The following is a 288358-nucleotide window of genomic DNA, read 5'->3' on the forward strand; positions in this document are numbered from 1 at the left end:
AAGTCCAGGAAGGCCTGGCTCTTGACCTGTCATGTGCTGCAGCCACCCAGGGACTCCCTGTGTCCCCCAGCAAGGCCCACCGGGGGGCTCAAGGCCCGTCCGGGTGGGAGCACCACGCAAAGCCACTGGGAGGTGGGCTTTGGCGTGCAGAGAGCGTGGTGGGTCCGAAGCAGAGCTCAGCCTGGTGCAGCCAGAGAGGGAGGCTCGCTTGTACATACCTGGGTGCAGAAGGTGCTCCACTGGCAGGCCCTGGCAGTTCATTCATGCAAACAAAAAGGAAAGTGTGCTCCCCACCCATCATTTTCCTCAGACCCATTACACGCTTGAGCAGAGACAGTCGGCAGCAGCTTCCGTGGGCATCATGGATTAACACAGCAGGGCAAAGCCTGGTAACTGATGACTGTTCTCCAAAGAGGAAGCAGAAAATCAGTGCAGTGGGTCTCCACGCGCTGGTGTGCCCTCAGAGAACGGTTTACTGACTTGCTGGCACCTGGCGTCTCCTTAGGGTCTGTTTGCATCTCTCTGTCACATGATGCCTTGATACAAAGCTGGTCTCGTATGTCTAGCCCAGCAAGAAACTTCTCTTTCATGTGTCGTGGGGTGGCAGGGGAGATCACGATGGACTCAGTCAAATGCCTTGCTGCATTCCCAGGGCTGCTGGAAGCTGCTACACCGTCAGGATGGAAATGAGCTGAGTCTGATACGACTTGCTGGTCTAGAACCTACGCGTACCTGCAGGGGTTCCCGCCACCCTTCCTCAGAGCTGCAGTCCTGAGACCAGATCTCTTCCAGGAGACTGTCCACATCAGCTGCCAGGCTCAATAATACACCTTGAGCTGTGCTCAGTCGTGTCTGACTGTGACCCCGTGGGCAGTAGCCCGCCAGGCTCCTCTGTCCATGGGATTATCCTGGCAAGAATACTGGAGGGGGTTGCCATTTCCTCCTCCAGGAGATCTTCCCCATTCAGGAACTGAACCTGTGTCTCCTGCATTGGCAGGCAGATTCTTTACTACTGAGCCACCTGGGAAGCCCTCAAGCTCACTGGTTTGTAGCTTATTTTGTAAATATCTGCTGAATGAATCAATTTGTCACATTCTGCCTCTGGGTCCTCCTCTGTCTTCATGACTTACAGGGCCAGCTACCAGGGTACTGAGGGCAGGTCTGCGCTCTGGGTTCCTTGGATGGGCTGGTCCAGGTGGGGGGAACCTGGGGCCCTTTGAAGCAGCCCCATCTCATCTGCTCTCTCCCATCCTACCTGGGAGTGGTTATCTGTGCTTACAATAGCCTCTGAGAGGGAGCATGCCCCTCCTTCTTCTTCCACATCTGGACATAGCTTGAAATATCCTCTTGGGCATCTGTAGCATTTCCTCCACATTCAGAGCACTTGGGGCTGTAGCCTTTCTGACTCATCAAACACTGTGCTCTATTCGTCTTTGGTTGTGGACCCTTATTTCCATCTTCAGTACATACGAAACTCTAAAGAGGTGGGTAAAGTCAGATCAGCTTCCTTAATCCCCCACTGAAAGAAGTCTCAAGTACAGCAGTGCCGATGGTGGCCAGTCCTGTGACGCTATCTCAGGACACCACCACCAGCATCAATTCCCCTCATCTCCAGCTGCTTGGGTTGCTGCTCCCTCCTGTCCAGGTTGCTGCAGCGACTGACCCCCTACCCACCCCCACAGCAAGTCTTACCCCCAAACCTGCATCTCTCACTCAGCTACACGAGGGAGCTTGTAGGAGGCACGGCTCCGACCAGAAACCTTCTGGTTCCTCCTGACCACAATGATACAGCTCTTCAGGGGGCAAGACTCCACATGGACTCTAATCTATGCCTGGAATGGCTGATTAGGGGGTTCCCTTAGTGCCTGTACCCTTTCACTGGCCAGAGGGGGAAACTCCAGACAATCTACCTTCTGGCTTTTCTAGTCTTGCCTGGGCTCTGGGGATAACTCGCCTTCTCCCAGTGTGGCCTCCATCCAACTTCTCTGCTTCTGCTGATCCTGAGCTTGGAGTGCTTGTCCCCATCTCATCTGTTTACCCAACCCCAACTCACCCCTCACAGGCTACCCTAGAGGCCAATTCTTCCATGAAACATTTCTCATATTCCTACAAGTGCTTTATCTCCTGCCCTGGTTCTGTGGACATGTCCACGATGGCATTTTCATCACCTCATTCCTCCTCCAGCCTGCCCATCTCCTGAGGCAAGGACCCAGTTTTGCTCAAGCAGTACCCCGAGGCACACAGCACAACTGAAGCACCTGGTGAGCTGTTTCCCATTCATATTCTGAAGGAGGCTGATTTTCATCAGGAGTACTTACCTTCAGTCCCAGCACAAGGTGTGTTCTTATTCTAGAGACATGAGGTCCCTGATTGTTTAAAGGCTTTAGTTCCTAAGACTCTGCCAACCTCCTCGCAGTGAAGATGGTGGTCAGTGTTTTTCTGGTGAATTAGGAGAAAGAGTTTTTGCTTTCCTAAGGGAGAACAGGAAAGCTAATTAGGAGGGAGAAGCAGCGAACATTACGGAGACGGTTTTCTATGCCACACAGCGATTTTTATCTGTGGGGGAATTTAAAACATTCAGTGTGTCCCTGATTAAGTGGAATTGGAAAAGCCTTTTGTAAACTAAGGCATGTGGAACATCAGAGCTGAAGGGACCTGGAGAAATCTCAGGTCCAGTCTCTGGGTCAAGGGGTCGGAGGGGGAGGCTCTCTCCCTTGTCACTCTGTGGAGGGAACTCCACGCTTTCACAATCCACTCCCTCTTTATTGACATGGTGGTGGGGAGGAAATGCCTCCCCTGGGCCCAGATGTCCCCTTCAAGACAGTTCTGAGGTCATTTGCCAGGGGCTAACACAAAGGATGAGGATAGTCCATCATCTACTCCACAGAGAGCAGAGAGCTTGCAGGTTTTTAGGGAAAGAGCTCAGTTTGCCATCAGAGTTTGAAGTTTCTAAGCAGTACAACTAGGTAAATTATGGCTGATCTAGGAGACGTCGGGCAATTATTGAGTCTCAGATTTAGGATGAGATGGGTCCTGAAAGTTAAGGATGCCATATAGCTCTTTTCACTGTTTTATAGATAAGTAAACTGTGGCTCAGAGGTTAAGTATGTGCTTAAAGTCACATAACCATCGCATGGCAGAGCTAGGATTTGAATCCAGCTGTAAATTTGTCATTTTGATCTTCAAAAAATAAAAATTGTGGACACTGCAAAAGAGATACAGAGCCTCCAAAGATGATTTGCATATGAATCACCCAGAGATCTTGCGGAAATGCAGATTCTGACTCAAGCTGGTCTGGGGGAGGACCTGAGATTCTGCATTTCTAACAAGCCTCCAGGTAACACTGATAATGCTAGTTCAGTGACCATGAGCCCTAAGGACTTGAGAGCTCTATTATGGGCCTCCCTGCTCACTACTGAGGCCGCCTCAAACCCCCCAGGAACGATGTATGAACCGGATGCTGCGTGATCACTTTGGAGAAATGGGGACCATACATTCACTCCCAATCCTTCTCAGTCCTGAAGACTGAAGCATCGGATGGTTGCTCGAGGAGGGTTATTTGACGTTTCAGAGGGAAGGGAGCTGGGCAGGTCACATCATTTTACTTGGAGCTGAGGAAACGACTTAGCAACCAAGCGACAACAACGAGGAAACAGGAGAGCTTGGGTACCGTTTCTCAGGCTCCAGCACAGGCGCCTCTCCTGGAGACCAGCAGGGGGCGCACAAAGGGCGGAGACCGAGGCAGGAGCTCTCCGAGGACCTCCGGAAAGTCTGGGCTGAGGAATGTGGAGGCCACAATGGCTCGGAACTGAGCCCTGCGGAGAAGTTCCTATTGCTTGCTGAAGCTTAGAGAGCCTGCATACGCTCCTGGCAGGCTGGCCATTCCTGGAGCATAGGGAGAGGAGGCTGCGACTGAATTTCAAAATAGGAGTGTGATGTATTTTCTTTCTTAGCACGGACGTTAGAAGGAATTATCCACTCTCACTCCCACCCCCACATCCTTTGAGATTCTGAATCTGTTGGGCAGTGTACACAGTTTTGATTTGCGGGGAAAGGTCAAAATGACAACTAAGTGTGTTGCTGCTAAGCTGCTAAGTCACTTCAGTCGTGTCCGACTCTGTGCGACCCCATAGATGGCAGCCCACCAGGCTCCCCTGTCCCTGGGATTCTCCAGGCAAGAACACTAGAGTGGGTTGCCATTTCCTTCTCCAATGCATGAAAGTAAAAAGTGAAAGTGAAGTCGCTCAGTCGTGTCCGACCCTTAGCGACCCCATGGACTGCAGCCTACCAAGCTCCTCCGTCCATGGGATTTTCCAGGCAAGAGTACTGGAGTGGGGTGCCATTGTGTAGCTGGATTCAAATCCTAGCTGCACAATTTAATGGATGTGTGACCTTGAGGAAGTGCTTAACCTCTCTGAGCACCAACTTAATCATCTATACAATGGCAACAATAACAGTTTCTCCTTCCCCGGGGAAGCATATTCAGCGGCTTCTGAGGAGACTCTAGTGCCCGCACAGAGAACCAGTTATTGATGCATAATCCTCTAATATTTCTTGCTTCTTTAGTAGACAGACATCATTTATCCAACTGCACCTCACCAAAAATGTATTCCTTTTGGAAGCCACTCAAGGGAAACAGGGAGAGAAGGAAACAGAATTTCTTAGTTCACTGGCGTGATTTGGTGTTTCTCTTTTCTGCACTCATGGGAAATTAATGCAAAAGCTTTCCTTATAGTCTTCACTATCTCCAGGTGGTGGTCCCCACAAACCATTCAGAGGCACTGAGACAGGATGAAAACCAAAATGGTTCAGGTAGGAAACGGTTTCTCTTCTGTCTGCTCACTATAAACTCTTTAGCACCCAGTTTTAAAGCACCTGACTGCAAAAAATAATTCCATCTGAGCAGTTATTAAAACCTAACAACTGGCATGACACACCTAAAAATCCTTGGGAAAAGAGCTCACCAAGGCATTGACTTCCCTGGTGGCTCACACGGTAGAGTTTGCCTTCAATACAGGAGACTTGGCTTCAACCCTTGGGTCAGGAAGATCCCCTGTAAAAGCGAGTGGCACCCCCCTCATTGTTGCCTGGAGAATTCCACGGACAGAGGAGCCTGGTGGGCTACAGTCCACAGGGTTGCAAAGAGTCTGACACTTAACAGTTATTGACTTAGTTGCCTTTCTCAGGCAGCACAACATTCTCAATTAGAAAATTAACATATAAGACTGGCAGTCTCCCTGAAAGCAACTTAGCTAAACTCTGAGTGTTCATGGGCAAAATAAACTGCCAAGAAAGATAGGCAGCTGCAAGGTCAGGAGCCTGAGCAGAGAGCGAGCTGGGAAGTCTGATACTGGATCCCCTGAAAGTAAAGAGACAGACAATCCGCTAAGTGCAGCAAAAATCATTTGGATTGTGATGTAAATTGGAAGCAGTTGGGGAGAGGCATGGTGAAGAGAAACCTTATTAAACTATGATCCCTTAGACACAGAGGATGGAAATGTGAGGAGAGAGAAAAAAACACTTCAGAACTGTCCGGGGAGGGATCTGCAAGCTGTGCTAGGTTAACAAAAGCATCATGAGAAACCTCCTGGGCTGGTAGAATCAAGCCTGCTCTGCAGCTGAATCAAGCCTCGGCAGAGATAAGGGAAGGGAGAGGGAGGGAGCTGGGCCAGGCAGAGGGGTCCCCCATCTCTGGGCCTGCCGGGTGCAGAGGAGGAAGGGTGATTTCACTGGTGGTGCCCCAAGACGGGGAGCAGGACAGGCAGGGCTGGGAAACACACCCCTGTTATAAGGACACATTCTTGCCATGAGCCCGGCATCCAGGGACCTCAGGGAGGTCCGTGGAGTGTGGAAGCAGCCTGGACCAGCTGCCCAAGGTGGGCTGTGTTCCCCCTTGAATGAGGGTGGAGTCAGCAAGAAACTGGGCTCCTCTGCCCTGTGGGTGATTTTTTAAAAGATGCATGAGATCACTGGGCTGGGATCACTGGGCAAGAGCTCTGGGCTAGGAGAGGGGAAAGCTGGTTTCTAGCTCTGCTTTGGCCATCACCTGGGTATCCTTGACAAGTTTAACTTTCCTTGTCCTGTTTTGGTATGTGTTTGATGGGCAGATTGAACTAGAAGCATTTTCATAGCCTGGAAACCTTCAAATTATCTAATGAGATTTGCTGAGTGCCATGACAACAATCACAGACCAGGACACATCACCTCCCCTACTTTTTGGCAAATTTTTGAATCTATTATAGACAATCTTGAAAATATCTATGGAAAAGAATGGTCTTGTGAAAGTCACTCAGTCGTGTCCGACTCTTTGTAACCCCATAGACTATATAGTCCATGGAATTCTCCAGGCCAGAATACAGGAGTGGCTGGCCTTTCCTGCCTCCAGGGGATCTTCCCAGGGATCTAACCCAGGTCTCCCACATTGCAGGTGGAATCTTTACCAGCTGGGCCACAAGGGATCTACCAATAAAATGGATAAAGAAAATGGGTTTACATATATCTGGGGGCTTCCCAGGATATAGCAGTAAAGAGCCCACCTATCAAAGCAGAAGATAAGACATATGAGCTGTGAGTTCAATCCCTGGGTTGGGAAGATCTCCTGGAGGAGGCATGGCAACCCACTCCAGTATTCTTGCCTGGAGAACCCCATGGACAGAGGAGCCTGGTGGGCTACACTCTATGGGGTCTCAAAGAGTTGGACACAACTGAAGGCACAGTCGTGTTGGACACTTAGCAGGCACACACGAATATCCCGGCCTCAAACAGCAACTTTTCCCACCTAGAAATTTACTCTCAGAGGGGACTGCTCCTGTGGCTAGATCATCTTTTAAAAGTAGAAAACTTTCTCCCCTCCATGTATTTCCATCCCCTGCCCACTTCCATCTTCTACAGTCTCCTGACATCACTGCCCCAGGGTAGGGATGTAACAGGACTGTCCTCAGGAGTAACTTGCGGAATCTTCTGGCTTTCATTTCCGAAACGGGGACTTAGGTCCAGGACACAGAGGCTTTTCCAGGAGGTCTTGAGTGGAGTGAAGTTGGAGGGGCAAAGCAGGGAGGTCTGGAAGAAACAGGAAAGGAAGAGAGGTCTGGGGGTCCCGGGAAGACAGGACTTTGGCAAGCCCCTAGAGTCTGGCTGGCCAGTCCCAAAGTAGCAGAGACCACCAGGGAGGCGGGGTCAGCAGCCTTCTCAGCGGTAACCTGAGTGGATCAGACTGGTGAGCAGGATCCCCTGCAACCCCACCCCGAGCTCTCAGCACTGCTTAAGATCCGGATATCGTGACACCACCCTGGGTGTTTTCTATTCTTGCCAGCCTGGTGAGACAAAGGCTGCAAACTAATATTAAGTTGATCTCTACAAAATAAAAGGCGGGGCAGTATTTCTTGCACAACTGAGCACGTTACTGATTCATACCTGCAAACCTTGTGTGTGTTGAGAAAGAAAATAAAGTTAGCCTTGGAATACTCTAGAACCAGTAAAGTCTCTGACCATGAACCTCAGAACACGGAAACTTAGGGCTGAAAGTGGTTTTCCATCTTGCCTTCATTATGAAAAGTGAAAGTGATGTTGCTTAGGCATGTTCGACTCTTTGTGACCCCATGGACTGTAACCTATCAGGCTCCTCCGACCATGGGGTTTTCCAGGCAGGGATGCTGGAGAAGGAAATGCCATTTCCTTCTCCAGGGGATCTTCCTGACCCAAGGATTGAACCCAGGTCTCCTCCACTGCAGGCAGATGCTTTATCATCTGAGCCACTAGGGAAGCCCAAAAGGGTCCACACCCAGGTTCCTGTTGATGTATGGCAGAAACCAACACGATATTGTAAAGCGCTTGAAAGTGAAAGTCACTCAGTCATGTCCGACTCTTTGCAACCCCATGGACTATATAGTCCATGGAATTCTCCAGGCCAAAATACTGGAGTAGCTAGCCTTTCCCTTCTCTAGGGGATCTTCCTAACCCAGGGATCGAACCCAGGTCTCCCATATTGCAGGCGGATTTATTATGGCCTTCATTATGGCCACCTTCAAATGCTAGCTCAGTTGGCCTGTCTACAGAAGAGAGTGGTTATGAGGATTCAATGAGATGACACATATAGGTCATATTTCTGGGTCCCTGGCAGTGTCCTGCACGTGGTAGATATTTACTGATGATTAAATTATTTATGACTAGTAAAGCTAGTCTAACCCACAGTGAATAAACAGACAGATAAACGGATTTGATGACCTTGGATAAGTCATGCTGTCAGCAGCACCATGACTAAGAATTCTGCAATAAAGCTGGAATCACAAACATCCATCTACAGTAAAGCATGAGCTGCTCACCCTAATTAATATAGTGGTTTGAGTACTCTTGCCTAGAGAATCCCATGGATGGAGGAGCCTGGTGGGCTACAGTCCATGGGGTCGCAGAGTCAGACACAACTGAGCAACTTCACGTTCTTTTCACTTTAAGTATACAGACCCTGAAGCCAGACACACCCAGTTGGAACCCTGCTCCCCCCTCACCACTGTGTCATTGGGTGAGCTCCCTGGGCCTCATTTTTGTCATCAGAAAAATGAGAACAAGACCCATCTTACAGGGCCTCAGAGCAGTGTCTGGCTCAGAGTAAATGCTGTTTGTGTGTTTGCTATTATTACTGGTGTCATGAATTTGTACACAGTCAAGAAGAAAACATCTGGCCCACAACATTATGAAGCAAAGTCAAGTTTGGGGCACTTGAGACGAGTTTACCACGGGTCAGGGAGGTGAGGACGAACTGCTTCCAGGTTGCAACATCATCTCCTTGGATTTGGTAGTACCATGGCTTGGGAGCTTACCCCAAATGAGAGTTCCCTAGGGCAACTGTTGGGGAGCAAGGTTAAATGGAACACAACCAATGTGAGCAGGGCAATTCATCCATATTCCTTAGCATGCATGGGCTCTTCCCTCCTGCATGGAACTATGGTTAGATCTCTTACAAAACAAACAAAACTATCCTTTCTTGACATGATCCCTCCCCACTTCCTGCTGAGAAAAAATCTATCCTTTTGCCATGGCCAAATTCCACAGATGTGAGGTCTGAAGACTCCGCCCAATGTTTCCACTGCCCATTAATCAGCCTCTTTTGACCCCATGAGATCTGGCTTTCCTATGGGGGTGCCACTCTCAAAGCTCGTCTCCTTCTCATCTGTTTTGTTTGAACCACCGTTCTTTTTGGCACAGACAGCTTTGGCCACGCATCTCTTCTTGAACTATCTCCCCCCTTGGCTTCTTTGATTTTCTTCTCTCTTTCTGTTTTCCACCAGTTCCTCTCTCCCACTACCTCCCCCCTCCAGAATATAGGTTCTCCCCAAGACCTCAGCTTAGTTTCTTCTTGCAGTGATTGCACTTGCTTTCACAAGCTGGACCGTCCTCTCTGAGCTCCCTTCACCTCCCTCTAACCCTGATCACATCTGCACTCAAAGTGCACACTTCTGCTGATTAAAGGACATCCCCCCTTGGGCATCCTGCAATAACTTTAGATGCAGGAATACCCCAAGGTGACTTAACAATATTTTGGAAAATCCTCCAGAAAATGGAAACATTTTTGCATGGCACTCAGAGTCATGAAGTGGACCTTCCCTGAGTCCAATTCCCTGCTGCCTTGCAGGATTATATGCCAATCTTCTCTTTTCCTTCTTCATATTGCTCATCACCAAGTCTTACTTTTTTCCTTTCAAACATCTCTCGTGTTGTCCTTGCTTTTACAATTCCAACCAATGGGAATGGCATAAACAGGCATTGGATGGATGGTTCAGCTTTCTATCCAATGCCTGTTTATTGGGCACTTTCTCCCAAGAAAGTTGTTAGCTGAGAGGGCTTCATCAAGGACAAACCCAGCCCAAGTGACCTGGGTCAGGAGCAGGAGGCAGCCACAAGAGGGCATGATGCTGTGAGAGAATGTGCTGGCAGGCAGTGAGGCCCAGAGGAAGACGTACAAACCCAGCTTGAGGGACCTCTACACTCAGGGGATCCAGACGCTGAGTGCTATGGATGGGGAAGGGTAAGCTCTCAACAGCAGTGGGCCTTCCTGGCAGAGGCTGTCAAACAACAGAGTCAAGGGAGCCGGGGCCTGAGTCTGCTGTGATCCAACTGGTTCATAAGATGGAAGTGTAAGTTCAAGGCGTGAACTGGTGGGCGGGGGGGGAGGTGGCTGGAGAGGACACCCTGGGGCCAGATCAAGAAGGACGTTGCAGTCCATTCTGAGGCAGTGGTGGTGGTGGTTTAGTCACTAAGTCATGTCCGACTCTTGTGATTGGATGGACTGTAGCCCACCAGGCTTCTCTGTCCATGGGGATTCTCCAGGCAAGAATACTGGAGTGAGCTATCATTCCCTTCCCCAGGGGATCTTCCCAGGGCTGCTAAGGGCTTTAAGTACTGCCACCGAATTAAACCCAAATTCCTCCACCAAGCCTATCCAGTCTTTAAATTCCCAGTAATAGCACTTAACCCACAAGTAAGTGAGGTGCTTCCTGGTGCCCACATATGGCTGAATTTCAATCAGGAATCATTTACTGAGTGCTGTCTGCTATGTGCCAGACACTAAGCGGACTGCTAGATGAGTAAGACACAGCCCGGCCTCAGCTGGTGGGGCAAAAGCCCTCAAGCCAACTGGGCAACACAGAGTGCATAGGATTCAGTAGATGTTTGGTCATGGGGCAGTGGAGGGGAAGGAGGAGCCCTCCAGCTCTGCCTGAAGTCTAGGGGAGCAGCCAGCCAGGGAAGTCTTCCTTGGGAAAGGTGCTATTTGAGATGCTATTTATGCTTCCTAAAAACCGGAGGATTCTGGGGACTTCCCTAATGGGAAATGTTTGTGTGTGTGTATGTGTGTGTGTTTGTATACATGAAAAGAACATACAAATGGAGAAGAGGGACTAGCCTGGTGGTTCAGTGGTTAAGACTCTGAGCATCCAATGCAAAGGATGAGAGTTCAAGCCCTGTTTGGGGAAATAAGATCCCACGTGCCATGCTGTGGCCAAAGAAAAGGGCCAAAAATATGCTCCCCCCTCCCAAACAAAAAACAGAGGATTTCCCAAAAGAGAGAATCCTGGGCACAGGACAGCAAGGGCAAGGAGGGAGAGGCATACATAAGAGGCCTGGCCAGAATGGCATGAGAGGTCAGTGGGGCAGAGGGCGCTTGACACTGGCAGGAGGTGGAGCTGGGAAGAAAGGCAGAGAAAGTGGACTGCATGGCGGAGGGGAGAGAGAGTGCCTTTGCCTATTCTGGGCTTCAGGGGCTTTTCCCCCTTTGCCTTGCCTGGTGCCTGACCATTGTTTCTAAATGCAGCTGAAGAATAAGTAGCTCCCGGAGCCTCTCTGCCTTTTCCAGACCACACGGGCTATCTTCTTTGAACCAGCAGACCATGCCACACAATTTCACTTGATTGCTCTGTTATACAAGTGCTGGTTTCTCTCCTCCTCTGAACCTCGAAGCTTCTAAAGGGCAGGAACATTCCCTCAACCAACCTGAGTTGGTCCCATAGAGCTGAGCACACTGTAAGTCATAGCCCCCATATCAGGGAAGGCACTGCAAAAACAGAACTGGGAATTCCCAAAGCTTGAGACCTGGCTGAAGATTTCCATCTGCTTTCTGCATTCTTTCCCACAAAACAAAAAGGGAAACAAACACAGTAGATTCAGTCATTTCACATTTCAGTGTTTTCTTGCTCTCCGAGTCTGTGAGCAGGAATAGACAAACAGGCTTATTTTGATTTCAGCACTCAACAACCCAAACTTCCGGAGACAGGGAAATAAACAAAGAAAGCTCTGGGATACAACTTTCTCGGAAGCCTTGCCTCCTTAGAAACAAACCCCCAAAGCTGGCAGGGATGGCTCTGCATTCAAACCACAGACTCTAAAAGATTCTCGATCTACTCAGAGCTCTAATACCTGAGGGAATGGATGATTCTGCGCAGTCATTTAGAACAGGAGCACCAGAAGGCTGATATGCAGGGGTGTGGTCGAAGGGATTGTTAAAATACACTCAGTAACTAGTGTTGGCCTGGTTCCCTCCTCTGGGAACCCTCTGGAATGTCCTCACAATCCCACAACTCCGGGATCAGCATCGAGCACCACAGACTTTCTCCCAGGTTCCTCTTCCAAGGTTTCCTTTCTGATGGGCTGTGCCCTCCCCAGGTCAGGAGGGAGGGATGTGGGATGCTGGGCACAACGGGAAGCTGCTGGCCACTGCCTTCTGTCCACAAGCACAAGGATGAAGTGAGTCTGAGAGTCCAGGAGTCCCTGGACAGATTGGTCAATCCTCAGCCTGGCTGAGTAAATGCAGGGAGAAGTGATCGAATGACACATACTTGGCCAGGGCCTGGCTGCTCCCCGGGGCAGCTCTCCAACGTCAGTGTGTGGTCACTATCAGCCTCTTTCAGGCACTGAGCAAGAGGGCAGCATCCCAGACGCGCTTGACGACACCATATGCGCTGGGTCATCGCCCAGCAAGGGCACCTGTCTGAAGGACACTGGGATTACCTGCTTGCTTCTGGGTCCAGGTGCTGGCCAGGTGTTCGAAACACCAGGTGACTACACAGCTAGCCCACTGCAAGGGAAAGCCCCTGCCATCAATTCCCACCCAACACGGCCTCAGCAGACTTCCTGGGACAACACCCCTCACCCCATGACAATCCACTAACTCTGTCCTCATCCCTTAAAAAAATATCATTCCATCTGTGGTTTCCCAGGAGTGTTGCCACTATGCTCTTATCTTCACAAGCAGATTTTTCATTTTAAACTATTTACCTCAGAGTCTTTGCCAGGCTGCTCTACCTGGTGTTATGGGGGTGGAGATGTAGGGGTTCAAGGCCTTTTGTTGAGCAGCTCAGTAACTTTCTGGGATTTCCAGTGGTCCTTCTGAAGGTGGCTATTTCCCTTTTCTAAGGAAGATAGTGAAGCCACCTGTCCCTCCCAGGGTGGGGACGAAAGTGAAAAGGAGAAAGTCTGATAGCACTGTTCCGAGGTGGAGGTGCAAGTGACTTCCTCACAGCCAAAGTTTCCAGAGTCCCGCTGGCAAGGTATCCATGTGCTCCCCCTTTCTCCCTTCCCAGGGATGCCCCTCGAGAAGCCAAGAGCGAGGTCCAGGGAATGGGTCCAGGGAATGGGCACCTGGGGCGCAGGAGGAGAGCTGGGAACAACCCAGGACACCTCTGCCAGTGGAAGAGGCGTGGCTGCCAGTGGAAGAGGTGGTCACAGGTGGCTGGCTCCCCGCCCCCCTGGGGGCTCCAGGCCCCCGCCCCGTCCCTGCCGGGGGCCAGCAGCCCTGACCTGCCCTCGTCTGCTGCAGAGCTCTCACCTCCGGGGAAGTCTGCCCGCGCCTCGCACACCTCGGCTCGCTCCTCGCAGTCGCAGAAGCTGAGCCCCACGCGGGGGCCCCGGAAGACCTCGCCGGCCCCGCCCCCGGACAGGCCCCGCCCGCCAGGCCGGCTCAGGCCCCGCCCCCGGTCCGGCCCCGCCCCCTCAGCCCAGGTAACCTCTTTGTTCTTTCTCTCTGGCCAGCGGCCCTCCTGCTCGAATCTTGAGGCTCCTCGGATGTGCGCCGCAGACCGTGCGGCTGCGGGGACAGGCGAAAGTGTCCGTTGGACGAGGAAGAATATAGCGGAGCCAAGGACTTGGGGGGTCGGGAGGGAGGGACGCGGATGCTGGGTGCGTGCGGCGCCCTGGATCCAGGGAGAGGGGCCGTCTATAAGGGCTGCGGGCGTCCAGGGCTGGGAGACCCGCAGAGCTGCAGCCTCTGTTGACTCCCAGAATGTCCCTCGAGATCCTCCAGGGCAGCTTTCGCTTCCCTTTCTCTTCCCATCGCACAGGGGAGGAGCTCATGCCCGAGGAAGTGGAGAAGCGGTTCGGAGACACAGTCGGAAGCTGGCAAGACCATGCCCTCTAACTCCGGCTGCAGTGCTCCTTCTATGGAGCCAGACCTCGGGCTAAAAGCGGAACATTTTGATACATTTCAGCCAGCGAGTGCTAGCTAGGGGCTGGCGTGATTTGAGGAAGGAAGCCCGGGGTTGTCTGAAGAACCCAGAAGACAGACCCTTTCTGTCCTGAGAGCAGTGATCCTTCTCTCTTCTTTACCCCCACCTCCTCTGGGGCTAGAACCGGCTCCCCAGAGGCCCGTGCAACCAAACGGTTAAGGAGAGGTGCTGAACAGAAAGCGGTGGAGTGGCTCTCTGGGAGGAAACCCAGTTGGGGGGACAGACGTGTCCCTGTCTTGAGCAGGACTGGGGTGGGGGGAGCGTGAGGGTGGGTGCACAAACTGCGCGGGTTGTTGAGTCCCAAATCCCCACTAACGAGGGGAGCTCGGGTGTAATCAGAACAGCTGACTCCCACTCACCGGGGAACTGGGTGATAGGATCGGCAAGGTGTGAAAGATCGGTGTAAAACCCTGGCACTTAATTTCAGCGCAAGGATCTCTATGTAGAGTCTTCCCGGCTCCCGTCCTTGACTGGCAGCCTTAAGTGTGAGTGACAGGTTGTCTCAAGTAGGTCTGAAGGGCCGCTGTGCAGAGCGATGGAGCCGCCTTCCTGCTCAACCCTAACCCCCAGTGGGGCTGCGGAGAAGGAGGCGCGCTGACACTAGGGCTGCCAGGAATGGGTGGGAGGTGCGGTCTGCAAGAGCATCCAGTGAGGGCTGAGAGCTGGGAGCCCCAGCCGCCAAACCTGATCGGAAACAGATCAGTCTTTTTTGTTTTGTTTTGTTCGTGGAACTGAGAGCACGTGGAAGAGCTTGGTTCACAGCACATTTACCCTGCTTTGTCCTGGTGGACCTGCAAGGCCAGCGGGGGGCCTTGCAAATCGCAGGAGCAAGGGTGCTGGGGATAGATAGGGGAAGAGGGAGAATGTTCCAGGCTGTGAGGTCTCCCCAGGGACAATGAAGCCCTCTCCCCAGGCTGGCACCCGGCTTGGATACTGTTTCCATCCACCTGGCTTCAGGGGACTCATGTCAGGCCTGAAAGGACCCTTACGTCCTGACTGCCTGACTGTCTTTCGACAGATGCGGTCATTTGAGGGAGATGACAACTTTCACCTGAATGGCCAGGACAGCTTAGGACCTTCTCACATGTGTCCTTTGAAGGCCATCTCTCCTCAGTATGCCAGGGGATTGGGAAGGTGATCAAAGTCTTTGCTGATTTAATCAGGACTGAGGGCTCTTACTTGCTTTTTTGTCCATTAAAATCCAGAATGGTACACAGGGTGCTCACAGACACAGCCCTCTTAGAGGTTCTTGTCACTCCCCCGATTAACTTTCAGTTAGTTCCCTATTCACTGAGATTAGTATCCAGTTTGCAGACCAAGGCCCTGGCAGCTTCTGCAGGCTCACTTCCCTAACCATCACTTCCCAGACTCCAGCCTCACCAATTGCCTTTCTCTTGCTTAGGCTCCTTACATACATTGCTCTTTCTGCCTGTGAGGTCCCTTCCCCACGACTTTGCACAACTCACTCCTGTCCATCCTTCGGTCTCCCCTCAAATGGCCCCTCTTCAAGGAGAAGTTCCCATCCCCTCTATCTAAGGATGCTCCTCCTGTAATTCTTTCTCCTCGTATCCTGTTCTTTTTCTTCACAACTCTCCCCCCCAATTTGTAATTTTATATACCCATTGTGTTTATTGTGTTTACTGGTACATTCTCTCCTTAATACTTTTTTAAAAAATTTATTGACATTTTACTGATTTACAATGTTGTGTTAATTACTGCTGTACAGCAAAGTGATCCAGTTTCATACATACATATATATATATGTGTGTACATATATGTACACAAATATATGGGCTTCCCTGGTAGCTCAGGTGTTAAAGAATCCACCTACAATGCAGGAGACCCCAGTTCGATTCCTGGGTCTGGGAAGATCTCCTGGAGAAGGGGTAGGCTACCCACCCAGTATTCTTGGGCTTCCCTGGTGGTTCAGAGGGTAAAGAATCTGCTTGCAATGTGCGAGACCTGGGTTGAATCCCTGGGTCAGGAAGATCCTCTGGAGGAGGGCATGGCAACCCACTCAGCATTCTTGCTTAGAGAATCCTCATGGACAGAGGAGCCTGGCGGGCTACAGTCCATGGGGTTGCAAAGAGCTGGGGACAACTGAGTGACTAAGCACAGCACAGCACACACACAGACACAGACACACACACGCACACACATACATCCTTTTTATATATATTCTTTTCTATTATGATTTGTCACAAGATAGTGAATATAGTTTTCCATGCTATCCCTTTAATACTTACTAGACTTAATAATTTGTGAACCTTATAAGGAGAAGAGGCTTGTCTGATATGTACACTTCAAATCCAGTATTTGACAAATGTCTCCAGATAAACATTTATTGGTGGTTAACGGATGAATGAATGATATTGGCATTATTCATTTTAAAGGACAAAATTTGAACTCAATAAACTTGTAAACCTAAGCATTAGTGACTATTTCTATTAAAAAGGTAACAACCAAAACAAGATTTAGGGAAATACAAATTCCAAGGTTTAATAGGTACTTCTTAAACTAACCATCCATTCAGCAACCATATATTAAGCTTCTACTATAGACCCTGTTCTTCTGGCCAGGAATACAAATCTGAATAAGATCTGGCTTTCAGCATCAAGGAACTCACGGCCCAGTGGGTAGGGTGGATGTATAAACAAATGGTTATAGTATAATTTGATAAATGCTACGGTAACGTGTACCTTCAGTTCAGTTCAGTTCAGTTCAGTTCAGTCGCTCAGTTGTGTCTGACTCTTTGTGACGCCATGAATTGCAGCATGCCAGGCCTCCCTGTCCATCACCAGCTCCCGGAGTTTACTCAGACTCGTGTCCATCGAGTCAATGATGCCATCCAGCCATCTCATCCTCTGTCATCCCCTTCTCCTCCTCTGCCTAAAATGCCTGCATCCAGGACCTGATGTCATTGCTGCAACTGAAGATAATGACAATTTTGTCAGCCAGATAGAGCAGGGAGAGGTCATTCCAGGCTGGGGGAACAGCCTGCAGAAGAACAGAGAGGAGAAGGAAGGTGGCTTCTTTGTGGAACTGTCACTGGATGGTGTAACTGGAGTGAGGGAGTGGGGGCCAGATCACAGGAGTCCATCACGTAGGCTCTGCTAAGGAGTTTGGATTTTGCCTGGCTACCTGTGGAGACTGGGGATCACTGGATGGTGTTAAGCAATGGAGTGACACCATACCTCCATATTTGTCTGTTAGACTTATAACCCTAACATCAGTGTGTAGAATGGATGGGGTAAGGGATGGGGGAGTGTCTCTCAGAAATAACCCCGGCCAGGTGGCTATTGCTATTGTCCAAGCAAAGATACTAAGAGTGTAAATTAAAGCAGTGGCATTCATCCACTTCAGCCAATAATGTTTTTGCATTTATGAACCAAGCACTATGTTGGTGGTAGGATATGATATTATTAACAATAACCAATGTTTATTGGGTGCTAATGCCTTGCTCTATTCAGAGCACTGCACAGGCACTAACTGATTTTATCCTCACCACAATCCTATGAATCAGGACAATTATTATTCCCATTTTGAAACTGAGAGAGAAGAGGTCATATAACGTACACTTGCTTACACAGCTAGTAAATGACAAAGCTAGGATCTGAACTCAGGTAACTGGGCTTTAGAATCCATGCTCTTAACCATTATCCTATACTGATAAGATGGTAATGCAAAAGCTAGACAAGGTTCCTGGTCTTGTAGAACCAACGTTCTGGCCCTGGAGATGTAAAGAAGACAGATTAGAGAAAGATTTAGATTATAGAGTCAGCAGAACATGTTTCCTGTGAAAGAAAGAGATGTCAGGGTAATTTCACAAGATCCTAGCTTTGTGATTGGTTAGGTATTCTTGCCTGGAGAATCCCATGGACAGAGGAGCCTGGCAGGCTACAATTCATGAGGTTGCAAGAGTCAGACACGACTTAGCGACTAAACTACCACCACCACCAGGGCTGTGCCAGTCACAGAGCTAGGAAATACAGGGTTAGGGTGGTAGTGTGTTCATAGGTGGACTTGGAGGGGCAAGTTCAGTTTGGGGTAACTTGGTGTTGAGCTGTCTATGGGATGTGTAGGTGGAGCCATCCAGCAGGCAGTTCAAGACTTATATCCAAAGAATAGAAGAAACTTCTCTCTGGAGACAGAAGTGAGAGGCATCAGGATAGAGGTGATAGTTGAAATCATAGGTGAAAAACTGTCTAGAGGACAGGCAAAGTCAAGGTCCAAGAAACAGAATAAGTTCATAAAAGATTGACAAATTTAACTGCATTAAAATAAGACCTCTGTTCATCAAAAGACATGAAAAGACTGAAAAAATAGGAAGCAAAACTGGAGATGTTTGTAACACATATAACTGCCAAAGGGCAAATATTCAGATCATATAAAGACGTCATGAAAATCAGTAAGAAGACGAAAGAAAAATGGACAAAAGATACAAGCAGATACTTCCCTGCAAAGGGCTGCTATGCTTCATACACTTTTATGTATGTATGTTGTCTTTCACATTAAATAACTGTAAAAGAGAGACAGCAAGAAACAAAGAAAGTGAAAAGAAAAAATAGGAAAATCGAGAAAGCAAGGAACGAAGAAAGTTGTATGAATGTCAAGCATGGAAATGGTCAACTGTTCTAGAAATCACATACCAAAAGGAGCAACATCTTCCCATTGGACTGACAACTTGTGAATGTTTAGGCAGAATTCTGGACTTCCCTTGTGGTGCAGTGGTAAAGAATCTGCCTGACAATGTAGGAGACACAGGTTCCATCCCCGGGTTGGGAAGATCCCCTGGAGAAGGAATGGCAACCCACTCTAGTATTGTTGCCTGGGAAATCCCATGAACCGAGGAGCCTGGCGGGCTACAGTCCATGGGGTCAAAAGAGAGTTGGACACGACTGAGCGACTTAGCACAGGAAGAGCTCTGAGGTGGTCTCCAAGACTCTCAGACCCTGGTGCACCCACCTATGTACTCCTCTCTTCTCGAGTATGGCTGAGACCTATGACCCCTTCCTGATTAGGTTTTGTTAAAGACGTCTCCATCTTAGCAGCCTGTTGAGTGATTCACCTAATGCCCTTGAAGTAGCAAACAGTCTGTTGCGAATAGCCTTATGGAGGGGACCGCATGGCTAGGGCCTAAGGGCAGCCTCTAGGAACTGAGAGTGGTCCCTGATGTTCAGCAAGAAAGAAAACCAGGGTTCCCATCCTATAACCACAACCCCAAGCTCCAGAAAGGAACATAGCCCAGCTGATGCCTTGATTTCAGGCTTGTTAGACTCCACGTGGAGAACCCAGTCATGTCACTGGATCATGAATCTATAAGACTGGACTCTACCATGCTTGAACTTCTGACCCACAGAAACTGTAAGGTAGTACATGGGTGTTATTTTAAGCCACTGAGTTGGTGTTAATTAGTTATGCAATGATAGAAAGCAAACACAGCCGATCATTGAGGACTTCAGCATCAAGCTGGTCTCTGAGAGAAGCCTTTAAAATAAGTTCCATGCCCCTGCGGTCCCTTGCTTAGATTCAACAAACTCTCCCTCACTCTGCTACCTGACAAATTCGGCTCAAATAGAAGCTTTCTTCCACCCTATGCTGCCATCATTTGCCATCTTGTCATCAGTGAGTTTTCCCCTTGAATCTGATTTCCTCGTTCATCACTCGGCTACGCTGTGAGCATCAAGAAGGCAGCTCTCTTTGTAGTTTCTTTATCTTCACCTTTATGTCCCTGGCCCCTTTCTCCAGCCATGACACATGGTGGATGCTCAGTAAATGTTGGCCAAAGGGGTGAAGTGATGAACGGCGAAAACCCATGTCATCTTGTTATGCCTGAAGGGAACCAGGCTTTGGGGATGCAGGAAGCTGACTTTCTCTGTGGCAGTTTCGGGCTGTGGAGTTCTATGGGGCCATTGCCATGGCAGGTAATTTGCAAGCCCTGGAGAGACCCTTATGGGTGATCATGGTTGTCTCCTCTCTAGAGCCAGTTGTCCACGTACCACTGAAAAGGAACCTACGGAGGGGCTGCTGCGATGGCCCTGTCTACTGATGGTTTCAGAGATCTGAGCTGTAGAAAGCTTCTGAAAGCCCCTGGGTGGGGTTATTTTATAGCTCTTCAGGATGGCCAATTATTTGAGGGCCTGAAACAGTTGGAGGGCTCAGGAATACAACAGAGGCTGTGTAACCGCAGCTCTGCAACTGAACTTCAGAAGAGTCCTTTGGCCAGGACTCTAGCTTAGGAAAAGAGATAGCAGTTTGTCACATTCTGCTAAGGTGAGTTGACATTATCCCTCTGGTCTAGTGCTGGATTTGAGCTTTCTGTTCTTTTGGAAATGCCCCTCACTGGATCTTAATTGCTTCCTTCTCCTCCTCCTTTTCCCCACTTCACTTCTTTTCTCCTTTCACCATGCAAAGCTTTTTCGTTTCCAAGACACTTGTGAGGATTCACCTCTCTCCTTTAGATCAGTAGTCTCCAACCTTTTTGACACTAGGGACCAGTTTTGTGGAAGACAATTCTTCTATGGACTAGGGGAAAGGGGGATGATTCAGGATGATTCAAGCACATTACGTTTATTGCACACTTTATTTCTATTATTATTACATCAGCTCCACCTCAGATCATCAGGCATTAGATCCTGGAGGTTGGGGACCCTGGTCCTTAAGCAGGGCTTCTCAGGTGGTGCTAGAAATAGAGGAACCCAACTGCAAAAGCAGCAGACGAAAGAAATGTGGGTTTGATCCCTGAGCTGGGAAGATCCTCTGGAGGAGGTCATGGCAACCCACTCCAGTATTCTTGCCTGGAGAATTCTATGGACAGAGGAGCCTGGTGGGCTACAGTCCATGGGACCACAACAAGTCAGACACGACTGAGCAGCTGAGCACTGCCCTTAAGCAGTCAAACTCCTCCTCCCTTGATCCTAGGTAGAGTCTGACTGTCTCTTCCTGGATCCTCTTGTTTCTCCTCTCCCTACCTCTTCCTCCTCCCGAGTCCCAGCCAAGGTGGAATCCTTCTACCTTGTTAGTTAGCGAATGCCAAGCAGTTACAGTGAGCAGTTCATCTCCTGGGATGCACGCTTGCATAACTGAGATCTCAGATTCAGGCATAGCTGCAGGGCTGCTAAGACCTCTTTGCTGCTTTGTGCCTGTTGCAGATTTCCTGGTTGGTTGGCAAAGGGGAGTGAGAGAGAGGGGCGTGGGCCAGAGGGAGGCATGTATTGGCAAGGGAGCAGGCACTTCTAGCAATGTTCCTTTCTGCTGCCTGGCAACACCAATTATAAGAAAGTGAGATACAAGAAAGTGAGTTTCCATCCTCTTCTGTTTATGCCAAGAGCATGAATTATTTTCTTTTTCTCCAACTTTATTGTCTGTAAACTCCTTGCTGCATTTCTATCAAAGAACAGGTCTCTGATGTATACACTTGATACTATGCATAAAGCAGATAACTAATGAGAACCTACTGTATAGCCCAGGAAACTACTCTGTGCTCTGTGGTGACCTAAAAGGGAAGGAAATCCAAAAGGGAGGGGATATATGTATACGTGTAGCTGATTCACTTTGCTGTACAGCAGAAACTAACACAACATTGTAAAGCAACTATATTCCAATACAAATTATTTTTTTTTAAAAAAAGAACACATCTCTGAAAATCTCGAGGAGGGCCTGGGGAGACCCTATATCACACATTTCTACTAATCCCCAAAGAGCAGTCATAAGGTTAAAATGTGGCTCGCTACAGGACAATGGCAGGCACAGCTGGAGTGCTGTGTTCCTGCTGTGGGTTGGAGGGAGCCTCTCCTTTTGGGTGAGCTGCCAGGAGACTCAGGAGTCTTCTGTTATCTGGGTCTGGGGAGAACTCTGCCCACCGTGACTAGAAGCTTCATGGCTGTGTTCTGCCTTCCTCCCTTGTGGCTGCTGAGCATCTGGGGTGGAGGATGTGTGTGGGTGGACATGAACTTCATCACCTTATTTGACCCAGTTTGATTCTCTTCTCCATATCAAGCTGCAAAATTGTCTTAGGTGGTATTGCAATTTTGGTTCCTCAAAAGGTGGCAAGTTTTGTTTTTAATCCATTTGAACTCGAAGAAGCAGTTTGATCTCATTGAGAGCCATCTGCTCCAAGCTGTCTTCCCCTTTTGTTTCTGTGATGCATCCGAGTCATCTCTGATCTGTTTGAACAGGTCCTCGAGTTAGACCAGAAATACCATCTTCTCTCTTAGGACAGCTCTCTACTCCTGGCCACTTCCATGACCTGACTGTCCCTCTGTGCTTCCAGTCACCTAGCCGCACCATGCTGAGGCTGTCTCGAATGATTGCTTCCTCCCTCAGTTAATAGGCACCGATGTTCACTCAGATTTTTCACTTTCTTTTGAGATTTCTCTTGCAACCAGTTCTTTAGTCTCATCAACACCTGCCCTCGTCCAGGATCTCATCTCTTCGTCCATTCATTCAACACATATTTAGTGAACCTCTACTCAGTAGCGGTGTGGGCTAGGGAGCCTCCTAGCCCAGCGTTCAAAGCCCTGCTGTCCTATTTCCCAGTTATGCGACCTTGGATGCATTTCCCAGTCTCTCTGAACCTCAGTTTCTAATCTGTAAAGTAGGAACAATAATACCTCCCTTATCAGGCTACTGTCAAGACTAAAATTATACATGTCCTGTACATTGCCGAGCAGAAGGCTGGTGGTTTGTAGGTGTTCAATTGCTAACTGCCAGTTGCTGTGTGTGGCACCAGTTAGGGGTGAATGAGGCTGACCTTCTATAAGAATGAGATGGACATGCACACGGCAAGTCAGTCATGGGCTACAGTTGCAGCCAAAGACATCTGTAGGGGAGGCGAGGGGATCATGAGCCTACCCGGGAAGGATCAGGAAAAGCCTCAGATGGGAAGCACAGGTGAGCGGACTCTTGGAAGACCGCCAGCCGAGTCATGTTTGCCACAGTACCTTGTCAAGCCCAGCATCTTCCACCAGGGGTGGCCCTGACCTGTTGACCCCTCTTGGCAGTCCATCTGCTCCTGTTCACTCTCCATGAGTAGTGAGAGTGACCTTTTGAGACATAATTCATGGGTCATTAAAGCCTTCCAGTGGCTTCTGCTTGTACTTGGAGTCCAGTGAAACTCATCTGTATGGCTGGGGAGGCCCAGAGTGACCGGCCTGCTTCCTTCTAGCTCAGCTGCTGCCCCTCTGCCTTGCCCATGGCTGTCCTTCCTGCCTTTGTCCCTGCAGTACCTCTGCCTGGAACACCTTCCCAGGGCAGCTCCTTCCCACCCTTCAGGTCAAAGCCCAGCCATGACACCTTTGAGTCCTTCCCTGCTCCCCTTGTCTAAAGCAGAGATCCTTCCTCACTGTCTCCCCCTTGGTTTTTGATCAGTATCTTGTTTATTTCCTCCACACCCCTCCTTGGCTATCTGCAACTAGCTGTGTATTCTTCGGTTTGCTTGTTTACTGTAGGAGCTCCCCATACACTTAATTTGTCATCTGAACTCCTCGTCCATCGTGTCTCCCATCTGAGGCTTTTCCTGATCATTCCTAGGCCCATGATTGGATCGTGGCTGGCATTCAGTAAGCATCTGTAGGTGCATCAGTCAGCTGAGAGGATCGATTTCATCGTGGCTGGAAGGTTGGCAAGACTGGACTAGCAGGACCCTCTGTATCTCCATGGCCTTGATCCAGTCAACTCCAGATACAGTCAGGCAAACTGTCCTTAAACCCTCTGTCTTCATATCCTCCTCCACTGCTTGTTGCATCTAAAAGTATCATTCTTGATTTTACTTAGAACAATTTTTTCCATTTCAAAATTGACACCTGGTTATTGTAGAAAGAATGGAAGGATGGTTATTGTAGAAAGGAAGGAAGGAAAAGAGATTACTCATAGTTCTTCCACCGAGTTGTAACCATTGCTAACATTTACTTGAGTTTCCCTCCAAGCATATTTGCTATGAATATTTTAAATGCAACATCATATGGCAAATATAAAATTACATAAATTGATTTTTAAGAAATAATCTCTCTTTCCTGACTATAAAAGTGTACTCATTTACAGTGAAATGTTACAGAAATGAAAATATAAAGAAAAGAATTACCCAGATTCTTCTACTTTCTTTTTATTTTTCAGCTGGGCTGCTCAGTATGTGAGATCTTCGTTCCCTGACTAGGGAATCCCCCTGCATTGGAAGCATGATGACTTAACCACTGGACTGTCAGGGAAGTCCCTCTTCTACATTCTTAGTCTTTTCATACACACCCACACACACCCACACCCACACCCACACCATACTTGGTATTTCATTGTATCTCAAAACACAAGTTCAACTTTATCACACATTATGGAGGACTACTTTGTAAAACACTATGTTGAAACACAAGGAAGAGAATTCACATCACGTTTTATCCAGCAGAAGCTTGTTTAAGTTCCTTTTTCTCCTACTGGTCTCTTTCCCAGGCGGCAAAGAAGAATGCAAAGCAATGAACACGGGTCCTGCTGCCAGACTTGCTTGGTTTTATTTATTTATTTATTAGGCTGATCTTCCTCTTAGTTGCAGCATGTGGAATCTAATTCCCCCACCAGGGATTGAACCCAGGCCCCCTGCTTTGGAGCATGGAATCTTAGCCACTGGACCACCAGGGAAGTCTTTAAAATTGTTTGGTTTGAGCCCCAAGTTCTGCTGCTTACTAGCTCTCAGAACTTGGATGAGTCACTTAATTTCCCTGAACCTCAGTTTCCTCATCTGTATAGTGGGGAATAGCACCTACCTCACAGAGTTGTTAGTACTTGAAAAAGAAATGCCTTTTTTTTTTTTTGCACACAACGAGCTGTATTCTCCTAGTTTCCTCCAGTTCTCTCTGTGTTTTGGAACAATTCAATTACCACATCATTTTGTATCCCATACTCAGCAAAGCAGAAGTCTCATGGTTGGAAAATGTAAGCAAATGTAATGTGCCCACCTGTGTACATGGGTGCATATGCGTGTACATAGCTCCATCCGCCCTATGGCTCACTAAGCGAAACTTCTAACATCAGCAAATATTTCCATAGGGAGTGTTTCTGCAGCTTGGGAAATAGGATTCATTTTGTCTTACTTTCTCGTTCATGTTCTTCCAATCTCTCTTTATATATATGCCTTTTGTGTGTGTATAAGTGACACAGCCAAGATCCCGCTACATATATTTCTTTAAAGAGTAATTAACACAAGAACATTCTTAGATGACAACAGATGATGTGAATAGAGACGGATGACCTTATATTTGCTTCTTGGTGTTGCGTTACTTTTTAAACATCAAAGATACAACCAAAAATCTTGTACCACTCACAATGCGGAAAAACCACTATTGAAGTTCCTTATTATTATGTGGCCATATTTAAAATTTTTTAATGGAAGGCAAAAAGAGATTCTTTGTTTAGCGTTTCTCCTGGCACAGTCTTCTACCATGTTAATCATTTATAGCAGTTCATAACTGCTGGAACAGAACACCAGCAGTTATTGTTTTGTTCCTATCAAGCCTGGCAGGAGATACAGTCCCAAGAATGGAGTGATACATATGGCTCAAACCACACCTCCTGGTGCTAGAAAAGCTGTGGAAGCAGAAGGCGGGAAAGAGATGAGGGGATTCTGCATGGTCAAGCCTTGCCCCAGGGAGACGCAGAATCAGACTAAGATTGGGATTCAAATTCAGTGAGAAGGGACACATAAATACGTTTATATGTGATTTTACCAGTCATGTTCTGAAATTTAGCTTTCAGTCAAGTGGAACATAAGTTTGTGTAATTTTTTTCACAGAAGTTGTGTTTTCCATGAGCATATGACTACTTTTCTGCTACTTCCATATATCGCAAACAGTTTGGATGGGAGTAAAATTCTCAAATCTTTATTGAGTTGGCCAATAGGTTCTTTTGGGGTTTTCTGTAATATCTTACTTTCTTCACTCAAAATGCTCTGGATATAACTTAAAAAATATTTAGCTTTGCTAAGAAGTCTAGGCTGTATATTGTCATCCTGCTTATTTAACTTATAGGCAGAGTACATCATGAGAAACGCTGGACTGGAAGAAACACAAGCTGGAATCAAGATTGCCAGGAGAAACATCAATAACCTCAGATATGCAGATGACACCACCCTTATGGCAGAAAGTGAAGAGGAACTAAAAAGCCTCTTGATGAAAGTAAAAGAGGAGAGTGAAAAAGTTGGCATAAAGCTCAACATTCAGAAAACGAAGATCATGGCATCTGTTCCCATCACTTCATAGGAAATAGATAGGGAAACAGTGGCTGACTTTATTTTGGGGGGCTCCAAAATCACTGCAGATGGTGACTGCAGCCATGAAATTAAAAGACACTTACTCCTTGAAAGAAAAGTTATGACCAACCTAGATAGTATATTGAAAAGCAGAGACATTACTTTGCCAACAAAAGTCCGTCTAGTCAAGGCTATGGTTTTTACAGTAGTCATGTATGGATGTGAGAGTTGGACTGTAAAGAAGGCTGAGCCCCTAAGAATTGATGCTTTTGAACTGTGGTGTTGGAGAAGACTCTTGAGAGTCCCTTGGACTGCAAGGAGATCCAACCAGTCCATTCTGAAGGAGATAAGTCCTGGGGATTTCTTTGGAAGGAATGATGCTGAATCTGAAACTTCAGTACTTTGGCCATCTCATGAGAAGAGTTGACTCATTGGAAAAGACCCTGATGCTGGGAGGGATTGGGAGCAGGAGGAGAAGGGGACGACCGAGGATGAGATGGCTGGATGGCATCACGGACTCAATGGGCGTGAGTCTGAGTGAACTCCAGGAGTTGGTGATGGACAGGGAGGCCTGGCGTGCTGCGATTCATGGGGTCTCAAAGAGTCGGACACGACTGAGCTACTGAACTGAACTGAACTGAACTGAACTGAAGAAGTCTACAACATAAAATCCATTCCTTTGCTTATAATGCAGATAAAAACTTTCCATTTTCTGGATAGTTATATTAGTGTCTTGCATGCCGTATAAGTAAAAACTATTTCCAAAAGATTTCTAGAAATGGGTCAGATAATTAATTGTACCTGGAATCCAGACTATGCTTTTGTACTTTCAGGCAACTTATCAATTCTGTAACTTGTTTATAAATTATGTCTTTGATTATTTCTTCTGGTTGTTCTAATGTCTTCTTCGGGAACATTTATTATTCTTATGTTGAATCCCCATTCTCTTTCATTTCTGCTGCTCGGAAAATAAGATTATCTGTCTTATTTTCTCACTCACACCCCCTCAGGTGCTCTCGCGTTCTCTGTCTGCTGTTGCTGTTCAGCCACTCAGCCATGTCTGACTGCCACCCCACGGACTGTATCCCACCAGGCTCTTCTGTCCATGGGATTTTCCAGGCAAGAATACTGGCGTGGGTTGCCATTTCCTTCTCCAGGGGATCTTCCGGACCCAGGGATTGAACCTGTGCCTCCTGCTTGGCAGGCAGGTTCTTTTTACCACTGAGCCACCTGGGGAGGCCCCCTCCTCCACTGCCACCAGCTTCGTCTACATACCTGTTATCGTCTTTCTCATAGTCTTCATGCCTGCGTCTTTTCTTCTGCTTTCTGGGAGTGCTTCTCAAGATTGTGGTCACATGACTGATTGAGCAGATCAGAGTGAGTTCTGCTCTGTATTGACACGTTGTGACTTCCCTGCAACTTTTTACAACTTTTAACTTTTAATGAAAAATTGCCAAATGAAAAAATTGAAAGAATAATTTAGTGATCATCACATAGCTTCAATCATTGTTTATATTTTGTTTATTTGTAATGTATGTATATTTAAAATGCTGACCCATTTGAATATAAATAGCAAATAATATAACATATCCTTTTTAAGTACTTTGGCATGCATCGTTTAAAAGTGAGGACATTCTACAACGTGAATGGACATGGAGATTATCATACTATGTGAAGGGAGAAAGACAAGTAACATATGATATCGCCTGTGTGTGGAATCTAAGTGTGAAGTTATCTATGAAACAGAAACAGGCTCACAGACATAGAGAACAGACGTGGTTGGCAAGGGGGAGGGAAGATGGGGGAGGGAAGATGGGGGAGGGAAGATGGGGGAGGGAGGGCCTGGGAGTTTAGAAGATGCAAACCATTATGCATAGGATGGATAAACAGCAAGGTCCTACTGTATGACACAGGGGCTATATTCAATATCCTGTGATAAGCCACAGTGGAAAAGAATATGAAAAGAATATCTGCGTGTATAACCAAATCATTGTGCTGTACAGCAGAAATTAAAACAACATTGTAAATCACCTCTTCGTTGTTGTTGTTCAGTTGTTAAGTGGTGTCCGACTCTTTGGGCGCCCTGGGACTGCAGCACACGAGGCTTCCCCATCCTTCACTATATCCCGGAGTTTGCTCCTGTCCATTGAGTTGGTGATGCTGTCTAACCATCTCATCAATTAAATAAATTTTTTAAAAAGTAAGGACATTCTCCTCTATAATCTGAATACTTTATCATATTTGTTGCAATAATTCTCTAATATCTAATATCTGGTGCATATTCAAACTTCTTCAAATGTCCCCCACAAGCCCCCTTTTTCCCAAATCAGTATGTAACCAAAGTTAATACATTGCTTTTTGTTGTTTTGCCTCTTTAGCCTCTTAATTTAGAAGAGTTTCCCCTTCTCTGAGCATACTTTTCCTCGATATTAACTTGTACCGTCTCTTACATTCTGGATTGTCTGATTATTTTCTCTTGGTGAATTTAGATTGTTCCTCAATTTTGGTATTTGCTGCAAAGTGGAAACTTGCTTTGCAGGTGTGATTGAGTCTGCCTACACATTTTTGTCAAGGAAATTCATAGCAACATTATACTCTTTATATGGCCCAATAACCTATCACTCATGATGCTAAGTTTGATCATGTTGTTAAGGTAAGAACAATCTAATATATTTCCCTTTTGAGGTTAGCAAGTGATATGTAGGGTGATGTTTGGAAGAAACATGAATTTTAATTCCTCCACCACATGTTATTTAATTTCTCTGTAATATTTCCTTATCTTCCTCTTCATATAATAATATCTACCATCTTTTCATCTCAAATCTTTTTCTCTTTGCACTGCTTTATGAAGGCCATATCTTTTCTTATCCCTTAGAGAATGCCAAGTACTATTTCTCAATTTTGCTTGTGGAGTGTGTGGGAAACCATGTCCACAGATCTCGGCATTCTCTAAGTCTTAAGGATGATGGATGCTTTCCCATGGTCCTTGGTCCATTTCCATAGGTCCTGTCTTGGCTTCTGCTTTATTTCCTCCTCAAAGTAGCAAGGACCTGCCCAGACATTGTGTATGTCCACAGAAGAGTGTGTGACTCATTGTAGCATCTATTTGTTACTTACCTTTTTGTCAGATTTCCTTTCCAGATTCACCTCTGGGCAATAAGCCAAGGGGCAGAGCTCTCAGCCCAATGCCTCTGTCAGTGGTGCTGTGTTCTCCTCCATTCCACTGGACCAAAATGCTTCTTCTCAGCTCCTCTTACCTGACCTCAGACTGTGCGTAATGGAGTAGTCTTCAGGGGTGACTGCCACGGGGGCTCTTCTTGACAGGCATCCCCTTTTTCCTTACCTTTTTCACTGCCTGCTCCATTAGATTAGGAAGTGGAAATCTATAAACAGATACATAAAAAGTGAAGGGCTGGGACTTCCCTGGTGGTCCAGTGGCTAAGACTCTGAGCTTCCAATGCAGGGAGCTCAGGTTTGATCCCTGGTCAGGGAACTAGATTCCACATGCCTCAACTAAGTGTTTTCATGCACAGCTAAAGATCTTGTATGCTGCAACTAAGACATATAGCCAAAATATAAATATTTTCTTAAAAAATAAAAAATAGTAAAGAGAAAAGGGCTAATGGTGGACAGGAGAAGAAGGAACAGAGTTCTTTGCCTGCTTCTGAAAGTAGCTGCTCTGTGGTCTGACTGCCTGGTTTTCTGGTTCATATAGATTTTGTATCTTGGACTCAACGTCAGGCAGCAGGGGAAAGGATGAGGGGCCCTCTCTCTGTGTTGATTCCGACATCCTCACATCTGCCTTTGATTGGGCTTCTCAATCCAGTTTTATAAATGTTGTAGTTAGTAACTGGGGACAGATGGACCGTTGGACCTAATTTTTAGTGAGTACTAATGTTGCATCTTCAATATTTTAATGGGAAGTTGGGAAAGTTATGTGGGTGACTGACATCCAGGTTTCCCTGGAAACCCTCTGTCTGGCTGTCGTGATCCTTTGGAGTCCAGCCCTTTTTTTTACCCAGTTTATTTCCACTCACCCAGGCCCTTTCCATCCCAGTTGGGATAATATCTCTGTTGTATCCTGAACACCAGGCTCATCCTTGCCTTCATCTAGTTAGTTCTTCTCACCTGGGACCCCTTTCTTCCACCATCTACTCCTTAAGGTATCTCTTATCTTTGCCATGAATGTCGTCTCGAGTGGTCAGTCCCTCATTGGCCCATCTTTCTCTGAATTCATGTGGCATGTAGTGTCTGAGTCACCCCCTTTCAACCCTGATTCTATTTTCTGTCTAGTCTGTCTTTTCAATTCACGGCTGTCATCTTTGTTGCCTGAACTAGCCTGAAACTCCCAGAGGGAAGAGATGAAGAGCGTGTCTTTGTGCCCCCTTAATATCCCTTGAAGCTCTGAAACACCCTCTTCAGGCACAAGACTATGAGATCAGGCAAGTCTCCATTTCTCACAGATCTGATTTAATTATCTGTAGCGTGAATAGAATAGTGCCTCCTCCCAGGGCTGGTGTGAGTATTCAGTGAGTCCACGTGTGTGGATGTGTGTTTTGCTCAGCGCCTGGAATGTAGGGGGAATAGGAAATACGTGAATCTAAGTCAACATTAATACCTTAATACCTATTCATGTACAGCCTGTCTTGGAATTCACTATATAATCTACTCTTTTCTTTCCCTCTTTCTTTATCTTGTCCTTTCTTTTTCGCCTTTTGCTGCCCCCATTCTTTTGCTTTCTTCTTTTTTGTTTGTTTTTTCAGCCACTCTACTTCTGCACTGAAATGATACATTTTTCTGGCTCCCATGGCCTGCTTCCTTGACTTTCTGAACAGTTGGGGTATATACGTATCTGCTGTCAATACCCCTCTCCTCTGCCCTAATTCATTTATTTACTCACTTATTCATTTGTTTGGTCATCCGCTCATCCAAACATTCATTTATTTTTGGCAAATGCAATAGCTCAGAGAGAGTGTGTGTGCATGTGTGTGCATGTATATGTGTGTGCACACACATGTGTGTGCATGTGTGTAAAACTGCAACCACCTACTTGTTGCCATGACATACTACAGGATGAAGATGGGAGAAAAAAGATGAGCAAGCAGAGCACAGCCAGGTAAGTAACTGGCACAAGTACATGTTACACAAACATGCTTTAATTATAGTAAAATGTTCTCAAAATTCCTTTTTATCACATTAGGGAAATTTCCATTCAACTCCTATAGCTTTTGGGAAACGCATCAGAATTCACAGAACATTAATATCCTCTGTGGGTCTCCGATTAGTTGGGCTAAGGACTCCAGGGAAGCGGGGTCTCAGCCAGGTGGGGGCTGGGAGCAAGTGAGGGGTACACTTGTTGACTCCCTGGGAAGGATTGACACCAACAATCTGCTAACTGCAACAAAAAGCCATGCGGACTGTGATATACATTAGAGTTTGGTGAAGAAGAGAGGCTGGGAACAGAAAACCTGTTAAGCTGCGACAGTGGAAGTACAGAGGACGAGGCTGTTAGGAAAGGCTACAAAACACTGGATAAATGGCCTTAGAGGGGCTGCTGGTCCGTGCTGGGTGGAGAGGATCATATGGGACACCTCTTGGAGCCTGAAGTTTCGAGTCAGCTCAAGTACTGGTTAAGCTCACCTGGTGGTGGCAAGGGGGAGATGGTGACTTCAGGACACAGAGACTGCAGAGGAGAGAGGAAAAAGCTCACTCGAGGCACCTGAGGAGGTGTGTGAGCAGAGGTGACGATCTGGAGGAAATGGCCCTCTGGAGGTAAACTGAGCACCATGCTCCCTGTCCATCTTGTTCCAAGAGCTGGCTCAGCCTTGCAGCCATCCTGGCTCATCAGCTCTGGATTCACTAGCCCACTCAGGGACCCTGGGACCCCTTCTTACCTGGATGGACACAGAGCCTGTCAAGACTCAGCGGCCCCCTTCCCCAGTCCTCTCTGAGGTGGACCATGGGCAGACAATTCCCAGTGTGGGTGGGACCAGCTCTGTCCTCAAAAGTTAAGATCCACCCTGAACAAAGATTCAGAGATGCTTTCATCATGCCCAGACCTGTGAGTGGTCTGCACCATCCTCCACGTGACCCTTGGGTTTTTGGACTTGGGGGCCTCCCACTGTCCAAGGACAGAAGTCTTTTTAGGCAAATTAGTTGCTATGGCCAGAGGAGCTCCATTACCCTGGGGACCTGAGCCCGGTGGAACTCTAGAAAAGTGTGCTGTTCAGGACTAGCTCAGTGGGGGGAGGCTGACAATCCTCCAACTTGCTTTCTTCTTTGTCTCCATGCCTTTCCTCTTCACCAGGTTGGTCCGGAGAGCTACAGGCTTTCACCTCCCATCCTTGGGATGTGGCCAAAGTAGGCTTGCACATCACAGTCTGAAACCCTTTTTACTACTAGACAGTAAAAGGAAGCAAGGGATTTCTTTAACAAGATACAAAAAACCCCATAAACTTTAAAAGGAGGAATTGATAAAGGGTTAAAGCATATTGAAACAAAAACTGCAGCTTTTAGGTACTTCTACTTCATCATAAATAAGTGAAAATGCCACTCGAAGACTGGGAGAATACAGCAGCACTGTGTATTGCCAACAAAGTTTAGAATTCAAAATATATAAGTAAATGCCTACAAACCTATAAGATAAAGACAGACAGCACCATGGGAAAATGCACAAGAATAGGAAGATGCAATTCCAAGGAAAGAAAGCTTCAATGGCCAATAAATTCATAAACATTTGTTCAACCCCAGTCATAATCAAGAAATGGAACTAAAAGCAATGAGATGCCATTTCATACTGGCTGGAAGAAAAATATTTCTTCTCCGATCCTGATGTTTTCTTTAAGAAGGAAGATCCACTCCTTAAATGTTCATAGCCTCTAAGTAAGTAAGTAAGTAAAGTCACTCAGTCGTGTCTGACTCTTTGTGACCCCGTGGACTGCAGCCCACCAGGCTCCTCAGTCCATGGGATTCTCCAGGCAAGAATACTGGAGTGGGTTGCCATTTCCTTCTCCAGGGGATCTTCCTGACCCAGGGATCAAACCTGGGTCTCCCACATTGGAGGCAGATGCTTTAACCTCTGAGCCACCAGGGAAGCCCTCTAGTCCTAACATTTCCCCTCTCCATGGAAAGGGAATGAGTTACCTGGTTGGGGTGGGGGTTGGGGGGGGGCTTTGACCCACATTTTCCTCCTGGATGCAACTTATCTAAAAAAGATCCTGAAGGCAAGGAGTTTAGCTGCTTTCTCTCTCCCTCTTCACCTGGTCCAGAATGATCCAGCAGCCTTGGTAAGTGTGATTACACTGCAGATTCAATCCTCCCAAGAGTGGGCTGTTCCAAGGCCTAGCAAGTTCTTTCTGGGTCTTGCGCTAGCCCAGCTTTTAAAAAGGTGTTTATTTATTTGACTGTGCTGGGTCTTAGTTGCAGCACATAGGATCTTTAGTTGAGGCATGCGAGATCTAGTTTCCTGACCAGGAATGGAACCTGGGGCCCCTGCATTGGGAACACGGAATCTTAGCCAGTGGACAACCAAGGGACGTCCCTAAGCCAACTTCATTGCTGTTTGATTCTCTATCTGCTGGAGAAACAAAAGCAAAACAAGAACAAAAGCAGAATAACAACACCGAGTGTTCTTAAGAAGGCTGAGCAACAGGGCCTTCATGTCCGTCATCCTGTGGCCCCTGGCTTAAGCGTTATGAAGCTCTTTAGGTACCTGTTCTAGTTCACTTTCCATAAGCAGAATGCCTTAGGTCAGGTTCTCCAGAAGCCAGCTCTGACCACCTGGGTGAAAGTGGTTTATTAGGAAAAATGTTCCCTGGAGAAATGAGCAAGCGATGGGGCAAGAACGGCTGTGTCCTACAAAAGCACTGCTGTGTCCTAACTATGTCCTCCAACCCCCCTCGAAATTCCTATGTCAAGGTCCTAACCCCCACTGTGATGGTTATTGGTGGCGGGGTGGGGGGAGGTCTTTAGCAGTTAACTAGGATTAGAAAAGATCATAAGGGCAGGGCCCTGGTAATGGTATTAGTGCCCTTTTAGGAAGACCAGGGGCTTCCCAGGTGGCTCAGTGGGTAAAGAAACTGCCTGCAACGCAGGAGACAAAGGAGGTGTGGGTTTGAACACTGGGCCAGGAAAATCCCTGAAGGAGAGCATGGCAACCCACTCCAGTATTCTTGCCTGAAGGGTCCCACGGACAGAGGAGCCCGGTGGGCTACAAAGAGTAGGACACGACTGAGCAACTGAACACAGGAAGAGACTAAAGAGCTTGTTTATCCCTCTCTCTCTCCATCATAAGAGGGCACAGCAAGGAAGTAGCCACCTACAAGCCCAAAAGCAAGTTCTCACCAGAACCTACCACGCTAGCAACTTGACCTTGAGCTTCTCGCCTCCAGAACAGGGAGAAATAACTGTTGCTTGAACCACCCAGTCTCTGCTGTTTTTGTTACATCAGCCCGTGCTGACTAAGGCAAACAGGTTGAGGCAAAGTCTCAGGCAAGTGGTGCAGAAGAGCCCTGGAGGGTAAATGAGGCCTCAGAAACTGCCTGAGGGAAGAGTCAGGGGAACCAGCCAGCTGTTGGAAGCACAGTCTCACCCACGGTGGGAACCAGAGGGAATTCCGGCTGAGCATTCGCAGCACCTGCTACACCCGGGAGTGGGGTAGGGGAAAAGGGGTGGAGGAAAAGGTGGGTAGCCCTGTGCTCCTACCCGTGGGTCACCCCTGTCGCCCGTGAACTCCGAGAGTGGCCAGGATCCCGTGGCATAGTTTACCTTTGTGGTCGAGGTTAAACTCAAATCCACTCACTGATGTCTGAGTCCAAAGAGAATTGGGAAGTCACTCATTTATTCCATTTTTTGTCACACAGACTACATTATAAACTGTTGCCTGAAGGAAAATGAAAACAACTGTGAAATTTCATGCAACTCTGTGATCTGTTTGCAGTGGCAGATTTTCCATCTTTCTTAGGCCAACAGCATCACAGTGAGACCCCCATCTACCCGTGGGACTGTATGGTGCAAAATACCAACTTGCACCTGTGCTTAGAGTGCAAATCCTTTCTCTGTGAGCTTTTGACCATATCTGTGCATGCGCTCAAGATGTTTCCATTCTCAACGAACTCAGATGCTACCTACTTTCCTTGAGAATACCTCCCCCAAGCTCCTTCCCAGGAACTTGTAAATTCTTAGTCTTTTTCTGAAAAGTTTCACACGAATTTGGTTAGTTTTTGCACATCTACATCCTAGGATACGTGCAGCCTTAAAGACGTTCTTGGGGATATTAAGTTGATGATGATGATAGAAAGGTAGGTAGGTGGATAGATAGATAGATGATAGATAAACAGATAGGAATTAGCATGTACTGTGCATAAAACTAAGGTGAAACATTTCATATTTTACCCTTTAAAATTGTCCTTAAGAAAATAAAACACTTGAATTTGATAAAAAGATTTTTTTTCTCTAAGTTGTTGATCTTCATTAGTGTTTGCATGTTAGGGTGAAGTGAAAGAAAGTGTTAGTCATGTCCAACTTTTTGGGATCCCATGGACTGTGGTCTGCCAGGCTCCTTTCTCCATGGAATACTAGAGTGGGTTGCCATTCCCTTCTCCAGGGGATCTTCCCAAGCCAGGGATCGAACCTGGGTCTCCTGCATTAGAGGCAGACTGTTTACCATCTGAGCCCCGAGGCGTGTATAGGATACAACCACCTAAATTGCAATGAGACCTTGTGTGACTGCTCCTGCAGCATTATCATCCACAGTAAAGAGTGTGCCTTTGACACTGGAGAAAATGGAAACTTCCTCTCTCTTCGCTCTGGAAGAACCATCTGAAGAACACTCTCTAAACATTGAGGAAATAATAACTCATTAAACATTATTAAGTGAAAAAATCATGATACGGTTGTATAGGAGATCACAATCTTATTAAAAAAAAAAAACCAACACAAAATTCGACATACCTGGATCTGAAGATATTTGCATATGAAGAAGTCTGAAGAGACGCACAAGCGTAGCCCACAGTGGACCCTTCCCTTCGATGCCGGTGTCAGCTCTATTCTTGAGGACTCACGGGGAACAGAAAGACCAGGAAAACGCAAATGACAGCCCAAACGCAGCCTAGGGGTGCGCTGAGCAGAGAGCGGCGGAGCTGGCAGACAGTGGTTCATTGATTTTGGTGACTGACAGGCCTGGGTTAAAATTCAGATCCTGTCACTCATCAGATGAGAACTTGGGTGAGTGACTTCACTGCTCTAAGTCTCAGTTTCTCCATCTTAAAAGTAAGGTTCATAATCCCACCTTACAGTGTTGCTACTGCTGCTGCTAGGTCGCTTCAGTCGTGTCCGACTCTGTGCAACCCCATAGATGGCAGCCCACGAGGCTCCCCCGTCCCTGGGATTCTCCAGGCAAGAACACTGGAGTGGGTTGCCATTTCCTTCTCCAATGCATCAAAGTGAAAAGTGAAAGTGAAGTTGCTTAGTTGTGTCCGACTCTTAGCCATCCCATGGACTGCAGCCTACCAGGCTCCTCCGTCCACAGGATTTTCCAGGCAAGAGTACTGGAGAGGGGTGCCATTGCCTTCTCTGACCTTACAGTGTTATCTGGCCATAAAAGTTGTAATGTCATAAAATGCTTAGCAAAATGACAGCAACGGCAAAGTAAATGGGAGTGGTATCAAGTATCAACTTGATTGAGGTATAATTTGCACACAATAAAATGCACTAAGCCCCGCAGACTATACAGCTGTAGCCTATCCTACCATCACCATAAATTAGGTTTGCCCTTTCTATAGTTTCCTGTAAATGAAATCAGAAGTATGTACTTCTTTCATTTGGCCTAACATTTTTATGATTCAGTTATGTTGTTTCGTGTATCATTATTGTTAACGGCCCCAAACTGACGATACTCCAAATGTCTGTCTATAGCAGTAAAGAACCTGCCTCCAGTGCGGGTGATGCAGGTTTGATCCCTGGGGCGGGAAGATCTCCTGGAGGAGGAAAGGGCAACTCACTCCAGTATTCTTGCCTGGGACATCCCATGTACAGAGAAGCCTGGTGGGCTACAGTCCATGGGGTCCCAAAGTCTCAGACAGAACTTAGTGACTAAACATCAACAAGGTGAATGATGTGCAGTGAAGAGTTATCCAGAGAAAGTTCTGGCTTTTGCCTTCAGCAACTGGGAGGTGATCTTTAGACCCCTGGATATCCCGCTTCATAGGACTGACTTTCTTTGCTTAGGAGCTTGACCACCCATCAACTTAACAAAGTGCTTTATGATGGATGAGTCTTTGGGACACTCTGTATCAGTTCTGACCTTTAATGGACTGGAAACTAAAGATCAGCTATGTGGCAGTATGTTATCAAGCACCAACAAAAAGCTCTGGGTACCAAAGCATGGGTTACCTTCCTGGATTAGTAATAATACTCTGCATTTTGCTACACACTGATACCAGCAGGTGTAACATCCCTGAGGACATGGACACTTCACGTTTGCAGCCTTTCCATACTCTGCCCTATGTGGTAGAACGCTGGTTGCTTCTAATTTATATCATTTTGCTATAATGAAAGTGTAATTCTAAATATGGCACTTTCCCTGAGTTCTGTGAATTGTTCTAGCAAATTATTGAACCTGAGTGTGGTTGTGGAGACTCTCCAAATATGTAGAAGGGAGGGTAGCACCAGGGAAACCCAGACTTGTGGTTGGTGCCTGAACTGAGGGCATCTTATGGGGATGCTTCCTTCAGATTTTGCAGTTTGGCAAATTCATTGCACATGGATAAACTGCAGTGTGTACCATGGAAGAGTACTCAGTGGTTAAAGAAAGGAACATGATACTGTTGCATGGAACAGAGAGGTGAACCGCAAAAGCACTGTGCTGCGGGAGTATGGATTTTAATGCAGTGATTCAGTAACTGACCCAGATAACCCATGACCGGGGCCCCCTGGGCTTATTGCGTAAGAAATGCTGTGCTTTTATAGGAAGGCAAGTGCCATGGCCCTTGGGCAAGGAGAGCTTCAGGCAGAAGTGAAACATGGGCAGGACCTGGAGGATAGAGAGTTGTGGAAGCCAAGAAGGCACTTCCGCCCTACACAGATGAAGGTTGCCTCCGAGAATAAGACTGGCGGGAGCACAGACACTGAGGACTCGGAGAAGATGTGGCAGGCGAGGCTGCAGGCTAGGGGCCAACAGGAATTTGGATTCACCTGGTAAAGGGTGGGATGACCCCTGTGCTTTCAGAGCTGGAAGGAGGTTGCCATGTGATGAAAGTAAGGTGGAAAGAATTTGTTTGCTATTGTAGCAGATTGAAGAAGTGGCAGAGGAGGGGAGGGGAGGGAAGGTGGGGATTGATTCCATGAGTCCCCACTGGAGGATAATTGCAATGGTTGGAGAGTATATTTGCTCTGAATACAGCAGTCAGCAACTAGTATACATTTCAATATCCAAAAAGTGCTTTTAAAATTTTTCTAGGCAGAGACCCATCTGAAGAATACATTTTACATCAATACTCAGTACACAGGCACAAATGAAACAAAGTTTCACCAAACAATATATCCTCTTATAATGTGCAATGCATTCTGAAATTTCATATTTCATTTTATTCTATGATTCCTTTTTTTAAAAAACACTAAATTTGTTCCCCGGTTGAATACTATTCCCTTTGACTCCTTCCACCTCCTGAGAGGCAGTGACTCTTCCGGGTGGGCAGAGGACATTGGCATTTCTTGGGAGCCCTGGGGATGGGCTGCAGTGTGGGCTGGCAGTGAACCTGAGTGGTTCACTCAGTGGTGGAGGGGAGTGGGTGGGTGTGAGGACTGTCTCTGCCTCTCGGGTAATGTGGCCTGAGTCCCATCTCATCACCCCTGGCCCCCATTGCCCACTCCTCAGAGGGACTGACCACTCCTGCCCTGCCTCAGAGGAGATTACATAGTTTCAGGAGTGAGATCACATACTTGAAATCATCTTGGAGCTGCCATGAGCTACTTGATTTTGCAACACTTTCCCCATCTTTCCCCACAGACATTTGGCTACCACTGCAAGTGATGTTTATCACAAAGTAACCATGTGGGTGTCACAGTGTAGGTAATTTTAAGTCTCAGCATTCACCCCAAGCCAGGTGGAAGCTACACATTTTAGATATATGGTCTGTTCAGTTCAGTTCAATCACTCAGTCGTGTCTGACTCTTTGCGACACCATGGACTGCAGCATGCCAGGCCTCCCTGTCCATCACCAAATCCCAGAGTCCACCCAAACCCATGTCCATTGAGTCAATGATGCCATCCAGCCATCTCATCCTCTGTCGTCCCCTTCTCCTCCTGCCCTCAATCTTTCCCAGAATCCGTGTCTTTTTAAATGAGTCAGCTCTTTGCATCTGGTGGCCAAAGTATTGGAGTTTCAGTTTCAACATCAATCCTTCCAATGGACACCCAGGACTGATCTCCTTTAGGATGGACTGATTGGATCTCCTTGCAGTCCAAGGGACTCTCAAGAGTCTTCTCCAACACCACAGTTCAAAAGCATCAATTCTTCGGTACTCAGCTTTCTTCACAGTCCAACTCTCACATCCATACATGACCAATGGAAAAACTATAGCCTTGACTAGACGGACCTTTGTTGGCAAAGTAATGTCTCTGCTTTTCAATACGCTATCTAGGTTGGTCATAACTTTCCTTCCAAAGAGTAAGCGTTTTTTAATTTCATGGCTGCAGTCACCATCTGCAGTAATTTTGGAGCCCAGAAAAATAAAGTCAGCCACTGTTTCCACTGTTTTCCCAACTATTTGCCATGAAGTGATGGGACCAGATGCCATGATCTTCGTTTTCTGAATGTTGAGCTTTAAGCCAACTTTTTCACTCTCTTCTTTCACTTTCATCAAGAGGCTCTTTAGTACTTCTTCACTTTCTGCCATAAGGGTGGTGTCATCTGCATATCTGAGGTGATTGATATTTCTCCCACAATCTTGATTCCATCTTGTGGTTCCTCCAGCCCAGTGTTTCTCATGATGTACTCTGCATGTAAGTTAAATAAGCAGGGTGATAATATACAGCCTTGACGTACTCCTTTTCCTATTTGGAACCAGTCTGTTGTTCCATGTCTAATAAACCTCACCAAAATATTCTTAGCTGGAAATTAGAATCCTCATCTTGAGGATGAGGAAACAGAGGCTCAGAGAAATGAGGAAGTTGCTTGTGATCACAAGGGTGAGACAGATTTCAAAGCTCAGATGATCTGCTCATTGGCTTTGCTTCCCCTGCCCACCCACTGTGCAGCCCCTGGCGTCCAAAGGCCAGGTCCAAGGCATTTATGAACCAGCGCTGGCTGCAGACATTCCTGCAATGTACATCGTGGGTCTGAGTTGTCCTCAAGTGGGCCAGAGAGCTCTCATGTATACAGACAACTCTCTGCTGTTTAGATCTTATTTTCCAAAGTTATAATGGAATCTGCTAATACTCAGGGCACCAGGTTCAGCTCTTCGTGATCAGTGCCTCAATCCCTATGGCAGGCACTGTCATGACGCTTGCTTTACAAAGGATGGAACTGGTGACATCACTTGCCCAAGGTCACATGGCTAACAAGTAGCAGAACTGGGGCTTGAACTCAACTTGACCTCCAAACCGCCAATGATGTCAACCACTGTGTTTTGGAGATTTAAGGAAGAAGAAACTGGAAAGGAAAAGAGAAGGCTGATGGTCAGTTCTGAAGATATCCTGATTGTTCTCAAGGAAAGCCAAGAAAAAAAGAAGAAAAACATAGACTAACAGAGCTGGATACCGACCAAGTCAAAATGTACAAAGCAACCAAGATTCTAGTTCCAGTTCCTTTCCTGAGGTAGGAGATAGGCCCCTGGGCTGGACAGCTGATGTTTGTCGAGCGGAATAAAATTGAAGCTTTGTTTCCCTCGCCCCACCCAGATACTCCAAGATCAAAGCTGGAGGCAGAAGTTGAGCTTTGCTGGAGGAAGGAGATAAGGTACCCACTCCTGGGGTCAAGGAAAGCTTCTCTGTTTGCACAAGTGTAGGAAGGTCCCTTGGGAGTCAAAAAGAGAGAGGGAGACCCACCCCATAATAAATGTGGACATGTACCCACAGGCCTCAGGTGGGATCCGTCTTAGCAAAAAATTGTTCATGCATGTTGGGGAGAGTTCTAGGGCCAGTCAGGTGTGAAAAAAAAAGATACAAGGTAATTGGCCAAAGGTAAACAAAGACCCGGAAGAACTTCCTGTACAAGAGATTTGAATCACCTCTTTACTGCTCCTTTATACCTCCTCATCAGAGAGGACACCCATGGCCTTAGTCTGCATGTGTATTTCTCTGCAACTTCTGCCTTAAAAAACAAACTATGCTCTCCCACGTGTTACGCTGTGTCTCTAGTAATAAACTTGGTTCCTATTTTTTTACAGGTTGGCCTCCTTGAAACATTCCTGCTTTCAAATGGGGGAAAGAGCCAGGGCCACTTTGCTTCTAGCCTCTAGCCCCTGGTGGTCTGGTGGCTAGGAGTCCTGGTTTCCATCCAGGCTACCCAGGTTCAATTCCTGGGCAGGAAACTACCATCTCTCTTCAGGACTGCTCACTGTTCTCCCTCCGAGATCACTCTCAGAAAGTGTTCTATTGTTCTCAGAATGGCCACGTGTAAAAAAACCGGCCCCTGCAGACAAGAAAGCAGAAAGGCCAACCCTCCCTGCCCCCTCAGGAATGGCGACTCCTCCCCATCCCTGCCCCCAGCGTGGCTACCAGACTCTCACCCAGGCAGGTGGATTTTTCATTAAGACTTTGCTTCTTGTCTAGAGGAGAAATAAAATTATACTCAGGGGCTCTGATGGTTTAGTGGACCAGGAAAGACAGACTCACGTGCATGGCTGGGTCCCTGGGTGCCTGCAAGCCAGGGGAGGGGATCGCAGAAGAGGGCGAGGGACTGGCGAGAAGGGAGAGGCTTTATAAATTACTCCGTCCTCCCTCTGCCTTGAAATCACTGCACCGTGACAGGCTGTGAAATTAAATGAAGGGCAGGCAGGGCCCTGGAGAAGCTAAAGCGCCAGTGAGGAGAGAGGGTGCAGAAGGGTGATAAGCTGGAGAGGCAGGTTAATGATAACGCAGTGAACAGGTGGCCCCCGGGAGGAGTCAAGAAGCCCTGGGGTGTGCACTTGTCTGAGTGCATGTGTGTGTGTGTATACTTGTATGTGAGAAAGGGATACACACACTAGGGGAAGGAGGGAGGGAGGGAGGGAGAGAGAGAGAGAAGCCCATGAAATCCATGTGTATTTCAGCCCTGCCTCCCTTTTAACCTAAGGAAGCTGGTTTTCCTCCCCTACATGGAGGTCTGTGTGAGCCTCCACATTGTTCCTCCCAGCCTGTCCCTCACTTTATAGTGGAAGGCCACTATAAACTACTTTGTACCTTACTCTTATCCCCGAAGGAAGACTACTTTGTAGTGAAGGTATCTTTAAAATTTAACAGCCTGTACCGCCCTGCGCAGGAGTGAATGGATGATTAGGCAACCTGGTCCCAAAGAAGGGGTACCAGAAATGACTGAACTAGGTCTTCTAGAAAGGGGACAACCCCTTTCCACAGATCCCAGTCACCTCTCACTGATCTGCATCAGGAAATCACAAAGAAATGCCTCAAAATTGCACCCTGAGTTGTGCCTCCGAGGTAAGGAGCACACTCCCCCAAATCCTGGAGTACAGAACCTATTTGAGGGATGGGTGGCCATTCTCTCAATGAGATGAAGCATTTCCTACTTCAGCTCTGCAGCTGTTTCTTAGGTTTCCCCTTCCCTGAAAGTCCACTTCTCTGCTGAAGCATTTCAGAGCTTCATGATCCCTCTCCCCCGGTGGCTTCTCTGGTCTGAAGTTGACCCTAGGAATTATTATGTCGTAGACTGCATTGTGTCCTCAAATTCACATCCTGACGCCTGAACTGCTACTGCGATGGTGTCTGGTGGTAAGTGGGGAGATAGTAGATTAGATGAGGTCATGAGGGTGAGGGCCTCATGGTAAGTTTAGAGGTTTTAGAGGAGAGGAGGAGAGAGAGCTTGCTGATTCTCTGCCACACGAGGACACAGTGAGAAGGCAACCATCGGAAAGCCAAGAAGAGGGCTCTCGCCAGGAGCTGAATTGGCGGGCACCCTGGGCTTGGACTTCCCACCTCCAGAACTATGAGAAATACATATCTTATGTTAAAGCCACTCTGTCTCCGGCCTTTTGTTACAGCAGAGGCAGCAGACTACTGCACACTCCAGATCGCTGTCAGATGCTTTCACGTTTGTATAGCGTTCATCCAGGGCTTCCCCATTAGGGCTAGGGGTAAAGAACTTGCCTGCCAATGCAGAAGACACAAGAGATGCAGGTTCCATCTCTGGTTTGGGAAGATCCCCTGGAGAAGGGCAGGGCAACCCACTCCAGTATTCTTGCCTGGAGAATCCCACGGACAGAGGAGCCTGGCGGGCTACAGTCCATGGGGTTGCAAAGAGTCGGACACAACTGGAGGGACTTCGCACTCGTGTTGAGCCTGGCATGGAGCTGGGTACTAGACAGAGTTGAAGTCTGAGAGGCTGTCCAGTTTGCAAGGATCTGTGGTCTGATTTGTGATACAAGACTCACCGTGAGGCAGACAGACATTCGTATGTAACCAGGTCTCTGAGCAGGAGTGGGTCAGTGTATTCTGAGCACATTTGGCCCAAGGACATCCATTACCAAATATACACACTCTCACCCGTACAAACAAAGTTTGCTTCCTCAGATCCTTGGTAGATAAGCTGTGTGACCACATGGAATGAAGTCAAGAGAAGTCTGCAGCCTGAGTGTGTTTCTCCAAGAGCTCACAGTGTGACCTTGACAAGTGGCGTCCTGTGAGTTAAGCTCACAAACAAAACCAGCAGCTGCTGTTGCAGCGGCCACCATAGCTGTGTGGGAGAAGACACGTCCAGACCGGGACCTTTCTATAAATCTGATTTAGATTGAGCCCAGCCTCTTTCTCTGGATGATTTTGTCTTCTTGTTCACAGCTTTTTTTTTTTTTCTTCACTTTTTCAAATATTTGTCTTATATTTTTGCCTACTCTGACTGGGGTGAAAGTCTTGCTAACTTAAGGATAATCCTTGAATGACATTGCCCTCCACAGTTCCTTCTAGAAATGGGAATTTCCTCCAAAGACCTGAGATTGAGGTTTTCACCATCTCTTCTAGGGTTCTCTTACAGACAGAGGCTTCCTGTTGCTAGGCTTTTCCTTCATATTAGGGGATAGTTGTTACAGACGGATGCAAAGCCGTTCCAGAACACATGCTACCCACTACCAGAAATCTCCCTGAGCTACCCAGATTAACCAGAGTCCATTTACTCAATACTAACTGAGCGTTCTCCACACACAGAGAACTTTAACATTCCCAGATAAATAGCTCTGCAAGGAGAAAGTGCAAATTATGGCTTAAAGCCTGCCTCTATTTTTACACAGTGCATACCAATGTGGCTTTTCCCTTTAGCTAGGGCAAAGTAGCTACTACTTCTTTTACGCAGATCTATACCCTGCATAAATTTGTTTCCTGAGACTATTAGAAAAATAAAGACCATTAGCCACTTGGTTTCCTCTTCATAAACTCAGCAGGCACAGTAGGGTTAGATGTGGCGTGTTTGAGCATGAGGTCACTTAAGGCATCACTTTGAGCAGGACTGAGTAGGTTAAAGCCAGTTCAGAGAAAAGTGAAAGTCGCTCAGTTGTGTCTGACTCTTTGCGACCCCATGGACTATATACAGTCCATGGAATTCTCCAGGCCAGAATACTGGAGTTGGTAGCTTTTCCTTTCTCCAGGGGATCTTCCCAACCTAGGGATAGAACCCAGGTCTACCACATTGCAGGCAGATTCTTTACCAGCTGAGCCACCAGGGAAGCCCAAGAATACTGAAGTGGGTAGCCTATCCCTTCTCCAGCAGATCTTCCTGACCCAGGAATGGAACCGGGGTCTCCTGCATTGCAAGCAGATTCTTTACCAACTGAGATATCAGGGAAGCCCAGTTCAGAGAAAGGGGGCAGGCAATCAAGTAGTTTGTAAGGTGCTAAGCTTGTGCTGGAAAACTTTTATCATCAAGACTTTGCAATCAAGATCTGATAACAGGCAGAGAATCCACACAGATGAGGAGGAAGTGTAGGAAATCAATCAGAACATCAAAGAATGAAATGTGGAAGGCGTAAAGTAAAGCACACCAGCAGACCAGAAGGAAAATTGGTCCTAGAAGTTGAGCACTGGGAAGATGCAATTGTAGGAGGCGGATGCCTAGAGGGAGCACAGGATCTCTGTGGACCCTGAGCCGTAGGTGGATTCCTGCTGCGCTCAGCAAGCCCAGCCTGGCCCCACAGATCTGAGACGTAACGGTGAATGAAGTAGGATAGAAAGACTGATGGGTTTAAAATCATTGCCTAGTAGTTCTGCTAAATATGATCAACTCTCCTGCAGTCTTAAACTTTAAAAAAGAAAAAAAAAAGGGAGAGTGTAGAAGAAAGAAGAGAGTGAGGCAGGGGAAGGAGGGAAAAATGAGACAAATGAAGATAAAGTAGGGCATAAGTGAAAATTATGGTCTCACAGCCAATATTAAAATGACTGCAGTTTGCATCTCTGTGTGTATGCACGTGTGTGTGTGTGAGTGTGTGCGCACGTGCACTTCCGTTTCTGGGAAGATGTAATAGACATCCGTTTAGCACTTCCTCCTGCTAAGGACAACTAGGAACTCCAGACAATTTACGTAAAACGAACACGAGAAGAATCTGAAAAGTGGAGAGAAGAAGTAGATGAGTAAGTGGCTGTAGGGTCTGAGGAATGACTTGGTGATAAGTTTCCTGGGGGTCTTTTTGGCCCACCGATCCCAGACCAGGAGCAGAGGAAGCCAGTAACAGGTGCAGACAAGGAAAAGAAACAAAAACAAGAAAAACCTGTCTCTCGAGCCAAGGGATGAGGAAAAAGGCAGACTAGCAAGACACAAAACTTTTAGACAATAACCATTCTATTTCAAATGCTACAGAAAACAAACAACCTGTCACCAAAGTACTAGTAGGGAGCACAGACTTCCACCCTTGGGAGACTATCACCAGGTGCCCCCAGCACCTCTGCCAAGATGGTGTCAGAAAAGGTCAGGGGGAGAGCCAGGACTGTTATCTCTCTTCCAGCTCCTTGCTCATCTGTGTCCCCACGCAGCCTCAGCACAACGAGACACTCAGGGTGTTGGAGGAACTGGCCTGCTGCTTTCAACCAGGGCATGCGTCTATGCTAAGTCGCTTCGGACGTGCCTGACTCTTTGCAACCCTATGGACTGTAGCCCAGAAGGCTCCTCTGTCCATCCAATTTCCCAGGCAAGAATACTGAAGTGGGTTGCAATGCCCTCCTTAAGGGGATCGAACCCCTGTCCCTCAGGTCTCCTGCATTGGCAGATGGGGTCTCTCCCGCTGAGCCACCTGGGAAGCCCTTGCCAATTCTGGAAAAACTGCCAGTGAGAAGGTAGGAGGTAGACAGTTGCTCTCTGAGAATCTCTGGGACATAGGGACACTCTCCACATGCCTCCCCTGTTGCCCGCCTCCTTCCCTGAGGGGCATAGGTAACTGGTGGTACAGGTAGTGGAGGAGGGAAAAACAAGAAATATGCTGTTCTGGGTGGACCTGCTTGGTTATTACAAAGGGTCTGTAACAGCCAATCTGTCTTGACTGGGGAACTAGAGGTGCCATAGGGTCAGAAAGCTCTAGGCTAAATATTGATTGCGTGCATCCACAAGTTGCCTTTTTGAAAAAATATTTATTTATTTGGCTGTGTCGGGGCTTAGTTGCCTCACACGATATCTTTGATCTTCATCACCACATGCAGGCTCTGGTTGTGGCATGTGGGATCTAGTCCTCTGAACAGGAATTGAACCTGGGCCCTTGCATTGGGAGCTCAAAGTATTAGCCCCTGGATCACCAGTGAAATCCCCATGTGTTGCCTCTGAGTGTTGGACCTGTGTCCCTGGCAGACAGGACCATAACCCTCTCTCCATGTGGCAAATTAGGCAGTGGACCCAAAGACACCTTGATGGGGCTTCAGGAGGGAGATGGGGATAGGATAAGTTCACATCATTTCTCTCCACCTGACCTGGCTCAAAGGCAAGCCTCCTGGGAGCTGCGCCTGGACTAAAGGACTCCCAAGGTTCCCGCCTGTTGTAGGATTCTGACATTTCCACAGCTCTCCTGGGGAATAAGAAAAATAAGTACAAGAAGTAATTTATTTACCAACATGAAGCACAGGATGGCAAGCACGCCAGCTGCACTGAGAGCAGCTTTTGCCCCATCTCTGTCACAGGGCACCCCAGCCTGCCTTTTCTACATTGTATCTCTCTCTTTGGCTACCTGATGCGAAGAGCCGACTCGTTGGGAAAGATCCTGAGGCTGGGAAAGATTGAGGGCAGGAGGAGAAGGGGGCAACACAGGATGAGATGGTTGGATGGCATCACTGACTCAGTGGACATGAGTTTGAGTAAACTCTGGGAGATGGTGAAGTACAGGGAAGCCTGGCGTGTTGAAGTCCCTGGAATTGCAGAGTTGCACACGACCGAGCGACTGAACAATAACCTTTCTCTGTAGCTCCCCTGGATTAGCAAGGCCGCTGAGTAAACTGACTTTGGGCTACTGAGGCCCACAGCCAGCAATTGCACAATGAATCTAAGATGTGTGGGGAGCGTGGGCTGCAAGGCTACCGTGGAGTTCTCTCCTTTAGATGGCAGGATTTTGTGTTTCCAAAATGACCCTAGTTTCCCATTGTTTTAAACTTTATAACCACAAAAAATTTACGAGTTTCATACTGTCTCAGAGAAAATAGAAGTATGATTTATGCCTCACAGTTTATGGACCCAATTTCATAGCTATTTGGTAGTTCTAGCATATGTCTGACAGGTACATATTATTTTTTCCCCTAAGAAGTTGTCGAGTGCAGATAGAAACTGCTTAAACATGATAAAGCCTATTTCCTAAAGACTAAGATCAAACATTTTACGAAATAGAAAAATGCTGAAGTCATTTATGTTAATTCAAGAGCAAGATATAGTGTCTGCTGTTGCTACTATTGATCAACACAGGTTTGGACGTTTTTAACTAACAGTAAAACAGGAAAATGGGGAAAGATATTGAAAATGGAGAGGAAATATCTTTATAGATAATAGGGAGTATACCTAGGCAGCTTAATAGATTTTAATAAGATAATAGTAAAATGAATAAGAGAACTTAATGAGGTAAATGGATAAATATATCAAGTTTTGATCTATGATAGCAATAAACATTTGGGAAGGGAAATGGAACAAATAGCCCATTCATAATAGCAACAACAGAGAAGGCAATGGCACCCCACTCCAGTACTCTTGCCTGGAAAATCCCATGGACGGAGGAGCCTGGAGGCTGCAGTCCATGGGGTCTCTGAGGGTCGGACACAACTGAGCAACTTCACTTTCACTTTTCACTTTCATGCGTTGGAGAAGGAAATGGCAACCCACTCCAGTGTTCTTGCCTGGAGAATCCCAGGGACGGGGGAGCCTGGTGGGCTGCCGTCTATGGGGTTGCACAGAGTCAAACACGACTGAAGCAACTTAGCAGCAATAGCAACAAAAACTATAGCATTTCTAAGGGTGTAATTGTTAATACAAGAAAACATATGCCATGTATGCAACAGAGTGATGAAATTGTATTGAAGGATATAAAACAATGCCTCAACAAATGGAGATGTACAAGACATGTTTCTGTGTGGAGAGACTTAATATCACAAGCATGTCAGAGCTTAGAAAAGTGATACATAAATTTGAACTCTGGGAGATAGTGAAGGACAGGGAAGCCTGGCCTGCTGTGGTCCACCAAGTTGCAAAGAGTTGGACACGACTTAGTGACTGAATGACAACATAAATTCAAGAGATTAATAAATCTCTTGATAAAATTGAAAATTTTATATGAAAAATATTCTATAAGAAAAATCCAGAAGCAAAATCAAAGAGTCATTATGAAAGGTATTTTCACTGGATTGACAAATGACAGATAGCTGGATAACTAGATGGATGAAAGGTTAACATCTCTTGTGTTGAGTGCCTATAAATTAATTGTATTTCTTAAACATAGGTTAAAAACAGTAAGAAGATGGTGAGGGAATACGAGCTGTCAGTTTGCAGAAGAGTGAATCTGAGTCCATCGTATTGTACTTGGTTGCTCAGTTATGTCTAACTCTTTTGAAACCCCATAGACTGTAGCCTGCCAGGCTCCTCTGTCCATGGGATTTTCCAGGTTGGAATATGGGAATGGGTTGCCATTTCCTCCATCAGGGGATCTTCCCAACCCAGGGATGGAACCTGCGTCTCTTATGTCTCCAGCATGGACAGGTGAATTCTTTAGCACTAGCACCAAACCTAGGAAGCCCCTCCCCCTTCCCAGAGTCCAGTAAATATGTAAAAAGAGGCCAACCTCATCAACTATCAGAGAACAAGTACAACAAATGAGGAAATAGGGCCACCCAAGGTTTTAAGGTAACCAACTTGTCCCAGTTTGCCTAGGACTTTCCCAGTTTTGAAACCCCTCAGTCTTGGGCAAATTGGGATGGTCACTCTGAGAGAAGGAAGAAAAACCTGGAGAGACAGTTTGAATTTTGGATCAAACATTTACTCAGTGAGATCAAGTTAACTGAAACAGGAAGAGAACAATCTGTTTTTTTCTGTGCTCATTCATTGCCTGCCTCCCAGTCCCCTCCAGTACTTGGTGGTTTGTAACATTCTGTCTGTGTTCATTCCCCTGGTGGACATGAATCCCACTTTGAGTTATAGGGGCTGGAGAGGCCAAGAGCAGGACATTGGAGAGTATAATGAACTGTTCATGAGAAATAGATGGGGAAAGAGTGGAAACAGTGTCAGACTTTATTTTTGAGGGCTCCAAAATCACTGCAGCGGATGATTGCAGCCATGAAATTAAAAGACGCTTACTCCTTGCAAGGAAAGTTATGACCAACCTGGATAGCATATTCAAAAGCAGAGACATTACTTTGCCAACAAAGGTCCATCTAGTCAAGGCTATGGTTTTTCCAGTGGTCATGTATGGATGTGAGAGTTGGACTGTGAAGAAAGCTGAGAGCCAAAGAATTGATGCTTTTGAACTGTGATGTTGGAGAAGACTCTTGAGAGTCCCTTGGACTGCAAGGAGATCCAACCAGTCCATTCTAAATGAGATCAGTCCTGGGTGTTCATTGGAAGGACTGGTGCTAAAGCAGTACTTTGGCCACGTCACGCGAAGAGTTGACTCATTGGAAAAGACTTTGATGCTGGGAGCGATTGGGGGCAGGAGGAGAAGGGGACGACAGAGGATGAGATGGCTGGATGGCATCACTGACTCGATGGACATGAGTTTGAGTGAACTCCAGGAGTTGGTGATGGACAGGGAGGCCTGGCGTGCTGCAATTCATGGGGTGGCAAAGAGTCGGACACGACTGAGCTACTGAACTGAACTGAAAGTTCACCTTTTGAAACCCTAATCCCCAGTGTGATTATTATTTGAAGGTAGGGCCTTTGGAAGATAATTAGGTTAAAAGAAGCCATGAAAGTGTGGCCTTCCTGATGGGGTCCTTTTAAGAAAAGACACCCAAGCTTGTTTCTTTCCCTGCCACGTGAGGACATGGTAAGAAGGTGGCCATCTGCAAGCCAGAACAAAGGCCCTCACCACAACCCAATCATGCTGGTACCCTGATCTCACACATTTAACCTCTGGAACTATGTGGGGGGAAAATATCCATTGTTTAAGCCACCTGTTGCTGCTAAGTTACTTCAGTCGTGTCCAACTCTGTGCGACACCATAGACGGCAGCCCACCAGGCTCCCCTGTCCCTGGGATTCTCCAGGCAAGAACACTGGAGTGGGTTGCCATTTCCTTCTCCAATGCATGAAAGTGAAAAGTGAAAGTAAAGTCGCTCAGTCATGTCTGACTCTTAGCAACCCCATGGAGTGCAGCCTACCATGCTCCTCCGTCCATGGGATTTTCCAGGCAAGAGTGCTGGAGTGGGGTGCCATTGCCTTCTCCGTTAAGCCACCTCGTCTGCAGCATTTTGTTAGGGCAGCCCCAGCAGTCCGAGAGACGGAAGGGAGAGGAGGTCAGGGAAATCAACTCCAAGTCCAAAGGAAGCATCTATTATTCAGATGCCTGGGCACATAGTGCCAGCCACACCTGGGAACTTGGGAGAAGAGCAAATTCTTGGCCTCACTCAGACCTCAGAATCAGACACCCTGGAGCTGAGCCTAGCAATCTGCGGTTGAATAGCTCGCCAGGGGATTGCTGTGCTCACACAAGTTGGAAATCCACTGCTTTAGACTCTATCTGGTAAGGCTCAAGCTTGCCACTCCAAGCTCTGGCGTTTCTAGGGGACTGAAACACCGGGCTGTAAGGTTGACCGTGAGCTGATGTTACAGGGACTGGAGGACACCGAAGCCTGCTTCTCAGAGACAAGGTGGCATAGAAGCTTTGCACTCATAGGCAGGCAGAAAACATACAAGCCATCTTGCCAGCCTCCCCTCCCAAAGGCTAGTGAAGATGTATGGGAGGAGTGGTGGGGAGGAGGGAGTTCCAGCCCACATCAGCTCCTCCCTGGTCTCCAGTTCCCCCTCCCTCCCTCCCATTCTGAGGTGGTTAGAAGTTAGGACACCAACATAGGAACTTTGACAGAACACAATTCAACCCATCAGAGTAGCTGATGATGTAAATCAGGCATCTGGTTCTACACTTTACTCCTTTACCTCAGGTCATCTGCTGCAACTTTGTGAGAAAAGTGCTGTGTTCTACCTCTTCATTATGAAGAATTTCAGACACACTGCAAAGTGGAAACAATTTTGCAGTGAAGATCCCTAGCTTGCCTATGTCCACCACCTAGATGCTAACATTAACATTCTGCCGTATTTGCACTGCCACATAATCTCGTCCAACTATTCACCCTCCTAATCCACTTTATTTACAGATGCATTTAAGACTAAATTGTGGACATCAGTATACTTCCCTCTAAATTCAGCGTGAAATCACTAACTAGAGTTCAGTATTTTTTAAACAGATATTTCTTTTGAGGTAAAATGTATCTACAATGAAATACTCAAGTCCAATTTCTTGAGTGGAAACCCAGCTATGTAATGCAAACCGCTGTCAGGACCTAGAGTGAAAGTGAAAGTCACTCAGTCACGTCCAACTCTTTGCAGCCCCATGGAATTCTCCAGGCCATAACAGTGGAGTGGTTAGCCTTTCCCTTCTCCAGGGGATCTTTCCAACCCAGGGATGGAACCCAGGTCTCCTGCATTGCAGGCAGATTAACTGCCTGCAATGCAGGAGACCCTGGTTTGATCCTGGGTTGGGAAGATCCCAAGGAGAAGGGATAGGCTGCCCACTCCAGTATTCTTGGGCTTCCCTTGTGGTTCAATTGGTAAAGAATCCATGTGCCATGCGGGAGATCCCAGTTTGATCCCTGGGTTGGGAAGATCCCCTGGAGAAGGGAAAGTCTATCCCCTCTAGTATTCTGGCCTGGAGAATTCCATGGACTGTGTATTTCATGGGGTCGAAAAGAGTTGGGCACAACTGAGCGACTTTCGCTTTCATTTTCACTTTCATCAGGACATAGAACATCACCATTATCTAGAAAGTTCCCTCATGCTCTCTTTCAGTCAGCCCTTTTCCCCTACTCCCCAGGGGTAACCACCTGAGTTTTCTCCCATAGGTTGGTTTTGCCTATTTTAGAAGCTCATATAAATGGAAAGAACACACTCTTTGACTTAAGGTTCCTTCCTCTGGGCAAGCTTTCAAGGCTTATCCATGTTGAGTGGATGATGTTGCGTGTGTCATTAGTCCATTCCCTTTATTACAGGGGAGCAGTCACTGTGTGGCTATACCACATCCCACTCCATTGGTACTTGGCTTGTTTCCAGCATTTGACAACTTGGGATAATCATGGAGTCACACTTGCATTTTGCAGACGAGGAGAGTGGTGCTTAGGCTGCTTATGTGACTTGCTGAGGGAGACACAGCTGTGAGGGGCAGCACCAAGATCTGAACTCAGCCAGATGTGTCTGATGCCAGGGCCCCAAAAGGTAATTATTATTAGTATGCTGTGATAGCCTCTTTGGCTTTCCCTGGCCTGGGTAGCTTAGGAAATAAAGGATATTCTGGTATGTGTGTTTTTGCATCAGAGTTGGGCGGTCTGAAGAGTGGCTGAGAGTCTTGCTCTGCCCTTTACCATCTGGGTGCCCTCGACTGGACTTGCCTCTGCCTCTACTTTCCCATCTGTAAGATGGGTGATGACAAGATAACTTTACAAGGTTGCCGTGAGAGTTCAATGAGCTAATATTTATAAAGACCTGGGACTGTGCCGGGCATATGGTGAGTGCTGTATCAATGTTCTTTGTTGCTAATGTGACAAGCATCTATTTGGCTTTGTCTCTAGGCTACGTCCCTGTGCTAAAGGGTGAGTAACATGCTGTATCAGACTCCTCTTATCTGCTGCTCACATACTTTGGACACACATTTTCCTCCAGCCATTGATGAGGCCATCTCATACAGGTCTACCTGTCAGCATCTTTCTCAGGACCCTGCCTGGCACTCACGGTGGGCAACCTGGATAACTGACACTGTGAACAGCCCAGGGGACAACTCTGGACCAGTGGAGCATAGGCGCCAATTCCATCACTGGGATTCCCAGGCACGTTTTTCTGGGCATCTCAGAGGGTCCCAGTGGGACGGAGCTCCAGGTGCCCCCAGCAGTGCCAGCTCAAGAACAAACCCTGCCTCACCTTTCCCTCCTTCTGTGCTGCACTATTGTCAGGCCCAAACTCCTGCTTGTTTGCAGGCGGGTGATTCAAGGAGGTGATGTCAAGGCATCATTTCCCCCAAATGAACTACCTGCAAATAAGCCCTTGTTTGGGGCTCTGTTTTTCAGGGAGAAGCTGGGCTGAGAAGGATTGTTATGGCTCACAGGCTGGCAGGGAAGGCAGGTGAAGCCAGTGCTGGGTCAGCCCAAAGGGTGGAAGCAACCCAGATGTCCCTGAGCGGATGAGTGAATAAGCAAAATGTGGTCTAAAACACACAATGGGATGTTATGTGGCTTTAAAAGAGAAGGGAATTCAGGCATGCTACCTGGATGATCCAGGAGGGCATTATGCTAAGTGAAATAAGCCAGGCACAAAAGGACAAATGATGCATGATTCCACTCATTTGAGTTACCTAGAATAGCTAAATTCATAGAGACAGATTGCCAGAAGCTGGGGTGAGGGGAGAATGAGGGAGTTACTGCCTAAGGAAGAGTTTTCAGCTTTGCAAGATGAAAGAGTTTGGGAGATGGATGGTGGTGATGGTTGCACTACAATGTGAATGTACTTAGTGCGTTGAATTGTGCATCCCCAAGTCATTGAGATGGTAAAATTTCATGTCGTGTATGCGTCCTCAGTCACTCAGTTGTGTCCGACTCCTTGTGACCCCATGGACTGCAGCCTGCCAGGCTCCTCCGTCCATGGAATTCTCCAGACGAGAATACTGGAGTGCATAGCCGTTTCCTTCTCCAGGGGATCTTCCTGACCCAGGGATCAAACTCCGGTCTCCCACTTTGCAGGCAGATTCTTTACCACCTCAGCCACCAGGGAAGTCCCCATGGTATGTATATTTTATCACGATTGAAGAGAAAAAAAATACTTCTAAAAACTGTTCTAAATTTTAAAAAATTCTGTGCTAATTTCTCGCTTCTGCTACTGACCCTGGTTGTGAACCTAAGTGGTTCTCTAATGTTGCAGATGACGCAGCCTCAGGGAGATGTTCTGGGGCGTGAGAACACATCTTACAGTCGATTTCTCTGCCTGTGGGTCTGGATGGCCCAGCAAGGGGAAGAATGAGTTTCCCCCAGCCTTTTTTCCTAGTCTGTGAGAAAGCAGGGAAGGAAGGACCAGGTAGAGGCGGCCCCTCCACCACATGTGCCTTTCCAGGATGGCAGGGGTTCAGGTGTCGGCTCCAAGCCCTCTGTTGCACCCTCTGCGGGTATGCTGCCAGGCCTGAAACACCGTGTCTGTCAGGGAAGGACTGACGGGCTCAGACACTTGGGTCTAAGTCACGAGGGCTTTGGGATTCTTGGATCACTGCATACAGGCTCCCCGTCAGGGGAATGGGGAGACGCCTCCTTCTGGAGAGGACAGATTCCTCTTGGCTTGGTCATATGAAGTCTGAGTCAATCCCCAAAGCTCTCTATGGCAATTTACACAAACATCTGCTCTTTGTAATGAAGCCTCAGAAATCATTCATTCACTCAAAGAGCAGGCACTATCTCCCAGGTGACAGGCACAGAGCTGAGCCCCAGGACAATACATATGATGGAGGCAGACCTGCCCTGCCTCCCAGCAGCTTCCAGAGCAGAGGACGGGGAGGACAGGAGACCGGAGGTGACAGAGAGCTGGGTGAAGCCTCTGATGGGGGAGGAGGGCTTCGGGTACAGCAGACAGGAAGGATGCTTAGTGATGCCTAAGTTGAGATTTGAAGATTGAACAAACTTAGCCAGGCAAACAGAGAGAGGGGCAGGCGTGTTTCAGGCAGGGGAATGGCGTGCATGATACCCTGGAGTCCAAAGGCAGGACCCAAGCAAAGTGGAGTTTAGGAGAAACACGTGGTATGATGGAAGAGGTGTGAGAGGCCCCTGGCGGCAGAGGCCCTGTTGGTTGTGTGAAGCAGACTGGGCCACATTCTGAGGGTGGTGAGAGAGCCTGGAAGATCTGGGCAGGGACTGTGAGGTGGCTCTGCAGCTGGCGGGGAGGTTCCCCTCATTAGCGGAAGCAGCCACAGCTGCCAGGCTCTCAGCATCAGCCCCAGGCACCTGTCCAGCCTGCTGGCTCTCAATGCTGGCTTGCTCCGTGCCCAGCCAGCATGGGAGTCAAAAGCCGTTGAATTGTTTCTTCATCCAGGAGCCTGTAAGCCCAGAGCCAGACCAGACCTCAGTCTCTGCAGTGGAGAATGTTAGTCCCTAAGTCGTGTCTGACTCTTGGTGAGCCCCATGGACTGTGTGGCCCACCAGGCTCCTCTGTCCATGGTATTCTCCAGGCAAGAATACTAGAGTGAGTTGCCATTCTCTTCTCCAGGGGATCTTCCTGACCCAGGGATCGAATCCAGGTCTGCTGTATTGCAGGTAGATTCTTTAATAGAAGCAGGTGGAATTCTGAGGGTTCCAGATAAACCCACATCTGATTTTCTAAGTAAGTCTGCCCAGGGTAGTGTTCCCCGGGAACAGTGTCCCTATGACCCAACATCCTTTTGGTCTGGGTTAAGACTGAAGGCTGATGTGGGGACTAGGTCTGTTCAACTGTGCCAGGACCACCCTGCAGCCCACCTTCATCCACCTCTGTGTGTGCAGGAGCACATGTGCGCGCACACACACACACACACGCACACACACACACATCACACACAGAGTCTTGGAAGGTGGGCCTGGCTCCTGTGCACCAAGGGCTAAGGGGATCCCTTCTGTGGGCAGCAAATGGTCCTTTGATGGGAATTGCAGAGACTGGAGTCCCGGGGCCACGAGGGTCCCCAGAGTTCATCTCTGTATTCCCGTAGTTCCCAAACTTTGCTCATTCATCACGCTCACCTTCTTTGAACATGCTTTATTTGTTGATATTTTTCTTTAAATTGATTCTTTTAAAATTAAATGTACTGATTTAAAAAAAGAGAATGCATTCTTATTGGCTAATGAAAAACTATTTGCACTTTCCATAAACAGAAGTTTAAAAAATAAAAGCCTACATATCTGAAGAAGTTTGTCCATATACCATGTCAAATCATTTGGTGTTCCCCAGTAGGTAGGTGTTGGTAAAGAATCTGCCCTCAAGGCAGGAGACCCAATCCTCTGGAGAAGGGAATGGCAACCCACTCCAGTATTCTTGCCTGAAGAATCCCATGGACAGAGAAGCCTGGCGAGCTACAGTCCTTGGGGTTGTACATGACTAAGCGACTAATGCTTAACTTCACTTCAGGTATTAAGGTAGGTGTATCCCAGTTGGGGATTTTCTTTGGACCTGAGAGCATTTTTTTTGAAGCTTTATAAATCTTTAAAATTATTTCGTTTTATTTTATTTTGGAGTATAGTTGATTAATAAGCTTCAAGATCCTACTTGCTGTAATGAAGATGGAAGACCCATATGCTGCAACTAAGTCTTGGCTCAGTCAAAGAAACCCCAGAGCTCTCACATGCTTCCTGTTCCCTGAGGGGTGACGCTGCCTTCCTCAACATGGCCACGAGGCCTCCACAGTAGACAGCAGGTTCAGGGTCCCAGTTCCAGGCCTCTTGAGCCCACTTTTCTTCCCCCACTCATGGCAGGCAGTGTCTGATTGCATTTACTCAGTGCTTTTCTCCAGACTGGAGCGTTCTAAGGGCTGGCTGTGCCACTCATGTTGACCCCTGTCCCCAGGGGTCTCTCTCTATGTCTGGAACAAGGCAGGCACTCAATCCATGTTGTCAAATAAACCCCAAGCCATGGAGAGCTCATCAGGGTGAACGTAGCCCTTCATGCCCTCTCCTGCAGCTCTGAGGTCAGGCTTGCATCTCCCTGAGTGTCCCTGGGAACTAGACTGAGCCCCAGCCTTGGGAGGAATGAAGCACCACCCAGGGGCTGCCAGTTCACGGGGATTTTTTGCCACTTTCAGACAGACTTGAATTCGAGCACAACGCGAGGCCTTCCTTGGTCAGGACCTCCCCTCACGTTCTGGGACCCTCAGATTCCATGAGTGGATGGCATAAGACAAAACGGCTCCTCTTCTCACTCTCTCCTCCCTCGCCCTCTGCAGACTGGGTGTCCTGCTTGACTTTCAAAACACTGCAAGTTTGCTTTAACCATTTTAAAATCTAGGAGGCTGGTCTACACCACCTCTAGCCCTTCCTGCCGACATCCAGGAGTAGACCTCTGCTTTCATCTCACCCCTGGAGTTTCTCTCAAGCCACAGAAGGACCCAGGGTGAGGAGCACCTGAGCTGGCCTCACACTGCGCCTGGCAACCTGAGGACCCGGCTAAGCCAAACGCAGCAGGGGAAAATTGCTCAGCTGACGCGGGATTCTTTCTCTAACACCATCACTCCCATTTCTCCATCGTCATTGTCCTCGGCTCCCAGACCTAGCCAGGTAATCCTGGATATTAGTATCTGTGCTTTGCATCTCTTATGCCATATTATATTCCTTGTACTACGGGAACTGGATTTGAGCCTCTGCAGATGCAGAGTGAAGAGGGTAGCAAATTCGGAAGGGACCCCTGGAGTCATGTGTTTGCCCCTTTCTTGTAGAGATGAGGAAACTGAGGCTCAGTTTGGTGAACCAGGAGGAGTCATTTTTCCCAGCCACCCATCCTGTACTCTCTCCAGTGGCTCAGGCTGCCTCCCCAGCTCCTTGCTGGAGCACCAGACCTGCCCTGACCTGTGGGGTTGAGGGGAAGGAAATCAAGATGGACACGAGTGAGGCTGGACTCTGACCTCTGAGGAGGGCAACACGGAAGGCTGTGTTTCTCCCCACAGCGCTCCATCAGCTTTCAGAGAGGCAGCGCTGGCTTGTCTACAAGAGTGAAGGACTTGGCAGGGAATCCGCCTCCCAGCCTGGCTGGCAAGTGAGTCACAAAGAATGGAGCTGCCTTGATGATCAGACCTGGAAGAGAAAGGGGGACTGGAATACAGAGCCAGTGGCCAAGGTGCCCTGTCTGTTTGCCATGAGATGCCCCGGGGTGTGGTGGATGGGGGCTCTTTTCTCTGCTATGATCCACCCTCTCTTGCCCACATATACCCATCTGCCCTCCCTATTCTCCTCCTCCTGGCTTCCTCGTCTCCTGACTCTCTGCTTTCTCTCTCATCCCCGCCCCCCGTGTCCCAACCCCAGCCCCTCCACACACCTGGACTGTGCCCTCCACCAGCCCTGTCCTCTGATGCTGCTCTCCAGAAAATGTTTGCTTCCTCCTCTGCCCCTCCTTTGTCTGCGCAAGAAGCTCCAGTCGCCATGGGCTGGCCCTCCTCTCCTGAGGGTGATGGGGGCCCTCTGGGTCCCTGTGCAAGGTGGGAATGGGGAGGGAGGCCTAATGTCAGGAGAGGGAGGGAGGAGTTGGGACTGATGGGGGGAGGGAGCAGAGAGATGCAGGTGATCTGGGAGGGCAGGGGTGAACGCGACAGAGCAGGCCTGCTGGGGGTGAGCTGAGAAGGAGCCTCTTGGCAGCGCCTGGAACAGAGGGCTCTCTGTGCTTGTTGAATGGCTGTCTGAGGGAAGGAAGGGCTGAAGGAGTGGAAGGAGGGTGATAAGAAGCCTGGGGCTCCTGGCACAGGCGTTCTGCCCTGTCCACCATCTCTGGGCTACCTGGGCAGACTCCAGGGGTTGCAGATCCTCCTGGGGTTCCTCCTTTGGGCACCACATCCCATGGCCTCTGCCCCAGAGAGCAAGGAGAGAGCTTGATCGTGTTGACGCTTCTACAGAAAGTCAGCAGCCCAGGGAGGCCCTGGCGTTCCTGGGCAAAGATCTGGAAGCGGTCCACTGTGCCCGTCAGTGGTCATGGTGCCCATCTCTGCCCCTGTTTGAACCAGGAGCAGCATCACCTGGTCTGGTTTGGGCTGTATCTTTCACTGCGAGAGGTCCTGGGTGCACGGTGGGCCTGGCGGGAGGAGGGAGGCTGTCCCCGCAGAGCTGGCATCAGAGTTGTCTGAGGGCAAAGAAGTGAACCCATGTCCTAAAAACACTGGCATGGACAAGTTAGAACTTCTCAAACCAGGGTTATGCCAACCAGAGGTTACCCTGTCTTACCCAACAGCTGCAGCTTCCAGTGTTTGCTCTGTGCCAGGCGTTGTTCTAAGCAATCTAGGTCATCATGGTATTTAATCCTGACAACAGACTACAAAGTACGTGCTGTTATCAGCCTTTCTAACAGTTCTAAAAACCTGCCACTTTTCAGGTGACAGATCTGAGGCTTCGATGTCAAAATATTGCCTGACTTTGCTTCTGTAACTGACAGAGTTGAAATGTAAACTCAGGTCTGTTGGCTTTCGATGCCCAGGCGTTTAAGAAGCAGACAGCATTGCCCAGATAGGGAAAGAGCTCTTCTTGGGATGGTACGTGTAAGTGACAGAGGCAGGTCTTCTGGTTGCACCACGTGATGCCTTTTGGTCCGTGAACAGTCAACTAAAGATATGGTAGCAATGGGTACCAGGTAACAGTGCAGAGGAGCCCCAGGCTGGGTGGGGATGGGGCAGGCACAGCAAAGGCCAGAGGGGCAGTTCAGGCCATGGGAAAGTTCTCAAGTTTACTTACACGTTGGTTTTATTAGGCTTTTAAAAAATTTTTATTATTTAGGCTTATTATTACAATGTGCTCAGTCGTGTCCAACTCTTTGCGACCCCATGGACCATAGCCTGTCAGGCTCCTCTGTCCATGGGATTTCCCCACCAAGAATACTGGGGTGGCTGCCATGCCTTCCTGCACGGGGTCTTCCTCATCCTGGGATCGAACCCACGTCTCTTGTGTCACTTGCTTTGCAGGTGGGTTCTTTACCTGCTGAATCACCGGGGGAGCCCTCAGTTTAGGCCTATAGAATGATTTACCTACATACCCCAGAATTGTTGGGAGAACTCAGTGAGATAGTGGACATAGAAGTACTGTGAAAATCTGATAACTCTACAAATATTAGCTCTTATTATCACTTTATTATCAGAGGCTGGCAGTCCTAACATCTGGGACTTAAGGAGACTGATAAAATGACAGAGGGGGGAAGGGGTCGAAGAAGCCCCCCAGACACCTGGCTAACTCTCAGAGAGTCTTGGGCAGGGGAGCCCAGAGTCTTTTGACCCTCTTGAAGAAGAAAAAAAAAGCAAAACTACAAATGTGATGCTAATACAAAAATGAATATTTATTTAGAATGAGAAATCACGACAAATGACACATTTCAAAAAGCTGACAACACAAACATCACCAAAACTGAAACACAAATAAGATATTTTATAAATCATTTTTATTGATCATCACTGTCACTCATCTAGAGTACTTTTATCCTACACATTTTGTCTGTATGTTCCTTGATCTCCTCTTCCTGGGATGATAATTGGCATTGTCATTTTCTATAGAGAGAATAAAAAGATAATTCTGCCTTTCCTGTATGCATGGTTGATGTCAATTTGTGTTTATTGTTGGTAGCTTGAAAATGCGCATCTTCTGACTTCCCTGCTGGGTACTGGTGATGCTGCCTCTGAATTATTCTCCACCTGGGCTGCCCTGTGAGCCAGCTCCTGGTGGGGGTGTGCCCTCTGAGAGCCCCAGCCTCTGTCTGCAGCAGCTGCTTCAGCTGGGCCACCTCTTTGTCCAGCTCAACACCCAGCAATCTTGGCTTCTGCTGATCTAGTCCTGGGTGGGGGCAGGGTGGCCAGGATGCCTGGGTCACAGTGGTCTCTGAATGGGAGGATGAGTGGCATCTTATTCTTCCTGGGATCAACATGTATGTGGCCTTGGTGAGGTGCCCTCAAAACAGGTGGGTGCCAGCCTTTAGGGGTAGAGCTGGATGGCAGTCCTGGGACCTTGCTGGGGTGGCGTGGGAGCCCAGCTGGGGCAGTGTGCCCACCTCATCTGGATCCGCCATGGTTTCCTAGCTGCCCAGAGGAAAACGTGTTGGGACCATCAAGGCCTGTATGAGTGCAAGGCTGTGACGTGTGGACTCTGTTGGCCATGGGAAGCCCAACATTGCCATTTCCAGAATAAAAACTCTGAGCCGTCCTTCAGTAAGGATGCCCAACAATTTGCTTAACAGAATGGCATCCATTAGTCAATCAATTGTGTCTGATTCTATGCAACCTCTTGGACTACAGCCTGCCGCGTTCCTCTGTCCTTGGAATTTTCCAGGCAAGGATACTGGAGTGGGTAGCTATTCCCTTCTCCAGGGGATCTTCTGGATCCAAGGGTCAAACCCAAGTCTTCTGCACTGTAGGCAGATTCTTTAACATCTGAACCATCAGGGAAGCCCCTTGCTTAACAGAACTTTGCCCAAATTTGACCTCAGAACCCTTTTACCTAATATCTATTAGCATCCTCAATTTTGGGAAATGTTGCTGTATAGAGACTTTTTCAGAGAAAAGTGAGGGTAGTTCATGTTCAAGACCCTCCAATGGGTCCCACAGCAGCCCCTGCAACTGGTTTCCCCACCAGGAAAGAGATGGGTCTGAGTACATCCTACAATTTCAGTAAAGGGTTGGAACCAGCCCTACACCTCCAGACAATTATCTTTGGGGCGGGGGTGGGGAAGCAAGATCCCCCCCATGCTAGACACACAGTGTGACATCTGAGGGTTATTTGAGGGTTCAGTGCTGTGACGCCTCAATGCCTGAGCACTCAATCAATGAGGCTTTTCTTTATCCTGTTTTCATTATGCCTCTAGATTTCAGTAAGTTCAGGGTCAAGAGAGACTGGTCTCATGGCCTGAGATGCCACAAAGAAGACCCTCCAGAGTGCTGGGTGGGGAAGGGCAGGGGCCCATGGGTGCCAGCGAGGAGTGGCCGGACCTGAAGGATGGAGGCTTGGGGTGGGGATGGGGGTGGGGCTAGAAACAGGAGTGGCAGGAACACACTGGGGCCTGTTGGAAGGTGCGGGGCTGACAGCCTTTGGTTGCTGTTTTAATATTTATTTATTCATTTGGCTGCGTCAGGTCTTAGTTGCGGCGTGAGGTATCTTTAATGTTTGTTGTGGCGTGTGAACTCTCAGTCACGACATGTAGGATCTAGTTCCCTGAGCAGGGGTCGAACCTGGGTCCCCTGCATCAGGAGCGTGGCGTCTTAGCCACCGGATCACCAGGGAAGTCCCTGGGGCTGACCATTTTGATTGCTTTACAGGACAGAAGGAGAAAGAATAGAGTCTTGAGAGCAGCTGCAGGTTCAAGAGTTTACTCAGTGCTGGGTGTCGTTCTAAGCAATCTAGGTCATCATGGTTTTTAATCCTGACGGCAAACTATGAGGTGGGTGCTGTTGGGTGCCTCACTTTCCAGGTGACAGATCTGAGGCTTGAACGTCAAAATCTTGCCTGACTTTGCTTATGTAACTTACAGAACTGAAATGTAAATCCAAGTCTGTTGGCTTTCAACACCCAGGAGTGTAAGCAGCAGACAGCATTGCGCAGCGTCCACTCCAAGCACCCAGGAAGCACAAAGCTGACCCTGTGAAACCGGTGTTAGGAGCCCGTGTGGAACTGCGGAGGTTGGAACAACCCTGAGGCTGGAGATGCCCACCTGAGACAGTGCTTGGTCAAAACAGAGAAGATGGGGCTGGGCCCCCACGGACTTGTGAATTCAGTGTCGATGGTAGACGAGCACAGGGTTCAGTTACTAAATAGATGACTTGTCAGCCCTTAGATACGGAAGTGGCAGTAGATAAAAATCACTGTGAGAGCCGAAGTCAACAGAGAACAAGTTATGCCAGACTGACTTCATTCCTCATTCTGACTTTGCCCTGCCAGCCTGATTCCATCCTTCTTTACGGCTTTGCCCTTCTGATGGTCTTGGGGTGGTGGAGGGGGACCTACCGCTGACGGCTTTCTTTGAGCATCTGCTCCCATTTCTCCCGACATTCATGAGGACACTTCTGGAAAATGAGCTGGATGATACCAGGGTGGGCTGCTTTCTGATGCACTGAAGACCTGAGCCCCAAGAGCCGCCTTTAGCCACGACAAGCTCAGTGGGAGTCTCAGGAGGGAAGTGGAGATGGTTCAGGAAACAAAGAGGAAAATGTCACCACGACCTGACTGAGGAGAAAGCAGACACCATCGAGTGGGCAGGTTTAATTCCATGTCTGGGATATCAGGGCAGGGAGCCAACGGTACTGTCTGGGTGAAACATTAATGGTAACAGCGTCTCTTTGAGTGTGTGCTCCAGGTCAGGCGTGACTTGAATCACTGTACCCGGATTCACTCATTATAACAAGCCTATGAGATAAGTCTTATTATTTTCCATGTTTTACACTTGGGGAAACTGAAGCAGAGAAAGGTCATGATCAGCAGACTGATGAGACTGAGTTAGACTGAGACTATCCTCTACACTGGGGAAGAACAGCTAGTGTGTGCACATAAAGATGACCCTGTGAGCTCCTATCCCCACTCTGGGAAACCTTCCCTGGCCCCGCAGATGGGCTGGGGGCCATGCCACATACTTGTCAGGCTGCACGTCCACCTGCTTTATCATTTCCTGTGTGTATGTGACGTCTCGTGCATTTAGGGACCCTCAGGTGCAGCTCGGTAAGGTTTCAGGGGCCCCCATTAATATTGATGAGGAGGTGGACAGGACTGGAGAACAGAGGGCTGGAAAGAGCTACTAAGCAGGGAGGAAAGAAGGAAGTCCTGGGGCCCTGGCGCCTGAGCGTTGGCAAAGGTCTGCAGGGCACGTGGGCCCCAAACTCAAGGCCAAAAGGATGAGGTGATGTAAGCAAGATGTTGTCATCCCCCAGAATGTGGTCTTGAGGGAAGCTGTGGAACATTCTCTCTGAAGTCTTTGGGTGGCCCGGGGAGGGGACCTGGTGATAGACTCCCTGGTCTCTCACATTCTTCTCCAGCCCACGAGCCAAGAAGTGCCTTTGAAGTTTCTGGTTGTGAAAAGCAGCTGCCTTCCCTGTCCTTTTAAAAGCACAGAGATCTAAAATACATAAAGGAGACTTACTTGCATATTTCTGAGTCTGCTAAAAGAGAAGCTACTCTGCTAAGGCTACATACAGTATGATCCCAACTGTGCGACATTCTGGGAAGGGTAAAACTATGTAGGCAGTGTCAGTAGAAAGATCAACGGCTGCCAAGGGTTCAAGGGAAGGAAGGATGAGCAGGTGGCGCACAGGGGATGCTCAGGGCAGTGAAACTGCTCCGTGTGACACTGTCCGGGAGGACACGAGACATTGTGTATTTGTTCAAATACACAGAATGGGTGACCCCCAAAGTGAACCCTGATGTAAACTATAGATTTTAGTTAACCTGGAATGTGAAGTCAAGTGGGCCTTAGAAAGCATCACTATGAACAAAGCCAGTGGAGGTGATGGAATTCCAGTGGAGCTATTTCAAATCCTGAAAGATGATGCTGTGAAAGTGCTGCACTCAATATGCCAGCAAATTTGGAAAACTCAGCAGGGGCCACAGGACTGGAAAAGGTCAGTTTGCATTCCAATCCCAAAGAAAGGCAACGCCAAAGAATGCTCAAGCTACCGCACGATTGCACTCATCTCACACGCTAGTAAAGTAATGCTTAAAATTCTCCAAGCCAGGCTTCAGCAATATGTGAACCGTGAACTTCAGATGTTCAAGCTAGTTTTAGAAAAGGCAAAGAAACAGAGATCAAATTGCCAACATCCGCTGGCATCCACTGCATCAAAAAAGCAAAAGAGTTCCAGAAAAACATCTACTTCTGCTTTATTGACTATGCCAAAGCCTTTGACTGTGTGGATCACAATAAACTGTGGAAAATTCTGAAAGAGATGGGAATACCAGACCACCTGACCTGCTTCTTGAGAAACCTATATGCAGTTCAGGAAGCAACAGTTAGACCTGGACATGGAACAACAGACAGTTCCAAATAGGAAAAGGAGTACATCAAGGCTGTATATTGTCACTCTGCTTATTTAACTTATATGCAGTGTGTCATGAGAAACGTTGGGCTGGAATAAGCACACGCTGGAATCAAGATTGCCGGGAGAAATATCAATAACCTCAGATATGCAGATGACACCACCCTTATGGCAGAAAGTGAAGAAGAACTAAAGAGCCTCTTGATGAAAGTGAAAGAGGAGAGTAAAAAAGTTGGCTTAAAGCTCAACATTCAGAAAACTGAGATCATGGCATCTGGTCCCATCACTTCATGGGAAATAGATGGGGAAACAGTAGAAACAGTGGCTGACTTTATTTTTCTGGGCTCCAAAATTACTGCAGATGGTGACTGCAGCCATGAAATTAAAAGACGCTTACTCCTTGGAAGGAAAGTTATGACTAACCTAGACAGCATATTCAAAAGCAGAGACATTACTTTGCCAACAAAGGTCCATCTAGTCAAGGCTATGGTTTTTCCAGTAGTCATGTATGGATGTGAGAGTTGGACTATAAAGAAAGCTGAGCGCCGAAGAATTGATGCTTTTGAACTGTGATGTTGGAGAAGACTCTTGAGAGTCCCTTGGACTGCAAGGAGATCCAACCAATCCATCCTAAAGGAGATCAGTCCTGGGTGTTCACTGGAAGGACTGATGTTGAAGTTGAAACTCAAATACTTTGGCCACCTGATGAGAAAAGCTGACTCATTTAAAAAGACCCTGATGCTGAGAAAGATTGAGGGCAGGAGGAGAAGGGGACGACAGAGGATGAGATTTTTGGACGGCATCACCGACTCAATGGACATGGGTTTAGATGGACCCCAGGAGATGGTGATGGACAGGGAGGCCTGGCGTGCTGTGGTTCATGGGGTCGCAAAGAGTCGGACACGACTGAGCGACTGAACTGAACTGAACTGAACTGAAGGTATCAATTGCCGCAGGTGGGGACTTCCCTGGTGGTCCAGTGGTTAACGCTCCCTGCTTCCACTGTACACGGCATGGTCCCATCTCTGGTTGAGAAATTAATATCCCATATGCTGAGTGACACAGCCAAAAACATTGTGGCCAGCATATCACAGTAATGCAGATGTTAATAGCAGCAGAAACTGCCCTGAAAGAGGTGGGATATAGTAACTCTATACTTTCCATTCAACTTTTCTGTAAACCTTTGACAGCTCAAAACAAATAGAGTCTGTTAAAGAAAACACAGATGTCTGTCCACACCAGCAGCATAACCAGGAAATATTGGTGGTACATCCTTGTGAAGTCAGGGGCATCTGAAAACTACGGGGAAGGACAGCCTCGTCACTGCTGGTGACAGATGTAAAAACAGGCACAGCCAACGCGAACCTGGCTCATGTTTGCTTCCTTCCGACCCTCATCCCCGAAGTGCACAAAGGGTGAGCCTGCCTCTTGAAGGGACAATGCTACACAGGTGTAAAGAAATCGTGGGCAACACCAACGTAATAGATTTGTTTGGGCTTTTAGTTGCCTCAAGCCATCATAGCGAGATGGACTCCGTGAAGGCACAGTGGCATCTGCTTCTGGCCAAGGGGTCCAGGCAACCACCATAGAAGGCCATGTTACGGTCGTGTCTCTTGTTTCCTACCTTGACTGCAGAGGAGGCTGCAGAGTTTCTAGAGGGTGGACCCCCTCCTAAGGGGTTGCTGGGTGGGGGAAAGCTCCTGGGCTCCAGGTGCTCCACGGGAGGAGGAGCTGGGAGGCGGTGGGACACTCTAGGTGGGGGAGGGGCGGGAGCGGGCGCTGCTAAGGGTGATCCCGGGATGGGGCTGGGTGACATTTGACTCTGAATTTTTTTTAAAAGTCAGGAAAGAGAATTTCACCCTGTCACAGCTGGAAGGGCTCTTTGAGACCACCAGCACCCTCTTAGGGTGCTGCTGAGGAGCTGAAGGGTGTTACCTGTCCACACCTGCAGCAAGGTGTTACCCTTCCCTCCTCCCCCCGCCAGCCTCTCCTCAAGACCCGGTGGGTAGCGCCTCCATCTGGATTCCAATGTCCTGGACTCCTGGGCATGCCCCACAAAATTGAGCGGGCCTGCAGAAGACTCTCAGACCCGCCCTGCCCCATCTCACTCGACCACTTCCTGCTTCACACCTGCCCTGGCTTCCCACTCCCTGAAGAGAGCCATCATCTGCCTCCTTCACGTGGCACCAGGCTCTGGCGTCTGGTCCTGAGTTACCTCTCCAGCTCCTCACCACCCCCTCGCCTCCAGGCCCCCGAGCACAGACCTCCTCTCCTATTTTCCCACCCTCAGCCCTCCTGTATCTCAGCACAGGCCTGTGCTCCTCTCCCAGCTTCCCTGAGCACTCCTCTCAGCCTGCTCCCAGCCTGAGAGCAGCCTCTGAGAGCCCAGTTCTGGGTCAGGTGTTCGGAGCTCCGGGTTTCTAGCTGCCAGTTTCCCAGCCCTTATTTCCACTGGACTAGAGTGCACAGAAACTGCCTGGCCTGTAGCAGGCTCTGAATAAATATTTATTGACTGAACAGGGTCTATACTCTTTTGAGCTCCAAGAAGACAATATTAATCTCTTTCCCGCAGACTCTAGCCCATTCCCCCTTGTCCCAAGCTCTTTAAGCATCTGCCGGAGTTCAGATTTCTCTATCCCAGGGTCTTGGAGGACCAGGATCCAGGATTTTTAGAGACCCTGAACACATGGGACGAGGTGCTAAACAGGGCAGGTTCGGCTTCCGTGCAGGTAGCTGGGACCTCCTCTGGCCACTTAACAGTGTGCACTGCAGGTTCCCAGGGACTGATTTCTAGTAGTTAAACAGGACCCAGTGAGGCTGCACACTCTGTGTTAAGTTTTATGGTTTCAATGCGACAGTGTTCAGCATCCGCCTTCTCCGACAGGCAAATGCTGCTCCCCGGGGCCCTGTTCTGCCTGCGAGAGAGAGCAGGCATCTTTCCCAAGGACTTTCTTCTCTAGCACTTTGGAGATGCATGGGCATTAACTTTTATGCTTCAAATCCAAAATAGACGATAAAATTAGGGAAGCAGGTTACTGTTAATCTACAGGGCTGCCTGTGGAGGTGATCTGAGTCCTTCAGAGTCCTTGGGGGGAATTTCTGAGGTTGTCCTGCCCTCCCTGAGCAGAACTTGAATGTTCAGAGAGGGCTATGCTGGGAGGGAAGGCAAATGCCCAGAGCATGAACTGACCGCTTCCCCTGGCACAGCAAGCTTAGGTATAGAAACCAGAGAGGGGCTCCTAGTAGGAGGGTCTAGGGGAACAGGGTGGCACATGCTTAGTACACCCACTGGGGGCAGCCCAAACCAGCAAAGTCTGCAAACGGTTTGGAGGGTGGCCGGGCCACGGTGGGTCAGGGTGTCCAGGGATGCACAGAGTGCATCACCCATTGACACCCTCTCTCACTCTGGGTGACAAGTGGGGGGCAGCGGCCATTTGTCAGATGTCTACTGTGTGCTGTGACCTTACACGAGCTGTCACCCTCGCTGCGGCCCAGCAGGAGGGTAGAGGGACACCACCTCTGCGGGAAGAAACTGAGGTAGGGGTGGGGGGCAAGATCTCCTGCAAGTCCACAGACTGTTAGTGGCAGGGGCAGGTTTTGAGGCAGGTGGTGGGTGTGTACCAAAGCCCTTGCTCTCCCAGGACACTACACCTGCTCTTCAGGGCATGCCCTGTGACCTGAGCATCCAAGGAGGAGGGCTGCCTAGCATGGCCAGGTTGGAAGGAGGGAGCAGAGGAGTGGGAGAGGCCCCTGCACCATTCCGCTCCTCACCCACCCTGCAGGCTGGGTGAACCTCTGCATGTCACTCCCCACCAATCACCCAGTTCTGCTGTGTGCTCTGGGGCCAAATGCCTGACCCTGTGCCAGCTGCTGGGATGGGTGTAATTAGGTGGAAAAGGCTCTAAAGAGCCCATGCCAGCCAATCACAACCTTGCAATTAAAAAAAGCTACTTGGAAGTGAAGTGTGAAGGCGTCCTGTGACTTCTACTGGGTGTGCCTATGACAGGAGCCGGTCAGCTGGAAAACTGCTGGCCTGCAGCTCCTTCCAGCATGCACTTGTGTAAATACCACGGGCTGACCCCAGGAACACCCTGGGTTCTATGTCGTGTGCTTCTGTGCTGGGGTAACTCCCTCTGCCAAAGCAGAAAGCACTTTCGGGGGGATGGTTTTCTCCCACACCATCCCTCTGGGCACCAGCTGTCAACATGGCCCAGTTTGTTTTTGTATCTCCTAATTCCCGGGGGGAAGCAGAAGAAAGATGGAGTCCATTCATACCCAGAGGGCGTCTGGGACTTTGACATGAAGAGCCAGAATCATGGCATGCTTAGGGTATCATGAGGATTCTTCCTTGCCACGTTAAGTTCATTATAATGAAAAAACAGTCATAGTAAAGGGTATTTGTGAGTGAGACTCTAATGCGGCAGCCACAAAGGGATGAGGTGGGGGTGGGGGGGGCGGGTGGAACCAGGTCATTTGGTTGGAGGCTGACACTGTTGCTGAGCAGGCATTTTGCCCCTACCAGCCTCTGTGCTTAGAATGATGTGGACACTAACACCTGGACATATGTGGCACCTGAGTGACCTGTCTCCCAGAGGCCGGAGGTGGGGGACTGGAGAGGCAGCCCTGTGCTCAGCTCACGAGCTGTGTGTTGCAGCTCTCTGCTTTGGGAGGAAGAACGTTTTCTGAGAGGAGGCGAGGCCAAGCCTCAGAGACAGCCCCCACCCCCGGCCCTGCCCTGGCTTCTTTGGTGGGAAATAAGCACTTACCTGGTAGTCTCAAGGCACACCCTCAATCGGGAGTGAATGGCAGTGGGGAGGAGACAGTGTGGTGTGAAAGCTGAGACCTAGCCCACAGGGATCCCAGGAAGGCTGCAGACGGTGGGGCTGGTGGTGGTCAGGAGGCTTTCCACAGTGAACTCTCGACTCCCCTCTCGCTCAGCTACCCAAGCCATCAGTGTTTGAGCCAGCCATGTGGAGTTTAAGCATGAAGCTCGTGAAGACCAGCCTCAGTACTAAACAACATTATGATTACCAGACACCTTTACCCAGATGCCCAGCTCACCGTTGATGCTGGGGCAGGCACGCCCGTTGCCTCTCCCTCCTTCAGCCTCTGGTGTGCTGTCTCCAACCCCATTCCCCCAGATCACTGTCATTGCCCCTCCCTGCCCACCCAAATCCACTCCACTATTAAAGTCACGCTTCAAACTGTCATTTTCTTTTTAATTTTTAATCAGTCTGTGTCAAGAAAAAACAGGATTTGATCAAGCTTCCAGTTCTCACCACTCTGTCAGCATAGCAATTTTATGGATTAAAAAAAAAAAAAAAGAGTTTTGTTTGTATTTGTCTGAAACCCAGAGGAGAAAAAGAATCAGCTCCACAGATTAACATGTATTTGAAGAGACATTTCGGGACTCGGGAAATGTGTTTATCGATCATTTTTTAGGAACGACACCCAGTGGGCCCCAGAAGGGTACAGTGGGTGTGCTGGATGGACTGATGGGTGAGGCAGCCAGGGAACCCCCGAAGCAGGAGGGCAGAGCCGTCCATCTTTGGAGCCTGCGGGCTTTGCAGGACAAAATAAAAGGGGTAAAATAATTCAACCTCATACTTTACCTGGAGGAGGACAAATAGAATAGATAGAATTTTCTATTTTGGAAATAGAAAATCTGTTTCCGGATAGAATTTCTGTTTTGGAAAATTAAATCTGGCTGAGTTTGGGAGTGGGGGCAACAACTCTTAATAGTTAAAAGGTGAGGGACTCACAACTGAGATAAACTGTCAAGTGGAAGCTTTTAAAAATGCCGAAACAAAACATTACCTTGGTTACTTCTCCACCATGAGGTGTGTTTGAACACACTCTGACCATGTGTAAAGTCACAAGGTTTAGCCAACGCCGTGGATCCATGTGCTAGATCATGAATACAAATACGATATTTCACCAAAGGACAGCGCGGAAGACAGGAACTCTGCCTTTTGGAGAAATTTCCAGAAAGCAGAGTCTGCCTGAGTCTTTCCTTTCCATTCTCGGTGGAACTGCCACGTCCCGCTTTGATCTTGCCTTGAGTAGGGTTGTCCAGCCAAGAAAGACTGTCCAAGGGACACTCGAGAACCTTCCTTTGTGAGCCTGCAGGGGGCGCTCTGCTGCTCTTCCAGCAGCTCAACACAGACTTCCCGCAGAGGCTGAGCCATCCGAATCTGGAGTCCAGAGACAGTTTGAAGCGGATTTTAGAAGCGATTTAGGTAATGTGACATGCTTTCAGAGGAGGTGGGTAGTACTCGTAAGTCGGTGGGAGGTGGAATTTGGTGGATATATGCGTGGAACCGTCTATCCCATGTTGGGCAGCACGACATGCCCTTGATATCTTCATCCAGGACTGCTCAAGGTTCCCCCTCATCCTTCTGTTCCTCACTGGTCTTGGCAAATCCTCAAGTCTCCTTTTAAAGCACTGCCGCTGCTGTTTGTCAGCCTCGCTCTTGAGTCCGAGATGCACAGTATGAGTCCCTGTCCCCATGTTGTTGATAGATTAGAAAACTTGCTTCATCCCCCCAAGCTCTGTCCTCCAGAGGCCTCACTCCAAGGTACACGGTTCCCATTCCCAAAGGGGTAGCAGAATCATCAGGACTTTTTCCAGTTATGGATCTTCTTCCATTAGAGGGATCTCTGTAAAAAGAGATGGTTATTCAACTGCAAAGAAAGAGATGATTATCATACTAATATACTGAAAAATACTGTGAAGATCTGGAATTGTGAGCCTCAGTAGAAGAGAGTTCCTACTTCCCTGGTAGCTCAGACGGTAAAGAATCTGACTGCAATGCAAGAGACCCAGGTTCGATCCATGGGGTCGCAGAGAGCCAGTCACGACTGAGCAACTCACACACACACAAATCAGTATGAAGAAGATAATGCCAAGTTCCACGTATCAGTTAACAAGCAAATAAGCCAACACCTCTGTACATCATTAGCTGGAAAGCCTCATATCCAGCTCATAAAAATTAAACTGTTAGGCTTCAACTGTGTGTCCTAATGGTAAAGGTTACAAGTTCAAGTAGAGTTCTCTATGGGGAACCAGAAGACCCCTGTGTCTACATAGTTAATGTGACGTACTGCCAATATAAGCTGGAATCAGTGCTTTCATTTGTAAAGCGGTACTGGCACTCCCTCCCCTGGGAAACGAGCCCTATTTAATCTGATGCATTTTTATTATTTTACCATGATCTGCAACCTGCTCTTCCTTGCAGCAGCGAGGAAGTAGTGGTACCTTCCTTCTACTTTACACCTGGTAAACTTAGCCTGTATGTACCCAGAACTTCTCTGGGGTGGGCCCTCGTGCCCAGATGTAGTTCTTCCCTTTTAGCACGCATGTGTTACCTTGATCCTGAGCACCACTTTCAAAAGTCCTGCCTAATTAAGGGAGAGAGAAGAAAAGCATCCTGGATTACACGGATGCTATGAAAATCAAGTTCCACCCACCTAGCCTTTCTACTCTGGATGGCTTGGCACTCTTTTGTGCCTCCTGAAATTTCGGCTGATCACTTGTGAGGTGATGATCCTTCCTTCCAATAACTGGCCTTGCCCACAGCCTCTACGCACAGCATGCAATTTCAGCTGAGAGAGAGGGAAGGTCTGATTTGACTCTGAGCTGGGAGCAGGGTGGGGGGTGGGCTGCGCCAGGGTGGCTTGGACCTCGAGGCTGATGCTTACCATCTGCAATATCGATGCCCGGGCTGGTGGATGCCACCTCCCCCGCCGTGCTGGGAGCTGTGTCAGGGTTGTCGGAAGTGGGGCGGGTGCCCCCTTGGCACGTGGGAGGTGAATATAGACTCTGGAGCAGCTCCGAAGAGCCTGAGATGCTGTCGCAGGTCTCTGACTCCCCTGGGCCCGTGTCTGTGTCCCCTGAGCCGGGGTATGCTGGGGGGCTCTGGTCGTCTACGGGTAAGGGGCAGCCCTGGCCCACAGAGGCCAGGTATCCGGGGCCTAAGGCACTGAAGCCGCCGCTCACAGCCTCGTCATAGGACGGGAGCATGACGGGCACGCCATCCACCACCACGAAGTCGGGGTCGCTGCTGGAACTCCTGGGAGGTCCCCTGTGGAGAGCAAAGTGGTGCCAAGGTGACAGGTCGCCCCAGGAACGAGGCCACAGTGCTCACCCACTGCAGCTGGGGTCCTCAGGGCAGTGGAGCTGGTGGTGCAGGACACGCAGCTGCCCTGCTGGGTCCCCTCCAGCAGATGGTGCATCCACCAGGGCCACACTCCAGACGGGACAGGCTTTTCTTCTCCTCACTGGCCCCTGCCCTCTGCCTCCCTCTTGGCCTTCCCTGCCTTCCTCCGGGCTCCATCGTCTCCTCGTGCTATAAACTCGTGGACAGGGGACTATGTGGCCCATTCCCAAGGTGCCCCTGCAGTGTCCCCTGCAGGAAATGGAATAGTATCATTAAGAGCTTGGGAAAGCGTGGACCTTAGGTGCCCCTGTGAGTTAGCGCTGCACTTAGGATGCTTCCTGTCTGTTTTCTGCTGAGGTCTGAAACTCACTCATTTTCAGTCAAGACAGAGAAGCAACAACAATGGGAAGAAAAAGAAGGAACTCTTTCCAGGTTTGTGGGCTCACAGTCACCTGAACCTAAGCTTCACCATGCTGCCCAGAGTGGGGGTTCCCTTACCCTGCCATGCACTCAGCTCTGGCCTTGTCCTTGGTCTCCAGTCCCCTGCACCTTCCAGACCTCAGGTCTGAGGCCGAAGTCTCAGCTCAGCTGACCTCTCTCTGCTCCTGGGCCCTAGAGGAACTGGGGTGGCTAGTAAGTGGCCAGTGGGACTTGGTTCCTTATCTTCTCTGCTGGGAACTGGTGCTGAGGGATGTGGCCAGAAGGTGAACTATCAGGAAGAAGGACAAGTCAGCTGGGTGGGCAGGCCATGAACTCCTGCATGCCAGCCTCTGCAGGAACTCCTCTGAGGACTAAGAGGCCTGGATGCTGGCGTGTGGGGCAGAGGAACGCATCAGGCTGTCTCTCTTTCTGACACTTGAGGCCACTGGCGTTTTGGAGCATCTTGCTTGGGAGCATGCTAGCAGGGTCCCCTTGTTCCACCACCCTTAAGGCCACACAGAGACAGGGGGAGATTACAAAGCCCATACCCCACACCCAAAGATGGGAGCTGGGAGGCAAGGAAGAGTCTGCTTCAAATCGGGGTTCTCTCCCCTTCCGTGGCCGTTATGAGTGGATCCTGGATCCGCCGAGCTCCCCTACTCCCCAGCCTGCACAGTCTCACGCTGGCCTCTTGTCCCACTTGGGCCTGCCTACCTTTTCAGTCCCTTTCAGCTGCAAGCTGCCCAGGTCAGGAAGACCCTAAGGATGCCTCTGTTCTCCGTTCTCCCCACAACCACAGCTCTCAGCAGGGCACCCATGAGCCGTCAGCTTCTCTCTCGCTGGCCCCAGCCCCACAGACTATCAGCAGCATCTCTTCATAGTCTACGGCTCTGGGCCCAGGAGAAAAACAAGCCAAGACCCCTTCCTGGACCTGCCTGGGAATCTTATGATCAATTTGCATAGCTGAGACCAGTTTCCATACAGCTAGAGAGCAACCTACGAAGGAAATATTCAAGGAATTAAAAACAAAAAGTAGAGTGAGTGTTAGGGATCATTTAAAAAAAATCTTAATATTTACTCTGTATCCTGGGAAGTCGGTTCCCAAGCCTATGTAGAAAAATAGCTCTATAGGCCACATTCAAATACTCCATGTACTACAAATGACAGTATGTAGTTTAGCTTTCTCCTTGTAACCCCTAGGCCTTCTTTAGATAGTCTAATTGCTCAATGATAGAACACGGTCTCTTGGCTCATAAATAATGTGAGGATGGAGAGTGCAGGTGACGGGTTCGAGAGGAAAGAAGGCTCTGGCACTTCAGCAGGGGCTTGGCTGTGGCCCCAGGATGGTGCTCACACACTCTGTGTCCAGCAAGGATGCAGGGGCCCCTACCCCCACCCCCACACCTAGCACAGCTCCGAGGCTGGAATAGTGGGGTGCCTTCAGGTCATGGGGCCCCTGCAGCCAGGGGGGGAGGGTGCAGTGCTCTGTGGAATGAGGCCGTCCTGAGGGCGCGAGGTTGAGGGGAAAGGTGGGATGCTTTCTCCAGCAGCCCTGCTTGCTTCTCTCCCCTGTGCCCGGCTGGGAGTGCAAGCATGGGTTTTCCTGGAGGGCCGAGTGGGAAGTGGTTAGTTCTGGAAGCTGTCTTTGCTGGAACAGTGGTACGCATGCCCCCAGAGGCCAGCCTGTCCCTGTGGGCAGAAACACACACCCTTGGCTGAAGCCTGAGGTCCCTGTGTGAGAAGACTCTGACGTGGGCACAGGAATCCATGGGGATATGTGATGCCTTTGTGAATCAGGGAGCCCTGGCTAACATCCTGTGATGTTCGGTGCCCGCCTCCCTTCTCCTTATGTTCACAAGCTCATCCGGGTGCTTCCTAAAGGACTTCTTTCAGGAACAGTGATCTGCCAACAGCAGTGCTGGGTGGCTCTTGGTTTTGCAGGGCGCTGGCATGCTTGGTTCGGGACAAGTGGCCGGCACCAGAGGAGAAGGGCCACAGCCGCCCCGGGCACTGAGAGGACCAGACCTGCCTCTGAGGGACTTTGATAGACTCCTCTTGGTGATAACGGGAGCGAGGATGAAGACACTGAGCCCAGCTCACTGGTGCAGCCGAGGAGGATGGAGACCCACCCCAGCCCCACTCCACCCCTGCCCTCAGGTCCCACTCCGAAAGCTCAGATCCCACCTGGAGGCAGAAGTGCACCAGCCCTGCTCTGGCCCCCAAAACAGAGCCTTTCTCCTTCCTGAGACTTGCTGAGGTTTTGCACACCAGTTTGGAAACTCTGCTGGGTCACGCACCTTGGACCTCGTTCCTAATTAGTTCTGTGTATTTCTTATCCTCCTTCGTGGCCTGGAAGCTCTAAGGTACATAACTCGAGAGCCACAGGCACATAGTGGGCAATGGGGGTGCCCCTAGGGGTGGGGAGGTGTGGGGCGTGCATCTCCAACTCTGCTCCCCTTCTCTGCACCCTATACAAGGCCCGCCTTGAGAATGTCTAGCCAGGGAAAGAGGGAGATAGGGGTTCATGGTTGCGGGGGGCGGGGAGGGGGGGAGAGGGAGGGAGGGAGGCGGAAAGAGGGAAATGAGTCTGTCTCCACCTTGCAGAAAGACCCCAAAACCTCGCAGGAAAGCATGCTGGCTTCCTCCCCCTACTCCCCTCAGAAGCTGGGCTCTGCATCCCTTGAGGCTGACCATCCTTTCTCTCTGCTGCTCCAGGCGGCTGAGCTGCGCCCGGCCTGGGTGGCTGTGGGCTGCCCAGGGCTGCGGCACTGACCTGGGAGGAAAGTGGGCCTTGAACTTGGTCTGGAACATTCTGGCCAGGATGACGAGCAGCAGCGCCAGCAGCACGCTGGTCGCTGTGAACGCCACGATCTTCCATGTGGTCAGAAGGGTCTCATGGGTGCTGGGCCACGTTTGCTCTGCCGGGAGAGAGAACACAGCGGCTGTGAGGCTGCCGGGCTGTGCTGGTGCTGGGGTGCCCACGCACTGATGGCTGGGTGGGCCCCCTCTCCTCCATGGGTTCACATGAGCATTGGTGGGCCTCCACGTGTGCTGTGTGAGCGAATGCTTCCCCCATGTGCCACATCCAGGGGGAAGGTGTGCAGCCATCACCCCAGCTTGGGGCAGGTGGCCATGGCTATGCCTGGAAAACACTGGGGTGAGCAGGCAGGACCGGGGCAGGCAGGAGACAGTGGTGTGCTGGTGCCCAGGTCTTCACCATGGGGTCCCCACCCTGATGCTCTGAGGCCAGTGGTGAGGATGGTTTCCTAGCCATTTGTTATCAAGTAGGAAGCACTGAATATTCACTAGAAGGACTGATGCTGAAGCTGAAGCTCCAGTATTTTGGTCATCTGATGAGAACAGACGACTCACTGGAAAAGTCCCTGATGCTGGGAAAGATGGAGGGCAGAAGGAGAAGAGGGCGTCAGAGTATGAGATGGTGGAGAGCATCACCGATGCAATGAACATGAACTTGGGCAAACTCTGGGAGATGGTGAGCGACAGGGAAGCCTGGCGTGCGGCAGTCCATGGGGTCGCAAAGAGCTGGACACAACTGGGTGACTGAACAACAGGAAGCACTGAAGCTTGCAAAAGGCTTATGTTTTTGAAAGTGAGAGCAGGTCTTGCCCATAATTATATCATCTGTGTTCTGATATGCATCCTTGAGCGTAAGAGAAAGGCAGAGTCTTACATTGCTTGGGTCACACCCTGGGCTTGTGTCCTTGTCAGGGGAAGGGGACAAGGCTGGGAGAAGACAGAGTCCACAGTGGCTGGGTCCTTCCATGGGTGCTGGGGTCTACGGACCCCGTTCAGAGGGTCAGCACGTTAACCTGGGTGGTTAATGCTCCCGACCAGGGTCGGGGAGCATCAGCCACATGGTGCCACAAAGATGAAGTTCTATATCCTGTTCCTAAAACTGTGTGTGGGCGAGGAGGGCTGGGGCCCAGGACATGCCACTGGCTGCCGTGTGTGGTCTGAACCTGGTCCAGGGACGCTCTCCACATGCTCACCTGACTTGATGCAGTAGACCTGATAGGATGGAAACCACTCCCCGTACTGGCAGGTGATGTACTTGTAGTCACTGGTGAGGCTGTAGCCGGGGTCGCAGTAAAACTCCACCACAGTTCCGTGGTTGTAGCGCTCACAAGGTCGCGGGTGGCAGATGAAATCTCCGTGACTCACCGTTGGAGGTAGCGGACAGACTTGGGCAGTTGGGGAGAATAAGAGTTTCAGAACCACATGCTTATCCTGTCTGGACCCTCAAAACAGATCTAGCTCAGAGAACACCTCACTCGGAGATGCGCATATACACAAATCATCATTCTAACGATGCTGAGCTGTCCCCAAGATCGTCCCAACTCCCGTCCCTTCACGTGAGGTCAGACAGAAGCCTGTGACAAGATTCTGAGCACGTGCAGCTGTCATATGGCATTGTAAGTTACATCGTAAAAGAGATATTCATCTTCCATGGCAAAGAGTATGCCTACCTAATAGATAGCATCAAGCTACTCTATTAATAACACATGCTATTATGTGCCAGACAACCTAGTAAATAAAATTAAGATATTTATGGGCAAAATCGTCACCGAGACCGAGCCTGTTTCTGCAGCTATGGGAGTAATCTGGGACTGTCCAAATCCCTGGGTGTCCCTGACCTGATTCTCAAATGTCCTCCTGGAATTTGGGCAATGACACACAGGCAGCTCTGTGCAGGCCCAGGCCACAGCCTCCCCATCACAGACCCCCTGACTAGTGGGGAGGAGGCCTGGGACCTGGGCTTGGTTCTGCCACCAACACTCTACGTGACCTCATAAAGGTCACTTAATCCAACTGGAGCCTTGTTTTTCTCCTCTGTAAAATGGAAGCTTATTCTGCCCTTGATAATTTTTTCCGACCCTCATATTTTATGATTTTTAGGGGGAGAAAAAGTTGCTTTGTTTCCTCTCTTGAACCTGTCAACTACCAATTGGCACTTGCCAAGGGCATTTACCAGTGACTGAACAACAGGATGGGCATCTGCCGTCTGTCTCTGTGGAGACTGAACCCTGTGTTGCTGCAGCTGCTGACCTTCAACGCCCCCTGAGGGAGTTCAGGGTGGAGTGAGGCACTCTGGAAGAGAGTCTGGAGCTCTCTTCCAGCAGCAACCCGGGCCCCCTGGAGACGGTCAGCTAGATGGGCCCACCCGATGGGGATGTCCCATGGTTTGGGGCCTGGAGGCTCTTAACAGACACTATATCTCTCATTCTGCAAAGGACGCTGCAAGGCAGTTCCTGCTGGCTTTTTTCAGAGTTGGGGAGGCAGAAACTCAGAGAGGTCAAGTCCTCCAGGAGCAGCTAGAGGAACAGGAAGGAGCTCGGGCTGAGTTCTGGCTCAACTCCTCACCAGCCTAGTGACGCCAAACAAGTCACTTCTTCCCTCCAAGCTTCAGTGGTCTCATCTGAAATGAGAGCATCTGAGGGCTGGGAAAGGCTGGCCAGGCCTCCTTTCAGGGCTGACATGACGTAAAGTGGGCAGCCAGGGACAACCAGGACCCAGGGATCTACAGAGAAGGGCCATAATGAGGCAATCACCTCTGTGGGTGATGGGAAAACCAACGTGGGCAACGAGGCTCCTGAGATGAGCAGGAGTAGGAAGTCACTCCCGCCGGTGGGCAAGCGGGATGACAGTGTCCTAGTGGCTGAGCTCCTGTGGAAGCTGGAGCTGTGAAGGTGTATCTGGTGGGACCTGGAGGCTGAGGAAGCTCAGACACTGTCAGAGATACGCAACCCTGCTCCCCCAACCCTGCCGGGGCAGAGAAGGTCAGCGGGAAATGTCCCAGCTTCTTCCCTGCCCACACTCCTTCTGGACAAAAACAGTGGGGAGGCAGCTGACCAGGAGGTGGTAGGGGAAGGTCAAGATGATGTCTGAGGCCCACAGACCCAGGGCATGCTCCATGAATGGTGGCTGGCAGGTGACTACGCCTCAGGTCCCATGGGCGGATACCGGCAGAGCAGGGACCGGGGCTCTGGCTTTCCAGGGCATTACCGTCCCGGCAGATGCATGCCCTCCGTAGAGCTGCCCAGGGCCGTGGAGTCCCATCACCTGATGCATTTCCAGTTCCACAAGCTAGAGCTTCTGCCAAATCCACTACCTCCAGGGTGTTCCACGTGCCTCTCCAGGAGGTGATCAGGCAGCAGGAGAGGGAAGGGAAGGGAAGGACGAGGACAAGCGAGAGAGAGAGACCAGCACTGTGAGCTGGCCCGGGATGCCAGCTGGGATTTGTAGCAAAGACCTCTCCTTCGGCAACGACTCTTCCATGAAGAACACAGCGAAGGGAGAGCGTCCACAGGCATCCAGCCCAGGGAGGGGCCACCAGGCTCTCAGAGCAGCCTTCCTGGGCTAGGGGATGCCCTGGCTGCCAGAGTCAAGGGGAGGTCCGATGCCCCCTGTGTGGTCAGCCTGACTGACAGAGATGTCTGCCACTGCAGCGGCCCTCCAGGGCAGCCAGCTTCCTGTGGCCCCCAGGGTCCCCCTCCTCTGCACCTCCCACCAGTGCCCTCCGGCGCTGCAGAGGCTCTCGGGGAGGCTGGAGCTCTGCCGGGAGAGGAGGCCCTTTCCACGGTGAAGGGTATATACAGTGCAGTACGGCTCTCCCGCTAGGAGCCTTCCAGACAATCCTCAAGGGCCCCCTAGGATGAGAGAATCACCGGAACATTTTTAAGGCCTCGAAAACATCACAAAAGGTCAGAAGAGGCCCTATAAATAAATGCAGGTGTGTTCTGTTGACTAAAAATTGTCGCTCTCCACTTGATTCTCCAAGAATGACGGCAGTGGACACTGCAGTCACCGATCTTCCACACCTGAAGGGAATTCAGGGTGGACATCAGGAATGAGGCACTCTGTGCTCCAGGACACTGGCAGAAGAGGCCTTCAGACAGTTAGATCTTTTCAGATTTTATGAGCCCAATGTCTTGCATCTTCTCACATCAAGAAAAGCATCAAAATCATTAATGGAGACTTCTGCTCCTGGTGACTGGCAGCAACCTTCTGCCAAAACGTGTGCTTGACTGCACGCATCCCTTGTCACCAAAATCACATATGCACTGACCACCCCTCTCCTCTTCAGAACAGTTCCTTGGAACTATCTGAGAGTCCCTTTCCCAGGCGATCGTCCTCATTTGGCCCCAAATCAAACTGAACTCACAGCTCTCAGGTTGTGCTTTTTTGTTTGTTTGTTTTGGTCAACAGTTTTCAGCAGCATTTTCCCTCACTTGGAGGATAAAGAGCTGTTCAAATCATCACCTGGACACCGAGGCAGGTGGTCCCTGATGTGCTGAGGAAGGCCTGGGCTGACTGGGTCCTGTATTCAAAAAAGGAGCGGGGTGGTACAGCATGTGCCTTCGGGCATGGAGGGCCCAAATTCATGTTCAAATCCCAGCTCTGTACTGCCAAGTCACGGGGGTTAGGCCATTTGCTTAACTTCTTAGGGCTTTAGCTTCCCCACCCATGTAGTGAAGGAAACAATTCCTAACTCCTAGGGTTGTTGTGAGGGTTAGAAAGTGCATGGAACATACGTAACACAAGAGTCCAGACCACAACAGGCACTTAACAAATAACCAGCGCTCAGTGTCACTGGTGGCCAAACTTGCTGGGTGCCCAGGCCGCCCTCCTGTGCCAGGCACTACCAGGCCCTGTACAATCAGGATATCTGGATTGCAGCAGGTGGGCTCCAAACATTCCTGGAGGGAATCGGGAAGCATCTCACCAGCAGGTTTTCTCAGAGGCCAGATAAAAACCATCCAAGGTAGAGGCTTTGTCTCTGAGAATGTCATAATCGGTTGCTAAAAGAGATGCATTTGCCCCTAAGTAGAAACATTTATCTTCATAATTTGCAGTGTTTCTACCAATTGCACCTGGCCGGCCATCAACTTTGCTGAAAAGGAACCCCAGATGCATCCTGGTAGGGACAGAAGGTGGGGAGTGTTCTTTTAACTTGGAAGTTAATTATAAACTTGGGAAGCTTGTTTTAAAATAACAGTTTGGGGTTATCCTGAGCTCAGGGAACCCCTCTTGTCATTACAGGCTCTCACCATGGGGTTAAGGGCTTCCCTGGTGGCTCAATGGTAGAGAATCCATCTGTCAATAAAGGAATGAAGAAGATGCGGGTTCAATCCCTGGGTCAGGAAGATCCCCTGGAGAAGGAAATGGCAACCCACTCCAGTATTCTTGCCTGGAGAATCCCATGGACAGAGGAGCCTGGCAGGGTACAGTCAATGGGGTCACAAAGAGTCAGACACGACTTAGCATCTAAACAACAACAACGCCTTGGGGTTAAAGTGAGTTCTGCTACCCCTCTCCTCTCTTTCTGTCCCTGAGGGGCAGACAGGAAGTTAGCACAGAAAACGCAGTAGTGCCTAGAATTTCTGGTTGATCAAAGGGCAACTGCCCTTCCTTAGCACTCGCTTAGACTCAGTTGGAGGCTCAGGCCTAGCAGTTGCTAGTTCTAGGCAAAATAATAACCCCCCAAAACCTGTGGGTGGTGTGAACAAAAATTCTCCAGCAGTTCTATTTTTTTTCTAAATGTTTCTCACAACTTCAGAAATTATTAGCAACAGTTATGGGTTTTGTGAAACTTGAAGTCTGAACCTTGGGTGGCTGCAGGCAGAATGCAAGCGAATTGGCTGAGGCTCGGCTGGAAATGGCCCATAATTACTGTCTACCTGGAGTCACCGCTCTGCCCCTGGCATTATGATGAGGGCAATGGCTCCTTCCTGATCAGCAGGAAAACTCCTACCTACCCATCATGGCTGCAGAGTACAGTTACCACCATAGCTAGTCTCTCGTGGGCTAGACTGGGGGGCAGAAGCTGGGGTGCAGGGGCCTGGGAACCTCAGTCTGCCCTGGGATGGCCAGAGTTGGGGCTGGAAATGCCAGGCACAGGCCTATGATTTCTCCTAAGCCCTCCTTCCCACCCAGCCTCCTCAGCGCCCTCCCCCTGCCCCCACCGCAAGCAGCCTCCTCTCCCCTTCTCTAGGAGCCCCCCTAACCACCTGCTGAGTGTCCTTCCTCACCCACTTCTGGCAATTTCCACCTATTCAGGTTTAATTCCAGCACAAACACCAGCTTCTTCAGCAAGCCCTCCGGACCACCAGGCATGATCTCAGAATTCCCAGGCACTTTGAACATTTTCTGTTCCTCCTACTTGCACAGATCCGTCAACGCTCTCAGAGCAGGGACTGTGTCTTGTCAACTGTCACTCCTACAGCATCCTGCACTATTTTTTAATAAACACGTGTTAATCAAGTGAATGAAAACTGCACAGAGTCTTCATGATAAGCCAGAGGCCGCCTCCTCTCCCATCACTCTCCCATGGGCAAAGAGAGGCCATTTTCATGCCATTTCTGGTCCCTGTCCTTTAACAGGGGAAAACGTTGAGACGCGATAATAAGTTAATCAAAACTTCATGACAACAAAGCACAGCACAAAGACTGGTGTGCATGGTGGCTTCCCAGGCGGCTCAGATGGTAAAGAACCCATCGGCCAATGCAGGAGACATGAGAGACGTGGGTTTGATCCCTGGGTCAGGAAGATCCCCTGGAGAAGGAAATGGCAACCCACTCCAGTATTCTTGCCTGGAGAATCCCATGGCAGGGGAGCCTGGTGGGCTACGGTCCAGGGGGTGGCATAGAGTCAAACAAGACTGAGTGACTAACACTTTCACATACAGATGTCTTAGCAAAAGGGGACAGGGCTTTGCCAGTCCTGACTCTAAGAAATACACTGATATATGTATGGCCGAATCCCTTCACTATTCACCTGAAACTATCACAGCATTGTTAATACAAAATATTTTTGGTGTTAAAAAAAAAAGGAAAGAAAAGAAATACACTGAAATAAAGAGGTCAAGGTTCCTAACACGTTTGGGACAAGGCTGTTTGTCTCCTCCCACGATGGACCTAACAGGTGTGCAGATCTGGGACAATAGGGTATCTGGTGAAATGTATGTTTAATTCCAACATCCTTTAATGCATTTGGACGGCATTTAGAGCAGAGTTATGGGGTGCTAGTTGAGGAAAGGTAAGTATGGGGTGGGGGGAGAATTCAACCCAACGTTAAAATAAAATTCAGCAGCTGCCAATCTGAGTCATGGCCAATGAAGCATGGGGCAGGGGTGGGGGATGAGGAAGAAGATGCTCAGGACTTCCTCCTGAAACATGGGTACGAATGAAACTCGGCAAGATTCTATTCCTCAGCTGGAAAAGTCTCTGCAGGCTCTTCAAAGAGCTATGGAAGTTTGACAGCCATGGGCAGTGGCCTCCATGGACGGGCATCAGTGGGTCCAGGGTGGCCCAGCTGCTCTGTGCTGGACCAAAGCTCACACACCCAGACTCGGAAGGACTGCCCCCCTGGAAACCCACGCATCAGTATTCCTGAGAGAAGACAGCCCATCCACCATCTCTCCTTTACAGGAGCAGCCTTTACAGGGTCAGGAGAAATCAGATTCCTTTCTTAATATTACACAGCATCTCAGCAAACCTGGAGGAAGCCAGGGTTGAGCCCCACAGAGCCTCTCCGTGGGGCTGCGGTGGCACTTGGGGCAGGCAGCGTTTCCTTGAGGGATGGGCGTTCTCATGAACCATAGGGGCTTAACTCTCTGGCTGCCCAGGAAATACAAGCAGCACCTCCAGGGCACTGGAACAACCCCAAATGCTCCCACACATTGCTGAGGCCCCTAGCATCACTCTTTGAGTCTCTTCCTGCCCCTCACCTTCAGCTCTGGCCCCAGAAAGAGCCCTTTCCACCTAGCTGGCAGGATGCCTGTTGGTAGGGGGTGGGAAGAAGGAAGGGAAGGGCTGCCTTCTCCTACCCAAGCCACCACGTCCATCTCTCCAGCCTCTGACAGTTCCTATAGTGGACTCCTATCTTTCGGTGAGTGTGGCTGACCACAGGACACGAGGGTGGAGGGGTTGGAGGGCTCCACGGTCAGGCAGCAAATGCTACCTTGTGTAATGTGGGCCCATACCACGTACCCACCAGAGTGTGGCTGGAGCATTTCCATTTGCTTACATGCAAATCAACCCCAAACAGCTTCTCTCCTGTCCTTCCATTCATTAGGGTCCCTACACCCACTGTCTGAACTCGGGAAAGGTTAACTTAAGCCTATTGCCTGAAGGGAAATGAAGCTGGAAAGAAAGGCTGATGCATGTCTAAGTGCAAAAAAAAAAAAAAAAAAAAAGGATTCCTTGTCCACCTCTGTCTGTTTTGCGTTATCAGCACTGGAGCACCTGCCTGGGCATAGATATAGGAAGCGATTTTACTCAGACAGGCTGTATTTCAGACTCTCTGAAGGAAAAGCTTCTTCAAGTTCTTGTTCAAGTATCCTGATTATATTCTTTTGCTCCTTTTTTTAATTTTAAAAATTATTTATTTATTTGGCTGCGTAGGGTCTAGTTGCAGCACATGAGATCTTTCGTTGCGACACACAGATTCTCTAGCTGGGGTGCTCGGGCTCAGTAGCTGCGACATGTGGGTTTAGTTGCTCTGCAGCCTGCAAGATCTGAGTTCCCCAGCCAGGGATTGAACCCATGTCCCCTGCACTGCAAGGTGGATTCTTAACCACTGGACCACCAGGGAAGCCCCTTGCTCATTTCTTAATTCACTGCTGCTGCTAAGTCGCTTCAGTCATGTCCGACTCTGTGTGACCCCATAGACGGTAGCCCACCAGGCTCCCCCGTCCCTGGGATTCTCCAGGCAAGAACACTGGAGTGGGTTGCCATTTCCTTCTCCAATGCATGAAAGTGAAAAGTGAAAGTGAAGTTGCTCAGTCATGTCTGACTCTTCGCGACCCCATGGACTGCAGCCCACCAGGCTCCTTTGCCCATGGGATTTCCCAGGCAAGAGTACTGGAGTGGGGTGCCATTGCCTTCTCCATTCTTAATTCACTTACTTATATATTTTTTGGACCACCACTGAAACTAGATAATGCATTGATTCTGTCCTCCTGGGACCTAGGAGAGACAGAGGATAAGTAAGTAAACAAATGAATATTGATGTGGCTGGAGGAGGCCTTGCCTCTGTCTGTTGGAAAAGATGTCAACCCCACATTAAGTCTCACACATAGGAGGCGGCATGGGTAACCTGCCCCCAAGGGCCTAGAAGGCACCTAGGACCAAAGGGAGCCAGATGTTCAAGTCACTCAGTCGTGTCCGACTCTTTGAGATCCCATGGACTGAAGTCTACCAGGCTTCTCTGTCCATGGGATTTTCCAGGCAAGAGTACTGGAGTGGGTTACTATTTCCTTCTCCAGGGGATCTTCCTGACCCAGGGATCAAACCCAGGTCTCCTGCATTGCAGACAGACGCTTTACCCTCTGAGCCACCAGGGAAGCCCCTTTTATATACAAGAAGAACCCAAATGCAAGTTGGTCCTGGCAAGGGATTAGAGTACCAAGGGTACAAAAACTTTAAAAAAGGCCAGGCCACCTTGCTCCCTTTAGGGATGGAAAAGGGCCAGAGGACAGTGGCTGTGTGCACCCCACAATGAAGAAACTGAGGATCCTCCAGAAATCAGAGCCGATGAAGGCAAGGACCCTGATCTGGGACAGGTGGTCAAGGATGTGGGGGGAGGAATGTCCTGGGCAGAGGGTGTGACACAAGAGGGGCAAGCTGGAGGCTCGAAGGGAGGAGGGGACGGTGGCCATGAGTGACAGGACAGGGGAGGGGCTGCAGAGCAAGGATGAAGAGGCCGCCAGGGCATTGCGGGGGCAGCCCCCTGGCCCCGTGGCAGGAAGCGGAGATTTTATCCTGAGTGTCAGGGGCACTGGCAAGAGCTGGCATAGACCTGTCTTCACCAGGAAGTGCCAGCTGCTCTGCAGAAGCCAGGGAGCAGGGATGGAGGTGAGGAGACTGTCAGGTAGCTGCTGCCACGATCGAGTGACAGAGGATGGTGGCCTCCTGGACCCAGACGTGGCAGGGACACAGTGAGAAGGAGTGTGATGGAATCTATTTTAGGACCTTTTGTTTCCACAACAGGGCCAAGGGAAAAACCCAGGATGACCCCAGACTTCTGCCATCTGCACCTGGTAAGATGGTGATACTGTCCACCACATCAGGTTTTTGTTTGTTTGTTTTGTGGGAAGTGAGAGGTAGTGAAGAATCTGGCTTTGCACTAGTTACATCTGAGCTGCCAGTGAGACAGTCACCTGGGTTGATCAGGCAGCAGGAGAAAGTGCCCGTGGCCAGTAAAGAACTCAGGCATCAAGGAGTTCCCGGGTAGCTGGGTGGTTAGGCCTCAGGGCTTCCACCACCATAGCCTGGGTTCAATCCCTGGTCAGGAAACTGGGATCTAACAAGATACCTGGCAAGGCCAAAAAAACCTCCCCCCAAACCCAAATTTGGGAATGATGAGCTTAGAGATAAGACTCAAATGCTGGGTGAACTCACCCAGGAAGAGAAGGTGGAGAGGAAGGTCCCCATTCAGAGACTGAGAAATCAGTTGAGGGCAAAGGAGACTGACTGACTAAGCAGACTGGGATGGACCACCAGAACCAAGATGCATGCATGCATGCTCAGCTGCTTCAGTCGTGTCCGACTCTTTGAGGTCCCATGGACTGTAGCCCCACCAGGCTCCTCTGTCCACGGGGTTCTCCAGGCCAGAATACTGGAGCCGGTTGCCATTTCCTCATCCAGGGGATCTTCCGGACCCAGAGACAGAACCTGTGTCTCCTGCAATGCAGGCAGATTCTTTACCACTGAGTCACCTGAAACTAAGACAGGAAAAATTCTGAGCAGGAGTAGTTTCCAGCAAGCTGAGAAAGATGGAGACAGGATAGGGACTCTGGATTTGGCCACAAGGAAGTCCCTAGTGGCCTTGAGGTAAGTGATTTCAGTAGAGTGGTGAGCGGCCAGAGGAAGACGGGCAGTGTGAGCTGAGGAGGGGTGCGGTGGGAATGACAGCGCTGATAGGGTCTAAGGGGAGACTGGCTGCACGGGAGCAGCCAATAGGATGGCTGGAGGGCGGGGCAGGGACCCCGCCCACCCCCATAGGAGCTGTGGACCTTGCTTACACGTCTTCTGCGGGAGCGGACCAACGCGGAGGACCAGGCTGGTGATGCAGGGTTGGAGGAGGAAGGCACGGGCATCATGAAGGTGAAAGGACCTCTGGTCCTATGTCCATCAATGGACAGACTGGCCTTTGACAGGAGCGAGAGGAAACCAGAGCTAGACGCAGGGACGAGTGGATCAAAGCCAGGGTGGTGGAGACTGGGGAATTTGTGGTCTGAAGGCTCTCGCTCTCTGAAGGCAGTGTGAAGTGAGGCATTGCCTGGGGAGGGGAGACTTAGAGCTGAGAATTAACATCCCTTATCACAGTCCGTCACCCATTTATATATTTCATTATGTGCAGAAGAGGAAAATGAGGTTTAAAGATAGTCTGTGTGTCTCATGAACATTCACAGAAATTATTTTGGGGGGGGGCGGGACAGAAGAATGTAGAACATGACAAGTGCTAATTATTTGTTTTAATCCTTCTGAGCCATGAGCCCAAGTATTTGGATTGCCTGTTTCCAGTCTTCCAAAGGTCCGTGTGCCACCCAGCCCCAGCCAGTCCTCACAGAGGGAGGAGCTGGCCCTTCAGTGTGTGCGCCCAGATCCACCCCACTGGGCTGGAGCTGGTGGCTGCCAGCTGCTCCCACAGTCCCATTCCCCTCTTCTTCCTGGGCACAGGGCTGTCTGCACTGCCCAGCATCCTTTGTTTCTCTGTGTTCTCGTCAACGGAATGTGAGCAGAAGTGATAAATCCTCCTCCAGGCCTGATCCACGGAACTCTCCCAAGCTTCCGGCTCTAGAATGAGACACCCCCTCCAAAGGGTCCTTAGAAACTGCACCTCAAAACCAGCAGAGCCTCCACTGGCTCCTGAATGCCTGCATGCAAGGGAGACACTGGCTCACCCCCACTCACTAATTCCGCGTGTGAAAATAAGCTCTTTTGTTCGAGCCAATATTCTCTTTTGGGAACCTTGTTCTAGGAATGAGTCTACCATACATACAGTATGGAACTCACTTTCCTGCAGTTCACTGCTAAAATGATGGGCACCCACCCTCCCTGCCATGTTAGCACAACATCCAGAGAGCATCTTAGTGATTTCAGTCGGTGGTCCTTCAACCCTGCACATCAGCTCTGTCTAACTGGTCTGGGGTGGGTCCTCAGTGTGGCCAGGTCTTCAAAGTTCCCCAGGTGCTTCTCCTGGGTGGTCAGAGTTGGAAGCTGGGGAGATGAATTTTCCTCTGTTCTCACCTTCTGGGATGGAGGGCTTACACCATGCAGTAGAGCCAGAGAATTAAATGGCCATGGCATCTGGTTGGAGTCTTTACTTCCACGAGACCCTTGTTTTCCAACTGCCATCCATGGACCATCAGCTTTGGGATCAGCCAGGAGCTTATTAGAAAATGCATCATTTAAAGCCAAACCCCAGGCCTCCTGAATCAGAAACTTCATTTTAGAAAGATTCCCAGGTGATTCACACACACAGTCCAGTCTGAGAAGAACTGCCCCAGACCACGAGGAAGCTTTGTAGCTGAGCTCAGCGGTGATGAGGAGAGAGAAATCATTCTTAATATAGAATCTGGCCCTCAGCTGGCCTTGCAGAGCACGGGGAGGTGGTGGGCCGGCCGGTGATTCTGTGTCTCAAGTCCAAAGGCATCACTATCTCAAGACCAGCAGCATGATGTTGCAGCAGCTCTCAAGAACTAAGGGAGCAGGGACTGCTCTATCCACGGACGGAACCAGGCAAACCTCTGCCTTCAGGACTGCTGCTGGCTTCCAATAATCAAAACCGCCACTGTACCGGCTGGCTCCAAGTCTGGCAGTAATGATTCCAGGAAGCTGGCTGGCACCCTCCATGCCAAAATCATACCTCTTTCCAAGGCTATGTCCAAAACCTTGCTTTCAGCTCAGGGAAAATCAATAAACATTATACTGTATGTAACATTTTCCACTTTTGTTTTGTTGTAACAACACGAAAGGCCAATAAATGTGTCCACGCAAGGAAGCAAATGAGGAGGCTGGACCTTTGCTTATTTCCAGATCAGATGGAACATGGTGTTGACTTGCTCAGAGACATGCAGACAGATGAAATTTAAGATCACTGTTATTCAGCAGCCCCAAAGGAGGGGTTCTGGTCTGCTTTTCATTTGAGTCACCACATTAGGGTGTCCCTGAAGAAAGACACAATGTGTCTGATGAGGACCAGGAAACTTTAATGCCAAAAACAAAAAATATGGTTTCACACAAGAAACCCGAAATGTGCCTGGTTTTGGAGACATACTGAAACCATGCAGGAGCGCACAGGTGAGGGAGCAGGTATAAAAGCATGATTTGCTCTGACAGCTTTGGGCAGCGGAGGGAGGCTGGTGTTGGCATCTAAAGCCAACATGTGTTTTTGGGTACCGATGAGGACTGTGAAGAAAGCTGAGCCCCAAAGAATTGATGCTTTTGAACTGTGGTATTGGAGAAGACTCTTGAGAGTCCCTTGGACTGCAAGGAGATCCAACCAGTCCATTCTGAAGGAGATCAGCCCTGGGTATTCTTTGGAAGGAATGATGCTAAAGCTGAAACTCCTGTACTTTGGCCACCTCATGCGAAGAGTTGACTCATTGGAAAAGACTCTGATGCTGGGAGGGATTGGGGGCAGGAGGAGAAGGGGACGACAGAGGATGAGATGGCTGGATGGCATCACCGACTCGATGGACGTGAGTCTGGGTGAACTCCAGGAGTTGGTGATGGACAGGGAGGCCTGGCGTGCTGTGATTCATGGGGTCGCAAAGAGTTGGACACGACTGAGCGACTGAACTGAACTGAACTGAGCTGAGGTACACTTCTTTCTTTGTAGTGACTTGAAGAGCAGAGGCTAAGCTGAGTTTAGCCTCACTCACCACGACACGAAAATAAATCACAAGACATCTGTGGTGTCAAAGTGTTTGGTTGTCTGGGAAGGTCTTCACAAATAGGATTCCTACTCTTGGAACGTCTGGTGGTTATCAGGGCATCTTAATTTTTAAAAAATTTATCCAGATTTCTCCCATCAGAGGCAGATTTGACTTTTTAAAGAAAAATTTAATTCCATTTATTTATTTTTATTTCTGGGCAACTCTGTATGGCACATGGGATCTTATTTCCCTAATCAGGGATGGAACCCATGCCCCCTGCATTGGAAGTTCAGAGTTTTAATCACGGGACCAAGGAAGCCCTTAACTTGAAAGGGAGAGAAATCCGGGGCCCAAGATGAAAAAGGTGTGTGGGGCTTCCACACAGATAGCCCAGTGGTAAAGAACAGCTGGACACGACTGAGCAACTGAACTGAGCTGAAATGCCTGCCAGTGCAAGACACAAGAGACTCAGGTTTGATCCCTGGCTTGGGAAGATCCCCTCGAGTAGGAAATGGTAACCCACTCCAGTGGGTTCATTCATGCCTGGAGAATCCCATGGACAGAGGAGCCTGGCGCACTACAGTCCATGGGGTCGCAAAGAGCTGGACACAACTGGATGCGCACACGGACACACAAGTTAATGCAGAAAGCCCGTAGGGAAGCGGGCATTCAGGGTGGATCCCTCCTGCCTCTTCTTGCAATTAGCAAACCCTTCTCCCTGAGAGATCATGCTGAATATACACTGTTGCCAGTGTATTTTTAAGTTCCTTCCCCACAAATTGGACAAAGGAACCATGCTGATACTTTAATGTATTGATTTTCTGCATTTCAAGCTTTTATCCCATAAATGTTGTATTAAATTTCTCGTGCCTTCTTGCTCTTTTCTGTAATCAAATCCCAGCAGATGAAGGAATACCGAATGGAGTAGTAAGTTCCTGATAACGGGAAGCCCTTCCTTATGCCTGGCTGCTAGCTGCATGTGAGTGAATGCACGTGTGTACCCGTGTACACTTGTGTGTATGGTCCTATACTGTACATAGAAAATAAACAGCTATGTTTCCTCCTAGCACAAGTGCTTCTAAGGCTTACCCAGTATTTCTTAGTGTTATGTTAAAACAAAAAAAGCTAGTCTGTGAAAAGTACCATGCTCTTCTGACATCTGAATGTATTTGAAAACTGCTGGCTTAGAAGTTGTGGACAATGAAAACTGAAAAAAGGTGGGGGCGGGAATTCAGCTAGAAGAACAGGAAAGGAGAGTATGAAAAAGGTCAAGAAGGCATAACACATCAGTGGATGAATGAAAGACCCTAAGGCAGCCTTACATAGTGCAAAGCACACTTTCTTGGGTTCAAATCCTGGCTCAAACACTTAGGAGCTACGTGACCTTGGGCATTTCATTTAACCTCTTTCTGAAGTAGTTTTAGTTTCCATCATCTGTAAAACGGGAATAGTAACACCCACACTGTAGAGCTTTTATAAAAATTAGAACTAGTAGCTGTAAATCAGCAAGCACAGTGCCTGACACAAAAACAGATGCCCGATAAACAGACAGCTACTATTATTGGTAACAACATTATGTATATATAGTAGTTACATTGTGAGCCAATGAGAGAAAATACAAGCAGAAAAGACAATGATGACTTTCAGCAAGCTCCTACAGCGAGAACAGCGTACACGCACTGTTCCACTTCATCCTCACAACCATTCTGCAGAGCAGACGCTGCTGTGGACTCATTCACACAGAGAAGGGAACTGGGATTCGTGAAAGGGAAGTTACTTGTCCAAGGTCAGACAAATAAATAGAGCACCTAGGATTTGGCCTGCAACAAGGCTTACCCTGAAGCTGTGCTCTCTCATGGAGTCTTGCCATGGGGCAAGGGAGTGTCAGCCACCCAAAGACCAGATGTAAGAGCAATGGTTTCTTGATCTGCTAAGATGTGGGCTGTGTGAAGTGGAGTTAGAGTTTGGAAAAGCCCTGGAGCCTCTAGAGATAGAAGAAAGGTGATGGGGGGAACCCTGATGGACACAGAGCACTCCTGTTGTACACATGGGCATCAGCAAGATGCTATAGACACGCCCTGATGAGAATGAGCTCAGGACAGGGCTTAGGGAAAGTCCAAGAATGCAGGCCAACTGGGGTTTGGGAAGCTTTACAGATGGCCCTTTAAACCTGATATAGCTATTATTTTCCCAGTAGTCATGTACAGATGTAAAAGTTGGACCATAAAGAAGGCTAAGCACCAAAGAATTGATAATTTTATATCAACTGTGGTGTTGGAGAAGACTCTTGAGAGTCCCTTGGACTGCAAGGAGATCAAAACACTCAATCCTAAAGGAAATCAACCCTGAATATTCATTGGAAGGACTGATGCTGAAGCTGAAGCTCCAATACTTTGGCCACCTGATGCCAAGAGCCAACTAATTGGAAAAGACCCTGATGCTGGGAAAGATTGAAGGCAGGAGGAGAAGGGGACAGCAGGGGATGGATGGCATCACCGACTCAATGGACAAGAGTTTGAGCCAACTCAGGGAGATAGTGAAGGACAGGGAAGCCATGGGGTTGCAGAGTCAGACACGACTTAGCGAATGAACAACAGCAATAAGAGGTAGAAGCAAGACACAGGGGGCATCTATTTCTTCTCAAGTCAAGGCAAGGTATGGGTTGAGTTGTGTTGCCCCAAAAGTTTTGTTGAAGTCCTAATCCCAAGTACCTGTAAATAGAACTTCATTTGGAAATTGGGTGTATAGCAGACGTAATCAAGTTAAGATGGGGTCATGTTACAGTAGGTGGGACCTTAATACAAGATGATAGGCATCCTTATGATAGAAGAAGAGACACACAGAAGGAAGATATGTGAAGACAGCCTCATAGGGGGAGCGCCACGTGATGGCAGAGGTAGAGACTGGAATGGTGTAGCTATAAGCAAGGGATGGCAAGGCCACCTCTGGAAGGAAGAATTCTGCCTCGAGTCTCCGAAGGACCATGGTCCTGCCAACACTTGGGATTTTGGACATCTAGCCCCCAGAACCATGAGGAAGACACTTAAGTCCCCAGCCTTTGCTATGTTGTGGGAGCTAGTGCAGCAGGTACCTATCCTTGGCCTGGGAGGAAGTGGCCAAGCCCTCGGGCCAGGTCCACAGGGAAACAACCAGGGACAACAGGAGGGTTTCCTGGCTAATGTCAGAATGTCTCAGAGAAATAATTAGACACCAAGATTTTCTCAAAGGGAAGTGAAAAAAAAAATTTGTGTGCCTGAAAGTGGTTATTTCCTGAACTGTGTCTTAGTGACAGAGTGGAGTAAGAGTCACGCAGGGAGACTGCATCCCAGGCCTGGTACCTTAAAGGCTCCTTGGGGGAAACACCAATCATTCCTCTATTTGGGCAGTGCTGGCAGGAACCAGGATGGGGAGCCTTTGCTTTGGGAACAGTAGAGAGTCACTCACAGTTAACTGCAAGGACCACAGGATCTTTGAAAAGGTCCAGTAATATGGGCGGGTAAAGGTCTTCTTGGGCTTCCCAGGTGGTGCTGGTGGTAAAGAACATGCCTGCCAGTGCTAGAGACCTGGGAAACATGGGTTCGATCCCTGGGTCAGGAAGTTCCCTGGAGGAGGGCATGGCTACCACTCCAAGATTCTTGCCTGGCGAATCCCATGGACAGAGGAGCCTGGCGGGCTGCAGTCCATAGGGTCGCAAAGAGTTGGACCCGACTGAAGTGACTCAGCACACACACAAAGGGTCCTATTATATGTGAGTTCAGTCATGGTTGTCTATAGAATTCTTGACTTCCCAGCATCTGATAAATTTACTTTTCTTTTCAATTCAAAAACATTTCCCTTGTAATAAGATATTTATGGCAGGAAAATACAGATTGATGTCGGCACAGTTGTTTGCCTGTGATCTCCTGAGCTAAGGACTAGTTTTAAAATCTGAAATCCAGTATAATTGGCTTCGTTCTAAAATTCCAGCTGTTTCCGCCTTCAGCTGTTTCTACCTCCTTAATGCCTGGACCTATTATATCCCTTCCCATGAATGGAGCAGCTGGTGGTAGAAAATGCATTAGGTTCTCATCTATCGAAGAAGAAACTGGCCAGAATATGAGAAAATTCTAGACTTTTCTGCAGGACCCCCAGGGAGGAAGAGGAGAGATCCGATGATCAGATCCCCACTAAGGGCTTTAACTTTAGGGAAAACTGGACACAATTTAAGAGTCAGGCACCATCTTTTCCCCTGGTAGCTCAGTGGCAAAGAATCCACCTGCCAATGCATGAGACATGGGTTTGATCCCTGGGTCTTGAAGATCCCCTGGAGAAGGAAATGGCACCCCCCGCCCCCAACTCCAGTATTCTTGCTTGGGAAATCCCATGGACAGAGGAGCCTGGTGGTCTTCAGTCCATAGGGCTGCAAAGAGCCAGACGCGACTTAGCAACAAAGCGACAATAACCATCTTTTTGTAAAAACAAACTCCCAAACAATCAAAAACCCTCCTCTACAAAACCACCAGTACAGAAGGAGAAAATGATTGCCAACACAGGAATTATGTTACAGGTTCTACCCCCGCCCCCCCCCCCAAAAAAAAGAAGAATGACATAAGACACTGAGAGATGCAGAGGTATGACAATCTTACCTGCCAATCATCCCAAGTGTCTACTCACTTTAGGGAGAAGAGGGAAATTTTGGTAATCACTTGTGAAGAAAAGGGGGGCTGGGGGCAGACACTGGGGAGGAATGACCCCCAAATCACCCTGCCAAATACTTCCCAGTGACTCTTCAGTCTGCAAAAGGCAGGGAGTGACTGAAGGGATTTATTACCTTCTGTGTTGCACCTGATTGCAAAAGGTTTTATTACCATGAAATACAAGTCATCTAAGTTTCCAGAGAGGAAAGAAGGAAATAAATCCTGTCTGGAGCAGGGACAGAGAAGATATTCTCGAGTTTAAGGACAAACACCAAGATTTTCCCATTTGTATCGGCCCATCTATTTTCTGAGTGTGATGAAGTCACCCTCCTGCCACAAGCGAGCAGCTCAAACCACCCGCTGCAGCTTTGTTGTCGCTTAGCTGTGCGGTCCTTTCACTGACCTGACATTTAAACATCACAAAATAAAGAATTCTGCTTGGATGCCTGTGAGCTTTCCAAAAATATGAGGAGACTATAAGGCAAAGCAGAAATACATTTTAGTGAGAACCATGAACTCACTGACTGAAAGAGACTTGTCTCCACACCCTACCCCATAGAATGCATCCTAGCCTGCAAAAGAGGGGTGAAAGATCTCAGATATCCCAGCCATGCAAAGGTGGGGAATTCAGACCAGTTCAGAACCGTGAGCCTGGGAGAAGCCTGTGTGTAGGATTCTTGTTTTATGTGAGTGGCTTCCCCTACAGAAAACCTGCAGCTCCCTTATTGACACAGTCTGACAAAGGGCCTCGATAGAGCCACAGCGTAAGTGGGCTTCCGATGATTCAACCCCATCCCTGTGCCTTGCACCCAGGACACATTTCCATAAAGACGGGAGTGATGGTGCCTGGCATCAGATCCACTGCTTCCCCTGGGGCCTGCACCTGCCCCAGGACAGGCTTTCTGCCTAGGTGAGAGCTGAGGGGTGGGAACCTTGGAGAAGATAGACCAGAGCCCCTCTGCCGGGCGCCCAGCTCTGAACGTGAGAGTGTGGTGGGGGAGGGGTAGCCGAGTCCCCCATTGATGATCTCATCTTTCCTTGATTTAGTGGGAGACATCAATCCAGAACTCTTGCCCTCTTTGCTCCTCTTTGGTGGGAAGAGAATCACTTCTCTTCTTTGACATCAGTGTAAAATCTCTGCAATTGAATGAGGTGAAAAAAAAAAACAAAAAAACAAAAAAACCCTCAGGAGCCCTGGAAAGCTGGAGGGTTGATGGTTACGCGTTTCCAAGGAGATTAAAGGGAAGGGAAAGTGCCTGACGGAGTCTGCCGAGGGGCTACAGGCCTGGAGAGAGAGGGTGGTGGGGGCAGTCCAGGGCTGTGTATCAGATCAGGAGTCTTACAATTTAAGAGAAAAAGAGCCTATAATGTAATAGCTGGGAAGCCTGAGAACTTGGTTCCACTTGAAAAACAGGAACAAGGTCTCTTGGTTTCCTTAGGACAGAAAGATCAGTGTTTCTGGATTCAATATAGAAGGGGAAAAAAAAGGAAAGAATAATGAAGCTTCTTGATGCCACAGCACAATCTACTCTTGAGTACAAGGAGACGTGTGCCCGAGAAGAGGAAGATGCTAGAGTGGCAATTACTGCTTGTGTAAAGAAAAGAGACAGAGGAGAATTAAGCACAGTGAGCCCTGAGAAGCTCTGGTAAGACACGCAGGCGGCTATTTTCTGGTAATCACTCCGCTGTAATGTATGAACAGTACATGGACAAGGTATTAGGATAATTTACTATTGCTTGTGAACAATAAATTACCAAGGCTGCTTGCTATTTTGCATCTCTCTCTAATAAAAAAAACCCCGCGAGGGTCACAGGCAAGGTGGCGGTAATACAAACATTGGCAGATATGGGAGTTTTCATGGCTGGGAACCAGAACAGGAGAGGAAGTGATGCACTCACATATGTGCCCAGATGGAAGAAGATGGTTCTCGGGTCACAAGGCGACCTCCACGTGGCTTCAGACAGGGTTTCTCCCCAGCTAATGTCACATGATGGAGGTTGTTCAGTCCCTAAGCTGTGTCCAACTCTTTTGAGACCCCAGTGGACTATAGCAGGTCAGGCTCCCCTATCCTTCACTATCTCCCAGAGTTTGCTCAAACTCACGTCCATTGAATTGATAATGCCATCCAACCATCTTATCCTCCGTCCTCCCCTTCTCCTCCTGCCTTCAATCTTTCCCAGCATCAGGGTCTTTTCCAATGTGTCGGCTCTTCGCCTCAGGTGGCCAAAGCATTGGAGATGGGGGAGGACCTGCGAATTTCCCCTTTCCCAGGCCCAGGAAACACAGCTCTGAGGTAGCGTGTCTGACTATGGTTTAGGGGATGACACAGTGACAGGTGATCTCACCACAGATAGAAATTTACCGCAGCCTTCTTCGGACCAGGCCTGGTCTTTCTGTGCTTAGAAGTTTCCTTTTGTAGAATGGGAACCACCTTGGCACAGGGCAGACTGTAATTATTCCTTGGAATGTTGTCCGCCAAGGATATGACACAGGGCAGGTCTTATCTGAGGAGGCCTGGGCTCCTCCGCCGTCTTTCTTGTTCCTACACAAGATTCATTTAAAGTCCCAAGGCACTTCTGGGTGAAGGCAGGGCTCCTAGAGGGGGAGGCGCTTACTGCTGCCTCTTGTCCCAGAAAGAGGGTTTGACTCTGGAGGAAAGCACGCTGCAAAGGCCAAGGGCCACTCTGGAGCTGGGATCCCTCTCCATCCAACCTGGCTTTGAGTTTTGATCCCAAACTGGAACCTTTCAAGTTGTCTCATATTTGGCTAAACAAGGCTTTTCTGTTTCTTATTTCTCCTTCTTTTCTTATGTAAGGACGCTGACCTAAAAGAAACCCTGAGCACTAGAAGTTTCTTCGGAAATAATGCCATTGCCTTCCTTGTAACTAAATCTGAAACTGATTAAGCTTCCATCTCTGACCACTTGAGCAGTGACATGGATGGTAAGGGGCAGTCCTGGGGAACTGGTTTGGGCATTCTGAGTTTGGGAACTGGTTGTATTTAAAAACAAAATGTTTTGGATATTTAGCTTCTAATAAGGTCAGGTTTGCTTTGAAAGGTCAGCACTGGGGAAGCCCCCACCTAAGTCATAGTGAATGAAATCAATCTCCTCCTATTCTCCACCTTCAAACCACTGGGCCAGCATACTCAGCACACACATTAAGGCATGTTGCCTTGGCTAATGAGCTCTATAGAGCTTTGAAATGCATGGTCCTTGCAGATAAGTGAAATATTTAGACCCTTTCTCTTTCCCCAAAGCCGAGACACACACATGATTCTGTTTGATCTCCAGGGAAAAGAACCCCAAAACTCATAAACCTCAGAAAGAAATTTTCATTTTACAATTGCAACACCACCTATCAGAACTTCCCTTCTACCCTTTCCAAAGCAGAAGCATGCACCTGCCCCCTGGGAAAGTTAGCTGCAGGCATACTTGCTGCCATCTGTGATGACGCACAACTCTAGGGAATGGGATTTGTCATCTTGCTAAGTCACTTCAGTCGTGTCCGACTCTGTGCGACCCCATAGACGGCAGCCCACCAGGCTCCCCCGTCCCTGGGATTCTGCAGGCAAGAACAGTGGAGTGGGTTGCCATTTCCTTCTCCATTTGTCATCTTAGTCTCCCCATTAAACTATAAGCTCTTCACAGTAAGGAATGATGTTCTTTTCTTTCTTTATAATTCCCCGGAGCCCAATTTGGTGTTTCTCTGTGCCTACCAGGTGTTCAATAAACACTGCTGACAATGTAAACTGAGTTCTTAGCACTTACAAATGAGAAATTGCCCACACTCACTGTCATAGTTTTTTTTTTTTTTTAAAGATTGCCTGGATTCAGTGTGTGTGTATGTACATGTACGTATGTGTGAAAGAGAGAGAGGTGAGAGCCTCAGAGATGAAGGTGGCCTAAGAATGGAAAACATTAAGATACACAGGGGTAAGGAAAAGCACTCAGACCTGCAGTGAGACAGACCAGAACACAGAAACCCAAGGGGCTCCTTCCAGGCTCAAATTTATATATTCAGGTATTTTAAAATGATGTAGCCACATTTTGGTCCAAAATATTATGATTTCAGGTGTTTTTCCCTCCCCACCCAGAACCCGGCTGTGGGAAAACAGACAGAAGCTGGGAGCTACAGCCCAGACCTTGAAACACATCACCCACAACTTCCTACTGGGCCTTGGAATTCTTGCCCCCCTTGGTGAAGCTGCCAGAGCTTTTCCTTTCAAATTATAAAGTCCTTCATGAAGCCAGACCTCAACGATGGGATTGCTGACATTGAGTGTGACAGCTGCTACGTGACACTGGAACCAGCAAAGCCTGCTCCATGCCACTAGAGCGGGGAGGTAGAAAAGCCCAGCCACAGGGTAGCAAAAGCCCAGCCCTGAACTGGCGGTGTGGAAAAGTCAGGCCACTGACACCCTTCGAGGTGTCAGTCTCTAGGTCTGCGAAAGAGGACACAATCCCTGAGCAGCCCCGAGGCTGAAGTGAGGCTCTGCTGTAATGGGGTGACCAACGGGCACTTGGGGGAGCAGTGGGGAGGGCTCTCTGCCCCCCGGTGGGCAGCAGGGTCTCCTGTGGCCTCACAGCCCCCTGCAGCTAGGAGTTCTACAGGGAGGCCAACTGGGCTAGGACAAACCCCTTGCTATGTGATCACTCTTCAGAATTTTTTGACGCTTTAAAAAAATAGCTGTAAGAATTGTAAAGAAATCAGAACAAACCGAATAATGCATAATCAGAGAATGTACCTTGGTGATGAAGAGCACGAGCTTTGGAATGGCAAAGATCCACGTTTGAGTCCCCATTCCCCCACTTAGGAGCCGTGTGACCTTGGGTGAGTTACTGAATCTCTAGAAACCTGGGTTTGCTCATCAGTAAAATGGGATTAAAAATAATATTTGTCAGGACTTTACTGGTGGCCCAGTGGCTAGGACTCTAAGTTCCCAATGCAGGGGGCCTGGGTTTCGATCCCCAGTCAGGGAACTATATCCCTCACATGGCAACAAAAATCAAAGATCCTGTGTGCCACAACCAAGACCCTGGAGCAGCTGAATAAATAAATACTTTTTTAAAAAAAGTACTTGTCTCACAAAGGCAAGGACTAATGGGGGACTAAATGAGATACCAAGTCAAACATTCTGACACATAGTAAGCTCTCAAGATTCACAGGAACTCTCATTACTGCTTAATATTTCCTCCTATTACCTGGGATTCATGTTAATACAAACACAGTTACAAGTATGCCAGTAACTTCGAGAAAAGAATAACGGAAGCAGAGGTCAGAGAGGAGGGAGTTGGAAGACGCTATGCTGCTGGCTTTGAAGGTGGAGGAAAAAAAAGAGTATGCAAGTAACCAAAACTGAATCTGAACAACCAAAACAATGTTACAGTGTAAATGCATAAAGACCTGGGTACTTCATTCACAGCCAGGCCCAGAGTCTTCCTTATTGTGACTCTGTACACAATTCTAAGAGCAATAATAATGATGGACACTTGATTGACCACCTACCACGTATCCAGCCCTTCATTGAAAGAGTTACATTTGTTATCACCCTGGACCCTCACAGTCCCACAACTATAATCATCTCCCCCACTCTGTAAACAAGGACATAGAGACTGATAGAAGCTAAGTGACTTGCCCTGAGCCAAACTGATTAAGCAGGAGACTCAGGATGTGAACTCAGCCAGTCGGATGGTAATTAACACTGTAATCAGTAGCCCACAGCACCTCCATGACCATCCTGGTGGTCCCATCTTCAGGCTGGTGGCAGGTTAGGAAAAGAGCTCCAGGGGCGGAGGAAGCTGCAGTGACAGGAACTCTGACATGTGATGGACTGATGGGTTAGTAGGGAGACAGGACAGGGAAGGGGATAAAAAAGTTCACGGAGAAAGGCTTCCCCAGCCCAGCCATGCAGACCTGGTCACTTCAGGGGTCAGAGAGCCTAATATTGCAAAGTCCCCAAAAGCGTCATGATCTCACAGCACAGTGCAATCATTTTCATTCTGCCATCAAGAAAAATCAAATCGTGTGCTCCAGAAGACACACACAAAAAAGGGGGTGATGTATTAATGAGGTAGGTAGACTCCCTTGGGATAGTGCATCTATGTTGAATACCCTTTGACAATTTGCATAAACAAGGCACACCCCTTGAATAAGATGATACACAATTCAAGTAAGAGTTACAGAAACTCTAATACCCAAGTGTATCTGGATATGTTTTTCATGAATCCTTACCTTTTGTTTTAACACACTGCTTAACTTAACCCAGTTCCTATCAAGTCTTGAGACAAAAAGTCCTTTAGTCCACTCTGCGTCTCTCAGAATCATGCCTTTGGTGCCTTTAGCCAGGGTACCATTTAAAGGTCTCACAAACTAACTGCATCAGATAATTGAAATAAACATGTATTTATTGAAAATAAAGATGTAAAGACTTCTTTTTATGGAGGAAAAAATAGTATTAGGTGGCTTTCTTGTCACAGGCAGCTGTCACCTGGAATTTTAGTGTACCCGTCCATCACAGCACAGGCTGGCAGAGGAAAAGGAAACAGGTTTTAAGCCATGAGACTCATTTCCAATCAGAAGTCAGTCACAGCCTCCTGTTCATAACCTTATCTTTTTGTCCCTTAAAGCAAGATTTTGTTTTATGCCTATTCACATCATATTCCCTAAGCTCCAGAAAAACTGCTTTCAAAGTCCCCAAATGAAGCTCAGAATATGATATTTTGAAAGACATTTAAACCAAATTTGAAAAGATTTGAAGATAGGCATTTCAAATGGATATAGTTGTAATATGATGTCTTTAATAACTAGTCCTCTAGTTCTGGTTATCAGAGAAGGGAGAAACCTCCAGGAACCAGAAAAGCCTGCATTCATCAGCAGCCTGTGCTCACCTCACCTGCCAGCGGTGGTTCCCAGCGGAAATAGAGGGGAAGACCTTCTCCCTCTAGGCTAGGATTGCCAGATTTCACAAATGAAAATATAGGACAGTGAGTTATCGCTGAAGTTCAGATAAACAAAAGTTACAGAGAGTAATTGTTGTCCATAAGTGAGGGCCACCCAATATTTAGGACATGTTCATATTAAACAATTATTTGTTGTTTATCTGAAATTCAGATTTAACTGGCTTTTAGTACTTTATCTGACATTTCTATCAGTGGGCTCTGATCCCCTAGGAGATTTAGGATGGGTGGCAAGTAGGGGTGAGTGGGGGCTCCACTTACCAGCCTAGGAGAAGAGCACCACTGATGACCCAGGCTGGCTACCTCATTTCTCCAAGCACCAGACTCCCCTCCCTTTCATCTCTTCTCCCTATCCCTTCAAGGAGGCTCCATGGCTCCAGGCAACCCACTCTAATTCATGGTCTTCCTTAGGAGATACTGCTGATCACTGCCCTCCACCCTCAACACACCTCCCATCTTAACCTCATCCTACACTGAGGGACATGCGTAGAGATGGTGCTTGTAAGAACTGGCTGGTTTTTACGTTCTATTCTGTTTTGATTTGTTTCCCAAGAAAAGCTACAGATGGGTTCTGGAGGGGTTCCTGATTAGAGATTTCCTTTCATTTTTTTCCTCTCCCCATATTTCTCCATTTTTTTCTTCCCCCTCCTGCCCACTGTATTCAGATGCCAGGAAGTACATTGGTATGTGTTTCCTTCAATGATAATTTCAAGACCTGAATTAAAGTGAAAGCTGAGCCAGCAGGCCCAACTTGCCTAGAAAGGTTTTAAAAGTCTGCAATCACAGACACTGGCTTGATTCTGGGAATGGATACTCTGACTCCCGCCCCCACCCCCCCACCCCCCAACTGCCACTATGCCATACTACTGATTAGTGGTCTTTAAGTGAACCACACTCAAAAATAAACACATATATTTAACCAAAACGAGCAGGAAAGATCTGTTGGTCTCAGGCTTCTGAGTGTGTGCTTGCAGCAAAACATTTACAGCCAAGCCATAAAACGCATGGAAATAGGAAGAAATATTGACACAACAATAAAACGAGGGGTGAGATTAACGATGCCATAATACAATCTGTTTTCGTTTGGTGCAAAGAAAATTAATTTTTGAAGACATTTCATTTAACTTTGCAATATTTTGCAGTTTAACCTTTGACGCTTGAAACTTTTCTCTTTCATCCCCGTTAAGCCTAAGGACGGGGGAAGCCACTTTTACGTCTGGCTGTTTAAGTACTATTTCAGGGCAGATGACCAGGCTTGCTGCCTCTGCTCGGGACAGAGGCAAGCAATATGTACTCAGGGAACAAAAGTTATTGCTGATAGTAATTTCTCAGCTCTTCACCTCCTATGGAAACCTCCACTTTAAAAAGCCAAAATTCAACTTCCACAAGGATAAGATGTGTTACCTTCCAGAGCAAGGCACCGGGGTGGGCTGGACGACCAGATAAGGTTGTGCAAGCATTCAAGATACTCTGACCCCTCGAGTTTGAATCCAGGGAAGCAGTGATAGGAGATGACAGTTCCCACTGGGAAGGAGGTCTGGAACTCAGAGATGTTCACGTAGCCATTAGAAGAGGCAAGTGGTCTCAGACAGCCTGTGACGTGGGAAGACAAGGGTAAGTAACTTTACGAGGTCACCCTCATAAGCCTGAAAGACGAAGCACTAGGCATCTTTTGGATCCCCCGCTGCACATGTGGCACAGCCTCTAAGGACTGTGCACCTTGGTCTTGTATGCTCAGACCTCCTTATCTCTGTATTTACTCTCCTTCTAAAGCAGGCATTTGCTTTTATAGTTGCAAGTGGCTCCAAGAGGGTCAGACAAGTAGGGAAGAAGTAAAGGGAGGTGTGGCTGAGGCTCAGGATCCCCTGGCTGGTGGTCCCAGCTCTGGCTGTTCATTAGAATCACCTGAGGAAATTTTTAAAAACACCAATAGCTGACTCTGTGCCCGAGGCTGATGCACAGCCTGGGCACCCCTATCTTTTTTTAAAGCTCCCCAAGAAACCTACAAGTGGCCATCAGGGCTAAGAACAACTAAGTGCCACAGAAACAAGAGACATTCCAACCATTTCAGCGGGTGGTGGCTTGTGTGTGTTAGTCTCTCAGTCATGTCTGACTCTTTGCGGCCCCATGGACTGAGCCTGCCAAGCTCCTCTGTCCACGGAATTCTCCAGGCCAGAACACTGGAGTGGGTTGCCATTCCCTTTTCCAGGGGATCTTTCTGACCCAGGCATCAAACCTGGGTCTCCTGCATTGCAGACAAATTTTTTACCATCTGAGCCGCCAATGCTGGGATGCAAACTGGATTCCAGGGCAACAACTGATTGAATTGCCACCTGCATGACACATTGCAATGAAAATTTTGAAAAACCCAGCTGTGTTTTAGGTGAACTAGGAAAGTAGCATGTAGGGCAGTGGTTCTCAAACTTGAGAGTAACCCAGCAGAGGGCTGGTATGGGACAGACGCTGGGCCCCACCCCCAGAGCTGCTGGTCCGCTGGGTCCATGAGGAGCCCAAGCATCGGCACTGCTAAAGGTTTTCAGGTGCTGCCACTGTGGCTGCTGCTGGGGGCACCGGGCTTTGTGCAGACCTGCTACAGCGGGTCTGCGCACAGAATTCTGTGTGCCGTCTGAGTGCGCATGAGACCTGGATGCCTCCTTCTGTAAATCAGTAGCTGCCTTTTCGTCCTGAAGCCTGTGCAGCCCAGTGGAACATTCCCTGTGGTACAGCATCCCTCTTGGTGTGGCATCCGCTGTGATCATGGCGTTTCTTATTGGCTTCAGCAGTTTCACTGGAGGGGATAATGACAGCTGCAGAGCTGGTGCTCTTCCCGGAGAGAACTAATTGTGTGTGAAGTAAATAACGGATAATGGGGATATCTACTTTCCCTTCCAATCACCAAGTACAGATTATACCGCACACGCACAGCAGCGAGTGATGGAACTCCTCTCCTAAGCTGACTTTGTGGCATATTACAAGTGATAGAGAGGCTCTGTGTTGAGTGAACTGCTTGGGTCAGTGCCCCAGAATGTGACATCCATATCAGGGCAGGACCAGAGTGAATGAGGGGGTACAGAATGCAGGAGGTACTCACTCTGGGGCTGTGCCAATGTTAACCCGCCCCACTGCAGCCTGGTGTCCCGGAGCCCTGAAAACCCCATAGACCCCAAAGATCCCTGCCCAGAACCAGCCGCACTCAGGATGGACCGGATCATAAACACGTGGTGTTAGGCCATTCTTTCTGGCAGTCCCAACAGCCTTAAATGAGTTTTTAAAAATTAGTTTTTGGCTGACCACACAGCATGTGAGACCTCTGTTCCCCAACCAGGGATCAAAACTGCAGCCCCTGTATTGGAAGTGCAGAGTCTTAACCACTGAAGTTCTGAGAAAAAAAAATTTTTTTTTGAGCTGAAAACTGAGTGTTCATGGCAAAAGAGAAATGGGAGGAGGGAAGCTGGCAATCAGGAATAAACAGGATCAGTAACTGAGGGGAAAAAAAAAAAAAGATAAGCAAATCAACACAAACAGGGAAGGTGTTACGCGAACTTCTGAGCAGGGTTCAAATGAGTGAGGACATTTGGGTGCCCGTTCCCCCTCCTGGGGAGGAGTGCAGTTCTAAGCTATCCACGTGGATAACTGCATCCCCTAAGTGAAAAAACTGACTCTGACCCACAGGGAGAAGGAAGCATCTCCTAAAACACAAAGTCCCTGGGTGGGGAAGGAATGGCCTTGGGACAGTCCTCCATCCAAACCCAAAAGGAGATGGAAGAGGGGGTTGTAACATGTGCAGCTAATCAGAGAAGGAAAGCTACACCACTCTTGGTTTCTGACAGCCTGTCCTAAAAACACAGTAGAAAACTGGCTTCGACTCAATAGGTGAATGTGATTTCTATTTGCACTTTGAGATAATAGAGAAGAGGCTCCTCAGGCTTTAACCCCTGGATCTATAGGTGCAAATAAAAATTACAGGATGAAATGTCACTCGAAGGGCCAATTATATTCCCCCCAGGGACTCCAGAGGTGTCAGACTCTCTACAGCAACCCTGCTGTGTCTGTGAGGATGGGAGTCGAGGTGCAGGGGCTGGAAGGGGGATCAGGGCCCAGAACAGGGGCACCTCCTCTGTGGGGACCAAGAGCTCTGAGGAGGGATGAAGGTGGCCATAGGCTGTATTGCTCTCAGAAGAAGCACACCTCTCAAGATTAGCAGCCAGCTCATTTCTTGTTGAAAAAACAAACAAACAAACAAAAAAACAATCAAAGCTGTGTTAAGGACTGAGATGTAGTAAGTGGTGGTGGAGGGGTAAGGGGTCCCAGACAGAGCAAGAAAAAGCCTGCACTTGAACTCCTAACGATGACACTCCAAGATGTCTATCACCATAGGGCATTTAAAAAAGAAAGTCACTGGGGCAAAAAGAACTCCTCAAGAAGCATCCTGTATTTACGTGACATAAAAGGAAATGAAAAGTGTGGGAGAACCAAAAGAAAAGCAGAAAATGTAAAAGCAAGAAGGGGTTGGAGTCTGAAATAATTATCTTGGTTTGGATATCGCCGCAGGACCAGAACGAAGCAGTGGTTAATAAAGTTCATTTGGATAAACAGCCCCACCTAAAAGACGGATGCTGATTCTAAGGAGAGTCTCTGACAGTGCAAATAAATCATGCATCTCCTTTAACAAGGTAATGCATAACAGCTCAACAACACAGGAAATTTCCGGGGAACATGTAGGAAGGTGAGGACCTGGACTGTCTTGGTCCTCTTAATCCTGAAGCCTTTGTTTTTTCAAGGGGCCGTGGCTCTAAAGCTCTCGCATGAGGAAATGATTTATTTCCAACTATGGGGCATGCAAAGCAATATCAGAGTCTGCCAGTGGTGATTTCCAAGCAGAAAGTTGACATCCGCCTCAACTTTAACATGCCACTGCTTTTGGTGCAAATAAGGCTGCTCGCCCTCTCCCTTGGATGATGAATTATGCATTGGCTGCTTGGTCCTTTGGTCCAAGTCACATGTCAAAAAATAAAAATCAGAATTAATGTGAACTGGAGGGCTTATTTTCACAAACAGGGCCCTCTGTGTCAGCCTAGGCAAATTTTAAAAATGCAAGAGGATAAATATTCACCGTCTGGTTTGGATGAAATTTGAATTTGATTATTTTTCTGCTCCTCATGCATTATAAAAAAGGATAACATTATTAAGAGAAAATGGCCTCTGTAAGATTGGCTTTAAATATATTCATACCACAACCTAAATCAGTATAAATGCTCTGTTATTTCCATTAAATATACAATAGTTCATCATTGTGTTCACGACCCAGTTACAAACCTCCTAATTCTGCAACTACTTTTGGTTTCTTAGAATAAAGGAGACAGCCAGCATTCTAAAGAATAAAGTACTTTCCATTCAAACTTTTAAACTTTAAAGCTGGGTATAGGGAGCTAGAGAGAACAGGGATCGATGTGAAGATTCCAAAAACAGAGCTTTGGTGATCAGACTGCAGAACGGCTGAACCATGGTGTGTGTGTGACTCTGTGTTTCCCTTTGTTACTTGTCAGCTTCCCAGGTGGCTCAGTGGTCAATAATCCACCTGCCAATGCAGGAGATGTGGGTTCAGTCCTTGGGTTGGGAAGATCCCCTGGAGGAGGGCACGGCAACCCACTCCAGTACTCTTGCCTGGGAGATCCCATGGACAGAGGAACCTGGCGGGCTACAGTCCACGGGGTTGCAAAGAGTCGGACACGACTGAGCAACTAAACAACAATTGCCATCTTATTAGAGAAACGTGCACTCGATCTGCAGTCGAGTCTCAAAGCAGAGCTGAGAACCAGAGCCTCCATCTGCCCCTACCTTGACAGATGGGCAGATTGTCCCACGTTCCGTCATCACGACATAATGAAACCACATTGTATAGGTCGGGGTACCGGATCTTGAATCCTTCATGACAAGTGATGATTAGCTTATCTCCGTGTCTGTATGTCTTGTTATGAATCTCAGCATCTTCAATTTGAGGGATGCGGCAATCTGCAATTGTGCAAACAGGATACATTATTTTTGGAATTCAAAGCCATTGTGGTTCACAGCTTCACAAGAAAGCTCTTATTTTCAGACTTGGTCTCGACCTACACAGCAATCTGATAAACAGTTCCTTATTTATCACTAAGCCTCAGGTCCCAAAGAGAAGCAGTAGAAGCTGCATAATCTTCACAGAGAAACAGGCTGAGGAGTTGTGGGTGCAGAGGTCCAAGCCCAAAAGGAACCTGGTTTTCTGCCTTCAACACTTCCCACCCTACAGCTGAGCTTACAGATAATTCTGGAAATGAATGAAGAAAGACCAAAGCGGGGGGTTCACCTGAACTGTCTGGCGGGTTGCCCACTTGGTGGTGTCTGCGGATGGTACACAGCACCAGACAGCCTGGCTGGCTGGTCTCACCCAGTTCTGCTGCCTCTGCCTGGGGGGCCAGGGCCAGGGCCTGATAAGGAAATAGGTTTGCAGAACAGCAAGGGGCTGAGCTGTGGCTGTATCGGCTGTTAGCATTTCCCATCCACCTTATCTGTTTTTACAAAGATAATTTTGAATAACTAGAGCAGCACCTTCTACTGCCACTATCACGAAGGCTCAGAGGAAGCAGCTACTGTCTCCTAAAAACACAGTCAGAGCAGAAGCGAATCATCAGTTGTCCTGAACGAGTCAAGATCTGGTACCTCGACCTGCTGGAAAAGGAAATGGCACCCCACTCCAGTATTCTTGCCTGGAGAATCCCACGGACAGAGAAGCCTAGCGGGCTATAGTTAATAGGGTCGCAAAGAGTTGGACACGACTGACTGTGTCAGCACAGACACAGCACACCCTGACCTATACGTTGTTTCATTATTTTGGGACGACGGAACGTGGGACAATCTGCCCTTCTGTCAAGGTAGGGGCAGATGGAGTGGTTCTCAGCTCTGCTTTGACTTCTGCTCTGGGAGGGGAAGACTCATGGCAAGGGTCAGGGGAAGAGCAGTGGGGGATGGATCAGCAGCACATGCAACAGAATGCAGAGATACAGTAGGACTAGGGACTTCCCTCGCGGTCCAGTGGTTAAGAATCCACCTTGCAGTGCAGGGGATGTGGGTTCAGTCTCTGGTCAGGGAACTAAGATCCCACATGCCCTGGGGCAACTGAGCCTGTGTGCCACAACTAGAGAGAAGCCAGTATGCCTCAATGAAAGCCCCTGCATAATGCAACTAAGACCCGATGCAGCCAAATAAATAAAAAATAAGTGAACAAATAAAACTAATCGATGGGTAATCATCTGCTGCTAACTCTGTCTACCTCCAGTTTACCTTGTGGGACATTCACTCTGTGCTGGCAAGTTGCAACCCTGCTCCTTCTGGCCCCTCACTCTAAACACCACCAAACTAATTCCATCTGGATTTTGTTGTTGTTGTGATTTGTCGTTTGCTTGTTTTTTAGCGGAGTATAGTTGATTAACAAAGTTGTGTTAGCTTCAGGTGTACAGCAAAGTAAATCAGTTATACACATACATGCATCCTTTTTCAGATTCTTTTCCATTTAGGTTATTACAGAATATTAAGCAGAGAGCTATTTGGTGTCTCCTGGTGGTTTTCTATTTTAAATACAGCAGTGTGTATATGTCAACTCCATCTGGTGTAAGTCACTTAAGTCACCATGTGTCTCTCTCCATCTCCTGTTTAAAGTCTCTGCTTTTACATGCATATATGCTTAAAAGCATGAGCTATCTAACTCTAGTTTTAGAATCAGGTAGATGAGTTATATTCCCATTTTTTTGTGTCTTAATTTTCTGAAACAAGGCAAAATTTAAAAACAGCATTTTGAGGATCATACAGACTTCCTCCAGAAAATTTTCAATGGATTTCTCAGCCATTCCCCAAAGCCTACTGAATCCAGAATGGTTTGGAATACCATTCATAAGAAACCTGAGTTTCAAGTTCCTCTAAGCTTTGAACTGTCAGCTCTCAGGAAAAAGTCCTGGGAACTCTGATGCAGGGACTGGCTGGAGGAGGGCTCTGGGGGCTGGGGCTTGGGGAGCTTTAAAAAGAGCATGTCACGGGGGCTATGATGTGGGTTTGGAGCTGGGTTTACTGGGAGCACTCTGACAACAATGGACTCCAGAAAACAGAACATCAGTGACAGGAAAGCCTCGGGCAGGAAGGGGTCTTCCAGGCAGAGGGGGGACCTGGCAGCTGGGAAGGCAGGGGTGGTGGCCGTTCAGCAACCCACATGGGTCATCAGAGCCCAATGCTCGTGAGCCCAGCTCTGCCGTGACCTCAGCCCTCCTTCCCACCATGAGCTTGAGCGCAGGGACTATGCCACTACTTCCTGCAACGTTCCCTCCATGCTTGCAGACCTCTGTACACACCTGGGGAGGAAAGGCTGAGAGGGGCCATGGAGACCTGAGAAGCGGATTCTTTCCAGGCTCTGGCAGCTAAGCCTCCCCCTGATGATGAGGAAACCCATTATCAGCTCTTCCCTTTGCCTCTGGATCCAACAGAGGGAGTCTTGGCTGGAGAACTGGGTTCTAGTTTCAATTTTACCTCTCATTTTTGCATGGAAGAGTTTTTCAGGCTATGGAAAGAGGTTTTCTAACTGTTCATGTTTTTCTACAAGAATAGCTGACTTCCTCCCAAATTAATCCAGAATAATCATGACTGGTACGTCCGTGTGTGCTCAGTTGCTTCAGTGGTGTCCAACTCTTTGCAACCCTATGGGCTGTAGCCCATTAGGCTCCTGTGTCCATGGGATTCTCCAGGCAAGAATACTGGAGTGGGTTGCCAGGCCCTCCTCAAGGGGGTCTTCCCAACCCAGGTATCAAACCCATGTCTCCTGCACCTCCTGCATTGCAGGCAGATTCATCACTGCTGAGACACCCGGGGAAGCCCAGTCATGACTGGAGACACAGATAATTGACAGTTCTGCACACCACTGCAGCCTTCTTCTTAATGGAAAATGTGAATTACATTTTTTTCAATATCGCTCTGCAGAAATTATTCACAGCAAATAAAAACACATTTATCAAGGCATCCGTCTGTAAAATCTGGGCTGTAAATAGATCCTGTGGTAGTTATTTATATGACTAAACAACTATTTTCATGATTGATTTAAAACTTATTCAAGAATTAACTGGTATACTCAGGAGGTGGTCAGCTAGCAGCAGTAAACTCAATGGATGGGAACGGCCATGTGGCTGTATTAACACAAGGACATTGGCTGACCAGAAGAGGAAACACCAAACCTTGTTTCTGAAGGTGGTTACGCTGCATAGTAGTCTATAGTATAGAATGCTTTGAACTTCTAATGGAACATCTTGTTTCCATAGGCAGGAGCTGGGGACTAGAGGTTCAAAGAGGATTCACTGCCTCCGGTATGCCAGTAATTTATGTACTCGACTCAAAGAAGAGTCAGCTCAGGGAGTGAGGCAGGACCAATTTACTACATGAGGTGATCCCCGTATTTACTGGGGAGTCACTGAAAGTTTGGAGTTTAAACTCCACCATGCTAGACCAGGAGCAGCTGTGCTCTACACGTAAAGACAAAACTCAAATAGACCAGCTCTAGCAAAGCCTAAACTAAACCGTGATAGGAGAAAATTCTGTCCAGAGCCTTTCTAATTTTTTTTTTTAATCCAGAATAGCTGGCACCTAGTCCTCCCACTGAAGGAGGGTAATGTAGAAAGAAAAAAGCATCTAGAAAAAGTCCCAATCCATCAGTGGTAGCAGTCAACAACTCTAGTCCTTATTTTTATGGAAAGAACATACCAGGATCTTTAGTCTCTGAAAAGAGACACACACATCTTCATCAATTCTAAAGTTTTCAATAGAAATAACACAATTTTCTAGAGCACAAATGCATTCAGCCAACACAAAGAATTTGTAAAAGCAACTGCAAAAATATTGTTATCAAAGACTGTGAAAAGGAGGTCTATCAATAGCTGATTCTATTGAGTAGAATCAGGTCAACAGTCAAGACTTTTGTCTACAGGGTATCAATGGGTCCTTTGGAAATATAACTTGAGGGGTATCAAAAGCTTCCATGCCTGAAATCCTCTTTCACAAATCTACAACTATCATTATTTTTGTGTCCTGCGTCTAGTAACAATGAGGACTTACTATAATAAATAAATAAAAGAGTGGACAGAAGACCCTAAGGCAGTCCCACACACGTACACCTATGTACAAATCAACTGATCAATTGGTTGCAGACAGCAAAGTCCTAAAGGATGGAGGAGTAAAGAGAAAGAGGAATTTCAAAGAAAATGTGCCATATTTTAGGATTTATTTTTCTTTAAAATGCTGGTTGGGGCTTCCCAAGTGGTGCTAGTGGTAACAACCCACCTGCCAATGCAGGAGATGTAAGAGACACAGGTTCAACCCCTGAGTTGAGAACATGCCCTGGGGGATGGCACAGCACCATTCTAGCATTCTTGCCTGGAGAATCCCATGGACAGAGGCGCCTGGTGGGCTACAGTCCATAGGGTCACAGAGTCAGACACGACTGAAGAGACTTAGCAAAATGTTAGTCATATGTGAAAACAAATCTCATTCCTTTAAAATGACAAATTTCTGCATCAATATGCCTGCCAACGTGTTCACAGAAGCATGAATACATGGTACACACTTAGAGATTCATAATTTCTATTAGCATATTAAAGGCTCTGAAAGCCTTGCTGCAAAGAATTCTACTGGACCTAGTTTAAGCCAGCATTTGTAAAGCTTATTATTCATCCATCAGCTCATTCATTCACTGAGTTATTGAGCATTTACTCTAGTCCTGGTACATTCTAGGTGTTGAGGATAAAGAAAAAGTCAAGAATTTTACTCTTGTGGCATTTGCATGGCAGGAGACTGCTAACAGGCAAATTATCAGGTAAGTGAGCTAGAAAATAATAGGCAATGATCACTGCTATGATGAACACATAACAAGGTAATAGAATAGGGACTGACTCAGGGACTCCTTTAATTTGGGAAGATAGGAAAGGTGCCTCTGAGGAAATGACATTTATTAAGCTGAGATCTAATGACAAGAAGAATCCAGTCATGTGTGGATTGGGGAGAAGAGTATTTCGGGCAGAGGGAACCGCCACTACACAGGCCAGGAGAGAGTTCAGTGTCCTGAAAAACACAAAGGAAGATCAGAGTGCCTGGAATATAGTAAGTGACAGTAAGATGGAAAGCCAGATCATGCAGGGCCTTGTAGATAAGGACAGGGCATTTGTTTTTACTTCAGTGTGGTGGGAACTCCTGGACTTCTAAAGCATGGGCCATGATATGCTCTGTATCTTGTGGGTACGTGCAGTAAGGGGCTGGCCTTGCCCAAAGGGGGTTCTGGCCTTTGCCCTCAGCTCCTGGGAAGTAACCACTAAGTCCTTGGAATGTACAATCTGAGATGAGTACCTTTTTAAATTGGAGTTTAAAGATTGAGGGCAGGAGAAAAGGGGGATGACAGAGGATGAGATGGTTGGATGGCATCATCAACTTAATGGACATGAATCTGAGCAAACTTCAGGAGACAGTGGATAGAGGAGCCTGGTGCGCTGCAGTCCATGGGGTTGCAAAGAGCTGGAACCACTGAGCGACTGAACAACGGCAACAGTGTGATTTGGCCAGCCAGGAAACACTGGCCCATGCAGTTACCAGCTCTACTTCTTAAAGAACTGGAGATGCACAAATGGTCAGCCACGTCTACATGACCAAGCTCCAATTAAGAGGCTGGACACCAAGCCTCGGTGAGCTTCTCTGGTTGTCAATACTCAACGTGTATTGACACACACTGTTGCTGGGGAACAGGCAATGGTGTGTACAGCTCACTGGGAGAATGACTGAAAGCTCATGCCTGGTGCCTCCTGGACCCTGTGTGCCTCTCTCCCTAGATAATGTTAATCTGTGTCCTTTCACTGTCATACATCATAATTGTGAGTATCATCAGTCCTTCTGGTGAATTACTGAACCTGAAGATGGACTTGGGGACTTCTAAACTTGTGACTGGATTCAGAGTGATAGTCTTGGGGACCCTTGAACTTGCAGTTGGTTACAGAGGTGATGGTGGTTTTGGGGGGAGTCCCCAAACCTTGTATCACAACACCCTTTTTTTAACTTACTATCTACTAACACCCCTCAGAATCACAGCTGTGTCTCTGTGGTTTTCCACATCGCTACTATTCTACAGAACTCCTGCTCCATGCAATAGTGCTTAGAGAACACTGTTCTGACCACCATCATTTACTTGGAATAGAATCAACTGTAGCTAATGATGTCATCATAAACCAGCAACATGAGAAAAGTAGAGGCAAGAGTTGGTGCTATTTCGAAAGGAGATGACTGGAGACAGTGGGTTCTTCATAGAAAAGGGGCACCACCATGTGGGTAGTTTTGCTTTGGGAGCAGGGCTAGCTCAGGCTGTTTCTTTCTCCTTTGTAGGATATTGATTCTTACAAAAACAGAAGACACACCAGGACAGGGTACTCAAGACCATGTGGCTCTCAGCTGAACGTTAAAGTGGAATTATCATGAGGTCATCCTTAAAACCGCTGAGAAGAAGGCACGCAGAAGAGAACTGCATGGAGTCATGTTATTATAAATAAGCATGTTTGTGTTTTCCTTTGATCTATAGATTGGTATATTTTATTTATTTGTGGTGGAAAAAGGCAATTAGTATCTGTTATTTAAAGTATTTATATTTAACACTTGGATAGTAATTCTTTCTACAGAAAGAATTCTTAGGTGTCCACTCTGAAGGGCTCAGACCATTATACATGTCTTTTAAGCATACATAGAAAATTTACAAAACTTGACCATACTTGGGCCATAAAACAAGAACACAGTTCAAAAGACTGAGACTATAGAGTATGTTTTCTGGTCACAGTGAAACAGAATTGAATACAGCCATCCCTCAGTATCCATGGGGCACTGATTCCAAGTAAGACCTCCTCCCCCACCCCATGGACACCAAAATCCACAGAGGCCCACGTCTCATACAATATGGTGAAGCATTTGTACACAACCTACACACATCTTCCTGTATACGTCAAATCATCTCTAGACTAATACAATGTAAATTACATGTAAATAGCTGCAAATAATATGATAATATAAAAAAGTAAGCTACATAACGCAAGAAGATATTTTTAGCACATACAAACAACGTAGGGCTTGTATTCAGTACATATGAAAAACTCAGTATATATAAAAATCAATTAGAAAAAGACAACTCAGTAGATAAATGGGCAAGTGAATTGAACAGGCACTTCATAAGAGAGGATAACAAGGTGTTCAATGAATATACACAAAGGTGTTTAACTTCCTAATCACCGGGGAAACCACAAGCTACCACTAAATACCCATTGGTGTCTAAAATACTGATAATGCAAGTGTTGGCAAGGAGTAACTGGGACTCTCACACTTTGTCGTGGGAGTGTAAATTGGCACAACCACTTTTGATAATGGCAATACGTATTAACGCTAAAATACAGGTATATCCTACAATCCAGCATGTCCAATCTTAGGAGTATATCCAACAGAACATGGATATATATATACTCACCAAGAGGTGTGTTCAAGAATGTTCACAGCAGCCCTATTTGTAACAGACCCAATCGGAAAAACATTACATTTTCATTAACATCAGAGTGTTCAAATATTGTCTATTCATATAATAGAACACGACATAGCAATGCCAGTGAACAAACTACAGCCACATGCCATAACATGCTTGGGGGCTGCCCTGCTGGTCCAGTGGCTAAACCTCCAAGCTCCTAATGCAGGGGCCCCAGGTTCAATCCCCAGTCAGGGGACTAAATCCCTCAAGGTGCGACTAAGATTCTGCATGCTGCAGCAAAGGTCAAAGATCCCATGTGCGGCAGCTAAGACCCAGAACAGCCAAATAAGTAAATAAATATTTTTAAAAAATAATACATGCATGACTTTAAAAACATAAAGTAGAAGTCCAACACAAAATTATACTTACTTTATAATTCCATGCATATAAACTCAAAACTAAGACAAAAGTAAGTTAAGCTTAAAATAGTACCATGTTTAGGAATGCATCAGGTCAGTTCAGGTCAGTTCAGTCGTTGAGTCGTCTCCAACTCTTTGTGACCCCATGAACTGCAGTACACCAGGCCTCCCTGTCCATCACCAACTCCGGAGTCCACCCAAACCCATGTCCATTGTGCCAGTGATGCCATCCAACCATCTCATCCTCTGTCGTCCCCTTCTCTTCCTGCCCTCAAACTTTGCCAGCATCAGGGTCTTTTCAAATGAGTCAGCTCTTTGCATCAGGTGGCCAAAATATTGGGAGTTTCAGCTCCAACACCCAGGACTGATTTCCTTTAGGACGGACTGGTTGGATCTCCTTGCAGTCCAAGGGACTCTCAAGAGTCTTCTCCAACACGACAGTACAAAAGCATCAATTCTTCAGTGTGGGCCCCTAAATGGGAAACCTTGAAAAAAGAAGGGCTAGCTTTGCGGTTTAGAGCTAAGATGGCGCCTGGCAGAAGAGATGAAGGCTCGGCCTAAGTTGTTTGTTAAAACTTTTGATTGGTGCTCTTGATTTCCCTGCAGGTGGACAGCGGGTGATCACCATAGACTCTTGTTACAATGAAGCACATGCCGACTTGACCTTTAACGTAATTGGTGCAACTATGGTATATTAAGATTTGACCTTTAACGTGATTGGTGCAACTATGGCATATTACAATTTGACCTTTAACGTGATTGGTCCAACCCTCGAAAAACCCCCTTGCTTGCCTATATAAACCAAGAATTGGTGGCAATAAAGTGGAAATGCTTAGACGGAACCCCTGTGGTGTCTGATTGTCTCTTGCTTGCAGAGGGGCTGGGTTGGCCAACAGCAGGCTCACCTCTCCTTGGGACACCTCGGCTTTGCTGAGGGAAGTTCCACTGCCTCTCACTTTCTTCGGAGCGCCCCCCACACTTCAGCGCTCAGCTTTCTTCACAGTCCAACTCTCACATCCATACATGACCACTAGAAAAACCATGGCCTTGACTAGACTGACCTTTGTTGGCAAAGTAATGTCTCTGCTTTTTAATATGCTGTCTAGGTTGTTCATAACTTTCCTTCCCAAGAGTAAGTGTCTTTTAATTTCATGGCTGCAATCACCATTTCAGTGATTTTGGAGCCCAGAAAAATAAAGTCAGCCACTGTTTCCACTGTTTCCCCATCTATTTGCCATGAAGTGATAGGACCGGATGCCATGATCTTCGTTTTCTGAATGTTGAGCTTTAAGCCAACTTTTTCACTCTCTTCTTTCACTTTCATCAAGAGGCTCTTTAGTTCTTCACTTTCTGCCATAAGGGTGGTGTCATCTGCATATCTGAGGTTATTGATATACTTCCAGATGAAGTGATTACCATGGGAAATGATCACCATGATTCAGGGAAGGGGTTATCTGAGAGAGGCAGAGGGGAGGCAGCGACTGGGAGGGAGCTTCTGGGATACCAGTGATGCTCTACAACTTCACCTGGATAATCAGGACAAGAGTGTTTGATTTGTGATAACTCACTGAACTGTTTGGTTCTATATGAATCTCTCTATATATGTTATATTTTATGAATTCCAAAAGGTTAAAGAAACAACAACAAAATTAATCCAGAAAGAGGAGTAAGGGAATTCACTGTAAAGGCACTGATCTTTCCCAGCTACACTGGGAGCTTCTGGGCCTGACAGACAATGCTTACCAGAATTTTGGGAAATGAACGACTAAACATCTTGGGGTAGCATTTAAATTTCCAAAAGCATAAAACTTTCATTATTTTCTAGGAACTATTTTCTTTTAAAAAAACCTTTGAGGTCTCTTTCCACCTTCCCCAGGTAGACTTTATTTTCAACAGTGAAATGATAGAAGCACTTGGTTGTCAGAGCGGAGCTCACAAGAAAAATAAAAGAATGTCATTCAAATACCAGTCTCATGGGCTGAGGACTTTTGGAAATTCTAACCTACATCTTGATGTTCTACTTTCGGAGTGCTTATGGCAAATATCTCAAGGTGCACGCTAAGGCCTGCCAGCATGAGGATCTGCTGGAGGTGCCTGCTAAATTCAGATTCCTAATGCATAAAAATCTCCAAGAGGAGGCCTGGTGATGTGCATTCCTAACACACCCTTTGGGCAATTCCCATGAAGTCAAAGTTGAGAACCAATGCTTCATGGATACACAAGGTGATTGACTAGCAAAGGCTCGCTCATATTTAATGAGTCCCCACCATCCTTAGCAGCTATGTCAGAAAAATGTAGTAAAGAACAGAATCCTATCTGAGCAGCTGGAAGGCAGCTCTGTGCCCAAGGCCTCTCCCTCTGCAGTCAGGAGTGGGGTTTCGAAGAGATCTGCATCGTAACAGGACTCTCAAGAGGCAGATTAGGGAGCCACGGTCATCCCCAAACCACTCAAGAACCACATGAGGGGAAATAAACTTGGTCTGGGATGGGTTTGGAAGGACACCCGTGGGGGTTGCCCTGGATTTTTCACAGGCAGCCAACCTAATTCTGGGTGCAAGCTTGTGAAAAACTGGCTTTCTAGGGAATCTTGGTGATCGACTTGGTGTTTGAGGTTGTTAACAATCATTTTGTGACCTTTACACACGATCTGACACGGCTGTGTACACATATGGATGTTCTGCATTTGCCGAATAATTCTGTGGCTTAAAGCAAGTTCCTACTCCCATGGCACCTGTAAGAGAGGGCGAACTGCAGCCCTCGCACGACACGCGAGATGACGGCAGGCAGCTGGTAAAGTCTGCTAGGATTCGGATTTTCCCTCTGCACTTCCAGGGGGCTCAGCTGTGCAGGCTTATCTGTGGCGGTCCAGTTGTCATCTTGCAACAATGATAACTGATCATTTCTGTCATTTATCTTTGCTGAATGTGCCCCCATCTGACCTGACCTTACTTCCTCTGGATTTTTTTTTTCCTTTTAAGTCATGACCACATTTAAGAAAAAAAAAAAAATCTTTTAAAGAACAAAAACTGAAACTCACACTGAAGCCACAACAAGGGAGGGTAGGGAAGCAGTGACTTCTGTTATCAGAAGCATAAATAAGAAATGACAGTGTTCCTGGAGACAGAGAGAGGCAGCCCTCTGCTCCTTCCCATCTTAGAAGACGGAAAATGAGAAGAGATTATCTTAGGGGAAGACATGCAAATACTTGCCCTTGTGGGCATTGCCTGCTGTTTCTGATAACCTATGTCCAAGGCAAAAAGAAAGAAATTTTGGATGATAGACACTGTATGTGAGAAGAAAAGGATCCTAAATAAAACATTTTGAAAGCATCCATCTGTTTGGGGGAAGTTTCTGGAGCTGGAAGACAGCTTACCTTAATATAGGAGTAACTGTAAAAAAGAAGTATGACTACCTTGCTTTTGAAAAATGCCTGCACCCTACAGTTTCACTGAATAAAGGAGTCATCTGCCATCTTTACTGCCAGCTTTAGCTCATGAGTCAAGTTGAATTTTTTAATCAAACTTTATAATGTAATATTACTACTTAAACTCACATTGCACCTTTTACCCAGGAAGCTCAAAGAACCTTCTTCACATCAAATTATTAATCTCATAGCAATCCTGGTCAGATCTATGCAAGTCAAATACTTTTGCAAGCACTTAAAAATAATGTTTGCTTAGTGAATTCATCTATTCCCCCCCCCTCCCAACCCCCCCCCGCCCCCCTCTGTAAGGAGCTGGGGCAGACAAAGGTTCAGCATGGGGTCACAGCAGGTGGGGGCGGGGACAGTGCCCTTGTGCTCTCTGTGACCTTCAGCCACAAGCAGACAATGTAGGTGATTGAGAGAGACAAAGAGGGACAGGTGGCAGTGGTAGGTGAAATCACCCTGGGAGCTTTTAACCATGTTTGAGCTCCCATTGCCTAGAACCACCAAAATAGAATCTCTTGAAGAAAGTTCCAGACACTGTTATTTCTAAAAGTTCCCCAGGTGATGCTGAGATGCAGCCTGGGCTGCACACCACCGGGATGGTGGAAAGAGCACTGAACTAGGAGTGAGGATGCAGGTTCTAATCCTGGTTTATTTGCCATGTGACTTGTGTAAGTTGCTTAAACTCTATGGGCTTTAGTTTCTTTTCTTTTTTAATAACTATTTTGGGGGGTGGGGAGCTACACAACTTGAGGGATCTTAGTTCCCTAACTAGGAATTGAACCTGGGCCTGCAGCAGTGAAAGCACCAAGTCCTAACCACTGGACTGTTGGGGGGGGCGGTTCTCAGCTTTAGTTTCCTTGTTTATAAAAGCACAGCCCCATGGCCAAGGGATGAGACAAGACAGGAAGGAAGCAGCCACAGGAAACAACTGCCATTGCACTGGGGCCTGCCTTGCCTGCCTCATGCAGGAGAACCACCTGCTTGGACTGGCTGGTAATACATGGTACTGTCTACTGTGGGAGCTGGTCATCACATGCTCATGAGTCATCTGTACCCTCAGAGTGTTGTCGAGCAAAGCTCTCAGGTACCACCGGAGCCCCAGGGCTGCAGGTCCAACCAGACCATCCTGCCAGGGACTTCGCTGGTCCTTCTCAAAGTGAGGAAAGCCATCCCAAGGGGGGCTCTCCTTACAGGGGCAGCGGTTCACGGGCTACACTAACGTGCTTTAAGCGGTGCTTTTTTCTCCTGCTTTGCTCCAGCCAATCACAGAGTGGGGGCATCCTGGGAAAGCTGCCTGCTCAGCGAGCTGGTTCTCAAACAAGCGGCAGTTGATGGACCTCAGCTCTCAGCATTGTGGTCCCAGAGTCGTTCAGAAGAGCCACAGTGGCTTCAAGCTGGTCTGGAATGTGCTCTGGAAGACTATCACCTGAATAGGCCAACTCCCTGCGAGAACCCAAATCCTTTTTATTTGCTTGGTACAGGTCTATCTGAAATTTACCAGTGCAATCATTAACTATTCGCAGAGCTGCTCAAGGGAGAAGGTGAGGAGAAAAGAGAAAGGTCTCTTGTACCTTGAAGAGGAGAGGTCTGAGAAGTCCTCAATTATAAGGACCCTCTGCAAAGAAATGTTTGTCCGCTGGTGTAGCTGCTACCTCCCCAGGCACATGCTCGGGAGGAGGAAACTCAAGGGAGATAAGAAACAGGTGTGTTTCTGCACACAGAGTACGCAATCTACCTCCAAGGATGCCCCACAGACACCCTGAATCCACTCAGAAGCTCAACTTCTGCGTCTGGCTTTAAACGATGTCCCAGACACTCTCCCAGAAAAGAGAATCAGAGGGAGGAGGGATTTAGGTGCCACGGGACATCTACGTAATGGTCTCTCACCCTACCCAGGAACTGCGCACAATTATTTAGTTAGCACTCTTGGGAAGTTAGTTCAGTTCAGTTCAGTAGCTCAGTCAAGTCCGACTCTTTGAGACCCCGTGGACTTTGGTCATAGCTTTTCTTCCAAGGAGCAAGTGTCTTTTAATTTCATGGCTGCAGTCACCATCTTCAGTAATTTTAGAGCCCAAGAAAATAAAGTTTGTCATTGTTTCCCCATCTGTTTGTCATGAAGTGATGGGACCAGATGCCATGATCTTAGTTTTTTGAATGCTGAGTTTTAAGCCAGCTTTTTCACTCTCCTCTTTCACTTCCATCAAGAGGCTCTTTAGTTCCTATTTGCTTTCTGCCATAAGCGTGGTGTCATCTGCATATCTGAGATTATTGATATTTCTCCCGGCAACCTTGATTCCAGCTTGTGCTTCATCCAGCCCAGCATTTCACATGATGTACTCTGTATATAAGTTAAATAGGCAGGGTGACAATATTCAGCCTTCAGTTCGGTTGCTCAGTCATTTCCGACTCTTTGTGACCCCATGGACAGCAGCACATCAGGCCTCCTGGTCCATCGCCAACTCACAGAGTTCACTCAAACTCATGTCCATTGAGTCGGTGATGCCATCCAGACATCACATCCTCTGTGGTCCCCTTCTTCTCCTGCCTTCAATCTTTCAGCATCAGGGTCTTTTCAAATGAGTCAGTTTTTCACATCAGGTGGCCAAAGTCTTGGAGTTTCAGCTTCAGCATCAGTCCTTCCAATGAATATTCAGGACTGATTTCCTTTAGGATGGACTGGTTGGATCTCCTTGCCATCCAAGGGACTCTCAAGAGCCTTCTCCAACACCACGGTTCAAAAGCATCAATTCTTCAGCACTCAGCTTTCTTTATAGTCCAACTCTCACATCCATACATGACTACTGGAAAAACCACAGCTTTGATTATATGAACCTTTGTTGGCAAAGTAATGTCTCTGCTTTTCAATATGCTGTCTAGGTTGGTCATAGCTTTTCTTTGAAGGAGTAAGCGTCTTTTAATTTCATGGCTGCAGTCACCATCTGCAGTGATTTTGGGGCCCCCAAAAATAAAGTTTGTCACTGTTTCCATTGTTTCCCCATCTATTTCCCATGAAGTGATGGGATACCATGGCAGATACCATGATCTTAGTTTTCTGAATGTTGAGCTTTAAGCCAACATTTTCACTCTCCTCTTTCACTTTCATTAAGAGGCTCTTTAGATCTTCTTCGCTTCCTGCCATAAGGGTGGTGTCATCTGCATATCTGAGGTTATTGATATTTCTCCCAGCAATCTTGATTCCAGCTTGTGCTTCATCCAGCCCAGTGCTTCTCATGATGTACTCTGCATATAAGTTAAATAAGCAGGGTGACAATGTACAGACTTGATGTGCTTCTTTCCCTATTTGGAATCAGTCTGTTGTTCCATGTCCAGTTCTAACTGTTGCTTCCTGACCTGCATACAGATTTCTCAAGAGGCAGGTCAAGTGGTCTGGTATTCCCATCTCTAAGAATTTTCCAGAGTTTGTTGTGATCCACACAGTCAAAGGATTTAGTGTAGTCAATGAAACAGAAGTAGATGTTTTTCTGGAATGTTCTTCCTTTTTCTATGATCCAACGGATGTTGGCAATTTGATTTCTGGTTCCTCTGCTTTTTCTAAATCCAGCTTGAATATCTGAAGTTCTCAGTTCATGTACTGTTGGAGCCTCACTTGGAGAAATTTGAGCATTTGCTAGCGTGTGAGATGAGTGCAATTGTGTGGTAGTTTGAAAATTCTTTGGCATTACCTTTCTCTGGGATTGGAATGAAAACTTTTTCCAGTCCTGTGGCCACTGCTGAGTTTCCCAAATTTGCTGGCATATTGAGCTCTGAACTTTCACAGCATCATCTTTTAGGATTTGAAATAGCTCAGCTGGAATTCCATCACCTCCACCAGCTTTGTTCATGGTGATGCTTCCTAAGGCCCACCTGACTTCGCACTCTAGGGTGTCTGGCTCCAGGTGAGCCATCACATCATCATGGTTAAGTCAGTTCATTAGTTCTTCAATTAGTTCTCCAGGGAACTAGATGCTGCATGCTGCAATGAAAGATTCCACATGCCACAGAAAGACTGAAGATCCTGCACGCTGGAACTAAGACCCAGCACAGCCGAAAACAAAACAAAAAAACTGTCCAGCTAGCATAACCAGTGCCACAAGAATGAGATGTATTGTGTATTCCAGCTGGGCCAAGGGGTGGGCAAGTAATGACACGTTTCCATTAATATTGATGATAAATAGGTTTGGGCAACACGTAGACTGATTCTTCTCTGCTCCTCCTATGTGATATTTATACATAATACAAATGGATTTGAATTCATTTTATTTTGGTTTCTTTGGGATATTTATTTTTTTTATATTGATTTATTTGGTGGTGCTGGGTCTTCGTTGTGGCATGCACGATCTTTAGTTGCAACATGTGAGATATAGTTCTCTGACCAGGGATCAAACCTGGGCCTCCTGCGTTGGGAGTGCTGAATCTTAGCTACTGGACCACCAGGAAGGTCCTAGGATGTTTGCTTTTTAATAAACTACTTCTTCACGATGTGTAAAAAACCACAGTCTGAATTGCCACAATACTGACCCCACCTCTTTTAAAGCTTTCAGGACAGGACAGTACGTTTCTATGTCCTGATTTGATGCGTGTTATATAAGTGTCAAGCGAATTTACGCAAAGTCAATCTGCCTTTACCTACACTTTTTCTTATGAAATCTAGGAAAGGGATATATTAGCAGGGAAAGTGTCCCCCAGTAGATGAGCTGAGTGATTTTGGAAAGGAAGAGGCCCAGATGGTGGCTGTCCTCCTGGCCTTTAGTCCCTGTACTTACTATTTCAGCAGCCCTGTGCCCACAGGGAGTATTTTCAGTGTTTTGCCAACCCCACAGTCCCCTCTCCACCATATTGGTCACCTCCCCTGTTCCCTGGACCATAAGCATCTTCGCCCCTACTCAGGGACATGAAGGCTCTGGTCTTACAGAAGCAGCTTGGACAAGCAGAGCTATCTCTTAGGCTGGAGGCTTTGGATTCCAGGAAATTAATTCATTGCCTATATTATCAGTTTTGTGAGTTCAAACGTCTATAAGTGAGTTTGCTTGGAATAGACCACTTGGACTGGAGTAAAGTGAGAAAGGAGATGACTGGTACATGTGGCAGGGTGAAGTGGAGCATAAAAGAGGGAAGCTGAGTGAATGCACAAGAAAATATTTGCCTTAATACCACCTTGCTTCTGTAGAGCACTTTACTGCTATTAAGCATTTCAATGCATTTGAACTTATTTTTCAAAATCTGTGTCTCAGGCAGAACTGGCTGACAGATGAGAAGACTGGAAGGAGTCCAGGTAACAGCGATAAGACCTGGGCTAGAACAGATGTGTCCCTAAATAGCCATTTAAGTCTGGGAAGACTCTTGGCTTCTCTGAGACTCAGTTTCCCTGTTGATTGAACACAAGCTAAATTAGAATGAGGGCTTGAATTATCTGATTTCTATGAGTCCCTTCAACTCTGAATGTTGATGATGCCATTTGGTGTAACAATGTGTTTCTGCATAGCTGATTAAAACAGGAATTTTGTGATGCAAGGAGTTAGACATAACCTTGTAGAAGAAAAAGTGCTGGCTTAGAACTAGTTATGAATCTGCAGCTTACTCACCAGCTATGTGACTTTGACAAAGTGAGTAAACTTCTCTGGGCCTCAGTTTCCTAAACAGGAAATAAGGACAATGAGACTTGCCTTGTAGGGTGACTGCACATGTTAAATGAGATAGTGAATCTGAACATACTTCCAAACTCTAATGACCTATAAAAATGTGGTAATGTATTACTGTTATCAATATTACCAGCACACACACAAAAATCCATTAGCTCTCTAAGAATTACCTGACAAGGGAAAACAAATGAATTAAGCAGCCATTACTATTCACCCAGAATAAATCCTAATCAGAGAGTAAAGGCCACTTACAAACCAGGGGGAAAAAGGTCTGGTCTGGCTCCTTCCCTCCTCTCTGATATCCATGGAATAGACTTCTATGTACCCCTTGCCCCTGTAAGCCTCATACAGAAGGCTTAGGACATTAACAATGAGGATTCTCTCCATGGCAAGGGCAAAGAAAGTAATCTCCTCATACAGATCTTTCAAAGACCAACAAAAATCAACATTTATATTAAAAATAATCATACCATCATACTTAGAAAGGAAACACTCATTCTTCCAAACTTTGTAATATGTTGATTAGAGAGCAATATCAGCTAGCAATGAGGAGTCCTGGACTGTCCTTTGGAAACATCTGATCATATTCTGAGATGCTGAAGCTAAAGATCCAATACTTTGGCCACCTGATGCGAAGAACTGACTCCTTAGAAAAGACTCTGATGATGGGAAAGACTGAAGGCAGGAGAAGGGGATGACAGAGGATGAGATGGTTGGATAGCATCACCGACTCGATGGACATGAGTTTAAGCAAGCTACAGGAGTTGGTGATGGACAGGGAAGCCTGGTGTGCTGCAGTCCACGGGGTCACAAAGAGTTGAACATGGCTGAGCAACTGAACTGAACAGAACTGAATAAAAGAGCTGACTCTTCTCTGCCATCCCCATGTACACAGCCCCTCTCCTATGTGTGAGGCTAAGTGTTAAGGGTGATGCACGCTGACCTATATGATAGAAGTCTCTACTCCAACGTGATTTTTCACTCCCTTTCTTGGAATTACTATGTATTATATTGCTACATACAAGGCCAGAAAGAAGCTCATCTAAAAAGGGATACAATTTTTTTTTCCCAGGATGACCAAGTAACAGAGGGCCTTCAACTTTGGGCAATATTCAGAAAGTCTATTGGTTTTCTTTGTTCTCTGATGTTTTTGAGTTTTTCTGGGTTTTAAGTACTGGGTATCTTAGGCCATAGGTTTTAGCAGGAAAGTTTTTACATACAAACTGAATAATTTTTTAAAATTGAAGTACCATTGATTTATAATATAGTGTTAATTTCAGGTGTACAGCAAAGTGATTGCTATACATGTATGTTCTTTTCAGATTCTTTTCCATTATAAGTTATTATCAGATATTGAATATAACTTCCTGTGCTATATGGTAGATCTTTAATGTTTATTTTATACATTAAATCAACTTTTTCAAATGAGCTTTTAATTAATAGAATGTTAAAGAGAGCACAACTCACCTGGACTGTACTTAAGGGGAAAAAATAAATTTACTTTTAACATTTTTAATTCATAGTAATTTTGGCTTTTTTTAAAAAAATCTTGAAAATAAAAGTGAAGATAGCAAGTAAACATTTTAGGACTAAGACACTACCATACCCATCCTTCATAATTTCCATAAGGAGGAGCATAATAGATGTTTGATCAATGCTTGTCAAATTAAATTAAGTTTCATAAAGAGGATATACACTAAATCAGAATAAGAGTTTACAAAGTATTATTATAAAAGCTCCATTTGAAAATAAAATCAATAATGGTGTTAAGAGAAAGTGAAACCCACTTCTAATGAACTTGATGAAATACAGTTCTATGCCTCATGGAAATCTGGAGCTAGAATTACCTCTTGATTCATGCCTATTCCTACTTCAACCTCGCTGATCATCAGTGATATATAAGCCACAATTTGGCATTCCAATTAGTTAAACTCAATGCACTCTTTTAAATTCTAAAAGTATCTTCACAGTGTAAAAACAAACAAGCAAAAACACACACACACATATATATATGAAGTTGTTTCAACCAAAAGCCTTGGGGAAAACTGCTAGAAGTAAATGAATATCTTGTCATGATCAATAAATTTAGGGATAACTACTGGAGATAAATATCTACCTTATCAATCTATCATTGCTTGCCACCATCCTTTCTTTCCTTAAATGAATCATGTCTAACGCAGGACTGATAAGGAGTAATTGATTTAATCCTCTGAGTAACATGCATCTTCTGTATCATTATATACAGTTTGGGCTCAATATATTTACTGCATTTTTTATTGAGTAACATGGAAATGGGTGCTGAGTTGGCAGTTCGATAATAAATGGCCCTCATGTTATCTGAGTTGCTCTTTTGCATTGACAAAAATGGCGAGAAATTGGCTTGTTTGAGACACAGAAGGAATGCTGAGACACATTTATCCCCTGCCCCAGCCCTTCCTGAGCACGCATGCTTCTCCATCAGCCTGCTGGACCAGCCCTGAAACAGAGAGCAGCCCGGGGAACCGGTCCCTATAGCACACAGCCTCGGTACCCCCGCGGCCACGAGCAGACCACAGGAGCAGCTTCCATGAGGTAGGGGTGGGGGTGGAAGGGACCACTTTACCTTCCTGCACACAGACGGGTCTGTCACTCGGGATCCAGCCTAGGGTTCCGTTTAGATGCTTCATACACAGTCTCTTTGTAGAGCCCTTCAGTTTGAATCCGTCTTGGCAGTGAAAACGGGTGACAGAGCTTTCAAAGAAAACCCCTCCGCTGGGCGTCCTGAAGCCATTCTCAGGGATGCCGGGGTCCGCGCACACCTGAAGGTCATCGAACCCTACACGGACAGAGAGAAGAAAAGATTCCTCTGAACACACTCTCTGGATTCCGAGGGTCTTCTAGGATAAAGAGCAGATACTGTCGTCTTTCCGACGCTGTGGGTCACCAAACTCCACCAACAGAAAAACCAACAATGTAAACATTCTAGCGCACGTTACAGGCTGCTTTTTGCTCTTTGCTCAGAAAAGCACTCATCAGTGATTTCAGTTCCACCGTCAAGTCAGCCCTTCAGGAAAATTCTAGAAGTAGGGAGATGAGGAAAAGTAAATCACGAAAGCACTCAAAGCGGTAAACATCACAACTGAAGTATAAAATGTAGAAGGGAGTCGAGGCGGGAGAGGTGGGAAGGGGGAGATGGAATCTGAGCCCAGTATTGAAGGACCGGTGAGACTTCAAGGATGGAACCACCTTCGTGGAGGGAGGCACAGGGGAGCGGCGCACGTGATGGCCCAGCTGGGAGACCTCGGCAGGCGACACCTGCAGAGCCGCAGGTGGCCGACAGCAACGCAGAGCTTGAGGAGGAGGCAGGCTGGGGATGCCCACCCTCCCCTGCCCGCCCCTTGCCTGCTGTGCTCGCCCCCATCAGCCAGTCCTGGACCATGTTCCTCATCCTCTGGGAGGCCTTCCTTGTCCCCACTGCCCCCAACCTGCCCCCTCTTTGTTCCACTCCTGTAACATGAACACAGGCTTGTGCTGAATTACTGGGAGAACAATCGCCTCATACTCTGGGTTATGAGCCCCGAGGACAAGTTCCGAGATTTCTCACTGTTGTATCCCACGGAATCAATCACAGTCCTGCGTAGAACCTGCTCCATAAGCGTTGGATGAGTGAATAAACAGAGTTGGGAAAGAGAGTGGGAGACATACTGGGGTGACCCTAGAAAGCCAGGCAAGCGAGGCAGCCAGTGTGGAGCCATGGAGCTGGGCAGCGGGTACATGCACACAGGAGGCCCAGAGGATGGATGCTGGAGGGAGTAAGTGGAGGAGCGAGAGCTCAGGGCACAGCTGGGAGACCCAGGCAATGGTGCGGGTAAGACATGGTGGGCCTGAGCGCATAGGAGGGTGCTAGAGGCAGCAAGGGGGGCCCCAGAGTTCAAGACATCCTGGTTCAGGGGCCCCATGTGGCCTGACAGCTGGGACGAAGGCCGATCCTTGAAACAAACATGGATGACATGAGCTCGCTGGCAGAGACCAAGGATAAGGAAGGGGTGCTCTGGGTGCCCACCACTCAAAGGGAAGGAATGAAGGAGACACAGAGAACCCTAAACTCCTGTGCACCATGGAGGCCTTCTACTTCACTCTCCTACAAAATCCTTACTGAATAAGTTCCCAGAACAAATACGTGAAACTCTATCAGGACAGGGGTTGGGGTGCCCATCCATCCCCACCCCCAGGGCAGCTGATGGTTCTCCAGGTGGGAGAGGGCCAGCAACAGCCTGGGCCACCTTAGAAAACATAGCCCAGACCCAGAGGCAGCATCACTGGAGCCCTTGGAGGATTTACCTAATTTCCAGGTGATGCCCAAATGCCGGCCTCAGGAGACATCTGATCTGTGACAGCTGGACTTGCAAAATGCCCTCAGCTGGTAGGTGGTTTTCCCCATCCGAGCTTTCACGGGCTCATGAAGGACTCACCTGTGGTCCTCCCCAACTGACCTTGTGACCCTGGACACCCTGCCAGCACCACCGGGTTGAAAGCCACACGGCACGGGAGGGGCCACGGCGACAGGGTGTCCAGAAGCCACGGCACGTTCCCTCTGCAGAGAGCACAGGGCTGTGGACCAAGTGGGAAGCCAAGGAGGAAGGCAGGGAAGGCGACCGCAGCCACATTTGACTCTACTACATCTTTTCAGTGGGAGCGGCTCTGATATTTTATTGAACAGAAAGAAGGTGCTTTGACAAAGGAGACACCACCCAGCCGCAGCGCCACTCACACGCAGCCACAGCTCTGCCCCGCTGTGAGCACTCTGAAAGCACATGGTGTGCTCCAGGCCAGCGCAGGGTGACGATTAATACCCATCTGGGCGAGGGCAATAAAGTACCAGCAGGTTGCTAAGTGATGGCTTCATGTTTTTATTTCAAAGGAAAAGTAGATTGTCAGGTGTTTCCCAAGTGATGAAGGTTTCCTTCCAAGTCTGGCCATCACAGGGTGGGTTCTTTAAACGTACGTCCATCACGGTATTGAGATGGCAACTAGCAGTGCTGGAATCCCATCCCAGCCTAGAAAGCCCAGAAGCAGGAACATTTAGAAACCTAAGTGGTCTGGACACTTTCTGGCAGGCTGTGGGTGAAAGGCATTCTGACTCACATGCTGTGAGTCAAAGAGAAGCTGCATCCGATGGTGGGCAGCCATGGAAGGGTAAGCTGAGGCTAAGAGGAGGGGACAGGCCTCCAGAAGACCTGGAGCTGAAACCTCACAGCTGAGCAGACACCAGCCAGGGAGAGGGAGGAAGGGCGCTCGTGGGGAGGTCAGAAGCCGCCGAGCACATTTCGGGGAAGAGGTGGTTCTGTCGGGCTGGGGGCAAGGTGACTGACTGCACAGGTGGAGCCCTGTGCGGGGTGGAGGGAGGGCAAGAGATGCTGGCTGCAGATCGTGAAGGGCCGTGTGTCTTAGCTAAGGGTTTGGACTTGATGAGGGGGTGAGGGATGGGGTTGTGGCTAGTACTGACAGCTTTGACTAGTGACATGATCGTAATTAGATCTGCAGTTTTGAATGATCTTTCTTGTACCCACATGGACGACTGACTAATACAGACCAAGCCGGAGGCAGGAAGCTCATCAGAGGCACCTCCCAGGCCTCCAGCTGCACCTCAGGAGCAAGAAGGCAGCTTGGTAAAAGGACATCCACTGACCCAGGCTGTCTGGCTGGGGTGGGCCAGGAAGTCTTGAGCTTTAGAAAGCTGTCCCAGCGACTGTGAGACAGCCAGCCCCACACCTGCCTGAGGACCAGCAGCTAAGGACTGTGGGATCTCAGGGCTTGAGCTGTAACCGGGTGGGAAACCACGAGTTGGAACCAAGGTGGAGGCAATGGAAGAGCGAGACCAATGGGCAACAATAAGGACACAGACTCACAAAAGCTGTGCCCCACTGGGTGGAGGACGGGGTCAGGGGAACCAGGTAAAAGAGGCGTCTACGAAAACTCCCAGGTTCTGATGTTGATGATGGAGTAGATGGTGGGGCCCTGCACGCGGACTGGGGAGCGGGGAGTTTGAGTTCTCAAGGGTAGTGGGCTAGCGGGGACACCCAGGCAGACACGTCTGGTGATGAGCTGGAGGCTGGGTCTGAAGCTCCATGGTGCCCTGGGTTGGACATTCGGGCATGGGCAGGCACGCTGTTCTGGGAACAAACACTGTGAAAGGAGGTGCAGCCAGGCACCCACAAAGGACCCCGGGAATCCAGGGCCATGGAGAAGGAAGACCTGATTTTGTTATGCAAGCGAGGGAAGGGAAGGAAGGAATGGGCAGCAGCGTCAACCACCACCCACAGACCTGCTTTCTGAGTCTGAGAAGCAGCCACTGGCTGGAGACTGGGACACTGGGGCCAGAGCCCAGGCGGCTGCAGGGACAGGGAGGAACTGTCCTGGGGGAGGGTGCCTGCCTGCTGATCTTTGAACGGGGTGGGGTGGGTGACAGTAAGCAGGGGCTTCTCTTTCCAGACACCTGGTGTGAACAAAAGGGCATGCTGCTAATTCACTTCAGTCGTGTCCAACTCTGTGAGACCCCACAGACGGCAGCCCACCAGGCTCCCCCGTCCCTGAGGCTCTCCAGGCAAGAACACTGGAGTGGCTTGCCAAAAGGGCATAGGGTGGGAGTTATCCTGGGATCAGGGTCAAGGGAGGGGTTTTATTGTAATAAAATCTGAAGATGAAAGAGATTCCAATATGTCTCTACACAGCAGGGAAAAAGAAAAAAGGCTGTGGGTTGGGGAGGGGAGTAAAGGGGAGGCAGGTGGGGTAAGTTCTCCCCACCTGAATGTGGGTGGGGAGGGAACCTGAACCACTGAGGCAGGAAGGAGAGTTGTGCCGGAACCTCCAATGAGGGAGGCACGTACCCCATAATGTGCCCATCCTCCAGGACTTAACAGCGTCTCCCCCTGGGAGCCTTCCTTCTTCCTTCAGAGTCTGAATGGGAGGCCTCTGTTACCATCTAGGCACCCGGGCTGTCCTCGCTTGGAGTGGCCCTTGCCTTGTTATCGCTGGTCTACTGAGCTGTCTCTCCCACTAGGCTGTGAACTCCTAGAAGGGGTAGATGGGATCTTAATCTGCACCTCCTCCTATAGTGAGTGTGGGCATTTCACAAGTGCTGCTAGTGAAAGATGGGTGGCTGGCTGGATGGATGGACGAACAGATGGAGAGGATAGGTGGGTGGGTGGGTGGATAGAAGACAGGTGCGTGGTGGGACCTTCCTGGCAGTCCAGGGGTTAGGACGCCATGCTTCCACCACAGGGGGCATGGGTTTGACCCCTGGTTGAGGAATTAGCATGGCCAAAGAAAAAACATAGGTGAGTAGATGGATAGAAGATAGGTGGGTGGGTGGATGGATAGATAGAAGATGAATGGATGGAGAATGAGTAGGTAGATGGATGCATGGATGGACATGGACATGGGATGGATGGATGGATGGACATGAGTGGATGGACATGGACAGAAGATGAATGGATGGAAGGTGGGTGGGTAGGTGGGTGAGGGAGTCACATGCTCTGCTGGACTCAGGCAAAGGTCCCTACCCATCCCACCAAAGTCATACCAATCGCTCTGATAGTCCCAGAGGTTTTTGTATTCAACAGACAAGGCAGGTGTGAAAGTTGTCCCCCAGCACAGACACACTCCCAACACCCTCTCACCTTCCTCTCTCCTCCCAGCCTGAGAAGACTGCATTCCTTATATTTTCATAATCTTCTTCCAGTCCACATCCTTGAACACCTCAGCCCTCCTCCTCTGTCTCCACTGTAAAGTCTAAGGTAAGTTTACACTAAGGATTTGATGGAGACATCTGTGCCTCCCCCACCCAGCACACACATACTTCTTGGCCAATCACCCCTCGCTCATAAATGAGCCATGCCACCTGCTGAGTCCTAGGCATAGATGCCTCAGCTTCTCACACTGCCCTGCCCTGGGCCACAAAGCTATTCTCTCTCAGAGAAGGACAGATCATTCAAGCGAGAGCTGAAGATGCAGTCCTGACCCACTGGAAAAATGACCGCTGCTCTAATAAGAAAGTGATGAGGGTGTCATGGAAATGACAATGGAGAACGGCCGAATTTCCCAATGACTCCTACTCTGTGCTCTCTCTGTACTTGTTCTTAAAAAGGACATTCCCACCCCCTTTCTCTGCTTTTACATCACCACAGCTAGCCTGGGACAGTGCTGATGACCGCTGCTGGCCCTGGGATCCAGCCCTTGGCACAGAAGAGAGAAATCAGTACAACTGGTAAAAAGAGGGATCAGAAAATGAGATGGTATAAGAAGAAAATATTCTTCATTTTGGACAACTAATCCTATTGAGCAAGATGGTAATTTTCTACGGCTTGCCACAGCTTCAGATTTCACTTTTCAAATTACCCCCTAGCGGATCGGTTCTCAGCCCGGGTCATTTTTCTGTGGTGCTGTTCTCTTAACGCCTTTCTGCAATGTTGATGACCAGCCCCATCAGCTAACACATCCATTAAGGAGGGGTGGGCTGCTTTAGGTATTAGGGAAGATGAGTGGAAAATAACTTTAGCATGAGCCTGCTCAAATAATCTTATCCTAGGAACCATACTCCTAAGGTCCCAATTGCTTTGTCTCCTATTCTTCAAGTTCTCTGTATGCTTTGGAGCTAAGTAGCCAAAATGTGGAGAAAAGAGTTCACAGAATAATTGCCAATATGTTTCCTTGTGGGGGAAGTGGGAGGAAAAGGGAATATTCAATTTTATTAAATCCCCAGAAGCTGCATTCCCTAGCAGTTCCTTCTAAATTCTATTCAGAGTGCAACACCTATCTATGAGACAGTCTTTGTGATGGTTGGTTTTATGTGTCCACTAGACTAAGCCACAGGATGCCCAGACAGTTGGTCAAACACTTACCCTAGTTGTTTCTATGAGGGTGTCTCTGGAATGAGATTAACTATGGCTGGATAGACCGCGTAAAGCAGATTGCCCTCCCTAATGTGGGTGGGCCTCACCCAATCAGTTGACGCCTTGACTATAAAAGGGAGAGGAGAAAGAATTCTTGCTCTCTCCTGACTGTTTCAGCTGGCACACCCATCTTCTCCAGCCTTCAGACTCAGACTGGGACTGGAGCTTACACCATGGGCCCTCCTGGTTCTCAGGCCTTCAGACTCAGACTGGAACTGAACACCCTCAGCTCTCCTATGTCTCCAGGCAGCAAACTGCAGATCTTGGACTTCCCAGACTCCATGCTTGCGTGTGAGCCAATTCCTTAGAGTGCATGCATGTGGTCTCCTTCCTGTGTGTTCTGTTCTCTCCGGAGAACCCAGAATAATGCAGACTTCCTAAAGGCACTCACAACCGTTACAAATGTGAGCGACATGAATGCTGACTGTCCCCACACTTCAGGGGAAGCTATTTCTCTCAAAACCCGTGAGTTCAGGGTATAGTGGCTCATCGAGGTGGTGGGGGTATAGTGAGGGGAGGCAACACCTGGGGCCTGGCCTGGGGGTCTGAACAGCCTGGTGTAGCATCTTGGCCTGAGGTCCCCTCTGGTGCTTTCTCAGCCTGTGTCACACACTTCAGTCCTGGCTTCTCTATCACTGGCACTGACTTTCCTGCCCAGTGTTTGTGAGCCCAGAAACAAGTCAAGGGTAGGATTGTAATTTGGACTCATTCTCAGTGGCATTGAGAGAATCGCTGTCTTCACACACAAAGAAATGCATCCAGCCTCAGTCTCATTACGAGGTCTTGACACTTCTGGTTTGGTTACTTTTGAGTCTGTTGGAACCTACCATACAGTTTTCCTGTGAGCGACAGAAGAGTCTTTGAAAAGAATCATAAAAATGAAAGAGGTGTGAAAAGCAATCTTTTGGCTTATTATAACTGAAAAGTCATATCCTAGAAAGGAAGAGTGTATCAAATGTAGTCAAATCAATTTTGAACTGGGGCTGGGTTTCCGTTTCTCTGTAAACTGCTCTATGAGTCTTTGTGGGGAAAGAAACAGCATATAGATGCAAAAATTGATTTTTTATGCATTTATTTAGTGAGAAGGTCCTGGGGCTAGGGAGAAATGGGCATCCCTGCTGAAATTTAAACGGACACGTTTGCAAATTTTAATCAGAATCAAGAGCAACTCCCAAGCCTCTCCCCCTCGCCACCACCACCACTCCTTGAAGCACCTGCTATCAGTCTCACACAGCGGGCATTAAAATCACCCTAGCAGTCTCTGGTCTGACCCCTTTGTCTCCCAGGGGAGAACACCAAGGCCTCAAGTGTGAGTCTGGTCACTCTGATGGCTAATCGCAGAGCTGGAACTAAAACCTGGGCCTCTGACTCACAATCCAGGGCTTCTGCCACCGATGATGCCTTTTCCTGTCGTATTTCGTATTTGTGAAGAATTCAAGCCTTCATGACATTATGAACTCTTTGACGGAAAGAATATGCATAAGTGTTTCCGAGTCCCCCACATCTATTAAAACAGGACTGAGCCAATAGCAATGGTGAAACATTTAATGATTCGGTGAGACACACTCCTCATGGTTCCCCCAAAGCTGACACCTCCCAGTGCAGTCTTAGCATCGACGGGCTGGGAAGCCATTCTTGTTCCCCTAAACATTCACAAATCCAGACAGTCAGCCACCAGACATCCACTGACATGACAGGGATCTGTGAACATTTCCAGGGATGAAAGATGCCCTTGAGGAGATCACAACCTAACTCCAGATAGTAGTTTCATAAAATAGAATCGGTCCTGGAGAGCGGAGTGCGTATTGCCCTCAACAGTAAAAGAATCAAGGGAGAAGGATGTGGGTAAGCTTGAGGAAGTCCCTCTTGACCACGTAAGGGCTTTTCCCCTATTAGATGTGAACATTCCAATTCCAGTTGCCTTGGGCTGAAATCTCTCTTTTTCTCATCATCAACAATGTGGACAAAGTTTCTTTTAAACCACCCAACTAGTAAAATATCACTGTGCTTCAAAATGCATATTTATACCAAGAAGGAAAACTTTCTGCCCCTTAGAGAAAAATCTTCAAAAAATACATTTCCTATTTTTAAAGATTCTGAAAGTTTTATTACCTGGGCTTGTTAAATTGTAAGCACAAGCTAAAAGGTGAAGGGAAGGTCCTGAGGCTATACTGATGAGGGGTCCCTTTGACTATCTCTTTACTGCCAACACACCCCTCACCTTGACCTTCCTCACCGTCTCAGAAATTCCTTGCTCTTAGAACTATCTTGGGCTTCTCAGGTGGCACTAGTGGTAAAGAACCTGCCTGCCAATGCAGGAGACATAAGAGACGTGGGTTCCATCTCTGGGTTGGGAAGATCCCCTGGAGGAGGGCATTGCAACCCACTCCAGGACTCTTGCCTGGAGAACCCCATGGATAGAGGAGTCTGGTGGGCTTATAGTCCATTAGGGTCTCAAAGAGTTGGACATGACTTGAAGCAACTTAGCACTTAGAACGATCTTATTTTTAAAATGAACACATGTATTAATAGCCAGTCTTATTCCAGAAACTGTGTGAGCTCGTGTTGTATCTGTAACAAGGTATCAGCAATGAAAAGAAGAGGAAGAGAGAAGCAGTATTAAAGAAATCATATTAAGCAAAACCTAACTAGCAAATAAATCAATTCTCTAACATAAATATTTTAAAACACAATGCTTCTGCCCATAGGTGACCTGATAACATAAAACTGCCTGATGTGCCAGAAGTTTCCAGGCACTGGCAGCCAACTGCACATTTGGACTTGTCCATTCTCTGCCCATCAGCCCATCAGAAGCTCCTGACATCCCTTCAAGGTGATGCTCCCCTGCAGATGAACGTCAATGGATGTTCCTTCTGACCTGAAACTCTAGAGAGTTTCTATGTATTCTAGGGGTCTGTCCTGTGCCAAGTTCCGGCTCAAACGTTCAGAGGATCCTCCCCAGTGACAGACAGTTTAGGGACTGCCAAACATGCTCCAGGAAATGCTAGGGGGACTGAGTAACCCAGCCCCCAAGGCTGCCAGAACACCTCAACTCTCATGGAGGTGGAGGAAAAGGTAAGCTTATCTCAAATGAACCCACCTTGAGAGGAGAAACTAGTGTGGGTCACAGAAGAACAAGAGGAACTCCCAGAGTCGGAAAGTAGTAGAAAGAGCAATTTAACAATTTCACATTGTTAGAATTATAATTAAAATCAATGGGAAAATGTAATTTGCTTTATAAAGATTCATTTATAAATGAATATCTCCATAATAAGATCACTAGTGTTTCTTTACCTTCTCTGTTCCAGTCTAAATAATCTCCATGTTTAGCAAATTTTCAGCTCTTTGTTTTTAAAAAAGAAGAAGGGAGAGGGTACTTAAAAAAATAGAGATGGGGAAGAGCAAATTATAATCTGTGTTTACATTCATTTAGTCAACAAATAGTGCTGGGTGCCAAGAGAAAAGAGCAGACGGTACTCACTCAGCAGATGACATGAACTGGGACTTCCTGCAGAGCCAGCTGACATCAAGGACCTTGAGTTTTTGATCTACAAGCCATGGCCTTATATTAGTTCAGGAAATCAATTTTAAGAGTCATAACCAACACTTTTTAGAAAGGAAAGAGAAAGGAAAGGTCAGAGTACATCCTCCATGGAAAGGGTGAGTACTGTTTTGTGTGGTTTTATCAGATCTGTTTGTGCACACATGCTGGTCTGCAATGTAAAATATATTCCTTTCAGTGGTTCACAGTCAAAAAGATTTGAAAAACACTGCTTGAAATATACTCCACCTTCCTATTCTATGTGAAAACATAAATTCACTACAAATAAAGGAGTAGATGCTTAAGGGCTCAGGTTCTGCAGTAAGCTTGGGTGCTTTGAATCCTAACTACCATTTTCCAGGTATGTAACCTTGGGAGGTTACTTAACCTCTGTGTCTTAGGCTGCACGCATGTTCAGTTGCTTAGCCGTATCTGACTCTTTGCGACCCTGTGAATTGTAGCCCGCCAGGTTCCTCTGTTCGTGGGATTTTCCAGGCAAGAATACTGGAGTGGACTGCCATTTCCTCCTCTAGGAGATCTTCCCAACCCAGGGATCCAATCTGAGTCTCCTGCGTTGGCAGGCAGATTCTTTACCACTGAGCCACCTGGGCTTCCTGTCTCAGGTTGCGTTACATATAAAATGGGTATTATAACAATAGTGCCTACTTCTAGGGCTGTTGCGAAATTCAAATGAGATGTGAGTACATGTAAGTAATGATTAGCACATGGGAAGTACACAATAAATATAGGTAAACTGTTAAGTCATTACATGCAACCAGCTCCTTAAAGAACAAAACCCTATAGCTTCATAAGGAGCAATCTCCTAATTTCTTAAAACTGAGAATTGAAGTTGCTCAGTCATGTGTGACTCCTTGTGATCCCCTAGACTGCAGCCTACCAGGCTCCTCCGTCCATGGAATTTTCCAGGCAAGAGTACTGGAGGGGGTTGCCATTTCCTTCTCCAGGGGATCTTCCTGAGCCGGGGATCAAACCCAGGTCTCCTGCATTGCAGGCAGACCCTTTACCCTCTGAGCCACCGTGGAAGCCCCCTAATTTCTTAGAGCGACCTTCATTTCCAAGCTTACCTTTTTTCCTAACTTGCTGGAGAATTAAGCGTCTTTGAAAATCACTCCAAGACATAGGAGCAGGAACAAATATATCTAGAGTCCTTCTCTTTGCCAGCTGGATAAGTCATAAAACTGTCAATGGTAACACACAAACCTCCAGAGAATTGAACTCTGGTTTCTTTAAATTAAGAGCCAAGCTTGGAAGTGAAATCTGAGGGCCAGCAGCCTTCCACGCACTGACAGCTCTGGCTTTTGTTCTAGAGACAGCAGTCCAGCCCATCCCTAATGGAAACCTCCCCCAGGCTCTCTTTGGGTAAGCAATCAAGCTGCAAATCACCCCGATTTGGCCACAATGATGTGAACATTCCCTGGTACCAATGAGTCAAAGCAAAACCGAACAGAAAATACCAAGGACTCTAAGATTTATGGAGAAAGAGCTCAGGGCCAAAGAACAGGTTTAAGAGACGTTTTCCAATAAGAGACAACACAAAGAATTCAACAAAGGAACTCAAAGGTTTCTAAAATAATTTGGTTTGTGAATTTAGTGTTATGTCATTTCACAATTCACCGCATTATAACTTTGCATGTTTAAGAGGTATCTGGGGGGAAAAAAGGGAAGCTGATTACTGTTACCATTTATTAGGCTAAACAGATTTCTCACTGCAAAAATAGTATCCCCTGGGAAATACAGCAAAGAAACACCAGAAAGCAAGACCAGGCTAGTTACTATAGTAATATTTCTGCCATACCAGTAGCAAGACACACTATTTATTATAGCAAATTTATACTAACAAGATACCACTTAAACCTAGTTTTCTGAAGACTCAACAATGAGTTGGGAGATACAAGATTTAGCTAGGTGGATTGAAAACTCAGTATTTTGGATTGCATTACTCAGAAGCTATACTGAATACTGCATACACAGTTATAAACATAACAGCGACTTGGATATTTGGATGGTAATCAAGTTAGGTAACATTTCCCAAGAAATAGTGAGAATGTTTTAATGTTTCAAGAAATATCCAGAATGAATATAAGTTGGCTATGTTTGAGCAAGTAAATGCAGCAAAAATAAGTCTTAATAGCATAATTTCAACTTGATTAAAATGGATAAAAACTACAGATGTGGCAGTCACAGTGCTCCCCATTTGATGCCAGAACTGATATTTTCCCTCTCTTGATTTAATTCGCTTTGATTACCCAATTATTCCTAAATCCTTTCACTCAGTTTCAGCTCCAATAAAACTGATAACAATGCTAACTCATAATGTGATTTCACTCTCATCTCATGATACTGCTCCATAAAAGCATGCCCAGGAATGTAATAAAATTATTCCAAATTGTGATATTATAACAGGAAAAAACAGAGTAAACCTTTATCTATTTGAAAATAAAGCAAGCACAGAAAACCATTCATCAGAAAAATCTGAGGATTTCTTCCATCAACTGGGAAGAAGAATGCAACACGGTAGTATGGAAATGTCACAGTGGATATAAACTTAAACCTTAGGATGATCAGTTGACTAAATATTTGAATAAGATATAGATACATGTAAAAACTAATAAGTTAAAAATGTGGCTCTTTTGGAAAGCAAATCCTTATTATTGAGTATAACGAGGTGACCTTTCTAGCCAGCTCTGTGATCCTGGATAGGTAATGCAATCTTCTGAGTTTTAACATTTTATCATAAATGAGGCAATTGAATGATTTACCTCTTCCACTCCCAAATTCCATTACTAGTGACTTTTTGATAAAAATTGGTGCAGTCTCCCAAAGCACAAGCACTCAGGCTGAAGAGGTCCATAAGACGATTCATTGTTGTACTGAAAAAAAAAAATCCTAGAACACACTTTTAAAACGCCTGTGGCTATTTGTTGTTTTTTAAAAATCAAATTTCCTTCACATTAAAAGATGCTCAACATCACTAATTATCGGAGAAATGCAAATCAGAACTGTACTGAGGTATCATCTCACACAAGTCAGAAGGACCATCATTAACAAGTCTACAAATAAATGTTAGACAGAGAACAGAAAAAACGAAATCTTCCTACACTGTTGGTGGGAATAGAAATTGGTACAGCTACGGTGAAAAACAGTACAGAGCTTCCTTAAAAAAAAAATCTAAAAATAGAGCTACCATATGATCTAGCAATCCCATTCCTGGGTACATATCCTGAGAAAACTGTAATTCAAAAAGATACATGCACCCCAATCTTCACAGCAGCACTGTTTACAATAGCCAACACATAGAAGTAACCTAAATGTCCATTGACAGATGAATAGATAAAGATGTGGTTTGCATACACACACACACACACACACACACGAACACACTCGAATACTACTCAGCCATAAAAAAAGGATGAAACAATGCCATTTGCAGCAACATGAATGGATTATCACAGTAAGTAAAGGAAATCAAAGACAAATATCATATGATATCACTTATATGTGGAATCTAAAATATGACACATATGGCCTTTTTGACAAACAGAAACAAACTCACAGATTTAGAAAACAGACTAAAGATTACCAAAGGAGAACGGAGAGGGGAGGGATGAGTCAGGAGTTTGAGATTACCAGATACAAACTACTATATACAACAGATAAACAACAAGGTCCTACTGTACAGTACAGAGAACTATGTTCACAATCTTGTAATAACCTACAATGGAAAGGAATGGAAATAAGAATATATATATATGTATGACTGAGTCACTTTACTGTAGACCAGAAACGAGCACAGCATTGTAAATCAACTATACAGCAATTTAAAAACTTTGTTGAAATAAAGAGGTAATTAAAAATCAAATTATCTTTCTTTTCTGTAATCAACAGCTTTAGAGCAATATGAAAACTGTTTTCCACATGGAGAGAACGTTACAATTTACACAGTGTTTTACACACACAAATCTCATTTCACCCACACACCAACCCCCTGAGATCAAGATAACAGTTTGATTGCATTTGCTTTTACAGCCACCATATAAAAATCCAACTGTTAGTACTAACTTTTTTAAGAGTACTAACCATCTTTGTCACTGACAATGAGTGAGTGAGGGAGTGAAAGTTACTCAGTTGTGTCCAACTCTTTGAGACCCCATGGACTATACAATCCATGGAATTTTCCAACCCAGGGGATCTTCCCAACTGAGAGATAAAACCCAGGTCTCCCGAGTGGCAGGAGGATTCCTTACCAGCAGAGCCACAAGGGAAGCCCTGATAACTCAGCTCGTAAAGAATCCGCCTGCAATGCAGGAGATCGGGGTTCAACTCCTTGGTCCAAAAGATCCCCTGGAGAAGGGAATGGCAACCCACTCCAGGATTCTTGTCTGGAGCATCCCATGGACAGAGGAGCCTGGTGGGCTATAGTCCATAAGGGTCGCAAAGAGTCGGACACAACTGAGCGACTAACACTAAACCGTCTTTCCAAAAACACTGCATATTCCCTCCCTTCAGTGGTTCAATCACCAACTGGAATCCAGATCATCTTTGAGGTTTCTAATCTTCATTTATATTCTCAAACGCCACTGGGGCTTTTTCAGCATGTGGGGATAGGGAGGGAGAGCAAGATACAAAGTGAAGTAGAAGATGGCAAAGAAGCTGCTGGCTGAGTGAGGACAGGATCGTGCAAGAACACTGTCTTCGTTTATCACCAAGATGATCTTCAGTCCTATTAACAGGTAAACTTCAGGACATGCAAGTAACAAAGAGCTCTGTTTGAGGGTTTTTATTTTTAAGATGATTGTGTGCCTGCTAAGTCGCTTCAGTTGTGTCTCATTGTGACTCTATGGACTGTAGCCCTCCAGGCTCTTCTGTTGACTGGGTTCTTTAGGCAAGAATACTGAAGTGGGTTGCCATGCTCTCATCCAGGGGATCTTCCCGATCCAGGGATTGAATCCATGTCTCTTATGTTTTATGCACTGGCAGCTGAGTTCTTTACCACTAGCGCCACCTGAGAAATGATTAGTTCGAGGAAAACCTTGCTTCTATCACCTATATAAAATTACCACAGGACATGTGCCCAGATGTTCCAGGAGCCACCATTTCTGTTCTGTCCCCCTGGGATTCAGCTTTCTTTGGTCAAAGCCACACTTCTCCTTGCTGGAATTTGTGCCTGCAAATTCTAAATCTGAATGTGTTGGGATCATGTATTTAAATAGCAATGGGTTTGGGGGACATTTTAATTTTTTATTGGAGTATAATTTCTTTACAATGTTGTGTTAATTTCTGCTGTACAATGAAGTGAATCAGCTTTATGTATACATCCCCTTCCTCTTAGACCTCCTACCCACTCCCGTCCCACCCCCCTAGGTCGTCACAGAGCACCAAGCTGAGCTCCTTGGGCTATACAGCAGCTTCTCACTAGCTATCTGCTTTACACATGTTAGTGTATATATGCCAATCCCAGTCTCCCAGTTTGTCCCACCCTCCCCTTCCCGTGTCCACGGTCCATTCTTTACGTCTGCGTCTCTATTTCTGCCCTAGACATACGTTCATCTGCAATAGCAAGGTATTTAAAATTAAAAGTTTTATCACTGATCTCCCTTATAAGGTTATTTAAGTCAATGGGATCTTTATAAAATTATCTTGAAGACGAACGAAACATTGAAAGAAAGAGTTGCTGAGCCGTGTCCGAGTCTTTTTGATTCTATGGACTGGAATAGAATGGGACGCTCCAGGCAAGAATACTGGAGTGGGTTGCCATTTCCTTCTCCAGGGGATCTTCCCCACGCTCGGATCAAATCCCAGTCTCCTGCATGGCAGGCGGGTTCTTTACCAGCTGATCTGCCAGGCAAGCCTCATCTCTATGCAGGCATATATAAGCTGGAGCTTGTCAGCAATACAGAAATTAAAGAAAGTTATTGTTGGGAGGAATCTTTGAAGTCACCTAAATAGTTTCCCCCCTCATTTTCTAGCTGAGATATGTGTGACCAAAAAGTTTAAATGACTGTTCAGACATACACGGTGAATCTCTTAAGCACAGGATTAGAAGACAAAGCCCAGATTCCTGATCCAGGCTTCTTCCTATTTGGAGGGCAAAAAGCTAACCTCCAAGAGGAGTTACACTAGTCTGCCCCCTGCTGGAATGGGAATCTAAACGTGTTGGCACCTTTACCTCAGACCACCACCAAAATTTACCTCTAGGAAAAGATGTAAGAATCAGATTGTTAAACCTAAAGGATTTCCTCTTATCTAGGATAGCTGTACAAATTCATTTGACTAGACTTGTAGAGTATGTGGTTCTTCTCTGACTATAAAAATTGGGGGAACATTGCTCTTTTGATGCATAGAGGTGTTTTTTGTTTTGTTTTTCTCCTCTCCCTCTTTTAGAGCAAAGCAGGCTAAGACATTACCAAAAACCTCCCTGCAACAGGCCAAAAGGGCTTCGAAGGTGAAACTAGAAAGAAAGAGGCAACCTAGTACACATGTATTCCCAAGTATCCCAGGAGTAGATCAGCCTCCTTCTTCCGAACAGCGGCAAAGTATCCCATTTATACCTTGTACTGTGATGTCTGCCTACTCATGATCAGTTTATTTTTGTGGCAGAAGCAAACTTAGGCTGGATAAAGCAGGATGGGGCCAGGGTCAGGGAGACAGAGATTCTGAAAGGCTTCTCTAAGGCTAGGAGGGGTTGGGGGCTGCACAGGTGGGACTCCAGGGCCAACAGCACGGGCACCTGGGGTCTTGCTCAGCTTTGAGGGGTGCTGTGGGGGCAGCCTGAGCTCTCCTGGAGGAGCAGAACTGGAAACCTGAGCTGGAGGTACCCAGGCAGCTGAAGAAGGGGTGGTAACTCAGCAGCACCTGGGTGTTTTCCTGGCCTAGCACTGCAGAAGCCCAGCATTCTTGCGGGATCCAATGAATGTGGTCATGGAGGGGACTTCCACACCCACCACGAGATACACACACACACACACACATACACAGAGGCACATAGACACATAAGACTGAATTTTTCATTAGCTGGGAAATTAGGAGCTCAGAGCAAAGGACATTTGCTTTAGACAAACACAGGAATGTGCCACTGCTTCCCTCTTGTCTCCACACAAAGCCTCGCTCCTGGTATATGAGTTTGCTGAGAACACAGATGAATCACCCCAGTGGCAGTTACCCTCGAATGCACAAAGCTTGGGTGAAGGTCATCCCCAGGGATAAGATGTATTCTGCCAAAGGATTGGTCTTTTGGGATAACCCCCTGACATGTCTTTGACGGGCAGAGTTTCCTGATCTTATTCTATCATTCACAAAGCACAGGTAATCTGGACTCCTCACATGACCTGTGTTTTATAAAGCATCACATCAGTGTCCCCAGCATCTCATGGCTGAGTTGTAACATCCGGTGTGCACACGAACTCCAGCACCAGGGCATGGCTGGGATGACGGGGTGGCCTCCCCTGTGGTCCATTGATGGCAAGTTAGAGGTGGACCTTTGACTTGAAAAGGCTGCACATTTTATCTTTTACTGCGGCCTGTGGTCCTGAAGGGTATCCCTCTCCTTAGGCTAAACAGGCGCTGGCACGGTGCCTTTGACCAATCGGAGAGGCAGGGAATCTGAATGGTGCCCTGGTGTCAGAGCCTACTTCTGCAGAGATGCTTAATGGCCCAATGTTTTTACAAGCACAGCTGTGCTGCTGTGGCCTTGGGCTGCAGCAAGATCATGCTTTCCTGGACCTCCCTGTTGGTCTGATGGTTAAGACACTGCACTTCCAATGCAGGGGATGAGGGTTCAATCCCTGATCAGGGAACTAAGATCCCACATGCTGTGTGGCATGGCCAAAAGATAAAAAATAAATAAGTAAATAAAATTAAAAACAAAAAGAATGTGCACTCACTCCCTGTATTGTTCTTCTACTGGGGACCCCTGTCTAAAATTTCATAGCACCCCAGTTTGCAAACATGTTGGTCACACAGCATTTTCTCAGGATCACCTATATATTTGGCACCTGGACCAAAATAATTGTTAGTATGTGTTCATATGATAAAACTCTCTGAATCCATTAAAATTACATTCTGAAGACTTCCTGATCATTAAATGTTAATGATTATGGGACAAGTCCCCACATGTATGTGTACATATATGCTCAGTCACTCAGCCGTGTCTGACTCAAGTGTGACCCTGTGGACTGTAGCCCGCCAGGCTACTCTGTCCATGGAATTCTCCACACAAGAATACTGGAGTGGCTTGCCATGCCCTCTTCCAGGAGGTCGTCTCAAGTCAGGGGCTGAACCTGCATCTCATATGTCTCTTGCATTGGCAGGCAGGTTCTTTACCACTAGCAACAACTGGGAAGCCCTCTCCGTATGTATAGCTACCTCCAAATACAAAACACAAAAAAAGTGTATACTGCACGAATAATTTTTTGAATATACAAAAAGGGTGCATATGCACAGAAAAAAATGAAAAGAAATATTCCAAAATATTAACTGTGTTACTTGGGACTGATGGGTGACTTTTCTATTCTTCTCTATACATTTCTATATTTTCCAAAATCTCTGTATTGAATATTTGTAATCAAGAAACAGACATTTAAAAAAAGAAACAAACTTTTAAGACAATGAACCCTGATGGCCAAGGGCGTGTTAAATTCAAGGTGGATGAGAGCTGACCCATGTGGCTCTTGTCAGACACACACAGTCTCAAAGATTCAAAAGAGGACAAACAAGCAAGGTTCTTCTAGAGGAATGTGGTATTGAGGAGAAGCTCTGCTTTGGTGGGTATTACATTTCAGAAGCACCTGCAAACGTCCCTTCAGCGGTTTACCTAAATCATCTCCCTGCCCAAGCAGAGGCATTAGCTCTGAGCACCCAAGACTCTGAAGGTCTATGGTGAACGTCTAAGGCCTGTTGACATCTAGAATGGTGCTGGCATGGTTTATAGCTTTGCTTCCTGAAAGGGGTGCCTGCATCCTGAAATAAACGGTGCTCACCCTGGGCCAGCACCAGGAGACTAGGAGAGAAGCGAAACAGACGGATGCCTCAGATAAAACAACTGACTGGTTGGGATTGATAATGAACAGCTACATCCTATCTGAAATTACTTAATTTCCAAAACACTGTATTATAAATATGCTGTCAATGGAGTTTGTGGGGGTTGTGAAGAAAGGAGGTGAATCAGAAACAGTTTGACAAAATACTACTGGTTCCCCAAACAAATATCCTTCCCTCTGATCTTAGCCTATATACTTGTGCATGCTCAGTTGCTAAGCTATGTCCAACTCTTTGCGACCCTATGGACTGTAGCCCACCAGGCTCCTCTGTCCGTGGGATTTCTCAGGCAAGAATACTGGCATGGGTTGCCATTTCCTTCTCCAGGGGATCTTCCTGAACCAGGGATGGAGCCCTTGTCTCCTGCATTGGCGGGTGGATTCTATACCACTGAGCTGCGGGGGAAGCCCGTAGCCTATCTGGAGAATAAAGGAAAAAGCCACCAGTGATGTAAGACATTCTCCAGGCAGCCTTGGGCTACTGAATAGCAGCTTTGCCTCATTAAAAAAAAGAATTACTAAAAATATTACCAAAGGGCATTGAAAAATTGGCCCTTTTAATCTGCAGATTTCTACCCTAATTCATGGTTTAAAATGCATGTTACAGCCTTATAGTATGATGTAGGTAGAGGGTATTTGTGAGCAGTCGAATAGAGGGATGAAAGTATTAGTCCTGTCCAACTTTTTCCGACCCGATGGACTGTAGCCTGCCAGGCTCCTCTTGTCAACAGGATTTTCCAGGCAAGAATACTAGACTGGGTTGCCATGTTCTTCTCCAGGGGATCTTCCCAACCCAGGGATTGAACCTGTATCACCTGCATTGCAGGCGGTCTCTTTACCATCTGAGCCACCTGGAATTTTCTGAATAGAAGGATAAATTCATTTAACATGAATGCAAAGAAGAAATGCAGATAGATACTTGTTTATGTAGCAAAAGGTTTGGGGTTTTGTTATTATTTATTTTTCTTGCAAAGTTTATAAAATCCCAATCTTCTATAATATACAGGCAAATAAGTCTTCCTTTCTCAAGTATCAACATGCAGCCTATATTATCATTACGTGCCCCCAAAACCCAAACAAAATAGAATCTGCACGTAAGAAAAGCTGAGGCTTGTTCAGTATCTCTGCTGCTTCTTATGGCTGGAAGAACTGCAGAGAACTCTGTGTTCCAGGATTCAGCTGTTCGCTAATTTGCTCTAAGTGCAATTGAGTTTTTAATTTCATCTCTCTGCTATGATTTCAGCAAGCAGCCGCAGGTAGTGCCTCTACTTATAACATATTATTAACTAGCAGCTAACAGGGGTGACCAGGAATCATGCGCTTCATTTGGTTCATGAGAGGTAGTGCTCAAAATCTTTGACACTAGCCGATCTGAAAAAAAAAAAAAAAAAAAAAAAATCTGATTCTGGTTGCATTTAAGGATTCTTGGATTCCTGCAAGCCCAGGCACTCCTACCTGAGCAACCATGCACAGGAGATTGTCATAATTTCAAAGTTGGATAGGAAGAAAATGAACCAGCTGCTATGTAATTTTTTATGGTGCCTACGATTTGTCTCATTAGCTGGCAAATAGAATAGGCTGGGAACTAAAGCAGCTCCAGCGTCAACTCTGCACCAGAGGAAAAAGTGATCCATAGCCACTTGCTCCCTCTGGTGGGAGGGAGGGATGGTAAATCACAGTGGCTAGGCTAGCTCCATCACTGCAGTAACCCATGACCTTTAGCAAATTACATTAGATTCCAGAGCTTTGTTCCCTTATCTAAAAAAGAGGGTTTTGGAATGACCCTTCCCTAGTGGCTCAGATGGTAAAGAATCTGCCTGCAGTGCAGGAGACTCAAGTTCAAACCCTGGGTCAGGAAGAGCCCCTGGAGTAGGAAATGGCAACCCACTCCAATATTCTTGCCTGGAAAATTCCCGGGACAGAGGAGCCTGTGGATTACAGTCCATGGGGTCCCAAACAGTTGGACACAACTGAACAACTAACACTTTCACTTTCTTTTTTGTCCATCTCTCAAAGCTGTGGGGCACCTGGAGACGTAAGGCGTTTTAAGCGCTTTGCAAATTCTGGAAGGCTATTCAAATACAGTTGGGAAATGACCTGACTGGTAAACAGAGGACCAAGGATGGCAGATTTGACTGGAGTCAGAGGTGCAGCACAAAGGCTGGGTTCCCTTCTTCAAGAGGCCCAGGGAAAATACCTACATGCTTCCCTGTCTCTACTCACGGTTGTTACCCCTTGGCCAGCAAGCCAGCTGGAGAAAGGGGGGATGAAATTCAGTAGGGTTCCTAGGTCACTTCCACCTTAGAAACAGAGTGATGCTACCTGGGTACAAGTCGTGGTAGCCCAGTACAGGAGTCTGCAGACCATGCAGGCCAAGTGGCATTGTGGAGCTGGGCAGGAAGCCAAGAGCAAACAGAGCCCTGCTGTATAATAAAGAGGCCAGCAGGCCTTTGTCCCTGTTCCTAGGAGGTAGCCTCTACAGCCTCAGAATTTCCCAAGTGATAAGTTTCCTTATTATTCATAGTGAGCCCCGGACAAATTATGCTAATAAGATGACTCAGAATCGGGGCAGACCATGCCAGAAAGACCAACTATATGATTGGAGGGTTGGAGCTTTGGGTCAGGTGATATCAGCTCAACCTCTGACCTCTGGGGAGGAGTAGAGTGTTGAAGATGGGAGTTCAGCCATGTGGCCAATGATTCAATCACTCATGCCTATGGTGATGAAAGCCCAGAACAGACACTGGACACCAGAGCTCAGGGGAGCATCCTTGGCTAGAGACCTACATTGACACAGCGGGAGAGTGATGTGTCCTGAGGGCAAGGGCACTTTGTCACAGGGACCGTCTCAGACCTCACCTTATGTGTCCATTTTTTAACTGGTCTTCTTTGATTCCTTTATAATACAACTATGATTGTAAGTACAGCACTTTGTTGAGTTCTGTTGAGTCTAATGAACTGCCAAACCTGATAGGATACTGGAAACCCCCAAATTTGCTGCCAGTGGGTCAGAAGTGCAGGTGACCTGGAAACCTCAGAATCTGTGGCTCATGTCTGACGTGGGGGCAGTCTTGTTGGGAACCACATCCTTAACTTACAGGGTCTATGCTTAGTCTGGTAGTTAAGTGTTAGAATTGCACTACTGGTCCTCAGGGCCCAAAGGGGCAGGAAGGCAGTGGGAAATGGGATGAGTGATCTCGATCTGGATTTCTATCAGGAAATCTGGAGCTGAATTCTCAATTTATCTTCACTTAGCTTTGTGACTTTATGCAGATTATTGTTGTTGTTCAGTTGCTAAATCATGTCTAACTCTTTGTGACCCCATGGACTGCAGCATGTCAGGCTTCCCTATCCATCACCATCTCCCATAGTTTGCTCAAACTCATGTCCACTGAGTCAATGATGCCATCCAACCATCTCATCCTCTGTCATCCCCTTCTTCTCCTGCCCTCAATCTTTCCCAGCATCAGAGTCTTTTCCAATGAGTCAGTTCTTTGCACCAGGTGGTCAAAATATTGGCATTTCAGCATCAGCATCAGCATCAGTCCCTCCAATGAATATTCAGGACTGATTTCCTTTAGGATTGACTGGTTGGATCTCCTTGGAGCCAAGGAACTCTCAAGAGTCTTCTCCAATACCACAGTTTGAAAGCATCAATTCTTTGGCACTCAGCCTTCTTTACAGTCCACTCTCACTTCCATGGGCTTCCCTCTGAGCTCAGCTGGTAAAGAATCTGCCTGCAACACAGGAGACCTGGGTTCAATTCTTGAGTCAGGAAGATCGCCTGGAAAAGGAAATGGCAACTAACTTCAGAATTCTTGCCTGGAGAATCCCCATGGATAGAGGTGTCTGATGGGCTATAGTCCATGGGGTCACAAAGATTTGGACACATCTGGGCGACTAAGCAAACATATGGACTTTTGTCAGCAAAGTGACGTCTCTGCTTTTTAATAGGCTGTCTAGGTTTGCCACAGCTTTCCTTCCAAGGAGCAAGTGTCTTTTAATTTAATGGCTACAGTCATGGTCTTCAGTGATTTTGGAGCCCAAGAAAATAAAATCTGTCACTGTTTCCACTTATGCAGATCACTAAACCTGTTAATTTCCTCCAAACGTAACCTCCTGACTGGTAAAATGGGGGAAATAATACCTGCCACATGGAGTTATGAGAACTGAATGAAATGTCATTCCAAGTCCTGAATATTTTGGGAGTGAAGGTCTAATCTGAGCAGAGTGGTGGGGGAGAGCCCAGAATTTGGTAGAGTGACACCTCGGTCAAGTCCTGAGCCTTGCGGTAGGGAGCTGGGGTCATGATGCTACCGTGGCCTCCAGGTGGGGTGAGGGGCGGGCGAAAATTGAGTGACACAAATGGGTTTCGAGAGCAGGAAGATGATCCAGAAATGATCTGAAAACCTCTCTCTCTGAGCGAGCATCTGACACGTGATCCCCACTGAGAATGCTCCCCTCCTAGAACAGGGATTTTCCAGGTTCAGCCTAGAAGGAAAGGAAAGAGGCTGAGGGAGTGGGACTCTGGGACCACCATTTACTTCATGTTTCCTAAACGGGGGTTATAGGTAAAAAGTCATGTAAAACAAGTTTCTGCCATTATTTTAAGAAAGAGTTTGTTTCAGAGAATAGATCTGAACCAGGATGGCTGCTCTCCTGCAACTTATCCTGAGTTTCAAGAATCAGACAACAAAATTAAACTGACCTACTCTTGCAAGGGAGAGACTGCTGATTAGAAGTTCTGATTGCAAGGAAGAAGATTCTAGATGTATCTGTCTAAAAAGCCTATACTTACAACAGCAAGTATTCAAAAAGTGATTGAAAAAACAGGGCTGATTCCATACTGAGGAACGGAGGCTCTAGAAGAAAAGGTGACTCAAAAGTGTTGAGATGCTCTTCTTTCCTCCGCCTCGAGGAAAGTGGCTTCAGATGTTAAGACCTGGGGAGTTCCCTGGGGGCCTGCTGCTGCTGCTGCTGCTAAGTCGCTTCAGTCGTGTCCGACTCTGTATGACCCCGTAGACAGCAGCCCACCAGGCTCTGCCGTCCCTGGGATTCTCCAGGCAAGAACACTGGAGTGGGTTGCCATTTCCTTCTCCAATGCATGAAAGTGAAAAGTGAAAGTGAAGTCGCTCAGTCGTGTCCGACTCTTCGCGACCCCATGGACTGCAGCCTACCAGACTCCTCCATCCATGGCATTTTCCAGGCAAGAGTACTGGAGTGGGTTACCATTGAGGACTAGGGGTTAGAATTCTGGGCTTTCAACTGCAGAGGTCCAGGTTCAATCCCTGGTCTGGGAACTGAGATCCTACAAGCCACATGGCATGGCCAAGAGAAAAAAAAGATGTTAAGATCTGTGTACCAAGGCTGGAAGGAAGGGCACCATGGATAAACATAAAGGTGTGACATGGGCTTGCAAGAAGAGCGACAGGAAAGTATGGTAGATAGAACTGAAAATGACCTGCACACATCTTAAGGACCGGAAAGCGGTAGGGGATGGGGATGGAGAGTGGCTCTGTATATTTACCCAGCAGTTAGCAGGCAAAGGGGCTTCCCCGGTGGCTCAGCATTAATCAATCTGCCTGCCAGTGCAGGAGACGCAGGGGACTCAGGTTCGATCCCTGGGTCAGGAAGATCCCCTGAAGGAGGGCATGGCAACTCACTGCAGTATTCCTGCCTGGAGAATCCCAGGGACAGAGGAGCCTGGCGCTCTACAGGCCATGGGGTTGCAAACAGTCGGACATGACTGAAGTGACTGAGCATGCACACCCAACTGGGCACAAGGACAAGTGCTTCTGAGAAGTGAGGGAGAGTGTCTCTCCTTTTTCATCAGTCTGATGCGGAGGCCAAAATAATTCTGCCTTGCACCCTGTGGCTTACAGAATTCTCCCTGAAAACAGCTCCTTCAGTCTCAGAGCTCTTTCTACATCCTCCCCCATGTCCTGGCCGGAGGGAACCCTGGAGGAAGACACAGCAGAAGAGCCCACCAGGCAGTACTGAGCTCTGTCCTCACCCTGTAACTCCCACTGGTGATCTGCCTTTTTCTCTCCCGAAGATGAGTCTGTTCCTCATTCATCCCTCTTTCAAACAGACTTCTGCTAAGTTAGTGCTGTGCTTGGTGGAGGGCAAAACCTAGGCAGGGCTGGACCACCCAGCCATACCCTCAACTGAGGAAACTGAGGCTCCAAGAGGTTAAGCAACTTGTCCAAGGTCATCAAGTTATTGGGTCCAGGGCCAGGATCTGATTCCAGGACTGTCTAGCCCACTCTCTCTCCTGACAGTAGAGTCCAGTGAGTCTAAAGAAGGGTGAGTGAATGAGTCTCAGAGGGCTTCTGAGGCAGGGGGATGTCCCCAGGAAGGCAGGAAGGCCTGGGAGCCAGATCTCATGGAGGGGAGAGCCACAAATAAGGGAGTGGGCCAGTGGGGGAAGGCTTGCAAGTGAAGCTTCAGAGTTGTGAACTGCTCAGATCTCAGACTGACTCTGGAAAGATTTTGCTTTGAAATTCCGGAAAGCCCTCAAGAAACTTAAGAGAAGCGGTCTTTGGCAATAGCTCATATGGTGATGCTAGTGGTAAAGAATCTGCCTTCCAGTGTAGGAGACATAAGAGACATGGGTTCCATCCCTGGGTGAGGAAGATCCCCTGAAGAAGGATATAGCAACTCCACAGCACTCCACTATTCTTGCCTGGAGAATCCTACGGACAGAGGAGCCTGGCGGGCTACAGTCCATAGAGCTGCAGAGTCAGACACGACTGAAGCAACTTAGCAGGCGTGCATATTCCTCTTCCTCCCAGAAGGGCATTATTTATTTATTTTTCAGAAACCTCAAATCCCTGTTTCTCATGAGGCCAGGAACCCCATCTGTTCCAGGTCTGCCTGGCTGTGGCCTTGACTGTGCTGGAGCGGAAGCTCTCTCTAACTTGCCTTCTGAATATGGGATTAGTGTGCCCAGCGGGCTCTGCCCCCTCAAAGGGCTGACTTAACAATTTCCCCGTGAGACACCTTCTGACTCCACCGCCAGGTCAGGCGCGTGCACCCAAAACACATACTGAAAATCACAAGCCACCATGGGGAGCACCAGACGGTCTGGTTTCACTGGCGGGAGGAACAAAGCTGTGCTTTCTACAGCACTGACATCTTTTCTAAGGGCAGGTTTCTTCCTGCTGAATTTTAATCCGCAATTCTTTATGTTTTTCAATAAACTCGAAAGCTCCCTACTGACATTACCAACCAGCAAAGAAAACAAAGGTACAGATAGGCTCAGAAGCACCTCTTTCCTTTCGTAGGGAGAAGTGTTGGGGGTGGGCTGGACAGTGGGGAAGGCCAGAGCTTGAAGTCAATTAGAAATGGGTTCGAATCCAGCCCTGCCTCTGGTCAGCCAAGTGGTCTTGGCTGGACAGGTTGCGTTTCGCTTTGTGACTCCCATTTGCTCATCAGCAAAACCAAGTTAACAGGGGCCGAGTTGCGGTGAGGATTCAATGAACCATCATGTGAGTGAAAGCATGACACCCTCAATAAACTTCCGTCTGCCCTCTCTCATCTGGAAGAGGTTTTGTTTGTTTTTTTTTCTCTAATGGTTTCTTTGAGGAATTTCATAATTTGTCCTTAAAAATATAGGCACAAGTAGGAAAAGTTGCTTTCATCTTTGTGTCCCCGCCACCTCAAGAAATTGTGTGTCTCTAGCAATGGGCAGAGGAGCTTGGTAGGTTGCAGTCCATGGGGTCGCCAAGAGTCGGACATGACTGAGCGACTTCACTTCCACTTTTCACTTTCATGCATTGGAGAAGGAAATGGCAACCCACTCCAGTGTTCTTGCCTAGAAAATCCCAGGGACCAGGGAGCCTGACTGAAGAGACTTAGCAGCAGCAGCAATGCAGTGCCCGGCATAGTCTCTGTCGTGCTCTGATTTTAATGTCATCATCACGGGGATGATGCAGAGGGTGGGTGTGAATGAGAACTCTGGTCTCAAGATTAAGGAAGGAAGAAAGGAGGTAGGGCCCCAACACCCACGTGTGGTGCCACAGAGATGAATGGTCTTAGCACAGGGAACAAGACCAGGCAGAGGCTGGAGCATCCGTGAGCCAGGGCTGTGGTTCTGTCCACACAAGCAGGGCCCAGGGTGGCCTGTCTCTCTGCTTCTTGGGGTGCCATACAGAGATCCCCATGGACAGTGGGTTTGCCTGCTGACATCCACATTTCTTTTGGGGGGAATGGAGCAACGGGGCAAAGCCCTTAAAAATGGGAGTGGTTGAATCTAACCTTCAGCACCCAGCCACTCCCACTGCCGCTGCTGCTGCTGCTAAGTCGCTTCAGTCGTGTCCGCCTCTGTGCGACCCCATAGATGGCAGCCCACCAGGCTCCCCCATCCCTGGGATTCTCCAGGCAAGAACACTGGAGTGGGCTGCCATTTCCTTCTCCAATGCACGGAAGTGAAAAGTGAAAGTGAAGTCGCTCAGTCGTGTCCGACTCTTCGCGAGCCCATGGACTGCAGCCTTCCAGGCTCCTCCGTCTGTGGGATTTTCCAGGCAAGAGTACTGGAGTGGGATGTCATCACCTTCTCCGAGCCACTCCCCCAGGGAGAGGCAAATAGCTGGTTCGGTCTGAGGGTCTCGGGGCACAGGCCCCCTCACCCCAGGCCACACTATCAAAAGCCCTCTTCCCCACAGCCCCCAAGAGTAAGGACAAGGTTTGTCGCTGCAGACGTCTCTTTCCTCTCTCAGCAGTCCTGGGCTCAGGAACTGCTGTCCTGGGACAGGTCTCGCCTCCACAGGACTGTGCCCCTGTGTCACGGGATCCAGCCCCACTGACAACCCTCCTGCTCACAAACCTGCCCTGAATCTCCTTGAAACCATTTAGTCGGCGCTCTGGCTTTTGTTAGGGGTGGCATTTCCTTCAGGTTTTTCTGGAGTTGGCTTCCTCCAAGTCTGGAAGGCTCCCACCTCGCTGTAACAGTTTCTCAGGCCACATGGTTTATGACGCTATGGGTTCCACCTGGGTGGCTCTCCCAGTTCCTCCTCCCAGACCCAAGTCTTGGTCCTCACAGATGCGGCTGCATCGGCAGCCCCGCCCCCTGTGATCAGGCCACTGCTCAGGCCCACTGGATCCGCCCCGCCTCAGACAGAAGTGCTCACAGTACAGGGCCATGAGACTGGAGACAGGGCCCTCGTGCTGTGGTGACACCAGAGCAACATCGTTAAGACGCTGGCTGACGTGAGCTGACCCAGGAAGGAGCACAGGGCCTGCCCCAGGCTACGGTTCCAGCCCTGAGTGTTCCTTCCTGCTCTTCTGCAACACTTCAGGAGGCAGCACGCATGCAGAGAAGAACACAGATACCGGCATCCGATAACCCACCCTCAACCCAGAATCAGCCCATCTCCAGCTGTGTAACTTGGGACAAGCCAATCAACCTCTCCAGGCCTCAATTTCCTCATCTGTGAAATGGGGACAGTGAAGTCCTTACCTCCCAGGGCTACTGAGTGTGTGCTAAGACAGCTCAGTCATGTCCAACTTTTTGCGATCCTATGGGCTGTAGCCTGCCAGGCTCCTCTGTCCGTGGAATTCTTCAGGCAAGAATACCAGCATGGGTTGCTATGCCCTCCTCCAGGAGATCTTCTTGACCAGAGATCAAACCTGCGTCTCTTACATCTCCTGCATTGGCAGGCGGGTTCTTTACCACTAGCACCACCTGGGAAGCCCCCTAGTAGGAGGTTTAAAGGAGATCTGATATCTAAAGTACTCAGAGCTCTGCCTGGTGCCTGGAAAGCAATTGATACATGCTGCTCATTGTTACCATCATTACTGAGTGGCCTTCACCTCTTCTGGGAAGACGTTTGTTTCTTCCTCTGTATCTCCCCAAGGTCATGTTCATATCACCAGCCAAGCACTTGCTGTGTTGCTATAATTATTTAGTCACGTGTTTTTTGACCCAACTAGATCACATATTTATTCCTCTGGCAACCTGGTGAAGGCCAGGAACCCCTTCTCAATGCAATGTTTTGATAACACATAAAATGCACAGGATTTTAAAGGAAACTGATTGTACTGAAATACAGTTATCAAAATATTTCTCAAGAACAGATATGTGATAAGGTAATCTATGTGCTTCCTTTAACACATCAAATAACAAGATTTACTTCTGGGTTCTCATAATTACCCTCCTTTTGAAGGAGTGATGAACATAAATGGTATTTTGAGATATTTGCCACAACTATAAGTAGTATGAAATATCTGTCATTTCTACTGGTGATAAATCACAGGGACGACTGATATCATTCTGCTCAATCTCCTGCCTTTATAAGTACACTTCAGTTAGAGATTAGTGAAAATCAGAAGGTGATTTTTTTTTTTCTAATCTAAACTCACAGACCCCTTGAAACCTATTGAGATCCTTTATCCAGACTACGAGTTTCTAAGAGTTCATTGTTGGATTTATCTTGGTAATCTCAGCCTCAAGTATAGAGCTTGATACACAGGAAGGACTTAACACATTGTTTTTTAAAATTAATAAACTTAGCACATTGTGCCAAGTGCTACAAACAGATGCTGAGGCTCTTGCCCTCTAGAAGCTAAGATCTGTATGCAAATAACTCTGACACATGAAAAAAGCTGGAAAAAGCCATAAAGTAAGTAATTAGAAGGGTAGGGGGCCTCAAGTATGTGCGTGCACATGTGCGTGTCTGTGTGTGTGTGTAAAGTGAGGAGTGGAGGACTGGATGGCAGTCCTTGCATTTATCAAATTATTTTGAAATTATAAATGATCAATCTATCTCCTTGGCTAAAGTGAGCTTTTCATGGACACACAGCATGCTTTATTTATATCTGTGCAATAGGAATAACAAATCAAAAATATTAAATGGATATATTTTTCATTCCCTTATAATCATGTTCCCTGTAGCCCTCATACAACTACAGCTAAGTCTTTTCCTCAAAGGAGGGGAGCAGAGCAGCAAGGAAGGCCAGGGAGGGAAGGAAGCAGGTATGGAGAGAAGGGCAGCCCCCTGCTACCTTCAGGGGTGGGTGGGTGGGGTACAGAGGAGGAGAGCAGGAAGGGGTAAGGGCAGCACCAGTCTTGCTCCTCCACCCCTTGGGGCTGACCTCTCAATATCAAGGGGGAGGAGAGAGGGGAAGGAGGGGAAAACGGAGGACAAGAGAGGTTAAGGGAAGAGGATAAAAGCTGAGGGCACTTATCTCCAGCATCCTTTCAAGACGCTGGGTAAGGACCACCTTGCAGATGCCTTGGCATCAACAGATGGTGACCAGAGCCGAAAGGAAATGCAGTGGTGTGTGCAGGGATCTGACAGGCAGGGGCCAGGAGAGCGGCCACAAGGGTCCCTGGGCTTCCAGGTAACATGAAGGGACCCAGGGTGGACCTGGAACGTGGCTGAAAATTGAGAGGCAGCAGGTGTACCCTGAAGCTGCCACGGGGAGAAGAGAGGAGGCTCCATACCTATGCTGCAAGGTGGACCACCGAGTCGGGCAAAGGATGGAGAGTGAGGTGAGATTCAGTAGGCAGACCCGTCGAAGCAGGTGGAAGGCTGAGGGACCTCAGCCCCAGAGTCACACCAGTTGTGGGCTCCAGCCCTGGATGCCAGCAGGATGCCCAGTGCCCAGGGTGAGGACTCAGAGGACGAGAGCTCAAAGCCAGCCTGCCCATTCTCAGAGCCATGAGCACATTCCAGATCCCCTGCACTCAGAGGCCATGTCAGCCCTTGAGGGGGCCAGGACTGAGCCCAGACTCTACACCAAAGAGTGACGAGGCAGCGAGGGGCACTTGCGCGAGAACCGTCGATGTGGTTTATCGTAACTCCATCTGCTCCTCTCAGCGGCAGGACTTTTATTTGGAAACACACACACTTCGCCCGCCCCACCCCGAGATCAGTGCACTGTGCTGCAGTCTGGGGTTCTTTCTTGGGTGTCTCTGTGACACCCACTGCCACAGCGTAGACGATATGGGCCTAGGATACTTGGCCTTCGTTTTGTGTGTGTGCGCTAAGTCCTTTCAGTCACGTCCGACTCTTTGCGACCTGTGGACTCTAGCCCGCCAGGCTCCTCTGTCCATGGGATTCTCCAGCAAGAATACTGGAGTAGGTTGTCATGCCCTCCTCCAGGGGATCTTCCTAACCCAGGGATCAAACCCAAATTACGTCTTCTGTATTGGCAGGCAGGTTCTATACCACTAGCACCACCTGGGAAACCTTGCTCCCCTGACTTTAATTTTGCCAAGGGAGAAAACGCAACCAAGGCATCTGGAACTCTGAATGCCACGCGGAGGTTATCCCCAACTGGGACTGGAATTAAAGCCCACTCTTGTTGGCTTAGCATCAGTGCCCTGCTCCCCTGTCTTCCTCAGAAAGGCAAGAGAACCCCTTCCGTATGCTGAGATCTTTATTAACAGAAAAAAATCAACACGCATATGAAAGACGAAAAGAATTTCCAACTAATACTATCATTTGATTGAATTTAGCCATAAGAAAAAATTCAGAAAACACATGACTTTAACAGAAATATGTTTAGTCACGTCTGACTCTTTTTGGACCCCATGGACTGTAGCTCTTCTGTTCATGGGATTTTGCGGGCAAGAACACTGGAGTGGGTTGCCACTTTCTTCTCCAGGGTTTCCGCATTGGCAGGCATATTCCTTACCACTGAGCCCAATTGAGAGTGGCAGGGGAGATTAATTTTGAAAGACATGGAAGTTCTACAGAATTTGAAGGACAGCTTATTCATAATATATACCAAGCTTTAACAATGTGCAGAGTTTCCTGTAAACCATGTCTAACTCATCCTATGAGTTCACCCATTCAACAGAGAGAATAAGAGAAAGGGGCTTTTCTATTACATGGTTAAAACTGTGACCCCACCATGCTTAGGACCACGAGGTTGCTGAGCTCCTGGGGAAAGGCTCCCAGACTCTGCTTCCTCCCTGGCTTCTCTAACTTGATAAGGCGCACAGGGCGCTGCTCCCCTACAGGGAGCCTTCATGTACTTAGAAAAAGGGAGATGTGAAAATCTCAGGCCAGAGCCCAGCCAGGATGAGTAAAGCTGGGGCCACCTGTACAACACTGTCACCAGGAATTGGTACCAGCCTCTGCCGCTCAATAAGATATTGCCTTTACATACAAAGTCTCCATGGTCAAACCCTGTAATCATTTAGAAAGCACCAGTTTGCTGAAAATCTGTTTTCTTGAGGGGGTAGTTTCTTGTTTGGCTCTGGTCCACAGGGAAGTGTGCAGAAGAGAAAAGAGAGTTCTCAACAGTGGCCTCCAATCCCCCAATCTCTTTATCCACAAAGCCCTTCACTTCCCCAAATTATCCTGTTCTCAGTCAGTACGTGAGTAAGAATGACTGCGGGTTGTCTATTCTGACAATAATTTATAATCTTCTTCCCCAAAACTTGAAAACACCTTTGCCTGAAATTGCCCTGCTCTTCCTGTGGCTTCACACTCCAAATCCTTTTTGCCAAGATGGTAACTTGCCCTCCTTTCACCTTCCCCAGCACTTCATCTACACATTGCTTTATCGCGTTCTCTATTTCACGGCCACGAGTGTGCTGCAGTCATCTCTTACTCTGAGCTCCTGGGAGGCACACACTCCTGACTCAGTTTTACATCTCTCAAGTTCTTACTGTTCATCTTTCACATGAGCGGACCTCAGTAAAAGTTGATTTAGTGAACGGACCAAGGGGGGATGGATGGATGGGTGGATGGATGAGTGGACAGATGGATAGACGGGTGGGTGGATAGATGGGTAGATGGTGGATGGGTGCATGTTGGATGGACAGACGGACAAATGGGTGGATGGACAGATGGAAGGAGGCAAGAGAGAGGAGAGACTCTTCTTTTGGGTATACTACTACAACTTACTCTCTTTTTGTATTTCTTTGGAAAAGCACCTTACATTCATCCTCATTATCACACTCATTTGATTCCTGGGCACGTTCTCAGTTGGGGAGGTCTTGCAATTTCTCTGCTGCCACCACTAAATTAAAAGCTCACTGACATGCAGTAGCAAGGGAGAGCCATAAAAGGTCCAGAACTTGAAGGGCTAGATTTCTGACTAAACCACAACCCACATATCAATGTTCTCACTTCATATTTAAGAAATAACAGTCTTCTGTTTGGAAAATTCCCCAGGCCTCCCTTCTCTCACCTGCTTAATATGCCTTCCCAGTTCTCCTGAAATATCTTTATTCTTCCCTAAGACTCTCATTGCCTATTTCCATCAAATTTTAAGTTGTAAGGAAGGAGAGTCAGAAAACAACAAAGGAGAAAATAAAGTCCACACCAAGAAAAATAAAATAGGTTAGCTGACAGCCAAAGGAATATCTGCCAATAGCAACACCATTCGTCTTAGTTACTGCTTTTAACTTTCTCTCTCTCCTGGCATTAATAGAAATAAAACTGCGTGTCTCCAGCCTCATGCAGCTAATGTACAGTTAGCACTCCAGGCAACAGGAGCCACAAAGTTCAAGTACAGTGGAGACAAATTCAAGTAAACAGATTGTAGACACAATTGATTGCAGCATTTAGTCTCAGGGTGCCAGCCACCGTAGCTGCTGGGCTTCATGCAAAAAAAAAAACCAGAAGAGTCCGATGGGAAAACAGTCCCATGTAGCCAGCTAGGGGCACCTCATCACAGAAGTACTCAACCACTGGACATAAAAGATGTAAGGATGGCAGGGAGGGAGGGGAATAGAGGGAGCAGTGCTTCCAAATGGTGATTTGCGATCTTTGTTCCGATAAAAATGCCTGACTCCACGAGCTAGTTCTGCTGCGCCTCCCTCCCCCGCATCGTCAGGTCCCTGCTGGAGGAGTGCCACCCATGTGACTGTCCTTCTGCAGGGCAGGAACAGGTCCACCAGGCCCATTAATGGATCCACTCAATGGTCACCCCTTCAATTCCCCTGCCGGCACTTCACATCAGATTCATACTATTTTCTCTGATGGCATCAGCAATTATAACTGCAGAGTGGCGGCCACTGCCAATAATCAAGAGTAATCATGACAATGGCTTCGACTTGGCCCTTTAGGCTTCCCACTCCAGCATCCAAGGGAGACCTGCTCCTTAGCCCGGAACCTCCACCCTGAGCCACTGAGCCCTGTACGCAAGCTTTACCTGAGCATTCATTCTTCTAGTTCCAAGCCAGCTGGGAAATCTTGTGTGCCAACAAAGCACTGCCATTTCCAGCAAAAACACCGTTGAACCCATGTCCCCACATGGTCCAAGATGAGCATCACTGAAAGGGCCTCAGAAAAACCAATGTGAGCCTGGCTTGGAAGCCACAGTCGGCCCACACTGCCTCCTGGAAAGCCCTTGAGTTATTTCCAAGGCTTCTGAAACGAACTGTGTGAGGCACAACTGATGTTCTTGGGCCCTGAGACTTTTCAACACCGACCTTGCTGACTCACTCGTGTACTGTGCAAGGTCTCAATGCACAGGACTTTTTGTGCCTTTTTCAGCTGGGCCGGAAAGACTCCGTCCAAGCCATCTGCTCCCTCAGGCAGGAGCCAGTGCCCCAGCCTGGTGCTGATGATGCACAGAGGCCGGGGAGGATGCCGGCTTTCCTCATCCTTGCCAAGAAACCAGCCCAAGCCTGCTAAAGGGCAATGATGAAACATCCACGTTGTACTGAAAACCAGAGTAAAAGCAGGAGCTTCCCTGGTCGTCCAGTGGTGAAGAATCCACCTGCCAATGCAGAAGACATGAGTTCGATCCCTGGTCCAGGAAGATCCCACGTGCTGCGGGGCAACTAAGCCCACGCGCCACAACTACTGAGCCTGTGGTCTAGAGCCCGGGAGCCACAACTGCTGAAGGCCGTGCACCTAGAGCCCGTGCTCTGCAACAAGAGAAGCCAGTGCAGCGAGAAGCCCGAGGGCTGCGACAGAGAGTAGTCCCCGCTCACCACGGCTGAAGGGCGTGCAGCCACAAAGGCCCGGTGCAGCCCAAAATAAATATATGCATAGTTTTAAAGAGTGAGAGTAACAAGAAGGCAGCTACCAGTGGATGAGGCAGCCAGTGAGTCCATCACAAACCCTAAAGGGACACTTGGCAATTCCAGTTTCCCATCCTTCCACCATCCTGACCTCCCACCTACACTCAGCTTCAGAAAATCCCAGCTTGGCGGTTCTAGATTGTTACCCGGAAGCCCCTCAGAGAGGGCTGAGTCACAGGGACAGAGGACCCGGGTGGCACCAGTACAAGCTCCCCTCTTCTCCAGCTGCCAAGTTCCAGTCCTCATATGCCAATTTGGAGATGCTCTGGGTGGTCCTAAAATACCTAACATGCAGTTCATAAAATATTTGGAGGCTATCATTAGGAAACATCGCTAGGCTCCCTCAAAGCAACTTGTTTTAGACACGACCATATATGCACACATCTACAGAAAATATTATAGTATGTGTCCAAGTGGCATATCTGTATTCAGACAAGGTACTTGAATTCCAACAAGCGTCAGAGGGATTAAATTACTTCGGTAAGCTCTCTTGCAAAAATTGGGTATTTACTGCTGCTGGTATCTATAGCAATTTTCAGGCACTCTGCATTACCTCACATCAGCCTTCCTAGCTCATTGCACCAAGACACATAAAGTTTCTTAGGATCTGCCCATTTCGACTAGAGGTCGTTCGTTATTTTTAAGGCTGTAATTTGGAGTCAAGACTTTCAAACACACATCCTGGGCACTGAAACATGGCCCGACCATGCCGAGTGAGCTATTCCGCAATTCTCAGTGATTGGAAGTAACTTCAAGAAGATGAGACCCTCCACAGACAAGCCTCTCCTTCTTCAACCACAGGGAAACAGAGCCAGGGGTTAAAACCTCCTCCCAGGGCTTGGTGGTTTGAAGCTGGATCTGTCCCTGTCCTGCCCCTGTCCTTCATAGCTCCTTCTGGCTAACAAGGTACTGGGGAGACTGGGAAATTTTTTCACAGTGCCTCTCTTGGCCGTCTTCTGCAATGCACCCAATCCAATGACTGCCCCCAGCACTCTGGGTGGACACTGTCCCAACAGTCCACCTTGCCCAGGTCACTATCCCAGGACAATCAGACACATTCTCCTTCCTAAGAGGCAGCAGTTAAACCTTAGACTCCACTGGTACTTCAACCCAGACTCTCCCAGGGCAATGACTAAACCTCTCTCTGCTTAAGTATCCCCAGGTGTACACCAGGGACATCAGTACCTCCTACAGCCAGTGGGCGGATTCAGTGAGATGAGACACATAAACCAGTTAGAACAGTGTCTGGTACTATTACACACTCAATTAAAAAAATTATTCTGAAACAAATTAAAATGAAATTAGGGCTTCTTGCTGATCTTGGCACATTTAACACGTGGATAATTTTTGTCCTTCCGAACACGCCACAGAAATGAAAATAAAGGATTGAGAAATGTCGTAAACCCCCAACAACACAGAGAACAAGAGAAGCAACAATGCAAAAAATGTCTCTAATTTCTTAAGAAAATGGAAAGTGGATAGATAAGTTAGCAGAGCTGAGATGAGTACAATAAGGGGAGCTCTTTCTGAGCCATGAAACTCCAGAAAGGCTGCGCAATTGGAAGCATCAGGTTCTGCAGAAAGTGGGGCTGAAATGTATTAAGGAGCAGTGAGACCCAGGTCCCTTCTCCTGGCTGGGGCCTCCAGGAGACCACCCATCACCCATCACAGCAGGAGAGGAGAGGTTCATTCTGTGGCAGACCCAGACTCGGAGACTCAGGGACACCAAGCACAGCACAAGACACAAAACAGGGGCTTCAGTGAAAGTATAAATCTACGGACTTCCCTGATGGTCCGGTGGTAAGAATCCACCTTCCAGTGCAAAGATGTGGGTTCAACCACTGGTCAGAGAACTAGATGCCACATGCCAAGTAGGACCTAAACCTGTGCGCTGCAAGTAGAGAAAGCCCATGCACCACACTGAAGACCCAGCGCAGCCACAAGAGAAGTGTAAATCTAGACCAAACCCCCTCCTCACTGCCCTTCCACCCTCTCTAAGAAACGTGGCACTCAGGTGAATCTCCTCATCCCTACCCCAGGTGAGAAATCAGAGGATTCTCCTCTGGAGAAATGAACATCCACAGGGAAAAGACTTATGGATGCTACAGATGTGGACAGTCAGGAATCACCTCCCCTCATCCTCAATGAAACGGCTAAAATTCCAGCCCAGTTTTCAATGATGCCTAGGAATTGACAAGCCCCATCTGTGCATATGGGGCTTCCCAAATGGCTCAATGGTAAAGAACCTGCCTGCCAATGCAGGAGACATGGGTGTGATCCCTGGGTCAGAAAGATCCCCTAGAGAAGGAAATGGCAACCCACTCCGGTATTCTTACCTGAGAAATCCCATGGACAGAGGAGCCTGGCAGGCTACACCCATGGGGTTGCAAAAGAGTCAGCAACTAAACAACAACAGTAACCTGTGCACATAGAGCTCCCCTACATGTCTAGACCTTAATCATGAGTGGCCAAGGAAGTCTCAACTTTAAACGGCAATGCACGAAGAAACAGGAAAGAATGCAGAAAAACAATCGGGGGTAATCCCAAGAAATGAGAAGACATAGGTTTGGAAAACAGGAAATCCAACACTGGAGGGCAGACAAACCACAAGACAGCTGGGCAGCAGCCCTGGGGAACAGGCAGTCCAGACTGGGATAGTAGCGGGAGGGCTCCATGAAGGACGTCTCCAGTGGGGGGAAAATGGGATTGATGGATTACTGATTGCATTTAACCATACAGAAAGTAGTATTACGAAGGATTTCGAGTTCTTTTGGAGATTTAGGGAAGAATTCATTATAGAGACACAGAAATACTTTAAAACAAAACACCAACAAAGTGATGGTTAACTCATGGAAAAACAAAAAGTTATTGGGAAAAAAAAAGGGAAATGTTATCTGAGTATAATTTTGGACTTAGTAGTGAAAAATACTTACCGAGACAATCGAATGTAAACCACGACTAGATTTAAACAAAAATTAGGAGGCAACTGCCTTGAGAGAAGAAAGAATGGGAACTGGGGAAGGAAACTTCCTATAGGAAGTCAATATGTGTGTGTGCTCAGTCACTCAGTTGTGTCCAACCCTTTGTGATTCCATGGACTGTAACCCACTGGGCTCCTCTGTCCATGGAGTTTTCCAGACAAGAATACTGGAGCAGGTTTTCATTACTCCAGGGGATCTTCCCCACCCAGGGTTCAAACCCACATCTCCTACACTGGCAGGTGGATTCTTTACCACTGAGCCACCTGAGAAGCCTGTATGAAGTCAATAGTTAATGTCTAAGAATTGTAATATTAAGTTTTATAAATCAAGAGATATCTCTGTAAGCAAATGATTTAGAAATGTGAGGGTAACCTCATAAACAATGAGAAGTGTTGACAGTGCCTGCCTCGGAGGGGCAGGGCTCAGGGGAGGGCGGGGAGGTGCAGGGGCCCGCTCTCTCCCAGGTTAAATCTCTGCCCAGAGGTCATGGTTTCTATGCTTTCTAAAACTCTTGCCTGTCTATTACCCAACAGGTGAGAATTTTGGTGAGTGGACCCATGGACTTGTATGAATCTGCATATTCATTTGTATAATTATTTATGCAATAGCGTCTTGGTGACTGTAATGGAGAGCCTTAGTCTGACAGAGTAAAATGTGCTATTCAAAACTGTTTTATAAGAAAGATACATTCAACTACTAAAGGCAAACCTGCTTCCAAGAAGGGAAAAGTTGAAATCTGCTCAAAGAATTAGCATTTGATTAGAATCATCAGGAAAAGCACAGTGGTGCCTGAATAGAAATGATACTGCCAAAGTGGTTCTATAAAAGAATGAGCTGCCCTTAATTCTTACTGAGGTTCAGCAATGACTATTTCACCCAGAAGAAAACTGATGGATGAAGATAGAAACTAACTTAATGAAAACAGCCACAACTACCGTCTCTATACTTGGCATAACCTTTTACTTAATACTTTCACTGGTATTATCTCATTACCCTCTTTTTACAGATATATACATACTTTTCTGTATGGACCTGACAAATCCACACAGCTCGTATTCCAGGTGGGCTTGGACCCAGCTTTTCTGACTCCAAATCTGGCACCAATTCCATCTCACCAATGCTGAGCACAGTATCTGGCTCATAGGAGGTGCTCAAAGAGTATCTGGTGAAGGTGTGATTTTATAGTGCCCTACAGCTTGTGACTCCAGAAACCCCCTCCCCACTGAAGAACCTGGAACCTGGTGAGTCACAGAGAAGGTTATGTTGCTGCTGAGCAGCCACTAAGTTGTGTCCGACTCTTTGTGACCCCATGGGCTGCAGCATGCCCGACTTTCCTGTCCTTCACTACCTCCTGGAATTTGCTCAAACTCATGTCCATTGAGGTGGTGATTGCCATCAAACCATCTCATCCTCTGTCAGAGAGAAGGTAAGACAGGCTATTTTTTGCCATCAGCATCCAAACTGGTCTTGTCCCTCCAGCCCTGCTCCTGCCATATTCTCTACACAGCAGCCAGGATAACTTCAACTCTTTTTTTGTTTGTTTTAAGAAATTTTTATTGGTGTCTAGTTGCTTTACAACGCTGTGTTAGTTTCTGCTGTAAAGCAAAGTGCATCAGCTATACACAAACGTATATCCCCTCTTTTTCGTATTTCCTTCCCATTTATGTTACCCCAGAGCCTTGAGCAGGGTTCCTTTCTCTATTCAGTAGGATCTCATTAGTCATCTATTTTATATATAGTATCGATAGTCAGTGCCAATCCCAGTCTCCCAATCCATCCCACCTCCTTCTCCCCTTGGTGTCCATTCATTAGTATTCTGCATGCTTCACTGTTACTAAATTCCTGTCCATCTTCATCTCGACTGCAGACTCCCTGAGGGCAGGCTGTATCTATCTCCGTCACCATAGCTCCCTCAGTGCTCAGATATCAGTAGAATGCATGAGTGCATGAATGCTACTTCCTAGAGCCTCTTCACAAACTCTGTCAAAGAGATGAGACCTGAAATGGCTAATTTTAGCATGAGGTATAAGGGACAAATAGTGAGCTCCTGACAACAGGGTGGGAGGAAATGGGAGCTCTCGCTACAACTGGGTGTGAATCACAGAAGCTCTCCAGAAACCTTCACACCCCCGGAGTCAGCCATCTGCTCAGAAGACGGCAATTAGGACACGGCAGCCCGACAGCCCAGCACCACTTGCCCGTGGCTGTGAGCTGTGTACAGAACTGGCTAGTCATACGTCCCCTCCCACGCCTGCGTCAGCTGTGTGCTTACCTGCTCCATGATCTGTTTACAGAGTCACCACTCAGGGTTGCTTTTGTGCTCAAGAGGCAGGGCTATTGTTTTTGGCATCAACAGAAGGAAAAACAAAGGAGGCTCAGAGTGAGAAAATGAGGCCAAAGCACATCAAATCCCTTAAGAAAGACTGCAGGAGTCCCTCAGAGCACCTGCCCAGCCTCCTTTCTAGGCAGAGCCTCTTTCTCAAGCAGGACCAGATCTATTCCACCCAAGGTCCCTGGACTCCAAGGCAATGCTTGAACTATTTTTCATTGCTTTAAAAAGGTAAATGGAAATAGTACATTTATCCAGGACAAATCCACATAGACCAATATAAAAATCCAGGCTTCTGTGATTGGAAATACAAGCTGGTGAAAAGGTTGATATTCACATCCACATACATGTTTAATTTTTTTTAAATGAGAGAAATAAATGAACTACTGCTGAATAAAGACAGTCCCTCTCTTTTAAGGCACAAAGTCAGTGGGTTGAAGATAATAAAACGGATCCAGTAGGGTAAAGGCTGGGAGCCACTGTTCTCAGAGGTAGAGCTGGGTCTTTGGTCTTGTAATCAGACCCATCAGAGCTGCACAGAGTATCCAGGAACCCCTGAGGCATTTAGTATGAAAAACAGAGAGAAGGTGGCAACACTGAGGCGGGAGGAGGCAGGTGCAGCCTACAGAGTGTGCTGTGGCTTCTGGTACAGTCCGGCTGCAAGGACCCGTCCAGGAAAATGATGCCGGCACAGATGTGTTTTGGAGCAACAACTTTGTTAGCTGTAGGGGGGACAGATAGGAAGGTGCAATGCTGGAGGCAGAGAATGCACCAGGCAGCTTCGAGAGACTGGTCCAGAAGTAACAGGGAGAAAGTGGGAATGGGGGCTGTGGGGCCAAGGCAGAAAGAATGACAGTCACCGAGATGGGGAACTTGGAGAGAGAAGCACTTTGAGAAAAGGGTAAAACTGAGTTTTAGACAAGCTGAGGTATGTGGAGGATATCTCAGTGGAAGTGTCCAGTGGGTAGCAGCAAATCTCCAACAAGTCCAGGAAAAAAATCTGAGTGGGAGAAAAACACCCAGCTCTAGGTGGTAACTCGGGCCCCAAGGCTAGATGAGCTTGCATGGGGCAGACTGTGTGTTGTCAGAGAAGAGGGCCAAGAAACTCTGGTGACAAAGTGATGTCCCCACAGTCACAGGAAGAGAGGATTTCAAGAAAGAGGACAGCAGACAAGACCCCACACTGGGCATGGACTTGGTGCTCTGGGTCTTCAGGTGGTGACATTTATCATGGGAATTTCAGTGGGGCAGTGGGGATGGAAACTGTATCTCTATGGATTGAAGAGTGAGATGGAAGTGAACAAAGAGCCTAAATATGGACTATTACTCAAGGAGCTCCGCTGCAGAGGGAGAACAGTAGGGCAGGGCCAGGACCAAGGAAGGGTTTCTATTTGAAAGGGGAGGTGTTAGGTCTTTCTGTGGATGGAGGCACCAGGATGGGCAGTGGCGGGATGGACAGAGGGCCCCACACTCCCCACCTGGCTGGCTCCCACCCTGCCTGCTGAAGTGAAGGTAGCATCTCCCACTGGCCAGTTTGTCTTGGGATTTGGTGTAGGTATGGTCACCTTCTCTTGGGGACGTCAAGTCCTCTCAGATCTGGTGTGGGACTGAGAGGCTTAGTAGAGAAGGGTGACCAAACCTAGCTAGCTACCCATCAAAATCTCAGGGCATTGGTGAAATATACATATTCCCAATCTCTACCAGTTCTGCCTTCCCAGAGTCTCTGAAGGCAAGATCAAGAAATATATATATATATATTTTTTTTTTTTTTAATGTATCTATTTGGCTGCGTTGGGTCCTAGTTGTGGTACTTGAGATCTTTGTTGCAGGCTTAGTTGCTTCACGGCATGTGAGATCTTACTTCTCTGACCTGGGATCAAACCCACATCCCCCACACTGGAAGATGGAGTCTTAACCACTGGACCACCTGGGAAGTCCAGGAAGTCTATCTTTGTATTCCCCAGTGGTTTCTGGTGCATTGAGACACCACTAACTTGCCTTGTGAATCGTATACCTAAGGGCGCACAGGAAGCCCAGGAATCAGGGGCTGGACCACCCCTCTCCCAGGACTGACCAGTCCCGAGGCCTGCCCACTACTCCTGCCCTCACATGGTTCCAGGCAGTTTCCAACAGTCTTGAGAGAAGCTGATGCTAATTTGCGAAGCTGAAGGGACTGGGGCTCTCATGTACCAGCCCTTCCTCTGACAAAGTAATGACAGAAATCCTTTATCTCCTTAAAGCTGTCTTCCTTTACCCATCAGGGCCTGGAAGAGCTGCAGGTAATAGAGGTCCACAATCACCTGGCTTGAATCACATCCCCCGAGGAGGAGTACATACAGGCCAATCCTGGGACGTTCTGGCTGTGATATGAGCTTCGGCGCCAGGCCCAGCACCCGGAGAAAGAACAAACAGTGCCGAGAGTGAAGACACCGTGTTCATCTGGGAACCAGGAGAGCCATGCGCCTGGCCTAGCACCCCTTTTCTCAGGACACCGCAGCTCTAGGCAAACTGGTCCTGCCTCCCGGAACTGAAAAAAGATTCAGGCTCTGCAGGCTGGAAAAGAGCCACAAGCTTGTCAGTCCTTCCGAGAGGGCAAGGGGAGGTGCTGGGCACCTCCACAGACCCAGAGGAATGGCCTGACCCCGTGAGGCCTCACTTGGGGTGGGGAGCTGGGTGAGCATGTCACACTGTGAAGGAAACTGCAGTCCGCTTTGGGTCAAAGAAGGGGCAGGAAGCCCATCCAGCTGCAGAGAAGGCCTTGAGAGTAAAGGTAAGGAAGGGGCTGTTGACACTCAATCTTTCATGTCTTCAGTAATCCAAAGGGGCTTCCATCCAAAGGCCTCGGTATTCAACTTGCTTTGACTTCTAGGGCTCTGGCTGGGTCTCAGAGGTTCCAGCCAAATATCAGAGGTAAACAGTGTGACCTCTTCCCACAGAAGGTGACATGAGGGCTCTTTCAGTCCTGCGAACTAGTAAGATGGTTAGGGAGAGAGAAAACCCATGCAAAAGGCCTGCAGTGAGAGAGAGGACTTCTAAGGCTGCCAGGCTCTCTGTAGGAGCATTTTTTCAACTTCCGTTGTTTGGGAAATAAAGCCATCACCTAGCCTAAACTGTCTTCCCGAAAAAGACATGCATGACCTCATACAGCTAACCTCCTGTGTGTTACAACATGGTCTTTTAACCTGGTTTGCACGTAGGTGCTATCTGTTCTAGGGTGGGAATAAAAGCAGCTTTGATGGCTAAAATATACATGTTTCATATGCAAAATCCTCATCCCCAAGCAGATAGGGTAATGATCCGGTGTTCTTTGGAGAAATGTGGTTCCTGTGAATTTAAAAAATCCAGAGGTATCCTCAAGAGCCACGGCAGTCCTGGCTTGCCAGATACCTCTGTCGCGGGGGTGGTCTGTTGTCCTGCCTGTCCCCCCATGAGGTCACCAGGACCCAAAATGCAGAGCCAGATGCCTGTCTGGGTATTTGGCAGGCCACAGGCGCTGCTGCAATTAGCAAGCTGGATCATGAATCAGCATCAGAGGCGCGCAGCCTCCACTGGAGCGTAGCGGACAGCTTATAAATAGCAGAGCTGCGGCTGCCTCTCCAGCCCAGGCTCCACGCGAGGCAGGGCAGCTGCCGCCAGCAGAGCCTGGAGAGGGTCCCGCCGCCCGCCCACCCGCGCGGGGCGGCCTTCCAGCTGTGACTATCACGTGGGAAGCGGGAAGCAGAAGGGGCGGCTCCCATCACGCTCTCAGTGCACAGCGTGCGCAACGCAAAAGGGCCCGTGGTCCCCGATTCTCTCATGCAACCGGCACGTGAGAATTCGCAGGTCCGGTTCTCAGGTCCAGGTCTCGACGTGAATACACAAACCACCAAGGGACGACCAACACTGCTGCCCCACTTCCTGAGCATCACACAAGTTGCACGTGCAGCCACACCCATAGGGAGCACCCCTAAATCCCCCTCCCCAATTAATGACCTGTGAGGGGCCACTTTCAGCCTGAAGGAGGGAAGCAAACATCTTCATCTAGTGGCAAGAGGCGGGATTTTGTCTTCAGAGGCCTGGGTTCCAAATCCAGTCCAATCATCTGCCCGCAGACACCACCTGCCTCCCGCTTGCCCATCAACACTCATCCCTGTTTGGGACAAATTCTGTCCCTTCTCAGGGTCTCAGATTCTGGTGTAAAACAGAGCTCATGTTCACTAATTTGTTGGTCATGTTAAGAGTAAATGAAGTAACATACAAAGCAGTGAGAAAGACAGATGGCATTCATGAGCCCTGATAAATCCACACCTTCTTCATAACCATGGCTGAGGTCAGCCCTGGGAGACCACAGTCACAGTGGAACGACGGTGAGGAGGACACACAGGACAGGGAAAACCACCGGGGGTCCTCAGTGTCCCGCTACTGGTCAAGTTTTCATGCCGATCATATTTTTTAGATGAAAAGGCAATATTTTCCGGGCTGACGTTGACTTTAGACATGTTCTACCCAATTGCCCCAAAGGAGATCAACAATAATGCAGAGGCCTGCCATTTTTCTGAGACCGCTAGTATTGAATAGATGTCACTTGTTCCCAAATTAATTCACAAAATTAGCAGAATGGTTCTAAAATGTATCTGGAAGAATAATTTCATGGGACCAGCCGAGAACATTTTAAAAAAGGAGAGTAATGAGTGGGGACTTGCTCTATCAGATTAGAAAAGGTACAAGTAGTAAAATATTGCAGCAATGGCATTGGAAGAGACATCAAATCAATGGGCTATAATAGAAGGTCCAGAAAAAGACCCACAAATCTGAACAATGTTAGTATATTATGAAACTAGTATTTCAAAACAGTGGGAAACGGATGGAGTGTTCAGTCAATAGCATTGGTACAACTGGCTAACCAGTTGGATGAAAATAAACTGTATACCCACTTGTCTCAATACATACAAATGAATTTCCAGATTGACTAAAAGTTTAAATATAAGAAATAAAATGTAGAAGATATAAGTGGATATTAATATAACCTCATTTTGGCAAAGGACTAAGCATGACACCAAATGGAAGAAACCACAGAGAAAATAGGTGGATAAATATATTATAAATGCAATTAAAGGCAAGTGGAAACTGCAAGAACAGTAACTGTAATATACTGAAAGGGTGAAGATTTGAAGTTTTATAAATGAATAAGAAAAAAATAAAAACATCAATAGAAAATTTGATAAAGAACATGAACCAACAATTCAAACCAATAAATACAAATGGTCAATAAAATATGAGACTCTCAACAGATCCTGTATGATTTCAATACCTTTAGACCATGAAATTTTTGCACCTTGTTTTATGTTCCTGGATATGCTCCAGTGTCTCCTGGTTTATAGTCTAAGGAAACTTGAATAGAATTTGTATCCTGCTGTTGTGTGAAAACTGTATAAATCTTAATTATGTTGAATTGGTTCATACTGCTTTTCAGGTCTACTCTATCCTTCCACTTTTCTGCCTATTCATTCTATTAATTTTTGAGAGTTTGATATTGAAACTCCAACTAAAAATCTTAATTTATCTACTTAAAAAATAATTCTAATATGTAGTAGAACTATATGTAACTTTGTTCTGTATTTTACAAGTCTCTTATAAATGTGTTATCATACTTTCATAATTCAAAAATTAAAAATTGTTTAAAAAGATATGAGACTCTGTTCAATCCAGCCACAATGGCCTTCTTCCAGGTTCTAGAACATTCTATGCCCCCCGCCACCCCCGACACAGGATCTTGGTACAGACTGTTCCCTCCATCAGGAATCCTCTCCCCTCATGTTTACCTAGGTAAATCCCTCAACTCTCTGGTCAAAGCTAATTGCCCCAGGAAAGCCTTCTTTGCACACTCCTTCATCCCAGACTAAGTGAGATTCCCCTCTCTCATCCCTTATAAGTATTTTAACACCCAGTAGTTTTCCTCTTGGCACTTTTTACAGCTGACAATTATATACTTATTTTTGTAAATATTTTATCTGACAGACTTATTTTGTAAACATTTTATTTATCTGATAAAATTATTTTCTCAGACTGTTGTCTCCCTCTCTGGACAAACTGCTTGTTTTGTGCTGATCACTGTATGTGCAGCACAACAGTTATATAAATTATATGATACACATATAATGGAACACTGTACAGCGAGTTACAGTGTAATAAAAGATTAATTTTAAGGGTATAAAAGATATCATGATAACCAATACAGTATTGTAAAGTAAAATAAAGTAAGAAGAAAAAAAAAGATGTCATGATATATTGTTAGGTAGTAAAAGAAGGTTACAAAATCACATGCATAGTACCATTGGGGTTAGGGGAGGGAAACGTATACGTACAGAAAAAAATATATACATCATATTTTTAACAGGAGGTTAGTGTAACATCAGTTTCTTAATTTTGCTTATCCAAATTCTCTCTTCAAATTTCAGCAATGAATACACACACAGACATACAGCTTTTTTAATAAGAGGGAGAGATTAAAATGAGCTATGGTTTTCCTCTCCAAACCATGGAGCCCAGCAGGAATCCTGTAGCAGTCACAGAAGGTGTCCCTTGACACATATCCTCCCTAACCCTCCATTGCCACCTCTCCACCTTTATTTCCACCAACAGAAAGAAAGAGAGCACAGCCTAGCTCCAAGGCACTGTGTGGAACTCTGTTTAGCCATCTCCAAGCCCCAGATTATTTGTCTTCAGAAAGTAAAAACTAAGTAAAGGACTTCCTTGGTGGTCCAAAGGCTGACTGCATGCTCCCAATACAAGGGGCCCAGGTTCCATCCTTGGTCAGAGATACGGCAACTAAGAGCTTGCATGCCGCAATTAAAGATCCAGTGGGCTGCAACTAAGACCTGGCACAACCAAATAAACAAATATTAAAAAAAAAAAAAAACGATTAAATGAAGGAGCACACCGCACTTTAAAAAACTTTAGGTTTCCACTAAACAGCCCGACTTCTGAGAACAGTTCAAATGGGAAATCTGTCTGTACTTAGCATTGAGAACCATGTCTACTTAATGAATATATGCAGACAGACTGACCATCTAATAAATGGACAAAGGGGCAATTGCAAGTTTTAATACTGAACAGCAAAGGTCATTCTTATACTCTGTCAAAGAGACGGGCATATTTTAAGTGTTATGGGCATATGTGATGTATGACACAAGCAAGGATGGAAAAATACGGCTGCCAAAGGTCAGGGGAGGGGTGGAGAGAGGACCCAGTTTCTCAGGTGAGGGTCTTATACCACCAAAAAATAAATTTCGTCAGGGTTCAAGTACCCCCACTGGCCTGGCATCCTTAACACTGTAAGGCTGTCCTGACACTGCACTTTCCTGGAGTTTCCTTTCTTTAGAATAAAATCGGCCTGCTTATTTGCAGGTAAGGATGGAGTCAGGCTGCACTTAATACATCGATGGAATTGCTCAAGAGTTGTCCATCTCCCCTGAAGGATCGCCAAAGACAATGTCCTCTCTCCTTATCGGTGTGGGCTGGGTGTGTTTGAATCCCAGGGAGACACAGACTTCAAGGCCAGATAAACTCTGGACCACACTCCATGGTCCCCAGACCCAGTGGCCTCACTTAATGCGGATGGACATTTCCCATTTGCGGCTGGGCACACTCCTCTTCCGCTGAGCTCTAAAACCAAGCGGGCTGGTCTTATGGTCCATGCAGGAAGAGTCCATGCACTTGGGAAAGGCAGGCAGCTTGCTCCCTCAAGTTCATCTAGACCACTTTTCTAACTTAGAACATTTAGCAATATTTCTCATGTTCAAGGCTTGGAGTTTGGGGGCAAGAAGGAAAAGATTCTGTAGAAACACTCCTGATATCCCCTCTGATGTCTCTCTCATCCCCACTTCTAACTCATCTATTCCTCTTCTCTATCTCTTCTGCTCCAGCTTCTCTCTCTTAATTTAAGGGGTGAAAAAAGATAACACCAGTAATTCACCATTAAGTCCACATAAGTACAACTTCTGTCACCCACTGTGAAATAACAGTAATACCAGTGAGGCCAACCTATACTGAAGGGCACTCACACACCAATCATTGAAATGCTGTCCCAAAGCCATAGCTCTCAGCTCGGGGGCTGCTGTTGTCTCTCTCAATCCCCTCCCCTTCTGCAGAATTTGACACTGCTGAGCACCCCTTCCTTATACCCCCTTGTCTCATATTTCAATAACACTGCCCTATCTCGGTCCCCTATTCGTCTGAACCTTCCCTTGGTCTCCTGAGGGGAAATTAAGGCACAGACAGGTTCAAGAACACATCCCAAATCAAGGGCTTATTAAGAAATGGGGCTGGGTCTCAAAGGCAGGCCTCCAGACTCTCCCTCTCTGCCAGCCCCTCAGGGGCATTACCCCCCAGGCCCCTGGTCCCTCTGTCTCCTCTCTAGACCACCAAATGCTCTTGAGAATGACTGCTTCTGGTAAGATGACTCATAAATCCACACTTATTACCCCAAATTCTCTCTTTCCATCCTTATTCTCCAGTGCCTGCTGGGCAATTTCACCTGCATGTCAAATTTAAATATCTTAAGACCAAACTCATCATCTTTCTAAAATAAGCTTTTCTCCTTGACATCTCCATTACAGTTAATGATTCCACTCTTCTGACACCCACATTAGAAACCTCTGGCTGCAATTTCTTCCCTGGCCTTCCTTTCTGTTATTTTGCATCCATCCTTTGAAAGATCTTCCCTTTCTCTCCCCTCCCATTCCTGCTGTCAGTGCCTCCTATGGGCCTTTATCACCCTCCCCTGGAAAACCTTCTCCTGGTCAACTGTCCCTCCAGCATACCCTACCCCACCTCAACCACAGACAAGCTCATCACCCCAGAGCATGGCTTCTCAATTTTGGCCTCATGGATACCTTGGACTGTGTACTTCTTTGCTGTACCTTCTGTGTACTGTCAGATGTTCAGCAGCATATCTGGCCTTGACCCTCCACTCCTTCCAGTCATCACTCCAAAATGTCTCCAGACATTTGTAGTCATCCCCTGGGAGTGAGAGTCGCCCCAGGGGAAAACCAAGGATCTAAAGCCTGGCTCAAACTCGCTGCTCCTTTCAGAGACTCTCAGTGTTCTCCCAATATCCTCTCAATGAATTCATAGGAAGGAAACAGTCTTCAAGAGACTGGGGAATTATGTTTCCTATGTATGATTTCCTTTCTCTGGAGGTTTTGGGCTAGACGACACTTGAGCTGAGGTTCAAGGTGTACAGGGGAAGAGAGGCTTAAGAGGAAAAGCAGAGAGGGCAGCTGACAGATTCATCCCTGGTCTGACATCTGGCGCTTCATGGCTGAGGCTCCCCTGCCTGAAGACAGTGGAGCAAGGAGGGGTAGACACTCAGGGCTCCAGGGCCAGATGGTTGGATAGGACCCCAGCCCCAGTTCAGTTCAGTCGCTCAGTCATCTCCGACTCTTTGCGACCCCATGGACTGCAGCATACCAGGCATCCCTGTCCATTACCAACTCCCAGAGCTTGCTCAAACTCATGTCCATTGAGTAGGTGATGCCATCCAACCATCTCATCCTCTGTTGTCCCCTTCTCCTCCTGCCTTCAATCTTTCTCAGCATCAGGGTCTTTTCCAATAAGTCAGTTCTTCACATCAGGTGGCCAAAGTATTGGAGCTTCAGCTTCAGCATCAGTCCCTCCAATGAACATTCAGGACTGATTTCCTTTAGGAGTGACTGGTTTGATCTCCTTGCAGTCCAAGGGACACTCCAGAATCTTCTCCAACACCACAGTTCAAAAGCATCAATTCTTCAGTGCTCAGCTTTCTTTATAGTTGAACTCTCACATCCATACGTGACTACTTTAAAAACCATAGCTTTGACTAGATGGACCTTTGTTGGCAAAGTAATATCTCTGCTTTTTTATATCCTGTCTAGGTTGGTCATAGCTTTTCTTCTGAGGAGCAAGCATCTTTTAATTTCATGGCTGCAATCACCATTCACAGTGATTTTGGAGCCCAAGAAAATAAAGTCTGTCACTGTTTCCATTGTTTCTCCATTTGCCATGAAGTGATGGGACCAGATGCCAAGATCTTACTTTTCTGAATGTTGACTTTTAAGCCAGCTTTTTCACTCTCCTCTTTCACTTTTATCAAGAGGCTCTTCAGTTCCTCTTTTCTTTCTGCCATAAGCATGGTGTTATCTGCATATCTGAGGTTATTGATATTTCTCCTGGCAATCTTGATTCCAGCTTGTGCTGCATCCAGCCCAGCATTTCACAGATGCACTCTGCATATAAGTTAAATGATTAGGGTAACAATATACAACCTTGACATACTATTTCCCCAATATGGAACCAGTCTATTGTTCCATGTCTGGTTCTAACTGTTGCTTCTTGACCTGCATACAGATTTCTAAGGAGGCAGTTAAGGTAGTCTGGCATTCCCACCTCTTGAATAATTTTCCAGAGTTTGTTGTGATCCACATAGTCAAAGGCTTTGGCCAAGTCGATAAAGCAGAAGTAGATGTTTTTCTGGAACTCTCTTGCTTTTTAGATGATTCAACAGATGTTGGCAATTTGATCTCTAGTTCCTCTGCCTTTTCTAAATCCAGCTTGAACATCTGGAAATTCTCAGTTCACATACTGTTGAAGCCTTGCTTCGAGAATTTTGAGCATTAATTTGCTAGTGTGTGAGATGAGTGCAATTGTGCAGTAGTTTGAACATTCTTTGGCATTGCCTTTCATTGTGATTGGAATGAAAACTGACCTTTTCCAGTCCTGTGGCCACTGCTGAGTTTTCCAAATTCACTGGCATATTGAGTGCAGCACTTTCACAGCATTTTTTAGGACTTTAAATAGCTCAGCTGGAATTCCATCACCTCCACTACCTTTGTTCACAGTGATGCTTCCTAAGGCCCACTTGCCTTCGGACTCCAGGATGTCTGGTTCTAGGTGAGTGATCACACCATTGTTCTTGGTTGTTAAGATCTGTTTTGTATAGTTCTTCTGTGTATTCTTGCCATTTCTTCTCAATATCTTCTGCTTCTGTTAGATCCATACCATTTCTGTCCTTTATTATGCCCATCCCTGCATGAAATGTTCCCTTGGTATCTCTAATTTTCTTGAAGAACTCTCTAGTCTTTCCCATTCTATTGTTTTCCTCTATTTCTTTGCATTGATCAGTGAGGAAGGCTTTCTTATCTCTCTTTGCTATTCTTTAGAACTCTGCATTCAGACAGGTGTATCTTTCCTTTTCTCCTTTCCCTTTAGCTTCTCTTCTTTTCTCAGCTATTTGTAAGGCCTCCTCAGACAACCATTTTGCCTTTTTGCATTTCTTTTTCTTGGGGAAGGTCTTGATCACTGCCTCCCCTTTCTAATTCTAGGCCCTTGGGTCTGTCCTTTCATTTCTCTCTGCTGTGGTTTGCTTTTCTGAAAATGGGCATTAGAAAACAGTTCCTAATTCATAAGGCTGTTAATACATATAGAGCACTTGAAATGTGCCTGGTGTGAAGCAAGTAATTGATAAATGTTAGCCATCATTATTACCATGATTAATAATATGGCTACTACTTTTTCAGTCTTACTGACTGTATGTTTCCAAAGCATGCTCTCAGTTCAGGCCACAGTGAATCCTTACAAGGCAGTGAACATTGTTATTATATAGTCACTAAGTTGTGTTGAACTCTTTGGGGCCCCATGGACTGTAGCCCACCAGGCTCCTCTGTCCATGGAATTCTCCAGGCAAGAATACTGGAGTGGGTTGCCATTTCCTCCTCCAAAGGAATCTGCCCAGCCCAGGGATGGAACCTGTGTCTCCTGCATTGGCAGGCATATTCTTTACCACTGAGTCACCAGGGAAGCCCAGCGGTGAACATACCTTATGCTTATCCATGGTAATGCCTATGTTCATGCTTTTTCTTCTAAAATCCTCTGTTCTCCACATCCTCCTGCAGAAACTGTATGTGCCTTTTAAGGCCCACTTAAGTGTTATCTCTGTTACAATCCTTCCCTCTTCAAACTAGACAAAAGCCATCTTTCCTACTCTTGGACTCCAAAGTGCTATGATTATGCACTCGATACCTTTTTCTGTCACAAGTATAGGGAATAAAATTATCTCCCAACTAAAAACATCTCAACCCCTATTTTAGGAGTCATTCTATATAACCTAGAATATAGCCTTTCACATAGTTAGTGATTCTAACTTGGATGCATAAAGGAAATACAAATGTAAAATACTATTTTATAATACTACGATTTCTTGTCTGAGAAGAACATTTTAAGGCATGTAAATACAGTCATCCTTCAGTATCCTTGGGGGACTGGTTCAGAACCTCTGCAGATACTGAAATCCATAGATGCTCAAGTCCTTTATATAAAATGGCAAAGTATCTACCTATAATATATGTGTATATACAACACTGATAGTGTTAGTCATTCAGTTGTGTCTGACTCTACAATCCCATGGACTGTAGCCCATCAGGCTCCTCTGTCTATGGAATTCTCCAGGCAAGAATACTGGAGTGGGATGCTACTCCATTCTCCAGAGGATCTTACTGACCCAGGGATTGAACCCATGTCTCTTGCATTGCAGGCGGATTCTTTATATGTAATTTAGGCACATATTCCTTTATACTTTAAATTATCTCTAGATCACTTATTAGTACCTAATACAATGTAAACCCAATGTACATAGTTATAAATACAGTGTAAATGCTATATAAGTAACTGCCAGTGTGCAGCTAATTCAAATTTTGCTTTGAGGAATTTTCTGGAATTTTTTTTCAGATGTTTTCAATCCGCAGTTAGTTCAATCTGTAGATGCAGAACCCTCAGATATGGGAGACCCATTGTACTCAAACCCAACTGTATTGAACTGGGTATCCTTGCTAACATATACTTGTAACAAAAACTTTAAAACTTTCAGTTCTCAGTTATGAAGTCTTAAGCATGATGAACACAGTTTCTCCACCTTTTTCAGTATGTTAAGTGTTGAATTAATATTCTCACATAAATCATCAATTGCTTCATCATAGTTTTGCCTCTGTGCCAGCTTTGATGGTTTCCCTGTACTGAGACACAGTGAACCTTCACAGTTCTCAGGGGTCTGAAGGTCTCGGCATGAAGGGAGGGTTCCTGTTACACCACTCCTGAGTCTTGGTGTGAGTGAGCTGGGCTCAGAGAAAACACTACAGGAGTTGGTGAACCAATGGCCATTGGTGTGTGGCACAAAAGGGCCTGAGAGTTTGGACCTCAGGTCCCTGGAGAAAATAGTACCTTGTGTGCTGCCAAAGCAAAAGCTGAGCCCTTGTTACAAAGGAACCTGTCGCACCAGCCTCGGAACAGCCCACAGGCCTGGGGCCAAGTCTCAGGGGTGCTGGACCCCCAATCCCAGCCCAGGGAGACTCAGGCACGTGGACAGATGTGGAGACAGAGGGGGCAGACAGGCTCAGTGCCCCAGGAAAGTGAAGTCTTCAAATATTTAAATTCTGCCCCCTCAAAAAATGCAAGGCTGATCTGAATGTTCCCTATAACTCTAAATGTGTTCAGTCGGTCAGTCATTTCCAACTCTTTGCAACCTCAGACTGCATCCCGCCAGGAATCTCCAGGCAAGAAAACTGGAGCAGATAGCCATTCCCTAGGGGATCTTCCTGACCCAGGGATGAAACTAGACTTCCTGCATTACAGGTAGTTTCTTTATAGTCTAAGCCACCAGGGAAGCTCAACTCTAAATGTACTGGAGGGAAATTAAAAAGAAGTATTTAGCAGCTCATAGGCATATGAAGTACATGCCCCAAGACTGGGGGTGTGGGCAGAAAGAACCTACTGAAATGAGAAAGAGTTTTCAGTGAATTTATGGAGAACAAGGTTCACAGAAGGGAAGGATTAGCAGGAGCGGTAGTGGCCAGCATTCACTGAGCTCCTCTGTCCCTGGCCAGCACTAGTTGTAAATGTTTCCATGTACTATTTCATTTAATCCAAATAACCCCCCAAAGGTGGGTCCCGTTGTTATAATCTCCAGGTGTCTGAAGGATGGGGAATGGTGTCACAGAAGAGCCCCAGCAGAGAAGAGATCGACTGGACCCAGTCCCACCTGTGCCACTAACCAGCTGTGAAGCCCACAGCTCAACCCCTCTCTGGACCTTTAGCCATTAAGGCAGTCCCTAGAACTCCCCAGTTCTACTGCTGCTAATCCAAAGCCCAGCCAACCTGAACAACAGAGACGTTAATTATGTTTCGAACATTCATCATAGCAAAATTATAACCAAAAAAAAAAAAGCAACACTTTTTTTCATGAGCAACTAAACCATCCTATCACTACACTGGAAATAGTAGCATCATCACACTTAGAGAATCTGTATGTCCCCGTATGTCACAATGACCTGCAGAATTAGAGATAAGGATCACTTTTGCCAGTTTATTGGAGTATTTCTCATTCTGTCAACATTTTCACGGGGGGAGGTAAAGAGGAATATTTTCCACGCATCACATTCTATAAGTGCTCAAGTTCCCCGGTCCCACCTGTCACTCACCTCTGCCCCCCCTACCCTGCCAAGGCCAGCGCCTCACATATAATGTGTGTGTTAGTGGCTCAGTTGTGTCCGACTTTGTGATCCCAAGGACTGTAGCCAGCCAGACTTCTCTGTCCATAGAATTCTCCAGGCAAGAATGCTAGAGTAGGTTGCCACTTCCTTCTCCATCACACATAATAAAGGCTCAAAAAATGCTGGTTGAGTAAATTATCACTCCATCTCTTCTCTATGTATTGTTTTTATATTTATAGAAATTTATAGAAAAATCACGTAATATCAGAGAGTTTTAAACTGCACAGCGTTTGCCACAGCCAGGGCAGAGGAAGGGTTAAGTTAAAGGGGCTACTCTCTGCAGCCTGCCAGTCTGGTGAATTTGTCAGCCTCCCTATCAGCAGATCCTCTTTAGATCCTCTCTCCCCACTACCCCCTGAACCTCAGCCTATAGGTGTTCAAGTTCAAAAGGGCCAGAGAAATGTACTCATAAGGAGGAAAGATAACTTGCCAAACCCTTGAAAACAGCCTCCTTCTCTGCACCATTTCTGTCAGGAGCTTGGCCACGGACTCACTCCACAGCTCTCTGTTCTAAGCCTGTAATTGTTTTTTAACCCTTTCAGGTCATGAATCCATCTGAGGATCTGTGGAAAGCAGCATACTCTCTTCAGAGAAATGCACACACCAGTCTTCACACATGTGCAGGACCAGGGGTGCAGGATATGGGGTCGGGGGTGGTTCTCAGACCTCCATAAGCTGGATCCCAGGCACCATGAGCTTCCCTGGTGGCTCAGATGGTAAAGAATCTGCCCACAGTGTAGGAGACCCAGGTTCACTCCCTGGGTTGGGAAGATCCCCTAGAGAAGGAAATGGCTACCCACTCCAGTATTCTTGCCTGGAGAACTCCATGGACAGAAGAGCCTGGTGGACGATATAGCCCATGGGGTCACAAAGAGTCGGACATGAGTGAGCAACTAACACTTTCACTTTCAGGCACTAGGCTGTGGGGAGCAGCGGGGGAAGGAGGAGCTAGGCCTCAGGGTACTTGGCACTGTCCTCTCTGTCTGGATGACATCTCTTCTCAGAAAGGGTCTCCTAACACAGGCCCTTCAAACCAGCACCACAACCAAATCCAGGTTCACAGATCCTTCAGCTGTTTCATTTGTTTCAACTTAAAATATCAGAAGAAGGAAAAAAAAGAACAAAAGAAATGTTTTGACTAGGGGAGAAGAAATTGCTCCGTAAAAGACTTTCAAAAAGACTTAAAGACACAATCAAAGATAGCTTCCCATTACTGTACATATTAACCCATCACTTCTCCGTAGGCTAATTCCACATGATAATCCAATATTTACCCGACATAAAGCAGGAGTGGGTCCACCAGGTGGCCTGGGGAGCCACCTGCAATTGATTTTTCAGTGATCAACAAATGTAATGGAATAATGGGAGTGTCTAACAGTAGGCTGATTCAGTTAGAGCAAATCTGATGGCCCTGTAATTTGAGAAACTTGGCAAATTTGAATTTCCAGATCATCTTTGGACCCCACTGTCAGACTCTGCATGTGGTTTGTCTGTGTAGAGTAACCTCAAGAAATATTTGATGAATGACTTCATGACATGCATACATAGGTAAATGAATGACTTGTAAACCAGCCCCCTAAACACGCACACGTGTGCACACACACACATGCGTGCACACACACACACAAACACAGAGGCAGGTTCACATGGCTGCACCTTGGCTCATATTGCTTTTTCCTCTCCTGTGCACCTAACTGCCACTATTCCTTTAGAATTCAGCTCTGCTATCATCTCCTCCTAGAAGCTTTCCATGATCTTCCCTGGCTGGGATAAGAACTCTGGATCCTCATACTATCTTCTCACTAGAACTTGTCTTCCTTTGACATTTGCTAAGGGTTGAACTGTGCCCACCCCCACAGATTTATATCTTAAAGCTGAAAACCCCAACATGACTATATTTGGACACAGGGCCTATACAGGAAGTTAACAGGAAGTTAAATTAAACCTATTAAGGTTAAATGGGGTCAGAAGGATGGGGCCCTAATCCAATAGGACTGGCGTCCTTATAAGAGACACCAGAATGCTCCCTCTCCTTGTCCTGTCTCTTCCCATGCACACAAACCAAAGAAAAGCCATGTGGTGAGGACATGGCTAGAAGGCAGCCGTCTGCAATCCAGGAAGAGAGTCCTCACCAGAAACCAACCCTGCTGGCACCTCGATCTTGGACTTCCAGGCTCCAGACTGTGAGAAGATAAATTTCTGTTGTTTAAGCCACCCAATCTATGGTATTTTGTTATGGCAGCTCAAGCAAATGGTCAACAGTACAAATGCATAGGTTTGAAGGTTGACACTATCTTCTTCCTGTTTATAGTCTTAGTACATAATGCAGTCCTTGCACATAGTAAGTGCTTAATAAATCCCCGTTGAGTAAATGTGACAGTGGATGGAGGTAACAGGCTACAAAGACCTCCTACCTTTCTCACCCTTAGACTCTCAGAGCCATGTTTAAATCCCCGGAGGTCAGAGTAGGTGAAAAACTCAAGCCCTCCAGGTGCTGTCACTCACTGAGGGAGGGGTGATGTTCAAGGCAAAGCCAGATGTCAACCCACTTAGTGTCCTTCTAGCCAATTACTTGCAGCAGTTGCTGCCACCAGCCCAGATGTCAGATGCAAGAGGGAAGAGAGAGTTCAGAAATAATAAAATGCTCAACTCAACAACATCTTTTATTCATATAAGAGCAGATCCTGGCTGCAGAGTCCTTTAGCCTGCTGATCGAGCTGTGGGTAAAGGACTAAGGAGGACTCTCTCCGTCGACTGTGCTTTGAGAGATCACCAGTGAAAAGCCTGGTGCCTGCCCTGAAGGAACCTGTAGCCTAGCTGTGAGACTTGCATTAGGAAATATTGTCCAGGTCCTCAGTACCTCCATTAGTCATTAGATTCATGTTTACTGAATATCTAGAACTCACAGTGCATGGTCAGGTTAAAAAAAAAAAAGAGTAATCAGCTGTGGATCCTAGCTTTCAGGAACTTTTGTAAGTTAAAAAATAATGATGATGATAAGGACAGTGAGGAGACTACCAGTCAACGTGAATGAAATCTCATCACAAGCCAGGCACTAGCCTCTGTGCTTTCCATGTATTAACCTATCTACTCCTTACAACAGTTCTGTGATGGGGCTTTTATTATCCCCATTACACAGATGAGGAGACTGAGACAAAGACAGGTTAAGCAGTTTGCCCCACAACGTATGAAGTAACCAAGCAACAGAGGTGGGATTCAGTCCCAGAGATCTGTCTCCAGACCCCTTGTCCTCAGGGACTAAAAGGGCTACATAAGGAGATGAGAGACTTTCTTCTCCCTCCTCCTTAGAATTATGGGGCTGGATGGGGTACAGTGTTTTCACAGGCTGGTAACAGGATATGAGGACGCGCAGCCACATGAGGCAGGTGGGGAAGCAGGTGGGGGTGTGGGGTGGCTTGCTCAGTGAGGTCCCCTCAGTGCCCATTCTGTCCAGGTGAACTCTGTGGGGGGTGCCAAGGGGCTCCACGCAAACCCCCTAACCAACCACCTCCATGGTCTTCCCCAGCTCAGCAGCCTACAATTCCAGTGCTGTGAGAGTTCTGATGACAGAGAGGACTCTCAGAGCTAAGGAAGCCAAGGACTGTCCAAGAGGGCACAGAAGGTGTGCAAAGGAGATGTAAGCTGTCTCTTCAAGGACAGGAAGGCTCTGGGAAGGTAGAGAGAGGATGGCAGGTAATGTTTCAGGCCTGGGTAAAGGCCAGCTGGAGGGCTACTAACCCTAACCCTAATCCTAACCTTAATTTAGGGTTAAATTCTGCCCTACCCTTGTTTTTCCAAGTCAACAGGCCATCTGTAGTGCATCATCTTTCTTCGGGAACTCTCAAAAGATAATGTGGCCATCTGGCTCTTCAACTTGTACCTTCATCCAAGAACGATATTGGGAAAATAGAATTTACGTGTACACTGAAAGCCCAAGGAGAAACGGACTTGCTGCAGCCTCTTGTGTTTCCTTGCAAGTTAGCTGACGCTACATCACCGAGAACATGACCCAGTTTAGCAACAACATCAACACAGCAGGGACTAGAGAAAATGCCAAGTATTAGAAGACCAAGGCGCGTGGGAGGTGAGATGCACACAAACCATGCCACAAACTGGAGGTAGAGACCAGTCCAGGCTCTGCTTTTGATTAAAGCCTCTGGTAGCCACACTGCATGAAGGAAAGCAAGAGAGAACAATTTTAACAGCAGCAGCAACAACAGACTCTCAGGAATCCGCCCTTGAGTGTGGCTGCCCAGGGCGCAGAGGTGATCCTCACGGGGACAGGGCAGATTTACTCCCAGTCTTAGATCCTCTGTGCTTGGGGGAGCCCCCAGGGATCTGGGTCTTCCTTCATCTGGAGGTAACAAAGGGCAAAAGCTCTGAGCTCATTACCATGTAAATGAGAACTACAAGGCAGATTTTCAGCAAAGCTGCTCTCAGGGGATAAATGCCCTGCCACCTCATAAAACCATGCAGGACCCTCTTCTATTAATTCAAAGCCCAATGGGGCTGTCCTTTAAATGACTCCTTCCCCAAATCAGGACCTGGCATTCCAGGGTTGAGGAAGCTACAGAGAGGCGCCCTCAGCGGCTAACAGGCTTTTTCCCCCCAAAGGGCTCTGAGTGGATCACAAAAGGGATTTCCAGGCATTCTGGCCAAAGGCTAGGATCCCATGACCTCTGGCCACAGACTCCCAAAAGCAGCATCCCATCCGCAAAACTATAAGGAGATTCTTAAGAATGAGACACAGCATGCAGCTGGAGGTAAGAGAAGGTGGATAAAGCTCTGGGTCCCTGGATCCAGATGCAGTTTTCAATTCATCTTACTGTCCTACCTGAGCCAGAAGATGCTGGCCCAAATGCCTCCAGCAGCAGAAATACCACAGGGAGAAGGGGGAGGCGGAGAGGGATACACACAGACACGCTGCCTTCTGAGACCTCCGGAGCACCTTTAATGAATCCCCTGCCTGCCTCACGTGTTGAACTGCTTTTTCCAGGGGCGTCTGTGAGCACACTAAAGGGGCTGACTGGGCTTGGGCCGACAGCTCTTGAGAAGTTGCTCTCTGGGGCACAAGGACCTTCTCCATCCCCAGAGGCAACTATTCACTGAATGCACCGGGCAGCGGGGCCTGAGCAGATTGGCACGTTCCATTTTGCAGCAAAAGAGCTCCTCCAGCCGCCTTGACATCATGTCTGCACAAAATGAGCTTTCACAGGGGTCAGGACCCACACGTGGAGAGGCGTTTCCACACTAAGCAGAGCAAATTTTGGGGGGATTTAGGAAAGTGAAAGGCAAAAACTGGCCCTAGGCACAGCAGAGAAGTCTCCTTCCAGACAGGCAGTGCTAACTCTGTCTCGTATTTATAAAACACCTGTCTTCTGACCCTGCCTTCTCAGTACCTGCACACCTGGCCCCCCGCGAAGTGTAGAGGAACGAGCCTTGTTGCCCCTGATGTACAGATGAAAACAAAGCATGGAGAGGTTAAGTGACTTGCTTCAGAGGTGACAGAGCTGGTCACAGGGGGTGGGGGTGACAGAGGAATCACTCTCTGGCAGTCACACCTTTGAAGATTAACCGACAGCCCGAGAAGGCTGAATCTTTGAAGGACCGGTGGACAGGGCTGCCGAAGGATGTGTGGAGGAAGGACGTGCATCCAAAGCCCGGAGCTCATAAAGCATCGCAGCCCACCCCCCAGGAGCTCAGAGGAAGGGGCAACTACAAGGCAGAGGGCCCATGGGTACTCTTACTGTGCTCACGAACTCCATCCCCTCTGCCCAACATCCCCAAGAGGGGAAACACCCAAAGCCACCCTGGGCCCCTTAGTGGCTCTGTCCAGCTCTAGTTCTCAAGTTAGCTCCATCGTCCCGGTGAAGGCTGGAAAAGACGGTGACTCTCCTGCAGTCAAGCCTCAAACATCTCTTCGCAAATTCTCCATCCTCCCAAACAGCCTTCCTCCCTCCTGCCCTGCTCTCCTTTGTGTCCAATGGGTGCGGGCATCCAGAAAGCTTAAACGTCATCCTAATAATAACAAAGATTAAACCTCCTGCCTTCAAAAAGAATCGGCCATCAGTAGAATCAAGTTCTATTGTTATCATTGTTTTATTATTATTACTATTACCAGTGTGGCACAACTCCTCACCCTCCTTACTGGCTTCTCCTCTTTAGAATGTGGATGTTTAAACATGCATGTTTCCTGGGATTCCTCCTCAGTCCCTCTTCTACACTCTCTTCCTGGGAAAGTGAAGCCTCTTCCCCGCCCCCCCACCGCCCTCAGCTCCTGCCCCGCTCTCCATGTAGCTGACGCACAACTCTAATCTCTGGCCCTTCTCCCTCTCCTGGGCACCTGAGTTTTCAACTGCCTGATGGACAGATGGTGTCCAAACGTAATTAGCTGGGCATATGGGTCCAACCTGCCTTTCCAGCCTCCTCTCTCGTCTCTTCTCAATCTACCTGTCCTTTACTAATGCTATCCTGGGCTAGTACTTGTCTTTGGTACATATTCTTTCTCAGTCTCAGCATCTCAGCATTACTCAATCCTCAGCATTACTCGATCCTCTCCTGAAAAAATAAGAAAAGCATCTCTCAACGAATACCTTTTATGCCTGGAAAATTATTTTACTGTTCGAGACTTTGCTCCTCCTGCTCCTCCTCCATCCCCAAAGCCTCCAATATAAATCTCCATCATATGACCTGCTACAGGGATCATGACAGTGAGTTTTATACTGGGGCCAAGGATCAGTGACCACTAGGTGATTTTAATACCACACACCTGTCTCAGCATGTGCTATTGGGTGTTGTCATGTATTTGTTAGACTATATTCCTTCAAAACAAAGGAAGCTCTTGGTAGGCTAACCCCAGCATAGTCAATGTAGCAAACATCCCTTATTCATGAGCAGTTTGTTGGTGATGACGTTGATACCTCACATAGTTATGGTACTTTCCCCTACTCATGCATTTGATTCTCACAACAATTATGGGAGGGAGATGGTCCAAATATTTCACAAATAATGAAACTGAGGCAGCAATTAGGTTACCATCACTAGGCTAGCTGGTGACAATAGCAAGGAAAACTGACTGTGTACTTTCCACTGGACCCTACATGGCTCCAGCTCTTTGCCTCCAGAAATGAAGACATACCCACCAAGTCATCATTACCAGCAAAAGAGCACCTCCCATTCTATAAAACAGTGGTATAAACAGATAGGTGTTATTTAAAAAAAAAAAAAAAAAACTGGTCTACCATTTACAATCCAATGGTAAAAATCTGAGCAAGCCCTTTAAAGGATAAATAGAAATAACAATTCCAAACTATTGAATTGTTCCACATCAGAGGAACTCATGTTTCTAAAAGATTATTCTCCTGTTTTAAGTATAATTTAAAATTATAGAGGTGGCCCCAATGAGCCATTGAGTATATGCTGTCATACATGTGTGCAAAGACGCTTCAGTCATGTCCGACTCTCTGCAACCCCATGGACTGCAGTCCACAAGCCTCCTCTGCTCATGCAAATCTCCAGGCAAGAATACTGGAGTGGGTTGCCATACCTTCCTCCAGGGAATTGTCCCAACCTAGGGATCAAACCGGTGTCTCCTGTGACTCCTGCATTGCAGGAAGATTCTTGATTCAAGATTCATGAATTCTTGAAGATTCATGTTGGCAGGAAACCCACATGCTGTCATACAACCATTTAAAGTTGCAGATTCCACTCCCAAAAGAAGCTGTGAAAATGTATCCTTGGGTTAGATTCTGACACTGAGACTCAGAGTTACCAGAAGCAGTCTAAGAGACCACGGAAAGCCTCTCCCAGGATTAACCCTCTAAACCTATCAAGTTTCTACAAAACAAGTGGATTCTGTTATTTCTGCCTGAAGAGAATCAGAATCTTCTGATTTTAAGTGTTTAGGTTAAGTCCAAAGGACTCTTCTATGTCCTGAGACTCTGAAACTGGACACCAGCTACATCAGTCACAATGTCACACAACATCCAAATTGTAAAGAATCCACTGGGAGAATGGATTTTCTTTCTTTCTTAAAAGAATCTCTCTCTTGCTGGTTCACCCAATTTAATCACATAAATCTTTTAGAAAGGCAATCAAATCAAAGAAATAAGGACTTTTTGTATTTTGGTTACTTAGAGAAAAAGGTATATTGAACCAGAGTGACCCTCCTTGTTTGGCTCTGCCCCCTCACTGGTAATTCCAAGACACAGAAGTCACCAATTTCAAACAGAAACATGAGATAACCAGGTTGAACCGTCATTTCCAAAAACACCTTACTCTTCCTTTCTCTTGAGAAGGTCAATTGATTGAGATAATAACGAAATGAGCACCCACCAAGCTTACCAGGGTCTGCAATCCCTCTCACCTAGAAGGATAAAATTCCATTTCTGGAGACCAGACATCTGCTGGATGCACTCACAATTGTGCCCACCCAAAGTCCCCCGCCCTCCTTCTTCACAGTGACGTAAAAGGGCTCTCAAGTTTGCTGCCACTGCTAAATAATGTCAAGAACTATTCTGTTTTACTTCTCTGATGCTCCCAGATTACCTTGTTTCAGATTAACAAAGCAATTACAATACTCTCAATTAAGAAGCTATTTTACAATGCCCTTTCAATTCCAGTTGGTGAGCAAGTCATTGAATTATTTCTATTTTTTTTTTTCTTCTTGAGGGGATAACTTCTTCTGTCTTTGAATAGTACAGCAATCTTTTTCTTAAAGAACACAAAATATTGGGCCAAGTTCTTCCCTAAAACTTAGTATTGTCAGCTCATACCATCAAACATGGCTTCCTGGACAGTGGAGTAAGCAGCTCTCAGATAGCATCAACTATCAAACCTTATTCTTACTTCAAAGTTAACTTTTTTGAAGGAACTTTTTGACATGCTCATGATCCTCAGGTATAATTTTTCTTTTTATGTTTTGATATATACTAACTAGATCAATGCAAAGAAATAGAGGAAAATAACAGAATGGGGAAGACTAGAGATCTCCTCAAGAAAATTAGAGATTCCAAGGGAACATTTCATGCAAAGATGGGCTCAAAATAGGACAGAAATGGTATGGACCTAATAGAAGCAGAAGACATTAAAAACAGGTGGCAAGAATACACAGAAGAACTGTACAAAAAAAGATCTTCACGACCCAGATAATCACAATGGTGTGATCACTCATCTAGAGCCAGACATCCTGGAATGTGAAGTCAAGTGGGCCTTGGAAAGCATTGCTACAAACAAAGCTAGTGGAGGTGATGGAGTTGAGCTGTTTCAAATCCTGGAAGCTGATGCTGTGAAAGTGCTGCATTCAATATGCCAGCAAATTTGGAAAACTCAGCAGTGGCCACAGGACTGGAAAAGGTCTGTTTTCATTCCAATTCCAAAGAAACGCAATGCCAAAGAATGCTCAAACTACCGCACAATTGTACTCATCTCACATGCTAGTAAAGTAATGCTCAAAATTCTCCAAGCCAGGCTTCAGCAATACATGAACTGTGAACTCCCTGATGTTCAAGCTGGTTTTACAAAAGGCAGAGGAACCAGAGATCAAATTGCCAACATCCGCTGGATCATGGAAAAAGCAAGAGAGTTCCAGAAGAACATCTATTTCTGCTTTATTGACTATGTCAAAGCCTTTGACTGTGTGGCTCACAATCAACTGTGGAAAATTCTGAAAGAGATGGGACTACCAGACCACCTGACCTGCCTCTTGAGGAATCTGTATGCAGGTCAGGAAGCACCAGTTAGAACTGGACATGGAACAACAGACTGGTTCCAAATAGGAAAAGGAGTACGTCAAGGCTGTATATTGTCACCCTGCTTATTTAACTTATATGCCAAGTACATCATGAGAAACGCTGGACTGGAAGAAACACAAGCTGGAATCAAGATTGCCAGGAGAAACATCAATAACCTCAGATATGCAGAGGACACCACCCTTATGGCAGAAAGTGAAGAGGAGCTAAAAAGCCTCTTGATGAAAGTGAAAGTAGAGAGTGAAAAAGTTGGCCTAAAGCTCAACATTCAGAAAACAAAGATCATGGCATCCGGTCCCATCACTTCATGGGAAATAGATGGGAAAACAGTGGAAAGTGTCAGACTTTATTTTGGGGGGCTCCAAAATCACTACAGATGGTGACTGCAGCCATGAAATTAAAAGACGCTTACTCCTTGGAAGAAAAGTTATGACCAACCTAGATAGCATACTCAAAAGCAGAGACATTACTTTGCTGACTAAGGTCTGTCTAGTCAAGGCTATGGTTTTTCCAGTGGTCATGTATGGATGTGAGAGTTGGACTATGAAGAAGGCTGAGTGCCGAAGAATTGATGCTTTTGAACTGTGGTGTTGGAGAAGACTTTTGAGAGTCCCTTGGACTATAAGGAGGTCCAGTCAGTCCATTCTGAAGGAGATCAGCCCTGGGATTTCTTTGGAAGGAATGATGCTAAAGCTGAAACTCCAGTACTTTGGCCACCTCATGTGAAGAGTTGACTCATTGGAAAAGACTCTGATGCTGGGAGGGATTGGAGGCAGGAGGAGAAGGGGACGACCGAGGATGAGATGGCTGGATGGCATCACTGACTCTATGGACGTGAGTCTGAGTGAACTGCGGGAGTTGGTGATGGACAGGGAGGCCTGGCGTGCTGCGATTCATGGGGTCGCAAAGAGTTGGACACGACTGAGCAACTGAACTGAACTGAACTGAACTAGATTATCATCATCTGGATTTAGAAAAGGCAGAGGAACAAGAGATCAAATTGCCAACATGTACTGGATCACAAAAAAAGCAAGATAGTTCCAGAAAAAATATCTACTTCTGCTTTATTGACTACACCAAAGCTTTTCACTGTGTGGATCACAACAAACTGTGGAAAATTCTTCAAGAGATGGGAATGCCAGAGCACCTTACCTGCCTCCTTAGAAATCTGTATGCAGGTCAAGAAGCAACAGTTAGAACCAGATATGGAACAGCAGACTGGTTCTAAATAGGAAAAGGAGTACATCAAGGCTGTATAAGTGTCACCCTGCTTATTTAACTTATATGCAGAGTACCTCATGAGAAATGCTGGGCTGGATGCAGCACAAGCTGGAATCAAGATTGCTGGGAGAAACATCAATAACCTCACATATGCAGATGACACCATGCTATGGCAGAAAGTGAAGAAGAACTAAACAGCCTCTTGATGAAAGTGAAAGAGGACAGTGAAAAGCTGGCTTAAAACTCAACATTCAAAAAAACTAAGATCACAGCATCTGGTCCCAATCACTTCATGGCAGATAGACGGGGAAACAATGGAAACAGAGACAGACTTTATTTTCTTGGGCTCCAAAATCACCGCAGATGGTGACTGCAGCCATGAAATTAAAAGACGCTTGCTCCTTGGAAGAAAAGCTATGACCAACCTAGACAGGATATAAAAAAGCAGAGACATTACTTTGCCAACAAAGGTCCGTCTAGTCAAAGCTATGGTTTTTCCAGTAGTCATGTATGGATGTGAGAGTTGGACCATAAAGAAAGCTGAGAGCCAAAGAATGGATGCTTTTGAACTGTGGTGTTGGAGAAGACTCTTGAGAGTTCCTTGGGCTTTAAGGAGATCCAACCAGTCAATCCTGAAGGAAATCAGTCCTGAATATTCATTGGAAGGACTGATGCTGAGGCTGAAACTCCAATACTCTGGCCATCTGATTCGAAGAACTGACTCATTGGAAAAGACCCTGATACTGGGAAAGACTGAAGGCAGAAGGAGAAGGAGAGGCAGAGGATGAGATGGCTGGATGGCATCACCAACTCAATGGACATGAGTTTGAGCAATTTCCGGCAGTTGGTGATGGACAGGGAAGCCTGGCATGCTACAGTCCATGAGGTCACAAAGAGTCAGACACAACTGAGCAACTGCACTGAACTAAACTAGGTTACATCTACATCATATAAATGAAAAGACAGGTTTAAAGGCTAGATTTCCCAGGTGGCACCAGTGGTAAAGAACCCGCCTGCCGATACAGGAGACATAAGATGAGGGTTCAATCCTGGGTCAGGAAGATCCCCTGGAAGTGACATGGCAACCCACTGCAGTATCCTTGCCTGGAGAATCCCATGGACAGAGGAGCCTGGAAGGCTACAGTCCATAGGGTGGTAAAGAGTCAGATATGACTGAAGCGACTTAGCATGTGGAACAGCAAGAGGAAAGTCTTGACCAACAGGCCTGACTGCTTATTGGTTTTTGTCTATTTGTAGGATGATTCAATGCACATGAGTTTGGGTGAACTCCGGGTGGTGGTGATGGACAGGGAGGCCTGGCATGCTGCGTTTCATGGGTTCACAAAGAGTCGGACACGACTGAGCGACTGAACTGAACTGAACTGAGATCAAACTGATAGAGAATGTTTCTTCAAGTTAAAAAAGAAAAAAAGAGGACAGAAAACAAATAAAAATCTCGTCCTCTCACTGTGTTAAGAAAATTAAAGGTGGTGACTCATGTAAAGACACCATGCAAACCATAACACTCTAAACATGTATCAGCTGAAGTTATTATCAATGCTGACCACATGACATGGAAAAGGACCCCTCCAAAGAATGCTGTCTCACTGGGAATGATGAGCAGGAGGGGAAGATGAAAGTCTGAAAGCCACCAGCAGAAGGCCCCAGAAGCCAGCCCTCTGTTTTTACACCCTTTGCTCCTCTGGGCAGGTAAGACTCGGAGCGTGTCTCATTCATTTTCACCACCTTCCTCAGACAGTCACAGTGACAGGAATGGAGATCAAACACATCCTGATGGGTTCATAAGCGTCTAACCTCTTCCTTTTCTCCATCTGGAGTCAAGGTTTTGGCACTGTGGCCCTCACTTTGTCCTGAGTTGGGAGATTCTGTTGTTGTTGATTTGCTTGTATATTTCCTGCTTTTGAGTCACAACACAAAAAGAGTGCCCCTAGAAATGCAAATAAAAATCATGCCTATTGGAATGGCTATTGTTAAAAAAGATAACAAATAAGAAGTGTTGTTAAAGATGGAGAGAAAAGGGAACCCTTGCACACTGGTGGTGGGAACGTAAACTGGTGGGTAGTCACTGTGAGAAACAGCATTGAGGTTCCTCAAAAAATTAAAAACAGAACTAGCACATGATCCAGCTATTCCACTCCTGGGCATATATCCAGAGAAAACAAAACCACTAATTTGCAAAGATGTATGCACCCTCATGTTCATAGCAGCATTATTTACAATAGCCAAGATATGGAAGCAAGCATAATGTCCAACAGCAGATGAATGGATAAAGAAGACATGGTGTACAGTGAAACGGCCATCATCAAAAAGTCTACAAACAATAAATGCTAGAGAGGGTGTGGAAAAAAGGGAACCCTCTTGCATTACTGGTGGGAATGTAAATTGATACAGCCACTATGGAAGACAGTATGGCGATTCCTTAAAAAGCTAGGAATAAAACCACCGTATTACCCAGCAATCCTACTACTAAGCACATACCCTGAGGAAACTCAAACTGAAAAGACACATGTACCCCAGTGTTCACTGCAGCACTATTTCCTGGAATATGGCTAGCTGGAACATTAGCTGGAACATGAAAGCAACCTAAGTGTCCATCGACAGATGAATGGATAAAGAAGCTGTGGTACCTACATACAATGGAATACTACACAGCCATAAAAAGGAACGCAGTTGAGTCAGTTCTAATGAGGTAGATGAACCTAGAGCCTATTATACAGAGTGAACTAGGTCAGAAAGAGAAATATAATATTGCCTCCTGACACATATATGTGAATCTAGAAAGATGGTACTGATGAATTTATCTTCAGGGCAGCAGTGGAGAAAAAGACATAGAGAACAGACCTATGGACACAGGGGAGGGGAGGAGAGAGAAGGTAAGAAGTATGGAGAGAGTAACATGAAAATTAACATTATCATATGTAAAGTAGATAGCCAATGGGAATTTGCTGTCTGACTCAGGGAACTCAAACAGGGGTTCTGTGACAATCTAGAAGGGTGAGGTGGGGAGGGAGATGGCAGGGAGGTTTGGGAGGGAGGGGACATGGGTGTACCTATGGCTGATTTTTGTTGATATGTGACAGAAAACCACAAAATACTGTAAAGCAATCATCCTTCAATTAAAAAAAATTTTTTTAAAGAAGATGTACACCCTACAGTACATATAATGGATTATTATTCAGTCATGAAAAAAAAATGAAATGTTGCCATTTGCAACAACACAGATAAACCTTGGGACACTGTGCTTGGTGATGTAAGTCAGAGAGAAACAAATCTCTACATTTTCATTTACATGTGGAATTTTAAAAATAAATGAGTATAATAAAACAGAAACAGACATATATAGAGAAAAACCTGGAAGTTACCAGTGTGGGGAAAGACACAACAGGTGAAGGGGATTAAGAGGAACAAACTACTAAGTATAAAATAAATAAGATACAAGGATGTGAAGCACAGCACAGGGAATATAGCCAGTATTTTATAATAACCTTAAATGAAGTATAATCTAAAAAACTATGAAATCACTGTTATACAACTGAAACTAACGTAACACCGTAAGTCAACTATACTTCCATTAAAAGAAGAGTTCTGTTATATCAAAGTCTATGGGCCAAAGTTCCAAAGTATTCAATAACTGTGGCTTAAAGGGAAATATTTGGGTGGAAATATAAAAAGCAAAACATGCATTTAGCGATTAGCATTTCCATGCTTAAGGAGAAAGCTTACAACTAAAAGGATAATCTGGGTCACCATGCCTCACTTTCTAACAGGGTGACCCTGAGAAATAATAGTTTCTACTGTGAAGAGCTGTCATGAGGATTAAATGAGTTAAAACATGTAATGTGGAAAACAGCATTGGCACAGAGTAAGCACTGGCTAAAGCTTTGCCATTAGTACTGCTATAACAATTAACAAATTTTTATCAGTCACTCAGATGTTGGCCACTTTAAAAACTGTCCCATCTTTTTCCAATCTTTCCTGGTTAGCAACAGTTAAACCGTTTGTTCTTATGAAAACAGACCCATAAGTTGACAAAATGAGGTATCTGATACATGAGAATATACATCTGATGCCTCTGTCCTCAGTGTTATATTTGGTTTTGGTGAAACGTGACTGTGTTTATAAACAAGTTAGAAAAACCTATTTTTCTCCCCCTTTCTCTCCCTCAATTCAAAGGCAATGATCCCAACTGACCTCTTTAGACACACTGCTGCTATGTGTGGTTCTTTCAATTATCAAACACCAAATGAGCTTACAAAATAAGACAAGGATCAAAGAAGAAGTCTGGGAAAACCATCTTCTTCATCAGTATCAATAAGTAACACTAATTTTAAACTGAATTAAAAATCTATGTGAAGGGCCTCCCTGGTGGCTCAGTGGTAAAGAACCCATCTGCCAATGCAGAAGACACAGGTCTGATCACTGTCCCTGGTCCAGGAGGATCCCACATGCTGGGGTGCAGCTAACCCCATGCGCCACAACTACTGAAGCCCAAGTGCCCTAGAGCCCCTGCTGCACAACAAGAGAAGCTCCTGCAATGAGAAGCCTGTGCACCGCAACTAGAGGAAACCCGGGTTCACTGCAACGAGAGAAAAGACCTCACAGCAGCAAAGACCCAGCACAGCCAAAGCTAAATAAATAAAATTATACATACATGTATATATACATATATATGTAAAACAAAGTCTTAGAAATCATCCATATATTATATAAAAGAAAGTCTCAGAAATCATATACATATAAAGTCTCAGAAATAAGCCCATTAAAAAAAAAGTATGTGAAAAAATAGTTTAATGCAAGCTTCTGCATTCAAATTTTTGAGAAGAAACCAGCCCTTACTTATCTGTTTCCTAGGGAGCAAGGACTACGTTCCCTTATCTGCTCATCCCCCAGGCAAGCAAGACACTCACAAAAGATGAATGGATAGAGGAAAAAAACAGAGTTGGTTTCACCCAGAGTACAGAATCCATCAAATTCTTATAATCACAGAATTAAAGAATGTGAGTGATATGGAAGGAATTGAGGGAAGGAGAAGTTACACCACTTGCCCAAAGCCACGGAGCTATTTAACAGCAGAGACTGGACTCAATCTGTCACCTCTATAAAGAAGGCAGAGCTCTTGAGGTGTACAGAGCTTCCCAGCTAAGGACAAGTCTCTGTGGCCTTTTGGAAGCTTTTGAAATATGCCTCTGACACCAGGGAAAGAATCATGTGGGTGCTTTCCTTCACATATCTAATCAATATTTCCTGGAGAGCGATCTTCACCTACACTCTTTGTTACTCTCAGGAATTAAAGAACCACTGACTCACTCTCCAGCTCGCCACTTCAGGCCTCTGAGATGAGAGATTTGCTACTGGCGGTATGAAATCCTTCTCTCGTGTCTCCCAGAGCTTTCAGATTTCACTTCAGGGATAAATCAAAAGCGTTCCCATGCTGCTTATATTAGAGTGGCCTTTTGTTAAAGAAACATGCTTTATAGTTTGAGGCGTTGGGACTTTTGTTTACGGACCAAATGAAGTACAGGTTGAAACTGTGGCTTTTAGACATAACATCGCAGGAAAAGTTTATGCTCCACAGTGTAAGAAATCTTTCTCAAACTCCAAAGGACTAGCACCTCCAAATCAGTGAGCCAGGCAGACAGCGTTTGTTCCTGTCTCCTGGCACACAGCTCAATGCTACAGCCACGTGGCCCAAACAAGCCCTCAAGGAGCTTAAGCCAATAGTACTAGTGACGCAACTCTGATGTGCAGACAGGGCAGCCCCTCAGGGAGTGCGCTGGGTCAGAGACTCGGAAGCAGACAAGGGAAACGGCACAGCTCAGATGATGTTATGTTCCGCTTTAAACCCTTAGTGGCCGCCACTGCCTGCTGTGCGACACTCAGAATCCTCACTTGGGCTTCCAAGGACACTTAAGATAGGCTTCCAATCTATTCGCCCTCTTTACCTGCTGGTTCCCTGCACATATACCACGCTCTGGGCTTCCCTGGTGGCTCAGATGGCAAAGAATCTGCCCACGATGCAGGAGACCCGGGTTCGATCCCTGGGCCAGAATGAACCCCTGGAGAATGGAATGGCTACCCACTCCAGTATTCTTGCCTGGAGAATCCCACGGACAGAGGAGCCAGGCGGGCTACAGTCCAAGGGGTCACAAAGAGTCAGACACGACTGAACAATTTGTACTTTTCATACCATGCTCCAGAAGATCTAGACTGTTTTCTCCCCCTGAATGGTCCAAACATGTCACCAACTCCTTAGCCCTGCACAGATCCTATCCTCAGTGCCATCTCTCCCCTGGAAACTTTCCCGAGTTCGCTACCAACCTCCTAGACCACCTCCAAATGGAAGTGGCCTGAACTGCCATGACACTCCTGCGCTTTTGTAACTGTCCATGGTAATTATTTTCTAAATTGTGCAGCACTAATTCGGAATCTTTTTTCTTGCTGTCCATCAGCCTTACTGAGCACCTTCTGATGCCATGCTGGGTGCCCGGGACATGAAAATAGATAGAGTCAAAGTTCTTGTCTTCAGTGGGCTTACAGTCTCGTGAATGAGACAACACCATAACAAAGGGTTACACTTAGCTCAGGGGAGAAATGAAATGTGAAAGAGATCATGGCATTTTAAGTTGGGTCTTGAAGAGAAATGTGTTCATTGGGCAAAAAATAGGAAGGAATGGTTCTTCAAGGTAAAAAGAACATTATATACAGCAGTGTTTGGCACAGGGTGGGGACAAGCACTCAGTGTTTCCTGAATGAATAAAACAAGTGGGGAAGATTATAGATTGGTTAGTTCCCCTCCTCACTACTGTCTATGTTTACTGAGTGTGTTCATGACCCCCATCCATCATAGCAACCCCAGAAACTAGGTAGCATCATCCTCATTTTATGGATGAGGAAACTGAGGCTTCTAAGATCCAAAGCTGCAAAGCTATCAAGCAGCAGAACTTGGCCACTGTTCCTAATAATACGTTGTTGTTGTTTAGTTGCTCAGTCATGTCTGACTCTATTGCAACCCTGTGGACTGTAGCCCACCAGGATCCTCAGACCTTGGGATTGCTCAGGCAAGAATGCTGGAGTGGGTTGCCATTTTCTTCTCCAGGGGATCGTTCTGATCCAGGGATTGAGCCTGTGTCTCTTGCACTGGCAGGTGGATTCTTTACCACTGAGCCACCAGGGAAGCCCTCCGGATAATACAAGGATGCACTAATGAGTTTGCTTTCAGGAACCTAAATACAAAGCAAACTCTTAGCTCTCTTCCTCTAAGCTAGGGTGGACCACTCCAGCCAGTGATCAAATACCCAAATACCATCTCTGGGAACACACACTGGGAAAGAAGAAAGAAGCAGCCAAAGAAGCCATGCTCCATGCGAGCTCCGGGCACAGCGAGGTCCTGTGTCTCCCCATGAACCTGGTATTAGTCCTCTCACATTACAGGTGTTAGTGGTCCCTAATGTGGGCACTTTTTCCTTAATATACAAACGACAACCTGGAAAGAGCCATCCACAGGTCCCCTCAGGCCAACTCAGGCTCATTAAAGCTCTCCTAGGGCTCCAAGAATTGAATTGACCCTCCAGCTTTCTAGGACAAAGCATTTCATTTTCCATGGAGTTCTTCCCCTCCCCTTTCTTCATCTGATCATTTTCTCAATTTCTCCCATTCCAGTTCAGGCTTTTTCTGTCACTCTTGTATCGGGCACAAGCTTTTTTTTTTTTTTTTTTTTGCCTAGCTGAGACTATTATATCTTGCTATTGGCATGTTCCTTTTCCATTGAAAGCAATAAAAAATGAAGATCCACATTTCAGAACAGTGTCTATTAAATAGGCACCTTTTTATGGTTGGGGGGAAAAAAAACAGCGCTGAGTTTTAGCACAGAGTTTCAGCTCTGTGTACCACCAAAAGATCAGACACCTGGGTGAGACTTCCCCACTTTTACAGGTCATTTGTATTTGGGTATTGGATAGAGGTGGCAGAAAATCCAGAATTATCTTAATCCAACTTATCTTAATGAATACTTTAGTCTAAAGCATTGCTAATCAAAGTGTGGGCTTCCCTTGTGGCTCAGCTGGTAAAGAATCCGCTTGCAACGTGGGGGAGCTGGGTTCAGTCCCTGGGGTGGGAAGATCCCCTGGAGAAGGGAAAGGCTACCCACGCCAGTATTCCAGCCTGGAGAATTCCATGAATCAAAGTGTAGTCCTGGGACCAGTAGTGACTGCATCACATGTGAGCTTGTTAGAAATGGAGATTCTCAGGCCCAACCCAGTGATTTGTATGCACATGAGAATTTTAGAAGCACTGGTCTGGAATTAAGATGAACTCGATTTAATAAAACCCTCCTGGACCCTCCATGTGGATTTCTTTCGTAAGAAACAAATCTCTGTATAGTGAACTCAAAACATCATCCCCCACCTTTCTCCACCCAAACTGTTTATTCATGGAAGAATTTTGAAATGATAAATCATCTTCCAGAAATCACACTCTCAGCCTGAGGGAAGTTCCAAATGACACAAAGCTGATGGTCAGCCTTTCCGCAGCACGTGAGAACTAAGAAGGGAGAGGCGACAAGTGACCCTCTGCCCACCTTCTTCGAGGCCTTGAATCTTTTTGCGGACATCTTCGCCTCTCAGAAGAGAGGAGGGAAAGACGTGTTGTACAGTCACACGGGTGACTATTGTGGGAGACTGGGGAGGCTGTGCTGGTTCCGGAGATCTGAGATCCTTGAAGGGGGATGCTCTGTAAACACAAACGGCAGAACCAAGGGCCAGCCTTCAAATCCAGGCTGTGCTTGGACTTCACACTTCCAATAACAACAGTCAAGAGACAGGTAGATGAACCCTAGTTAACCTGTCATCTAGATCGGAGAAAGGGATGGAAAAAATGGAGAATCAGGTGCCCCTGGTTTGAGGAAACGACGAGCCAGAACTGGAGGCAAGAGGAGAAAAGGGAGGTAATGACCCAGCCCTGCTCAAGGCTGTGCTGCCCACCTGGTCCTACTCACCCTCCAAGCGGAGCAAAAGATCACGCCAGGAGAGGCTGTCACCAGAGCCCGGGCAGGCCATACAGGTGCTGGCCTAGCATCCCTGTTGACGTTGTCCTCTATGAAGAGGACACCTGCCTCAGAGACATTTTTATTAAAAAAAAAAAAAAAGACCACTAAAAAAGTTACCTCTTGTTGAAAAACCAAAGCCCAAACATAACCAGCTCTGCATCTACAGCATCTTCTCACTAATTCCCATAGAGAGGCACATCACAAGAAGCTCCTTTAGACTCCGGGCATCTTTCAGACCTCTAAGTGCAGCACCTGAGTTATCGATTACTCCCTGTTAAAGCCCAAGTTGGTACTCCCCTCCCCCACTTCGGCTAATTTTTCACTCCTTATTCCCATCTTCACCTTTGAATTCTCTAAAACAGCAATATTTTAAAACACTAAAATGGTTTACTTCCATCATTCAATACCTGCTTTTCCAGCAATTATGACTTATTTATGTATTAACGTTTGTCAGCTCCAGACACATGATACTGCCCTTTCAACATGCCCACATCAGCAAGCTCTCAGAGAACCTGGAACGAACAGCAATGAGCAGTGGAGGCAGAAAGACTCTAAGGCTCTGAAATTCAGACAGAAAGGCATCCGTCTTCCTCTACCACAGCCAAAAGAGAGCCCTGTCCCCGAGAGCCGAGTATGTTAGAGATTAACCACCTATGGGGACTGAGGCTCTGAATCTAATTTCAGCTAACTTCCACTTCACAGAAAAGCACTCGGCTTTACTTCCCCTGTAAATCGGACTGAATGAGCCAAGCAATCCTCCAAAAACACATCTGAAGGAAGACCTCTACATCCCCTCCCCACCCCCAGCGCGCACGGGCATGCCCGAACACTCCACCTCCCAAGGCGAGAGAAAGTGAACTTTCAAATAAACCTGTCCTGCAGCCAGTCTGGCCACGTTTCCAGATCCGTCACATTCACAAAGGTGATTCTTTGCAACTCTCGCCTAAATCCAGAAGCTGAAACCTGACCTCTGCCTCCTGAGGGCACAAAGGTCCACAAACTTTACTCCTTTACCACAAACGCACCACTTTCTTTCTCTTCCTCTCTCTCTCTCTCTCTCAGTTTCTCTTTGACCAAAGTGAAAATAATGGGCCAGCCTTATTGTCTTTCCTTCCGAGAAGCCAGGCTGGGTGGCTAGTGGGAAGCTCCAGACAGAATGTGGGTGTGTGAATCTGTGCAGGCTCCACAGAGGAATTTTCTGGGAACTCCAGGGGTTTTGAATGAAGAAGGGTGGTCTCGGGCTGGGACACGGGGGCTCCTCAGGTTCTCCGGTACCCCCAGAAGTCTGGAGGGTTGGGGGGAGGTAGGGACTGGAGGGGCCAGGGCTGTCCTGCCAGCCAGGCTCCCCCATCCTGCCATCCCAGGCCCTCCCGGCCACCGCGGGGTCACTCACCGCCCGTGAGCTGTGCAGGGCCGAAGCACAGCGCCAGCTGAAACCACAGGATCACGGCCAAGAGTCTCTGGGGGGACTGAGGCTGCTGCTGCTGCTCTAAAAATCCATCTCCATTGCTCGGGTTCATTCCATGATACATCTTTCATCCACAGAGGGCATCCGGCTTGCAAGAGTCTGCAACCAGGAGCGAACACGACAATACCCCAGGCTGCCGGGGCTCGGGGGCCACGCTCCCCTCGCTCCTCTCCGCCCTGGGACCCAAGCCTCGGTTTCCCCGGCTCCATCCCCGTTCCTCCCCCGCGCGGGCCCCCGCCCCCTTTCCCACGGCGAGATTTCCTCCACACACACACACCCAGCGCGGGGTACACTGAGTAACAGCCGCCACGGGATGCTGCGCGTGCAGCAGGGATGGAGGAGGGGAGGGAGGGCAGGGGTTAGCGCACACTGGCTCAGCGCCGGTCCCCGGGATTCAGCGGCTGTGGCCGCGACAGGAAAGTCTAAAGCCTTTCAGCCTCTCGAGACTGAAAAAACACTTTTCCCTGGGCCTATACATTTCACTCTTAGGGATCTCACGATGTGGCCACTGGATCCCCCCAGCTACTTCTCTGGTTTTCCCCAGGATCGGGATGGGTCCTACTGCCCAGTCCCCAGTGAGATTTCTCTGCGCTGTCAGGAAAAAAAAAAAAAAAAAAAAAATTCCTCCCTCGGGGAGCGGAACCAGGCACCAACTCCCCCTCCTCGGCCTGCGCGCGCCTCCCCGGGATGGAAAGCCCCTTCCAGGGCTCTCCGTCTTACCTGTGGGTCTCATGCATGCAGCTTCCTTCCCTCCTCCGCCTCCTCCCCCCGCCAGTCTAACCCGCATCTGTGCGCGACCTCTGCTGCCGCCGCTGCGCGAGCGAGCGAGACGGAAGCCTCGGCGGCGGCGGCGGCGGCGGCGGCGGCGGCGGCGCCCGGCTCCAGCTCCCCCCGCCCGCGCTCTCCCTCCCTTGGCTCCCGGAGCGGACGGGTGCGGGGGTTGGGGGCGGGGGGGGCGGGAGGATGGCAGCCCGGCTGCGCGCCCCCGAGCAGGGGCCCGCGCGCCCGCTACCTGAGCTCGCGAGCGCGCGGCGGCGGCGGCGCGGAAAGAGGGAGGTGGCGGGGGCGGGGCGGAGGCGCGCAGCCGGGACACGCACGCGGGCACGCGCCTCGCAGACCCAGCCGGCGCCGCGGCTGGGGAAGGGGCCTCGCGAGCGCCGGGAGGGGGAAGGGCCCCGCCGTCGCCGCTGCCGCGACCAATGGGAAGCCTGCGCGCCTGCACCTGTCGGGACGCCAGGCGCCTGGCGAATGGTTCCTACACGCCTAAGGCCGGGTCGCCCCTTCGCTGGCGCAGGACCACGGCGGTCCCCGCCTGAGCTGCGCGCGAGCCCGGGTGGCCTCCGCGCGTCCTCCCGTGCCCCCAGCGCGCCGCACGGCGGGAGAGCGCCCCGCTTTAGGCTACTGCCGCTGCGGTGGCTCCGATCCGTGGGACAAGAGTGAACAGCCCGGCCGGTCCCCACCCCAGGACCCTCACCACCGACCGGGTTCACGTGGGCAAGGAGGGGAGGTGGCCAGTTGCCAAAGTCTCTTCTTTTCCAGCGTTTAGCTCTCCCTACCTCTCCCACCACCATCCCCAGCCCCGTCCCACCAAGGCTCTGCGTGTCCCCTTGGGGCCCGGATGACACTCTTCTCCCTCCCTGGCTCCCTTGTTATTTGCCCTTTTGCGAGCCGCAGGCTTTGCGCACGAGGACTCAGCCTGTCTTGGAGATGCGCTGGCCCCTCGGAACATCCGCCAGGCGCGCAGAAGGTTGAGTACGGAGGAGGGGGAGAGCTGGGAGGCTTCGGGGGCCGTGGATCGGAACCCAAGAGGGTCGAGTGTGTTTGCCCTCCCAGCCCGCGGTGGGGAGAGTTCTCCTCGTCTGTGCTGTCTCGATGCGGGTTTCGGTGTCCGAGCCCACCCGGCAGCCGGGGGCGACTCACTCCCCACTGGTTCTTACCGCCCGCTGTCCCTGCGCGAGACTGGTTTTTCTCAGCCTGTCTGGCTCCGAGGCCGACGTTCCAGCCACGGTAGTTAAGGGGTGTGAGCTAATGAGATGGTGCCGGCAGACAGCACTTTAGTACCAGCGGCACCCCATTATTCTGTAGCAATTTGTGGATAGGAAAACCGTGTTTCGGATACCTCCAGCAAATTTCATCCTTTGCTTCTATCGGCTTTCCCCAAATCTCACATGCTGTTGGTAGTTGGGAAATTACAGCTTTCACTCTGTCGACTCTTACTGGGAGTCATTTTAACAAATTCTTTCAGGATAGATTAAGTAGATAAATAAAAGTTTGGTGTGTGTTGTTGTTGTTTTCTTTGCTTTGTAAAACTGAGATGGCCACTTTGCACAGAATAAGATTTTCACGAGCACAAGTTGGTTTCTGCTAAAGTTTGTGCTTCGGGACTCCAGAATCTTAGTTGTGTACCCAGTGCTTCCAAGGTCCTATGGCTGACCTCTAGAGTCTGAATATTTGTTTTTCTCAGTACATTTTTTAAAGCTTTCTAATAAGCCATCAAATCAACAAAGCTCAAACGCATTCGTTGACCAAGGGCATGTCTTTACAATCATAAGAGATATGTCCAAGCACTATTGAGATCTGTTCTCCAGTTGGTAAGTACAATCGTTTTGTACACAGAATATCAGGATTGAAAGAAATATCCAAATGTATCTTGTACAATCGCAGGACCTATGCTTGAGTTTCTCCCTGACATTTCTACTAAGTGGTCTCCTAGCCTCATGGAATGCTTGAGGAAACCTGTTATATTTGCCCACAGCTCACTTAGAAAAGCCCTGTTTGTACTGAACTGAAACCTACCTGCCTGACACTTTTACACACTGGTTCTACCTCTCCCACCTGGTTCCACACAGTGAAATGGAGCTCCTCTTCCTTAAGACAGTGGTTTATCCTTTTGGAGATGGCTTTATGTCCCCTTGAATCTTCCCTTCTCTAGGTTTAACCTTAGCTACTTTGCAAAGTGTGACCAGTTCCTGGAGAAAGTAAACTAGAGCCCAGTCCCCACACCCCTCCTTTATGGGCTCTCACACTTACAGTCCCTATCGACCAGCCATAATCACCTCAGGGCCAGGTACCAGCCCCAGTGGCTCAAAGCATACTGAAATTAGTGAAACTAGCCTGTTACAAACTTGTTTACCCACTCACCTGTTCCTTCTCATGAAAACCACACATTCCGCACTGTTCCCCTCACTTTCTCTGCCTCCTGATTGGCCCTAGTGCTTCCCCAAGTGGCCCTGTTTCTAGGGAATTGTGAGCAATAAAAACAAAACTTCTTTCCTGACAATCATTTCCACGTCTGCATGTCTTACCATATCTGATTAAAATGAAGCCTGGATGCCCTTAAAACATGCTACACTTAGAGGAGGTAAATGGCTGTGCAAATGCACCACTCACTATTATTCCCTAAAGAAGCTTTAGCAAGTTCACCTCAAACACTTCACCCACTAAGCAAAGATGATGTCAGTACTTACCTCATACAACTGCTGAGAGACTTAAATGGAATCACAACTAGAAAGTACCTGAAGAGCACCCAGGACCTAGTCAGTACTAAGGCAAGCATCTCCAAGATTGTTCAATGCAGATATTAATGATGGAAAATTGGAAACACCTTGAATAAAGGAATGGATAAATAAATTGTGGTGCAGTCACACTGAGGAACAGTATGTAGCCATTAGGTTTAAACTAGATCTCCATATAGGACCATGGAGAGCTCTATGAAGCATTTTGGGTGAAAGAAGCAAATTGTGGGACTAAATGGACAGTAAAAGATCATTTATAGAAAACTATCAACTAATGTAAATAAAAAGAGAAAAATGTCTGAAATGATGCACAGAAGACAGTGGTGAGAGCAAATGGAATTGTTGGGGGAGTGATCAAAGAATAATTTTGTTTCTATAATTCATTTTATTTTCATTATTTATTTGCATATAATTTTGGTTAGAAGACTATTGTGTAATGGTTATGTAATTAAAAATTAATTTGCAATGCAAAAGAAAAGATAGGAGGGTAAAAGATAAACACAGAAGGGGAGAAGGTAGAATGAACCTGGGGCTTAAGGACATGAAGTCATCTTTGAGAATACTATGCATTGATGGTATGTTTTGAAACTAGAGATAATGGAGATTTGTCTACATAGGGCATCCTTTGACTGAAGCTTTTTCTTGGACAGGAGTGAAAGGATGTCCAGTAAAGGTTAACTGCTACACTAGTTTGACATTTTTAAATAGAGCAACTCTGAGCTCCTTTCCTCATAAAGATTATTAAGATAGTGGCTTCCCATATCTCTCTGGACAATTCCTTATTCCACACTATATCCCTAGCAATGGATTGATTGTTTTCCTATAATAATCATAGTAGGCTAAACTGCCACAATCAATTAGCCAAAAAAAAAGGAATGGCTCCAACGTAATAGAAGTTCCTTTCTCTTCATAGAATAGTTTAGGGCGCTGACAGTGAGGTAGAAATTGGAGAGTTACAGAAAACCACTCAGGACCAGGCAGAAGGTAACTTTGTCATCTTCAACATAGTTTCTAAGAGACTCTGATCACTGCCATTTCAGCTGTTTCATGATTTAAAGATGGTGAGACCCAGCACAATGTCACTTGGCCATATGAAAGGTAGAATTCTCTATTACTTAGATCTCTTGACAGAGAAGGTTGTTAAGCAGGGCCACACAGGGGATTGTATCCAGGGACAGAGTTAACAGCAAACTGGGTTCTATGGGGCAACTGATGTATGGTAAGTTGTGGGGGCGGGGGCAGGGGGCGCTGTGGGAAGTGAGTTAGCTAGTTTTTATGGACTCCCTGTAGATTGGCTGATTTGAATAATTTGGTGGGGTAGGAAGGCTCTGGGCATCAGGGTCATCCCTGGTTGTCTGGTACCTGACTCTGGGGCAATAAGGGTGTATGTTTGGTGGTCCCAGAGTGTCACGGCCCAACAAGTGAAGTGATTTGGAATATGGAGTTAATTGGTGCCTAAGAAGGCAATTCTAGATCAGCTCTATTCAGGGCTTCAAAACCAGGCCAAGACAGTACAATTAAAAGAAAAAAAAATTTTGTTTGTTTGTTTGTTTGTTTTATCAGCCCGAAGGGAAGGAGGGGAAGGCATAGGGTTCAGGCCTGAAAGTGGTCCACATCTTTTCTGCCAACATTCCATTGGCCAGAATGAGGTCACATGGCCAACTAGTCACATGATTACATGAAAGTGCAAAGGGAGCTGGGAAATGTAGTCCCAGGGACAGATGTTTCTTGAGAAGATAAGCTAAGATTTCAACAGTCCACTAGCAGGCTCTGTCAAAAGCCCGTAAACTAATCTGAACTCACATATTTCTTTACTTCCCTCATCTTGTTTTCTTAATTAGTGTTTCACCTGCTTTCCTGGTAAGCTGCTTCAGGGCAAAGACCATCATGTTCTCTTGCTTTTGATTCTTCCTCAGCAATTAATTCTGGACCCAGTGGGCTTCTCACTGAAACAAGCCTTAAGCAATTTCAATATGAAAAGACATAACTGCCACTTAGAGTCAGGCATAAATATCTCGTTCTTTGAATATAATTTTAGTTAGTAAAATGTAGATCACTTGCAGGGGGTGGGGTGGGGAAGAACAGTAGCAGAAATATTATCTGGGCCTTTGGCTTTCTTATTTAATTCTGAGTAGGATAAATGTTCAATAACTTTAAGCTTTGACCTCTACATAGCAAGATTTGGTTCTTGGATTAAATCAAACAAGTGTTGCTAATGAGATGGTTTAACAGTGTCACCACATATAGTTAAATTTTCCACTGTAGTGGACTATTAGGTAAAGGCAAACCAATGCTTTCAGGAACACTTTCAGCAGTTAATTACATTAAGTATGTTATTTTCCTGACCTTTCTATCTTGCCTCCTCTTCTATAACCTTGTCTTTTATCTTGGTTTCTTAAAGACGCTTACCTTCAAAACCATTGTCAGCTTAGCATGAACATTTTCTTCAGGAAGGCTAACACTTCATGACACCAGGAAAGGGGTGGGAGAAAACAAGCCTCACTGTGGAATCACTTATTCAGCATTCATCCAGCACTTATTGAGCACTTAAGACACGGTGAATGCAATGGAAATCCATAAAAAATGCAAATGGATATCATTTCAGCCTTTAGGGGCTCACAGTTATGAACCTAAACCTATACTTTTTCTACGTAAAATTTTTTTATTCAGTTACCCCTTCATTCAACAAATATATCTTGGGTCCTACTCTGTGTAGGTTTGTGCTCTAGCTACTGGAAATACAGACTTGAACAAAACAAAGATGCCTGCCCTCCTGGAGTTTACATTGAAAGTGAGGGAGGTAGGCAGTTATTTATCCCTGCTCCCCACTCTTCCAACCTAGAGGTGATTTTCTTTACAGGTGAAGTCAAGCTGATATTTTAGTATATTTTTTCTGGCAATTGCTACTCTCTCTACCAGAGTCGACAAAGAGCAGGAACTAGGTCTTAATCTTGATATCCACCACCACGATGCCTAGGACAGGGTTAATAATGTGTACAGCTCAATAAATGAACAGTGAGTACATATTTTCAAGTACAACCAATGTAGCTAAAGCTGGTGAAGCTCCACAGGAAGCTGAAAATTCCTTTTTCATGTCTGTTATCTAAAGGGAACAAAAGAACTCAGTGAGGTTTGCACCTCCCCCTACCTTCTCCTAACCTGGTTTGGGGACTGGCTTGAAGAGTGCAGACATGGGCTATATCTACCATTGCAGACTACATCACATCTACCGTTGCAGATGACGTCACACCCACCATTGCAGATGACATCACAAGTAAATTTTGCAAGGTGGTTTATAGTATTTTTTTTTAATTCTCAAGGGAAAATTTTAATTCTATAGGGGTCATAATCATATAAGAAAAGATATAGACCCCTTTGAGGCATGTTTGGGAAATTATGGATAATCCCTTGTTCCTAGAGAGTATGTGTGTTTAGAGGTAACTTAGGAGATGGTAGAACATCCCACTAGGGCCACACTGTTAAGGACTTTACATGCCATTCCAAGGAGTTTAATCTTTATTCAGAAGAAAATGAGAGTCATCAAAGGATCAAAGCTTGGAATGGAAGAAGTTGTGGAGAAAGAATAGAGTGAGAAAGCAATGGGGCCGCTGTAATGAGGTGTGAACCAGAGTGGTGGCAGTCAGCATGGGAGGCTCTGAAGAGGAGGACTGTCAGATTTTAGGGACCAGGATGTGTTGAGGGCAAGAAAAAAGAGGACACAAAGATACTATCAGGATTCAGAGCCTAGGAGACTATTGCTATCAAAAATAGGGAACATAAATGCAAAGGTTTTGTGAAGATGGCAATGAGTTCCATGTTGGACATACTGAGTTTGATTTGATGAAGAGAAATATTGATCCATATGGAGATATCAGGCAGGCAGTTGGAAAATAGGGCTAAGGAGCTTTTTTAAAAAGTTATTATTTTTTGTTAATTTTTGGCTGTGCTGGGTCTTTGTTGCTGCACAGGCTGTTTCCTTGTTGAGGCAAGTGGGGGCTACTCTCTATCTGTGGTGTGAGGGCTTATTGCTGTGGCTTCTCTTGTGGTGGAGTACCAGCTCTAGGGCACCTGAGCTTCACTAGTTCCGGCTCCCAGGCTCTAGAGCACGGGCTCAACAGCTGTGGTTCACAGGCTTAGCTGTTCTGTGGCATGTGGGATCTTGTCGGATCAGGAACCAAATCCATGCCTCCTACATTGGAAGGAGGATTCTTTACCACTGAGACACCAGAGCAGCCCAATTTAGGGGATTTGAAGAGGGCTTGGAGGGAAAGAAGTGGGTCCATGGGTTTCTCCAAGTCTGTCTGTTCAAGTCACAGCACAGATGTACCTAACCCAGGGAGCACACAGTAAAAAGAAAAAATGCTCTGGACAGGGCTTTTGGAAACGGTACTGTAGGAGGAAGAAGGAATGGAGGGAGGGAAGAAAGAAAGAGGGCAGTCAGTGAAAAAAAGAGCAATGGTTCCCAAACTATAGAGGGTCAAAGAATCACCCAGAGACATTCATGCAGATTCCTAGGTCCCTCCCTAGAAAACCAAACTCTGTATGTCTGGGGTAGAGACATGCAGTCTAAAGAGAATGCAATACCCCCCTTCATTGATGCATAACAGATTACTCAAAAATTCCACATCTTAACTCAGGAACGTTTTTGATCTCTTGGTTTCTGGGAATCAAGAATCTGTGAGCAACTCAGATGGGTGGCTCCAGGGCTTTTGCAAGGTTGTAGTTGAGTTGTAAGCCAGATTTCAGGTGTTTGAAGACATATCTGGGACTGGAAGATCTGTTTCCAAGATGAGTGTCCTCATCACATGGCAGCTGGCTTCCCCCAGAGCAGGTGACCCAAGAGACCAAGGTGGAGACCACAACATCTTTTACAAGCCAGTCTCAAAGTCACATTTGTCATTTCTGCAAAAATCCTATTGTTTACACAGGTGAATCCTATTTACTGTGAGAGGAGAGTTCACAGGGTGACAAGACACAAAATCATGGAGAGGGACGAGGTAGGCAACCTGGAGACCAGCAACCGAGGTCGTCCCTACCCTCCTGGAGTTATTTTGATATGAGTTGCCTTCAAAGAAATACTGGATGGGAAAGAGAAAAGGTAAACAGAGGAAAGAAAGTCAAACAGAAGGTGGACTTTGGTGCCAAGTAGGACCAAGAAATCAAGATAAGGTTGAGAAAAAACCACTGGATCAGGCTTCTGGGAGATTAGTCTTGACCATCTCAACTTGGAAGCTGCACTTCCAGACAAACACAACTCTTTTTATGCAACTTATGTTAAGAAATACATTTTACTTCACCATCTGGTACACAATGCACTTTATAACAATCAAATGTTTCATGAATTAATATCTACTGCCACTGCTTGAAAGTGAAAAGTGTTAGTCACTCGATCGTGTCTGACTCTTTGCAACCCCATGGACTGTAGCCTCCCAGTCTCCTCTGTCCATGGAATTCTCCAGGCAAGAATACTGGAGTGGGTAGCCATTGCCTTCTCCAGGGGATCTTCCCGACCCAAGGATCGAACTCAGGTCTCCTGCATTGCAAGCAGATTCTTTCATCTGAGCCACCAGGGAAAGGCACTTACATGCCTTATTTTAGTCTAGCTATTTCTTTTTTAAAAATCTGCTAGTCAAGATTCACTAAACTGATTTTGTTGGTCATTAAAGCATCTGCACTGGAGCTTGAAAAGGCAATCTCAATAGGACTGAATAACAATGAAGATGATGGTGATGACACAATAAATACATTTTGAGTATATACCCTTAGTGCTAAAGTGTAATATCATGAATGATTTCATTCATAACAACTCTTTAATACCATTATCATAATTTTAGGTGAAAAAGTTTAGTACTTAAAGAACTTATGAATAAGCAGCTTTTCCAAAGGCCATATGGATAAAAGGTTGTACATCTATAATTTACTTTAACCTAAACAATATGATTTTGGAACTTATAGTTTAGAGCCTCAAGGTCCAATATGGAGTCTACTAGCCACATGTACCTATTTTAATGTTAAATTTAATTAAAACTAAATAAAATTACAATTTCACGTCTCAGTCACACTAGCTATACTTCAAGTCTCACTAGCCACATGTGGTAGTAGCCTCCATATGGGAAAGCAGAGCTATACAGCATTTCCCCCACTGCAGAAAGGTCTACTGGATAGCGATGTTGTGGAGCTAAACCACCAAGGGCCAATGTTTTAGAAGACGGGAGTTACCTGAGCACGGCTGAAAGGTGAGAGGAAGGAGTTGGAGAAAGGGAGAAGAGTCAAAATAGGGGATACAAGACGGAGCAGTGACCTCGGGGAGAATGGGCGGGCAGGATCAGAGTATGGGGAGCTGGCTTTGGTAAGCGACGGGGACAGTTTCTGCTCTGAGTCCGAAAGGAAGAGGAGGAACCTCCCTGGTGGTCCAGTGGTTGGGACTTCGCCTTCCCCTGGGGGGAATTCGAGCTCAATCAGCTCCCTGATCAGGGAGCTGGGATCACAGGTGCCTTGTGGCCAAAAAGCCAGGATGTAGAACAGAAGCAACATTGTAATGAATTCAGCGAAGACTTAAAAGGTGGTCCACATCCAATATTGTTTAAAAAAAAAATAAAGATGGAAGAAGAAAATGGGTGAAGATCCAGAGGAAGGAGAAGCTGAAGAAGTACGCTTTGATATCCCTCGGTATTGTCTAAACTGTAAGGGCTGAGAACAGGAACAAAGGGTGAGTGGGTCAAGTTTGGGCAGTAAGTCAAGTAAGGAAGATTTAAAATCTCTACTGCAAGAGTTGCATATACACAAAGAAAAAGATGGATACTCACCCATGGGGGCTCAGCTGTGGTTAGACGCTGAACTTTCGATGCAGTCAACCATTTATTTCATTCATTCAACAAATATCTGTTAAGTGCTTATACCTGCCAGGCACCGTGCCAGGGACTGGAGAAACATTAATGAAGAAGAGTAACAAAGGCAGGCAAGCCCATTCTCTCATGGAACTTTTCGGTGGAGGTCTTTGTTAATCACAGAGCTGCCAAGCATAGCCCTGCAATGGACACATGCCACCAGGAAGAGGGGCTGGGGCTCTAAGGGGCTGTGAGAGGGCATAGTAGAGGTTTCATCTGGTCAGGGTGGTCAGGGAAGGCTTCCTTTGAACTGAGACTTGAAGAAGGAGACCCATTCCATGCAGAAGGGAGAACAGTTCATAACTTTGCCCTGAACTGGGGCCACGCAGAGAACCAGGCAGGCAGACAAAGGCAGCTTTGTAAGGTTCCTGCAGACAGAAGTTTGCTAAGCACACAGACAAAGCCACCTGTGGTTGCCGAGTTTCTACTCCAGTCCTGGTGGGGATGGCTTTAAGTGGAAAGAACACCATATGATATCCACAGGAGGATCAGCCTGCTGGATGCGGTAGCTGGAATTTTAGGGGACTGAGGGTGCCTTCCCTGCTAATAACATCAGCAAGGAAGCAAATGCACAAATATTATTTTTATTCTAGATTTGCTTCATCTTAGAATTTTGATGTTTTTCACATTTGAAACCTTAATACAGTTAAAAGCAGGAGATGGCAATTAATCAGTTCTTATGAAGGAGGAAGGACTCAAAATAAGTTCTCTGAGAACTGAAACAGAGTTCTCTTTTAGTGTGATAACGGGATACAGTTACTTTACCACTCATCAGTAACACAGGAACACACAACCTCACCATAAGGTATGTATCTTTGAAATGTTATCACAAATAATTTGTAAAGTTAAACATAGGAAGAGGCTTTCCCAGTGGAAATTTGGAAAAAAATAGTTGCGCTTTAGTAACTTACCCAATTTGGAGTTTCTTATTCATCCTCAATATATTGTATTAAAAATATTTTAAAGTGTGCTTTGTTGAAGCTTTTAAAAATGTGTGGTTTCTTTGTAAGTTCTGTTTTATCGTTCTCTGTTTTACTAAAATTGAGCCTGGCGTTTTTGACTTCAAAGGAAATTTGTTTTTCCGATAAGTCTAAGTGAGGGGAGATAGGTCTACAATACAAGTCTGGTGACGGATGGTTGCTGTGAGTGTTGACTCTGCATGTATTGTAATATTTGTACATTCACTTCTTTGCTGATGTTATCAGCAGGGAAGGCACCCTCAGCCCCCTAAAACTTCACATTTTTGTGGCAGAGTTTACACATAAAGCACTTAGAACAATACTCCAAGGCTCCAACTTAATATGGGTCAGCCCTAGTTTCTACACATATCTACTCTCATACACATGGAATATTTGCATTGTGGGTAAATGATTGAACTTAATGTTCATAGTTCCATTTTCTTCCTTTGTTTTTTAAAAGGAAGTTTATAAGCTACAATTTTCATTCTTAGAACTGCATTAACATAAGCTTTTCATTCACTGCCCTGGGTGTTCGTGTAAATTTTTTTTCCACTGTTTTGTAGGTCTGGTGTTTTTAATGAATCCATATCTCATAGGCACATGTAGACTATGGCCTATTCTGTGTTCTCAGATATTGTTGCTTTGGGGCATCCTGTGTAGTAAGGAAAAAGTGGGGGTGGGGCGTGAAAGAGCTGAATTCCTGTGAAATTGTACTGCAAAGCTAAATTCTGAAATGTAATAATTTACCCTATTATCCAGCCATTGAGAAAAAAACATTTTGACCCAAAACATCTTCTTCTTAGAAATGGTAATTTCTAGGCAATATTTTTTTTATTATCTAGTGTCAAGTGTACAACATCATAGTTCAACATCTGTATACACTACCTTTGACACCATAAAATTGACCCTCTTCACCCCTTCGCTCGCATGCCAACCTCCTTCCCCTCTGGTAACCACTGATCTGTTCTCTCTGTTTCTATGAATTTGTTCATTTGTTTCATTTGGTTTTGTTTTAGGTTCTATTAACATAGATGAGTAAAATCATATGGCGGGAGAAGGAAATGACAACCCACTCCAGGATTCTTGCCTGAGGAATCCCATGAATAGAGGAGCCATGGGATATTATTCATTATCCCATGAATAATAATCCCATGAACTATTAATCCCATGAATAGTTCATAGGGTCACAAAGAGTTGAACATGACTGATGCGATTTCCTAGCATGCAAGACCATATGGTATTTGTCTTTTTTCTCTGACTTATTTCACTTAGTATAACAGTCTCATGGTTCATCCATATTGTCACAAATGGCAAGATTTCATTCCTTTTCATGCCTGGGTCATAGTCCATCGGGTATGCTACCACATCTTCTTTATCCATTCATCCACGGATGGACACTTAGGTTGCTTTTACATCTTAATAATGCTGCAATGAACACAGAAGTGCATATATGGTTTTGAATTAGTGTTTTCATTTTCTTTGAATAAACACTCAAGTGGAATTGCTGGATTGTATAGTAGTTCTCTTCTTAATTTTTTGAAGAATCTCAATAAAGTTTTCCATAGTGGCTGCACCAATTTACATTTCCACCAACACATTTACTTCTTGTCTTTTTGATACTAACCATTCTAACATGTATGAGGTGATATCTCATTGTGGTTTTGATTTGCCGCTCCATAATAATTGGTACTGCTGAACATCTTTTCTTATGCCTGTTGACCATCTGTATGTCTTCTTTAGAAATGCAGCTATTCAGTTCCTCTTCCCATTTTTTAGCTGGGTTGTTTTGTTATTATTAAATTTTATGAGTTCTTTATAGATTTTGTGTATTACCTCCTTATCAGATACATGATTTGCAAATATTTTCTCCCATCCAGTAAGTTGGTTTTTGTTTTGATTATGGTTTTCTTCACTGTGAAGAAGCTTTTTAATTTGATGTCGTCCCATTTGCTTATTTTTACTTTTGTTTCTCTTGCCTTTGGAGTCAGGTCCACAAAACACTGCAAAGACTGATGACAGTGAGGTTATTGCCTATTTTTTCTTCTAAGAATTTTACTGTTCCAGGCCTTACATTCAAGTCTTTATAAATTGAGTTGATTTTCGTGTTTGGTGTAAGACAGTGGTCTAGCTTCATTCTTTACCATGTAGCCATCCAGTTTTCTCAACACTTTTTACCAAAGAGACTGTTCTTTCTCCATTGCGTGTTCTTCACACCTTTGTCATAAGTCAATTATTCTTATATGTGTAGGTTTATTTCTGGGGCTGTCAATTCTGTTCCATTTATCAGCATGTCTGTTTTTGTGCCAGTACTTATCGTTTTGATTATCAAGCTTTGTACCATAGTTTGCAATCAGGGATCATGATACCTCCAGCTTCATTCTTCATCAAGATTATTTTAGCTATTTAGGATCTTTTCTGACTCTGCACAAATTTTAGAATTATTTGTTCTAGTTCTGTGAATTATGCCACTGGAATTTTGATAGATACTGTACTGAGCCTGTAGATTGCTTTGGATAATATGGACATTTTAACAATATTAATTATTCCAGTCCATGAACACAGTATATCTCTCCATTTATTTGTGTCTTCTTAAATTTCTTTCATAAGAGTCTCATAATTTTCAGTGTACAAGTATTTTATCTCCTTGGTTAAATTTTTCCTAGGTATTTTATCCTTACTGATACAATTGTAAATAGGGTTTTTTTCTTGATTTATCTTTCTGATAGAAATGCCACAGACTTCTGTATATTGATTTTGTATCTTGAAACTTAGCTGAATTCATTTATTAGTTCTAATAGGTTTTTTGGTAGGGTCTTTAGTGTTTTCTGTATATAGCATTATATCATCTGCAAATAATAACAGTTTTACTTCTTACTTTCTGATTTGGATGCCTTTTAGTTATTTGTCTTGCCTAGTTACTGTGGCTAGGAGCGCCTATATTGAATAAAATTGGTAGAGTGGACATCCTTGTCTTGTTCTTGATCTTAGAGGAATAGCTCTCAGCTTTTAATCACTGAATATGATGTTGTCTCCAAGTCTATCATATATGTCCTTTATTAAGGTATATTCCCTCTCTATCCATTTTGTCAAGAGATTTTTTGGTCATAATTAGATATTGAATTTTATTAAATATTTTTTCTGTATCTATTGAGATGATCATATGATTTTTATCTTTCATTTTGTTAAGGTAGTATATCCTGCTGATTTTGAATTGCAGATGTTGAATCATCCTTGTATCTCTAGAAGAAACCCCACTTGATCATGGGGTATATGATCCTTTTAATGGATTATTGAATTTGATTTCTTAATATTTTGTTGAGGATTTTTCCATCTGTATTTATCACGGATACTGGCCTGTAATTTTCTTTTTTTGTGATGACATTAGTTGGTTTTGGTATCAGGTAGTGCTAGCCTTATACAGTAAAGTGAGTTTAGAAGCATTCCTTCTTGTTCAAGATTATTTTCTGAATTTCTTTTGTAGATTTGCTTTAAGTTTTCCCTTGTGGTTACTGTGAGGTTCACATATAACATCCTATGTATATAGCAATCTCTTTTAAATTGATAGAAACTTAACTTTGAACACATTCCAGAGCTTTACATTTTTACATCCCCCACCATGTTTTCATATATTTTCCATCTTTTTATTTTATGCTTCCCTTAACCGATTATTGTATTTTAGTTAATTTTACTACTTTTGTCTGTCAATGTTCATACCTGCTTTTTGAGTGGTTGATCTGCTACCTTTCCTGTGTATTTACTTTCTTAGTGAGATAATTTCAGAGAAGGCAATGGCACCCCACTCCAGTACTCTTGCCTGGAAAATCCCATTGACGGAGGAGCCTGGTAGGCTGCAGTCCATGGGGTCACTAAGAGTCAGACATGACTGAGTGATTTCACTTTCACTTTTCACTTTCATGCATTGGAGAAGGAAATGGCAACCCACTCCAGTATTCTTGCCTGGACAATCCCAGGGACAGGGGAGCCTGATGGGCTGCCGTCTATGGGGTCACACAGAGTCGAGATTTTTACCTTTGTTGTTTTCTTACTATCAATTAGTGCCTTTGTTTTCCAGCTTACAGAATTCCCCTTAATGTTCCTTGTGGGGCCAGTTTCGTGATGATGAACACCTTTAGCTTTTCCTTATCTGGAAAACTCAATCTTTCCTCCAATTCTGAATGATAATCTTGTCAGGTTGAGAATGATTGTCTGGAAATTGTTTCCTTTCAGCACCTTGAATATTTCATGCCACTCTCTTCTGGCCCATGAAGTTTCTGTTGAAAAATCTACTAAAATAGCTTTATGGGGTTTCTCTTCTACATAATAACATTTTTTTCTTGTTGCCTTTAAGATTCTCTCTTTACCCTTAATTTTTACAATTTTAACTATAATGTGTCTCAGTCTGATTTTCCTTGGGCTTATCTTACTTGGAACTCTCTGGGTTTCCTGGACCTGGATATCTATTTCTTTCCCCAGATTAAGGCAGTTTCAACCATTATTTCTTCAAATAATCTCTCCAGGCTTCTCTGTCTTCTCTTTCTGAGACCACTATAATGCAAATATTATTCTACATGATGCTGAACCAGAGATTACTTAAGTTATCTTCACTTTCTAAAATTCTTTTTCATTTTGCTGCTCTGTCTGGATAATTTTCATTGCTTTGTCTTCTAACTCACTGATTCATTCTTCTACTTCATCTGGTCTGCTGTGGAACCCTTTGAGTATAGTTTTCAGTTCCGTTTTAATTTCTGATTGGCACTTTCTTATATTTTATATCTCTATTGAAGTTCTGCTATGTTCATCCATTCTTCTTCCAAGCTTGGTGAGCATTTTTATGATCATCACTTTGAACTATTTATCAGATAAGGTGCTTATCTTCATTTCATTAATGTCTTTTTCTGGGGTTGTGTCTTGTTCTTTGATTTGGAACAGGTTGCTCTGTCTCCTCATCTTGCCTGACTATCTATGTTTGTCTATAGGTATCAAGAAAGACACCTTCTTCTCCCAGTTTTCAAGGAGTGTTCTTGTGTAGGAGATGATTTTGGGGGCCCAGAAGCACAGTCTTCCCTGAATACCAGAGCCAGGTGCTCCAGGGATGGCCCTCGTGTAGGCTGTGTGCATCCGTCAGCTGTGGTGGGATCTCAGCTGCTGCGTGGAAAGGTTAGGGGCCCGGGGTGTTCACCTGGCTTGGTTGCAGCATGACCGCAGCATGGGGAAGGCAGGGCACAGTGCATTTGGCTATCCCAGTTGTGGCACCGCTGCTATGCAGACTGGGTAAGGCGCACCCAGCTGGGTTGCCTTGTGGAGTGGGTAGAGCGTGTCTTCTGGTGCTAACAGGCTAGAGGGGGGGCACCAAAACTGGTGGTCACCAGCAAGTTAGGATGAAATTCTAAAAGTGGTGCCCACCAGCATGCCCATCCCCGACAAAGTCCCAGCAGGTTCTCATCTCTCCGGAAGCCACTGTAAAGTCAGTAAGTGAGTCTCCCTCCCTTATGATCTAGGTGCCTTTTGCCAATTCTTTGGCTTCCTGCTGCTTTTGCCCTGGATCTCAGTGCAAATACATCTGCATTTAAGCCCTTAAGAGGGTTTTCTGGTCGCTTCTGTGGGAACAGATAGTTCTATGGCTCTCCTTGACTTAATTCTCACTGATTTGGGGGGCTCATCTTTCTGGTGCTGGACCCAAAGGTTAGGATGTCTCACATGGGACTCAATCCTTCCACTCTTTGAGGGAAAGTTCTGTGTTTTTGGCATCCATCCCAACTGTGCTTCCCTGGCAGTTCAGGTGGTAAATAATCCATCTGCAATGCAGACGAGACCCTGGTTTGATTCCTGGGTCGGGAAGATCCCCTGGAAAAGGATTAGGCTACCAGTTCCAGTATTCTTGGGCTTCCCTAGTGGCTCAAATGGTAAAGAATCTTCCCTCAATGCAGAAGACCTGGGTTTGATCCCTGGGTTGGGAAGATCCCTTGGAGGAGGGTATGGCAACCTACTCCAGTCTTCTTGCTTAGAGAATCCCCATGGACACAGGAGCCGCGTGGGCTACGGTCCATGGAGTCACAAAGAGTCGGACGTGACTGAGCAACTAAGCACAGCACCCAAATGTGGGTCACTGTTTCTGGGGTAGAGTCCTGGACGAGACTGTGTCTCTGCTTCTATGTCTCAGTGCATCTCTATCTTTTGTTGTTTATCTAGTTCTCAGGTCTTTTTCAGGGAAAGATCATCCACGTGTAGCTGTCAGTTTGTTGTGTCCATGGGAGGCGGTGAGTTAAGGGTCTTCCTATGCCACCATCTTAAACCCTTCTTCTCAAAGCAATACATTTACATAAAATAAAAATTACCCAGATATTGAAAGCTTTCACTTACAACATGAATATTGGGGAACCTCAATTATCCAGAGCACTGTTGTCCAATAGAAATATAACATGATATATATTTACATATAATTTTAAATTGACTGCTGCTCTGCTCAGTCGCTTCAATCGTGTCTGACTCTGTGCGACCCCATAGACGGCAGCCCATCAGGCTCCCCTGTCCCTGGGATTCTCCAGGCAAGAATACTGGAGTGGGTTGCCATTTCCTTCTCCAATGCATAAAGTGAAAAGTGAAAGTGAAGTCGCTCAGTCATGTCTGACTCTTAGCAACCCCATGGACTGCAGCCTACCAGGCTCCTCCGTCAATGGGATTTTCCAGGCAAGAGTACTAGAGTGGGGTTAAAACAAGTAATGTGAAAAAAAAAAAAACAAACAAGTAAGGTGAAATCAACTTTGATAATATATTTTATTTAGTCTATTGTGTTTAAAACCAACCCCTCTTAACAAGTCATTGATATTTTAAAAAGCATTGACATATTTAACTTTTCTATAGTAAGTTTTTAAAACCAGTGTGTATTTTATAGTTACAGCACATGACAATTGGAACTACCCACGTTCAAATGCTCATACCCAGGTGTGGCTACCAGCTGCGATATTGTATGGAGAAACTCTAGCTTATTTCTCCCCTTTGGCCCATCCAAGAACCAGGTGCTTTGTGCCAAGAGATTAAATCTGAAGTCACTACCACTAATAGTCATTCTGAAGAAGGGCCCAAAACACATCTCTATTCCATAGGTCAATTCAAATTATGGGGCCAGAGCATATTTTGCTGTATTTTCCAAGTCTTCAACAAATGCAGAAAAGAGACCCAGGGCTTCATTTGGCAGAAGGTCTAAATACTGAAGCCTCCAGTCAAATACAGTGAGGATTTTCCTGCCAAATGGAAAGGCTAATTGTTCTTAGTATCAAGGGAATGCTTGGCAGTTTAACATTTACAAAACATCTCTTTCATTGCCCAGTGGAAGAGCTGACCAAGGCGTCCCAGCTTGTCATCTTCCCAGGGGTGTTAATCAGATGCTAAAGATGCAGGTGAAAAGCATCTGTCCTCCAGCAGCTGTGCGCCAAGCAGGTGCCTTATCACCAGGCCCCTCAGAGCAAAAGATTTCTCTTCCCAGTTTCGCCAGCCTCTTCCAGACATTTGTTTGCTGTTCTGTGCGGTATTCACTTTTATTACAGCTTCTTTCACCTGATTTCCCAGATTACTGTTCTCAAGGTCACTTAGATTAAGGGCTTTTGTCATTAACACTCACATCTGCCCAGGCGCCTGGGTTAGAAACCCTCTTTCTCCAGATGGAATCCACCTTCAGGTCGTGGTCCCTTCACCACTGATCTGCACCTCGCCTCCGTGTCTTCCCGTCCCCTTGCCGCTGTCCAGGTTTACACTCACTTCCTCCTGCTTGCCCTGCTTACTGCCCAACTTCCTAACTGGCCCCCTTTTTCTGGTTTCCCCTCCCCCTACTCCTCATCTCAATTCATCTTCTACCCTACTACCAGAGTGAGCTTTCTAAAATAGACACTCAATCGGGTCACTTTTTTGGTTTCAAGACTTTGACTCCTCACTGTTGTCTACACAGTGGATTTCAACCCTTTAAAAAATAATAATAATAAGCAGAGGAAGTCCCAACCTTTTTCAATGAGTTGTTACCAAGAGCCCAGGATAGAAAAGAGAGAAAATCTGAGCTGCTCTGGGTGAAGCAGGGACAGAAGCCGCAGAGCCTGCCCTAAAGTCCTGTAGCCCCACCCTCCTCTGGGCCCACAGCAGCTCCAAGGGATCCTGAGAGCTTCTGGACACCTGCTGCCCAGTACGGAGCCTATGCTTTTTGGCTTGGCATTCAGGGCTCAATGGAATCTGAGTCCAGCCCACCTTTCTGGTGTCATCACCCATCACTGAACTGCACATACACCCCAGGTTCCCACTACACAACTCACACAGGACCCTCATGTGCTGTGCATTTCTGAGGCTCATACTGCGTCCACGCAGCATTCTCTGCTGGCCGTGTCCTCCTGCTCATCTCTGTCTGGTGAGACCCCAGCTGCCTTCCCAGATTTAGCACCATCATTCTACATGAACTCTTTCCTTATGAACAACCTGGATGAACTTCCCTGGAGAACTAACCCCTCTCTCCTCTAGGAATCCTGTTGAATTTACAGTTTAACCATTTACCACATCTGTAACCTGGATGAGTTTCTCCTAGAAATACTGCAGGTGAGGGTCCTTGATCATCTTTCTAACCCTGGCCCAGATTTTAATAAATGTTGGTGGCATATATGAGGTTAAAACTGTGTACCTATTCTATCATCTGCTCTAACAAAACACTAGTCTCAGTTCCACGAGGAATTCTGAGAACCTTCAAGGCAAGAAAAAGGCCAAAGAGTCCTGAACTGGAGATCTGGCTCTGCTCCAAACTATGTCTTTCTCTTCTTTTTCTCTCTTCCTTCCTCCCTCCCTCCCTCCCTCCCTCCTTCCTTCCTTTAACTAAAGCACAGTTGATTTGCAGTGTTGTGTTAATTTATCCTATACCGCAAAGTGACTCAATTATACCTGTATAGGTATATACATTCTTTTTTAAAATAATCTTTTCCATTATGGTTTATCATAGGACACTGCATCTAGTTCCCTGTGCTATACAGTAGGACATTGCTGTTTATCCATTCCATATATAATAGCTAACATCTGCCAAACTATGTCTTTAAATTCAGCCCTACACTGCTATGGTTTTAGTGCTCTTGGAATAATGATAATGATCATTTTAGTGACTAATTTTTATAAGGCAGCAACTACATGCCATGCACTGCCAACTACATGCCAAGCATTTTTCAGGGATTAACTCATTTCTGTTTTACAAAAGGAAGCCTGCAGGATTTACTAGATTGAACTCCTCTTTCCAGCTGCCTTTGGGACTGAATGAGATCTTACAAATCATCTCCTACAGCAATGAAGAAACCACCAGAATCTCCAGACAGAGAGTGAAATCACCACTACAGGTGATCAGCAGGTGGCAAAGCTGGCTGGTGGCAGGTCTCCTGGGTCTTGGGTGGCTGTATTTTCACCCACACAACACCACTTCTCTGTAACAGGAAGTGGCGGAACCACATGTAGATGTGCAAAATGTTTTACGAAACTTCTTCAGAGAGAGATGACACTCAGGTATCAGCACGACTCAGTTCATGCCCAAATATCTCCTCACTTAAATGATTCCATTTCAAGTTTATGGAATAAATCTCTCAAATTGATTTTATGTAAAATTTGCCTCCAAGCAAAAATTATAAGCACCAAATAATTTCTCTAACAATGGTATGAGTAGCGCCAATAGAAATCTAGGGTAGAAGCAACCTCCTGTCCTTGGCTATAGACATGCTAATGACTGCACGTGAGCTCCTATCCAGGCAGAGTGGGCTCCTGGGGAGGCCTCAGATACTCTGGTCAAGGTTGCTACCACATGGCTTCAAGGACATAGCTGTCATGACCCTTGAATATACATCTGATCAGAATATTTTTAGAGCATGTCATCTCTGTCAGCTCAGGCTGCTCTAACAAAACACCATAAACTGGATGGCTTAAACCACAGACATTTATTTCTCACAGTTCTGGAGTCTGGGAAGTCCTCAGTCAAGATATGAGCACATTCAGTTCTTGACGAGGGTCCACTTCCAGACTTACAGACAGCCACCTTCTGTCTGTGATCTCAGGTGGCAGAGAGAGGAAGTTCTGGTCCCTTTCTCTCATCCCATCATGAAGGCCGCACCTTCATGACCTCATCTAAACCTAATTACCTCCCAAAGGCCCCATCTCCAAATACCATCCTACTAGAGTTTAGAGCCTCAATGTATGAATTGGGAAGAACACAAACTTTCTGTCCATAATACATGTCTCAATTCAGAGTGCATTTCCTGAGAAGCAGCGTGATATCATGGAAAGACAAGTGAACCTAAAATCAAAACTTCCACCACTGACCCACTGACCTTTGGGGGAATCAGTTAAAATGGCCAAGTTCTTTCAGATTTGTCCTAAGGAAATGTTATCAGTTCCACTGGCCCTGCCTAGCTGGAGTTACCGTGAAGCTTCAAGAAGATGTGGGTGAAGAGGACTGGGATGAGTAAATGCTTGATTTTCTTCTTTAAGGATTGACCATATTTGGAGAATATTATCCAGAACTGTTTCCTCATTACATCCCAGAGAAAGGAAGTGACTGAGCCAGGATCCACAGTCCAGGATGAATACAGTGGAGCCTGGACATCACCCCTCGCTAGCACTCTATCCTTCCCCTAAACTGTTTCAGGATGACATTAATTCTGTTCTTCTTTTGTTAAGCTAGGAATCTGTAGAAACTTCCGTAAACCCATATATAGTAAGTCCCCTACATACACACCTTCAAGGTTTGAACTTTCAAAGATGAGAATGTGCATCTGGTTCCAGCAGGGAACCAGAACTTAGAACACCAATGTCAGGCATGAGTGAAATTGCACCTTGCCCTCCGTCTCCTGTTGCTGATGATCCTTCAGCTCTCCCATCTCATCTCCCGCCTCCTCTCCCTCCTCCAGTCAGTAACTCTTCTTGCCTGTTCACTTGATGCTGGCCCCTGTGTGCCAGATGCTGTACTGTACTACTGCACTTTTCATGGTACTGTACTGTAAGATTTAAAATGTTTTATTTTTTGTGTATGTTTTATATGTATTACTCGTGTGAAATGTATTATAAACCTATCACCTTACAGTACTATATAGCTGACTGTGTTAGTTGGGTACCTAGGCTAACCTTGTTGGACATATGAACAAACTGGATTTAGGAATACACTATTGGAATGGAACATGTTCATATGTAAAAATCTTACAATGTATTAAGTGTATTTTCTGTATTAAATCTTACAATTTGTAGCCAAAGGCTAGAAGGACATCAAAATGATATTAATTGACTGTATTAAGGTGCTAGGCTCTTGAGGCATAGTTTCATCTACCTTATGGCAGCCCTACAGTGGTATTGTCATGGCCCCTCTTCCAGTCGTCTGTTCCAGAACTTGAGGGTCAGGAAAGTTATCAACTTGGCCAAGACCACACAAGTGGAAAGTGGCAGAGGAGAGTCAAGCTCAAGTCTACATGACCAAATCTAGTGCTCTTCCCATGAGCTCTGAATGCCTCAACCCGAAAAAGTCATCTCATAAAACTGGAGAAAAAGGAAAACAATAAAGTGATTTGCCATGGTGTCCACCAATGCTATTTCAGAAATATGCACCTAACATTCCTATTTTGACAAAAGCAGTAATTGCTGTATTAGGAGGAAACAAACTATTGTGTTTTGTTTTCTGTCCTCTAAAAGTTTAAAAAACTATCCTTGAGCATGCTAAGTTATAAGGGCAAAAGGATGGTGCATATAAATTAACGTGCCTCGACTTTGCCTACACTGCAGAGGTGCACTGTGGTAGGGACCTGTGACTAAAGGACTCCCCACCCCACACTTCCAGGCCACATTCTATACTTTTAAAATTCTGCTGCTTTAAGATGTACAAATGCCAGTTCAAATTCCTGCCTGCAACACAGGTGGGGGTTCACTACGCACCCTCATCTTTAGGGTGCCCCGAACTTTCTACAGCCCCCTCTACCATACGCCCTCTCCCAGCCTCCAGCCGCCTTCCCGCCTCTCGCTGCGCGGGGTGCTAGGAAAGCCAGGGTGGGCGAGGGCTGAGGGCTGCAGCGGCCAGGTGGCTCCCGGAGCATTGTGAAGTGGCCTGAGCGTCACAGGCGGCCGGGACCCCGGGATCGGAGGGCGGGGCGGGTCTCAGCAGCGCCCCCGCCGGGACCCGGGACCTGGATTCAGACGCTGGGCGTGCAGGAAGGAGAATGGAGGACTTCGGCCGCTTCTCCCCGCGGCCCCACTCGGCCGAGTGGGAGCCTCCGCCGCCCAGCGAGGAGAGCGCATCCTTGGCTCAGCTGGACGGGTCGGGACCGGGGACCGAATCGGGCCTGTGCTCCTGGGCCCGGACACCAGGCGAGGAGAGCGAGGCCACCGCGCCCTGGCCTCACCTGCTCTGCTCAGCCACCCCTCGGCCCAGCCGGCGCCCGTACTCCGACTCGCCGCAAGAAAGTCGCAGCCTGACCGACGTGACCCGGAGATTACTAGACCGTGTCAGGAAGCCCCGACCCCGCAGCCGGCGCCTGGAGGATGTCTGGGGGGAGACAAGGACCAAGCCCCAGGAGCAGGGAGGCAGCCGGCACAGCCCGGCCTGGCAGCTGGAGCCGCAGCCTCAGCACGGCCAGCACTACCCTCCCGCCCGGGGAGATTCGCCCCCTCCTTACCCGCAGGGAGCTTACACTCCCGCGAACCGAGCCTTTGAGGACGAAAAGGCGCAGAGCGGAGACCAGTGGGCAGTGCCGGTCGGCAGGGGTCTACGTCCCTGGTCCCTTTCCTCAGTCCACACGGAGAAGTCTTCTGTGTCCTCTAGAGAGTTTGGGACGCAGTCGGGTTGCCTGCACATCCAGAAAAGACACAGCAACGATCCGGTGGAGTCATTAACCAGCCAGCTTTCCCAGTCCCTAGTTTCCAGCAAGGAGATGCAGAAGCAGCACACCCAGGTCCTCAAGAACAAGTTGGAAGAGGCAGTAATATCCTCCAGGGACCAGAAGATCGTGGCCCTGGTGCTGAGCCGGCTCAAAAAGGCCCAGAGGATGCGGGAGCTGCAGCAGCAGGCGGCCCTAGCCTGGGAGGAGCTGAAGCGCTCCGACCAGAAGGTCCAGTTGACCCTGGAGAGGGAGCGCAAGCTGCTGCTGCAGCAGAGCCAAGAGCAGTGGCAGCAGGACAAGGAGCAGCGCAAGGCTCGTCTGAACCGGGAGCTGCGAGTCCGGCGGCGGGACAGACGAGCCACCAACACGGTCCAGCAGGAGAGCAGCGGGTGGAAGGCACCGCTGGAGGACCAGGAGAAGCAGCGCCAGGAGAAGCTGGAGGGGGCCCCCTCCGAACCCGAGATGGAGCCGGAGAAGCAGTGCCAGGGGCAACGCCTGCCAGAGAGGATGCTGCGGGACCTGCAGGTGCGAAACAGCCTGCAGCTGCAGAAGAGGCTGGCGCAGGCATGTCTAAAGAAGCACGTTCACCCCACCAAGGGCCAGAAAAAGATCCAGGAGACCAGTCTCAGCTCTTTAGTCAATTACCAGGCCAGGAAGGTCCTCATGGACTGCCAGGCCAAGGCTGAGGAGCTCCTCAGGAAGCTGTCCCTGGAACAGAGCTCCCGATGGTCCCAAGAGATGCCCGAGGGCCAGATGAAGGAGCCCCACAGAGAGCTGAAGGACAAAGTCCAGAAGGAGGAGGAGCGGTTCCAGCAGGTGAAGAGGTGGGCTGAAGAGTCCCAGGAGCAGAGAGAGGAGCACAAGTCGCTGCTGGAGGAGCTGGCGGACCAGAAGATCCTGCAGACCCGGAGTCAGGTCCACAAGAACGTCAGGGACAAGGCGCACCACATTCGGGAGCTCAACATCCTACGGGAGAAGAATCACCACATCCTGAAACTGAAAGCCGAGAAGGAGGAAAGATGCCACATCGAGGGCATCAAGGAAGCCATTCGGAGACAGGAGCAGAGGATGGAGCAGATCTTGCGAGAGAAAGACGCAACCTTCGAGGAATTCCAGAAGATCTCCAGGGCCTCCAGGACAGATGACGTGAGAACACTTGCCAACAACTTCTTTGATCGGATGACCCGGGAGGCCCAGGTCCCAGCCGGGCAGCAGAGAGGGGGCTACTGAGAACCTGATGACAAACAGCTTCCAGCCTAGGTGGCTAGACAGAGATCTGGCAATGTGATTCATTTTCTAATTTGATTATGACTGAGCATTGATTTTTAAAAAGCATATAAAATAGCAGCAACTTTCTCTCACGAACTAGTTTGTTGATTCATTGGGATGGTTGAGAGGGTGGGATAAACATTTCCAAGTTTTAAGAAAATTACTTGCCTTTGTACATTTGGCTTTAAATAGAAAATACTCATTTCGCTCTCAGGTAATCTCAGAAGCATATGAATGTCAGACACATTTTGAGGAACCAAAGAAAAAGTCTACAGTGGGGAATAGAGTTCTGTGCCATGGCTTCAGTCTTTCCCTGTCCCAGAACTTATGAAAGGGTGAAGTGTGAAGTACTTGTCATAGGAAACCTCCAAGAACAAAAAGTGAGGTGGGGAAGCATGGGGGGACTTCCTGTCAATAAGTATATTGGGGAACACAGCATACTACATCCCCTCTTGGGAGTTCCTAACACAGCTGAAAATTTTAAAGGCTCTGAAAAGTCTTGCAGTAAAGACACATTTGATTAACCTAGAGTTTTTCACAAACCATGGAACTTTTTTTTCTCTTGGATCCTTCCATGGAATTGACGTTCTGTGAAATATTTTTGGCAACAGCTTTCTATGGCTCCTCTCAGATGGTACTTCTTTGGCCTTCCTTTCCCGTGTTAATAGAAAGTGTTTATAATGCCTTTAGCACTAGTGATTACACCACCACAGACACGTTCAAGAGTTCAGTGGAATCTTTGGGTCTAATTCCCCCCCCCCCCCGTTTGGTCAGTCTCCTCTAGTCTTTTGGAGCAAAATTCTATTAGAATCCTCTTCTTCCCCTGTATCTATTAGAATCCTTCTCCTTTATTTCTCCTTTGTCTCTTCTGAAGGAGACATGTGATGTCATTCTGTCTACCCACGTTGTATCTAATTAACCTAACCAGGCTCTGAATGAGTGACTAAACATGATTCAGGAGCTTGACAGTTTAAAAACTAAGAGCCAGAAGCTAAGTAGAATTTAACCCATCATATCTCAAAGTCTCAATCAAAAAATTCTATAAAAGTGTTCTGTAAATAACATTTGTCTTTCAAGAGAGAGCGAGCGAGAGAGAATAAGTCCCACTGGAAGACTCTTGTCATCTTAGTATTTTTGAAATGACATGAAAGGTGACCTGGCAAGGGGTTTTATTCAAAGGTCATTGTGAGGGACTTCCCTGGTGGTCCAGCAGTTAGGGTTCCACACCACCAAGACAGGGGGCGCAGGTTCGATCCCTGGTTGGGGAACTAACATCTCTCATACCCCAGGCATGACCAGAGAAAACAGTTTTGCTTTGTTTTTTTTAAATGCAATTTAGAAGAAAAAACAAAGGGCAGTGTGAGAGCCATATTCCCATCTTACATGATGGAAACTGGGCCCCCTTCCCTGTCATAGCTCCCCTCTGCCTGCTGTCCCCAAAGAGGCCTACTCAGGCTCTCATTCCTTTGTTGGCACATGTTGCTTCAATTTTCAATCTTATCATTCTCCTCTTGTCACCCAAGCTAGTGCTGTTCCAGCCAAATGCTGTGCACATTCCCAGCATTCTAGGAAAGAGCTTAAAATGTCTCAGAATCTAACTCTTCGTCTTGACATAGGTATGTGACTTTGGGGAAGTTACCTTCCTGGGCCTCAGTTTCCTTATCTGTAAAAAAGGATTATAATTTGTACTTCAAAGGGGACATAGTGAAGGATGATCACGTACAATAATATAAGGTATCTGGCATACTGTCCAGAAGCTAATATATCCAAAATAATTAAATATAGTTTTTTATACTGCTGGCTTTCCGTTTTTGTCAATTCCATTCTCCCTCTTTCAATGCCTTCTCACCAGCTGCCTCCTCCTATCATATCCAAGTCTGATTTTTCTGAGCTTAGCTCACAACCTGCCTCTTGTATGAAATATGGGACCTCCCTGGCTGCTCCTTCTCAGAATCAGCCTTTGACAAGATGTTCAGCTTATGGCTTATTGAGCACTTAGAAGTTGCTGCTTTGTTGGCATACCCAGTTTGCAATCTGCATCTTGGCTTCCAAGCTGGATTGAATGCTACTTAAGGCCAGGGTCATTTTCTTAGAATTCTTTATACCCATGCTTACCAGTCAAAATAAAAGCCATTAAGCAGGATATTTTGACCCCACATCCATATCCCATGCCGTTACCCTACTAATGTTCTTTGCTCATTGAAATACAGATTTTCATTCTTTTATCCAATTCTTTATGAATATTACTTGTAGAAATAGTCAATACAGAATAAAGCTGACAGAAGATGAAGTATTTACATTTCTCTATTCTTCCTTTTAAAAATACATACACACACACACACACACAAACACACACATATATTGACCCCATGCTTACCCAAGCTCCCAACACCCACTGAGGAACCTAGACTGTCACCATCACCAGGCTGTGACAAGGAGCTCCTCACTCTGGCAGTGTCATTGGAGACCACCTGATGAGCCCAGACTTTCAACCACTATTGCCACCACCACCACCATGACACAGTAACAGGGGGCCCCTCTCTCTCCCTACTGCTGCTGCTGCTGCTGCTAAGTCATTTCAGTCGTGTCTGACTCTGTGCGACCCCATACACAGCAGCCCACCAGGCTCCACCATCCCTGGGATTCTCCAGGCAAGAACACTGGAGTGGGTTGCCATTTCCTTCTCCAATGCATTAAAGTGAAAAGTGAAAGTGAAGTCGCTCAGTCGTGTCCGATTCTTAGCGACCCCATGGACTGCAGCCCACCAGGCTCCTCCGTCCATGGGATTTTCCAGGCAAGAGTACTGGAGTGGGTCGCCATTGCCTCCTCCGCTCTCCCTACTGAGTTGTATCCAATAAAGCCTAATGGACAGGACTTTTATCACCCTCCAGCAGGAACAGCTCCTTGGTATCAGTAGATGTCATGTGGAGAGTAGCAATGAGGCATTCTTAGCCCTTCTAGCCAAGAAAGTATCAGTGGATGCCTAGAAGGGAGCCAACACCCCCACCTCCACTCAGCAGAGATGAAGAGCACTCCCTCCCCTCCTCAGGTGGCAATGGAGGTAGACTGGGGAACTGGACTTATACCCCTGCCTGGCAATAATGAGGCCTCAACCTCCTTCCCTTTCTAGAGCAGTATGAAAGGAAGCCAGATAAAACAGAAGATCCAGCCTTAAATAATACACAAAATGCCCAGGTTTCAATTCAAAATCACATTTCATTCTAAGAACCAAGAATATCTTGAACTGAATAAAAAAGACAATAGGTGTCAATAGATGGTGGAAAAATGGAAACAGTGACAGACTCTATTTTATTGGGCTCCAAAATCACTGTGGACAGTGACTGTAGCCACAAAATTAAAAGACGCTTGCTCCTTGGAAGAAAAGCTATGACCAACCTAGACAGCACATCAAAAAGCAGAGACATCACTTTGCCAACAAAGGTCTGTGTAGTCAAAGCCATGTTTTTTCCAGTAGTCATGTATGGATGCATGTATTGGACTATAAAGAAGGCTGCTGCTGCTGAGTTGCTTCAGTCGTGTCCAACTCTGTGTGACCCCATAGACGGCAGCCCACCAGACTCCGCTGTCCCTAGGATTCTCCAGGCAAGAGTACTGGAGTGGGTTGCCATTTCCTTCTCCAATGCATTAAAGTGAAAAGTGAAAGTGAAGTCGCTCAGTCGTGTCCGACTCTTAGCGACCCCATGGACTGCAGCCTACCAGGCTCCTTCGTCCATGGGATTTTCCAGGCAAGAGTACTGGAGTGGGTTGCCATTGCCTTCTCCTAAAGAAGGCTGAGCGCTGAAGAACTGATGCTTTCAAACTGTAGTGCTGGAGAAGACTCTTGAGAGTCCAGGGAGATCAAACCAGTCAATCCTAAAGGAAATCAACGCTGACTATTCATTGGAAGGACTGATCCTGAAGCTGAGGCTCCAATACTTTGGCCACCTGATGCGAAGAAACAACTCATTGGAAAAGATCCGGATGCTGGGAAAGATTGAGGGCAGGAGGAGAAGTAGACAACAGAGTGTGAGATGGTTGGATGACATCACCAATTCAGAGGACATGAGTTTAAGCAAACCCTTGGAGTTAGTGAAAGACAGGGAAGCCTGGAGTGCTGCAGTCCATGACCTGTAGGGTTGGACACAACTGAGTGGCTGAATAACAACAGGAAATGAGGATAACGCTGTTAGAAATACCTGAAAAAGATCTTAAATCACTCATGATAAAATGCTTCAACAAGCAATTCTGAACACACTTGAGACAAACAAAAAACTGTTTGGCAAACAGAAAATCTCAACCAAAAAAACACACACGGTATAAAGAAGAACCAAATGGAAATTTTAGAGCTGAAAAATACATTTACAAAAATAAAAAGCTGGGGGATGAGCTAAACAATAGAATAGAGGGAACATAAGAAAGAATCAGTGAACTGTAAGAAATAAAAATTACCAAATCTGAGAAACAGAAAATTACAAAAAAAGTTAAAGCCTCATGGACCTATGGAAGTGTAACAGAAGTTCTAACATTCATAGTATGTTCCCAGAAGGAGCAGAGAAGAGGTAGGACTGAAAAAGTGCTCAGGGTAACAATGGCTGAAAACTTTCCAGATTTGGTAAAGAGCTAACCCTACATATTCAAAGAGTTGAGTGAACCCTTGCAAAAGAGTAAACCCATAAGACATACCATAGTCAAATTTCTGAAACTAAAGAAAAGAAGAAAAAAAAACCTTGATCAAGAGAATGAGAAAGTAAGCCACAGACTGGGAGAAAATATTTGCAAAACAGTGGCTCTATTAATGCAAAATCAAGCACACTTCAGAGCAAAAAACTACCGTAAACAGGAAAAAATGTAAACTTACAAGAGTCAACCCACTGAGAAGACATAGTTCTAAACCTGTATTTACTAAAGGCAAACAATTCAATTTAAAGGGTATAAATGAATGTATTTATAAAACAGAATGAGAGCCACAGATGTAGAAACAAACTTATGGTTACCAGGGTATAAAGGGAGAGAAGGCTAAATTGGGAGATTGTGATTGACATATACATACTACTATATATGGAATGGGGAAGAAAATGGCAACCCACTCCAGCATTCTTGCCTGGAAAATCCCATGGACGGAGGAGCCTGGTGGGCTACAGTCCATGGCGTTGCAGAGAGTCAAATATGACTGAGCAACTCACATAACACATATACATAAACAACAGAAATATGAAATACATGAAGCAGAAGCCAATAGAACTGGAAAAGGGAAAAAAAAAAATCACAATTGTAGCCGGAGACTTGAATACCTTTCTCCCAACAACTGATAGAACTTCTAAAAAGAAAATCAACAAGGATACAGAAAAACTCAACACTGTCAACTAACAAGATCTCATCAACAGCTATAGAAAAGTCTGCACAGCAGCAGCAGAACACAGGTATTTCTCTTCCAGTGCCCATGGAGCAAATATCAAGAGAGAACATATCCTGGTCCATGAAATACACTCAAGACATTTAAATTATTGACATCATGCAAAATGTGTTCTCTGACCACAATGGAATCAAACTAGAATCAACGACAATGATAAAAGAAAAATCTCCAGCACTTAGAAATTAATCAAAACAATTCTAAACAATTCCTAGTCAGTGTCTTAAAGGAAAAAAATTAAAATACATTAAATTTAATTAAAATAAAATGTCAAATTTGTGGGGCACAGCTAAAACAGTGCTAAGAGGAAAATTAAAGACGCTTACTCCTTGGAAGAAAAGTTATGACCAACCTAGATAGCATATTCAAAAGCAGAGACATTACTTTGCCGACTAAGCTCCGTCTAGTCAAGGCAATGGTTTTTCTAGTGGTCATGTATGGATGTGAGAGTTAGACTGTGAAGAAGGCTGAGTGCCGAAGAATTGATGCTCTTGAACTGTGGTGTTGGAGAAGACTCTTGAGAGTCCCTTGGACTGCAAGGAGATCCAACCAGTCCATTCTGAAGAGATCAATCCTGGGATTTCTTTGGAAGGAATGATGCTAAAGCTGAAGCTCCAGTACTTTGGCCACCTCATGCGAAGAGTTGACTCATTGGAAGAGACTCTGATGCTGGGAGGGATTGGGGGCAGGAGGAGAAGGGGACGACAGAAGATGAGATGGCTGGATGGCATCTCTGACTCGATGGACGTGAGTCTGAGTGAACTCCAGGAGATGGTGATGGACAGGGAGGCCTGGCGTGCTGCGATTCATGGGGTGGCAAAGAGTCGGACATGACTGAGCAACTGAACTAACCTGAAAAAGAGAAAAATCTCAAATCAATCATCTAAACTCCCATCTTAGAATAACCTAGAAATAGAACAAAGTAAACCCAAAGCAAGCCAAAGAAAATTAAAGAACAGACATCAATTAAAATCAAAACAAAAACAATAGAGGAAATCAATGAAACAAAGACTGGTTCTTTGAAAAATTCAATATAATAGACAAACCACTAACAAGAATGATAAAGAAAAAAGAGAAGACACAGATTACCAATATTGTGAATGAAATAGCTTTATCACTACATATCTGAAGACATCAAAAGGATGATAAGGAAATGCTATGAACAAATTTAGGCTTCTCTGGTCACTCAGACAGTAGGTAAAGAATCTGCCTGCAATGCAGGAGACCCGGTTCAATCCCCGGGTCAGGAAATTCCCCCGGAGACAGGAGTGGCTGCATACTCCAATATTCTTGCCAGGAGAATCCCCATAGACAGAGGAGCCTGGCAGGCTGCAGTCCATGGAGTCACAAAAAGTCAACACAACTGAGTGACTAACACATTCACACACTAACACACATGAACAACTTTATACATGTAAGTCTGACAAATTAGATAAGTGGATCACTTCCTCCAGAAATACAAACTGCCACAATATGAAGCAGAGCATGTGAATAGCCCATAATCACTAGTGAAATTAAATTCATTATTTTAAAACTCTTCCCCTCACCAAAATCCAGGCCCAGATGGTTGCACTCAAGAATTTCACAAATGCTTAGAGAAGAAATAACACCAGGAGGGAGGCAGGAGGGAGGTCCAAGAGGGAGGGGACATATGTATACCTATGGCTAATTCACGTTTATGTTTGACAGAAACCAACACAAACTGTAAAGCACTTATCCTTAATTAAAAATAAATAAATTTTAAAAAAGAAATAACACCAATTCTGCACAATCTCTTCCATAAAATAGAAGAGAACACTTCCCAATTCATTTCGTGAAGTTAGTATTACCATAATGCCAAACAGACAAAGGAAACCTACAGCATACTGTCCCTCTTGAGCACAGACTTGAAAATCCTTAAAGCACTAGCAAATTGCATTCAATATATAAAAAGAATTATGTACCACAACTAAGTTGGGTTTATTCCAAGATTACAAGGTTGATTCAATACTTGAAAATGAATCACCATGTTAATAACCCAGCATATTAACAAACTGAAGAAGAAAAGCACATGAATACATAAATCAACACGGAAAAAGACATTTGACAAAATTCAACATCCATTCGTGAATAATACTTTCAGAAAAATAGAAATAAAGGGGAACTTCCTTAGCTTGATAAAGAGCATTGATTCAATACACACACACACACACACATACACGCACACACACACATATCTACACACACACACACACAATCTACAGCATATATCACACCTAACACTGAAAGCCCAGCTGGTTTCTTCCATGATCAGAAACAAGGCAAGTATGTCCAGTCTCACTACTCTTATTAAACATCATGGTGGAAGGCAAGAAAAGGAATATTAATATAAGACAGAAGACTGGAAAAGGAGAAACAAAAGCTATCCTTATTTATAGATGACATGATGGTCTTTTTAGAAAATCCAAAGCAATGTCCATAAATCTTCTAATAAGTGAGTTCAGCAAGATCACAGGATATAAGAGCAACATACAAAAATCAATCATATTTATATACATTCTCAGTGAACTCAAGGTCATTGACATTTTAAAGTATGATACCATTTGCAATATCTAAAGTACAATACCTGACCACCTGGCCTGTCTCCTGAGAAATCTGTATGCAGGTCAAGAAGCAACAGTTAGAACCAGATATGGAACAATGGACTGGTTCCAAATTGGGAAAGAAGTAAGTCAAGGCTGTATATCGTCACCCTGCTTATTTAACTTATATGCAGAGTACATCATGAGAAATGTCGGGCTGAATGAAGCACAAGCTGGAATCAAGATTGCCAGGAGAAATATCAATAACTTCAGATACGCAGATGACACCATCCTTATGGCAGAAAGTGAAGAACTAAAGAGCTTCTTGATGAAAGTAAAAGAGGAGAGTGAAAAAGTTGGCTTAATACACAACATTCAGAAAACTAAGATCATGGCATCTGGACCCATCACTTCATGGCAAATAGATGGGGAAACAATGGAGACAGTGACAGACTTTATTTTGGGGGCTCCAAAATCACTGCAGATGGTGACTGCAGCCATGAAATTAAAAGATGCTTGCTCCTTGGAAGAAAAGTTATGACCAACCTGGACAGCATAAAGCAGAGACATTACTTTGCCAGCAAAGGTATGGATGTGAGAGTTGGACTGTAAAGAAAGCTGAGTGCTTAAGAATTGATGCTTTTGAACTGTGGTGTTGGAGAAGACTCTGGAGAGTCCCTTGGACTGCAAGGAGATCCAACTAGTCCATCCTAGAGGAACTCCCTCCTGAATATTCATTGGAAGGACTGATGCTATAGCTGAAACTCCAATACTTTGGCCACCTGATGCTAAGAACTGACTTGTTGGAAAAGACCCTGATGCTGGGAAAGGTTGAAGGTAGAAGGAGAAGGGGAAGACAGAGGATAAGATGGTTGGATGGCATCACTGACTCAATGGACATGAGTCTGAGTAAACTCCGGGAGTTGGTGATGGACAGGGAGGCCTGGTGTGCTGCAGTCCATGGGATTGCAAAGTTGGGCATGATCAACTGAACTGAACTGAACCATTTGCAACAACTTAGGAAAACTTAGATATAAATCTAATAATATATGTATATGACATTTGCTAAACATCACAAAATGCTGATGAAAGCAAGAGGACCTAGATAAATAGACATACTATCTGTGGATTAGAAGACTCAACATAATAAATACAGCAATTCTCCCCAAACTGATAAACAGATTTATTGTAAATCTTATCAAAATCCCAGATAGAATTTTAGTAGACATGGACATGATATTCTAAGATGTATACAGAAAGGCAAAGGAGCTAGAATAGCTAAAACTCTTGAAAAAGAGAGAGTGGGATGAATCAGTCTGCCTAATTTCATGACTTATCACATGGCTGCAGTAATTAACACTATGCAATATTGATGAAGGGATAGACACATACAATAATGAAACAGAATAAAGAAGCCAGAAATAGACCCACATAAATATGTCCAACTATGACTTTTTATAAAGATACAAAAGCAATCTGATGGAGAAAGACAATTTAACATAATGATGCTGGAACAAGTGAATATCTAGAGGCAAAAAGTAAGAAAGTAACAGAGAGGGAGGAGGAAAAGAGGGAGAGAGGAAGGGAGGAAAGGAGGAAAGGGCTTCAACCCAAGTCTCAAATATTATACAAGAATTAATTCAAAATGGATCATGGACTTAAATGCAAATCAAAATACAATATAGACGATCTTAGGAAAAAATCTTCAAGATCTAAGGTTAGCCAAAGAGTTCTTAAACTTAACACGAAAAGCATACTCTATAAAAGAAAAAATTGATAAACTGGACTTTATAAAAATTAGAAGCTTTTGATGTCTGAGTTTGTTAAGACGATGAAATGGCAAACTACGTTATGAGAAAATGCAAGTTTAAACTATAAAATATCACTATTCACCTATCAGAATGCCTAAAATAAGAAATAATGACAACATGGAATTGGTTGGTAAGGATGCAGAGAAACTGGATCATCTAGACATTGCTGGTGGAAAAGCAAAATGGTACAGCCACTTTGGAGAGCAGCTTGTCGGTTTCTTCAAAAACTAAAAGATGTAGCTATCATAGGAGTGCAACTGTACTCCCAGCATTAATCCCAGAGAACATAAGACTTACGTCCGTACAAAAATCTATACATGGATGTTTATAACAGCTTTAGTCATAATAATCTCACACTGAGTTAACCCAGATGCCTTTCAACAGCTAAAAGGTTAAACAACCAGAGGCACATCCATATTATTGCTGAAATACTACTCAGCAATGGAAAGGAAACAAGTACTGATGCCCACAACAGCTTGGATGAATCTCCAGAGAATTATGCTAAGTGAAAAAAGGCAATCCTAAAAATGTGACTCCACTTGTGTGTGTGTGTGTGTGTGTGTGTGTGTGTGTGTGTGTATGCGTGTGTGTGCTCAGTCATGTCTGACTCTTTGCAACCCCATGGACTATATAGCCCGCCAGGCTCCCCTGTCCATGGGGTTGCCCAGGCAAGAAATGCTGGAATGGGTTGCCATTTCCTCCTCCAGGGGATCTTCCCGACCCCGGGATCGAATCCAAGTCTCGTGGGTCTCCTGCATTGGCAGGCAGATTCTTTACCGCTGCGCCACTTGGGAAGCCCAATTCCACATTTATATAACATTATGTAAATGACAGGATTACAAAAATGGAGAACAGATTACTGGCTGTCAAGGATTATATATGGGATGGAGGTGGAAGAAAGTGCATATAGAAATAAAAGGGCAACATAAGGGATCTTTCTGATGAAGGAAATATTCTGTGTCTTGGCTGTACCTCAGTGTGATGCTGTACTATAGTTTATAAGATGTTATCATCAGGAAAAATTGGATAGAGAACACATAGGATCCCTCTGCCTTATTTCTTAAAACTTAAGGTGGATCTATAATTATCTCAAAAGATTTCTAAAAATAAAAAAAACCTGACGTTATTTACTGCTGGGAAAAAAAATACTATTTTTGTTGGTGACAATAAGAACGTCAAAACCCAAATCCAGGATAACTATATTTAGTAGAAATGTATTAACACCAAATAAACTCAACAAAGGCTCAAACTGAAAATAATAACAGTTGTTATTGACTAAAAATTGAATGATAGAAGCAAATTTTCTCTATACATGTATATCTGTATAATTTGGCTTGAAAAAAACTGAACTTGGTAGAAATAATTCCCACAAGAGCAGAAGCTGTAATTGGTAGCATTTGATACTGTCAAGAATATTGATAAATAAGTGCAATTGGTCTAAATGCAAAGAAGTTTTGCAAATTGAAAATAAAAATAGAAAAACTTAGAAGCAATGACTGTATCATTTAGAAAACTGGTCACTGAACTGAATCGGTTTAAAGGAGTTGATGTTAGAAAATAGTCTCTCAATGAAAATTTAAAGGCTTGGTATTCTGACTTAAATATTTGTATTCAATACTTATCAGATCAAAACTATAGAATCAAACATTCTATCCTTTAGCCAAACCTTGTCAAATCTTTGCTATGTGCCAGGCACTTGACATACACTAGACACTTTTACATTCATTTATATCCTTTTATTTTATAACCACAGCCTTGTCTATCTCAATGAAACAAAGCCATGCCTGCAGGGCAACCCAAGATGGGCGGGTCATGGTGGAGAGGTCTGACAGAGCGTGGCCCACTGGAGAAGGGAATGGCAAGCCACTTCAGTATACTTGCCTTGAGAACCCCATGGACAGTATGAAAAGGCAAAAAGATAGGATACTGAAAGAGGAACTCCCCAGGTCAGTAGGTGCCCAATATGCTACTGGAGATCAGTGGAGAAATAACTCCAGACAGAATGAAGGGATGGAGCCAAAGCAAAAACAATACCCAGTTGTGGATGTGACTGGTGATAGAAGCAAGATCCGATGCTGTAAAGAGCAATATTGCATAGGAACCTGGAATGTCAGGTCCATGAATCAAGGCAAATTGGAAGTGGTCAAACAAGAGATGGCAAGGGTGAACGTCAACATTCTAGAAATCAGCGAACTAAAATGGACTGGAATCGGGGAATTTAACTCAGATGACCATTATATCTATTACTGCAGGCAGGAATCCCTCAGAAGAAATGGAGTAGCCATCATGGTCAACAAAAGAGTCCGAAATGCAGTACTTGGATGCAATCTCAAAAATGACAGAATGATCTCTGTTCGTCTCCAAGGCAAACCATTCAATATCACAGTTATCCAAGTCTATGCCCCAACCAGTAAAGAGACTGAAGTTGAACAGTTTTATGAAGACCTACAAGACCTTTTAGAACTAACACCCAAAAAAGATGTCCTCTTCATTATAGGGGACTGGAATGCAAAAGTAGGAAGTCAAGAAACACCTGGAGTAACAGGTAAATTTGGCCTTGGAATGCGGAATGAAGCAGGGCAAAGACTAATAGAGTTTTGCCAAGAAAATGCACTGGTCACAACAAACACCCTCTTCCAACAACACAAGAGAAGACTCTAAACATGGACATCACCAGATGGTTAACACTGAAATCAGATTGATCATATTCTTTGCAGCCAAAGATGGAGAAGCTGTATACAGTCAACAAAAACAAGACCAGGAGCTGACTGTGGCTCAGATCATGAACTCCTTATTACCAAATTCAGACACAAATTGAAGAAAGTAGGGAAAACTGCTAGACCATTCAGGTATGACCTAAATCAAATCCCTTATGATTATACAGTAGAAGTGAGAAATAGATTTAAGGGACTAGATCTGATAGATAGAGTGCCTGATGAACTAGGGAATGAGGTTCATGACATTGTACAGGAGACAGGGATCAAGACCATCCCCATGGAAAAGAAATGCAAAAAAGCAAAATGGCTGTCTGGGGAGGCCTTACAAATAAGAGAAAAGAAGAGAGGCAAAAAGCAAAGGAGAAAAGGAAAGATATAAGCATCTGAATGCAGAGTTCCAAAGAATAGCAAGAAGAGATAAGAAAGCCTTCTTCATCGATCAATGCAAAGAAATAGAGGAAAACAACAGAATGGGAAAGACTAGAGATCTCTTCAAGAAAATTAGAGATACCAAAGGAACATTTCATGCAAAGATGGGCTCGATAAAGGACAGAAATGGTATGGACCTAACAGAAGCAGAAGATATTAAGAAGAGGTGGCAAGAATACACAGAAAAATTGTACAAAAAAGATCTTCACGACCAAGATAATCATGATGCTGTGATCACTAATCTAGAGCCAGACATCTTGGAATGTGAAGTCAAGTGGGCCTTAGAAAGCATCACTACAAACAAAGCTAGTGGAGGTGATGGAATTCCACTTGAGCTGTTTCAAATCCTGAAAGGTGATGCTGTGAAAGTGCTGCACTCAACATGCCAGCACATTTGGAAAACTCAGCAGTGGCCACAGGACTGGAAAAGGTCCGTTTTCATTCCAATTCCAAAGAAACGCAATGCAAAAGAATGCTCAAACTGCTGTACAATTGCACTCATCTCACATGCTAGTAAAGTAATGCTCAAAATTCTCCAAGCCAGGCTTAAGCAATACGTGAACCGTGAACTCCCTGATGTTCAAGCTGGTTTTAGAAAAGGCAGAGGAACCAGAGATCAAATTGCCAACATCCACTGGATCATGGAAAAAGCAAGAGAGTTCCAGAAGAACATCTATTTCTGCTTTATTGACTATGCCAAAGCCTTTGACTGTGTGGATCACAATAAACTGTGGAAAATTCTGAGAGAGATGGGAATACCAGACCACCTAACCTGCCCCTTGAGAAATCTGTATGCAGGTCAGGAAGCAACAGTTAGAACTGGACATGGAACAACAGACTGGTTCCAAATAGGAAAAGGTGTGCGTCAAGGCTGTATATTGTCTCCCTGCTTATTTACCTTATATGCAGAGTACATCATGAGAAACGCTGGACCGGAAGAAACACAAGCTGGAATCAAGATTGCCAGGAGAAACATCAATAACCTCAGATATGCAGATGACACCACCCTTATGGCAGAAAGTGAAGAGGAGCTAAGGAGTCTCTTGATGAAAGTGAAAGAGAAGAGTGAAAAAGTTGGCTTAAAGCTCAACATTCAGAAAACAAAGATCATGGCATCCGGTCCCATCACTTCATGGGAAATAGATGGGGAAACAGTAGAAACAGTGTCAGACTTTATTTTGGGGGGCTCCAAAATCACTGCAGATGGTGACTGCAGCCATGAAATTAAAAGATGCTTACTCCTTGGAAGAAAAGTTATGACCAACCTAGATAGCATATTCAAAAGCAGAGATATTACTTTGCCAACAAAGGTCCGTCTAGTCAAGGCTATGGTTTTTCCAGTGGTCATGTATGGATGTGAGAGTTGGACTATGAAGAAGGCTGAGCGCTGAAGAATTGATGCTTCTGAACTGTGGTGTTGGAGAAGACTCTTGAGAGTCCCTTGGACTGCAAGGAGATCCAACCAGTCCATTCTGAAGGAGATCAGCCCTGGGATTTCTTTGGAAGGAATGATGCTAAAGCTGAAGCTCCAGTACTTTGGCCACCTCATGCAAAGAGTTGACTCATTGGAAAAGACTCTGATGCTGGGAGGGATTGGGGGCAGGAGGAGAAGGGGGCGACCGAGGATGAGATGGCTGGATGGCATCACTATGAGTCTGAGTGAACTCCGGGAGTTGGTGATGGACAGGGAGGCCTAGCGTGCTGCGATTCATGAGGTCGCAAAGAGTCGGACACGACTGAGTGACTGAACTTAACTGAATAACATAAGTGAGTTATGGTATTTCACAGATGAAGAGCTGAGGTTTAGAGAGCTTGAGCAAGATTTCTGAGATGGTGCTAGTGAGTGACAGAGCGGGGATCTGAACCCAGTTCTCTCTGACTCTTTATGCTGTTTCCAGACATTGCCAGTCTTTCAGTGATGAAGAAGAAATACGCCATAGTGATTAAAACCCAGACTCTGAAACCTGACTACCCATGTTCAAATCCCATCTCCATCATTTAACTAAGAGTGGCCTTGGGCAAGTTCTTTGCCCATCCATGCATCCGTTTCTTGATCCATATTAAGGAAATAGAGTGTATGACTCATAAGTGAAAGTGAAAGTCTTTCAGTCGTGTCCAACACTTTGCAACCCCGTGGACTGTAGCCCTCCAGGCTCCATTGTCCATGGGGATTCTCCAGGCAAGAATACTGGAGTGGGTTACTTGCCTCCCTCCAGGGGATCTTCCCAACCCAGGGATCGAACCCAGGTCTCCCATATTACAGGCGGGTTCTTTACCATCTGAGCCAGCAGGGAAAATGTTGTGATGATTAAATGGATCAACACATGTAATGTATCTAGAATAGTGCTGAACATACAACAAGGATTCCACATTAGCTTTTATTATATAATAGTTTCTTGACACCAATGCTTGACAAAGTTTTTTTCTTTTAATCCTAAGAAAGAAAGAAACTTTTGTAAAATACTGTTTTCAAGGACACTCAGAATTTGGGAGGAATGAATGGTACATTAATCTAACTTTTGTCAAACATTAACATGTGTATGTCTTTTATTGTAGAATTTGAACAACTGATAGTGATATTAGTTGCATTAGAACAGATATCAGGAGTTTTTAAAAAGTTATCTTTGGCTCTAGAGGATTGAAGTGTTCATCCACTGACTGAAATTGAGTTAATTCCATATTGGACCAGCTTTTATTAATGTTCACACTCCATCCTGATCATGTAGTGATTATGCATTGAGGGGACAAAATACTGATTTAGTTGAGTGTTCATAGGCATTAATCCTTCCTGGGTTTGGAATGTCACTGAAATGATCTGAAGCTGTATTCTCCTTTTTGTGTATCTTGTATAATGGGGCGTTAACAATGGAGTTTTAAAAAATTATTTTTTGAGACCCAATCACTAGCCAGTTGATTTTGCCTTTTTTTAAAATCAGAGTGTTCTGGGTATTTTCCACTGCTATATCTAGTTACAATGGTCTGATTGTAACCATTTCCCTTTCTCATAGCACTTGAAACCAGAATCGTTCTCTTTCCAGTTAATTTTTCCATGCTTCTAAAGGAGTGATTGTTCCATTTCGATGTTGCAGATGTTCTAACTCACAGGAACTAGGAGGTCAGATTTCCTGGCAAGCGTACATTTTTGAGGTTAAGCTGAGGTTAAATAATTCTCAAAAGGGGGAGGACAGACCACTTCAAAAGGTCCTGAATCTTGTTTTCTCCATTAGCCTAATTGTCACTGATACTGGGTGGAGGACAGCAATTGCTCAGAGCCATACTATTTTCAGGGCCTTGAAGGAGGTGAAGGGAAAGAAGCTTTAAGCCCTGTAGTGGCACAGCAAGGGAGCCCTCCTGCAACCGTCTGATAGTAGGAACTGCCAGGGACTACCCCCTTCCCCATCCTGCTTTATAATCATTTTGAAAATATCCTCCTAGGCTCAGCTCAGAAACATACCTGTGTGATAATCAAGGCTACAGATTCACTCTCCCTACGTGACATGGAAGATGGCTACCAGCAGCCTCAGTCTTACGTTTTCTACTTGCACTCCAAGAAGAGAGACTTCTTTGCCTCCAGTATGGAAAATTCCAGGAAAGACTTGGGTTGGACCAGTTTGGGACCCAAGCCCTTCCTTTGTGCTTGTCTCTGTGTCCATTATAAGTTTATTGCCTATAGCATTATAATCCATTCAGTCTGCAAGTCAGGCTTCATGTGGCCATTACAAAATGAGATGAAGTGGGCAAAAGTGCTCTTGAGAGGCTAAATGAAAGAAAGGATACTGTGTAGCCCTTGGAATTTGGGAAGCAAACTTCATACACATGAGGTGATCAGAAAGCAACGACAGGACGATGAGATTTAGGAAATTATATGCCACAAACAATAACTAGCATTTATTTAGGGTTGCTTTAATGGTAATGAAATATTTCCATCTTTACCTTAATTCTCATGCTCCTCTCTTTTATTGAAGCAAAAACAGGCCCAAATTTTTGCTTATCATATCAGAGACTAATGACCTTGAGGATCCTTCTGTTTCAGAATAGGTATATCTTTCATGGGCTTCCCAGCTAGCACTAGTGGTAAAGAACCCGCCTGCCAATGCAGAAGACGAGAGACGTGAGTTCAATCCCTGGGTCAGGAAGATCCCCTGGAGGAGGGCATGGTAACCCACTCCAGGATTCTTGCCTGGAGTATCCCATGGACAGAGGAGCTTGGTGGGCTACAGTCCATACGGTCACGAAGAGTCAGACACAACTGAAGTGACTTAGCATGCTTGCACACATATCTTTCATAAAATACACTTTCTTTGCATTGCTGGGATTTTGGAAATAAGAGAAACCTTCATGGGAACACCCCCCCCCCCCACACACACACACACACAGTCAGAGACCTGAGCAGTTACTACACATACAGACAGAGTTGCTCTGAGGACAGTTCCAGATGACAGTATGTCAAGAGAGAGAAGCTGACTCTGAGATTCTCAGTTTAGTCCAGGGACTATGGAAGGGGATGACATTGGTCCAGATCAGCAATGTTCCTGGTCCTAAAAAAGAAAGCACTCTGGAGGGAGACAAGCATCCTTGTCTGTTTTCCACAGATCAAGAGCAGCCATATGTGAGCTCACAAAGATAATCATACAAGGATATGAATCATCATGAATGATGATCAACAGAATAAAATAGATTAGGACCCATACAGATTGAAATATTCGAATTCTCAGAATTAGAATAGAGAATAACCGTATATAAAACGTTTTAAGAAAAACATGGACTGGTAAACATGAACTAGCAGGAGAGAATAAGAACTATGAATAGGCAGATTTGGAAAAGACATAGAACTTTTTGAATGGAATATATAGTTAAAACTATTAAAAAATTCAGAGGGTGAAGTAAGTAGAATATTAAACACAATTGAGGAGCGTGAACTTGAAGGTAGATCTGTACAAATGTTCTAGAAAGTAGTATAAAGAAATAAGACATAAAGTACAAAAGAGAGAAAAAGAGACAAGGGAGATAAAGAAGTTCCAATATCAAATCAGAGTCCAGGAGGAAGGAGTAGAAAAGATAGGGGAGAGGGTGAATTTAAAGATAATTTTCTAGAACTGAGGTACATGGATACAAGGACACAGTAATCATGGCAGTTACCCAACAAGACAAAGTAAATCCAAACCTGGACACGTCGAAAACAGCATGCCAAGTAACAAAAGCAAACGAACATTTTAAAAGCATTAAAAAAGAGAAAATGCACCACTTTCAAAAGAATGACAGACTGACAGCAATTTTCTCAACCGCAAAAACCAAAGCCAGGAGACAATGGAAGAGTATCTTCTAAATGCTGAAGGAAAATCACAGTCATCCTAGAATTGTCCAGCCAACAAAAATATCTCCACTTATGGGAGTGAAATACAAGCATTTCTAGAGAAACAGAAACCAAGTTTACTACCAATAGACCTAAACCAGAAGAGCTTTAAAAGAGGCACTCCAGGAAGATGGGAGAAAATCTTGGGAGACAGCTCTGAGATGCAAAGGAGTAGGCAAATGTTCATACTGTCCATAAAATATTATCATTTAATTTCCATGTCTAACATACAGAAATATAAAAACAGTTAAAAGGACAAAAATTGAAAATATTGAGTTGGCAAAAATTTCATTCAGGTATTTCCATAAGCTGTGATGGCCAACACAATAGTCAAACTAATAGTATGAAATTTGAGAGGAAATTGTTGTGTGATTTGCTAGGAAGGTTGAGGCACTAGTGTTAATGTGTGGTAGTTTTGCATGGTATAATTTCAAAGGTAACCCTCAGAGAAAAATCAGTATAGCATCGTTTCCAAACAAGTAAGAAAAGAAATGGAAAGAGAAAGCACATAAAAATGGAAAGTTTTAATAGTAAAGAAGAGAAAAGTAGGCAGAGAGAAAAATAAATAGGAAGCAGAAGGTAACAGCATAGTGGAAAGACAGACAATTCTGTCATCACGATAATGAAAAAGGACTAAACTTACTACACAATGGACAGAGATCGCCACACTAGACGTTTTAAAGCATTCAGTGCTGTGCTATTCACAGGGGACACATATAAACATAAAGGACAGGGAAATGCTGGAAATGAAAGATTTATGAAGCAAATATTAACCAAATGAAAAATTTCTATGGTCAGGTAGACTTTAATACAGAAAAGCATTGTATAGGTAGGGCTCTATGAAGTAACAAAGTGTTTGATGCATCTGGAAGATAGAACAATTCTAAAAAGTCTTATGTTATATCTGAATTAAAATTGATAAAGTACATAGGGAAATTAACCTCATCATTAGAGTGGGTGATGTTCAAGATAGCTCTTTTTTTTATTGATAGGACAGAAAATTAGTAAAAATATAAAAATGCAATGATAAAGTTTTGCTTATAGGACATCCATAGGTTCCATATGACAATATTTACAAAGACTAACCATGGGATAGACCATGGTTTGAGAATTAAGATAGTTATTAAATTAAAACAGATCATATTTGAGAATTAAAATTTTCAAATATCCATTATCATATGAACAAAGTTTTTAAACCACAGGGCAATTAAATTAGACCTCAAAAATATACTTAGAACTTTTAACTCTCACTTTTAGAACTTTTAAATCTCACTTTTAAATGTCTTGTGGATTTAAAAAACTTGAAATTTAAATATGTTTAGATCTAAACAATAATGAAAACACAATATACCAAGTCTTCTGGCACGCAGTTAGAAAGATAATATAAGAGACATGAGAGAAACGTAGACACTTAAATGCTTATTAGTATAAGAGAGGAAAAGCTGAAAATTAATAAGCTAAGTACCCAACCTAAGAAATTTTTAAAAGAACAACAGAGTAAATTTAAACAAAGATAACTATAAGTGTCAAAATTAATGAAACAGAAAGCAAAGATTTACTGGATGTGATATCCAAACCCCAAAAGTTGCTTCTTAGAAAACATGAATGAAATAGGGAAGCCTCTAGCAGAACTGTTCAAGAAAGAGAAATGCATGAGAAATATTAAAACTAAAAAGAGATAAAATGAGAGATCCAGCAGAGACTAGAAAGATAAGCAAGAACTATTTAAAAAACTACATGCCAAAGAATGCATACAGATGCACTAAATTAGAAGAAATGAACATATTCTTTTAAAAACAGCCCACTCAACTAGAAATTGCCCATAACCATCAAAACAAGGGAATCAATTGTTTAATTTTCCTACAAATAATCACTAGGCACAGATGATTTTACAGGTAAATTCTACCAAGTGTTCATGGAACATACATTCTAATATTACATAAATTCTTTGAGTAAAAAAGAAAAAGACTATTTCCCAATCTATCCTATGAGTCCACTTTACCTTTGATGCTAAAACTGGAAAATATAATAAAGAAAAATCATAGGAAAACCTCATTTAGGAACATAAAAGCAATAATCCTACACAAGTATTAGCAAAATAAATCTTGCATATTATGAAAAAAATTACACATCATGACTCAGCTGAACTTATTTAAGGAATATAAAATTTAACTTCAGAAAATCTGTAATTATCATTCACCCCATTAGCATTAAAACAACAAAACAATATGGTTGTTTCAATAGATGGAGAAAACACATTTGATGAAATTCAGAAAACCTACTTATGGTTTAAAAAATGAACTAGCTCAGAATAGAAAGGGATTTCCATAATCTGATAAGAGGAGAATACCCCAAACCTACACAAACATTATTTTTTGATTGTTTGTTTGTTTGTTTTTGGCCATTTGGCTTGCAGGACCTTAGCTCCCTGACCAGGAGTTGAACCCACACCCTCAGCTGTGAAAGCAGAATCCTAACCACTGGACCGCCAGGGAATTCCTCACAGCATTATATCTAATGGTGAAACAATGAAGTGAAGTGAAGTGAAGTGAAGTGAAGTGAAGTCGCTCAGTCGTGTCTGACTCTTTGTGACCCCGTGGACTGTAGCCCACCAGGCTCCTCTGTCCATGGGATTCTCCTGGCGAGAATACTGGAATAGGTTGCCATTTCTTTCTCCAGGGGATCTTCCCAACCCAGGGATCGAACCCAGGTCTCCTGCATTGCAGGCAGATGCTTTAACCTCTGAGCCACCAGGGAAGCCCCTGGTGAACAGTGAAGGCTTTTAAAATCAGGAAGGAAAAAGAAAAGAAATAAAAGGTATAATGTTTGGAAAAGGGGGAAAAAAGTAAAAATTATCATTATTCACAGATGATGTGACTGTCCATATGGACATTTTATTTACAACCTTAAAAGTTTGTACGTGCATAATGGTGTTTTGTACAATAGCCAAGAATAGGAAACAATTCAGTGTCCACCAGTGACAGAATGGATGCATAAATGGAGGCATAGTCACACCATGGAATTCTATATGGCCAAGAGCATACCAATGATCAACAATCATACTCAACACGTGAGTGACGCTCACAAGTTTAATGTTGAGTGGAAGAAGCCAGACACCAATCAGCACACACTGCATGATTCCATTTATCTAAAGGACAAATACAGAGACTTCCCTGGTGTTTCAGTGGTTAAGAATCCACCTGCCAATGCAGGGGATACAGGTTCGATCCCTGGTCTGGGAAGAGTCCACATGCTACCCATGTGCCACAACTGCTGGGCCCACATGCTGCAATTACTGAAGCTCACTTGCCTACAGCCCACGCACCACAGCAAGAGAAGCCCCTGCAATGAGAAGACCGAGCACGTAATGAACAGTAGCCCCTGCTCGCTGCAACTAGAGAAAGCCCACCCTGCAAAGAAGCCCTAGCGCAGCTTAAATAAATGAACTAATGAATAATTTGTAAAGTACAAATACAGAAGCACTGATCTCTGCTATGGAGGTCAGGAGAGTGGCTCCCCTTGGGTGGGGGTCGGGGGTTAATGGCAGCTGTACAATAAGCTGGTAAAGTTTAGATGCTGAAGCAAATGGTGTTGGGTTTAAATACTGGCTCTGCCACTCACCAACTGGTGGGACTGTCCACAGGAGACATAGCCACTGTGAGATTCAGTTTCCTCCACTGGAAAATGGGCATAATGATAGTCCCCACCTCACTGGAGTCCTGTGAGATGAACAAGACAGTGTATGTGAGGGCTATGGCTGTACTGGAAAGTGGTAGCTATGGTTGTGATCAGTCTTGTTCTTCCTTGGCCCTCTCCCCTAGGAACCTAGTGATAACGTGGGGGAAAAACACAAGAAACAAATAGAGTTTTTCCTCAGCAGATGGCTTCAGATTATAAGATGTTTCCATTGAATCTGCTTTGGGGACCCTTCAGACCCCAGACCTGGCCTGTTTCAGTTCACACAGGTGTTGTTCGGTCACTGGAACTCTTGCCAAGGTTACATGTGTCAAATGTCTAAAGTTAAATTCTGCATGGGGAGGGGGTGAGATACTAAAGAAACTGCTCACTTGACTGCATTTCTTGCAGATTTCAGAACTAGCAAAATACTCCTCTCATCCTTACCCTTATGGTCAGAACTGCTTGAGTCTAAGGGCATTTTGGTTGAAGGAGAAAGTGACGGTGTTTGGAAAACCTTCTTGTACTATTCCGCACCAGTCAGGCAGCCTCCCCACCTCTCCTCATCCCTGGGGGCAAGGGCATTTATCATGAAAAGAATATGGCACCTGCTTCTCCCTCTAAATTTCCTGCTTTTTGAAAAAGATTCTAAAAATAGATTTTGAATTGTGTAGTTTTCACACAATGCTGCTTTTGCATAATGTTTCTTAAATAATTATTTGCACTTATTGTTTGAAAAAGAACCTCACTTGAAGAGAAGGCATATAATGCGTCTATTGAATGTAACTTTTATTAATGGGAGCAGCACCCCTCCTAAGTTGAAGGAGATGAAGATGAGACATGTGGATGATCAACATTTGAGCTTCTGGAGTGAAGGCAGAAACTTGAACCAGCAGACTTCCATAGAGTTTTACTAGTTGGTGTTCACTGAGCTTCATTCATTAGGGCAGTTGGGAAGCAGAAGTGTACACCCATGTGCACCCTCGTGTGTGTATGCCAAGGGACATACATAAGGGTGAACAATTGGCCTACGCATCCTATCAGTGTGACTTCTGCATCATCCCAAGATGAGTCGGAGGCTTTCAAAGTACTGAAGAAAAGAAGAAACGCTCCCCTAGTTCATGACATAAAGTAGAAGGACCTTGAAGTGGGGTGGATGGACTGGGCTAGGGATGCTGCACAAAAGCCCCAGATAAAAACAATGCCTTAAAAAAAAAAAAAAAACAGTGCCTTTTCAGTCCAGAAGGAAAGCCACCCTTCTCCCTGCCCAGAGTGGAAAAGACACTATCCAGAACATTCGTTCTGCCATGCTTTGGTCTTTCAGGCAGGAAAAGTCCTGGTAGAAGTTGACTTTTGCAGGTGAAACAGAGATTCCTCTTGAGAGCAGAGGGGATCAATGGTGCTAGATGTGAAGGCACCTTGGAAAGTAAAAGGGATTACATAAAGATAAGAGACCATTGGGTTTCCCCACTAGTTCAGTGGAAAAGAATCTGCCTGCAATGCAGGAGACATGGGTTCTATTCCTGAGCCAGGAAAATCCCCTGGAGGAGGGCATGGCAACCCCCTTCAGTATTCTTGCCTGGAGAATTCCACGGACAGAGGAGCCTCACTGGCTACAATCCATAGGGTCACACAGAGTCAGACACGACTGAAATGACTTGGCAGGCACACACGAGATCATTGCTATTAGTGGTGTGTTTATTGAGAAGATGCCAGAATATTTCTTCCCCATCAGTGATCATGACACCACAAGGGCCAGTTGTGTCAGGGTGAGGATGCCTTCAGGTCAAGTGCAGTCCTACTGCTGATGAACTGCTCACTAAAAGCAAGCCCCTCACCTCTCTGGCCTTGAGTTTCTACATCTGTAAATGGGGCATAAAAATAGCACCCTGCTCATAGGGGTGAGGGAGGCACATAGGTGAATAAATGTGCCCATCCTGTGCAAGTCCTCAAAAAACAGCTTTTGTTTGCTTCCTCTTATCTGGCCCAGACACCTCCCTGAGTGCTTTTTGTCTAGTTTCCCATTAACCTTTACAAGAAATCCATGTGGTAAGAATAGTTATCCTCCATGTATGGCGAGGACATGGAAGCTTCATGTGGATGGAGACCCTGAAATGTCCTGCTGGGTATCCAGCACCCGCCAAACCCATGACAAGATCAAAGCCCAAACACAAAGCCCCAAGCTCTGCTCACTCTCTCCCACTTTTCCTCAATACATGTTACTTGAATGCCAACTAGGTTGTCCATCTTTTGAAGGCAGGCCCTGTTTGTACTTCCTGAACCCTCCTCCCAGAGCATCTGTTCTGGTGTCGACTGCCAATAAATATTTACTGAAATTGAATTGCAGCAGCTCTGTGGGAAGATCCCTGCTGGCCAGGTCATGCTCTGGCAGCTGTTTGTGAGCTCCACGTGACCCCCTGATGCAGGAGGGATGACCCCTGCACCCAGGAGCCCAGAAGCCATCAGACACACAGCTTCCAGGGGCAGGAGATCAGCCAACTGTGCTCATCACCATCCTGTAAGGAGGGACCTGGATCAGGTGGCCTCTGGTGGCCCAGCAGGCCTCTGGAGGCATAGCCAGAGCTGCTACAAGACTGCACTTTGGCTTATCTCCAAACTTTCCAGATCACTTAAGAAGTAATATTTGGGAGAGCACAGCTGTCCTGCATTGTAAATCTTGGCACGTTTTCCAAAGCCTGACGTAAAGATTGTATTGTAGAAAACCCTGCACCACCAGCAACTTCCAAGTGAAAACCACGAAAGTGTGCACAGTGGAAAATGCACTCAGCATTTCAAATTAAGGCTTTCTAGTGGAGCATCTCTTCACTCCCACAGACAGATTCACACCACTTGATTTGACGTGATACCCAAATACAATCGAAATGTAATATAGGACACTTGTTATTTTTGAGTCAATGATAAATTAATACCACCGTACATTTTCTTTGGGATAACTTCTCCTCATGCCAGAGATAATAATGTTCTGGTCTTCAATTAATGAAAGGTGGGATTGAGTATTTCCTAGGGAGCTAATTGGTAGATGGGGGTGATGCTTCTTCCCTGTGTTACCCTGTCTCCCCATTTCCCATCATCTCTGGGTGTTCTTCTCTTATACATTTGTCCATCTCTGCAAATGTCTAGTTCAGAGTTAGGGCCTAGTTCGTGATTCGAGAGGAGGAGGACTGGTACTCTGCCATTCAGAACCTAAGGAAGCCCCGATGAATCAGCAGCAGACAATCAAACTGCTCACAAGCATGGGAGGCTGGCAGATGGAGCAGCTCATCAGCTTGGCACCACTCTCTGGATCCAAGCAAGCCTCACCCTTACTACAACGAGTATCACTTTTCAGGGTCTGTTTGCCAGCCTGAAAGTGCTGTGTGGATTGGTACTCATGTCCCATGGCCTCTCCAGCCTCTAACATGAGGTATGCATCAATTATTTATTGATTTATTTTGCTTTTAAAAAAATGGGATATACTTGCTTTGCAATGTTGTGCTATTTTCTGCTGTACAGTGAAGTGAACAGCTATATGTATACATATATCCCCTCCCTCTTAGATCTCCCTCCCACCCTCCATTCCCACCTACCTCCATTATCACAGAGCATCAAGCTGAGCTCCCCACCCTATAAAGTAGGTTCCCACTAGCTGTCTCTTTTACACACGGCAGCACACATACATCAGTCCCAATCTCCTAATTCATCCCACCACCTTACTCCGTCCACATGTCCTTTCCCTACCTCTGTGTCTTTATTCCTGTCCTGCAAATGTACCCCTCAAGTTTAACTGGCTTCTATCTCGACCTGCTCATATAAGATCTTGGATTCCCACAAAATTGCCTCTGGACGTACCCAGAGTCGGTGTCCCTCCCCCATCACCATGCCTGTGGGCCATGCTCTTCCTCTGCCTGCTCCCATCCTCCAAAAAGCCCATATGAGAGTCCAGCACGTCCACATGCCCAAGTGAGAGCCCAGGGTCCCCGTCTCCCTACAGTGCCACTGCTGCCAGGCCATGTGGCTCTACAGCACAGGGTGCTGTGTCCAAAATACTAAACTCCCCTGTCCCCTTTGTGAACCCTGATTTGTCATGGGGACATACCTGTCAGCTGCTCACATTCTTAGATTCACAGTGTCTCATGCAAGATGGTTCCTTCAACCCCTGCTTGCTGCCCTCCACAACCTGCCCCTGTCAGAGGCCAGCACAAATCCGCCACCACACTCAGAGCCCTGATACAGTTCAGTTCCTGTAAAGTGACTCTTCCTACCAGGCTCCAGCTCACCAGCCCAGCCCAGACACGTTTACTTGCAAGCAAAGGCTCAAGGAAGGACACCACTGTAGGAATACATCAAATTTTTTTAGTTAACGTGACTGATTTTATGCTGTTTTGTTTTACAAAAAAACTGAGATAGATAGATAATAGATAGTTAAGCAAGAAAATTCTTCCTGATAGTAGAAAGCCAACAAATTAATGTAAAAGGAACAATGGACTTAGAAAACCAGCGTCTGGCAACCATCATCACAATGATAGATTCAGGCCAGAATCATCCATGGATGCTAAAACTAGTGGGTGAGATTTGGAGGACTATATAGATTATCTCCAAGTATCTCCTGACAAGATTGTTGTCAATCACAAAGTAATTTTACAGAGGGGGTAAAAAAGTCACTTTACAGTGGAGAAATTTGGCCTATCCCACCTTAACCTAATGACCAAAGCTAACATCGCCGGTGATCAGCAGCCCACGTCTCCTAACACGGTGTCGTGAGAAGGACATAGCACCACTGCTACGGGTTTGCCGGGGTCCAGCCCCGGTGGATCCAAGGTAGTTTGAAGGGGAGACGGAATCGGCGTTCTAGTAATTAATTGCTTAATTAAAGATATAGAGGGAGATTAGAAAGAAATAGTGTAGTAGGAAAATTAGTGGAGAAAAAGATGCTGAATAACTTGGTTTACGTGGAATACCAGTAAAACTCCAAGACAAGGAGTTTGCACCACCTATGTAGGCCACAGGCGTCTTTCCATTCTCCCGAAGGAGAGGAGGCACTGAGGCCTCCCCCGTCCGATCTTAGAAGCCCAGGCAAAATTAGCAGGCTTGGTGAGTACCCACGCTCCAGATGGGAATTCAGCCAGAAGGGGGAAAAAAGAATGACAAGGGGGAATCAGTCTTTCCAGAAACTTGATCTGTTTTCTTTATTTTCAGGTTTGCTTATATACTTTTTGTTATACATAGGGATGAATACAGAGTCACGCGGGGTCAGCAGACCTGACCCTTGTCACAATCAGGTGCTTCATATAAAATTATACAAAGGTCTTAGGGGTTTTACATCATCTTCTGGCCATGAGGCCTGCTGACATTTTATGGCCCTTTCTGATAACGGTCAGTTAACCAGAAAACTTATTTTTCCCAGGGGCGATTTTTTCTTAAACCAGGCGCCACCCTCCAAATAAAGTTGCATTCCTATAGGGTGAGGGGGTAGTGGGTTACAATCAAGAAAGGAATTTACTTAGCCTAAGGTTTAACATGATTAATCTTAAAGGTTAATACTTATTTCTCCTAAACGCTAGTTATATTCATTATAAGGGCAGGGAATATGGAGATTTAGCAGCAAATATTGGCTTAACAAATGAAAAACCCTTCACCAATATAATTTCTAATCAACCCACTAATACTATACTAATAATTTTGTAACTTCTCAAAAGAGTCTGTATTTAGAAAGATTTAAAGCATCTCATGCTTCTCACAGTTGGGAGGCTGTAAACAATCACATGTGGCCGGACGAACCTGCTCATGCAGGCTAGAGAACCTTCAGAGGAGTTTGTAAGTTGAAACACTCTTGTCACACCCAGGAATTTTTATTAACTCCTACGAGAGAGGTGGTGGGGGAACAGTCCCCCGTAAAGTCAGAGGCGTAGGGGAGAGCATAAAACAGTAAAGTAGGCACTCTGGTTTGGGGGGTAGATGCTCGGAAACAGGGGGTCTCCTGAAGCTCGATCTCGCCTTTGCGTAATGCTGAGCCTCCTTCCTCATGACCTTTGCCATGGGCGGAGTTCCTCACGCTGGCTCCCGGCACGGGCTTACTGCCCAGAGCACACAACCTGAACGCGATAGCAAGGGGACATCACACAAACCCAAAGGAAGGGCTGTCCTACAACATGAGTGGCCAGGACTGTGAAAAAATACCAATGTCATGAGCACAAAGAGATACTCAATTACTATTCAAAATTAAAGCAGAATAAAGTGACATAGCAACTGAATAACAGAGTCTTCGGTTTTCTTGTGTTCTAAAGGACTTTATAGGAAAACTGGTGACAACTGAATAATATCTGCAGATTAGGGAATAGTATTGTCTCTGTCTTACCCTGGATCAATATAGGTGGTAAGACACAAAATGATAAAGCAGATATAGTGGAATGTTAACATTTGGGGTACCGGGAGACTCTGTATATTGGGCTTTATTGCACTTCACAAATATTGTGGTTTTGTTTTTCTTTAACAAATGGAAGGTTTGTGGCAACCCTGAGTCAAGCAAGTTACATCAGCACCATTTTTCCAACAGCATTGGCTCACTTTGTGTCTCTGTGTCACATTTTGGTAATTCTTGCAGTATTTCAAACTTTTTCATTATTATTATTTGTTACGGTGATTGTGACCAGTGATCTTTAATGTTACTATTGCAGAAAGACTATGAAGGTGCAGATGATGGTTAGCATTTCTTAATAAAATATTTTTAATTAAGTTATATATGCTTCTTTAGTCATGCTATTGCACACTTACACTATAAACCTAACTCTGCTGTGCACTAGGAAACAAAAAATTAGAGTGACTCACTTTTTTCTGAAACCAAACCTGCGATATTTGTGAGGTATGCTTATATTTGAGTCACATTCTTTGTACTAATCTTGCCACTTCTCTATAAATTGGAAGTTAGGTCAAAATTTATTTTTTTTACAATCTGAGTTTTTCTTTAAGATATTAAAGGCATGTGTGTATGTTGCCAAACCAGAGTAGTGGGAGAAATAGCTGCCATTTTCCCCGCAGCGGCTAAGTCCAGTTCTCTTCCTGTCTATAAGAGCACATCTGGCTTTCCAGATCTTTGCAGAGAATCATCACTGTTACCTGAATTTAAACCCGTTCTAAACCTTGTCATGACTGTTTCAAATAGCTTAGGAAAAATCGGTGGGGAGATGGGATGAGCATGGGGGTGGGGAGGGGTTGTATTTCTACAAGAACATATACGCTGCACATCCTTGTCTGAGCCCCGCTAAGATCCTTTACTTGGCTTCTGAGAGGGAAAAGCAGCAAGGTCAAGGCAAGGCCCTCCTTCCCCTCCACGCCAGGGACAGAGAGCTCCTTGTCCACGGATTCCTGCGAGCCCATGCAGTGACTCAGGGCTGATTTCTTATAGTCCTAAAAATAACTCAGAACTAGCCCAAAGTTACTCACACTTCGACACCCTGAGGGCACTCTTGCTGGCATCTGGAAACTCAGAGACCTAATTAAACGCTTCCTCCCCTTCTCTTTCTGCGAGCACAGACTAGCAGAGAGCAAATAACGCTGGTCAGATCAACCTGGGTGTCTCCTGAGGGGAGGGGATGGCCTCAAATCCCAGCAGAAAAATAAGAAAGGTGGGGAGACTGTGGGATTCTGGGCTGCCTAAGGCTGGGTTCCAAGAAAGATGAGTCCCTGCTGTTTTCTCTTTTTTTCAGGGCCCCGCCCATCCTCTGGCAACTGCCGTATGTCCAGCAGGGGCAATCCCATTGGGAGCAAGGAGAACGGGATATCTGTGCTAGAGAGGGGTTTCAGAGCAGTATGTGGGTTGTGGCTACTGGGAAAGACTATTTTCAGTTGAATCTGCAACCATATACCATTCCCCTCCTATGTATTATAGGAGTAACTGTTATAAACCAAGGAAGGGGCAGTTCTCCCAAGATTAATTAGAAAGCGACCTCAGGGTTGGACAGGAGGAAGTGACAAGAATAGAACCTGCACCTCAATCCCTCCAGCCCCATCCCTCTCCTCCCACCTACTGTTGCGTACCCTGAGTGACCAGGAAATGTTTGTACATCTGGCAGATACACAAGAACACTGTTTGGTTTTAAAACAAATAAATCACATCAAGACAATATTCTGTGTTCATTGTGTACCTGTCGTGTTCCAGGCATGATGCTAGTCACTCTAGGAGATGATCTCTTTTCATCCTCCCAGCTATGTGGTAGGTATTATTAGTCCCATATTAGAGTTTAGAGTTGAGGAAACTGAAGTTAAAAGAGGTCATTTACCAAGTCACCTTTGAGAAAGTAGAAGAGCAGTTAAGTTTACAATCAAACAGGGAAGCCAAACAACCACAGGAAATATTAAGCAGCGGTTAAGAGCTCTTTGGAGGGCTTCCCTGGTGGCTCAGTGGTAAAGAATCCACCTGCCAGTGCAAGAGACACAGATTTGATGCCTGATCCTGGAAAATCCCACATGAGGAGCAACTAAGCCTGAGCACCACAACTACTGAGCCTGTGCTCTAGAGCCCAGGAACTGCAGCTACTGAAGCCCACAGGCCCTAGAGCCCGTGCTCTGCAACAAGAGGAGCCACCACAATGTCAGCCTGCACACCACAGCTAGAGCGCAGCCCCCACTCCCTGCAACTAGAGAAGGCCCACGTGCAGCAGCGAAGACCCAGCGAAGCCAAAATAAGAGATAATTATTCTGAAAATAATACACAAATAAAAATGCAATAAACACTAAGTCTTAATCTTTCTTAAAAATTTAAAAACAGAGCTCTTTGGAGAAGGCTTTGACCCTAGACTTTATCCATGAGCCTCCCTTCTCAAGGCTTCAGCCATCTCCACTCAGGGCTCCCGAAATCTTTAACTCCTGGTCCAGCTTCTCTCCTGTGCTACAAAAATGCCCTAAATGTTTGCTATCTGCCTGCTGTCTCCTCCAGGATGCCCTCTCTGGAGCTCACACTCAGCCTGGCCAAAACCAAGCTCACTATCACTTCTATGTTCATCTGAGACAAACTCATCATCAGATATGTCTATTTCTGGGCAGTGGCACCATTTTCTAAAGACAGAGGTTTGAAATCTTGAGTTTTCCATCAATGTTCCATCATATGCTGCCTGAAATACTTTTTTTCTCATTTTCCTTCCTCTCCCAGACCTGTAGCTCTCCTCTCTTTAATCCTTCCTCACCTATATCAGGAAACTTAAGCCAGGGAAGGCCTCTCTGAGGAGGTGACTTTTGTTCAGTTGTATCTTGCATCTTATTTTCTCTATTATTGAAAAACATAAATAATATAAAATTTACCCTTTTAACCATTTTTTAGTGTGTAGTTCAGTAGCATTAAGTACATTCATATTACTATATAACTATCATTGCCTTCCACCTCTAGAAAATTTTAATCATCCCAAACCTAAATTTCATATCCATTAAATACTAACTCCCCTTTCTCTCTCTCCCCCTCACCTCCCAGCAGCCACCACTGTGCTTCCTGCCTGTGAATTTGACTTCTCTTGGTACCTCATAGAATCAAAATCACACAATATTCATCCTCGGTGACCAGCTCATTCCACTTGCATGACATCCTCAAGCTTCATCCGTATTGAAACATGTATCAGAATTTCCCTCCTTTTCACCTACTGTATAGCACATGGAACCCTGCTCAATGTTATATGACAGCTTGAATGGAAAGGGAGTTTGGGGGAGAATGGATACGTGTATATATGTGGCTGAGTCCCTTCACTGTTTCACCTGAAACTATCACAACATTGTTAATCAGCTATATCCCAACACAAAATAAAAAGTTTTTAAAAATAAGCAAATAAATGGAAATTAGCTCAGGTTGCTGCTCTAAAAAAAAAAAGAAAAGAAAAAGAATTCCCCTCCTTTTCAAGACTGAATAATATTCCGTTGTATGGGATATTTTGTTTATCCCGTATTTTGTTTTTCCACTCATCCACTGATGAACACTTCAATTCAGGGAGATGACGTTTGAACTGAGAGCTAAAGAATGAAAAGAACTAGCCATCCAAACCCAAAGAATGTACAACACTGAGAGTGAACTGTAACGTAAATTATGACTTTCAGTGATGTGTTTGCATAGGTTCATCACTGTAACAAATGTACTCTCTGGTAGAGGATGTTGATAATGGGAAAGACTGCATGTGTTCACAGAGGGTGTATGGGTAATCTTTTTACCATCCCCTCAATTTTGCTATGAACCTAAAACTGTTCTGAAAAATAAAATCTTAACATAAAAAAGAAAGAAAGAAAAAGAACCAGCCACAGGAATTGCCAAGGGAGTGTTTTCTTGGCAGATGGTACAACAAAGATGAAGGCTGGGAAACTTCTAAGCTCTCCTGAAGACTCAGCTCTGCAATTTAGCTGCCAGCCCCCCTTCAGTTTCCTCTCATATCCCTGAGCAGCTGGCCACTTCCCATCTGTGCTTCCAAGAACCTTTACCTGGATTTACCCTATCGCACTTCTGTCTCCCCTACCAGGCTGTGGTCCCGTCATTCTTCCCCAACAAACACAGTTTCCAAGAACTGCAAACAGCTGCAAGACTGGTGAATCTGAGCTGCCAACAAATTGTGAAAGCGATGGATTTGTGTTTCTCTTTACTTTCAGTCCAATAATACAGAGGAGATAAGGAACACGATGAAATAGCAAATGCAGGCGGCGGAGGAAAGAAGCAGAGAGCTTGCATCATCTGCTGGTTAAGCTTTGAATTTAGAGCCACAGCTTCCTGGAGCTGGCAGGGATACTGCACATTCCAGAACACAAGGTGTTTGCTTTGTTCTGGGGTGAGATGATCTGTACAAGCTTCCAGGATGGACGCAGTAGGGTTGGGAGCAGAGCAGGCTCTCAGCAGTCCTGGGAGGTGGTGAAAGCGAGGTTTCAGTACCCCTCTGTATCCTCCTGGTGCCCCATCAGCTGGAGGACTTCATGTTACTCCACAGCAGGTAGGCTACTGGGGCAAAGCGGTCCTTGCAGAAACTCCCAACTCACACCTGCAAGGGCTGCAAACAGCTCTGGGTGACTTGCTCTGAATCTCTGCTAAGAGGAAGAATGGTTGTTACTTCCACTGCCTCAAAAATCCTGGGTCCCAGAGAAAGAAAGAGACACGGTCTATCCCAGAGAAAGAAAGAGACATGGTCTTTCCCAGAGGATGCCACCTTATCAGCAGAAGTGGGCTGGGAGAGGGTCTCCAGTAGGATGGGAGACCCCAGGTGTACTTTGGGGGTTGGTGAGTTCAGAGGCAGGTCCTGTGCTTTGCTCATTCGCATGAGCTTGAACTTGTCAGAGCTGCCTCTGCACTTTGCATGAACTTGCCCTCTACAGCCCAAGCCATCCTTCTCTGACTCTGTCACAAGCTGATGAACACTCTCTCTTGGAATAATTCCCAAGCCCCTCAATCCCTTTCAAAAGCTATTTTCTCCCTTTACATGCAGCACAATTTTGTGGGGACAGAAGATATAGAATAATGCCACGGCTGAATTCTCAAAATACGATGAGGCGTTACATCCGTACATTTACATCCCTCACGTAGAAATAGGAAGACGTTTGTCTTTTATTTATTGACTAGTCAATCAAAAAATTACTTAGAATCTACTGTGTGCTCAGAATTAGGCATTTTGAAAGAGACAGCACAGCAGGACACAGTCCCAGCCATTCACAGAATTATCAGCCTGCTAAGAATGACAAGGGCATCTGAGAAAATGAGAAAGAAATGGAATGCTGTGGTGCGTGGCCCTGAACTTGTGCATAAGATGAGCTGCCATCCATTCTGGAAAGGCCCTATTCTATGGATGGATCTCCCACAGACTATGTTCTAAGGGTTACGAAGGGACTGTTCTTTTCAATGCGGCATTCCTGCCAAACTCTCTAGCATATTTGTCATCTGAATAAATCTGATCAACAAACGATAGTCCTTGGAGTAAATACCAAGTATGGATGGTGCCTGTGGACCCCAAAGACTGGAGGGTCATCTCAGTGACAGAGCTCATCGACACATGAAAGCCAAGGTTGCCAGAGTCTCCTTTCCTGCAGGGAGTCCCAGGGCAGCTCATGTCTCCCCCAGACCGCTGTGACTGTGGCGTCACCAGGCCTGACTGCTGCCACTTGTTTCCTTGGGGCTGACCGTGTGCACCTCACACATTTGTCCTCTGGGCTACTAGGAATGTCCTTCGGGGTTTGTCCATCTGACAGCCGTCTCTCTGCAGTGGCCCCTGCCCTTCTCCTCTTCCTGTCTTCTTGGGGGAATCACAAGGTTTAGGGGAAAAACAGAAGCAATTCGTCCCCAAAGAAGTTATTCTATTTGACCATCTGCAGGTGATTGAGGTCCATTACAGCCACCACATCTGTTCAGAGTCATAAAAGCAAAAGAACTCAGAGAAGGGAGAACTCAGCGTGGGAGGAAATGAACTGAGAGGGTTGCCTGGAGGAGGCCCTTGACCATCTCCTTGACATAGTGGTATGGTTAGAAAGATAGGGGAAGGGCTTCCCTGATGGTCCAGCGGCTAAGACTCTGCGTTCTCAATGTAGGGGACCTAGGTTCGACCCCCGGTCAGGGAAGTAGATCCCACATACCTCAACTAAGAGTTTGCAGGCCTCAACTAAATATCCCACAGACTCTACAGTTGTAAAGCAATTACACTCCAATAAATTGGATGGTATCACCAACTCAATGGACATGAGTTTGAGTAAACTCTGGGAGTTGGTGATGGATAGGGATGCCTGGTGTGCCGCAGTCCATGCGGTTGCAAAGAGCCACACATGACTGAGTGACTGAACTGAACTGAAATATTTTAAAAAAATAAAATAAGATAAAATTAAATTAAAAATTAAAAAGCAAAATATTTACTATCTGAAAAAAATAAAATAATAAAATAAAGATCCCACATGTTGCCATGAAGATAGAAGATCCCAACAGTGCAACTAAGACCTGATGTAGCCAAATACACAAATAAATATTTTTTAAAAAAGAGACACGGTGAAGAACTGGGACAGATCTGAGCAGGTTGGGTGGGGCCAGCTGAGGGTGTCATCAGGGGGCAGAAAGGCACAGAGGAAGGAGCCTGGTGCACCCAGGGCAGAGGACCAGGGGAGGAGGCAAATAAGGTCTACTCAGCAGCCAAGGGGGAGTGTCTACTGTGGGCAGGCCCTGTGCTAGGGTCTAGGGACGGAGCAGGGGACAAACAGACAATACTTACTGCCATCACATTGGGAAAGTGATGGAACTTCTATCCTAGTGAGCAGAAGCATACCACAAGCAAAATAATACCAAATTATATAGTATTTAGAACCCAAGTGCTATGGAGGAGAATCAAGCAGGGAGCGAGGAAGGGTGAGCAGGAGAGGCTGAGGAATATCAGATGTGAATATGATGGTTAGAGAAGGCCACACTGAGATGAGTGGCATTTGAGCAAAACTATGAAGGAGTATTTTGAATGAGCCATGTGAGGAACTGAAGGAAGGGTAATCCAGGCAGATGGACTGGCAAGGAGCTAGCAGTATAGGAAAAGGGCCAACTTGGCTGGCGTGAAATGGGCAAAGAGAGAGGAGATGAAGTTTATTAATAAGTCATGGGGAGGTGGATTGTGTAGGGCCTTGTAGACCCCTAGAAAGACTTTCTTTGCCTTTTTATTGTCCTCTGAGTGACATGAGAAGAAACTTAGCAGCTCTTTCTGACCTGGGTTAGCACTAGGGGGAAAGCAGCAAGGCCAGTGAGGAAAGATGCAACCACCAAGGCAAGGGATCATGATGGTGAGGACTGGTGAGGTGGACGAGAAGATGAGAAGCGATGGAGGTCAGGTGTGTTTTTCATGGTCTTAACAGGTTGGCCTTTGGACACTGATCTTGTTCTGTCTCCCTCCTTGAAACTAGGGCCTTCTCTCTGACGTGGGAGGTAGAATGCACCCCCTTTCCTTGACTTTTCTCCCAAACTACTCACACAGGAAAGCAGGGGCTGGTCAGCTTTACTGAAGACTTGTAGGGTCATGAGGGTGGCATGGGGTGTTTGGAGGTTGACACTGCACTTCTGCCCCTGTAAAGCATAGGGACAGCTTGTTCTTAAAAAGCTGCTCCACTGCAGGCAGCAGAGTATGCCCACCTAGAGGGATGTTTGAGAAAGAAGAGAGATGAAAATCTGTCCTTGGAGGTCAACCAAAGGGGAGGGAGGAAGCAAGAATATCTGAGAGGCAGAAGAAGCTGGGAGGCCCTTGAGAGGAGGGAGGGTCAGGAGTGAGTGATACTTAAGTCAAACACTGCAGTCAGACCTGCGTGAGAGGGACTGAGGGGGAGACATGGGCTCAACAAGCATCATCAATTTCATTGAGATATTGGCTGTAGCAGTCAAGATCACAGAAGATAAATGGAAGTGCAGGGTATAAATGAAGGGCAAGGGCAGGCTAGATCCTAAAGGGCTACTAAGACTGGGGAGCCAGGTTGCTGTGAGTCACAAACAAAGCTGGAAATCTGCCAGGTCCATGGGGGTGTTTCACAGAATCCAGGTGACAGTGGGGGTTCCAGTATGTCCACCAATTTCTCAAGGCACCGGAGCCCAAGGGACGTGTGGACCAGGACTCCACAGGGTAGGACGGAAGTCGAGTCACGAAGCGGGCTCTGACTCACACTCGTTCCCCCCCCGCATCTCTCACCCTCTCAGTTCTGTACTGTGCTCAGCTGCTCAGTCCTGTCTGACTCTTTGCAACCCTTTGGACTATAGCTTACCAGCCTCCTCTGTCCATGGGGTTTTTCAGGCAAGAATACCGGAGTGGGTTGCCACTTCCTCCTCCAGAGAACATTCCCGATCCAGGGATCGAACCCATGTCTTCTGCACTGTAGGTGAATTCTTAACCACTGAGCCATTCTCAATTATACACCCAGGCAATTCTGAGGGTTGGCCAGCTGGTCTTAGAGAGGCAGGTGCTCCCAGGTCCGATGCCATGGGGAAGTGAGTTTGAAACTGATGGGAGCTCTCTGCCAAAGTCGGTACCCAACTGGTTCCCATCACAATCTACTCAATCATGTAGTGATTCAGAAATATGGCAAAGCAACCTGGACAGAGACCATATTCTTTCTTTCCCTCTCTTTGGTATCTTAGGGGTGATGAATAAGCATCTGTCACATTACTTTTGATAAAGTGCCACACAAACACTCCCTTTGACATTCAAATGTTGACTTAAATACCATGAAACATGCATGTCCTCTTTAAAGGATGGCTTCTCTGAAAGCTATAATTCGCCATTATCTCTACATGACCAGGTATAATTTGCGAAACCAGAAGATTCATTTTCCTGTTTAAAACAATGAATGGGGCTGAGATGCCGATTTGTATGGTAGCTGCTTTAGGCTGCCAACTCTAGATGCTTTCATCTTTGATCTAGGCTGGTGTCTGTTTCAGAGCAAAAACAGCCAGGAGCCGTCAGCAAGATAAATATACACCAATTGAGAACTTCTGCAGAGAGGGAAAAATCTTATCTAATCCATGTGGGACAAAGATGCACTGGTGGACCAGCCCAAGTCTGAGAGCAGGCTTGAGGGACAAGGGGAAGGCTGAAGTGGCCTGGAGGTCTCACAGCCTTGCCTCTGCCCTCATGACCAACTGTACCAGTCAAGATGCTGTATGAAGCCATGTTAGTTGAAGCCTTCTAGGAAGCCGATACCCAGATGGTAAGAGATTTTTATTGAGGGAAATGTCTGAAGGACAGAAGAGAGGGAACAGGAGAGGGAAAGTGAACCTACAGATGGTGGTGCCAGTCTGGACCCTGGAGGGACCAGAGGGAAAGAAGGATGATGTGGAAAGCTCTCAGAACTCAGCGTTATTCTAAGAAAGCTCCCGCCAAGCTGATGAAGAATCTCTGAAGCAAAACAGCTCATCTAGGGAGTCCCCATCCTGCAGAAATGGGGCTGCCACAGTCCCCCGCCTTGCGGAGTTGTTAACTGGGATCAGCCCTGGGCAAGCATGGCCTCCATGCAGGTGCCATCTTGGATCCCACTGGAGCCATTGGTCAACTTTGCTCCTTCCGGTGGATGATCTTAGCGACACATTTCTATGGCTGCCAGGCAGACAAGTTGCAAAAAGTCATGTCTCAACAGTCTGATAATGATCCTTGTGACAATGTCTGTGACTCAGATACCAATGGTAATGAATCTTACTCCAAGAGACCACTGTTGTCTGGATGATTTTGAAAGTCAAGGGACAAAAGTGGATTATACTTGTAGGGACTAAGCAGGGAATCTGGTTCTAGGATCTGGTTCTAGGTCTTGAGCTGTGTCCCACATACGGTCAGTGGTCCACAGAATTTATTATGGTGATAACAGCAACAGCAAGAACAACAACAATAATAATTGATGCAACCTCTACAAAGAACAGAAACGGATTCTTAGGTTTGCTTAAGTGTAATGCTACCCATGAAAAGCCAGGGCTGACATCTTGGCAGGAGTGGACTTTTTCTCCCTCTCATATATAACTTCCAAATGATGGTAACTGTTATACTCAAGACACTATTCAGTTAGAGAAGGACGGGGCAGTTAGCGGAAGGCAAGCAAGGCTGGCGGGATAGTCCCATGTTCCATTTCCCAACCACCAACACAGTGTGTGGAACAGCAGATAAAAATGGTGAGCATCACTGAATCAGCATCCCTTACCTGGCAGCCCCCAGAACTAAACGTTTTCACATGTATTCAGTATCTGGATTCCTCAACACGTGCTCGAAAGATCATTTTTCATCGAGAAAATGAACTCATCCAAACTCATGCTACAGGTGGCAGAGCCAAAATCTGGTCCCAGGTCTGCCTGATTCCAAACCCCATCTTTTTTCCACATCCTCTGAAAAGATTGGAAGCAGCTTTTGAGTGACCCCACACTCCCTCCCCTGCGGCATTAGGAGCAAATTCTCTAACTTAGGATTTGAGCGCCTCTGTGACCTGTGCCCATTCTCCTGTCCCCCACACTCTAGGGGTTCCTTTCCCTAGGACTCCAGCCAGGAACTCTCCCTTCACTCGCGCCCCATCCCTCCCACACTGTCCGAACCTGTCCAAACCTGGCTTTTTTTTTTTTTTTTTTTAAGAAAATACTACTAGTAGGCAGAGGACAGTTTAGCGATTACAGACCCACTGTGTATTCATTCAACCAAGGAATTGCTATTTAGCCTTTTGTGACTGCCAGGGTCGTTTTACTAACTGGTTAATCCTTTCCTTCCCTTTGTTCTTTCTCTGTGCTCTCAACACAGCAGATTCTCAGTACACATTTATTGGTCAGTTTGTTCATTCTGTTAGTAAATATTTACCATGTTAAGTGCATCTGCAATACACTGACTACACCACAAAATGTAGCACTGGTTTCAGATGGCCTTAGCCTAGAACGTTTTGATTATTAAAATACTGTCTTCCAACTGGACAAAAGGAACTTAAAGGAAGGGAGAATTATTGAATGAGCCACAATTCTTTCTTTCTTTTGGATTGAAGCATAGTCTGTGTCTGTTTTGTAAATAAGTTCATTTGTACCATTTTTTTAAATTCTGCATTTAAATAGTATCATGTGATATTTCAGAGAAGGCAATGGCACCCCACTCCAGTACTCTTGCCTGGAAAACCCCATGGACAGAGGAGCCTTGTAGGCTACAGTCCATGGGGTCACGAAGAGTCAGACACGAGTGAACGACTTCCCTTTCACTTTTCACTTTCATGCATTGGAGGAAGAAATGGCAACCCACTCCAGTGTTCTTGCCTGGAGAATCCCAGGGACGGGGAAGCCTGATGGGCTGCCGTCTATGGAGTCACACAGAATCGGACATGACTGAAGTGACTTAGCAGCAGCAGCAGCAGCAGCAACATGTGATATTTGTCTTTATCTGTCTGACTTCCTTCACTTAGTGAGTGTGATCATCTCTAGGTCCATTCATATTCCTGCAAATATGAATCACAATTCTTTACCTGTAACTCTGGAATCCAAAATGCTCAGATAGCCGTAGCATTTTCCTCCCAAAGTTGGAAACAGACTCCCAGGGCAGCAAAACTTGACCTGAACCAATGTAAGGCTATTTATACTTTTAATTTTTCTTCCTACTATGAATATTCATATGCTTCACTGCAGAAATACTTGTGTTGCTTGCAGAGTGCTGCCCAGACTCCACTTGTGGTGTTATGTAATGTATAGTTTACGAACTGGATTACTTTTCTAAATCTGAAAAATTCTGAATTAGAAACATGCCAGGCTTCCAGGATTTAGGATAAGGGATTGTACTCTTGAATTCTGCATCCATCAGCATATTTCCAGTTGCAAGTAACAGATAATCCAACTCAAATTGGCTTAAATAATAAAAAGAACATATTAATCCCTAACTAAAAAGTCGAAAAGCTTTGTGGCCTTCAGATATGGGTTAATGCAAAGGACCACAGAGCGTTAAAGCCCTACATTCTCTCTCTCCATCTTTCTTGCCTCTGCCCTCTTCTGTCTGTAGGCTTTACCCTCAGTTATATTTACTCACTGATGCGAAAACAGTTACAGTCATTCCAGGCCTCCAGGGTCAGATCACATGGCTCAGAGCAAGAGACAACTTTATCATGGATTCCAAGGGAAGGTCTCACAGCCACACCTGACGGCCACTGAGTGTAGTTGGTGGGGGTCAACTGTGCCGATGAGCTTTGCCTGGGCCTAGTGGACTGCCTCCAGGGCTAGGATCAAGCTAGTTGATCTGGACCCCCAAACAAAAGCCAAGAGCTATTGAGAAGGGGAAATGGGTGCCAAGGAGGTAATGCCTGTCTTATCTCCTCCTATTGGCTATCCGACATGCTGCCAAACCCATTAAAGATACACAGCAAGGACTAGCTGTGATAGTTAAGCTCATGGGTCATCTTGGCTGGGCTAAAGGAAGCCCACAGAGCTGGTAAAAATAACTTCTGAGTGAGTCTATGAGGGTGTCTCAGGAAGAGAGTGGCATTTGAATCAGTAGACCAAGTCAAGATCACTGTCCCCAGTGCGAGTGGGCTCAACAACCCCTTGAGAGCCGGAACAGAACACAAAGGGAGAGGAAGGGCAAATTTGCTCTCTGCCTGAAATGAGACATCCACTTCCTCCAGCCCTCGAATACTGTGAGATTCTTAAGCTTTTAGATTGAAACCAGGACTTACAACATCAGCCCCTTGATTCTCAGGCCTTTGAACTCGGACCAAGTTACACCACTGCTCCCCTGGTTCATCAGTTTGCAGACAGCAGATTGTCCATAATTATACAATAAATTGAACTTACTTGAAGTGTACAGTCTGATAATTTTTGACATATGTATACAACTGGGAAACCATCACTATAATCAAGATAATGAACATATCCATCACCCCAGAAAGTTTCCTCCTCCTCCTTCCCACTTCCACTCCCATCCTCAGGCAAATATGAATCTGCTTTCTGTCACTATAGATTTGCTTTTTCTGGACTCTTATAGAAATGGAATTATACAGTATGCATTCTTTTTCAGGCTGGACTTTTTTTCACTCAGTGTAACTGGGATTTATCCCTGATGCTGTGTGCATTGATCATTTCTTCATTTTTATTGTTAGTGCATTTTATGTTCTTCGACTGTGATCTCTTTATCCATTCACCCACTGAATGGCATTTGGGTTGCTTTCGGTTTCTGGCTCTCATAAATAAAGCTGCTATGAACATTCACCTGAAAGTCTCGTATGGATGTGAGGTCCATGGTTTGATTGTGGCATATTGGTTTTGTGGGGTGGGGGTAGTGGCTTTATCCTCTGTGTGTGGGCTATACTGGGATGTTTCAGGGGCTGAGTGTTCTGAGATGTCAGAGCTCTACTTGGCAGAGGCTGGCCTGCTGCTGCTGCTATCTCCGGCCATCTCTGGGGTCCTCTGGCTCTAGGGACCCATCCTGGCATCTGCTTTGCTCCCCTCCTTCCCTAAACAATACTGCTGCCATAACTGGTGACTAGACTGGAACTGAGGGAAAATAGTCATTGGGGAAGAAGTTACTTTAAAAGAATCTGAGTTTTATAAAGAGATCCACAGACTTAGAGAACTAACTTATGGTTGCTATGGGGGAGGGACTGGGAGGGAGGGATAGTTGCAGAGTTTGGGATGGACATGTTCATCCTGCTATGTCTAAAATGGATAACCAACAAGGACCTCCTGTACACCACAGGGAACTCTGCTCAATGTTATGTGGCAGTCTGAATGGGAGGGGAGTCTGGGAGAGAATGAATGTATATATATGTATGTTAGAATCCCTTAGGTATTCACCTGAAATTGTTGCAACATTGTTAATTGGCTGTAGCCCAGTACTAAATAAAAAGTAAAAAAAAAATAAAATAAAATAAATAAAAAGATCTGAGTTTTAGAATTCAGCAACACTTCAAAAAGCTGATACACCATGATCAAGTTGGGTTTATTCCAGGGATGAAAGGATTCTTCAACATACACAAATCAATGTGATACACCATACTAACAAATTGAAAGATAAAAACCATGTGATCATCTCAATAGATGCAGAAAAAGCCTTTGGCAATATTCAGCACCCATTTATGATTAAAACTCTTCAAAAAATGGGCATAGAAGGAAACTATCTCAACATAGTAAAAGCTACAGATGATAAGCCTACAGCAAACATTATTCTCAATGGTGAAAAACTGAAAGCATTCCCCCTAAGATCAAGAACAAGACAAGGGTATCCACTTTCACCACTATTATTCAACATAGTTCTGGAAATCCTAGCTACAGCAATCAGAGAAGAAAAAGGAATAAAAGGAATCCAGATGGAAAAGAAGTGAAGTTCTCACTGTTTGCAGATGACATGATACTGTACGTAGAAAACCCTAAAGAGAGTATCAGAAAGCTACTAGAGCTAATCAAGCAAATTAGCAAAGTTTTAGGATACAAAATAAATACACAGAAATCACTTGCATTTCTATATACTAACAATGAAAAATCAGAAAGAGAAATTAAGGAATCAATCCCATTCACCATTGCAACAAAAAGAATTAAATATATAGGAATAAACTTACCTAAGGAGACAAAAGAACTGTACACAGAAAATTATAGGACGCTAATGAAAGAAATCAAAGATGACATAAACAGATGGAGGGATATTCCTTGTTCCTGGGCAGGAAGAGTCAATATTGTGAAAATGACTATACACCAAACGCAATCTACAGATTCAATGTGATCCCTATCAAATTACCAAAGGCATTTTTCACAGAACTAGAACAAAAAATGTCATAATTCATATGGAAACACAAAAGACCCCAAATAGCCAAAGCAGTCTTGAGAAAGAAGAATGGAGCTGGAGGAATCAACCTTCCTGACTTCATATTATACTACAAAGCTACAGTCATCAAGACAGTATGCTACTGGCACAAAAACAGAAATAAAGACCAATGGAACAAGATAGAAAGCCCAGAAATAAACCCATGTTCCTATGGGTACCTTATTTTTGACAAAGGAGGCAAGAATATACAGTGGGGTAAAGACAGCCTCTTCAATAAGTGGTGCTGGGAAAACTGGACAGTGACATGTAAAAGAATGAAATTAGAACACTTCCTAACACCGTACACAAAGATAAACCCCAAATGGACTATAAAAACTATAAAAATGGACTATAGAAACTATAAAATTCTCAGAGGAAAACATAGGCAGAACACTCAACAACATAAATCAAAGCAAGTTCCTCTATGACCCACCTCCTAGAGTAACAGAAATGAAAACAAAAGTAAACAAGTGGGACCTGATTAAACTTAAAAGCTTTTGCTCAGCAAAGGAAACTATAAGCAAGGTGAAAAGACATCCCTCAGAATGGGCTAAAATAGTAGCAAATGAAACAATTGACAAAGGATTAATTTCCAAAATATACAAGCAGCTCATAGAACTCAATGCCAGAAAAACAAACAACTTAATCAAAAAGTGGGAGAAAGACCTAAAAAGGGATTTCTCCAAAGAAGACATACAGAGGGATAACAAATACATGAAAAAATGCTCAACATCACTCATTATTAGAGAAATGCAAATCAAAACCGCAATGAGATATCACCTCACACTGGTCAGAATGGCCATCATCAAAAAGCCTACAAACAATAAATGCTGGGGAGGGCATGGAGTAAAGGGAATGCTCTTGCATTGTTGGTGGTAATGTAAATTGATACAGCCATTATGGAAGATGGTATGGAGATTCCTTAAAAAACAAGGAATAAAACCACCATATGACTCAGCAATCCCACCCTAGGCATATACCCTGAGGAAACCAAAATTGAAAAAGACACATGTATCCCATTGTTCATTACAGCACTATTTACCATAGCTAGAATATGGAAGCAACCTAGATGTCCATCAACAGATGAATGGATAAAGAAGTTGTGGTACATATACACAATGGAATATTACTCAGCCATATAAAGGAACACCTTTGAGTCAATTCTAATGAGGTGAATGAACCTAGAACCTATCATACAGAGTGAAATAAGAAAGAAAAAGATAAATATCATATTCTAATGCATATATAAGGAATCTAGAGAAATGGTACTGAAGAAATTCTTTACGGGGCAGCAATGGAGAAACAGACATACTGAATAGACTTATGGACATGGGGAGAGGGAGGAGAGGGTGAGACGTATGGAAACAGTAACATGGAAACATTATCACATATAAAATAGATAGCCAATGGGAATTTGCTGTATGGCTCATTCAAACAGGAAATTCAAACAAGGGCTCTGTATCAACCTAGAGGAGTGGGATGGGGAGGGAGATGGGAGGGAGGTTCAAAAGGGAGGAGATATATGTATACCTATGGCTGGTTCATGTTGAGGTTTGACAGAAAACAACAAAATTCTGTAAAGCAATTATCCTTCAATAATAAAAGTAATTAATTTTTTAAAAAGATCTGAGTTTTGTTTTCTAAAATCAACTCTAAATCCTCCACTATCAGCAAGCAAACTAGCTGGCCCGCATAGAACCACTCTAAGATCCAAGCAAGAGGGATCTTCCCCTGCCGCCTGGGAATAGAAATCTCCCCCTTTGGCTCTCCTTCAGCCACACCCCATTCCTTAGGACAAGGAGCCCACCCACAGCCTGTGTTACCATTACCCACACACTGACCACAAGCTCAGTGCCTGGGTCCCTAGAATCACTTGTCCAGATGACCTCAGCCCACTTGTAGGACATCTGTGAGTTGTTCCCCAGATCTGAGCTGCCAAAAGGTAGACAGCTATGTGCAAAGGGTGTGGCCAGAACTTGCATGTGATCACAAGTGTACCCTCGTGTGTATGTACACCTGTGTGAATATGCTAGCTCACAAGGCCCTTGCAGAATGGGATGCAGTCAGAAATGAAAAGAGAAGAGGGAAGGCAATGGGTCAGGGTCTGGGGGTCAGGGACCAGTTCTTCCTATGCTCCCAGCACAGACCTTCAAGGAGTTCAAGAGTTTCAAACCCAAACCTGGCCACCAGGCGATAATAAAGGAATATGTGTCAATGCAGGAAGCTCGAACAAATTTCAGGCAATGTATTGGCCAGATTCAAACTCCAGCATATTCTGACATTGGGCTCTGGGCTCTCCAGCTGTGCTCTTGCCTTGAGCTCTGCAAGTACTAGGGATGGGTTGGGGACCACCCCTCCCCTCCGCCTGCATCACGGGTCTCTCATGGTACTCGCTAGCTTTTCATCCTTTCTTTTGCCTTTCGGAGCTATCCTTGATGTTCATTTTAATCTTTTTTCAACAGCATAAATAATGAGAGGAAAAAGTGTGATTAGGATAGGGGAAGGAGAGCACGCGCACGTGCACACACACACACACACACACACACACACACACGTGTGACCTGCCCCCAGCTCACAGGCCTGTAGAGTATGAGTTGATGTTTCTTGTCTAGGTTGCGGACATCGGGGTAGACTCACTGCTTTGAAGCAGGGCAGCATGGTTTCTCACTAGGAATTTATCCTGGGCACCTCTGTGAAAGATGGATGGCCAAAAAGGCCCAGGCTCACCACTCCTCCCTGTATCCATCCCCTTGAGACCCCGCCCATCATAAGGCGGAGTCTGTTTCCTCCTCCCCCCACCCCTCCCCATACGCCCCCTGCCCCCGCCCCTGCTGGGTTCTGGGCTGCAGCTCTGACTTATGGTGACTAACAAGAATGTGGCGCACAAGTGACAGTGTGCCAAGTCCGAGCCCAGGCGTCCAGAGGCTTAGTGCATTTTTATTCTCTCTCAGACCCCTGCTGGTGCCGTGAGGATAAGCTGGAGGATGACAGGATAGGAGCAGAGCCCAGGCCATCTCAGCTGAGGCCACCGCAAGCCCATCTGCCAACTGACCACAGATGCGTGAATCAACAACACTGATGAGCTAAGCATGGTCCAGAGCAGCAGAAGCCCCTACTTAACATTTAATTTTGCAAGAAATAATAGTTCTCTTAAGCCACTGAGGTTTAGGGCAGTGTGAGACTGTAGAGAAACTGTGTTTAATGTTTTTGCACAGTTAGTGCTTTCTAAACAATTTTCACTGAGATTTGCTTCCTGGGCTAAAAGCAAACCCTGAAAGGCAATTTACAACAGTTTAGAACTCCAGAGAGATTTACCTAATTCTGGAGGTATGTGCACATTTCAAGGGAGGATGAGGTCTGGGACTTTGAAGATACCTCTGAGATATAAAACTGGAGACACTGGGCTTATCTTTTTCCTGGAGAGATTTATTTACATGCCAAAGGATTAAGGTAAAGATGCTTTCATTAAGACTTGGAAGAGGCTTTTTCAGAAGGGAAAGGGGGGAAAGCTGCCTCTTCTTTCTGCACATAACCCTGGAAATTCATTTCTCAGTGTGCTTGGCCTACAGACTGAGATTATCACTCCCATAAAGCATTCTTAAAACTTTACTCTGGCTAGTAAGCATCTCTTGTTGTGAATACAATAAGGAATTTGTTTCTGATCTGAAAACCTCCAGTATGCATTTGGGACAAAATTAATAAAGATAAATATCTTCTTTGTTATGGAGCATTAAACTGCTGCAATAGCTGACTGATACAACAACTGAGCTCCTTATTGGTTACTGCTGGTGTGTGTGGCCCAATGTACGACACTTGAGCCTGATCTAGAGGCTAGGTGGAAATCAGAATTTGATTTTAATGTTGTTGGAGCAAAGGGATATTCCCATACCCAAGAATGTTGAAAAATCAATGAATTCATATTTCATCAAAGTATCTCTCAAGTTACTTTAGTAACTTGTATAATACTCTATAAAATGTAAATGTTCTATAAAATAATGAACAGGTTTAGAAAATTCTGGATTAAACCTGGTTAAACAAAGTTAAATCTGTTTCTTTCCTTCAGTATTTCTCAGACCTTAATACAGAGCTAGCTAATCAGTATGACTGTGCAATGTAGGCACAACAAAGACCTTAAGATTTATGAGCAAAATTGTAGCTTTAAAAATGTGAAAGTCACAAATTAAGCACTAAAATATGAAGTACCTCAAATATACATTAAAGTACACAATAACTATTTTTTTCTTCAATCTTATCCTACTGGCATGGGACAATTACCAAAATGAAGCACTGATCACAAAAGCATAGGCCAGAAAAGTGAAAATAGATAAACTGAACTACATCAAAAGTGAAAGCTTCTGTGCATCAAAGGGCACAATCAACAGAGTGAAAAGGCAACCAACAGAACAGGAGGAAATATGTGTAAAATATGTGTCTAGTAAGAGATCAACATCCAGAACACATAAAGAACTCCTACAATTCAGCAACAACAAAATAACCCAGTTAAAAGAAGGGCAAATGAGAGAGTGATGTCAGCAAGGTGGTGGCGTAGGATATGCTAGCCTTTGTTCCTCCACAAAAAATACAATTGAATGGCTATCCACAGATGAAAATAGCCCTGAAAGGGCCAAAGAGTCCACTTCAGAAACTGCAGTAAAACTGTAGCGTGAGAAATGGAAAAGAACCGCACAGAAAGGACTACTGGGGAGACTGGCTCAGCAGTGATGTCTAAATGTAAGTGATGGAGATAGGAGCGAAGAAGAAGAAAAGGGCCACTATGAGCACTTCTGATTCACTTATATGTGGCAAACTTAGAGAAACAGAGAGTAGAATGATGGTTGCCAGGGGCTGAGAGGGGGAGTACAGGGAGATGTTGGTTGAAGTATACAAACTTTATTTATGAGTAACTTCAGAGGATCAAATGTATGACACAGTAAGAATAGTTAATAATACTGTACCATGTACCTGAAATTTGATTAGAGTAAATCTGAAGTATCCTCATCAAAAAATAAATTAATTTTAAAAGTAACTATGTGAGTGATGGATGATAATTAACCTGGCTGTGGTAGTCCATTCACAGTGTGTACTTAAATCATCACACTGTACATTTAAAATATGTACAATTGTATTTGTCAACTATACCTCAATAAAAACAAAGTCGGTGATTAGGTATTGTTGAATATATATACCACAAACCAAAAGATCTTCACTTAGGAATTTGGAGAAGTTGAGCTTTTAGTTGAAGGAACTATAAACCTACTAGATAATGTCGCAGATGTTACAGAATGATATTAGGCTTAGTATTAGTCTCATTACCATTTTTTTCTTCGGGACTTGGACTCTGCTTTCTATCTACGTAATATGAAATGTACCTATATTTTACTGTGTCTGTAAATATTAATTTGGTCATAAATATTTTTCAGCAGTTTTTTAATGAGCAAAAAATGAATAGATATTTCTCCAATAAAAACATATAAATGGCCAACAACACATGAGAAGATTTACATCATTAACCATTAGGAAACTGCAAACCAAAACCACAGTGAGGTACACCCTCACATCCATTAGGACGCTAGTATCAAAAAAACAGAAAACAACATGTTGACAAGAATGTGGAGAAACTGGACACTCATGCACTGTTGAGAATATAAAATGGTGCAGCTGCGATGGTAAGCAGTATGGAATTTCCTGAAATATTTTTTAAAAATAGGATTACTATATGATCCAGCAATTCCACTTCTGGTTATACACCCAAAAGTATTGAAAGCAGGCTCTCAAAGAGATATTTGTGCTCTCATGTTCATAGCAGCATAAATCACAATTGCCAAAGGAGGAAGCACCCAAGTGTCCTGGTGGATGAATGGATAACAAAGTGTGGTCTGCACATAGAATGGAATGTCATTCAGCCTTAAATAGGAAGAAATTCTGACACATGTTCCAGCCTGTGTGGATGGATGAACCTTGGGGGCATTATGCTAAAAGCAAAATAGTAAAATAGTCACAAAAGAAGACAAATATTACTGTATAATTCCACTTATATGAGGTACTTAGAGTGGTCGAAATCATGGGGACAGAAAGGAACCTTGGTGGTAAGCAGGGACTGAAGGGAAGAGGAAATGTTGCTGTGTAATGGGTGTGGAATTTCAGTTTTGCAAGATGAAAAGGTTCTAGACATTGGTTGCACAATCACATGAACATAGAGCTACTGAACTGTGCACTTAAAAATGGTGAAGATGGTAAATTTTATGTTATGTGTATTTTGTCACAACTAAAATTTTAAAAAGAAGATGAAGGAATGATGCCAAGAAAATTGTGTCAACTTGTTATCGCAAAATACTCATCTCTAGACAAGGGGAAAAAAACTGTTCTAAGTAACTCCAAGTGCAAAATAAGAAACAAATAACTTCAAAAGATCAGTTACAACAATGTCAGATCAAACAAAGAAGCTAGATAAAAGTCAGGCAGTTAATAACTAGAAGCCAAAATGTGTCCTATGATTGCATAACGGCTCACTTTTCCCACTGCCTAGAAATTGTCAGCCCTGTGTTTAGAACCAATGAAGCAAAGAGGATAGGAAAGGGAGCACTTTGCTATGATGCTATTAGTAGGTGCATTATAGCATTTCGGATGGCGCACAGGCAAATTTCAGAATTAAAATGTCTTCACTGCAGGTTGATGAATCTACAGATGTTAGTGATTGTGTTCAGTAAGGTAGCTCAGAAGGTAAAGAATCTGCCTACTATGCCGAAGACCTGAGTTCAATCCCTGGGTTAGGAAGATCCCCTAGAGAAGGAAATGGCAACCCACTCCAGTATTCTTGCCTGAAGAATTCCATGGACAGAGGAGACTGGGGTCTACAGTCCATGGGGTCACACAGAGTTAGACACAACTGAAGCGACTTAGCACAATTGCATTGGTAGGAATCCCTGAAGAAAAAGGCTTGGAAGAACCATACAGGTTTTGCTGAGAAGTACCAAAGCAAACCACAGGTGATGAAACAGTCAAAGTGATAAATGAAAGCACTGAAACAAATACTCTCAAAACCCTGAAGAGATGCGGGCCTTGATGGCATAGCTGCAGTGATAGGAACGAGTATGTAATATACATCAAGCATTTATTCTGAAAACCAAGAGACACAGTAACGCCTTATTTTACTCACAAAAAAGCCCCTCAGATAGATCTGAATTTATATTGAATGATACTGTAAAAGTGGTAAATCTAATGAAATTCAAGCTATGCCATCCCATCTGTTTTTAAGTTTTTCTACATAAATGGTATCATAATATCCATTTCTGATGTTTTATATTGAAGTTCTTTGGTTGGTCAGGGAAAGAATTGTGTCAGGAATTTATGGACAAAATGAAGAATTAAAAATTAATTTATTAATCATTCTCACTATGCAGATATACTAAAAAATAGTTCTAAATGGTTGGAATCAAGATTGCTGGGAGAAATATCAATAACCTCAGATATGCAGATGACACCACCCTTATGGCAGAAAGTGAAGAAGAACTAAAGAACCTCTTGGTGAAAGTGAAAGAGGACAGTGAAAAAGTTGGCTTAAAGCTCAACATTTAGAAAATGAAGATCATGGCATCTGGTCCCATCACTTCATGTCAAATACATGGGGAAACAGTGGAAACAGTGGCTGATTCATTTCTGGGGGGCTCCAAAATCACTGCAGATGGTGACTGCAGCCATGAAATTAAAAAACACTTGCTCCTTGGAAGGAAAGTTATGACCAATCTAGACAGCATATTAAAAAGCAGAGACATTATTCTGCCAACAAAGGTCCATCTAGTCAAGGCTATGGTTTTTCCAGTAGTCATGTATGGATGTGAGAGTTGGACTGTAAAGAAAGCTGAGCACCAAAGAATTGATGCTTTTGAACTGTGGTGTTGGAGAAGACTCTTGAGAGTCCCTTGGACTGCAAGGAGATCCAACCAGTCAATCCTAAAGGAGATGAGTCCTGGGTTATCACTGGAAGGACTGATGTTGAAGCTGAAACTCTAGTACTTTGGCCACCTGATGCGAAGAGCTGACTCATTTGAAAAGACCCGATGCTGGGAAAGATTGAAGACAGGAGGAGAAGGGGACAACAGAGGATGAGATGGTTGGATGGCATCACCGACTCAATGGACATGAGTTTGGGTAAACTCCGGGAGCTGGTGATGGACAGGGAGGCCTGGCGTGCTGCAGTCCATGGGGTCGCAAAGAGTTAGACATGACTGAGCGACTGAACTGAACTGAGCTGAACTGAACTAATAATTTTTGAACATCTGATAGAAATTAATTAGAAAAATTACCAAAACTGCAATTTGCATGAAAACATAAATGTACATGGACAAAAGTTATGAAATCAAAGCAAAATTTACCTTTGGATAAATGAGGTTAATGTGACTTACTGGTGACAGTAATCAAGACTAATACATGAACCTTAAAAATGATTAAAAACCAATAGCAGAACATTTGTGTAGGCTTGAGGAAAATCTTCATTATTGTTTAGAAATACTAATATCAAATATGATTGCATTCTAAATCCATTCACATTATCATAAGACATTAAATTTGTCAGTGAAAGAAAAGAAAAGCTGCTGGATTTAAATAAGCATCTTACCCTTAAAATGCAACCTAAAGAGATCAAATTATATGAATTCTGGCTAGCGGTGAGGGGGACGTTTCCGCCAGCTGAGGAATAAAAGACATTATTCTGCCATTTGCTACAACATATGTGTTCCAATGCTAACTATTAAAATCTTGATTAAGATTTATGTGAAGCCATTTCAAATATGAAACCTAAATTAAAAAGTAAGTTTGTGAAAGTAAGCTCAAGTTTCTCATTAGATATTATTTTCAAAGTAAGACTTTGTATTTCATTTTCTAATCACAAGTATACAATATACAGGAAAATGTAATATGTGTAAATGTGACTCTCCTCCTGTTTACTCCAGTGAGCTACAGAAACAGAATATCATCATTTTTTCAGTACGCAATCATGTAAAAACTGCTGAGGAGCAGTGCTTTAATACATTATATGCACTGTTTATATTCCAAAGGGTACTACGGTCTGCAGCTTTCCCCAAACTGACTCAGTCTTGGAACATTTCTTGTGTATAACTGGTTAATGTCTTATGGATCGCTAGTGTTTTGCGGGACACAGTTTGGAGAAGGTGAGGTAATCTAAACAATTCACCACACAGATGAAGAAACTGGTGTTCAGAGAGGGGAGGTGAATTGACCAAGGTCGTATCAATGCTTTCATATCTCTGAATTGCCCCGTGGGTTCAGAGTTGAATACGTTCTTGAATGATCTATAGACATCTATCAGAATCTGCTGATATTACCTTGAAAGCAGGGCAAGCAATAGAACTCAGAGGTTTTTCCAGAGAGAATCTCTCAAGGTTCAAGCGGAAGTTACTTTGTGAAGGGTCTTTTCTATTTTGCATTTCTGCTTTTAAGTCATTTGCTCTTTTAAATGGGTTCCCCAAAGAGGCAGTCAAAGCAGAGTTGGGATAAACCCATAAACATTTTCTAAAATATGTATTTCTGTTTATTTGGCTGCACCGGGTTAGTTGCTGAGTGCTAGTTGCAGCACGTGGGATCTAGTTCCCTGACCAGGAATCCAACTTGGGCCGCCTGCATTGGGAGCACAGAATCCTAACCACTGGAACTGCCAGGCAAGTCCCCATATCACACAAACGATTCTTTATTTCATTTATTTATCTTTTAACAATGTCATCATTTTAACAGCAGCTCCCTAGGAACTAGAGTTGCATTTATCCTGCGTTCTCCTCTTTTCTAATGCTTGTCCTCGTTTTCTATGATCATGTCATTCCTAGGACTGATTTGTGTTGTATACACACTTGTTTTTTCAATCATTCAGCTAATTTGGCTAATCAGAAACCGTATTTTTCAAAGATTTTACTGTTTTAATCATCCAGCAGTTGGAAACACGGGCAGCCATCTCAGGGTTCTTGCACCCTGAGATTCCACAAACTCGAGGTGTGGGGTGGGGAACAGGGGACAGAGTCTTTCAGCTTCAAATCTCTAATCCTCACCTTTAACTCTTTTTCTTAGACTTCCTACAAGAGTTAAAAGAGAGCTATGTAGTCTATATATTGACCCTTGTTCACACGTTGTGTTAAAGCTACCCTGGAGATGGACATTCACTGGGGCTGCTCCCCACGAGGGGTGAAGCAGAACTGAGCCGAGGGAGGGGTCAGGCTGTGACAAAGACGCAATGAAAGCCTCAACCATTCCCATCTGGGGCTCTGGAGCTAGGGCAGCCCTGCAGGATTGTCCCCAGATGGGCAAGGGTCCCAGGTCATTGTACCCCTCATTCATCCAGTCATTGGATACCCACTGGCCCCGGGAAGGGGCATGAACTTGGGTGAGGCAGCTGTCTTCTGTTGAGGGCAGTTCCCAGTCCTCAGCTGTCAACTGGCAGCCATGGGGAGATTAAATCCTTCATTTGAGAGGAGGAGTCCAGAAGTACAGCTCAGCATCCGCCACCCTGGAGTTGCTCTTGACCTGAGGCCAGCAACACATCTCTTGGTCAAGTAAGTACTCACCAGCAAAGCTGTGGGCCCCATGCTGTAGCTGGAGCAACATTCTCCAGACCTGCCAACCCCCCAAGTGAAGGCCAGTGCCACCACCTGGAACCAGCTGATACAGCTCAGTGCAAACTTCCAGAGACCCGGAAATACAGGATGCTTTGCATGTACAACCCACGGTAATGGGCACCAACTACTGAGTCACTCCCCTTGCTCCCTGCCATACGGTATTTTTAGGGCTGTCTGCTTGGGAGTCAGCCCCAGCCCTTTTTTCTGAGAAGGGCCATAATCACCAGGCACAGTCATAGTCTCCTGAGAGTAATGCCCTCACTGCTTAGAGCCATGCTATATTTTTTGGAGTATGATTGCTTTTCAGTGTTGTTTTGGGTTGGTTTCTGCCATACAACAACGTGAGTCAGCCATAATTATACATATATCCCCTCCCTTTTGAACCTTCCTCCAATCCACCCCATCTCACCCCTCTAGGTCACTGCAGAGCACCAAGCTGAGTTCCCTCTGCTACACAGCAGCTTCCCACCATCTGTTTCACACATGGTCGTGTATACATAGCAATGCTGCTCCCCCAGTTTGTCCTACCCTCCCCTTCCCCCAGTGTCCACGTGTCCGTGTCTCTCTTCTTGCCCTGAAAAGAGGTTCATCTGCACCGTTTTTCCAGATTCCACATATATGCCTTGCTCCATTGCTTAGTCACTCAGTCGTGTCTGACTCTTTCGCAGCCTTATGGACTGTAGCCCACTAGGCTCCTCTGTCCATGGGATTCTCCAGGCAAGAATACTGGAGTGGGTTGCCATTTCCTTCTCCAGGGGATCTTCCCAACCCAAGGATCAAACCTGGGTATCCCACATTGCAGGCAGATTTTTTACCATCTGAGCCACCAGGGAAGCAATATATGCATTAGTACATGAAATTTGCTTTTCTCTTTCTAACTTATTTCACTCTGTATGACAGACTCTGCTACTACTGCTAAGTTACTTCAGTCGTGTCCGACTCTGTGTGACCCCATAGATGGCAGCCCACGAGGCTCCCCGGTCCCCGGGATTCTCCAGGTAAGAGCACTGGAGTGGGTTGCCATTTCCTTCTCCAATGCATGAAAGTGAAAAGTGAAAGGGAAGTCGCTCAGTCATGTCTGACCCTCCATGACCCCATGGACTGCAGCCTACCAGGCTCCTCCGTCCATGGGATTTTGCAGGCAGGAAAACTGGAGTGGGGTGCCATTGCGACTCTAGGTCTATTCATACCTCTACAAATGACCCAATTTCATCCCCTTCTTATGACTGAGTTATATTCCATTACTCATTCAAAGAGCTGACTCATTGAAAAAGACCCTGACGCTGGGAAAGATTGAGGGCAGGAAGAGAAGGGGCAAAAGAAGTTGAGAGGGTTGGATGGCATCATCGACTCAATAGACATGAGTTTGAACAAACTCCCAGAGATGGTGAAGGACAGGGAAGCCTGACGTGCTGCAGTCCATGGGGTTGCAAAAACTCAGAAGCCACGACTGAGCAACTGAACAGCAAGTATTCCATTGTATACATGAACCGCATTCTTCTTTATTCATTCATCTGACTCTCTCCCTCTTTGTGGTTTGTCATGTAGGTACTACAGCAGCACTGACCTCTGTCCTGGACTCTCTGAAATGTTTAAGGAAAACAACCTTCAGTTTTTATCTGCAGCTCCCTACTCTTCTGGCTCCACCACTAAACTCAGTCCTTGGGGACTTGGCAGGGAGACATGTCCGAGTGGCAACCACTGTACTATGCCAAGCAGTGTAGCCTCGCTGTTGACAGTGAAAGCTCTGGGTTTGAAGCCTGCCTCTGCTGCTCACGATGTGTTCCCACTCAAGTTACCGAAACTCTGTGTCTCCCTTTCCTTATCTGGTAAGAGGAGACTTAACACTTCAGAAATGGATGAATTTTAAAATTAATATATGTAGCATGCTTAGAACAGTGCATGGCACAACTGCCCTCCCCTTGAAGCACTAACCCAAACCTGGCTAACTGACTGTCTTCCCTGAGGATTTCTCGCCAGCAACAACTCCTCAGTTCCTTGTTTAGTCGCTCAGTTCTTTCGGACTCTTTGTGACCCCCGTGGACTGTAGCCTGCCAGATTCCTCTGTCCATGGGATGTTTTAAGCAAGAATACTGGCAGTGGGTTGCCATTTCCTTCTTCAGGGTTTCCTCCTCAGTTCCTTAGGCAGATTTCTTTTCTGGCTTGTTTCTTTGTTTCTCTTAGGCAGATTTCTGATTGTCCGGCCTCTTTGCACAGTGATGGGCACAGAACAGCCCTCAGCTGCAAGTAGCTGGGTCCATAACCACCCTTGGCACCTCCAACCTAGTACCGAGGGTGCACCCCTCCCAACCGAGCTCAGTGGACCTCCCAGACTGACAGGGGAGCAGCTCAGGCCCCCAATGAGTGATATGTTTCTATATATCTTCTGTACTTTCTGCAGTACAGAAACAGCTTGTCTCTTTTCTCAATCCCCCTTCCTCACTTTCTAATCAGTATACCTATGTGTTCCCCCAGGTCTCTCACTGCCCATGGGCCTCCTCCATCTAGAGGCCATGACTGACATCAACAAGAACCTGTCCAGCCCTGTGATCCCTGTTCCCAACACGGCATGACCTCTGTGACTGTCCTTAGCTGCCTGTCCTCTTGCCAGAGTTCAGCCCTGACTCTGTCCCTGGCTGACTTAGGCCCAGCCACTTCCCTTCTCTGGACCCAGCGGCTTGCTTATCCCCAAAAGCTCAGAGCTAAGCATGATGATTCATCAGCTTCCTCCAGCCCTAATAGGACATCGCTGGGGAGAACAAAGCGCAGAGGCGCGGGCCTCAGACACTGGCATAGTCCTGACTTCATGAACTCCCACCACGCAGCCTTTAGCAGCCTCTTTAAGCCACTGCTTTTCCATCTTCCAAAAGCAGATGACGGTTCTAGCCTAATAATGATAATAACGTCCTGACTTCATCTCTTCCCTGTCCTTCAATGCAACGTTTTCCAAGAATCCTTTACTCAGCTCGTCTGACTGTGGGTTTTCCCCTGTAATTAAGTCCCTGTAACACTGAATTTCTCTCTTTCTGAGAATACAAATGATATATACCTTGCATTCAAAGCACAATGCCCCCTGCACACTCTGCTAGCTTAACACAGGGTCTTATACACAGTAGGTCTACAAAGGATATCCATTGATTTGATCACAGAAAAGAAACAAAGGCTCAAGTGTACCCCTCATCTCTGAAGTCCTGACATCAATGACACATCAGAGGAGGGGTGCCCCTAGGTTGCACAGAATCGGGGGTATCATAGGAGATTTGTAGAATGTAGCTTGGGAAGCCAGAATTTACACCTGAGGGTTGGTATAATTCTAAGGAGAATAACCCAGTTCAGGCCCCTGGCCACCACCACCGCCCCTGCAATAATCCCAGGTGGCCCTAAGTGGGGTCTCAAGGGCACCCACCAGTGTTGTTTATGTGTCACCGTGTTTCCCCCCCCACTTTGTGGGAAGAGTCCAGGAGGACCCCAGGGGCAGGTCAGGCTCCATCTGCCCACACTTAGGATTTGGCTTTACAAGCCCAAAGCACACAGCTCAGTCCTATGCACGATTTCACACACACACACCCTTGTTGTCCTGTGGCAAGTGAGGGGAAAATAAGAATAATAAAATCATCTGTCTTTTTTATACACAGGCCACCACTTCCAGAGTCAACTGTAATTATTTGAACCACACAAAACCCTCTTCAACAAAAGAGCATACCAATTAATTTTCCCTTATCTTAGATGAGGTCATAATGCATTCCTCCAGGAAGGACAAGCTCTGGATATTGGAAAAGAAAAGAGACTTTAAGACTCCATTGTCTGCTCTAATCCTCCTTCTCAGACAACGCTGGTTTTCTTGTGCCTCAAACAGGTATTTACTTGGAGCTTGAAGTCATATGAGCCTAGTGGCCTCAGGCAGAATTACAAAGGTGGTAATTATTCGACTCCTCTTCAGTCTAATTTACCACTCCTTGCAGTATCTTGCAGGCAGGCAGGCAGAGAATGCAAATGATATGATTGCTTTCATTAAATCATCTTTTTATGACTGTATAATTTCAGTAATTAAAACCTTTACTAATATATTCTATGAAACAGGCAGAATGTTACACTAATGTATGGCCCTTATTAATTTTTGAAAAACAGGGGTGAAATTTGAATAACCTGCTTCCGCATACTTAAGAGCTCTGAAAAGAAAAAAAAAAGATACAATTTTGATTAATGTAAACTAATTAGCATTCATTGTTTTTTATTCCCTCTTCCCT

The 288358-nt window shown here is 46.0% G+C and overlaps 3 protein-coding genes and 1 long non-coding RNA gene across 9 annotated transcripts in view; 1 reads left to right on the forward strand and 3 right to left on the reverse strand.

Annotated features, from left to right (window-relative positions):
• TLR5 (toll like receptor 5) overlaps nt 1-13413 on the reverse strand; it is a 24544-nt gene extending 11131 nt beyond the window's left edge. Inside the window, exons 1-3 of one of the 5 annotated variants that reach the window (XM_018059915.1) lie at nt 13316-13407; nt 6779-7059; nt 2319-2471 (exon numbers count right to left, since the gene is read on the reverse strand). The gene's annotated coding sequence lies outside the window, so the exon portion shown is untranslated. Of the gene's footprint in view, nt 1-965; nt 1477-2318; nt 2472-6778; nt 7060-11662; nt 12479-13315 lie in introns of those variants that run through there. The other 4 variants (XR_001919248.1, XM_018059914.1, XR_001919250.1 and 1 more) reach the window with 4 other exon arrangements.
• Nucleotides 70976-205686, reverse strand: SUSD4 (sushi domain containing 4). 2 transcript variants are annotated; one of them, XM_018060193.1, is made up of 9 exons: nt 205522-205686; nt 204727-204900; nt 128519-128731; nt 108724-108897; nt 104290-104478; nt 78358-78549; nt 77121-77265; nt 73470-73852; nt 70976-72428 (listed from the first exon to the last, which is right to left on the reverse strand). In XM_018060193.1, exons 2-9 carry the CDS (start codon nt 204863-204865, stop codon nt 72400-72402), a joined length of 1464 nt encoding a protein of 487 aa, XP_017915682.1. In that variant the 5' UTR covers nt 204866-204900; nt 205522-205686; the 3' UTR covers nt 70976-72399. The 2 variants fall into 2 exon arrangements, with proteins under 2 accessions (XP_017915682.1, XP_017915681.1); XM_018060192.1 differs by having other exon boundaries at nt 78358-78555.
• On the reverse strand, nt 148659-150740 carry LOC108637768. Its single transcript, XR_001919278.1, has 2 exons — nt 150300-150740; nt 148659-148811 (listed from the first exon to the last, which is right to left on the reverse strand). It is a non-coding gene; the product is annotated as an uncharacterized LOC108637768 (long non-coding RNA).
• On the forward strand, nt 228312-230379 carry CCDC185 (coiled-coil domain containing 185). Its single transcript, XM_018059976.1, has one exon. The coding sequence runs from the start codon at nt 228366-228368 to the stop codon at nt 230253-230255; it is 1890 nt and encodes a 629-aa protein (XP_017915465.1). The 5' UTR covers nt 228312-228365; the 3' UTR covers nt 230256-230379.

This window comes from Capra hircus, chromosome 16, assembly GCF_001704415.2.
Source record: "Capra hircus breed San Clemente chromosome 16, ASM170441v1, whole genome shotgun sequence".
Lineage (NCBI taxonomy): Eukaryota > Metazoa > Chordata > Mammalia > Artiodactyla > Bovidae > Capra > Capra hircus.

Bases quoted from the DNA above. Each gene is read 5' to 3' on its own strand.
- SUSD4 (XM_018060192.1), bottom strand. From the start codon at position 204,865: ATGTATCATGGAATGAACCCGAGCAATGGAGATGGATTTTTAGAGCAG. The intron at 104,479-108,723 runs GTAGGGGCAGAT...CCCACGTCACAG, and splicing joins CAATCTGCCCATCTGTCAAG to GCTGTCTGAGACCACTTGCC. The intron at 72,429-73,469 runs GTAAGCATCAGC...CTCTTTTTACAG, and splicing joins GGGCATCGATATTGCAGATG to AGATCCCTCTAATGGAAGAA.
- CCDC185 (XM_018059976.1), top strand. From the start codon at position 228,366: ATGGAGGACTTCGGCCGCTTCTCCCCGCGGCCCCACTCGGCCGAGTGG.